The 240,553-nt window shown below is 30.4% G+C and overlaps 14 protein-coding genes and 3 long non-coding RNA genes across 41 annotated transcripts; 9 read left to right on the forward strand and 8 right to left on the reverse strand.

Moving 5' to 3' along the window:
• The first annotated feature begins 28,620 nt into the window (after positions 1-28,620).
• On the forward strand, positions 28,621-29,888 carry LOC109595744 (uncharacterized). The gene is made up of 3 exons (XM_020011164.2): positions 28,621-28,711; positions 28,902-29,054; positions 29,269-29,888. The coding sequence occupies exons 1-3, from the start codon at positions 28,663-28,665 to the stop codon at positions 29,880-29,882; spliced, it is 816 nt and encodes a 271-aa protein (XP_019866723.1). The 5' UTR covers positions 28,621-28,662; the 3' UTR covers positions 29,883-29,888.
• Positions 29,889-31,429: 1,541 nt separating this feature from the next.
• LOC109595751 (signal recognition particle 19 kDa protein) lies at positions 31,430-32,086 on the reverse strand. The gene is made up of 2 exons (XM_020011170.2): positions 31,923-32,086; positions 31,430-31,871 (listed from the first exon to the last, which is right to left on the reverse strand). Exons 1-2 carry the CDS (start codon positions 31,991-31,993, stop codon positions 31,481-31,483), a joined length of 462 nt encoding a protein of 153 aa, XP_019866729.1. The 5' UTR covers positions 31,994-32,086; the 3' UTR covers positions 31,430-31,480.
• Positions 32,087-32,593: 507 nt separating this feature from the next.
• LOC109595750 (carbonic anhydrase 2) lies at positions 32,594-40,639 on the reverse strand. Of its 2 annotated transcripts, XM_020011169.2 has the most exons (4): positions 33,803-33,968; positions 33,572-33,748; positions 33,085-33,350; positions 32,594-33,031 (listed from the first exon to the last, which is right to left on the reverse strand). In XM_020011169.2, the coding sequence occupies exons 1-4, from the start codon at positions 33,954-33,956 to the stop codon at positions 32,705-32,707; spliced, it is 924 nt and encodes a 307-aa protein (XP_019866728.1). In that variant the 5' UTR covers positions 33,957-33,968; the 3' UTR covers positions 32,594-32,704. The 2 variants fall into 2 exon arrangements, with proteins under 2 accessions (XP_019866728.1, XP_049820346.1); XM_049964389.1 differs by lacking the exons at positions 33,572-33,748; positions 33,803-33,968 and adding an exon at positions 40,527-40,639.
• LOC126264845 (uncharacterized) lies at positions 34,433-35,108 on the forward strand. The gene is made up of 2 exons (XR_007547460.1): positions 34,433-34,497; positions 34,555-35,108. It is a non-coding gene; the product is annotated as an uncharacterized LOC126264845 (long non-coding RNA).
• A 4,460-nt stretch (positions 40,640-45,099) lies between the features above and the next one.
• On the forward strand, positions 45,100-48,718 carry LOC109595747 (carbonic anhydrase 7). The gene is made up of 5 exons (XM_020011168.2): positions 45,100-45,341; positions 46,906-47,079; positions 47,457-47,598; positions 47,937-48,273; positions 48,375-48,718. The coding sequence occupies exons 1-5, from the start codon at positions 45,260-45,262 to the stop codon at positions 48,510-48,512; spliced, it is 873 nt and encodes a 290-aa protein (XP_019866727.1). The 5' UTR covers positions 45,100-45,259; the 3' UTR covers positions 48,513-48,718.
• LOC109595748 (MYCBP-associated protein-like) lies at positions 48,528-52,115 on the reverse strand. The gene is made up of 7 exons (XM_049964390.1): positions 51,654-52,115; positions 51,213-51,602; positions 50,930-51,162; positions 50,280-50,882; positions 49,663-50,228; positions 49,454-49,585; positions 48,528-49,402 (listed from the first exon to the last, which is right to left on the reverse strand). Exons 1-7 carry the CDS (start codon positions 51,965-51,967, stop codon positions 48,746-48,748), a joined length of 2,895 nt encoding a protein of 964 aa, XP_049820347.1. The 5' UTR covers positions 51,968-52,115; the 3' UTR covers positions 48,528-48,745.
• Positions 52,116-52,199: 84 nt separating this feature from the next.
• On the forward strand, positions 52,200-53,281 carry LOC109607417 (carbonic anhydrase 3). Its single transcript, XM_020023900.2, has 4 exons — positions 52,200-52,455; positions 52,511-52,758; positions 52,808-53,032; positions 53,083-53,281. The coding sequence occupies exons 1-4, from the start codon at positions 52,236-52,238 to the stop codon at positions 53,239-53,241; spliced, it is 852 nt and encodes a 283-aa protein (XP_019879459.1). The 5' UTR covers positions 52,200-52,235; the 3' UTR covers positions 53,242-53,281.
• A 73-nt stretch (positions 53,282-53,354) lies between these two features.
• Positions 53,355-83,584, reverse strand: LOC109595746 (histone-lysine N-methyltransferase 2C-like). Of its 9 annotated transcripts, none has more exons than XM_049965201.1 (33): positions 82,204-83,584; positions 80,913-81,873; positions 79,604-79,825; positions 79,178-79,288; positions 78,943-79,109; positions 78,694-78,884; positions 76,539-76,678; positions 74,948-75,157; positions 74,543-74,888; positions 74,184-74,481; positions 73,751-74,126; positions 72,903-73,426; positions 72,419-72,829; positions 72,095-72,321; positions 71,699-72,038; positions 70,500-70,670; positions 68,987-69,122; positions 68,363-68,781; positions 67,934-68,305; positions 67,493-67,849; positions 67,143-67,434; positions 66,856-67,070; positions 66,637-66,784; positions 66,333-66,559; positions 65,745-65,861; positions 64,341-64,829; positions 63,765-63,923; positions 63,047-63,392; positions 57,118-62,963; positions 54,985-57,011; positions 54,708-54,837; positions 54,464-54,646; positions 53,355-54,407 (listed from the first exon to the last, which is right to left on the reverse strand). In XM_049965201.1, the coding sequence occupies exons 2-33, from the start codon at positions 81,862-81,864 to the stop codon at positions 54,315-54,317; spliced, it is 16,242 nt and encodes a 5,413-aa protein (XP_049821158.1). In that variant the 5' UTR covers positions 81,865-81,873; positions 82,204-83,584; the 3' UTR covers positions 53,355-54,314. The 9 variants fall into 9 exon arrangements, with proteins under 9 accessions (XP_049821158.1, XP_049821157.1, XP_049821162.1 ...); XM_049965200.1 differs by having other exon boundaries at positions 81,928-83,584; XM_049965205.1 differs by having other exon boundaries at positions 80,913-81,542; positions 81,594-83,584.
• LOC126265023 (uncharacterized) lies at positions 75,456-78,802 on the forward strand. Of its 2 annotated transcripts, none has more exons than XR_007547579.1 (4): positions 75,456-75,587; positions 76,557-77,093; positions 77,240-77,276; positions 78,683-78,802. It is a non-coding gene; the product is annotated as an uncharacterized LOC126265023 (long non-coding RNA). The 2 variants fall into 2 exon arrangements; XR_007547578.1 differs by lacking the exon at positions 75,456-75,587 and adding an exon at positions 76,345-76,485.
• A 930-nt stretch (positions 83,585-84,514) lies between the features above and the next one.
• Positions 84,515-135,958, reverse strand: LOC109595764 (uncharacterized). Of its 3 annotated transcripts, none has more exons than XM_020011189.2 (6): positions 135,495-135,958; positions 101,195-101,403; positions 93,081-93,329; positions 87,136-87,322; positions 86,521-86,655; positions 84,515-86,034 (listed from the first exon to the last, which is right to left on the reverse strand). In XM_020011189.2, coding segments are annotated over exons 1-6 (912 nt in total). In that variant the 5' UTR covers positions 135,497-135,958; the 3' UTR covers positions 84,515-85,904. The 3 variants fall into 3 exon arrangements, with proteins under 3 accessions (XP_019866748.1, XP_019866747.1, XP_019866746.1); XM_020011188.2 differs by lacking the exon at positions 135,495-135,958 and adding an exon at positions 118,797-119,030; XM_020011187.2 differs by lacking the exon at positions 135,495-135,958 and adding an exon at positions 118,785-119,030.
• On the forward strand, positions 131,444-133,806 carry LOC126264901 (uncharacterized). Its single transcript, XR_007547500.1, has 2 exons — positions 131,444-131,694; positions 133,648-133,806. It is a non-coding gene; the product is annotated as an uncharacterized LOC126264901 (long non-coding RNA).
• A 1,647-nt stretch (positions 135,959-137,605) lies between the features above and the next one.
• On the reverse strand, positions 137,606-139,186 carry LOC109595753 (uncharacterized). The gene is made up of 2 exons (XM_020011173.2): positions 138,809-139,186; positions 137,606-137,837 (listed from the first exon to the last, which is right to left on the reverse strand). Exons 1-2 carry the CDS (start codon positions 139,070-139,072, stop codon positions 137,694-137,696), a joined length of 408 nt encoding a protein of 135 aa, XP_019866732.1. The 5' UTR covers positions 139,073-139,186; the 3' UTR covers positions 137,606-137,693.
• Positions 139,187-139,518: 332 nt separating this feature from the next.
• LOC109595762 (sorting nexin-4) lies at positions 139,519-145,711 on the reverse strand. The gene is made up of 7 exons (XM_049964185.1): positions 145,604-145,711; positions 141,458-141,842; positions 141,286-141,392; positions 140,770-141,092; positions 139,952-140,543; positions 139,781-139,895; positions 139,519-139,725 (listed from the first exon to the last, which is right to left on the reverse strand). Exons 2-7 carry the CDS (start codon positions 141,512-141,514, stop codon positions 139,675-139,677), a joined length of 1,245 nt encoding a protein of 414 aa, XP_049820142.1. The 5' UTR covers positions 141,515-141,842; positions 145,604-145,711; the 3' UTR covers positions 139,519-139,674.
• Positions 143,150-151,481, forward strand: LOC109595761 (calcium-binding mitochondrial carrier protein Aralar1). Of its 9 annotated transcripts, none has more exons than XR_007547439.1 (13): positions 145,719-145,889; positions 145,995-146,310; positions 147,585-147,871; positions 147,960-148,195; positions 148,672-148,762; positions 148,916-148,991; positions 149,048-149,256; positions 149,306-149,386; positions 149,439-149,580; positions 149,634-149,771; positions 149,821-149,930; positions 150,003-150,093; positions 150,660-150,708. XR_007547439.1 is itself a non-coding variant. In XM_049964184.1 (13 exons), exons 1-13 carry the CDS (start codon positions 145,857-145,859, stop codon positions 150,820-150,822), a joined length of 2,055 nt encoding a protein of 684 aa, XP_049820141.1. In that variant the 5' UTR covers positions 145,719-145,856; the 3' UTR covers positions 150,823-151,481. The 9 variants fall into 9 exon arrangements, 7 of the variants coding, with proteins under 7 accessions (XP_019866742.1, XP_049820141.1, XP_049820138.1 ...); XR_007547438.1 differs by lacking the exon at positions 150,660-150,708 and adding an exon at positions 150,189-150,438; XM_049964184.1 differs by adding an exon at positions 148,580-148,612 and having other exon boundaries at positions 149,634-149,930; positions 150,660-151,481.
• Positions 151,482-153,673: 2,192 nt separating this feature from the next.
• Positions 153,674-166,060, reverse strand: LOC109595763 (uncharacterized). Of its 2 annotated transcripts, none has more exons than XM_020011185.2 (5): positions 165,976-166,060; positions 157,009-157,314; positions 155,528-155,685; positions 154,875-155,135; positions 153,674-154,216 (listed from the first exon to the last, which is right to left on the reverse strand). In XM_020011185.2, the coding sequence occupies exons 1-5, from the start codon at positions 166,020-166,022 to the stop codon at positions 154,077-154,079; spliced, it is 912 nt and encodes a 303-aa protein (XP_019866744.1). In that variant the 5' UTR covers positions 166,023-166,060; the 3' UTR covers positions 153,674-154,076. The 2 variants fall into 2 exon arrangements, with proteins under 2 accessions (XP_019866744.1, XP_019866745.1); XM_020011186.2 differs by lacking the exon at positions 165,976-166,060 and adding an exon at positions 160,403-160,467.
• LOC109595671 (corticotropin-releasing factor-binding protein) lies at positions 163,634-198,089 on the forward strand. 4 transcript variants are annotated; one of them, XM_049965093.1, is made up of 10 exons: positions 163,634-163,771; positions 168,482-168,853; positions 172,513-172,928; positions 182,588-182,639; positions 184,224-184,390; positions 185,578-185,782; positions 187,897-188,087; positions 190,899-191,007; positions 196,558-196,717; positions 197,853-198,089. In XM_049965093.1, coding segments are annotated over exons 3-10 (1,026 nt in total). In that variant the 5' UTR covers positions 163,634-163,771; positions 168,482-168,853; positions 172,513-172,787; the 3' UTR covers positions 197,854-198,089. The 4 variants fall into 4 exon arrangements, with proteins under 4 accessions (XP_049821050.1, XP_049821054.1, XP_049821053.1 ...); XM_049965097.1 differs by having other exon boundaries at positions 187,897-188,075; XM_049965096.1 differs by lacking the exon at positions 163,634-163,771 and adding an exon at positions 164,189-164,278.
• Positions 171,360-172,356, forward strand: LOC126265013 (uncharacterized). The gene has a single exon (XM_049965098.1). It carries the CDS (start codon positions 171,606-171,608, stop codon positions 172,269-172,271), a length of 666 nt encoding a protein of 221 aa, XP_049821055.1. The 5' UTR covers positions 171,360-171,605; the 3' UTR covers positions 172,272-172,356.
• Positions 198,090-240,553: the final 42,464 nt, after the last annotated feature.

Raw genomic sequence — 240,553 nt, forward strand, 5'->3', positions numbered from 1 at the left:
GGCAATTTTTCATTTTAATAACCTCGGATTATTTTCCATGAAGGAGTATAAATTAGTAATAAGGAGTGGACTGGCTCGCCTCATCATTAATCTTTCGTTGGTCTGTGTATCTGGATCCGGTGTATATTATACGCCCAGACTGGCCACACCGTTATTGCCAGACGTCGGGGCAGTTCCCACACAAAAAAATTGATTTTATATTATTAAAGGAGATTACGATTCTTACGACAGTGAGGAAATAATAAACGTGGAAAATAAAGGAGTGGATTAAACCCGTTCCTAAAGGCGGATGTCTGATTGTAATTGGAAATGGTGTATGTATTGGGACTGTCGAGTGTGTACATAGAATGTGGAGACATGATGGGATTTTTATAAAACGACAACGACTTTGTACGATTCCTTCATACAAATAACGTTGTTTCATTACTTCCAGCATTTATACTTTTATTTGTCGAAAGGTCGAAAAGTTATGATAAAATTTCTTTCTTTATTCTAATGACTTTCTATTGGAAAATATTAGTGGTATATAATTCCAATTGTTTTCAACTCCCCTTCTGCTTATCCTTCTCTGGGTGGTAATCAACTGCAATCATTTTTCCCCATTATAATGAGATCAGTCGTACTTTCTACGTTATGCTCAAACTGCAGTGTATCCACTGCTATGTGGAAGAGCATATTTCCAACCCTTTCAAGCTTAACCAGGTCTGACCCGCATGTAAAACACCACACTGAAGAACCGTATGTATCCTCCTTGGTATGATTTAAATGAGATTTAATCTGACTTATTTCCTGATGACGTTTCTTACTTCCATTTTATAGTAATCACTTTGCTGTTGCAAAAATAAACGTTGAGTCAAGGATGATTCTAACATACTTTACTAACCAGAAAAAAAATTGTCCATCAATTAGATGTATCCTTCAGGGTAATTTTAATAATATTAAACCAGACTTATTTAGATTTACAATATTATCAATTATTAAATCTCTAAATGGTTCTTTTATGAAATATCTATTTTTTATTTATTTTACATATATTTTATATGTATGAGCATTTTCAAATTTATAAAAATATATTTTATACGTTTAATAATATTATTAAAATTAATATGCAAACGTATAATATTTTAATTATTTCATTTAATTTTTAGTTTCATAGTATACACCAAAATAAAAGTTAAAGAAATTAATTTCTAAATTAAAATCTCGGATTGTATGGTTCTTTCAATTCGATGAGAGAAAAATCAATATCGTTCGATTGTAACGCGTGTCTTACAAAAATTTTCAAGATTTGGTGATATGGGAAGAAAAAATGAAACTAGACGACCAAAAAAAAACCAATAGGTTTCAAGATAAACAAATTTTATCCTACTCGAGAAAAAATCTTTTCCTGAGTTCCAGCAAAATAAAAGGTTTACTTGAGACACACCTTGGAATTAATGTTTCTTCAAGAACAGTAAGAGATAGATTACTACAAAGGGGTCTTCATGCGAAAAGGTTAGACTAAAAACCACTACTATCAGAGAAGAACAAATTGAGTTTACCAGGTCACTTTTACATTGAACTTTAAATGGTTGAAAATGAGTGACCTGGAGTGATAAAATCATAATCTGTGGTGGGATTTTATATGTAAGACGACGTAACAATGGGGATTTTACAATATATCGTTAGTGTAGAATTAATCAATAGATAATTATAAATTATTTTTAGTAATAAATCTTTAAATTACATAAGTTGCACTACTTTTTGCCAGCCCAAAATAAATAATCATCAATAAAATTAAACTCTTTATTTTTTTATTGTTTAACTATGTAACTGTTAAATTTATAAAGGGAAATTAATTTTCAATATATATATATTTTTAATATAATAACCAGGACTATTGGATTTTAAAAAAGTTGCTCTACTTTTTACCAATACTGTATGTTTACTAAAACTGAATATCTCCCACATTTAATTATAAATAAATTATTGCAAGAGTCTTGGCAAAATATGGATCCAAATATTATTATGTGTTGCTTTCCATGAAAAAGAGATGTCTGAAGGTTATTCATAATAATGGCAATTTTGCAATATATTAGGATGTAATATTTTTTGAACATAATAACCAATAACAAGAAATATTTTTTAATTAAGTCAAACTTTATACTTACTACTTTAAACATTACACATTAAAACTTCCATTTTAATATTATTTACTTAATATAAAATTTATGAAAAATAAAATATTTATAAAAATATAGGCATTATGTTCATATATGAAGTAAATGAAAGGATTTGCATGGAAGCATAAATATTAAATATATTACTGAGGTGAAGTTATCAAACATATTTTGTATTTTGAATATATTTTTAAAAAAGAAATTTTATAAACTTTTATTCAAATTCTACGAATTAAATCTCATTAATAGTGAACGACAGGATTAGTATATTTAACTAATTCAATATTGGTAAGGGCAGAAAAGGTACAATTAGTTTTATTAATTGAAGTAGTAACGTCTCCAACATGTTCTGTCACTTAAGGAATAAAGTCATCAGCTACTTCATCCTCTTCTTAGAAACATAGTTTATAAAAAAATTCTATTATTTTGTTCTATTAAGCTCTGTTGGTTTTCTTATTTACTGAGTTATTTTCTGTTTGTCGTCTGTAAATATTCGTAAAGTACAACCTTTTTTTATTAAACATTTATCTGTTATTCTTTAAATTACAATAAATACATCTCTAATTATAAAATTACCACCGATAATCCGTTTCATTATTTTATATTACAAAATGAATATTTTTACACAGTTAATATATTCATAAATAAACTATTCAACATATGAATATGAAAATATTCATGCCTGGGATATGCTTGAAAGATCATTAATTGCTCACTAGGTCCGTGCTTATAATGTCAAAGAATTAAGATAACTTCTTCCTGAATTATGGGTCACTTAGGGTACAAGCTGAAATATAAATCAGGGGAGGTACACACGATTTTCATTTTATACGTAGGAACAAAATTTTTTATTTATTTTGTAAAATAAATTTTTAGATGCTTTTGGTTTAATTTCTTACTGATATTTATTTCTTTTATTACAATTTTAATTTTTAATAAATAATATTTAATATTTTTTTTTTAAATTTTTAATTAATAATAATTAATAAATAATATTTATTTATTTATTTATTTAATTTTTAATAAATAATATTTAATAAATTTAGTTTTAAAAAAAGCAATATGCTTAACTTTTTTGGATTAGTTTATACTTTATATATTTATTAAAAAAAAAAAGAAATCAAAAACATTGTGTTTTAATTTCCTAATAATAACATAAAATTAAACCATGCATTTTAAAGCACCTCAACTACTACAATTTTTCTACATCGATTTGAAATTTGAAATGTTTAACCTTAACTACAGCAAACGAACGGTTTCGAATCACATGTTGCAAAAAAAAAACAAAAAAAAATAACTCGCTTTGGATTCTGTAATTTTGTCCAGCAATTTATTACAGCCTATTTGGCTGCTGTCTCGACTCGAGCCCGGAGCTCCACTCTTATGAAGCTTTCGTAATTACAATACCAATAAAACATAATTACCAGCCGGGGTCGGGGTGAGTGTCGGGGTAAACGTCATCTCGAAATAAAAAAAAAAGAAAACAGATAATGAAATTTTCCCCTACACTTAATTCGTACTAATGACCGGAATAAAGCGAGCCAACGCCGCACAATGAATGTATTTCGGTGCGGGGGCCTAAAATATGACGGCGGTCCGGGGGAAAAAGTGCTTTCTTAATAAATCCGGTGTCGCCGAGTGACTCGGTGTTTATTGTGGGCATACGTAAAGAGAAGATTACCACGATGACGGGCCACAATCAAATTGTTCACGATAAACCGGCGGGTGTAAGTTACGACACTTTTCATTTCGACTTGTCCATTTGACTTTTGTCCTACTTTCCTTTTAATTTTACCCGTGCAACAACCGGAATTGGACGTAACGGAATGAAACGAAAGAGATAATTAAGGTTTTAAGACGGAAGACAGGGGGACGATCATAATCAGCTCGTACTCCAAGACGTCAACTCGAAATTTGAGTGACACTAACCGCCGTTCGGTTGAAGGGTCCCCCTCACGACCGCGAATTTCACGTCCGAGAGAACCGGACCCGGTTTACGGACGCACACGAACATAACTCACTCTCGTCTTTGTGCTTTCGGTGAATGGCGGGCCACGCACGGGTCCCGGATTATCGAATAAGTGAAACGGTAATTTGAGTGCGGAGTACGAGTGAGTCACGGGTCGTTCATCATTGCGGGACCGAATGCGGAACTTGGTGTGGAAACTCGGGCCCCACTCGGCGCATCCGGTCCAACAAAGGGCCCAACGCGATACATTAAACAATCTCTGCGGCGGCGGCGGCGTTCGTCGAATATAAATAATATCGGGATGCGATTGCGGCTGGATCGCGGTCTGTCGCTTTGTGCGTCTGTATCACGACGACTGATTTTAGAGTTCTCGTCTTTTTTTGTTAATTTCAGTTTTAGTTGCCGAAATATAACAATTTTTATGTGATGTTGAAGAAGTACACTTGTCCAATATTCACTAATCCTATAGTAATTTGCAACTTTGGAAAACTGTCTATAACAAAATTTTCAATTTATTAATGGTCCTAATTTAATGAAATTTTAAAGATCATTCCTAAGGCTAATTTTTAATATTTATATGAAAACAGGGGGCCCTTAGTTGATAAAAAATTAAAAAAAAATGTGTGTAATTTTGTATAAGAACAAATTAAAATTGGCAGTTAGAGACTGACGATAGAAATAAAAACTTAGAACTTTTAGTATTAAAATTTGAAATTTCATAATGTTTGATTGAATTAAAATTATTAACATCAATCTGGTTATCACATCTATTGACACTCCGAGCAACAATTATATGCATGTTTATATGGTTTTTTATTATTCAAATATATTACGGGCTGTACAAGATCATGACAAAATATAAATACAACTCAATTGAAATAACAATTAATATACAATCATATTATTTATGGATTTTGTTTGTATTTACTTAAAATTCATCAATAATTTCAACAATACTTAGACTTTTTGTACTTTCAATTATTTCATTTTGTTCTAAAAAAGATATAATAGGTTTATGGTAACTAAAGAAATGAAAATGTTTGATTCAAATTTATCTTAGTATCGCGTAAAAACGACCTCTATTGTCGTTTTATATTTTATAGTAATGTTTTCGATCATTGGACATGGCTATTCAAATAATAATCAAACAAAAACACTATTTCAACAATGTACAGTACATAAACATTTAATTTTTCACTAAATGCATTCAATTTCACTTATAGATATATATATATATTGAATAGCTACAGATATACTGGTATAAGCATGTCGGTGACGCGAACGCACGAGATTTCACCCATCCAAAAATGCAGTAAGGTTTTCCCCTACCAAAGAGTGCTTAACGCAGCTAAAGAAGTTTCTTGTGAACAACTAAACTAAATAAATAAAGTAATAAAATGTGAAGAATATGTTATAATATCTGAATTTGACTTAACTCAATAGTTTTCACAATTTAATGTTTATTATTTTAATAATTAATGATAATAGTGTATATCTGAATTGATGGACAAATAAAATTGAATTTTTACGTCGAAGAGTTAAGAATAGGTATTAAAAGTTATGGATTAAGTTACTATCTATTTCTGATACATTTCATATATACAAATTATTCCATGGTTTATTTGATGAGAATGAATAAATTCATAACAAATGTGTGCTTTTTAATTCCCGTGCAAATTTATTCATATGCAATATTTTTTTGTGAAATTTGATATTGTAGTGGTTTGGATTTGAATTTAAATTAGCACTACCCCCTTAATGATATCATATTGGAAAAATCGAAAATAACTATGATATTCAAATTAAAAAGAATGGGAATAGGTAAAAAGGTTGAAGATTATTGTACTATTGAAATATTATACTTGAAGTATGGATGAGAAACAAATTTGTACAATTTTCTTGTTCCACTTCAAGCAAGGTCAAAAAGCGACTAAATTTGAAAAACGAAACTCCTGCAAAAGAAGCGTTATGGTTACTGTAATGGGTCACAGCTTCCAGAATTCTGGTAAAACAATCACTGCGGTGAAGTACTATCATCAAATAGCCAAAATGCCTTGGAAATTGTAGGTTTAATGGTATAGGGTACAATTGCTTATGGTAACATGTCACCGGCAGTTTTCATTACTGGCAATATGACGTCTCAGCTATATGTGGATGACGTTTTGTAACCTTATCTTCTTTCCTACATAAGAAGAGATCTCGAACTAATTTTTAAGCAATATATTGCCCGTCCACATGTTGCCAGGAATACATTAAACTTCCTAGAAGACACTATGTGAACTTACTGCCTTGGCCACCCAGATCTTCAGACTTTTCCTCAATCAAACATGTGTGGCTCCCGGACCATTTATTTAACCAGAATAAACTCGTCGTGACTTTTTAGGTATGTGAATCTTATTGTGTCAAAATTTATAGATATCCTTTATGTTTCAATACATACTATAGTGATGTTCACAATCCTAATTTTAAAAATAATTTTTTTAAGCCACCTTCTGATTCTAAATTAAATTTATTATGGCATTCAGTTTGTAATACTAATTCTTCAAAATCAAAATAATTAACCATTTTTTTCCATCAGATTTCTTTATAAAACGAAAAATTCATAATGTTAAACCAAAACAGTTTCGTTATAATCCCTCTTCTAATAATTCCACTATTGAAGATTATAATAGTAGGTTAAATTTTGTAGTCTTTCCCCTATTTCTAAATCGAGTGCTTCTATTTCTAATCAAAATATAATTCACTCAAATATTTTGTTAAAAAGTTTAAATTCCCTTTTGCTAAGTAATCACTCTCACAATTCCAATGGTTCAGTTAATCACTATTACAGCCATTCAGTTAATTTACATTATGATATTCCTTTCTAAAGTAGTTTAAATTCTTCTAATAATAACTATGAGTTAAATTTTGTTTTATATGTATTTGTATTTAAATTTGTTGTATATAATTCTTAAGAGAAATTATGTATTTAGTTATAATGTACAATAAATAATTTATAATAAAAAAAAATTCATTTTCATAGTTTGTTTTATTTCTGGTAATACTCGGAACACCTAGTGTATACAGTATATAGTGTATATAGTATATACAAATTAATTTGAATTTGAAATTATTCTCACTTTTTATTAAATGTCAAATACAGGCATCTATTGAATAAATTAAATACTACAAATCAGTTTTTCATTCAGTGTTATTTCCCATTTTTAGCAGGAAATTGGTACTTCTTGGGTGTTTTGTGATCTGACCTAGACCCAGTGTGACCAATATTTATCGAAGAATGTGAAATGAATGAACTGTTTTCATTTATTTTATAACCAACACATTTGGCAATTCCTAAAAGATGTAAAGAACCTTTTTGTTCCACTTAGCCGATATATAAATTAAACTAAAAAAAAATTCATTCACTTTATCGAATTGCTGCACGTCTCACCGTGCCACTTTAATTAAACACGGTGAATAAATTGCAGGAATTTTTGCAATAAATGTCGTTTACACGTCCATCAAACGGACATTAGCTCCGTTTAATTTCGTTGGCAAGTCTCAATTCTCCATTATACGGCAATACATCTTGGCAAAAGAAGTCGTACAAAAGTCGGAATTAATTTAATTTCCACCTACAATTTCAATGTCGATGTGGAGTGTTTCGAGGTAATTCGAATCTTTTGTTTAGGATATGTTTTGTTTATTAAAACGGCTCACATTATAATCACATTGAAAACATGTTATTAGATATTTTCACAATTTTACTTGAGCCCTACTCTAACCTATTAATTGTAGGTTTTCAGCTTATTATGATATATTATATGTTCTTGAGATTTTAGCAGTATTATTCCATTGTTATATTATTCTCTTTCTAATTGTAACATTATATCATATTTTTGAATTATGTCTTTAATGTACTGGTTTAATATTTTGTATACTATTACTGTAGATGATATAAACAATGTCTATGTAAATTAATCCATTTAAATATTTTAAATTAAACTAAACACTAAATGTAGTTTTGTAATTTATTTAAAATACCTCGGAATTTTAAACAAATATTACTTTGTATTGTTTTTATCAAGTTTTAAATTTGTTTGGCTAAATTGGAAAAGAAAATATTGTAAACTTAACATCATTGAAAAATAAACATTTTCCTTAGAATTTTAATCATTTACCAACACATGAGATCCAAAAAAGTTGATCTTTGAATCAGGCTCGGCTCATAACATATTTGACACCTGTAAGTTGCCTATATATCACATCGAAAGTCTTGATACTATACTTGTTATTGTGCAGAAATAGTTCCCCCTTCCTTCCAGTCAAATTATGTTCCATTCAGGTCATACCAAGGAGTTAATTCTGTGACGGATTTCGTGTAAAACTCACACATACTTTCAATGGCACTAAAGTAGTAGACTCAGAAAAGTGACGTCTTCATTGACCTAGACTACTAGAAGGCTAGCAAAGCTAAAAAAGAATTGTATGGACCTTTACATATATTTATTTCGCATTATTTTATGCGTTTCTTTCTACTTTCGATGTCCTCCTGAATCTATATGCAAAGATTCCCGAGTAGTGTGATAATACTTGTGCCAGAAAAAAGTAGAAAATTGAAGACAAGCACAATGTTAGAATAAACTTAAACAAAACAAAAAATACTTGATATACGTCCCTATCAATATTATCAATTGTCTAGACTCCCGTCTCGCCCCAAAATTAACATTTTTAACAACTAGGCATCCTTCATCCTCTCGGTCCGTCCTCAACCGACACTCGTATAATAAAAAGTGTCACACGCGCTGAGAACCCTCGTCGTAAGATAATGCCTTGTACCGCCTGAAATATGATAGCGATGAAGCCCGAACCGTGGCGGAGTGCGATGAAAAACCATTTTCCTAATAAATCCAAGGCGCCGTGCAAAAGTCAGTTGGTGTTTATTGCGGCAAAAATATCCGGGATTGTAAGTGCGAAATAAAGACGGAAATGAAAGAGTAAGTCAGTCGAGGGGTCAGACCGGAGCAGATAAAGATGATGTGTGGCTGACAACGGCAAACCGGACCCGTGCAAAGGACGTACGGACGTTCTGCTGGGATCTGACCCCGGTCGCGTATTCTCAATATGCTTCCGCTGCGGTCACCGTTCAATATTGGAGTAAATAGTAAATCAGAACGTCGGCTCTGGATTAACGGACCTATTTTTTTATAGCGGGCCATTTTTGCCTCGTCGACAGTTTTCTGATCAAAACTAAATAGCAATTTATCAGACATCAGGCTACTATGTTATATTATTGATCCAGACTAATTTAAAGTGTTGTATCTTTGTTTATTTCTTTCTACTGAAATAGTAGCACAATTAAGCTAGAAGGTTCCTTCAAAACTATGTATTTGATAATAAATTATCATACAAACCTTTCAACCAAACAATTTATTATTTGACAGTAGTAGGTTACCTTAAACAGAAGTTTAAAATTATATTTTGTTATAATTTCAAGTAATTACTACTTTTTCATAATAAATTCCCCTGTAAAATGTTACTACATATTATATAAAATTTTAACTATAAAATAAAATTTTTCATAGTGACCTAATTTTTTAAGATAAGTTTCAACAATGTTCAAATTTTAGTTTTATGTAATATTTATTTTAACAAATTTTCTTCTTTATTAAAAATTCTAAAAGCTCAAAAAACAAAAATTTATTGTGATATATTCTTTATTATACATACTAAATAAAATTACTAATTTCTACAAAACATTAAAATCAAACCTCTGAACCCATACTCCTTCCATAACAGCACTTGTAAGAAACTTTTAGCATCATGTGAAAAAAAAAACGTATGAGAATTAAACGAATCACAATTTAAGACATAACTCATGAACGTGACATATCTAGAGCCCCAATCTGGAAGTGTGTGGTGGCTTTTCATTCCATACATACGAAACTTACACTTGCCTCAATTACAGCTTCTTTGTATAACTCCCAGATTGAGTTAACAACTTCACCAAGAAACTGCAAATGAACAGATTTTAAATATTGACACACAGCTGTTCGAGCTTCAGCAAAGTAAACTTTCTAATTGCTTTACCTCACAAGCATTAGTTTAATAATGCGAAATATTACAAAGTAAAACATAAGTTTCTATTTATTTGATGATTATTGTTGCTAACAATTTGTTGGCGCGAATGAAAATGTGTCACATTTGTAATTAGATTTCTTGAAGTTAGGAAATTAATCTTTTCAGAATGTGAAGACTTACGAGTTTGTCATTGTAAAACTGGAATTAACAATGTTATGTGGTACAGAATAAACACATGTAAGATTTCATTTATCATTTAACACTATAAAGTTCCATAAATTGTTATATTTATTGTACTTTTTTAAATACATATTAATGTTCTGAAAATCAAAATCACAACATATATTTGTGCATATGCTATTTCAAACAAAACAGGGAATTTAATAAAAAATTACTACAATTAAAATTTTAAAATGATCCATGGTATTTGAAAACTACATCAGTGTTGTACAGTTACTATTCATATATGCTATGCAATAGCTGTAGAGTGCATTTTAATATTTACAAAACAAATACTGAACTAATTAGTTTACTGTTGTAATGTTTAATAAATTGTTTTATTTGGAATAAATTGTTTAAGCTTCGGGATTTATTACTTAAAATAAATATTTAATCCTGACTATAATTTTCTAGTAATAATAATAATAATAATAATAATAATAATAATAATAATAATAATGAGGTATTTAATTTTGTATATATATTAACGTTACACGTCAGGATATGAAAACTTAAATTATAAATAATTATATCAATTATATCATTCATACACATAACATAGACATTAGAGTATATTGATTCAAAGTTAAGATTTCATTGATTTTTTGTCGACAGTTTGAAGTAACAGACAGTCAGTCACATTTCAAAAGTAATAAGAGTTGGACCTATATTTGACTTGACATATATTTGAGGTGATGATCAATTTCGTCAAGAGGTACCTCATTCCAGGTCATATTCACCAAAGTCTGTGAAAGGAAGGCTGAATTTGAAAGTCTTATATCTATAAAACAAAATCTGATAAGTCCAAACATCGTTCTAGTCATGGCAAAAAAATTGAAATGAAAACCTCTCAATTATAAATAATTATATCAATTATATCATACATATGATGTAAAAATTGTAGTATATATATACAAAGTTAATATATCATTGTTTCTTTTTTTATGGACAGTTTGAGGTAATAGATAGTTAATGATTTAAAATTCAGATAAAAAGTGTAACTATCAGTGTCATATTTCAAAACTAATTTATAGTTGTACCTACACCAAGCTCCAGATACTCATTTACACGACTTGACATTTATTTGAAGTGATGATCTATTTCGTCATGATAATATCGATATACAAGTAATTTTTTTGCCATAACCAGAAAAATCTCTGGACACCTATTGTCTTCCTTTCACAGACTTTGATGAACCTTTAGCGACAAATAAAGATGGCATGGAATGAGGTACTTCAAGCTAATTACTACGAAATGTTAAATATATGAAAACTACCCAAATGCAATGGAGTCTCCACCTTGTACCTCCTTCTATTCGATGTGGACCTTTCTTTGCAAAATGTTGTTAAGTTAGAATTTCCCTGCAACCATCCATGCAAAGCCAAACATAGTCAGGATGGCACATTCCGTTCCAAATACTAAAGGTGTCTGTCACTCCAATCTTTGAAAACTGTAAAAAGAAAGTCTAAAACTCCGGATTCTGTGGTAAAATCTCATTTTATAATCTTAAATATGAAATTTATATTAAACAAAGAGTTTTGTTTTAATCGAAAATATCAGTTCTTGTATACCGATATTAAGAAATTCTTCCAAGCTCCTTAAACCTCATGGTAATTTAAAACTAAGAAAATTTGTCAGTAAATTAAATAGTTTGCGTGCCATAAAACAGTTTATTACGTTCATTTAGAGTGCGTTAACCCAACATCTCCTTCTATGCATATTTTATAAGCGCAACTAAAAAAACTTTGCGGCTAACCCTATTAATTTATTTTCACGTCATTAAAATGTGGCTCTCATAAATGCATGCCGGGGAATATGTTAGGTGATATAAAAAAAAATTAAACATCAAATTACTCTTTCGCAAAATCATTTCAAAATGAAACTTCCATTTCATATATTTCACTTCCAAATATACAATTTAAAGTTGAATTTGAAACGCCGTTCAAAAGAACACATAACTCTTGTGTCCTTTTCCTAAAAAGTGCTCGAGTTTTTATTGCTTCTCCCACATTTTATTGCTTTCCCGCCATTTATAAGTCAAATTGAATATGGTTATTGAATAAGCGATAATGTTTTGAAAGCAAATCAATATTTTTAGACAAAAAAAAACATTGATTAATTGCGCAAGTTTAGCAAAATATTCGGACACGTTTGCCAATAAATAGCCCAATGACATATGGAATATAAAACGGACCGAACACGTCACGGAAACATAACGGGAAAAGGTGTATTGAGCCGACTGGATTTTGGTCGCAAACCCCTTTTGAAATATTACATTTCGAATTCGTCCGTGTGTATTTTTCTATCACTCAAAACAACCGGATATGGATGCATTGTCAAAGGACCATTTGTGGAAATGGCCTGGGGGATTCAATGGGCGATTAAATGGACAGTTGAGTGTTAGTCCCTTGAAAACCTACAAATAAAATTTTTAAATCATCCTTTGAGTATGGTGAAAATGGCTCCATTTATGTTTTATTATTACAGTTTTGGTAGTTGTCGGTTTATTAAAATTTTTATATAATATTAAAATTAATAAAATATTTTATGAAATAAAACTATATTACAATTTTAATTTTTAATAAATAACCAAATGACTCTTAGAAGATAATGAGATTTTTTAACACATAAAAAATATAGCAACTCTGACGTTGGACAACAAATAGTTGCTATATTTAGTTCTAAAATAAGGCAATATACTTAACTTTTATCAATCAGTTTAAAATAGAAATGACCCTTAGGAAATAATGAGATTTTTTAACACATAAAAAATATAGCAACTCTGACGTTGGACAACAAATAGAATACTTTAAGCCTTCAGTGTATGAAAATGGGTAAAAACAAATATTTATCAGGAAACTTGAAAAAACGAATCGTAGACTTTCATAATGATTTGCCTATACTTTGGAAGTTTTAACAAATTCAAATTGGTTTTTGAATTAGATGTTGATTATTCTCCCCTGTCCCTTATAGAATCCAGACTTAAATCCAGTTGAACTTTTTTGACATCTTTAAGAATCAAATATCCGACGAAAAAAGCATCACCAACAAAGATCATTTTATTGCAAATTATACAAGAAGATTCAATCTTGTCGATTAGATGAACCGGTGATGTCGAAAACAAAATGGTGTATATGATATTATTTCATATTATGTCCATGACAATTTTTTATTTAAATCTATTTAATGGAAAATTATTTTTTATATCTAAATAAATCAAATACCAAAAGTGAATGAAGGACGTCACAAATTGCTTGAAATTTATCTACATAGAAAACAGCTATCTGTTATGTTCTGGTCGAAACGAATTTGGTACCGCTGGATACATAATTTTCAAACTTCTAACTCTCTTATACTAACTCACTCGACTTATTCAGAATCACACTTCATCATGAGACAGCTAAGGCATTGAAAGTAACTCCAGTTATATGTAAAAAGTTTCAATTATATCTAATGATTACCTAATAATAGTCAATAATTTTTTCGTAATCAAAAATATAAAATTGAATAAATCATATCACAAATAACTTTTTTGTAGTAATGTAAGTTTAGCTTAATTTGGCGTATTTCGACTCAAACTTCATCTGAATTAATCAATTATAGTTTGAAAAGGAAAAATTTGTATTTTGTGAGAAAAATAAGAACCAGCCACTGCAAAATTTACAGTAAAAACATATTTATTAAATAAACATACATGTTGTTGGCAATAAAAGCTTATAATGCACATTTACGTGAATTATCTATTAGAAAATCGGACAACAGTGGTAGTCCAAATCTGAATGCTCGCTTGCCACAAGCCACAGAGAAGTTGTCGCTTCATCGCTCACACAGCAACCATCACTTTGGCAGCGTCCAAACCGGCGTCGCCTTCAATAGCCTTCGTTCATTGTTTCGACGAAAACAAGGCCCATGACGTACGGGGACAAAGGATCGGTCCGCGGGATGCACCCCGTTCCCGGATCGGGAACAGGGAAACTGCGGCTTTGACATGCTTAGTTTGACAAATGCCCGGGGCTTTCTCGGCGGACGGCGGTTGTGATGTAGAGATGCATCGGGCCGCGATCTTGTTAGTGGAATTGTATTGGTTTTGAATTCGAATAGGTCTGGCGTCGTTGTTTGATCACTAATTTGCATTCACTACGCGTTTATTATTCGCGAATGTAGAGTCAAGCAATCCCGTTAATCATTTGGGAATTCCTTTTTTCGACGTTCGTACGTACTAGTTTTAATGTCATTCAAGTTTTAATTTAAAATTAAAACAATAGTAACTTGTTAACAACTTTAAGGTTTTAATTATAATTATTATTCGATTATTGAACACATTTTACACCCAAAAAAATCGAATTAAATTTAATTATAAAGTAATTTAATTTATAAATTATAAAATAATATAAATAAATATAAAAGAACACTAGATAATACATTTTTTAATTCAAAAAATAAGGTTTTTTACTAATTATTGTATTTTTGGGTACCTGTTAAATGTATCTAGTATTATAGACACAATATTCATCAAATTTTTATGAAAATACTTTTATTATTATGGAAAAGCACCATCTAAATGAAACAAAAATTATGGATCATCACAACGTGATGTGACTTGTCAAATGGACACACCTGTGAGTGTTATAATCAGATTGTGAATGTGTTACACTGAGCAGTAGGACAACTACCTCCGTACAAGACCGTTTTTTACGTTTGCAAACAGAGAGACACCAGAAAATAACAGCTCCCGAGCTAAGATAAGAGATTCTTAAGACCCACCATGTGATTGTGTCTGCTAAAACCATCAGAAACAGATTCTGGAAGGAAACGTATCTGGAGAGAACCCGGAAAGCAAGCTCGGCTACAATGCACTCGTGAGGTGGTGAATTTTGAGGGAGGCTTCTTGATGTTTTGGGAAGGAAGCTGAAAAACCGAGCTCTTTTTAATGGAAACTACTTTTAATATAGTTCGATATCACGACTACATACCTATTGTGTTACCCTATTTATCCAATATGAACCCAAATTCCATTTAGTTTTTAATAATAAAAAAAAAATAAATATGTTATTTTTTATAATAATTATTATATTTAGAATAATTATTATAAATAACATAATAAATATTTGGATATTTGGTGGGTGTTATTTTGAAGGTGTAACATTATTTTACCAAATATTTTTTATTTAATTAGTAAAAAGTCCTTTTTTTGTTAATTTATTATATTTTCCCATTAGTTTTTTTTTGTATTATTGCAATAATTTAAAAATATTTAGGTGACACTATGTTTCTCTTACAATTTTAAAATATGACAATCTGATTCAGCAAACTAGTAGCTCAAATGTGTATTACCTCACAAAATGTAACAAGTCGTGCTTGAAATCACTGTAAGTTTTTCTACCACCAAAGGAAGGCTGTTTGAAACTTGTCTTAGAGCCAGATGATGCTTTCTACGTCCTAGAGCATGGTGTAATTGTTTATTCACAGATGAGTCTAGGTATACCTTGTAATATCTATATTTGGACACGGCATGAATGTGATGAGAGACATCTTGAACAAAACATGGCTCTAACTGTTGCTTTTGGAGATTTCTTCAGAGATACTCACTGAATTGATCATATTAACTCACGCACATTTATACTACTTGTATTGAATTGTATGTAATTCTTGTAATAACTTAATTAATTTAGTAAACTTCATACAGAGTTTCTGTACTCGAGACATGAGATTGAGGATGGTTGCTTTACCCTCTTCTAACATTAAATCCTGAGACTAACTCAGATTAACTTTCAGCAAAATAAAAGATTTGATTTGTTTCAGGTCATCTAGAAACTTCTTCTATGGTAGAGGTAGTAGGTGTGGAATATTGGTTCAGTTCTCTTTATTGTATCTTTATTTTTGTGTGGTCGACCCTTAAATGAGTCTTTTTTATACAGACTTTCTAAATTTTACTAATAGACTGATTCCATTGGTTTTATCACTGATGAAAACATCTGTATAATATAATTTTTGTCAGCATATATATATATATATATATATATATATATATATATATATATATATATATATATATATATATATAAACATTGTTGGCTGATGAGTATTTGCATTTGTAATTCCTAAATAAAATGAAGATATTTGATAGTTACGGTTTTATAAATTATATGCTCAATAACTACATTTGGAAAGTTCAATGCTCAAAATTTGTAATGATTCGATACAAGTAAACATTAAATTTGAATTAATTCAGTATGACCGGATTCGTAACAAAAAAGTTTGTTTCTTGTGAAACTATTTGATGAAACGGAAGCTCTCTCATAAAATGTACACCGAATGCCTTAGAATGAACAGAAATACAAGTTTTCCCTTTGAAAGTGGAAACATAAAGTTTTGCTAATGTAACTTCTAAGCAACACAAAATTTAAGCCTCTTTGTTGTAAATATTTTTCTTTGTTTTGCTACATATTAAAATTATGCATATAAATAACAACACACATTAAGCTATAGATGAGAAATGATAAATAAATTTAAGGTTTATTGCTGTTATTACTATGACCGTTATTTTGGTGATTGCTTATAAAACTATTATTCAGTATGTTTACCTACCATTACAAATTCTAATAAAATGTTCAAAATGACTACTTAATTAATGATTTTGAAAATTAAATACAAATATTAATGAAAATTATTCATAGTTAACGTGCAATACAATAAAAACTTTTGTGTATTACAAATATTGCAATTATGAATTTCTCGTTAAAATTTATTGCGAATAATATTAATATTTCATTTAATGCCTTTGTTTTTACTAATTTCCGATCGGATATTATTATAAAATTGTCAATATACATTATAGAATTGCATTAATTATAATTAAATTTGCTTTTATTGTCCCCCCATAAATATTTCATCACTTTTTCTTCGAGCGTGAATTTCCGTCTAGTGGAGGAGAATGGACGGGCGAACATTATAATAGCAAAACTTTTCCAACTGAACGCAACTTACGATGTTAATGAAGGTTTGTTCCACCTCATTGATTTTCAATTATATAAACATACAGCACAACTAAACAGCAAAAGAGCAAGTTTGCGCTGCAGGTTCGAGTGCGGGCATAAAATACACGGACGCAAGTCTCCCTCCCCGACTTCTTAATTTGTTTTACAAATCGCCATGGTACGTAGTTGTGGTATTCTCGCATAATTTCGCAGTATTTCGGATGAGTTCTCGAATTTCGCAGAACTGCCGTTCTGCATTGAATAATTCATTGTTCAGTATAAACAGACACATTTCTCTTCGATTTGTTCCAACGATGTAATGGTGTTTGGTTGTTTTTCGGATTTCGATACGTGATTTACGGTATTTATGCAGGTGTACGAGTGGAGGATTATTTCGAAGTAAATTTTACTTTGCTGGAAATTAAATCGACCGAGTGACAATTAATAATACCCTGTAATTGCCGTTCAAAAATCTAGGAACCTCATTCAATCCGTCATAATTTTGGATTTGTACTTAGTATCGTTTTCATGTTAAAATACATTTATTAAAATCATCATTTCTTCAGTATATGGAAGCAAATTGTTATTTAATATATCTCTGTCCATTAATCATCAATCAGTCTAAGAGGGTCTACACCAGAACAACTGAAACATCTCTATCTCATGCACCACCATTATGTTTCAGTATGGACATAACTCATCCTCACTATTCTGCGGGTCCAGTTTATGTGATCCTAAGCAAATCAAAATTGGACTTATACATTTTAGTAGAAATTAGGTAAAAAGTTACGTATATACACGTATAAGTTTTAATTACTATATTAATACTCAACAAAATTTTGTAGAACTTTTCTAATTATGGCGCATTCGCCAAAGAAGAGATAATAGTAAATTCAAGTTATTTAAAAATATATAATTATAACTATAAACACCATAAGTTATATATAAAAATTATTTTAAATAAATATAAAATTATATGATTACAAATTTCCATTTTGTTTTATTAATTGCAGTCGTATTTAGATATATTTAAATGATTAAAAAAATATTTAGAACAAGTGTATTATAATTATATCGATGTGTCCCAAAATGAAATTAATTTCTATTCTAATCTAAATATTTCCAATAAAACACAATATATATGTATGACTTATACATTTTAGTAGAAATTAGGTAAAAAGTTACGTATATATACGTATAAGTTTTAATTACTTTATAAATACTCAACAAAATTTTTAAAATTTGTAGTACTTTTCTAATTATGACGCATTCACCAAAGAAGAGGTAATAACAAATTTAAGTTATTCAAAAATATATAATTATAACTATAAACACCATAAGCTATATATAGTAAAAATTATTAAAAATAAATATTAAATTATTTGATTACAAATTTCTATTTTGTTTTATTAATTGTAGTCGTATTTAGATATATTTAAATGATTAACAAAATATTTAGAACAAGTGTATTATAATTATATCGATGTGTCCCAAAATGAAATTAATTTCTATTCTAATCTAAAAATTCTCTATAAAACACAATATATACGTATAAGTTTTAATCACTTTATTAATACTCAATAAAATTTTTAAAATTTGTAGTACTTTTCTAATTATGTCGCATTCGCCAAAGAAGAGGTAATAACAAATTCAAGTTATTCAAAAATATATAATTATAACTATAAACACCATAAGTTATATATAGTAAAAATTATTAAAAATAAATATTAAATTATTTGATTACAAATTTCTATTTTGTTTTATTAATTGTAGTCGTATTTAGATATATTTAAATGATTTTAAAAATATTTAGAACAAGTGTATTAAAATTATATCGATAAATAAAATTTTTAAAATTTGTAGTACTTTTCTAATTATGGCGCATTCGCCAAAGAAGAGGTAATAACAAATTCAAATTATTCAAAAATATTTAATTATAACTATAAACACCATAGGTTATATATAGTAAAAATTATTTAAAATAAATATAAAATTATATGATTACAAATTTTCATTTTATTTTATTAATTGTAGTCGTATTTAGATATATTTAAATGATTAAAAAATATATTTAGAATAAATGTATTATAATTATATCGATGTGTCCCAAAATGAAATTAATTTCTATTCTAATCTAAAAATTTCCAATAAAACACAATATATACGTATAAGTTTTAATCACTTTATTAATACTCAATAAAATCTTTAAAATTTGTAGTACTTTTCTAATTATGGCGCATTCGCCAAAGAAAAGGTAATCACAAATTCAAATTATTCAAAAATATTTAATTATAACTATAAACACCATAGGTTATATATAGAAAAAATTATTTAAAATAAATATAAAATCATATGATTACAAATTTTCATTTTATTTTATTAATTGTAGTCGTATTTAGATATATTTAAATGATTAAAAAAATATTTAAAACAAATGTATTATAATTATATCGATGTGTCCCAAAATGAAATCTAAATGTATTTTCATTAAACCAAATTAATTTAAAATTTTTGTTTGAATATTTTATTGTAAAATATCATGTTTGGATCTCTCTGTTGTCTGCAATAAGAATTTGTACTCAAATTTTAATTTTTATAAGTAATTTTTTATTTAGTACATGTGGATAATCTTTTTAAAGAATAATTAAGTATTGTTTTGTAAAATATTAATAATAATGAGGAGAACAAGATCATTGCAGGACAACGGTTACAAACGCTCAGAAATAAGACACACAATAAGACCTCATAATAATAAAGATCTACCTAGTGAGTCCACGACTGGTAAAGCTTTTCTACCATATATATGTAAAGATACCTATAGCATTGGAAAAATCTTATTGAACGTTCATATTGTTTTATACTAACAAGGAAGATTCAACACAGTCTCAGATATGCCACATATAGGAGAAACTATCAAACAGCTTTCTAGAATATCAATTGTCATTTAGTAGTCAATCAGATCAACCAAATCCTCTGAAGATGGTAGCCACGAAACGTTAGGAAATAATTCCAACAAACGTCGACCAATAAACCCGAACAACTATGTTAGATATAGAAACAATGGTCACGAAATCCTCAACCTTTACAGCATCTTATTTCGTTCTTATCAATATACTGATTATCATTTAAATAGTTTATTAAAAATATCCAATAAAACACAAAAAATCAATCAAATCAATAAATAATGAAAGTCCCTTAATGTATGGAACAAACTTGTAACTATATTTTAAAATGTCCACAATTCGAAAGGAAAACTTTTTTAAAGTGTACCGTCGGCACAACGCGAAAGTTTTTCCGAATTAAAATGTTATTTAGAGCGCGCGGAAAATCAAACGGCCGCCGCGGCGATAAGTTGCGAAAGCCCGTAGCGATTCGGGTGCTCAAAGGACGAAATGCAGTTATCGCGAGACCGACATCAAATGGCCCCATAACTTGACGCGAGTCGGTTTTCCAGGGGCAATATTAGAAAAGTTGGCTCCGAGCTTTATCTAAATCGAGGTAAGGACTGATTTCGGTCTATGATTTGTTCATTTGGGAATAGTTCTTTCTTCGGATCAAAGGCTGGTTCAGGATCAACTTTGGGTTCCAAGTTTTCCGACTAAAGCAAACATTTGATTATTTTTAATTGTTTAATCTTTTAATTTTTTTTTAAATTATTATTTTGAATTGTTAAATATTGACATTTTAAGTTTTATAATTTTAAATGAAAAATTTTAATTATTTATTTTTAACCGTTTAACACCAATATTTTAAAATTTAAACTAACAATTTCATTTTTTTTTAATTAAGCATTTATTTTTAATTTAAATTTAATTTTATTTAAATATAAAATTTAAATTATCAACTTTACTTTTTTTAAATTTCATTGATTATTTTTATTTTTTTTGTCTCTATATTTTAAATTAATATTAAATTAAAAGTTTTATTTTTTTTATTTAATTATTTATGTTTAATTTTTTAACCATAATATTTTAAATTTTAAACTAATAATTGTTTTTAACAACAAGCTGAAATAACAGTCTCTGATTTTTTAAAATTTTATGAAATTATGGAACATAATTCGAAATTTTTTGATTTAATTGGGATCATGTTATGTTTTCAACTAGTTATTCAACTTTTTAAGCTCAAAAATTTAATATGCTCGATGCAATTAGTAGTTAAAAATTTAATATGAATTTCAATTCCATTGAAAAAAGAAAATAAACTATTTTTGATTTACAACAAAAAAAAACTAATTCTATTATATTAATTATTACTTTTTAAATACGTATTTAATAAATTATCTCACATGCACAAATTATGATATTAAATTTATTATTTTTTTACTTACTTTACCTATGAATTTAACCAATAATCTAATGTACTCTCCTTGTAATCAATATCTAGTTAAGAGCTGAACTGAAGGAAAATATCTAGTGCAACCTTTAAAACTCAACTAAATTAATTAATTGTTAATTCAGTGGTAGTGCATATGAAAATTAATAACAACAACGAGGAAAAATAAAAAGACAGCTATACAAACTTAATTAACAGATTTAATGTCAGTAGGTATTCCATTATGAGGTCACTATTGATAATTTAGGATTCAATTTAAAATGGTCCGATGATAGATATCTAATAAATTATTCAGCCAGTCTCGACGAAAAGTTTGAAGTAGTTGAAAATTTAGTAGCCGTTCCATTCCCCGAATGCCACTTAAGCGTGATGGAGTAAATTTTTTAGTTCACAACAACGAATCATTTCTCAAATACTGATTTTATTTTTGAAGCTATTTTATTTATATGTTACAAAGCAACCTTCACACATCTGTTAGATTGTCAAGGAAGTTATTGCTTTCTTTGTGTCTTTATGATGTGAGATGATATACATTTATATATATATATATATATATATATATATATATATATATATATATATATATATATATATTTGGCCATTTAAGGCCTTGAATAAAGTATGGATAAAAAGCAAATTTGTCCAATTTTTTTTGTTCCACTTCAAGCAAAGTCAAAAAGAGACAGAATCTGCTTGCGACAACAATGGTCTAGGAACCACCAGCAAGCATACATCTGATATTGACAATGAATAACTGAGGACCTTAATTCAAATCAATTCGTGCTCCACTGTTCGAGAACTTGCTGCTGAATTAGACGTAACGCATATTACAATTTCCAACCACCTAAAACAGAGTGGAAACACCAAAAAGTTCGGCAAATGGTTGCCATACGTATAGAACAAAAATCACAAAAACCACTCCCACGAAGTGTCGTCTAATCTTCTTTTACTTCTTGTGACGAAAAGTGAATACTATATGACAATCGACGACGTTCAACACAATGATTACGACTGCAATTAGGCTCCCAAACTCTACAAAAATCAAATTGCACCAAAAGAAGTTTATGGATACAGTTTGGTAATTAGCTGCCGGAGGTATACATTACAGCTTCCTGACCACTGGTGGAACAATTATGGCAGTGAAATACTGCCAACATATCGACGAAATATACAAGAAATTACAAGGTATGTACTCGGTGTTGGTCAATCGGAAAGGGCAAATTCTTCTTCATGACAATGCTCGTCCACAGGTCGCCCAACTGACACATAAGTTAATGAAGCATAAAAATTTACTTCATCCGTCATACTCAGCAAACTTTTGGTCAACTGATTATCACATTTAGGTAACTTAGTATAGAAGGAATGCGTTAAAAATCAAAATGTTACACATAAGGGCTTTAACGACGCTTTGTCAAAAACTTATTGACTCAAATGATTCCATAACTTTTTTACGACCTATTTTCTAAGTCACTGAATATTATTTAAAATCAATTAATTCTTCATATTATTAGCACAATTTAGAAGAAAAAAAACTACCCTTGATTAACTTCGATTATCCTAACCTGTTTAGAGAAATTACTCAATATAGAGATTGGTCTGTAATTATTAAAATTAGACTCATCGCCTTTTTTAAATACTGATGGAAATATTATTTACAATTACTGTACAATTGTTAAATTTCTAGAATATTAGAGTCACAGATTAAACACAAAACAGTTTATTAAATTGAAAATAGAGGCTTATTAATTCTTTACTTAAAATGTATCACATATTAAGTCATATTTTAAATATTAAAACACGTTAATGCAGTAACAACCCCAGGGTACTTCAAATTCCAAAAGTTCCGTTGAGTTTCATGTGTGTGCCATAAACGTTTAAATACACTTGTCTGAAAAGTCATGAAACTTTGCAACATGAAACATTTATTTCTAAAATATTTCGATTAGAGGAAGTTGTCTCAACTTCCGCGATTACTTCATTCAACTTCATAAAACCGGCAAACTTGGGTATCCACTTAATCCCGAATTTGATCTTTTTGTGTGCATTATAAAATGTGTTAGTTCACGTGTCGCGGATCGAAGACACCGAACTAGAACAGACTATCATCCCCCGGATAAAGATTCCCCAAAAGTAAAATGAAATCTACGTATAACTTCACATCTCGGCGTACCGAAAAAACGTAAAAATACCGTATTTCTAAATAAAACGGTCGCGATTAAGATCAAGCACGGCCCAATAACCTGAATCCGCCCGACGAACTCCGCCGATATTTCAGTCCTAAGCCGTATCCTATTGGGACGGAACAACAAATGGATTCTGGTATGGGCGAAATTTTTTAGAAATTTCCTCCCAACACCCGCGGGGAACGCGTACGAACGGCGGAATACGGGTCCCGTGCGCGCCGTGTATCCGCATTTGTTCGCCGAGACAAATCGGCCCGGATTCAATGACGCGGGATCAACTCGATAGGAATCCATTTTGATGCCGGACGGGAAATGTGTCTTGCGGATAAACGCGGACCGATTTGAAGAATACGGAACGGATTGACAGACAATGAGGTAAAATCATGGACAAATTCAACGCCTGAGTGTATTACACGAGATCGACGATTTATTTTCATCTTGGTAATAAAAGTGAACGATAAATCGTACCGGATACCCGTAGATCGATATTGAATCGCTTTTCTATGCAAAATGTTGTGCCATAAAGAGAAGTACTTGTCAGTTTAGTGGAAGAATTTGTTTTTGTATCGTGCAGATTTTATGTGTGATACACATCGAATACAATATGTTTTATTACATTATTAACAATAAATCACACTCGTTGTTTTTACAATTCATACATATGTATAAAATTTATTTTATTTAACTTAAATGATATTTATGAACAAGTGAAAAGTAATACAAAATATTCGGTACCATTAAGTATAGATGAAAACTCCTCGTGACCTCTTTATTTAGTTACTTCATTAGTTGCAATTATTATATTACATAATGTATTATTACATTAATACAATCGTCAATATTAAACCTCGGATCACCATTGAAGCCTAAAGAAACCCCATGGTCCATTTTTTGCCCTGAAGGATATATATTACTAATATCGTGAGAATGTTGTATGTCTGTGAAAATAATTATTGAATAAATAATATTGGAGCTCTCAAAAATATGAAAAGTGTAATCAAGCTCTTAGAATTATCCAAATTAATTTTCATATTTTTATATAAAATTAACATTTACTTACATTTTTTAATAACGTTACTAAAAATTACGTGGTAGTATAAGGGATAAAAAACTAGCCAGCGAGATTCCAAAGATTCTTGAGCCCTTAACAATGAATGACGCGTTCTATCTAATTGTAATCATTCATTCCTCTCAGAACTACTCTCATTCGACCTAAACATGGACATCCGTAATCTGCAATTTGACCTTTCTCATGTTTTTAGAGAGATTTGACTCTCTTTTAGTCATAACTAAATATTAGAAAAAAACAACTATCTATGTTACTAACTAAATAAAATATCCTATAAATAATTTATCAATTTCAATGTAAATCTGAATATTGAACACAAATGTACTTAATTTATAATTATTTATAATTATTACTTAAATGTAAAAAAGAAAGCAGTAAAAATGTAAAAAAAATATTTTGAATTAAGATAAGATAAGAAGAACGGATCGGTGAAATTATAAAAGATACCTATCAATCAAATAAAAGTAGCCTTACTCCTTATTGCATCAGCTACCTGCCAATAAAAGTCCCGTCAAAATCGGTCCAGCCAGGCGATCTTCGGGCAGTCCCGCTCCACAAGCCAGTGGTGGCGGGAGGCCGACGGATCAACTGCAAGCCCAATCCTCACCCAGGGAGGTTCTAGGACCTTCCTCAGATTGGGCTTGTTCTTCCGGGAACCAGTTGACAGGGGGCTGGCATCTTTGTCAGTCCCGTCTTCTGGTTCAACTTCACCCGTGTATGTATATACACGCCCTTTCCCCCATATGTGCTAGCACATATGGTTTCCAATTGGTTATGATCTCCGGATCGGTGCCCGGAGGGGGGTTTACACTTTCCCCTCTCTGTCCCCAAAAACAAACAGACACTCCAATTTTATTTATATGTATGTATAGATAACATTAATAAAAAATTTTGATTTATGTGCTTTTTAATATATCAATATGGGGTTTTTAGTAGATCATTGGTTCTATGTCTTGGTATGGTGAGAAATACGCTGCTTCTTGAATTAAGTCTTGGCACGTTAAATAAAAGGTTGGCTAGTGTATAAAAACAATCAATTTTGCCATGTAATATACTGACAAGAAATTTTTCTGACTTTTTTTTCTGAGCAGTCCATAGAATGTTCTTGCAACAATAGATTGTGATCGGTGTTATGAGCAGGGTATACATTGTTCTGACGAAAGCACAAGTACATAAGGTATCGTTGTTGAATAGATTTCAGGCTAATTTGATGGCAAGTGTAAATGGGATTCTAGATAATACTGCGATACTTCAATTTGCTTCGTACTCGTGCAGAAAGCAGAACTGTAATGCAATTTGAGGATTTGGCGATCTGCAGTTTCATAAAACAAATCCCAAGATCTTGCAAGCTGATGTGGAAGATAATTCGTGATCAAATAAAACGCCCAGATCTTAACAGCAAACATTGTATGAAAATTTGACTGGCAATTTACGTTTGATGTAACTTACAATAAAGCATTTCTTTACATTTAGTTGGTGGTTCTTACTCTGACACCATGCCACCAAAGTATCAATATGATTTTGTAGAGTAATGGCTTGTATAATACTGTTGACTTGATAATATAGCTTCAGGTCATCAACAAAGGCTAAACTATTGTAAAAAACAAACTCAATAAGTCACTGATGAATAGAAGGAATAACAGAGGTCCCAAGTTAGACCCCTGCGGTACGCCAGAGGATGCAGTGTAAGTGTGAGATTTAAATCCGTTGTAGTTGATCTAACAAATTCTGTTTCGCACATAACACTCAATTACATTAATAACACTATCACTAAGATCAAAAGTATCAAGTTTGTTCAACAGTGTCATGATCAATGGTATCGAATGCCGTGAGAAGTCTGTATTAATGACATCCATCTGACTTCTACAACCTATTGACGAACTTATATCATGAGTCATACATATCAAATTAGTGATGGCGAACCTATATATATATATATATATATATATATATATATATAATTAAATAATAATAAATTATGTTAAAATACAATACTCAATAATTTTTTCACATTTACAAAGTAGATGATGATTCAACCGTAGTCACTGAATATTTTTTAAAACCAATAAGCTCTTCAGGCTTCGATTATCCTAACCGTTTTGGAGATATTTCAATTTTAATGTTAAAAAACGGTAACATTAAGACATAAAAAGTACAGTGCCAGTGTTCCAATTACATATTTATTATTATTATTTATTTAAAATTTTGGTAAATATAGCTGTTATAATGTTCATTTTTATGCTAAATTAGTGCAAAGGAATATTTTTTAATATTTCTTAATAATATTATTTGGTTATCTTTAGTTTTAAATACCTGTACTATATGTGAATAGCGCATGATTATTGTTTACTTCAGTCCGTACCTTATATGAATGCACTATAGTATTAATAAAGAATGAAAATAAACCTTTGTGTTAATTTAATAAACATGAATTTTATTCACATTTCAAGAAGACTCCCATTTGCAATAATATATAAATTTATTTTTTTTTTTCTGAATTAAAAATACTATTCGATTCAGTCCTTGATCTCCTTTAATTTCATTAAATGCATTGTCAATTCTTTAATCTAATTATACTTTATGATTGATTGCCATAGCAAAATATAATAGTCTAAGGTCTGGTGACCTTGGAGGCCAAATTTATTCAGAATTTCTTTAATATTGGATGTGTTCTATCTTCTCCTAAATCTTGACCATCTATTTTAGAAACACATCGTAAATTAAAGTCAATTTTTTATACCAGAAATTTTTAATTTTACAAAATAAAAGAGTCTAGTATATTAAAAACGGTTTTAAAAGGTAAGCAAAAAGTTTTCTGATTTGAAATAAATTACTTCGCATGTAGACTAAAGAAAATAATGCAACGTAGCTATAATTTTATTCACCAGCAAATTAATTAATTAAAAAATGCCTTAATAGGCAATTTTTTTTTAAAATGAACAATGTTAGTTTAAGTATTCATGACCATATTTGATAATTTTCTATTATTAAAAAAGAATACTTTTGTATTCTAATGCTACTACTACTTTATTTTAGCTTTTTAAAGCTAAAGTTGAATCTCAATGGATTTTATAAAAAGAAACAATAATTGTAATTTAATTAGATGTATATAAAGTAATAATAATAATACAGTATTTACAATTTCAAACAGCTTTCAAATATTTGATTTAATTATTGTGAAATTTGAAAACAATTTCACACAAAGCAATTACAGTAATTTAAATTAATTATCTGGAAATGAACGAGATAGTGTAATAATAAAACAGTTAAATTAGACTTTAATTTAATTACAAACTAGAGAATGAAAACTGAAACGATATTCGCCACAAAAGCGGTACGAAACGGTAAAAAGCCAATATCAGCCCGTCCCAATTCGATCGTAAATCAATGGACTCAGTTCCTGCAGGACCAAAAATTTTATTACAACAATCAGTGAAATAATGTGTCGAGCATTTGTTTAAATCAGCAGACAATAATAGGATTTCCAGTAAATTAGTACCCATAACAATATATAACAATAACCATTGAGAAATTAGGCAATATAAATCAATTATACAAATACGGATTGTTTGGATTCGGTATGTTTGAACAGGTCAGCGTTTATAGCGAAACAGCATATTTAAATCAAAGTATTAAATTTTGTCAGTCTGGCCGTGTTGGCAGTGCGGTGCTGTAAATTGATTTCGCCTTCATGTTTGTGCAACGGTGCATTTTTTTAATTGCACTTCTATGTGCTTTAGGTCAGTTTTGCATCTGTAATTATAATTTTGATGTGTAATTACCATAGTTTTCCTCGTCCCTCACTGATTTATATTTGTTCATTAAAAGACCGATTTAATTATGATAAATTATGTTTTTGATGAAAGATTGTTGACCTAATTTCTTATTAGACTGTTTTTAATATTTTTTGTTTTTATTATTTTTGTTTAGAGCATGTGAAGTGTAAGCAGTTGGAAGAAAAATTCAAAAAATTAATCGATGCAGAATGGCAGTGCGACAGTATTTGTGCAGGATCAGGTGGAACGGCTCAATTTATACCTGAGTATAAAATTTGTAAATGCTGGATTGACAGTTACATTGATGGTACGTACTCATTAGATTTATTTCTATTTTTAGAGTTAGTTACGTTAAAAAAATGCAGTATTATAATAGTAATAAAATATATTAATTACAACACAAATTGCTTCAAATTAAGGCTTACGAATAAATTCATATTTGAGTGAATTAAATTTTAAAAAGCTTAAGCCAAAATATTTTTATTTTCAATGGAATTTTAAATGTTTTATTATGTTTCTAGATGCTGATTTGCAATTGATGTTAAAGAATGCCCGGACGATGGACTTAAAGTTGATAACAGTGGAGCCAATAACTAGTCGCCAATCGTCCCGTGTTAAAAAAGAAATTTCTAGCAGTAATTTAGTTGAAGGTCCCAAAAAATTAAACACCAATTTTAAATTTCCAACGATAAAACCAGCAAACAAATTTTCACTGGATAATTACAAAATTGGCGAGAAATTCACCTCAAAACCCATTTCTAAGGGAAAAGTCTTTGAGAAAGCTAACCTAATTAATTCGATAAACAAAAGCCCAATTGCGGAAAGTTTAAATAATTTGAAAAGTAGATTGGCCGAAAATAAATCCAACATCAGCAACTTGAAGGCTCGCTTGGCAGAAAGGAAGGACAAAATGAAAAAGCTTTTGCCAACGACATTAAAGAGCAGACAGTCCGAAAATGCAGGCGAAAATTTACTGGAAAAATTGAAAATGAAGAAAAAGAAATTCATGGAAGAAAACAAGGATATCAAGTCTACTGTAGCAATGCCCAATCATAAATTAGATGCGGGATTATCAGAAATTCCAACAAGTGAAATTACTGAAACTGCAAATGTAGAACTTTCAAATAAAGATTAAATGTTGTTTTTTAGTTTTAATTAAACCTCATCAAAAACATGGTTTATTATATTTGTGATATAAAGTAAGTTAAAAAATATAAAATATTTCAAAACAGCCACACCCTGTTTAATAGTTAATCTGTATTTATTTGAGTGAAGCAGTAATTAATAAACACATTTGTTCTAAAAACAAAAAAGTCCACAATAGTACCAATTACATTGTGAGCATTGAAACATTCTCCCAAATATGACATGAATTACAAGATAATTACACAATAAATCTCTGTTACATATTTAAACCAAATAAATTCTTGAATCGCCCTAGACACTAAGGTCCCCGGGGTGACATAACGTCGACGCCTTTGAAATCGTCTAATTGAAAATAACTTTTATTGCTAAGGTAAATAAAATAAATTCTAGCAACGAGGGCAAATAAATTATTAATAATGGTCTAGCACAAAGGTGAATTAAAACGTTTGAAAGTTAACGCCGATAAATTATTTGTACGAAGCCCGTTAACTTCCGCATAGGTACTGTTAGCGAGTTCGTAGTGTGTGCAAGACTCGTGGCGTTACATACTTATCGGAGCTTTAAAATGAATTTATGTGCCAGAAAAAGAACTTTACGGCGACCCCTTAAATAAATACGATTTAAGATGTTTCGAGTCGTGAATTGTACTGATGAAATTTAAAGACCTGAACTAGTTTTCAACTCAAAGAAATCTTGTAATTAACAAAATAAAACTTTGAAATATTCTCGGGATCTACAAAGAAAACTTTGCGGCCGCATCGACTGTCGCATAAAAAAACCGCAATAATTTTCCGTCGTAAAAATAAAAGAAAACAATTTATATCCTGCAAAAGTTCATCTGAACCCGTTCTTTAAAAGCAGGCACACGATCTGGCAGCTTTATGGGTCGCACTCACGTTTTGACAATTTTATCATCGCTAAGGTAAAAAGAATGTTGAACAGAGTCCGTAATGTAAATTTAATGGTCGTAAAGATTAAAATAGTTTCATAATCCACTTTTATTCTGAACACACTTTGGATATTCAAAAGGGAATAGTGGAACTAGGTGAGCTTTTATGTAAAGCGTTCGGATAAGTTGGTTTCTGTACTATTAATTTTAGGACCGACACCGTATTAAACTTGTTGCTAATCTACATGATTAAATAATACAGTTAATATTCAGCGGGCTCCTATGTATAAATAATTCATGTAAAAGGTGTTCATAAATTTAATTTATAATTTTGTAAAAAGGAATAAAAAACAAAAACTAATCCTGATTCAAATTATAAAAAATATATTCATATGACAAAATAATTCTATTTAATATTCCCCTTAATCTAATGCAAGAACGTTATAATATTGATAATTAAGGATTGTTGTAAATAAATGTCTGAACAAATAAGATGTGTTTAACTATCAGTAACCTATGAGTGTATTTCTTTATTTTTTGTTATTACTTAATATCTGCACACCTCTTTATAATGTTTGAAATGTAGAATTTGTTGATGAATCAAGTCAATATTTCTAAGTATTAGTGGTTAAAATAACACAAAAATGTAATAAACTTATAATAAATCTTTATTACATAAAAAATATAAAATATGTATCTTAACGTCTACCTTTGCCCTTGCCTTTACCCTTGCCACTACCGCCTGCACTTTGTTGTGGTTCAGTGGCACCTTTATTCTGTCTCGTTTTCAGTTTTGGGATCATCTCCCCTAAATGGTACATTAAACTCTCTCTAGTGGGAAAATCGGGACTACACAATGATCCATCGTCATTTTTAAGTTGTACTCTAATTCTGCCCCTGTACAACAATTCCTTACTCTTTTCCCTACTGTACAGTTTGTTTTCAACTCCAACTTTTAGGTTAGCAGCTAACAGAACATCCCTAATTTCCTGGTGAGTGGGATTTTCCACGCATTTATCCTTAGCTATCTTCCTGCCTTGTGCCAGAGTTTTCTTACTATTGATATATGCTGGATAAATGCAAATCCATCTGAAATTCAACTGGTAACATATGTTCTAGGTTATGTGTTGAATAACGTACCGTTCCCTTTCACTGTGCTTTTTGTCTGGACTCCAGCGCAGAGGGGCGGGCATCCCTGAGTGAGACTGCATTTTTAACTTGTGTTTAGATTTTATTCACGAAATTATATTTGTTTCTTTTGACAGATTTGACACGAGTATTGACAAACGGGACGCAGAATAGCGCCATCTATGTCAGTTTTGTTAAATTCGTATGATTAATATCGGCTTGCGGATAGATGGCAACAAATGTCGTTTTGTGGAATTTCCTCAACCATTCAAAAACCACACATATGAAGTGAATAATTCAAATTATCTCAAAAATCACAATACCAATGACATTATAATGAAACAGATTTATTATCAAAATAAGTGTTGATAACATTCTGCATAACTTAAACAAAATTACATAGAATCTTTAAGTCAGTAATGAAACTAATATTTCCAAATTACTCAGGAAATTATTAAAACAAAATTAATTAAAATAAAATAACAACTTGGTCGATTCTCCCTTTCTCTACGAACAGCTTCCACTTTCCTTGGAATACTCAAAATTAGTAAATGAATAAATTTTTGAACATCATCATTCTTCGCTAAAGGTATCAGCAAGCTCCTCCAAGTGGTTTCGACTGTAAATTTGTCTTTACAGACGGTCCCATAATTTGGTCAAATTTTTAAATGAGAAGACGGAAATATAGGGAATTTGTATATTGTCATAATCAAGAATAAATTTTTTTGTATAAAATAATCATAGATAAATTCAATAAGTATATATAAAAGTTCAATTTACAACAGTCAACAGTCTTAATCATAAAAGAGAATGTTCCTTTCATGTAAATTCTGTACAGGCCTAGTATTATTTAATATCAATCCATTGGCCCCTGTGAGTTTTCTGAATTTTTTCATCTGGCGCCTAGATATGGTTAAGGCTTCAGGTTGTAGTATCCAAAGCACGCCTTCAGTGCATGGTGGATAAGTTAAAGAGCCCTCATAAGTCAAATATTTTCTATTGAATCCTGGTGCAAGAAGGCTTAGAGGCATTGGCTCTATGTTAACGGAAGCGTAAACAGACTTTACATTTTCCAAATTGTTGACGATCTGTTCCATATACGGATTATCCACTGGAGTTACCTGAAATTACCACAATTAAATTTATACTTCCCCTTTCTCAATTCGATATTTACCATGAAAAAGTAACTGACGTAAGCCAGATCTCCGTTTTTGGCGGCGTTCAATACGTTCACCCTTAGTGGCATAACTTCGTTTTCTATCTTGATGAACGAAAGTTGCATCTCCATCGCGTATCTCTTTGCATCCAACATGTGCTCGGAACCTTCATCGTCAGTCGGACCCCATCTCAAAGTCACATTTCCAAATACATAATCGTGCAAAAGGGGTCCACCTTTCAAGATAGGTCTTAAGTCCGGACCCCACGTGGCGTCTATGATAACTAAAATATTTCAGTACAGATAAATAATTATGTTTATAAAAAATAATTTATATCTTAATTTAATTAACAATGTCAACACAGGACAAGATGAGAAGGCATCACATTAATGCACTAAAATCTGTTTAAAGACGAGATATATCAAAATATTAAAGAAAATAAATAGTTAACATAGATATATTCTTCAAAACAGTGTTTTGCAAGTATTAAGTCACTTCTCTTACTGTTATGTCCATTATTGAATAAAGTCATTGTACTGGGTGGAAAGTGGTAGCTGGGCCCAAAAAACAACTGGCGACATGTTTCAATAGGCACATTAATAGCGGCATAAGTATTGACGTTAATCGGAGACTGTCTTCTTCCGTTTGCATCCCGATATAATTTATCCCAGATGTGGGGCCCTGTCAAATTCTAAAGTTTATACTAATTCTACAGTTTATTATACATTAACTCACCATTGCATAAAGAATAGTCATAAATTGGTTCGCAAGCTTCCGATTGAGTGTTTGCGTACAAATCAATTAAGTAAAGGATTCCTATAACTGCAAATCCAATCAGGACGGCATAACTACTCATTATCCATTCCAGTAGAGACGTAACGATTTCCATTACAAGAAATTTTGATTTTAATGAACGACTGGCAAATAGATTACGTGCTGAATATTGTTGACTACTATTGTCAAAATAATTTCAATTTTGGTTTATGATGTCAAAGTCAAATTTACAAATTAATTAATAGTTCAAATTCAGAAACAAACCAGATTATGAAATAAAAATTGAAAAGTCATAAAAAGAAAAATCAGGCTCTTGAAAATGTTTGCATATTATTAGAATTTGAAAAAAATTGATCAAAGTCAACGAGGTTATCGTCAAGTGCCTTTTCTATGATCATCAGTTTTTTGGATAAGGAAAATTGTTAATGGTTGATAATAACATAATGGTTCATTTCTATAATAATTTCAGTTAAACAAATGTAAATACAAATTTGTTGTTATTGCATTGAATAATTAAAAACCCATTTGTTTAAATTAAATAATGTAAACCGAAAATACATAGGGTGATTCACTTAACTTTATTTCTGTATTCTGAAAGCTAAAAATGCCATTTATCGATACGAATTAAACAACAAATTGTACAAAGTTCCAGAATGGTGAAAAGCAAAGTAAAATTGCAATCGATTTAAATTTAGACAAATCGATCATTTTAGACAAATCCAATTTTACCAGAAAGAATACAGCAAGAAGCCCTTTATTTCTGCAAAAAGAGAGACTAATTTTTTGAACTAGACAGATGAGCAATGGAAAACACTTCACTACTGTGAAGCATGGCGGAGGAAGAAGAGGTCTTTTTCTTGGTTTGGCATGGATACTCTGGTTAAGATAGACAGGCTAATATATCTTTTCGTTTATCGTGACACAACTTGAGTTTAAGGTGAACCTTCCAAGACGATAACTATCCAAAACACACTTCTAAGTTAGTTAAAGGATGGTTTGCTTCTTAAAGATTACGTGTAATGTCGTGGCCAGTACAAAGCCTACACATCAATTCAATTGAAAACCTTTGGGATGAAATTGATAATAAAATCTATACAACGATATTGCCAAATTTGAATGAAGTCTACGAAGAAGTTCAAAATCAGTGGAAAAAAGTGTCTAACGATTATATTGAAAATCTACTGAAATCAATGAAAAAAAGATGTTTGAAAGCTATTAAAAATAGTGGATATACTATTATATACTAAATAAAGTAACGTTAAATGTACGTAAGGTTGTTTTATTTTATAGTTGCTCTGCTTTTGACACTTGATTTTTCTTCAAATATTAATAAATATCAGCAATTAAATTAAAACTAATACGAAATTTATCATAAATCATTTTTATCTACCTGAAACTAATATTAATTGACTTTTATTTGTATAAATAATCAAAAAACAAGCAAATATTAGTATGGATTTTAATTGCAATATTTAACTTTATTTGTTATTATTACTAAATTGCTTTATCACTAAATTATTTTAAATTAAAATCATAAAATTACAAATATATAAATTATGATTTATAATGCCTTTATCATAAATCATATTTATCTATCTGAAAAATATTTTTATTATTTATTATTTGTGCCAATAATTGCAACAAAATAAATATGTGTTTATTGTTAATTAAAGTTTATAATATTAAGAAAATGATCTCATTTTAAACTGTAAGGATAAAGGAATAGAAAAATTACTAAAATATGTATAAAATAAAAATTTTTATTAATAATTTTATTTTTGTTAGTATATGTATGGAAGATGTATGTGAACCATTAAAAATGTCTGAAGTTATAATTTATCGTAGCAACAAACTAAATATTTGTGAACACGAGTTGACATGAGTTATTTTTAATTTATTAATATTTGTATAGCAAACATACGTTTAAAAGAAATGTATCATACTCATTATTAACTCCTTCGATTTTTCTATAATGGACAATCTAAACTTATGGTATATACAATATTAAAATCTAAACATTAATTATATAAACAAAAATGGTGATATTAACAGTAGTATTAAAAAAATTTAATCTTATTAAATTTATCCCAAAGTCAAAAAATTAATAAATAATGATAATTTATTTAATCCTCTAATGACAGCAACCTAAACATCACAATCAACTAACTAGTCAATCATTTTCCGTTTTAACACATTAACATAGACTTCAATCATCCAAATTTAAAACAACTTAAAATGGACCTGACCCGTCAGATAAATCAGTCAATAATAATCCGACAACGGAAGGTAAATTATTTGCGTTGCATAACGCCACCCAACTTAAAGCCGGTTGCGTCACAAATGCAAAATGCCAGGCATCCCGTTACGTCCCGTAAATTCCCTCGGGAGGGTGTCATCACGCGAACTGCGTCACTCGTTTTCCCCCAACGAACTGGAAAATCTCTTCCAAACGGGCCGTGGTCAGTGCGGGTGGCTACGTTCCCATAATCCGGTGCAATAAATACTTGATAAGTTATCAAGTTTGCGAATCGATAAACAAATACTGCGACGTTAATTAAACAGGGGATTATCGTTGCCCTTGTCCCATTAAAATGAACGTGGATGGATATTTCGAAGACAGTGAGTCCGGTGAGTAGTCCGGCAGCGGCGGTCGAGTGCTGTTGCCAACAGGTGAATAAACACGTTGATATCGATCTTGGGGAGCATTGGGAATATTTATTATTCGTGTGTTTGTCAATAATCAGGCGTTGAGTTGTAAATGTGTGCTGGTGGTAAAATTAAATAAGGTTTCTATATATTTAGAGATGAGTTCTAAAATTTAGTTCCATATAGGATGGTATCCACTGGCCTTGAATGATTAAATTGATTTCACATTCTTAGCAACAGTGATTATATTGGATTTTAATAATATATTTCTTATATAAAATGCAAGATAATATTTTAAAGTTCAAGCACAATTCTTTGTTTGTACAATGTGATCAGTTGATCAGTAACAATTTATTATATTAAAAAATTATCAAACATTTAATAAAAATTTTTTAGATAACATTTAATCCAATTCTAAAAAAAAATTGAAATATTTGAATTTTCAACTTAATTTTAAATTGAAAAGAAGTAAACAAAATAAAGTAAAATAATTAAAATTTAATAAAATTTTTATAACACATTTAATTAAAATTATGTAACACCATTTCAGTTTAATTAATTGTTATTAAAATTATCACGGAATTATTTTAGTTTATTATCCAACTTCCACTTGGAAGTTTGTTTTATTTTCGTTGTTAGCAAATATATCGATTTCAGATGTAGTCTTGAAACACTCTACATGTATTGCATATTGTTTGCCCCATTAATTGAATATGAATCATTGATTAATGATTAAATAAATCTATTTTGAAAATAGTGAATTATAAATAACTTTCCATTTAATAATTTATTATTAAGAAACAAATATCTCATATTTTCAGTTCACACACATTTCATGTTGATTAATTAATTTTTATTTATTTCATGACACATAAATATCACTCACATGTTTCGTGTTCTCGTCTAAAATTTAAGCTCACTACGTGATTAATGAATCGTAAATGATGTATGTACTTCATGCTCTGCAATTAGCATCAATTTTCTTAAGAAAACTAATGTTTACCATTTTTTGTAGTTTAAATTGTTAACCAGGGCTAAAGACCAACGTTGCCAGCCATTAGTCACAGCAAGTATCGATTAATTTAAGGTATATTTAAAGAAATCGAGGCGACAACTATTCATAGTACACATGCCCACATCCTAGTCGCGATGGCGAAGGACGATAAAAGCTCAGTGAAAGTCGGTCAAACTGACGCTTTGAACGATGATAAAAGTGCGACAAAAGTCAAGAAGTTGATTCAAAAGAAAACTGGTAATAAAACGGTAGCAAAGAGTATTACAAACTTATCTAAAGCTAATAAGCGTATTGTACAGAAGTGGAAGGAGAAAGTCAAAGCTCATTCAAGTAAGTATAAGTCGCTGCACAGGACTACTGAGCACTGAATTAAAAAAATGTTTATCAGTAAAAAATAATATTTTTTCGCTCATCAATATAAGTTATAATGTTACATGTAAAAATATCGACTTGAAAATGACGAACCTACTGACCTATTGGATTAACTGTATCAGACACGCAAAAATAAAACGATGGCTTTGTTTTCTTAATTACACCGCAAAATTAGTTGCCCAACATTAATTATCCAAAGTTACCAAATCAATAAATAGTTTTTTCCAGATATTATTCTGAAAAAAATACAATTTTCATTCTACTTAGATGCATTAGATCACATAATTAGTTGTAGTTGTAAACAAATTAGTACTATTATAGTAATTAGAAGAAGCTTTTAATCTTTATTATCCTTATTATAAAATATGTTGAAATATCAGTTTTTCCTCCTGTTTCATGCGAATTTTACGTATTATATTAAATTATATTTACTAAATGTTAACACATGAATGTGTATTAAGTGATTAATACATATGTAAATGATAATACTTATCTTTTATCTTAAAAATGTGACATTTAAAAATGTGAATTTGACGGTATGATCACGATGTGACCTTTATGATTATCCAGGATTTTCCAAAGTCAACGTAAATTATTGAATGATTTTCTTGTGATACTTTTTTTATTTTAAATGTTTGTCAATTTGAACAGTTACAACAAAATTTAAATTAGTTTCAGGGATGATTTTCCTGCAGCAAATACGTAATAGTTTTTGAAATTTGAAAAATTTGTAAGGAAAACTAGATGTTAGATTTATTGTGTCCATTTTTAAGTATTAATTTACAGTTTATATCCAAATTGTTACATCATTTTTGAAATTAGTGAAACAATCCCAATTCATAAATTATTTGCATTTTTTACTGTTAAAAAAAAAAATAAAATTTTACGATAATTGAAGTAAAAGTCCTGGTTGCCTAACTTTAACTAAAGTGAAGAGCTGACATCTTTAAATTTATAGTCAAACAAATCAGCAACAAATTAATTTTTTTTACTACCTCGGTCGAAAGTACGTATTTTGCTCCCCGGTTCCGCGGCAGAAAATAGTATTTTTCTGTCGTGGAACCGGGGAGCAAAATACGCACTTTCGACCGAGGTAGTAAGAAAAATAGTATACACTACACGGGAAGAAAGTTTGAGAGCCCTGCCCTGCGCGCCATCTATCTTGCCCTCGGCTACGCCTCGCGCAGTGCAGGAATCTCAAACTTTCTTCCCTTGTAGTGTAGAATACTATATATCTACTCCCCTAAAAAGTAAGAATCCTTTGCAAATTTTAAATTGTTAATACAATTAAAATTCAAATATAGTAAGTTGAATGTATATTGTGTATTTTTTTATTTATTTTTATTATTATTTAAAAATAATTAAATAATAATTAATAGTTAGTAATAATTAAACATAACTGGATCTATTACATTGATATTTTAAAAAATGTACGGTTTATATTTTTTTATAAAATCAAAATATTAAAAATGAACAGATCTTTCATTTTTTTAAAAACTCAAATAATTCTAAAAAACTTGTCTAATTTCTTTGGTCTAGTGAACATTCCTTACGTTTATGCCTAACGGCTATAAAAAAATAAATAAAACAACAAAAACATTTCAAAATTTATTCATTATTAAAAAGCAAAATAATTTGTTTAAATATTTGTAGCTGGTTTGTCAAATATTTTATAATAATTTTTTATAATGTAAGAAATTTTGACTACAGACTAACTTACCACACTTTCTGTTTTCGATATTTAAGTCAGCTATTAAGGTAAATCAAATCTGACATCTGCGCAACTCGAACTTTCAGAGAGAACAATCTTGAATAGAAATTTCCATATGCTATAAAAGAGATGTATAATATTTAAATTTAAAATGAAGTTAATATAAAATTTATTATATAATACAATACTTAAATAAATTTAAAAAATTGGCACATGACTAAATCATAAACTATTTTCTTTAAAATACCACAAAATTATGGGAAATTTGATATCTTATTTAAGTTTAAAATATTGGTTGCCTATCGTTAACTAAGATGAAGTGCTGACATCTTTACACTGGTAGTTAAAATAATCTAATATAATATATTCGAAGGTAAACATTTAAATTTAAAATGAAATTAATAATTAACTATATTACAAATATACAATATTTAATTAAATACATATTGTTAATTGCTAATCAATGAATTAATTATTTTAATTAAATTTGTGTATTTTAATATTTACGTATGCATGTTTATCCATAAGAATTTTATATATTAATATATATTTGTTATATTTTAATTTAAATTCAGGGGATAAATTAAACTTGCATGTTTAGTTAGTATTTTTCAACATAACTCAAATTTATTTGATTAGGGAACAAAACATTCATACAGTCTAATTGCTGGATAATTAGATTTAATTACGTTAATTAAAATGCCAATTAAGAAGTGCAATGTTCCGTTACGCAATAGTCGACCTAAAGATAAAATTTGTAAATATTGGTTCGTCGGATTTTTGTAAATACACTTTATCAAGGTCGGCCGATTCACGGGCAAACGGGCGAATGTCACGTTTTGTCACGCGAGTCTCACCGATCCGCGATACCCGTCTGATTTTTGGCGATTCACTTGAATTCCGAGAATTGGAAGATTTATCGCGTGGACTTTAAGACTAACCTTTTGACAACATCGAAGGCATTCCGATGATTATTAGTCCCAATATCCGATGTTCCCAAAAATAGTTGCTTATCTACATTTTATGTAACCATGGTTTCTGGTCGTATTGTTGCTCATGCAAACCAAATTATCAACTACGACTTACTTATATCATAAACCGGTTTTATAGGAAACAACAGGTTGATCTTTTTGTACTAATTGTATTCCCATTTTAAGGTCATGTTTATCACTTGTCTTAATTATCATTTCGCAATCTAAGGAATTAATAAATTAATTACTTAAAATTTTGCATGTTTTCATCATTTAAGTTATTAATTTAAGGATGTTAAAAAAGTAAGTCCACGTTATATAAATGAAAAAAAGATATTGTCGCACTCAAAATTATACTTATTGTAATAAATTTTACTAGAAACACTTCTGGCCATAATTATAGCAACAAAACTTATTAAAAATATGAGCACAAAATTATACTTATTGTAATAAATTTATCTACATTCACTTGTGGTCATAATTATAGCAACAAAAAATATTAAAAATATGAGCTGTCCTACTTGAATTAAATGGCAGTACCTATAGATAGTTCTTTTCTGTTACCCAAGTGGTCACCAACTTTTTACTTTAAGGTGTTTCTTAGCTCTCTATGAATTTAAATTGATTATTTACTTGCGGTCTTTTGATTATTATAATTATTTAATCATTGATCTAATTGAAACTGTAAGAAAAATTATAATTCAGTGATACCATGACCGAGAGAAATAAGAATAGATAGCTAAGAGTCTACAGCTAAATAAGTCAATCGTTTCCCGCATTAATAAAAATTTTAGAGAATCAGCCAATTGGTAGATATGAAAAAATTTGAGTTCGAGAAACCTGAAAGAAAGTCGTTAATGCAAAAAAAAACAATCTAATCTCGTCAATTGAAATAAAAGTCAAATTGAAGGAACTGGAACTTTCGAAGTTTAAAGTTTCTACTAAAAATGTGCCCAATGAGACTTGTTTAGAATCACATTCACTGGTCCACAAAACAGTGGCGACGAGTAATTTTTAATATCGAGTCTAAATTTAATTTATAAAAAAAATGATTGTTTTGTTTATGGACAAAACTACACAAAATGTTGTAGGAGACAACAATTTGCTTCTATATATTGAAGAATGTTGAACCAATTTACCTTATGACCGATTTTAATTTGGTCATAAGCTTATAAGGTAAAATCGGTCATAATGTAAAATCAGTCATAAGGTAAAATCGGTCATAAGGTTTATTAGTTTATCTCCTGAATTTAAATTAAAATATAACAAATTTAGATAATTTTTATACTATATATAATATTAGTTTATAGTAATTTTATTTTACCATAAATATAAATGTAATGGGATATAAAATAACAAATTTGTTTGTCTCTAATTTAGTTTTGGATATATTAAAATATTTTAATAAGGTAATTCGGTCATAAGATTCTAAAGTAAGGTAAGGCTTATGACCAAATTATCTTTATGACCTTATGAAATACGTTGAAACATGGAAATAATCCAATACAAATTTAAATGAACTCTTCAAATATATGTTTTATACATTTTATAAAATAAATATATGGTATCTTTTTTTAATGCAGCATAAAATAACAATAGTAAATTATTATTTATCAGTTTACATCAATTTTACATCAATTAAAAGAGTTATGGCTAAAATATTTAGCATTTTTAAACGTTGCTATAATAATTTCCACCATTGTATTTAATTCTTTCTTCCATAAATACCGTTTTTAATGGTTATTAATTGTACATTTTACGTAAGTACTCAATTATATGTTTATAAAACAATTTACGATACTGCTATACACATTTACTTATATTGGGTAAAGACAAATTGACGTAGTTAGTTATACATGCATTAATTAATCCATGTCAATGCATTTAATTCCTGTCAATGCATTAACACCTCTCCTTATCTCCAGACAAATTTCATGTTATTAAACAAATACTAAAAGTACCCTTATTAAAACTGAATTAAATCAGTCATATCTAACCATTTTTTAAATATCAGTAAAGATTTTTATCATATTGAACAATGTTATTAGATTAAATTGATAATCTATAATTTATGTCAAGTTATAAGTGATAAAGTTTTAAAATCCTTCATTTATGCAAACCGGTAAAATAAACTTGAATTGTGGCATTTCACTTTATTCTATTTTAAAATAGTCATTGACAAGATAAGTTTTACATTTAATATAATAACATATATGTGTACATTAACTGTTGAATTTACAATTATCAACAGTGGGCTTATATCAGAAGTTGCAAAATAGAATTCCCCAATTATCAGGATTAAAAGATTTTTATTACACTATTGTTTTGAGATAAGCTAATACCACAACGAATTATTATGCTTGGGGTGTAGTTATTAAACACATTACTGGACATAATAATTGGGGTCAGGGTTGTACAATTTTTTTCAGCTTTAATTTATGTATTAGTATATTTAGCATCATCATTCATACGAAATTAGTAGTGAACGTCACGAATTAAAATAACAGCTAATTTAGCTAATTATTTGCTCGTTTTCAATGAAATATGCAAACTTATCATATTGTTATTTAATGTTCTTAAAGTGTAAATAATAAGATAGGTCACTAATTCTACATTATTTAAACAACTTCCCGAAAATTTTATTACCATATTTTTAAAAGCAATTCATTTGATAAATGCACTAAAAATTCCTAGGTGTAAATCAGCAAATAATATTCCTAAGTGTACATAATGAGATTGGTCACTAATTCCACATAATTTAAACAAGTTTCCTAACTCTGTATTGGAGTACAGTGTACCATATATTTAATAATTCAACTGATAAATACACTAAAAATTCCTAAATGATAATCAGCAAATAAAATTCCTTAGTGTAAATAATAAGATAGGTCACTAATTCCACATAATTTAAACAAACTTTCTAAGACTGTATTAGAGTAGAATGTATCATATTTTTTAAAAAAAATTCATCTGATAAACGCATCAAATATTCCTAAGGGAAAATTGACAAATAAAATTTCTTTCTGTAAATAATAAGATAGGTCACTAATTCCACATTATTTAAACAAGTTTCTTAAGATTGCTTGGGGCACCACATTTTTAAAAACAATTTATCTGATAAATGCACCAAAAAAATTCCTAGATCTAAATCAACAAATTTGATAAAATTTTAATTGATTTGTCTTGTAAAATGGCGTCAGTTTTTGATAATATCAGTAAAATCACATTTAAGATTTCCGGATCACGTGAGTTTATATCTTTATTTTATTTATTAGTGAGTAATGTTTGTGAAAAGTCTGCGTTCGTACACATTGTTATCTTATACTCTACAATAAATCTTGACATCATACCTTGGACGTAAGTTTTGAATCAGTTCAAAGAAATCAAGTTGCGTAGAATATCACGTGCTGATATCTAATAATGATTTTATTTATCAGATGGAGTTTACAAAAATGTGATGTATTGATGTCAACTCGCTGCATTTTTATGTGTTACTATGATGATATCAAAATATAAATTTTATCAACAATAAATGGGTGGGAATAAAACCACATTTGTTTAATGTTTTCACTTTCGTGGAAAAATATAATAAACATTAAATTACGTAATTTTAATTTACACAACAATTTATTGTATTTTTCTATCAAATTTATTTTTTATTATATTAGTTAAAGAAATAAGTTAATACCAAAATTGGAAATAATTTCGTAAAAATGAATAATAATAATATATATTTGAATTTTAATTATAAATAGAATAATGTAACTGTAATTTGTGTTAAGAAATTACATTATAAATTTTAAATATTTATTTTTTCAACAAAATTTTCATAGACTTTCCAACAGTCATCGTAATTCACGATCAATGAAAATAATATATTCCTATCACACAAAAATTTATTGTATTTTTCTATCAATTTTATTTTTTATTATATTAGTTTAAGAAATAAATTAATACCAAAATTAATTATAATTGAAAATAATTGCGTAATAATGAATAATATATTTGAATTTTAATTATAATTAGAATAATGTAACTGAAATTTGTGTTAAGAAATTATGTTATAAATTTTAAATACTTATTTTTCCAACAAAATTTTTATGGACTTTCCAACAGTCACCGTAATTCACGATTAGTGTAAATAATATACTTTTATCTCACAAAAATTTATTATATTTTCCTATCAAATTTATTTTTTATTATATTAGTTAAAGAAATAAATTAATACCAAAATTAATTATAATTGGAAATAATTGCGCAATAATGAATAATAATATATATTTGAATTTTAATTATAACTAGAAAAATGTAACTGTAATTTGTATTAAGAAATTACATTATAAATTTTAAATATTTATTTTTTCAACAAAATTTTCATAGACTTTCCAACAGAAACCGTAACTCACGATCAGTGAAAATAATACACTCCTATCATTTGTTATCAATCGCAGTAAATAAATAAAACGGGCAATAAAATCCATGTCTATATAAAGTACAAAACGCCTCGTACGTTGGCAATATTTTTCAGGGATTCCAAAGCGTCTGCGCAAACTACTCAACCACTTTCGGAAGCGGTCTTTTACTACACTTGAGTCAGAATACTTCGAACGGTTAACCTACTAGTCGGCGTGTCGCTCGTATTTGCAGTGTTTACGTTATTCCGTTTGGCGTTTTATCTATCTTCCTAATCGTTAACGTTGAAAATGACGGGAACCGTTGTTGCAGGTGCCACAAAAAACGAATGTCTTTGCCCAGATGTACCGCAGGAACCAGTGAAGAATACTGGTAAGTTTGATAATTTCAGTTTTTGGCGTGTGTTGATGACATGCTTTGAATGCGAAATGTGGGACGTGAATGACAGTCAGTTTTGTCGATAATTATTTTATGAAACAATATATATTTGATTTGTCACATATAAAATTAAATGGTAAAATTGGCATTAAGAAAATTCATAAAATTTTGAATGTTAATTTGATCAAGTTCTCTATGTAAACAAATATATGTAAATATATGTTGAAAATATTTATGCGGCCGACACGTGTGAACCTACTAAAATTAAATAATTGTTATTAACAATAAAATTCTTTGATGTCACTATAATAAACTAAGTTGATTTAAGTAATCTTTTTACGTCTATAATTATGGATTGTTAAATATTTTATGATTTATTTGTGTTTAAAAAAATACATTTATTTAAATTGTAAATATTCCGCTGTGTACTTCACGTGACGATTTAAAACCACCAAATATTGTAATTTTGTATAAGATATGCAAAATACCTGAGGCAAACATGTTTTTTAAACATTTAAAATTTATAAGAAAATAACTAGTCACGTGTAATATAAATACTTGTCATTTTAATAAAAATATAAATAAATAAAAAATGCCTGTGTCATTCATTAATTAAAACCATCATACAATGTGCTCCATATATTATTAAAATTTAAAAAGATAAAATGAGTGACTACATCATAATTGTAAGATAAATTTATGTAATTTATATATTATAAATTTGACACAAATTATACTTATAAAAACATGTTTATTTTTAAATTCATAGTTTACACAGTTAATCATTTAAAATTGTGTATAATTTAGATATTGTTTCCAAAAATAGTGAGGCATGTTATTATATTTAGCTTTATTTTAGCAAACATTGTCATTCATATTATATATGTCGCATGTGAAACCCCTGTCCATGGTGCAATTTGTAGTAGTTCGTTTGACGCAGTTTGATTAGTTCTTACGCAACAAGCTCTTTAACAAAAAAAGGTGAAATCAAGGTGTGTGGAATGATGTCATAGATCAATGAAACAAACATTTCAAATCATCCAATTTAATTTTATGCCTCGGGTTCCAAGATTTAATGCAAATTGTCTCCGTGGTTATTCCCAGGTAATGGATTCGTCGAAATTACTTTTACAAAAACCAATATTGTATAAGCATATTTTCATTATTCTGACCACTTATTGATTATGTAGAAAAGCTTCTAAGGAAATGTTTAAATAAATACTAAAAATATTTTACTGCATTTGACAATATTGTCCCCCAGGTATCTCTTAGTAACAACAACACAACAATTATTCATAAGGCGTATCTCATGTATTGAAGTTACATGGTTCATTTACCATCAATATAAATGACAGACCAATTCTCCACCAATCCCTGCTTCATTATATAGCACATTAATGTAAATAAACCGGTTCCACATGAACAAAAAATGTAGGTCATAAGTGTGTACAATTTCGTCCCCTTCATGATGTTTTAATGAAAATTTAAGAAAGTAAATTAACTACATTTGAAATCAACGATTAGGTACAGTTTGATTGGATATTTTGTATTGTTTTAGTCGAGGAAGAAGATGCACACATCATCATTGACAATTGGCGATTGGAGAAATTTCAATCACCAATAGAACTTACACATGGTGACTCAATTCACCACGATCACTTCGAACCGTTGGAGTTCCACGGACATTGGGACGAAGGCGGTGAGGCCACTTTCACCAACAATGGGTTTACAGGTAAACTCTTTAATAAATTAAAAACAGAGCAATTTAAAGAGTCACCGAAATAAAATTTATGCAAATTTATTTTGTGAATAACACAATAAAATGCTAAATCATACATAATTCATGTAAACTGTCTGCTGTTCCATAAGCACGTGCTAAAAAACGTAAATGTTTACTTTTCTATATTTACCATATTCACTTCTGATAATGACTTAATTTGAATACAACTGTATATTCCTGATATTTCCGGATGGCAATAAACTTAAACATTGTGCAAGGCCACGTTATTAAATTTGTTCCTGAGTCACTTCTGTTAAAGCAAATGAATCATCTCGCGTCTGAAGGCGACAATTTATTTATTTACGGTTTTTGTGATGTTTATTTTTCAGCAACGCTGCGGTTCTTTAATAGGGAATTGCCGGTTTTGGTGGGTGGACCGTTGCACGAGGACCAGTACGTCTTCGAGCAACTGCATTTTCATTGGAGCGATGACGATCACAGCGGTTGCGAACACATCTTCGAAGGGAAAGCGTAAGTTTATTAGATTAATAAACTTCTCATCTATCATGTAATTTCTGTTACAAAATTATTTAAAAACAGACAAATTTGAACGAGGCCCTTCCATGGTAAAGAAAGGCACACTTGTTTGTTGATTTTTTTATAGAACTTTATTTGATGAAACATTTTAGAAAATTGATATTTACATCGTCTTAAGTACTTAACATGCTACTATCTTTTTATTATTGTTTTACTTGCTTAAGTAGCTTGTGTATATCAAATTTCATGAAATGTTAAACAAACAAATTATTATTTTTGTCAGTAATAGTCGAAATTTTTCCATTTATAAACATTTATATTAAAATTTACAGTTATTCAATGGAAGCACACATCGTACACTACAACAAAAAGTACGGTAGCTTTGACAAGGCCAAGGACCAGCACGACGGATTGGCCGTAGTTGCATTCTTTCTGCAGGCGACCGACGACGACGAACATCCTTGCTTCAATAAACTGACCGCGGCCGTGAAAAACATTGTCAAGATCAACACCACCACCAACGTGCCTTCGTGCTCTCTCACTTGGATTAAAGAGGCAGCCCAATGCAAAGGCTATTACACTTATCAAGGATCTCTCACTACAGAGCCTTATTTCGAAAGCGTCACTTGGATTTTATATCCTACACCGATTCATGTTAACAGGAACCAGGTAGATGAAATCAAGTTTTGTAGTTAAATTTGCGTCAATACTTAGAATAACAGTATAAAACTTCAAGAAACATCAATTTTAATAATGTTATTTGTTTTTAGGTCCAGGCATTCAGAAGTCTTAATTCTACACCATGTCAGAAACACACAATTGTTAACAACACAAGACCAATTCAAACACCACCTGCACATAAAAAACTAGATGTTATTTATGCTAGGTCACACAGGAAGAGTGAATAAATTTGTTTGTAGATATAATTTTGTATTATATATTTAATTTTATAATTATATATGTATATTTTTGATACATAGCAAATGTAGAAAGTAAGAGAGTATATTTATGAAATTGTCTTGTTTATCAAATATTCGATATGTGTAACAGACCTATTATTAACACTGTATTGTATTTTCTAATTATATAATCCATATATAACCGAATATAAATATTTTTTTAATTTAAAGATTAAAACATTTTAGTCATCCGTATATCCAATTTCTTTCACCACAACTTTAATATCACTGAACTCATGAGAGACGCTAATTTCATCTTCATCCAAGTAATAGAACAAGTCGCCACTTTTTGTAAGAGTCGACGAAGAAGAACTAGATGCATATTTAGTTTTTAGGGGCTGCAGAAGTTCATATTCTTTGGGATAAAACTCTACGTCAAAATCTTTGACGTCAGTAGATTTGTCCTGCATCCCTTTTAATGTCTCCGATTCAGATATTTCCACCTCCTTCTTTTGTATAAAAGTGAATACACTTTTTGCTGTTTCCATCTTACCAGTGCTCAATAACCCCCGAATTAAATATTGTTTGGTTTGTGTATTCCGTTTCCAATGTTTTTCTAATATTTCATTAATGAATGCGTCCATTTCCTCCTGTGTATTGATTGTGGTTTCGTCTGTAGGCGTCTCGACTTCATCTTGAGGAACTTGTGGTTTTGGGTGAAAAATACATTTATCATCAGCTGGCTGTGAAGCCACTATGTCTCTTATAAACCGACTTTCAGCGGAGTCGATTCTATAAGATTCAAGTGTGTCAACAACGGCATCCACTGCTTGACATAAATTTAAATAAATGGTGTAATACAATCCTCTTCTGTAGGATTCATACCATTCTTTGGACATCTGAAAGTAAATTAATGAGAGGTCTACACATTAATTTTAAAATAAATTTACCCATTCTTCTTGATATTGCTGTTTTACTACTTTAATAATTTCGTCTTGTACGGAATCAGCAACATTATCTTCAACACATTTGGTCAAAACGAAATTTTCGCCAAATGGATCAAAACTTTTTCCTTCAGGTTTCTAAAATAAAAAAATTAAAGTGTAGTGTAATTTTCAGTAATTAATCCTCCTACAGCATAATTTTTTATTATACTTACCTTGATAAGTCTGCTGGTACTGGAAGATTGTAATTTTTTTGACGATTCTTTAGTATCTTTCTTGCCTTTTTTAGCTTTCTTTTTTCCTTTCTCTTTCTTCCCTTTGCCCTCCTTTTGGCCAGACTCTATGTCACCTCCAAAATAAACTTTATATACCAATTCTGAATTTTCTAGATTTATGCCCGTCAATAATTCAGTCTTTGGCAAAACAGCCGAACTTGCGGGAAATACTCTTTTTGATCTTTCTATATAAACATCATCAAATCTTTCATAGATCCTACGTTCCGGAATATTTCTGCACCAATCCGTGCTAAAATTTACATATTTTATTGATTTATACAAATATGTGCAATATTCGTCATCTAAGGCTGATAATTCCATGGACATATTGGTAAAGCAGGCCCGTAATGTAGCAAAAACATACAAATATTTCTCCCTATTCTCGTTTTTTATAGTAACAGGTCTCCGGAGTTTTTGCAAGATAGCTTCTAATTGCCTGTAACGGGTTGGATACAGTTCCAAAAGTTCTTCTATAGGTTCCTGGATTTCATTTCCACCTTTTTTTCCTTCAAAAACATAATATTTAAAATGTACTGTTAAAGTGGGTTTTTATTCACCTTTCCTCTTTTTAGAATCCTTTTTAGAACTTTTGCTGCTTTTGCTACTCTTTTTGCTAGTTTTATCCTTTTTCTTTTTATCTGCCTTACCTTTTCCTTTCTCCTTACCTTTACCCTTTTTAGCCCCACCCTGTGGCATCCAATTCAACTCTTCCTCCTTCCTTTTATCTTCTTCTAGTTGTAAGGCTTGTTGCTGTAATTTACGGGATTCATTTGATATCAACATTTTCTGATACAGTCCTTCTGCATAATCTATCAAATCTCTTTCTCGAGTAATTCTTTTAATTTGTTTTATGGAAAAATTCCATTCCAAGGGATGTTTATCTTGTCTGACTTCCTTGTAAAATTTTTTTAAAGTTCCAATTGTATCTCTATCATATGTAAATGTAGAATTTATTTTAAATATGTCGTTGTCCTGATTTATAGCCTCGAACAATTCAGGCTCACAGAACACAATATTTGTTGTCACCGGTGTTGATTTATACTTTAGGGAGTCGAAGATTTCATTGAGAGTATCTTGAATCATTTTACGTTTAGCCTTTGAAGAAATTTTTGTTTTAATTTCCATTATCTTATCAGTAATTTTTGCGGAAGTAACAATACCTGTACAAATATTGTAATTTAACACAAATTAGATTTAATATTCTTACCCAACATTCGGATACACATTATAACATCGACATTAAATTTTGGTAATGAATTAATATTCCACGTTTCCGCAAATCTTCCAAGGTGGGGGGATGTAAACCAAATCGGTAAAATTACAGTTTCTCCGGGTGTCACTAATAATTCCTCTTTATCAAAATAAAATGGACTAGGTATAGTTGACTTTTTATACCACTTCTGATATTTCTTTGGTTTTTCAGATTTGGCGAAGTTAAATCTGAAAAATATTTATTTTTATAACTTATCTTTTTAAATTATTTCTTCTACCTTAATGTAATAGTTCCTGTGTTCACAAAGGTGATATTAGATCTAAATGGTTCTTTGTCAGGATGCACATATTCAAATATAATAAAAGTTTTCTTGGTTTCCCTTAAGTATTTATTAATTCGAATATTGTTAATTATGCAGGACTGAACACTTATTGTAGGACTATCTAAGGTTTTAGAATGAGACGGATTTTTCGTAAAAGTTTCGGCAACCTCAGATAGTTCTTTTACCCTAATTTGTACTTCATCATTTACAACAACCACTTTATGTCCAGACAAAGCCAACTCACAACAGTTTGGCATATGTGGTTGTATAACACTTAATTGTTTGCGTAATTTTTTCATTTGTGCAATACGATATTTACCCTGTTTCCATTTAGTAAACATGTTTCTAAAAATCTAAAAATTTAGTCATGCTTATAAAAAATATAAATTGTCGTACCTTGTAGACTGCATTAATCCTTGTTCTTCCCTTACAACTGTTGGAACACCACTATATTCCATATCAGGCCTTATATTTCGTTCAACTTTGGTCATATATGCCAAATATCTGGGATCTTTTTTATAACAAGGGTCATGCAACGCAACTGGAGTTTTCCAAAATGCCGGATTTCCTCTGTACTTGTCAAATTTAACAGGAATTTTCATGTTTTCCAACATACGTTTCTCCTCATTAATGTAGTACATGTAGTCACCCAAATTCATAACTAAACTACCAGCAGATCTACTAATGGCCATTGAAAGATGGTTGTACATTTTTTTTCGTTTTTCTTGCCAATTATTCCAGTTTTTTATTGGTGCAGCGATATCATCACATTTTTGACTGGAAAATATTGATGTGCATGAGCAAACTGAACTTTGGCATCCATCTCCTCTATCACTATATTCTTTTAAGTAGACTATATCTTCCTCATCAGATTCCATTTTATTGGTGAGATTTGTTAAATTCACTTATGACAGTTTTTTGACATATATCAGTTTTGTTGTATTTTCTATACTCTTAGATTAAATTCGAGTTAACATTATGACAAATCCTAAATCAGTTATAGAAATAGAAGAAGAAATTGATGAAGATCCGACAATCCAAGGCTATGTTAGGAGTATTATTAGAAAAGAAGGAGTGTTCGCATCCCCTATAGACATAAATATAGCTACCACACACATAATTGAAACACCATTATTGGAATGGCATAATTTTGAAAATAGACCGAAGAAAATGAAAATAACAAATTCTGGTCACACTGGTAACAAATTTTGCTACTAAATTTCCCATCATCTGATAATAGTATTAGTTTCTAGTGATCATAAGTGCAAAGTGGTTTGAGGAACGCCCATATATAGATGGGGGACCATTAAAGGATAAGTACGTTTTTTCCCAAATACATTTCCACTGGGGCGTGAACGACATGGAAGGCAGTGAACACACAACAGACGGTATAAAACATTCCGCTGAACTTCATGTCGTTATGTTTAAAAGCAGTTACTTGACCCAAGAAGCCGCCTTAAAAGAAGAAGATGGAATAGTTATTCTGGTCTATTTCATTCGAGTGAGTATTCATTAATATTAAATTTATTCATTACATTTTCTTTTAACAGCTTCAAGGGGGAGAAAATCCAGTTTTCCAGTACCTTATGGATGCCCTTCCCAACATACAACAAGCCAACACTTCGTTTAAAATTACACCCATTCCTTTGTCGAAGATTGTTAAGCCGTTCGAGTCAGATTTTTTTTGTTATTGGGGTTCAGTTGTAACCGCCGAGTGTACGCATTTCGTCCTCTGGTTGATTGGACGAACACCAATTGGAGTTTCATATGAACAAGTAGTGTAAATGCAAATAATACTTTTTTAAGTGATACGTATGTTTTCCAGGTCAACTATTTACGAATGTTATATGATTCAAATAAACAACCTTTGAAGAAAAACTGTAGAAAGTTACAACCAGTTCAGAATAGAACTATTTTTCATGTAAATCCTTCAGGTTCAAAGTATGCCACCTTAAAACCGTTTGATAAAGAAGAGGATCTTTAATAAAATAAATTGAATAAAATTATTATTTAACACTCCCCAACACATCTGTATTATTTTGATAAATTAAATAAGCATTTTGTTTTGTAATCCAATGCATTGATTAAAACATGGTATAAAAATTTCTAATTAATATATTTACAGTAATGCATATACAAGTCTATATTTGTACATAAACAATTAAACATTAATCAGGTAGTGCTTTAATACAAATTATACTACAATAAGTGATTGTCACTCTTCTAACTTAATCTAAACTGCGTAATAACCAGTGAACAACGAAAATCCAAACATTGCATGAAAGTTCAATATTAAAATTTTATTGTCCAATAGAAAGTCGCCAAATAAACTTATGTATATTCACAATATGTCGCAAATAAAAAGAAATGTACAAATAGAAATAAAACAATTTTTGGACCAAGTCCGGTAAAAAAGTAATTACAAGTTTAAAAAAATGTACACCTAAAAAGTACATTAAGTTTGTATTTGTATACAATTGCCTAAAAAATCGAGATATTGCACAGCAATCTTAAAAAAGTATCCTTCAATGGTGTGGTAGTGAATATTGCGTAAGGCTGTAAAAAAGGCTCTGTCGGTGACACGAATGGAAAGTTCATTGTCACTCGTTTGTTTAACTAGCAATATAAATAACTATCACTCGCGATTTGTGAAAAAATAAATAACTGATAGGGATTATGTACAAAGTCGGTCGGGGAAACAACGATATTTTTGGTCCCTAACCTAAGCCACAAGTCCTTTCAAAGACATTATTATCAATTATATTTTCTCATATTCATTTATAACAAAATATATAAATGCACACACATATCTATCTTTCTATGGAATGTGTTTTTTATTTTCTACCTAATTTCTCATTGTGAGACGAATAAAAAATGGCACTGCAACAGTCTGTTTCAGTTCTAGTCGCTAGTAAAAAACAATCGTGAAACAATTATGTACACAAATTCTATGTATAGGAGCACGTATATAACAATTCTCGAGGGAGATTTCTAAAACCTCTAAACAATTATACATTAACTTAACAGCGTTTGTCCGAATAATAACTTAAATCCGCCCTAATTCATCCATTTGCGACAGTTCGGAGCGCCACACATGCATGATATCTTGTGTTGATCATCCTCAAATTCAAATTTATAATCGTAAGCCAGCTGGAACAGTAAAATGAACGTATATTTTTGTTAAGAACTGTTTATATAAATCATACCTCTTCTCCTCTATGTATTCTTCGTTTCGCAAATATAATAATCCTGATATCCCTGTCCACCTCCACAGTCTCAGCCACACAATTTGGGTTGCAAGAGTGATTGATGTACCGCGCCAAGCCTCCAGATAAAGTCGCGTCCACCACTCGTTCTTCGTCTAGTCTGAACATGTAAATACCCCTATTCTGTAAGGCAGAATAAATATTGATGATGAGTGTTAAAAAATGATTATTTTATTTAATTTACCTTTGCCTCGTATTGTTTTTCTCTGCATTCTGCTAATTCGCTTCTGATAATTTCTCCGATATATTCAATTACCATTGTGTGTTTCTCTAAATCTCTTGCCGCATACAGCCCTAGACCCTGGATTTTCGATCTACAACAAATTATTTTTAATTAAAATAAGTTTATTTTTATTTTCTAAAATTGTATGAACATGTGTTTTAGTAAGTGTTACTTACCAAATAGGTGAAAGGATATAAAATGTTTTGGTTTTTAATTGATATTTGTAAAATAAACTTACCTCGCCAAATACACATTGTTTCTCCATTCCTGTTTCATCTTCTTGTACTGACTACTTTTGGAGTGCACGAATTGCTTACTGTACGGACAGGCTGCCTCCCCCAGGGAGTTCATGGACGGCCCTGGGGGTGGCGTCGGTCCAAACATAGGTCTCGACGTTGCTCCACATGTTCTTTGCGTGTGGGGCCTCTTCCAGTGCTGTTGGTTCTTCAATCTGGGCTCGGTACGGGCTGCTCCCGATGGATTGATTGCCAGCGGCAATTCCAACAACGGATTCCGTCCGTACTTGAACTTATAGTCGGTTAAGGTGTCGATTCCTGGCAAACTTTCCAAAACTCTGACCACAGCTGGCTCCGTCAATCCGAACAGATCCTCGCCGGTTGCGAATTTGGGGAACATCTGCAAACATTGGTTGGCACGGCGCATCTGCGCTATTTGCTCTAGGATTTTACTCCACACGGCTTTGGGTGTTGAGTCCTTGAATTCCACGTCTTCCTCGTTGATCTCCTGTACGAGGACGCGGAACTCCGGTTTGCCGTTCGCGTCGTGTATGGAGCAGATGTAACGACAACGTTTGTTCAGACGTCGCATGCTCCAGAAGAAACGGACTATTTTGTAGCCTATCGGATAGATGTAATTGGGCGAGTGGAAGTTTTGCAACTGATGTGGTAGAATTTGACCGACGTTCAGAAATATTAAGCTGCCGACACGTAGAAGATTATTGGTCTCGGAATGGTGCATTACGGCAGCAACTTGTTTGTTTTCGTCCCTATTAACATACACACGTCTGGACACGGAGAGGGTTGTCAGTTCATTGTCCTTTTCGTTCTTGGGTACGTGTGCTGTGCAGTACACCGTCTTATTCTTGAAAAACACGCAGTTATCCTTTACTGCACAGTTCAGGTGGTAAACACTGGAACATCTTGTTTTAAAACATCGAATTGTTGCTCCCAGTTTATTGCAATGAATACAAGTGGTGGTCATGCTTTGGTGTAGTGCATTTTCTAAGTTCATAAGAGCACCATTTACGGTTTCATACACTCCATCGGACCATAGGCCACAGTTTAAATGCACCCATTTGTCCACGTCAAAGTTAAGCAGTCTACCAGCACCGTCAGCCACACTGTCACTTACACCCTGACAGAACATGCATTTACGAGTGTCATCGGGCATTTTCGGAGGTGTAACTGTTATGCCCAACCTATACAGTAATTCCATAATCTCCTTGTCGGTGGGTTTTTTGTACTTTTGTGGTGGTTGAACGCAACCAGGCGTCCACACCTTATACCTGATGTTCTTGTGCTTTTTTATGCCAGCGTTTGGAAGCGAATCACTTCTATTAAGTTTCATATAGTCAGATGGTTTCACAAACAAATTGTTGAAGTCTGAGCAGTCCATGGGTTCGTCTTTTTGAACTTCTTTCTCTATTTCCATTCTTCCAGCAACAATGTTCTTATTTTCGATGGAATCAGCGATTGTCTTCTTTTTAATCATGTTCAATTTATCTTGCGACAGGTGATCAATGATGGCGGCAGCCGCCTTATCTTCGGAAATTGATGGCGACCTATGCATTAATGCGAATTGCGTGTAACAGGTGACGCTACAGAAATATAATTCTTCACCGTCACTCAACAGCTCAGAGTCCTTGGCTAGGAACGGTAAATCCGACACTTTTCTTATAATCATGTTGTTTAAAATTACTACATCACAGTGCTTGCAGAACTTGGCGGCGCCGTTCAAAATACTTTGAATATCAATTGGTGTTCCCTCTTTTCCATCTTTGCCTTTTGTCCTGTAGAGACCCAACTTGTGGCTCGGAGGCGTACCTGCTCGTTCTACAATTTGATAGGTTTTTGGAGCCGGAATATGAAGTATGTTGGCTAAATCTCTCAGCACTCCCATAATATCCTCAGCAGCGGAAGATGTCAACGTCAAAGTGACAGTCACATTACCGTTGTCCTTAAGTGGTGCCTGTGGAGTTGACACAAACTTCTTATTGTAGATGTCCTTACATATATTTTCTTTGTCCTAAAAGGATAAACGAGATATTAATATATAGTTTAATAGTAGTAGTATTAATTTAATATATTTAAATTTAAATATATCTGCGAATACCAAATGAATATACACTTACCTCGGTATAATCTTTAAGATAAACGCCAGCAGGTTTCAGTCTGATTGGTATGGGGGCTATTAAAGGTATCTCCGGTGACATCCTGTCCTTTGGTGTTGCTTCATCTTCATCGCTGTCATCGTCGCTGATAAGTTTCAATCCCCGGAATTTGTTTACCGGATCCCAGCTGGTGCACTCCGGCGACGAGCTGCTCAACACTGACTCTGGCGTGTCATCTCTAGCGAACAAATCGAACCGTCTATCCTCTTCCGAATCAAATCTAATTGGCGGAAACTCTTGATCGTAAAACCCACGCTGTGTCGAAACCGGTGGAATTTCTGGTAAAGGATCTTCATCACCATGAGGTTTCGTACTGTAGAAATCGGTGAAACCAGGTACAACAGCGTTTCCATAAGTCCCCGTCAAATCGCCAAACCGGGAATCGTAGTCTCTGGTGCCCAATTTCGACATGTCTCCAGAACCGAAAACGGGTACAACACCGTAGTTTCTGTTTAAAATCGGTTCGGATACTGTCATTGGCAGTGGTCTAAGTTGAGCTAAAACACCGTCAATGTAAGAGTCGTAATCTTCTTCGATTTTCGAATTCTTTCTCGGTCGTTTCTTAGGTTGGCTTCCAGCAGCCTCTTTGTTCATGTTCTGATTCTGTCGTCGTTTTTGTTGATACTGTCTACGTTTTTGCCTTCTCAGTTCTTCCTTTTCAGCTAGTAGCCGCTCGTGGTCCATTGTATCCATTTCTTCTTTGACATGAAGATCTGGCCTACTATGATCTGAGACTTCTGAATGTTGAGAAGACTCATCCAAAAACTCCTTTTTGACATCCTGGGGTGTTGGTACAGGACTTTGATGTGGCAAAGACGACGGTTCTTTTTTAACAGTAAGCGGTGGAGTTTGTAAACTTGTGGAATCTTGACTGCAAGATGAACGAGGAGTTTGGGGCGATAACAGATCATCTCTGCTGGGTGTTCTACTAGGAGGTAAACACTTTTTAACGTCGATATGGAGTTGCTGAGTAGCAACTGTGGTAGCAGCTGACGTTGTTTGCACCTGTATAGGACTAGAAACAAATGAAGTTTCCCGTATGGGCATCCTTTGAGGCGGCGGTGGCTTTGGAGGTTGAGGTGGTGTAGTGACTGGTTGTGGTTCCGTCTTCACCACAGGAAGTAATGAAGACAATGTAGGTGTTACAGTCTTAGTAATCAAACTATCTGTATTAGAAATGTTTTGACTAGTTGGAGCAACAACAGCAGTAGACGTTGTTAAAGATGGTACTGGCGTTTGAGTGCTTGCACACGCAGTGTTCTGAAGTAATTTTTTGAGTAAAACGTTTTGTGAATCCTCCGTAACCCTATTTGAAAAAGGTGCTTGAATATTGGAAAATTTGCAACCTCCTAATTGTTCAACTTTAACATTCGACACGGACCCATTTTTGTCCTCTGTGTTATTCATTTCTTCAGACTTGTCCTCTATTTTAATTTCCTTAACTTCTTCAACAGCTTTCGTTTTCACTTTGGTTAATTGGGTATGTAACAAGTTTGTGGAAGAGATTGATCTGAACGTTCCTGTTGTTATGACTGACGATGTTTGCGGGTTCGCATTAGTAGTGGTGACAGGTGAAGTTACCACAGCATTCGGCTGTGCTTGCACCAGAGCGGTGTTAAAGCCCCTCGATATACTGACCGGGGTGGCCAGAAGACTGGCTGCAGTAATCGAATCTGGGGTTGTTTTAGTGGTGGGAGTAGCTGCTGGCTGATTCTGCAACATTGCTGTTAAAGTCAGTGACGGTTTTCTACTATCTCCATTGCTTGTCGTGGATGTAGATATGGATGAAGTTTTCATATTTGAAGTTGTTTGGGCTGCCATTACTATGTTTTGTTGTGAATTTGCAACTGTGGTAACTGGAGGCAGCTTAGGATGGTCGGGCATTAGGTGAATGCCTCCTACAGTACGATTTGTTAAAAAGTTTTGAAGGTTGTGGTTAACGGAAGACGTTGTTACGTTGGAAGTTTGCGTAACAAATGTTTGTGGTCTCGTTGGCACTATTTTTTGGACATTCGTCACTGGAATTTGTTTCATGTTTGGTACTATAACCGTATTAATTGTCGTAACATTTGGTACTTGCTGGATTATTCTCGCACCCGTAGAAGTAGTTGATATCTGACTGACGTTTATAATTTTTTGAGTGGTGACAGCTTTGACTGCATTGGAGTTTGTAGAAGAGCTCGTAGTAGAGGTCTGTAATGACAGCAAATTCCTCAGTTGTTGAGAGGCATTAGCCATGTTGGTGGTCATATCCGTGGGTGACAACGGCGATAATTGCGGAACTGTCGACGACTTGGTAGTTGCTGTAACGGCCACTTGTATTTGTGTAGTCTCAGGTTTAACTGGAGCCGGTTTCGGCTTATTATCCTCAGCTGTAGTCATAACGGTTGTGCATGTAGGAGAGTTGAATGATTGAGCAGTAGTGGTTTTCAGCACTTTCTGCTCAAGAATTGATGGTGATTCTGCCGTGATGTTTTCAATCATATCCAACACATCTTCGATCGAATCAAAGCCCGGAATGCCTGTATCGTGCCTTCGACTTTCGTATTCTCTTAGAGCAATATCGTCCAACATTTGTTCCTGCGAAGGTGTAGGGGACGGAATTGAAATCACCACAGACTTTGTGTCATCGGCTGCGTTTTCATCGGCGTCTGTTGTAGCCGTGATCTGACGACGATTCTGGGACGTTTCCTGTACCACTTGTGCGGTCATTTTGAGTTCTGGAGTGTTGTGTATTATGACTGGTGAAGAGGTTCTGGCTATTATGGGGCTAGGAACTCGCTGCGGTTTCGCTATTAGATTCGAAATTTTAACGTTTTCTAATTTGTGAACAATAGGGATATCTCGTTTATCCTGCTTTTTTAAGTCGTCTTCTGACTTTTCTTTTGAATTTTGTGTAGTTTTATTGAACATGACTATATTATCTGATTTAACTGCTTTAATTATTCTGAAGGTCTCAGTTTTGGGGAAAACTGGAGGTTTAGATTCTTCCACAGGTGGTGAATCTATTTTTGATTTTTCATCGGACGAGTCTTTAGATTTAGAGTCATCCTCATAGTTGAAAGAGCTGTCTGGTGATACAGAATCATCTTCGAAAATTTTCTTTGGCAAACCGCTATCGTGTGTGGTCAGAGATATAGACTTGTCGATGACCTTAACATTTTGAAGATGCCGAACGGCACTGGCACTTATAACAGGTACAGTAAACTTGGAAGTGGGCAACATTGAGGCAATTTGAGAAGAATTTGCACTCACTATAGTTATGGCGGGAGATCCGGCAGCTGTTACTATTTTTGGACTGAGCACGTTACTTCGCACGGGGCTATGTGTTAATATAATACTGGTTACTTTTGTAGTCTGAGTTGTATTTACGATTTTGGCATTTTGAGCTAGAATTACCTCTTTTGCACTGTTATCTGTTTTCATAATATTCTGGACAATTGGAGAAGTTATCAAGGATATTTTTGATGGCAACTTGTGAATGTTCGTTATACGTGGAGAATTTGTGGGCGTAACTTGTGCAGATGAAGTTGCAGTAGTTTTAGGAGGAAAGCTAAATACATTTGGTGCCGCATATTTATGTATCTCGTTTATATGCTTGGTAGTCTTTGCCTCATTTTTAAGTTTCTCTTTTCTCGAGCCCTCATCAATTAACTCCTCGAAATCTTCTTTGGTAGAAATAGACTCTTCTGGAGTGATGAGAATTTCGCCTTCCTCGAAATTCGCATCTTCCTCACTCGGTTCGGTGAAATGATCCACATTCATTTCCTCAGGGGAATCAGGATCTGGATCATTCAACGACAACAGTTGATCAGTTGATACTATATTATATTTTTTGGTTTTGCCTTGCATAATATACTCATCATCGCTAGTTGTAGGACTTCGTATAACAATGTGCATATTTTCGCCTTGGAACTCTTCTACCTCTTCTTCGACCACCATATTCCCCGGAAATAGTAGATATTCGTCAGTTATTTGATCAGATTCTAGAGGACTGGAAAGATCCTCTGTTAAGTCATTCTGCGACAAAGTTTCAATTTCGATTTCATCTGCATCATTTTGTTGTGCAACCGAATTCAGAGAAACTTCGCCAGATAATACTGTATTGTTGTCATCATCATAGTCCATTATCTCATGCAATTGTTTATGCTCTGGGCTATGTAATATCATTATTCTTTCCCTCATCTTATCCTTAGAATCATCTAAAATTTTCTTTGGCAAAGTTTTCTGTATAGAGTTCCTACTTGTTGTAGCCATAGGCGGCGGTGTACCTGGTGGCGGAGAGGAACTATCTTCAAATTCGTTATAATCAGAACTCACCAGCGAACTAACTTTGTTAGCTGTGAATGACTGTAAATTTGTCTTGGCAGGGGATTTCTTCTTCAAAATCGAGACTTTGCTTAAATGTGATTCTTTTTTGTTTTTTAAAGGAGCACCTCCAACCGTCCCTTCCGGTGTTATTGGTGTGGGTGTAGCTGGCTTAGGAGTGGCTCCACTAGTAGCTGTTGCTGATGCAGGGGGTGTCGGCACTCTTTTAGCGCCTCTGCCGAATCCTCCCCACATGGGCGATCCACCTCTTAATCCTAGTTTAAAATAAGTAAATTTCTCCGGTGGAAATGGTATTGGATTCGAGGGATCTTTGGTATTTCCACCACCTCCATCTGATGGAATGGGATTGTTGGAATTACGCGGATTTCCACCACCTCCATCCATATAGGATTGGCCCATCGGACTAGCATGCATGTTTTCCTGCATCAATTGGCCGTCATTCTGTGGAGTATATGGTGTCCTTGGTGTCCCCGGATTCTCTACACTTGTAGGTCTGTCAGGCATGGCTGGACTACCGGAAGCGCTCGGTGGTCTGCGCATGCTCATCGGAGAATGTGTTTGACTTATCATGGGACTTATCGGCATTGGTGAATTAGATGATTGATACTGCTGATTCGTCATGGGACTGTTAGGTGGTTGACCCAGACTTTGATGGAATGCTGGACTTCTTGCAGCCGGAGAACTAGGTGGCTGTTGATTGTTAAACGAGACCATGGGACTTTTAGGAGGCATAGGTGATGCTGGCATTGAGTGCGGCGACATTATCTGTTGAGTAACTAGCGGACTTTTTGGAGGCATGGGAGACTGAGGAGGATTTTGTTGTGGCTGTTGCTGTTGCTGTTGTTGTTGAGCTTGTTGCTGTTGCAATCGTCCTTGGAGCACCATTTGTTGCTGTTGTTGTAGCTGTTTCTGCTGCATTAACATGGCTTGGTGCTGCTGAGGTGTCAGTGGTTGAGAATGACCTAAATTCTGCTGTTGCTGTTGTTGCTGCTGCTGCTGTTGCTGGTGTTGTTGCAACCTTGCTAACGTTTGTCTATGTTGGAGTAACTGTGCGGCCCTCTGAGATTGTAATAAATTCTGATGATCTTGGTTGTTACCATCTTGGTTTTGTGGCTGCTGCTGTTGTTGTTGTTGATGCAAAACTTGTTGTTGTAGTTTGTTTTGCAACAACTGCTGTTGGGTAATGTTCAACTGTGGCCCCGGTGGACTATTAAGTGGCGACGGGGTACCCGATTTTTGCTGTTGAAAATTTAACAGTGCGTTCTGAGAAAAATTCTGCATTCGCACCCTCTGCTGCAATGCTGCCATCTCAGAAGGATTGCGTGCGAAGCGCATCTGATTCGGGTTGCCCTGACGTATATCTGTGTACGCCACTGGACTCGTCACCACTCTTCTGTGTTGCGGTGACGTCATACGTGGTGCTGGAGGTGGTAAACAAACTTGAGAAGGTGACGGTGATGGCGCTGGACTTCCATCTCCTAGATAAAATTAATTTATAAATTACATAATTTCAATTTAATGTTAATTTAATATTTACATATAAATTTATTACAATTATTACCTTGAGAATGAGGTGTACCAATCCTAGGTGATGGTTGCATGGGCGACATGCCGCCGCCTACCATCCCACCTGGGCTCTGCAGAATGCCAACCACAGATCCCGGGCCTGGCGAGTGCGCCACCAGAGGACTTGGGCTGTGCATGGGACTGCCGAGCTGTTGCTGTTGTTGCTGCTGTCCCATGGGTGAAGCCGACGGACTCATCATCATGGGCGATTGCGCAGATTGGCTACCATGGTGAACGGGCGAGGAAGTGGGTGGGGCTCCCAAAGGCGACTGGATCTGTTGCTGCAAGGGGCTATGCCCGCCTGCAGGATTCTGCTTCGCTTGCTGCTTGTTCCGGTATTCCTTCATATAGACCAGTAAGGGTAATGACAGATTACATAAAAGATATTTCGATCATTATAGACAGTGCTACTGATTAGGTACAACATGTCTAATATCCGCACACAACTAAGTTTAGATCATCCACATGGTTAACGATATGAGTGGGTACAAATATTTTACAATATTCAATGTTAGAGGGTTGGAAGATATTAAAATATTTCTTTTTTTAATTAATTAGTATCGTTGAATATGTCGAGGTTTTGTTTTTGATAGAATCGATTAATCTATGGTAAATGCACTCGCTACGGTGTTTTCTACTTGGTATGTGGTGCTCTATAGTTAACGTGCTGGACCTCTATAGTCATATAGCAGTGCCTATAAATGGATAGATACCTGTATAAGCATGCCGTGCTGCCGGTTCTGCTTCCTAGTCGATTCGAGCTGCTTTTGTAGCAACGCTTGTTCAGTAGAAACTCGCTGAAGTTCATTTGCGTCGGCTTCTGGTAACTGGTTGCCCGATTTCTTGAGCTGACGCTGTTTACTATTCAACGACTGGAACATATCGACCGTGAACAATGTTGTTATATTTAAAACAAATGATGGGTTTAATATGGCTTTATTTGTTCTTGGTATTCGAAAGAATCAGATTAATGGCGATCATTGTAATGGTACATAGAAAAATGGAAGTAATTATTTATTATCTTCTCTAAATTCAAAAGTACATTGAGATGTTATCATTTAATAAAAAACTAATAAGTTATAATCTACCCTTAAACAACAATCGCCTAATGTTTGGTTTGCTATGATTGTAAAGAGTAAGAAGAACAAAGCACTTACTGTATAGTGTCGGGTACATTGTAATACGCTAAAGACTGTGCGAGTAAAGTACTAAACAGGAGGAACATGGTCATTGTTGATTTGCATGCGTGGGGTATCAGCTACAAAAACCTTGCATTCGCACAAACTAACCTTTCTAATTTTCCTGAGTTTCTGGACTTCGGTCTCATAATATTTGAGCTGTTGCGTGAGCACGTTGTTTTGGTGATTGAGCCATTGCTCGTACACCATCTGTGTTTGTTTGTCTTGTTCGGTGACGATGTTCTCGGGCGGCAAGGGCGGCGCCGGCAACAAGTTGGCCGAAAACGCTCTTGGTTCGGTTGTGACAGTGTTGGCCTGGGCGGGCGTGGGAGCGGCAGCGGGACGGGCGGGCGCTTGCCATTGTGGGGGCGCGGGGGCCGGAGCCGGCGCCGCTCCCATTCCGCTGAAAACGTCCGCCTTGAGACGCTCAAAGTCTTGGTCGCTAAGAAGGGACTCTGAGCCTGCGGCGGACGAATCTGCCGACGCGCCCGATGTCGAGGACGTCACCTCCTGGTGGTGCTGTGCTGCGGATGTCTGGGTCTGTTGTTGTTTTTCCTGTTCACGCTTCTCTTGCTCTAGCAGTTCCTCCAGCAGCAACGGCTGCTCCTAAACACCCGTCATCAGTGCGGATTTGTACTAACTGAATTTTCGCCACACCCTCGTTTCAATGCACACGAAGCCATACACCGAATTGGCATTTGACGAGTTGGTAAAATTTAGTAAAATCAAACAAAAAAATTCGTCCTTTATCAACTTATGTAAACGTGATTAACATTAATTTTATACTGATAAATTATAATCAATAATTTTGAATAATTAGTTCTAATATGGAATATATAAAACTTGATCATAGGACAGTTCACACAACAATTGCCATTTAGTCAGAAGCAATTAGAATGCTAGATGTTGGAAAATTGTTTCCCACGATTGACGGTGACTAGTTGGAAAGTGTTTTGCGAATTGAGATCTCATATTAACCAACTCACAAAGCCACTTAAATTGTGAAGTGGGGAAGTATTATCTCCTTTAACCTTACGCGAACGACCAACCGAAACTACTCTACGATAAGATTTGAGAATGAGGGAAAGTTCTCAAGTTAATTAAATTACTATTAATTTTCTAAATAGGGGATAAGTGAACTAGAAACTTGCAGTAGAGGGAAATGTGTGATTAAGTATGTTCTTTGTGGCGAAATCGATGTGTGACCCAAGATTAATTCGTTTGCATGCACAGTGCACTGACTACAGATTATACACTCCATTCTGGTCCAAATATATTATTTAATATATATTTTTTAAATTATGTATCCAACCTTTTGTTGGTTTATCAAAAAAATAGCTCTAGAACTAAATTTGGACCAATATGAAGCGACGGGTGTTAATGTGCTAGTCGAGTGAGACGCATAACTTCGAACTGGAGGGTGCGCCGATGACGCGCGTCTCAATAATTTTCGATCATAATTTTGAGAGGGAAGAGTGGAAAGTGTCAGTTTTGGGGGTCTCGAATCTGGCTCACCTCGAGGAGCAGGGGCCTCCGTTGCAAGTGGGGGGGATGTTGCACGGGCAGGCCCTGCAGTGCCATAGGATGCACGTGTCTCACCGGCAGATGACCAGGCCCCATTCTCAATCCCGTCTACCACACACATGCAATGAACAAATACCGTACACCTCAACCAAAAGTTAGTACTACAGGGATTACCGCGCACCAGTCGCTAGTTTTGCGTGTTGTTGTCGCAAACGAAACCTCACAGGTCAATAAATAAAAAATTGTCGTTCCTGTGAGGGCTCTTTGCACTCAATACCAAAATTTGAAGCAAGATATATAATAAAAGAAATATATCAAATTTTGGTACAAACTGTATGATTCAACAACACTTATTAGTTTTAATTTTTAGTTAGATCATATATTGATGTTATCATTACACAGTACTTCGTTCAATTATTCTCTGACAAATGTAATCATAATTAGAACGATGTCTGCGCAAATGCTCAGCAAAATCACATATTAATAAAAACACTGTAAACATCTCAAAAACAACGGTAAAAAAATGGAAGCATGCTTTCGACCTCCCTAGAGATCCATGCTTATGGTCTGGGCACCTACCTGTTGCGGAGGCTGTTGCTGTTGGGGCGGCGGACCGGCCGCGTTTCCAGGATATGGAGGCGGCGGCACCGGATATGGCGGTGGCGGAGTTGGAGGCACTGCCATCCGCTGCGGTGGCGGTTGCAACGCGCCAACGCCCGGATGGTGGACATGCTGTCCCTGTTGGTTAACTGCGATCATACGAGGCACTTGCTGGCCCAATCGCATCTGTTTCTGGTTTTGTTGCACTGTAATTTAGGTTTAGTAATAATTACGACTTTGTTACATCATTTTAAAATAAAAGTGAATTGGAAATAAAACTTACAATGTTGCATAAGTAGTCTATGTTGGTAATTATGTGGCACTTGAAACTGCACTTGATTGTTGGGTTTCACGATGCCTACGAGACCGTCAGAAGTTGTCAGTTTAGACCCGGGTGGCATGGGTCTACCCTGACTAGCAGCCAATTGAACCTGTTGGAGAATCAACACGGGAAAACAAATCAATAAAAGAGAAACGCTCATATACGAATTGCTCAACCAACCTGGTGCATCATTTGTTGCTGAATCTGTTGCGGTGTCAATTGAAGTTGAGGTTGCTGTTGTTGGGGTTGAGGTTGAGGTTGAGCTTGAGGCTGAGATTGCGGCTGGGACAATGACTGTTGCTGTACCACCTGCTGTTGTGATTGGGGCGTTGACAATGGCGGAGGATGTGGCGTCATGTTTCCGACCATTTGGGGTATTCTTGGCGCCATTTCAACTATGAAAATATATTATAATAGTTAAAAGAGAAATTTATGGCAAAATAATGAAACAAGAATTAAAATTTTACCTTTATCCTTTGATTCAGACGTCGTAGACTGTGGTTGCGACGTAGGTTGTGGTCGCAATCGTGGCTCACCTTCAGTCTTAGGCGCATCGGGTTTTCCATCCTTTTTGACTGGCTCTTCCTCCAGATCTAGATCCAAAAATATATTGGACTTTTCACCTGCAAGTGCTTCCAATTCAGGATCTGCGTATTCCAGAATGTTAAAGTCTGCACCCATTTCGTCTAAGAGCATGTCATCATCGTCAAGCCCCAGGATGTCGTTCACGCTTGTAAGTTCTGCCATACCACCAGATTCCTGATAAAAATTTCATGTTAATGCATCAGTCATATATAAAATGCAAAATATAACTCACCTGTTCTAGCTTCTCCAATTCTGCTGTGACATTGTCAGGAATTTCTTGTTCAGTGGAGGCTGCAGGGTCATTACTGACAACGGCAGGTGTAGTCGGTCCAGTAGGACGTTGCTGAGGCACAATGGCACCTTGAGGAGCCGGTAATCTAGGTTGTTCTACAGGAGCACGGTTAACAAAGTGTTGTTGTGGTTGTTGTTGAGTGGTCTGTGCCTGTTCAAATTGTTCTACTGAAACTGGACGCGGAGGGAAACGCACAGCGTTGCCCATAAATTGATGTTGCATCTGAGGCGCGCCACCTGTTTGTTGCTGCTGTGGAATACCCTGAGGATTGGCGGCTGCCGTGTGCAGAAGACGCTGCTGCAAAATTGCCATATTGAAGTCAAAAAACAGTGCAAAATTTACATATAAGTTACATTTAAAATTTAAGTTACTATTATTTACCTGTTGATGCTGTTGCAATACCAATCTCATCCTTCCTCCGTCCATTCCTTGAAGCCGTTGATCTATCGGTTGCATTCTCATACCTATAACTCCCCTAACTACACCCTGTACTGGGCCTCTAGGTCGGGCAATCGCAGGCGGTAGAGGTTGTCTAAAGGTGGTATCGGCAGTCGTGCCCGTAGTTGTCTCTACCTGGGCCTCCTGTCCCTCAGTGGGCGGCCAGATGCGTTGCAATTTTCCCTGTGTCATCTGCTGATCGTCTATTTTTTTGAATTGCTGCTGTTGTTGTTGCTGCTGCTGCTGCCGTTGTAAGAGTTCTCGCAGCTGTCGACTTAATTCAGGACTGCTTGCATTTGTAGAGGCAAAACCAGGCTAAAAAATTGAAAAAAGTTAACATTTTGTAAATAAAGGAAATCAATTCATAGTTACCTGTAACTGGGGTCTAGGCACACCGAATGAGGGTCTAGGCGTGCCTGGCTGATGAGCATACGGATCGGGTAGACGAGGTGCAAAACCAGGTTTTGGCGTACTCGGTTGTTGTGCGTAGGGATCGACAGTTGCTGGATCGGGCGTAGCCGGCTGTTGAAAGTCGTGTGACGTTTGCGCAGGCGTCGGTGCCCTTAACTGACCGCCGTTGGGTCCTGCAGCACCGCCAGGCATTGCAAACGTCGGTGATTTTATACCCTGCAGATTGATGTACTGACGCGAACTAGGTGACGGTGAGGTCACAGGACTGAGTTCTTGAGGCGTGGTACTCTGCATGGGACCACCGGGCTGTTGATCTTGGAACATAGACTGGGTGGGATCCACGATTTGACGTTGAACTCGAGCAATGGCTAAATTAGGAACTATATTTAGTTTAGAATATATTTAATATCACATCACACTTCTGGGTTTCTTACTAATAATTATTTTAGGGTTGTCACTTTCTTATGATTACATTACAACCCTATTTTTAAAGGAGAACCCAAAAATTAATATTATCAACCAGGAAATAAAATATGTTTACTTCTGGCAATGGAGTATATTATTTAAACTTTCTGTAAATGTTACCTTGTACTCTTTGTTCATGTATAACGTTTTGCTGTTGCTGTGCCTGTTGTTGCCTTAAAGCTTGTAATTGTTTCCATTGTCTTTCCTGTTCTGCTTCCCTTGCAGACTTCTGCTGTGAAGCCAACTTTTCTTGATCCTACAATATTATTTATTGAAAATATACCACACATTTCCAAGCTTTAAATACCAAGTTATTTTAGTATCTAGTGCATATTTAATCAACAAAATACAGTGACGCTTATTAAGCAGTTCAACAAATATTTTACTGACCAAATTGTATAAAAATACTGAGTAGAGTACGCTGTACTCTGCTGTTTACAAATTAATAAAACTACTACCACCATACATTAAAAAACACAAATGTATTCACCAATAAAAAATAAATTACCATAATCTGAAATTAATATAATTAAGCCCATGCTGAAAACACATTATATTTCTGCCTTTTAATACCTTCACCAAAGTTCATATAAACAGTGACAGGAGTGCTATATAATGTTAAATACATGCAAAATCACAATAAGGTATTGGAGGGGATTCGTTCATAGAAAAAGGATTTTGGAGTAGGTTTACAATAATATGATATTTTGATAGTTAATATGTGAACTACAAACCAAAATGGGTTAGTCATATTAACCGTAGCTCTGATATCTGATAATCAGTTGAGGGAGGTATTGGAAAATAAATTGGGAAAAATGAATCGGTTTTTAAATACGTATATCGTCGGGATCAAATTACAAAAACAAAACGACATGCTCAAAAAAATTACTTTTCAAACGAGACAATGTTACAAATGCAATCACGGAGATAAAACAATGACATTTTTTATTTATTAAGTTTACTTGATGTTGGTTGTTTGATGTATTTACTATTATAAATGTGATTGCATTCATTTAACCATCGTACGGAAAAAAATCGATATTAAAACATTCTCAAAACAAAATAAAAAAGAAGCCTGCGAACTCAAAAACGTAGTGGAAAACTCATCAACTTCGAATCTATGAATCAAAACTCAAATTTAACAAAACAAGAGTATCGGGTGCACACTGAACGACAGAGTGAACGGAGTTCTCACCGGTTGCGACGGCGGCTGAGGTTCATAGCTTTCCTGACAGAGGGAAGGTAGCGTGCGCATGATTTCCGAAGGGGTCAGCACCCGAATCTGCTGATCAGTGGCCGCGACCGTCGCTAGGGCCGGCGCCCTCGACGACGGCACCACCGCCATTACCGCACCCTGTTCCGGGTCGCAGCGAGGCGGTGGCAGGGGCGGCTGAGGTTGGTAATTCGGATTGACTGTGACGTTCGGAGCCGGACCGACATGGTCGCCCGGTCCAGCAAAGTGACCGTGTACGGTGAACTGTTGATGGGTGGGCGGCGATGCCGGAGGCATTTTGGGTGGGGTTGTATTGGGTGTGGTCGGTGTGGAGGTAGTGGTGAGAGGGGGAGCGGTTACAGACACAGAGCTAGTGGAAGCGGTGGTTAGTGTGGGCGTAGGCCTCTGTATGGTGCACACCTCTGAGACTGATGACGGGACGACCGCGACTGACGTCGTCTGGGTGGTGGCGACGGGTGCGACTGCGGCTACTGCGGCCGCAACAGCCGCTACGGCGTTCTGTTGCTGCTTGCTGGCACCGACCGCCGTCTGCGGCGTGCTGGCGGAGCCGCCCTCCTTTGCTGACTGGGACTATAAACGGACATTGGGGAACGGTCACACAAATGTGTACAATGTATATAATAAGTCATATATAATATCACATTCATTTGTGCTTACAAAATGAGAAAATGCTTTTTATATATATTTCAATCAATAGTATATGACTTAAAATACGTCGCACACAGAAATGCTACTTGGTTTCAGTTCAAACAGAAAGCGGGCATGCCTGAGGTAGGGCTCACGTGGTACAACACACACTCAATGCTCAAGTGTTGTTAGTGACAACCCGCTAGCCGAGCCGGTTCAAGCTCTCAATGAACATGCTGGGCGAACGATGAGAGACGTACAGGAAAAACTGATTTCGAACTAAAATTAATCAAGTTAATATCGCACTATTATGTTTCATTAACATTGCCAATACATATCTCATCGTCACCAGATGTATTGTTTATTTAGTCACTTTTTTGTTGCTACCTATTTTTAGGGCTTTCATTTCAAAACATTAATAAAATTATACGCAATACGATTTTTAAATAAAGGCTTTTAAAACAAACAATTTATAATAACATTTAAAAATATTATTTAAATTAACAGAGGAATGCGAAGTTTTTCAATTATTAAAGTTAAATTTCTTTATTTCAAAATTATTTTTGAAATAATAAAAAAAAAACCAAATGATTAAATTCTGAAACAGTAAGCAACACTGCAAATAGACAAAATAACATATTGTATAAAAATACATTTTTAATTTTAGAAAATATGAAATAATTAATAATTATATTAAAATATAAAATGTCTGTGAACTATAGAGCAATATCTGTAAGGTACAAAAGAGTGAATCTTTTGTTTTATATTATTTAAAAATGTTATAAAAAGATAATTCTCTGTTGTCTTTACAATAAACTGCTCCATCATATTATAGAAATATTCAAGTTTTCGAATATTTGGTTTTCAATTATGTTATTTATCACAATTAAAAACACAGAAAGAGAAAATATCGAAAACGTAACTCTAGTTTTCATGTTAAATCGAAAGAAAAATATTAATAAAAGACTGACCTGTTGCGTTTTCTTCATTCTGAGTTGACTTCTGTTGTCTCTAGCTTGTTGTAGGAAAGGGGCTTTCTGTTCTTGACTCAGCGTCCTCCATTTTTTTAGTATCTGTTTATACCTATCATTCCAGCTAGGATATTCGGATTTCCATTCCGGATGTTTGACATTGGCGTATAGGACAGCAGAAATAGTAGCTCTTTCGCCCAGACTCTCGTCCGCCTTCATTTTATCGGAAGAACGTTGGTTATAAGTGGACTGAACACTAGGACCCGGTTCCATGTCCGAATTATCGGCCACGACCCACGGACTTTGTGGTTCAGAAAATGCCGGACTAAATTGGGGACTACTGTAAAAATTTAAAAGTTTAATAAAAATATTAAAGTAAAATCTTTTTAAACTTACTTGCTATACTCAGAATGATAAGGTGATTGTGGAGGAAAACTGTGCGGAGAGTTAAGGGTTGTTTGACTAACGTTGGGCAAAGTGGTAGGTCGAACCACATTATTCATCATTGACATTGGACTGGGCATCGGATTTTGTTGGGCAGGACTAGGCTGAAACACATTTCCAGTCTGCATAGGAAAGATGCTGCTCTCTTGGGACTCTTGCGATTCATCAGTTAATACACCCTGAAAGTAAAAGAAAAATAACGATAATGAGGAACGTTATAAAGACACAAAAAATTTAATGTATGATATAAACGTGAGGAATTGCACCAGAACGTACCTTGAAAATATCCTCAACGTCTTTGCTGTTTATATTCGGAATGCCTTCGAAGTTAAAATGTGAGGTCAAAATATCGCTAAGTTCGTCCTTTGTATCTTTCGAGTTACTCGAACTGCCTAACGTATCACCTAACTCTTCTTCAGGTAGATTTGAATCAGTCAACACATCTAACGATTCTGTAGTTTTCGCAAGATCTTCGTCGTCTTCATTTATAATGCTATTGACAATATCGTTGTCATCGAGGAAATCTCCTGGCAAAGCCAATACGTCCTTGAGATCCTCCGTGTTGTCGTCCTCTTCTGTTTTAGGAACAACCGAAAGAGATTTGTCATCTAATTTTGAGTGGGAAGACTTTGGATCAGACAAATCCGATTTTTTGGGAGCTGCAGCAGCAACGGCCCTCAGTTCGTCCTAGAAACAGATACAGAGTAATTGTGACGTGTGGTAATGATAAAATAGTCATATAATGAAATATAGAACTTACTTGTGACAAATGTATGCTTTTGAAATGTTCCATTTTCTCATCATCACTCTCAGCACCACTATCAACCTCCTTTTTAAAGTCTATACCGTCCATCAGGTCCTTGCCAAAGAACGCCTCCTGCAAATAGGGCGGGAACGTTTCTGCCAATTTACTCTTGATTTTCCTTCTGATCGGTTTCCTCTTCGGCTTGTCGCCGGACTCCGTCGTAGGCACTGATGTGGAAGGCGTTTCCGTGGTAGGTGTGGTTTGACCGGACACGTCTGCGTCGTCATTCTCTTGTCCTCCTCGGGTACCGCGGGCGCGTACCAAAAATCCACCGATACCGAGTTTCTGCAGATTGCGTTGTCGCTTCCTTCGCAAAACCGTCACTCCACTCTCCATACTGATGAGGGTGAACCCTTCGGGCGGAGGGCCATCCTCCTTAGTCCAGATCATGCCCTCCTTATACAGTTCCTGCGGCTCGTCCTTTACGTCGACCAGCTCCAGTTTGGTGTCCTCCAGGGAGTTATCTGCGAAATAAGTATCTACTAGAAACGTTAATGAGATGATCTTGCGTTTGTTAGAGGACTACACCTGACCTACGCATGCAAGATATACCAGACTACCTGTTTCTACAGATGAAGAGGTATGATATTCCTAAAAGTGTGAAATAAAAGTACCACAATCCCCGTGCTGATTAAAAGAATGTCTACAATTAAATTAAACAACGATAATCAGTAGGTGATACATATTTTTATTCATTTAATGTTAGAAATTAATGAAGTTTACATTGTAACTATAGATCTGTAAAATGTAATTTATCGTGCATTAATTCAAGTGCGCATGCTAAGAATAAAATAAATATTCACCTGTATTTCCGCCAGCAACCACGGACTCAATGGTTGCCATGATTCCCGCTTCCTTATCCTGCAACGTGGTTACTTTTTTCTTTGCACCTTTACGTCTGGTACCATGGTACTCCATACTTAAAGCTTTTATCAAATGATGACCCGATTCACTAAGGCACACGCCATCCACATAATAGTTGTTGTTGGTTTTCACCTCGGGACTCTTTGTGGGAGTGGGAGGTTTAGGAGTTAAAGCAGATGGCACTAGATGTGGTGGGGGTACATCTCTAGGACGACACAAAACACAATTGTATCCTTCTTCTGCGCACTTTTCGGCGTCTTCTTCATTCTTAATAAGATCGCAGGCGCTGTGCAGCCATCTCTCACATTGAACACACTGAAATAATTATTTATTATATTCTGTACAATAACATAACACAAATAGTTTACTGACCTGTATGATGAGATCGCCTTCCGAGTAAGGCTCAGTGCAGCTAGGACAGTTATTGTGAGAGGCACAGGGACCGCATTCCGTCCAACTGTTCATCCAAGTACAATTAAAACCGGGATCGGTGGTGCCGCAAGATTGACACACGGCGCACCACCGACACTTCCAGTTACCGTGGGGCACGTAGTCGAGCGGTGGGTCCATGCAATAAATATGATAGGATACGTCACAGTCGTCGCAGAGAATAAGGCGGGCTTCATCGTTTCTCTGACCGCAACCCTCACATACTGTACAGTCCAAACATCTGAAAAGCAAGTTTTAGATTAAATTTCAAACGAATCTACACAGAGAAAACGGAAACTAACCTCCAGCCTTTCTGCAGAATCACTTTAGTCACCTTAACATTGACACAGTACGGATGGTAACACTGACCGCATTGGACGCACGCGATTAAACACCCTTCCTGGTCGGTGCCGATAGCACCGCACATCACACACACGTCCTGCGTCAGCACGAACTTGTCCTTTGCCGAACACAGCACTAGTCGATTCTCGACGCCCGGCTCCTCGTCGGCGGTGCGCCCGTCGGTGGCGGTGGGCCGTTGCAAGCCTACGCCCGGCACCCCGAAGATGCCACGCATTTTCGCCTTCGGCCCGCGCTTCCGCCCGAACTCGCCCAGGCGTGCCTTCTTCATGAAGCCGCCCGCTTTTCCTGAAACACGCCGAACATTTAATCACCAGCTCAATTAACCGTGCCAACTGTTTTTTTACCTGGAGGCCCTTTTCCGACCCCTTTAGGTCGGCCGGGCATACCGGTTGGGTAGCCAAGGCGCTTCTTTGCTATTTTGCTGGCGCTGTAGGGCTTGCCCTTGCCCAGACCCATGCTGCGCATCGAGATGTCGTCGAACGGCGCATCGAACTCCGACGTGTCATCGTAAAGGGATTCCTGCGATGCCGACAAGTCACCGGGATCATCAGTGCCTGGAAAACGTGTAATTAAGTTAGTTCTGACAACATTAAATAAGATTCTCAAAAAAGACTTCACATAAACAAGTTACAATAATTATTACGTTAATCACTGCCAGTATTTAGCCAGCAGCATTTATTTATTAATTATTAAATTATAAATATTCATAATGTGACATAGTATAACATTATTATTGCACAGGAATTGTTGCGACAAAATCTACGTGCCTGATGATTAGTAAACAATGTGGTGTAAATGCCGCATTAAGCATAAATTTATATCAACTGTGATTCTATAATTACACTAGTTGACGTGATTCATCCCATTGATTAGAATTTCGTTCGAAAAAAACGCCGCAACAGTTCTGATCTTGTGGCAGTATTGTTAAGAACTCGATGTGTAGTGGTGACTGTTCTCTTATTGGAAAGTGGGTGCATGTACAATGTAAGTTATTCAATAGTTTTTGTTGATAAATCAGTATACTATTTAGAATTACGACGAATGTTTACTAGTCATTTATGCATTATGTTTAATCACATTATAATTTCGTTCTCACTAATATAATATATTGTTTGTCATTAGTCATATCCATGTATTTAATTTCTTATAAATTTCGTCTTCAATCTCTACAGTCGACGTTTTAATTGATTGGCACAAAAACCTTGAAACTAATATTTCGCAAACCGCAACATATGATTACTAATAATAGTGAATTATATTTGAAAAATTTTATTTTATCTTAATGTAAATACATAATTTGATTAATTTATATAATGAACGGATGTACGTACAGAATTAAATATATAATACTAATTTATTGAATGAAATACTTTTGACAATATTTATTTCTTAATTGTCGTGGACAAGTATTAACTTTTTGTATCTTATCTATCGTATATATTAATTATTTAAAATATTTGTAATATATTAATTATAACTTTATTATTACTTGAATAACGCTTGAATTGATATTACCGGAAAATATTGTGAAACATAAAAACGATTTATCACTTACTTGTGTTCAATAATCCCAGATAAATGAAATTGTTGGCTGTATATTATTCCAATTAACAAATAATTATAACCAGCAAGATTAGATAGATTTTCAAGAACAATGTCCATACAAATTATTACAAAATACACAAAATTATAAATAGACACTACAATTAATGTCGGAATCACTCGTTGATATATAAAATGTTACGATAAATGTTTATCTATCCAAAATCGTGACATTTATAAATTCATTTCAATTGATTATATCCAATAATAATTCTATTAAATAAGAAGTGAAATTTATAACCAAGAAAAATCCTTCAAAACAAAACACCGGCGTTCAGAGGTTAGAATCGCCTCCACCACAGCCGTATACAAACAAAAACAAAATGTACTCACTTTGTCTCTTGGTTACAGTCCGGCCGGGTTGTGTGATGTTTTTGCATATGGTGCACACATATTCGTACTCGGGGTGCGTCTCCTTCCTCTGGTGGTACGAGATCAGGTCCGCCTCGGCGTCACAGGTTCCGTGTACAAATCTGCAAAACGCACCACGGTGTAAACACACGGTTCGTAAACATAAAAAACAACAACAGCAGCAACAGCAGCACCGCTACCACCAATGTTCGTAGCGTCGTGTCACCACACTATATTATTGCGGATAATGACCAAGCGATGGAATACATAATTTGAGCGCAAAGAAATTGAATTGGAATGTACGTATTTATCACGTTTGAGCAACGCTGTGTTGTAAAATAGATAAAAATAAATAAGCTTATAAATAAACGAATATTTATGCCGTAAACCGTCAAGATAATCGCTGATATCGTTATTATTTCACACTGGATACGTACGCTCCATAAAAACTGTCGTGTTCTTATGCGCCAGCCAGTTTTTGTGCGGTTTTATTTTCGAAATTTTGGTGCGTTCGAATAATATGAACACAATCCACAGGTACGTTCTATTTAAGTTGGTGTCGTGGAGAGATAAATTCATTTATTGGTGTTACATTTTGAAATGGGCCAAGAACGCGGTTTTATCTATTTATCGCGCATTTTAATAAATGCTTTTAGTATATTTAAATATTTGCCTCGTTTCAGGTTGTGTTGAATTATCTCAACGGGAGCCACAAACACGGTATGTATTAACTTTTAAACATTATTATTATTATTATTAAAAATTCTTAAAACTCTTGTTTGATTAATATTTTACATAATTACAAAGCAATTCATAAATACGGCCTAGGTTGATAAGCAGCAACTTTTTATATTATTTAAATCTGTTATTTTATGAGAAAAGCAAAACTAACAAATTTTATATCCATAAGACATGCTTAAAATGGGTATTATACGAGTTAATTTTTATTAAATTACCTTCATGACAGTTTTAATTATATTTACTTAAACTAAATTTAACGTTATACTGTTATCTCTATTAGCTTTTAAGATGTGGCCTATTGAACTTAAGATTTTAAAAACAAAATAATTAGCACTAAAAGTCACATACGTCTTATAATAAACATGTTTATTTTTCGTCTTTTTCATGTCTTTAATGTTTAATAAAAAAATGCACTGTTTGTTGAAATTTTTTCATAACAAATGATTAATAATATTAATTCATTTTAGTATAGATCACAGATAACAGATTTAAAATATGTAACAGAGATTGATAAAGATAACTGATATTTTTATCAACGAAAATATTCAGTTTAACTAATATGGTTAAATGTCATATGCAATTGTTAGATAAATAGTGGCCAATAAGAGTAGAATAATTTTATTATATTTTATTAATTTGTTTAGTTAATTTAACCAATATGTGTAAGTATTTTTTTATACATTAACTTAAGTAAATCTTAGAATAGAAGAAACTGACAAGCACCTTCTTAAGAATTTACCAACATCACAATCATTAGTGGTTTAAATTTGGTAATTGAATAATATAGCAATGCTTTTTTATTCTACTTAATTTAAAATTTAATTTGTTGTTTCCAACTTTTAATAATGTTAATTAGAATATATGTAGAATATTTTAATTTTTTATTAATAATGTTATATTTAAAGAATTGATAATATATATTATACATATTACCAATATTAATAATATATAATAATATAATAAAAATTATACAATTTGTGATTTAAATTGGTATAGAAATTGAACCAAGGAAATTTTAATAAAGTTATGTATTATATAAAATTAAATTCTGTTATCATAATGTATATATCAGATAAAACACTTTCTATTCTAAGTTTTTCTTATCAACATTGAATTTAAAATATTGACACTAATTGAAATTTACCTTATAAAATATATATTTGTTTAAGAATTAATTAATGAAAATTAAAGCAAATTTTAATAAAGGAAATATGTATTATACAAAGCTGAATTATTATTGTATATATTTTTTGTTTTTTACTTATATATTCATACTTTTTATTTACAATTTATATTGTAATTAAAATGAGTAAAAAGTATTATTTTGATTGATACCAGGTACATATACCAGGTAATATAATTTCTCCCCCTCGGCATTTTTTCAGAAACAACTTACTTGCGACAAACAGTGCACTGCACCATCTCCCTGTGGGCATGCGCCCTGTACGCCCTGTGACAGAGCGGACAGGAGAATCCCTTGTTCCGCTGCTGATAGCAGGAATCACAGACGGTGTAATGGGCGTGCCAGCGTGACGACAAACCGGCACCGGGCGTGCGGGAACCACAATCTCCACACACACGACAGCACTAAAAAAATGAATAAGATCAAACATTCGTTTTGGTCCAGGTTACACCTGTTACTTACACGACACTTCCAACCATATTTGGGTATGGATGTGACAATGGGCCTTTGACAGCTCGCGTGGTAGACTTTGTCGCACTGCTCGCAGGTCATCAATTTCGATTCGTCGCCGGTCATCCGACAGACCTGGCAAATGCGGCACTTTCGGCACTGCCAGCCGGCTCTAACGCCTTAAAAGGAAAATTAGCACAAAATGTTATTTAGGTTTTTTTTAGGTGAGGGTGTTAAGAAAACTTACCAGGCGATTGAGCTAATCCAACGCACATTCCATGATAATGTTCGCCGCAGCTTGAGCAGTACATCAAATTGGCTATGTTACCCAATACTTTGCAAGTATAGCAGACTGAAGCTGGAATATAATTTTAAAAATTTAGGTACATAAAACATTTTAATTAAACACACTTAAATATTAATGAAACAAGCTTTTTAATTGATTCTTCTTTAGAAATAATAAATACTCAATAATAACTCAAGTTATTAAATACAGTAAAATGTTTAATTAGTATTAAAATTTACTTGTTTACATTAAATATTGTTGTTATAATCATTTTAATTTAAACAATATATTAATAAAGGAGCAATAACTATTCTTCAATTTATTTCAGGTTTAAAATATGTATAATTTAACATTTATTGCTACAACATGAATTTGAAGGATACTCACATTCACATTGTAAGGTAGCCTGGCCAGTATGATTGTTGCAGAACATGGTAAGAGAGGAAAGTTCCTGAAAGGCGCCCGACGCTGTTGCGCACGGATAATGGTAAACTTTGGCGCATCCGTCCATCTTACAAGTAACGCTTGCGCCGAAATGGTTACAGAAGGAGCACTTCCTTGATGAACTCTCCAGAACCACGGGACCCACGTTCTCTAACGTGCAATTATCTATGGACAGGTACATTAGTAAATAATGTTGAAAGGTAGTTAGTATGGTAAAAAAATGATAAAATTCCTATGGAATGGCGTATCATGTTTTGGTTTTCATATATTATTCGTGTACATTCAAAATTATCAGTGCTATCAATTCATATTGAAAGGAAATACTTTATTATACACATGTGTTTAGAATCGTTTCTTAATTTGCAAGTGTAAACATCATTAAACTATCATATAACAGAAGATAGCAATTTTGCATATCACAAATATTATCATTTGGATAATATTATTTAAGGAATAGTAATGCATACTGTGGTAAGTAATTTTATATATGAAAAAATAAAATTAAAATACAATTAGAAATATATACAAGTTAATTAAAACTTTTAATCAAATAACTTCCAATTTCTATTTTTTATTTCATAGTGTCTAAACAGTGACATGTTTTGTGTTTTTAATGAGTATTGATTTTCAGTCTAAATAATTAGAAAACAACATTAGATTATATAAAAATGTATCATTAATTAATTAATAGCATATCAGTGATATACAAAATCAAAAGACAGTATATATTAATTTGGACGTGTTTACAGTTTATTTTAACAACAAATTGACAAGACCAAGTAATAATTAAAAATTTTGTTTATTTATTAATAAAAATTAAGTAACTCAAGGAAAACCAAATATTTACAAAATGGTCAATATAAAATAAATGAAATGCTATATTATAATTCAAAATTTATAAAAATCAATCAATTAAATTAATATGCATAATCATTTTTTTTTAAATATGATGTTATAATTAAAATAAAGTACAAAATTTCATAATCAAAAATGGATCTACATATATAAACAAATTTAATATCTTCATTTATTGCCCAATATTAAATTCACTGTTTAAAAAAAAAAATGCTTTATTTATTTGAAAAAAAATTACTTAATTATAACTTGGCTGTCAATAGAACTGTAATTTAAAAAAATATTTTACATTTAATTGTTTTGTTTTTGTACATTTTTAGTTAGTTGTTTTCAAAATTATCTGCAAATATTATAGACCACTATCTTGAGACAATTCCAATAATTCTAAAGTACAAACCATTTTTCTTAACCCCCTTCGACCACAAAGCACAACTCCTATGAACATAAAACTGTCCATTTGCTTCAAAAATAGTTGTGACATCAGGTTCTTCATTGTAGCCAATAATTGTTAACTCGTCAATATATTCACTAGTCAATGATGGATGCCGGCACTTGTTAAAACTTTTTTGACGCCTACAAGTAACAGGTCCCCTGGGACTTTTATCACCAGAATCCTTTTCAGGCAACTGATTCGAACTGTTTTGGTTACCATTTTGATCAGAGGCCAGCCTCTGTGGTATGAATCCCTCTGGACAATTCAAACGAAGCATTTCTCCTTGCCCCAATTGGCTCCTTTCCCCTAAGTTACAAAAGGCACATACTTTTCCTGGCCACTGTTCAGGTGCATATGGCAGTTCCTCAGGTGTCGGTAGAGGTCTTTCACGTTCACTGAATATTAGAGCACCAGTTTCAGGGTCCAGCATGGGAGTCTCGTCGCCGAAGGATTGCGATAGTGACGCGATGTCGAAATCGAACTTATCGAATTGACGGACCTGTCTGGCACCACGTCCTCCACCCCGAGGCATTCCTGGTGGACGCACCTTGCGCACTCTCGGAGCGCCAGTAGTTCGTCTCTGCGTTGGTTTACCTACAATCGCAAATTTGTTAGATGGATAATGGTTTGGTTGGCCGTATTTACCTCCTTCACGTCGAGGCCTGCCTCTTCCCCTTTTGATCCCGACCAGAGGTTTTCCAGAGAAATTGAAGGGAGGTGGAATATCCTCATTGTTAGGGGGTGAAGATGTGACTGAAGTGGCGGTAGATCCGGGACCTGAGGAAGGCAGTTGGAAGGGTGATGGAATGGGATCATCGATAATGTCCTCATCATCATCCTCCAGATCCGACCCTTCCGGATCGTCTAGATCCATTATCAGTTCGTCAGGATCTAGACACGCTGGTATTTCATCCATTTCGATAAACTAAAACACCAAATACACCAATAAAGCTACACACCAAGGTTATATCAACAATACATTTGAAAAGCGCTAGCACACTCAGTTTTCCGCACTAATGGAACCGGAAGCGGTCCCGCGACCCGAAACTTGCATTCTGCACCACTGAAAACGCATTTGGCCGCTGGACCAACGAATTATCCAGGTCCATCATCGTTAATTGTAATTCTGAAGACTCCAGCGCCATGACAATTTGTGCTCAGTGATGCCGAAGAAACTCTCGCGGCCGTTCGTCGAGGAACGCGGGCGGAAATTTGAGGGCGTCGCTCCGAAATTCACGGCGGTTTTCACACTTACATTAAATTATTACTTTACATGGTAAATTTGTATACATTTCGTAACAACACAAAAAAGTCACTAGCTAAAGAAAGTGGGAGAGACTATCTCGGCGACCGACAACGAAACGACACGAACAATGCGACAACATCGCGCGGCGTTGTCACGTACCGCATGAAATCCCTCATCCTTTCTCTAATATCCTTCAAACTTTAATTTATTTATGCACGAATACTAATACTCTAAAAATATAATTTATATTAATGTATACATTTAGGACAGTTTATTAATTTTGCTAATTATAAATATTAAAAACTACTCCGAAATCAACAACATTTCTAGGTTAAAATTTCATCCGACAACGCTTTCGAAAACACGTATACTAATGAGTTGCCAATATAACAAAACATTGACGAAATTTAATTACAAATGCAAAAAGACGGAATAAATATTATTATATTTTCGTAAAAAACGAATTTATGAGTTTATAATAATGCATTTTATAAGTTGAAATAGTGAAATTTCCCTTAGGTACACACACTACTTTTCTAATAAAGCCGCCATTTTGTCTACCAAGTTGCATGCACTGCAATGAAATACTTGTCAAAATGGGGAAACGCATTGAAAAGATAATAATAAATGAATTATAACCTAAATGAATACATAAAAAACTTTAAAATTCATTTAATTTTCACATTTTATTTCAAAATAAACAATTTTATATATGTATTTTACCACTTTTTCCCTTTAATCACGTTTCCTTTGTACTTGTTTGTCCAAAATTATTATTTATGGATGTAAAAATAATTGATTATAATTTCAAAAAATTACTAATAAAGGAAGTATACTTTATACCGGCATTAAAAGGTCGACGACCGAACACTTTTATTATACACATGAATATTCATAAGTCATATAAAAAGGCCCTCGTGGAAAAAGTCGCGTGGAGTCCTTGTCGTAGATATTTATCCAATGGCTGTATTCGTTATTATGTTCCTACTAAACATAATGCCCTGATAATACCTTTATCTATATTTTATTAAAATTATTTTATGAAAATTTTAACCTTTATTTCATTTTTTATTGACAATTGATTGTAATATCCATTGTAAGCCTTATAGTAACAATATCTTAATATCACCACACGTGTGGCATACTTCTAGATAAGTATATGGACACCAATTATCTTGATGAGTGGGGGTTGATTTATGTGAAATAATCATTGAGGTAAAGAAACCTTTATCTCATGAGATAAGGGTTATATGGTAAAGATGGGATTGGAAAATGAAATTTAAAACAATTCTCTTTAAAAACTTTTGTTCTTTACAAGTAAATAAATTTGTATTAAATAGATCAGAGACAGTCCCTGGTTTGACTTATTTAAGAAATTCAAGCATTTCATTTAATATTAAATAAGCATTTAAATTTATAATTCTTAGTTATTACAGATGTACTATAGAATAAATAAGAAATATTATGCTCTCGTGTTATTCATTCCACGTGCCCCGCTTTAAAGGCAATCAGACTTATCATCGATAACATATCGACCCACGCATTAATCGATTGCTTGGCGAACTTGGCTTGCTCCCCTAAATAACTTCAGTGGTGCGGTTCAGTTTATTGTGATTATTTGTAATTAGTGCCCTATGGGATATATCAACCACAGAACATACACGTAAGTTTTTTATATGAAAAATGCCAATGATATCACACGAATATATTATGTTTAAATTTTACTTTGGAAAACAATGTTATTTAAAACAGTTATCACATTAACATTGAAGTAGATTAATCTGTTCAAATTAATTAAATTTCCCTTTTAAATCAGTTTCTTAATAAACACTAAAAACCGGAAACTTATGCTGCCTAATGCTCTGCCAAACTGATTATAGGAGGTTTTAACAAATTATTTCAATGTAAAAAAGTTAATAATTAATCCTATGTATTTATATAAAACTGTTAAGTGACATTTTAATGTCTTAAAAATATAAATAAATTTTAATTTAATAAATTAATATAATTAATTAATCTCAAATACCTTAATATAATCAAAGATTAAATATATACGTTTAGAAAATATATATTTAATATTTTATATCACCACATAGTTAGAAAAATTGTTAAATTCATACAAATGATTTTTCTTAACGTTTTCAGGAATTAATTATTTTATTAATCTCTTCATATTCCTTCAGTAAATCTAATGAGATTCTCTTTTAGAATAAATATAATGAATGAGATTTTCAAAAACAAATTAATATTTATTTTTTATTTAAATGTTTTAATCACATTTCATAAACATAAACACATTTTCATAAATAAGACACAAATCTACATTTAAAACTCCTATTTATTTCATTTTATTTTAAACAATGACGGTGGTAAATGAAACAATTTACATTTCATTTTTAAATCCATTAGATAGTTATGAGCAAACGTTTACTACAACATACAAATTACGAAAATGAATTTTGAACATAAACCTAATAATATGAACATTAATCAAAAGCAATATGTAAAATTCATTTTCTTAACATGTCAATCGTCTTATTTGATACATATGTTGAGTAAATACATTTAACTTACTCTATCTACCTTATTATAGTCAGCCTCAACATATATTCTACTTTAACGATACATATCACGTCATATTCATTCTATACTATAATATACAATATAAAATGCAATGGGAAAATACATACACATGAGTGGAAAAGTGCTAACGTCATGTATAGTACTAACTGGATAAATAAAATAGTGTTGTATACAAAAAATTACTGTAATATATATAAAACGGTAAAAATATTATAATTAATGAGAACATCTATATTAATTAGGCAATCTAACCAATTTTGTTTAAAAATAAAAAATTAATAATTTTGAAGCCACATTAAACAAACATTTGTTTATCAAAATAAAATTTTATTTTGAAGGTGATTTCATTTGATTTTCCATTTCTAGGATTGAATAGCCTATTATAAAAGGGATTTAGGATCGTCCAAATTTTATAGTTAACAAAATAATTATACATAATCCTTTTACATAGTTCAAATATTATATACAATAAAGTGAATTGTAATTTTGAGTGAATGCCAAATTTTTATTAACCTTACTTTGGCACAGAAGGGACGGACAATAAAAAACTGAACGTGCGATGATAACAAAAAAAACTGCAATAGATTAATAATAATCTAAACGTTTTGGTTTAATTTTTCTCAAATTCAACATGATATGTGTATAAAAAGACCTTTACAAAAAGTACCATTCTTAATCCATTTCTTGTCAGTCTTATATCTTTCTTCTAGTTAATAATAACCGTGCCAATTAGAAAAAAATTAAACCGTCTAAGCAAACAGGCCCTAATAACTAATGTAATGTGTGAAAATTTGTACAGATTGGAAAATAAATTAAAAATATCACTGACACCACCATTCAACCTCATATGCACCAGTTGAATGCATATTAATTAAACAGCAGTACGCCTTACAAATAGAAAAACGATTATCAGTCTACGACGCATAGTTATTGATTCATTCAATAACAATATACCTATGTATAATCCATTGTAGATACCACCTAAGAAACTTAACATGCTAGTCTTTTATGCATTAAAAAAATGTTTCAAGTTTGAGAGAATCGAGTGACCATTGAAGTTTTAACTAATACTACAAAATGTGATCATGTGTGGTTCCAACAGGAAGTACAAACTACAAATCCACAGGTCATCCCTTTTCCTCCGATGGCAGGACGATGGATACGGACTTTCTGGGACCAGGTCTGTAAACTGGCACCGTTTCGAACTGGGAATCGACGAGCTTCTCTTCATCTGGTACTTGGACTAGATTTGGACTCCTGAAATAAACAGTAAAATTTACCAAATTTTAATTACAAGTCATAAAAAGTTGCATTATTATTATTATTACATAAATAATTTTACAATTAATTTGATCATAATTAGAAGTTAGATAAAATGAAAGATGCCAGGTTTAAGTTCTGGAATTCATAATGTGGGTATTATTTACGTAATTAGTTTTATTTTAATTTTTGTTGTTAAATTAGTTTACATCCATATTGGCTTCGAGAAATATATAATGTTACACCTACGCTATTTTTATTTAGGTAAGGAGTCACTAATACTTTTATAATGAGTAACATCAATTATGTAATTAATTTGATTTCAACTTCGAATCTTTTATCTAATGAACCAGTTTACTTTGCAATTTTAAAGTATGATGGGAACCTACTGTCAAACAAGAATTTTTCGTGAAAGCCAAGATTGCATTGCAAGATATTTATTTATTTGCCAATATGAAATTTTAAACCCATTCCAATGTTTACCTTTCAAACGAATTTGGTGGTGGTGTTGGTGTTCTTGATAGTGGAAAACTGGCCACTTCCCGGCTGTTGGCCAGAGAACGAATTGATCCGAACGTCTGATCTGGGGACTGCTGACCTATGGGTGCTACAATTCCACTGCAACAACAAAACATCATATTAATTAATTAGCAGAGCATTATCTTGATAAATACTCATTAAATATACATTGTTAACCTAATTATGAGGCTTGATGACTTTATTAACAATTTTGAATGCAATTAGGTGAACGATTAGCTATTACATAATTGGGTTAGCTAATTGTTATTGTTATGTATAATTCGTAGAAGGATTCGTCTCGATTCTCAAACTATTTGCAGTACTGTAGTATAATTAGTACTGTCAATTACAATATTTATAAAATGTTTTACTCTTTTCAAAAATGATTGACTTCTAAAAATACTGAATATTTTTTAATAATTTTTATACTTAATTTGATATAAGCCATTAAAAATTCAATCGTAATGAATTTTATGAAATTCTGTGACGCATTATTTCCGACTAAACTAAAAAATATTAGACGACCACTCACTTGTTTATATGAATCTATACGTATAAACAAGGGTAATAGGTACTTACCCAACAGAACCGGAATTAACTAGAAATGGCAGGGGCGTGGGGCACTGGCTGTGCGGCGAACTCGCCAAAGAACTCCGCGTGCTTGACACCTGGCTGTGGGGACACTGGGGTGGACCTACTGCAATTGCACCCGGACCTCTTTTTCGTGGCCAGCAGAATGAGCACTTGCCTCCACGTTCCAAACCCACTGGAATATGAAAATGTTATGTATTAATAACATACATGAAAATGTGAGATTTTAAAATAAGTAGGAGAGAACCGTGTCAATTGAGTATCGATTAGCTACGTGGAAACAGTGCACTTGATTATCAATAGGTTTTCTTTTAATTAAATTTAAAAGTCGCATGATTAACAAACAAAAACAATCTCTGAAACAAATACTAAATGTAATTCAGTATTAGCTTATCACATGGGGTTTCATTTAGAAAAGAAGTCAAATATTTGTGTAGAAGATTAACTGGAACAATATGTTTGTCTTTGATAGCAAGGAAATTGGTTATTTCGTCAATGTTCACACTCACAAATTATTATTTTTTTAATAATTATAGATAACAAATTCAACACTATTTGATGAAATGATGTGGAAGCAGTCGCAATGAAAACAAAAATAATTTATTAATATAATAAATGAAAAACGATAAATTTATATAATAATAAAACGTTGAATAATAGACGAGGAAATATACGTCAAGAAGTTTGTGGAAATCTTAGGTCGATGTGGAATTACTAATAATTAATCGATACTTTATTAGATATTCCAGACTGGAACCTGTGATGAATATTTCACATGAGAATACGTCAACTGTTTCAGAAAATGGAATACACTCATTAATTTTTAATATAATTCGTGAGACGTGTCACACTCGCAAAAATATATTTCCATATTATTTAGTAATTATTAAATACTAAAATATTTATAATTACGATGGTAATATTAACATTTCGAAAAATATTAGGGTGCAAATTGACACATTTGCGACGTGTAAAAAAGAAAACAACTATCAGATTTTATTGATGCAGTTTGAGATACTGGACATTTGCAAATATATTGATCATATTAATATTTTTTTTAACAAATAATAGATTGAACTTGACACTTATTGAATTGCCTTGACATTGATCTAATGAGATGGTCAATTTCGCCCGACAAAATCTGTGAAGGGAGAGCTGATGTCGAAATATCCTACCTATGGCCCCATAAGTGTTCAATCGGTCCGGAGATCTCACAGACAAATTTTACAAAAATAAATGTTGCAAAAAGGGTCAAAATCTAATCTAATATTTTGTCCTCATATGGAAGAGTGTACACACCAAATTTTGTTAAAAATAGGTATTTTTTATGCCTATGAACCCAATAATTTAGTATAAAAATAAACATTACATTTGATATCATTTACCGTAATTTTAAATGAATAATAATAATAATAATAATAATAAATAGTCTTTATCTCTGATTGTTACCTTGGCAAGTATGAAGTTTGAATGGAGTATACTAATGATCATATATTATATACAATATAAAAAATGTTTGCACTCTAAAAATAGTAATGTCAAGATTTGTTTGACTAATAACTGGAGTGATAACGTCCTTGTGAAGTACACGCTAGAAAAGGCATCAAATTTCGCTTAACCATAGTTTCCATAATCATCCTGTCAGCGGAAATACTGCACATATCATAGATATATAAATTAAAATCTTCACCATTTTCCAATTTAAAATTCAATAATTTCATTCAGCAGAAAGTTTATATAGTGTACACATATGCAGTCCTTTTATTTTTTTGTTTACACATAACTGGTATCGATTACACTTTTCTCCGTACCGTTTTATAAAAAAAAACGATATCGTTGTATAGGAAACAAATTCGCCCACAAACATGCCACTGTTTCATGTAAACAAATTGTTTCTGTGTCATTCAATATCCCTAGAATACAAAATGATATAAACCATTTGACATGAGCATAATCCAGTGAAATAATTCATTAGAAAGTCACACGGTTTTCGTATAGGAAATTAGATCACTTTATGGGTTAATTAGTATTTCCTTAAACTCTAATTAAATGATTAGAGGACTTTTTGCGATTATAGCACAATTAAAAAAGTACGAAATGACGTGACTATCATTAATAGAGTCCTTGTAATAAAAGATCTGTTGTCAGTGCATGTTTAGTTGTTGTCACAGTTTACAGTGGACTTTGAAATAAAATAATTATACGATTGTATTGTATCAAAGTGTGAAATCAGTCATTGTTTTAACGATTAAGTAATTTTACTGGTTTTTAGTTCACTTTGATAATATTTAACTTTAATTAAATCCGCTTCATTCGAACTTACTCTTTAAAACCGACAAGATAATTCAACTAAAAACAACGAGAACAATTTAAAAGGGAAGCATTGAAATGAAGAAACTGACCACGAGTTTGTATTCGACAAGAAATAAAACGACGTCCTATTTATGACATGTCCTTGGTTAGATTTCCTGCTTTTGTCAACTGCACTGATTGTAATTTTGCATGATTATGCAAATAGAATATTGGAAGTAAAGAATGTATACGTATAGATAGCAAACATCCCACATTACAATGAACTATACAACTTTTAACTAAAAACAATACATCGAATACATTTTCCGCATTGCTTGGTCACGAATCGAGCTTCTCGACTTTCTTTTAACGGTGTGTCGCAATAGAGCAAATTTAGATCGAAACGGGCATGACTGTGCAAAGTTGCACAACCCAGCACCGTCGGCTAACAATTATTAATGTTTAATATTTGCCATTAATATTACAAAGACGGGTCGTGAAAACTCCGGGGGCGTGGACGATTTATTGCTAAGTGAATTTCCCTTGTGAAAAGCACCCGTGTGTAATTAATATAAATTGGGAAATAAAAAACTTATTTACATAATATTTTAATTAAGTTGTTATTCGTTTAGTTAGGTTTTCAGAAAGCCCATTCAGAATTCATTAAATATGCGGAAGTGAGTCTTTGATTAAACTCCATTAAAACCTTTTAAGTGTATTTGCTATTAAAATATTTTTTACTTTAAAGTGAATTAAATTTACCATCAAGTAAACCTTTTCAGTGTTCACCGCAAGATTTATAAAGTGAATAAACGGGAAATTATTCAGTATTAACTTTATGCAATCCGATACCAGTAACAAACCAGAAACCCGTCAGCCACGAGGCAAGCGAAGTGATTGTCCTTTAATGGATTAAACAGAGACGGGGTTTCTTGTTGCATTTTCGGTGTCAAATGTATGACACGTGTTGGCTGAATTAATTAAGGGTGTAGTTGCTGGTTCCCTGAACGGTTCAATGAATTTATGAAACGTTGACGTCAATGAGACCTTCTTCCGAAGGAGCAACGCCGAAGAATGCTTACGACAATGTGCGTCACTAAAGAAGCTCGGATAACTTGGAATTATTTATAACTTAAAAAGTTTTGAGCAGACGTAATTTCAATTAATTTGTGGAGAAACGATAATTGGGTATATATTTTCAGAGTTTGCCATTACGCTCGAGCACGATTATGAAATTAATGGTGAATGAAGATTAAGGAAGTTTTGAGTTTAATAAAGTTTTGTTTCTATTGTCTTATAAATAATTTCGTGATCAATATCAATTATCGACTATTAAACTTGTTATAAGGTTTTATGTATAGAATTAAATCTTTGCCCATTGATACTACATGATTAATTTTAGTCGTACAATCTATGATTTATTGCATGTATGACAGATAAAGTTAACTTTCATGCGGAATTTTCATGTTTCAGATCAATTAAATAGGTTACATGCAAGTTCTCGTTATTACAATTATCTTATAAACATTATAATGAAAGGAGTTACAGTTATCTATTAATTATATTCCTTATTAAGATAAGTATAATTCTTGGGTGGCACGCCTGATTTTTCTACAAATAGAAATAATTTTTATTATATTTAGAAAATGTCAGAAAATATTTAAATATACAGCTTTGATAGAAAGTAGAAGAACTTTTTTAAAATTTAAATAATTTTTGCCCTGGAAATTATGTTCAAAAAATGTATATTGAAAATTAACTTATTTCTTGTAAATTTAACAATTACATACTGAGAGAATAAAAAAAATAAAGAATTTAATTTTATTGATGAGTATTTGTTTTGGGCTGGAAAAAAGTAGAGGAATTTATGTTTTTTAAAATTTTATTACTATAAATAATTTGTAATTAGATTTTAATTATTTCTACACTAATATATTGTAAAATTCCCATTATTATGAACACATTTTTTTCATGGAAAGCAACAGAGTCAAAAATATTTGGATCCATATTTTGCCAGGACTCTTGCAGAACCGTGAATAAATTTTGATGATTACTATACTCTTTGTGTCTTATTTTGTTATTCACTCTCTCCCATAAGTTTTCAATGGAGTTTAGATCGGGAAATTGATATGGCCAGCTCATAATCTTGTTGATAATAAAGCTTTAGTGGTATATTTCTATCTGAATATATGTACCATGTTATTCCAGAATATTTCTTTATTCATAAAACAATCCATAATACCCTCTACTCACAGAAGAGGACCTATTCTAAAACCTGAAAAGCTGCCCCCTACTATTACCGACCGTGTTTAAGAGTGAGTATGGTAAGCTTTTGGTTAAACTTACTCCGAGCCTTACATATAAAATTCCATCTCAGCTAACCAGATTAAACTTGATTTCAGGGACCTGGTAAACTAAACTCTGACTCATCTGTTCTTCTCTGATAATAGTAGTTTTTTAGTCTGATCTTCTTGCATGAAGACCCCTTTGTAGTAATATATCTCTTACAGTTCTTGAAGAAACATTAATTTCAAGTTGTGTCTCAAGTAAACCTTTTAATTTGCTTGGACTCAGGAAAGGATCTTTTTTGGAGTAGGATAAAATGTGTTCATCCTGAAATCTATTGGTTTTTCTTGGTCGTCCTGTTTTATTTTTTCCTTCCACATTACCAAATCTTGTTGTAAAAGAATATAGTGATATTGATTTTTCTCTCATCAGATTGAAAGAACGATACAATACGTAATTTTAATTCGGAAAATAATTTCTTTCCACAAGGTACTATAATAACTTAGTTTACTTTGCGAATTTTGTAGAGATTAGTGACATTTAGTAAATAGTTAGCAGAATATTTAGTTTTTTAATTTGTAGCTAATAGAATTATTTTTAATACAAGAAATATTTACCGATATGTGATGTGATATATCATATTTCAGTAAAATTTGATGATTTTATTTAATATAATAGATAGGCTTTTAAAAATCCCATATTTATATTAATCAAAAATTGTTAATTATCTGGATAATTACTGAAGAAACTTTTATGTATTCTGATAACTTTAATCACAAAGGACAATTCAAAAGTAAACAAGATACTAAAACTAAGATTTTTTTATTAATAAGCACTGCATAGATTTTTTTGAAAGTTTATACAACAAAAATTAAATTAACTGTTCATTATTCTTTATTTTGTAACTACGCACTCGATTTTAGCCATTGAAATAGTATTAAACAATGTATCCATATAATTGAAGATTATTAACGCATAGTGGTGGCTACAATTATAGAAACTTATTAAAATATATTATAAATATGGGCTGTACTATCAGTACTTATAGTTTTTTTTTCTGTTATCGTTGATTTACTATGTAACAGGTTAATCTAATTTTTTGTGGATAAAAGTTTGCGACTAAATAAGTCAATGATTGCTTTTATTAACAAATTTAAATAAATCTGCCAAGTGGCTACGATAATAATAGTTACTTATGTATGTATTTTTCAAATATATTTTAAGAAAACTGTTTTATAATATTTGAAAATTTGTTTCTTTATTAATCTTGATTTATCAATTAGATATAAGTATATTTAAAAATGTGAAACTAGTAGTTTGTTGTGTGTTGCGTTTTTTTATAATAAATTACGTACCTAGAGTTCTTGAGCTGCTAACAGGACTGAGAGGATAGAAGTCGCCATGAAGGGGACAGTGGAACCCGATGGTTTGCTCCCTGCGTCTCGCCCTTCTTATCAGGATACACAGGACGGAACCGGCGACCAACATCAGCACCCCCACAACAATGCAGGCCGGTCCCAAGATCCTGGAGTTGCCTGTGAAAGCGATCCTGGCCGCATAGTGATCGGGACCCTCGTCCTCGCCTGGGCCTCTGTACGAAGCCGCTGAAACAAAAAGTAATAATAAAATAAATATGTATTGAAATTCTTCGTTTTCTCAATACAATTCCTTTAACGTCTCTAAATCGGACCAGTGATTAATGGAACCACCTGCGTTTGTAGACGCATAATGAAATTATGCACGAGCGCCGTTTAGCAGGAAACTCGTTAATTAAACGTATAAAATCGGTTCCGCATCACCACAAATTTATTAGCAAAACGCGGACGAGGATAATCATGAGCCGTGTGAGGTTACCGTTAGTAATAATAATCGTTTTTTTGTTGGTGATCTGATTTGCCAAGAATGGAGCATAACTGTAGTCTTAACAGATTATTTCTAGCGCAACAAACATTTCTAAATTCGAACGTGGCAAATATCGATAAATGAACTGTTACTTTGTTTATGTGAAACAATGAACAAGCAATTAAGTTCTAATTTAACTTGCTATCGATGCAGTCGAGTTCAATATACGGTGCACTGGTCCAATTCAAGTCGAATTTAAACATGTCACAGCTAATAATAGATGTAACTGACCAAGTCAATGTGAAAGATTCGTTACGATTCCGAAGGCTGTTGCGGCGACAATAAAAGTTTTACCTTGAAAACATAAAACTTTTATTGTTACACCTATAAGACTCCTGCTACGATCACTTTTATAGATCTGTAACAGTTTGAATAATTACTTGGTTAAGTTGTGTTAATTTTTTATGCAAATATATGCATGTATGTGATTTATTAAGGGAAACGTAATTAACATTTGTGACAAGTTCACCTGTAAAAATTTACGATAGAGTGTAATTATTCAAATGCACCAGTCCGGTAAGTAATTTTGACCTTAGCAGTTAGGAAAAGTCAAATAAATAGGGATGTCGCATCGCATCGACGTAGATTACGGTTTAGGTAAATTAATCACTTCCCGTATATAATTCAGCAAATTGATTGTAACTGTCGCTAAACAAGTCGGTAATTCGTTTGACCCGACCAGCAGTTAGTTGTTCGTTTATTTTTGCAACGCAATTTTTTCGGTTTGTGTAAGATTCAGCCTGAAATTATATGGCTTGCACGAGGCAGAATAATTTCGTAACGTATAATTATTTTTATTTTGAAATGAAACGAAGATCGATCGCATTCCTATTTTACAATTTTCATAATTGTTCTGTGAGTAATAACATAGCCTCCTGAATAGGTTGATATAATATTCAAAAGTAACTGTTAAAACTGCATACTTTAGATATTAGAATCGGATGTAAACATATTAAAACGTTAATTGTTAATGACACTGTATCGTTAAAATAAAAGGATTCTTTAAGTTTTTTTGTTTCATTTTTTATTTGTTCCTAAATTACTGATATTTTTAACAAGTATTAATTAATATTTTTTTCCTAATTAATTAATACTTTTTAATTGTTTATATATTACCAAAACAATTGATTATAAAAAAGTTACATGAATTGTATGTGGGGTTAATAAATAAAAAAAATAGAAAAAAAGAAATATTTTGCATTTTTTTAAAATATGAACATCATTATATTAAATAATTTTAACCCTTTGTAAATATAAATTTTGATATATTATGAATTATAATTTAAATTTAAATGGAGCGTCGAATGTTTATAAAACATTAATTATTAAAAGTAGGTCCAAAATAGTGATATCTATAAAAAAAGATGAATGAATTGATAAAATAATTGTTCTGGGAATAATAACGTAGCCTCCGAGTCGGTTGATATAATTTTCAGAAATAACTGTGCACTAGACTGCATACTTTAGATGCTAGAATCGGATGTAAACAACATATTAAAACATTAATGGTTAATGACACCATAACATTAACATAAAAAGATTATTTGTTTCTTTGTTTATTTTATTTGTTCTTAATTCTGTGACATTATTAATAAATTTATTTTTATTTTTCATATTTAGTTAATACTAAATGTTTTATATTACCAAAACATTAGTGTTTCAGTGTTTTTGTAAACATATATTGTTTAGATTTTTAAACTACAACAATATGAAATATAAATTTTGATGAATTATAATTTAATATTAAATATAAGAGATTCATTATTAATAGCAGGTCCAATATATGGATAGTAATTAATTATAAAAAATATAAGTGAATATAACGGCACACACAACGTTAATAATTAAAAGAAAAAATAGAAATATTTCGTATTTTTAGACATTTCAAATATTAAATATTATATATTAATAATCTATTGTGGACCTAAAAAATAAACTTTTCTAATCAATTATTATCTTATTTTTTTTATAAAAATGTAAACAGTATTATTTTATCAATTTTCACATTTTGTTAAATATAAATTTTGATAAATTATGAATTATAATTTAAAAATATATTAATAAACACTGATCAGGGAAGATTATTTTAATGGTAAATATTTATGGGCGCTAAATGTTTTTAAAATATTTATTATTAATAATCAAAATATGAATATTGACTTCTTATAAAAAAGAAAAATATGTGTATGTATGTTTAATAATAAAAATTGAATTTCGTATTTTTCAAAATTCTAATTTTGATTTAATTTCTTCTTTTTTATGAAAATTTGAACAGTGTCATATTAAAAATTTTGATTTTTTTTAATATAAATATATAAGTACATATATTTTTGGAATTTCATATCTTTTAAAATTTCACAAAAATTTTGTTTTAATAAATATATTAGAACTAAAAATAGATTTTGAACAATATATTAAACTGACTTTTTGCTAAATTTATACAAATTTTAATAAATCATGAATTATAATTTAATCATTTTTTTTCATCAAAGTGTCATCAGTATCATATTTTGGCCATTTATTAAATAGAGAGAGAAGAGAAAATTAGTTTATTAATAAAAAATTGTGAGGTGTTAAATTTAAAACGTTTACAACAATTATTACAACATTTTTTAAATAATTTTTTTAACGAATTAATTTCTTTTTTTTTCAAAATGTAAATAATATTATATTACTTTTAACTTTTTATTAAATATAAATATTATTAAATTACGAATTATATTTTAAAATTAAATGTATAAATTTATTAATATAAAATAAGGGAATTGTATTTGATTATTAAATAACAGATCCGAATTATAGATTAATTATATATAAAAAATATTCATGAAATCACATAAATAGATTTTTATAAGTGAATTATATTATTATCCTTAATAATCATTAATAATATATAGGGCGTTTCATATATTCTCCGAAATTTTTTAACCAGATATGCACTTCTAAATAATAAGTCAATTTCTTAAAAATTTCTAATAAAAATCAAACAAAAAACGAAATAAAAAATGTTTTTTTTTTGTACTTTTTTATGCACTGTTTACTTCTTAATATTTTCAATTATTGTAATGCAAACAATTTTTCTGGTTTTTTGTTGTTTCAACCGAAGTATACTACACGGAAGTACAAAATATCGGCGAATTGAGTAAATGGATAACAACGGCTGTATATAATTTGCGTCTTCTGAAACGGCAGCAAGGAGGAACGTTGGAACTAGTGCGACGAAATTGGATAAAACGGACCCAACTTTGTCAATGGAGAAAATTTTTAACAGCTTTTGTACAGTAAGGTTTGGTACAAACTTTAACATTTTTTATCTGATTTATTTTCTGATAGACTTTTATTAGATTTTTTTAAGAAACACCCTGAATTATATTAAATGTGAATAAATGATAAACTATGAGAGTACAACATATTTAGTAAACTAATATATTATAATATTGTTAGTAATTATTAAAAATATAATATGAATAGTTTAATATTAAATTGGACCATAAATTAACCATCAAATTGCTACTACTACTACCACTATGATAATAGATTAAATGTAAAATTAATGCTGACTGAAATAAATTAATTTATTAAAATAAAAGCATTAAATAAAAGAGAAATTAAACGTGTTATAAATTGCACCACAAACTGGACTTAAATAAAAATTAAGCGTTATTAATATGTGGTGTATTTGAATTACAAACATTTATTATAAGAACTTTCTCGCAATAGTTGCCAAGAGAGAATGTGTGTACAATTCTTTTATCGGGCAATAAAATTCTGCGTTTTTATAAAAAATAACTTTCTGTTCAACAACACAAACGGGGAAAGTAGGATGATCAAACCCGCATTAAGTGAAAATAGATCTTAATTCAGATGAAACATTTAACCACTTTCATTCACATGTTTGATTTAAATGTGAGCTTGAATAATTTCCTTTTATGCTGAATGTAATGTGAACCTTCTATGTTCCTGCTTCTCGATGTCCCAGATTCCAGTCTAGGGTCTATTCAGTAGATTGAACGAGTTTAATTAAATATATACACGGATCTTCAGGTTCAACCCGTCAATAATTCCAGAACGCCGTGCATAAGCTGATAATGTTCGTTGCAATTATGTTGTAATCGATACTGGGCAGACCAGTAAATCGTCCATAATCTAATTTAATATGACCACTTATCCGGCTTCCATATTATGCGGTCGTTGCCAATGATTCAGTACTTTCGTTTGAATGCATCTATTTAAAAGACATGTGAACCTTATACTCGGATATATTTGTTTATTAAATTATTGTTTATTACTTCGTGTCCAGGGTCAGTGAAACACAAAACGTAAAACTTTATCTAGCGGGGAAATGTATTGTAGGCAATCGAGTGATAACGTGGAAATAATTCACACTAGAGACACGTACACAATCGGGAAAATCATGTGAACGTAACACGCGATTATTTCAGTTTTCGCACCGTCAAAGAACAATGTACAACGTTACGCAGGATTTAATGAAGGTCTTGTGTACAAAACGGAGGAAAATTGTGGCGAAAAACACGTTCTGGAGGTTAACTTTTCCGATTGTAATTAACTGTACCACGTAACAATGGAGCTAAAGTTTTATATTTAGATTCCGGTTGAAATTATTTACGGTCACGGCCAAGTTTTATCAGTTTGCCTTTGAATTGTTTAATATTTCATTCATTATCAGTCGTGTTATTATTATTGTAGCTAATGTTGCAATAACAAGGTTTTATTAGAATCTCGATATGAATACTCAATATAACAAGAATCTTTTATAAAATGCACTTAATTACTAATTAGTTCTGTACTGAAGACGTTAATTATTTGTGTAATATTTTTCACATAGGTATAATAAATTTAATAAAATAATAAAATTAATCTTGAAAAAGAAAAACCAAATTGTTGGGTAATCTAATTTTGTCTCTGTATGAAATCATAATTATATTTTAGAATCTATTAAAATTTTATGGTTTCAAGTAATAAAACTATATCTATCTAATATTTCGCTTAATAAATAATAATTCGGAATTTTATTGTCGTCCTTTAAAATTTTAATACCTAATTTTATCCACACATGAAACAGAAGTTTTCCATTATAGTTTATTGACACAATAAAATTTATTTATTGATCATAATTAAATAATATATTTTATAAAGTTAACTAAATTAAATTTTAATTGAAATTTTAGAATTTAAAACAATAAAAAATATGTATTTTACAATAACTTTATTCAAATATTTTTAATAAATGGTCAATAGACATTAAAATTTGTGATAATTGAATTAACCTTCAGAAAATAAATATATTTTTTGATGTTTTTAATCAATTTTAAGTAAAAACAAATATTATAATGTATTTTATTCAATAAATAATAATTAAATTTTTATCATTCTTCAAAATAGTAGTATTTCATGTATCATATTTTCATATTTCATGTTTCATGTTTCATGTTTCATGTTTCATGTTTCATGTTTCATGTTTCATAGTTCATATTTCATATTTCATATTTCACATTTCACATTTCACATTTCACATTTCACATTTCATATTTCATATTTCATATTCATAATTCATAATTCATAATTCATAATTCATATTTCATATTTCATATTTCATATTTCATATTTCATATTTCATATTTTATATATTTCATATTGTTCATATATTTCATATATTTCATATTAATTTATATTTTATATTATTAATTATTAATCTCATAATTGTCACATTATAAACACAATTATTCGACGAATATATAATATCAGAAAATAAATATATTTTTTGATGTCTTCGATCAATTTTAAGTAAAAGCAAATATAATTATTTTATTCAATAAATAATAATTAAATTTTTTATCATTCTTCAAAATAGTAGTATTTCATGTATCATATTTTATATTTCATATATTTCATATATTTCATATATTTCATATATTTCATATATTTCATATATTTCATATATTTCATATATTTCATATATTTCATATATTTCATATATTTCATATATTTCATATATTTCATATATTCCATATATTTCATATATTTCATATATTTCATATATTTCATATATTTCATATATTTCATATATTTCATATATTTCATATATTTCATATATTTTATATATTTCATATTAATTTATATTTTATATTATTAATTATTAATCTCATAATTGTCACATTATAAACACAATTATTCGAAGAATATGACTAATAAGAGATATGATAATTACAAAAATACTTCCTTTTTCGAAAAATAACATACATCAATATTAAATTGGTGACACATCATATTAATTTGTTTATTTATAGAAGAGAGTGAATAAATTTTACATATGAATATACCTGAATCAGTCGTGAAAAAAAAAATTGTTTTCAACATTTCAAATAACATATAATCATTTATGTTCTAATTATAGTAAAAGTTACTTCCTCACTAAATACAAATGGATATTTAAATTTGACTATTCGATTGCTATTTTTTTCAGAATAATATCTATAATATTAATAATTAATAAGATAAAAAAATAGTATTAGGATTATAGAATACATGAAATAAATAAGTACAGGATCTCGTCACTTCCTTTGTGTGTTCGGCCGGAAGTTAAATATTGAATAGTGTTTACATATACAAAAGGAAGGTAAAGCGATTATTTTCTACGGTTTAAAATTTATTCACACCAGAGTGTAAATACAGTTTATTTTTTTCAATCAACACCTGTTAAATAACATCATTTGTACTCGGACTTGGATTCGTTAACATTGAAGTTGTTGCCAAGATAATACACTTCGATCATAAAACTTTTGAACGTGGCAATGAAGCCTTTGATGACAAAATAATCCTAGCCACGATTAAATAATACGTGTCAGATCTGCTCCAATACCGGGCGTTGCGTAAATATGACCGTGACAATCCTTCCTGTCGGATACGATATATTAAAATGCATTAAGAAATTGCGTGTTGTCGACAACTTCATCCATATTTGAGCTGGGCGCTAACAATGGCTATTTATAGATATACGAGCGTCGTTCAAGTAATAATTTATCATGATCCCTACAAACTATACGCAATGCTACGACCATAATGTTCTGGAAATAAAAATCGGCTCTATTTATATCACTGTTTGCCGCATAATTACTCTATAAGGAATACAACCACGAATTTTTTGTGACGTCGATTCGTAATTGTTTGAATGGCACCTGTCACACAGATATTGCCACGCGTACATTTTTTTAAGGGGCGGCCAGTTATTTTAAGGATGTAGAAAATGAGTCACTTTTATGTATAGTATCGGCATAAAATAAGGTCCACGATTTTAGCATAATTAAATAATAAAATAAATCATACAAATGTTTGTTTTTGATATATTTATACAAATTAAATTAAAATTAAAAAAAACTCATGAACTTCATCGTCTAAAAGTCAGAAACTCATATTCATTAAGATATACTTCTGACAAAGCTTTGTTATTCCTGTTATTTACTGATGTCTTTCCTTTGTGTTTGATCTTGATGACTCGTTGTTTTTACCCTACATATCTGAATAGGGGTAATTTCCAATTTGAACTTACCGGTGAGGACGCAGCCGACGAGGAGGAAGAGGAACCCGAATATGGGCAGTATGATCTGACAGTTGGCGGCGACTACGACGCCGGCCACCATTAGGCCGCCCTCGATCTTCTCGACCCGCAGGCGAGATATGGGCGCCGGGCAACGCAACTTGCCGCCCTCGGCGCCCGCCGCCACCACGTTTGTGCCTGCCCCGGACACCTCGTTAGGCCTGAAACAGAACAGAACGAAGTGAGCTTCAGTTGTCCTGATTTTGGATGACATACTGGAGGGATTGTGGTAATTTCGAACTGAGAACCTTAGGCTCATCTTCGAAACTAGATTACTAGTTTAAAATTTTTCAATTTACCATAAATATTAAATTAAATGTATATGTTTGAAACAGTAACACATTTAAGAAAATACTCCTGTAACCTTTTTAATTAATGAATACCATCTTAAAAGAAAAATTGGCATCTTTCAAAATTAATACCAAGTTTCATAAACAAATATTGCATATTCACTTATTAACTGGAGTAACATACAAAAAATATTTTGAAATATCGGATATTGACTTAAAGTATTAATTTTATTAGTTAGTTATTATTAGTTACTTTTTAAAATATAGTATATAATTGAAGGTATCAATAGTGATCATAATGTAATAGGAAAAATTGAACTCGTATAGTTGGTTAGCACTCATTGTAAAAGTTAAACTAATTGCGATAATTAATGCATAAAGTTTCTAATACTCTGAACTATTTTTGACGTTGTGGTCTATATTTGATAAGAAGAAATTCATCAGATAACTATGATCATATCAAAGACTTGTTGATTAAAAAAAATATTATATAGTTTATATTAAAGGAAACAATTTCAACAATGTTCCACAAATAATTTATTGCAGATATTAGTGATTACTATTTATTGTGTTTAAACATTTGAAAAAAATTGAAAAAGATAATAGTGTGTGATTTCTTAAAAAGATTTTAATAATATAATAGAATATTAAATATAAACAGCAGGTTAATTATTAAAAAACATTCAGTAAAAAAAAATTGAAAAAGGTAATAGTGTATACGATTTCTAAAAAAGATTTTAATAACATAACAATAGAATATTAAACATAAACAGCAGGGTAATTATTAAAAACCATTCAGTATGTTTACTGTTGTCCGAATTCTCCTATTTAGACGTAAAATTGTTTAATTCTATGTTGCTTTACTTATAAAAAGATAATCATCAAACATTAAAACATCTTTTTACTACAAAGGCTTCTTTTAAATTTTAAATTAAAACTGACCGTGTTCCAAATGCTAATTAATGTATATTTAAGCAATCTAAAATTGTCTTTAAAAAGTTACGGTCAAGTATGATGAATTTCTGTAAGTTTGCACGAAAATAAATACGTCGTAAATTATGTGTCATTTAACTAGCAAACAACTTAATTATTTTAGCAACACACGCCGCAAAATTAATTATAATCATTGTTATTATGCATCGCACGATTTAAATAAAACGTGTATTGTGTATTGGTTAGAAAAATTCACTGGAATTATTTATAGAAAACTTGGCTTGGGACAATTATTCTGGAAATTACTAACGCCGAGAACACGTACAATATTAATAGACATAATGATTAACATATTGGAATTTACTCTCATGAGTTGTTTTACGTCAAAATAAAATTTTTCGTTCCATCAAAATCTTTGAACATCTATATGTAAATAAAGAGAAACCCGAACGTAACATTTTCTCCATCAAAAGAGAAAGTCGTTGAGATTTAAAAGATTTTTAAAAAATTACCGCATGTTCGTGAATGGGGTGATTAATTTAATAATACCGACTTAACTGCTGCTCTTAAATCGATTTTATAATGGTTCTACGGGTTTATGTTTATGTAACGTAAAACACGAGGTTTGATGTATATTTTTATCAGCTTGAAAAACAAGCAGCAAAATAAACTTTTAAACAATCGATTTTTTATTGCCTTCTTGTTCCCATTCTTCATATTTTAATAGTATTTTATTGTAAATACACAGAGTGTTCTATTATTGTATATCAATAATGAAAGGGGGGTCAATACACTGTTTAATTTTAATATTCTATATAAAAAATCTGTATTATTACAAGATAAAGAAATATTATTTAATTTAAAATAATTGATTAAGAAAATGTGTAATAAAATTTTATAGTTATTAAAAAAATAATAAAACGTTTATTTTTAATATTCTCAAAAACTTATTTATTGCAAAATAAAAAAAAATTTAAAACAAAATTTTATTTAAAAAGAAAGTAAATATTTAATTAAAAAAACTAATAAAGAAAATAAGTAAAAAAATTCCTTTGATTAAAAAATGTCAATAAATATCAAAAATATCTTTTTTGCTGTAAATCTCTTAATATAATATTTGATAAAAATTAGTACCAAATGTATAATAATAAAAAAAATTGAGCAACAAAGTAAGGTTAAAAATATATTTCAAAATTAACCCAATTTTCTCTTTATTTTTAATATTCAGGTATATATTGCAAATCGTAGAACTATTAATAATTTTTATTTTGTAAAAAATCAGTAGTAAATGTTTAATGTAAAATAATTAAGTAATAAATAAAATAATTACTAAAGTTAATATAAAACAATTTAAAAAATATATGAAACGTAATAATTTTTTTCTTTTCTTTTAATATAGAAGTTGTTTCTAAACAAATGTATAATAATAAAAAAAATTGAGCAACAAAGTAAGGTTAAAAATATATTTCAACATTAACCCAATTTTCTCTTTATTTTTAATATTCAGGTATATATTGCAAATCGTAGAACTATTAATAATTTTTATTTTGTAAAAAATCAGTAGTAAATGTTTAATGTAAAATAATTAAGTAATAAATAAAATAATTACTAAAGTTAATATAAAACAATTTAAAAAATATATAAAACGTAATAATTTTTTTCTTTTCTTTTAATATAGAAGTTGTTTCTAAACAAAATTAAAAAAAGATATTACTTTGTATATTTAAATTGTAACTGAAAATTACTGTGCGTAATTACCTCCTCAAATTGGCATCACAAATTATGAATAAAATTGGGTACGCTACACTCTAACAGACTGGGGAAATCCGAAATGCAACATGAAAATTGTTAATGCAGCCAATAAATAGAATGCGAGGTCTACGACCCAAATGTCGAACGAGCATAGAATTCAGTAGCAACGCGTTCAAATTCATAAATTCCAATAACACGTCAACGAGATCTGAAATCAGCAACAGCACAGTCGAAAACAATCGTCAATTATGATTCACAAGCACCGCATACAAACTGTTATTAATATAAACAACGCTTTCGTTTTTTTTAATCACCACATTTTAAACGCCGTCCATTATATCGCAATCAGTCTCTGGTTTGCGTGACCCCAATATTATTAGACACTTTCCATTTTACAATTGGATTTGGTCGACCGAAAACCCGTATATTCACGACCGGCGGATCTTTTGTCTGCGATTCGCGATCGGCGATTTAGAACCGTGTGCGAACCATTGTTGAGGTCGTACCATGAACCGCGGCACAACAAACAATGCGTGAACGGCAGTTGAATTATTTAAATAATTAAATCGGTTCGAAAGTTGCATACGAATTTCTTTGGTCTGGACGTTGTTTTGCTTCGGTCTGACACAAACATCAATGTTACGGACAGGATGTAAGGGCATATCCCCAATGACTTGACAATGAAAAATTGGATGTATCATATGTTGAGATCAATTAGTGTTTTAGTATAAATAAACTGTATAACGAAGTATACTTGACCTGTTTCGTGGTTGATTTTATTGACAGAATCCGTGCCAAATTTCAAAAAATGATAGCACCTGCAAATGTTTTGTAATAACGCATAGTTAAATGGGGTTATTTTAAGAACAGGTTAGTTTTTGGATGGGTAATCGTGTGATGTTTTTAAATTCGTTGAATGACTCTGACAAGGACATGAACAAAAATAATGGTTAGTTTGAAAATATTTTGGTAGTGACATTTACTATATATATATGACTAAGTTTATTTCAGATTTCATTATTTAAATTTATAAATAAAACTGTTGTTTGTGTTTACAAAATCTAAAAATTCAGTAAAAAAATCCAATTTAGAACTGCAAAAGAACAATAAATTAAGATGCTCCTTTATCTGGCTAGTCATCAGTTTTTATACAATGCACAACTATTATAAGAAATCTGAATCATCACCATCTCGTCATTAATTCTTTTTATAAATAAATTAATTAAGCATCTTTTTAAATAGAAAACGGTACATTGATATTAAAGTGCAATAACTGCACTACATGACTCACGTTAGAAATTTTTTAGATACCCACAATCATATGAATAAATTAATTATAAAACAATAATAAATTGTTTTACAATTTTAAATGTCTCGCGTATTGCACACACCAATTAAATAAATGGCAAAACGACAAGTAATGTTCAACAGTTCGTTGAACCAATAGACAGTTTATGTGTGCAAGACCAACCCCAGAGCGATAGAAGGAAATGTTCGAAATGTCCTCGTTCGAATACCTGTTCTTGCTAATATGTAGTTTCGTGTCGAATAATCTAATTATTGTGGAATTTGTCAGCGTATTGAAAGTTAAATACGCGGAAATAATCGACCTTTCAAGAAAATGCAGTCTGTTAACAATTTCACTCACATACACAGGGTGTATCTTAAATTGGGGATGAATACACCCCAGTGAGACAACTTGGAATATTTTAAATCGAAAATCCTAATACCACACCATAAATCTTTTAAAGGCCAACTTGTAAAATAACTTTTTGGCAACATCATATTTAATTTGTTACTTCATACATCTGGTAAAAAATTCGAATTTATTGCATATCTTGTTTAAAATACGTCAAAATTATAGACGAAGTTAATATTTACATTCCTAAAGAGATCAAAGTTTTAATGAACATAGTTTCAAATAATTCTGCCCTAAACTTATTAAAATTGTGGAAAAAAATATCACGAACAAATATGTTCAAAAATTACACTTCTTTAACAAAATTCAATACATATAAAATATACATAAAATGTTTATTACGTTTCTTAACTAAATTATATTTTATATTTCAAATTTCTTCATATTAGTTAATATTTCACATAATTTCATAATTTATATTATTCTATATTTATTATTATTTTATATTCCATATTTTATATATTTTAGTAATGTTAGTAAATATATAATTTATTAATATTGGATATATTTATTATTCAGATAACAATGTATAAAACTAATTATCTTAAAAATAGGTTTTAATCCAATCATTAAAATTATTCCTCTCTTGTGTAAAAACATGTTATTCAACAAATAATCCTTAACATTAGCAAATTTCTCGACAGTCACACTTAACTGAAGAAGGTAATTTATTATAAAATTTTTATTACAAAAAAATTGTGACTTGATCGTGACCGAAACAATCTTAGTCTCGGTAAATAAAGATTCTCTGTTGACTTAAGGTTATGGTCATGGATCGGACTATCATATTTCATATTTCACATTCAACATTTCAAAATTTTGTATATCATATTTCAATATTTCATATTTCATATTTCATATTTCATATTTCATATTTCATATTTCATATTTCATATTTCATATTTCATATTTCATATTTCATATTTCATATTTCATATTTCATATTTCATATTTCATATTTCATATTTCATATTTCATATTTCATATTTCATATTTCATATTTCATATTTCATATTTCATATTTCGATATTTCAATATGTCATATTTCAATATTTCAATATATTTCAATATATTTCAATATTTCAATATTTCATAGTTCATTTTCATATTTCATATTTCATGTTTCATATTTCATATTTCATATTTATTTCATATTTCAATATTTCAATATTTCATAGTTCATAGTTCATTTTCATATTTCATATTTCATATTATTTCATATTTCATGTTTCATATTTCATATTTATTTCATATTTCAATATTTCAATATTTCATAGTTCATAGTTCATAGTTCATAGTTCATAGTTCATAGTTCATATTTCATATTTCATATTTCATATTTCATATTTCATATTTCATATTTCATATTTCATATTTCATATTTCAATATTTCATATTTCATATTTCGATATTTCGATATTTCAATATTTCAATATTTCAATATTTCAATATATTTCAATATATTTCAATATATTTCAATATTTCAATATTTCAATATTTCATAGTTCATAGTTCATAGTTCATAGTTCATAGTTCATATTTCATATTTCATATTTCATATTTTATATTTCATAATTCATATTTCATATTTCATAATTCATATTTCATATTTCATATTTCATATTTCATATTTCATATTTCATATTTCATATTTCATATTTCATATTTCATATTTCATATTTCATATTTCATATTTCATATTTCATATTTCATACTTCATACTTCATATTTCATATTTCATATTTCATATTTCATATTTCATATTTCATATTTCATATTTCATATTTCATGTTTCATATTTCATATTTCATATTTCATATTTCATATATTTGATAAATTCTTTCGTATTTTCATTCAACAAAAACAACCAAATTTGTAAACATAATTTTAATGCAAGAATAAAAAAGTTTTAATTTAACTGTAAATAAAAAAATAGGATTTCAATTTAAGTTAACTGAAACACAATTATTTCATCATATTTAGTGGTTTTATAGCTTAAAAAACATTAAAAGTTTAATTTACGTATTTAGAAATATGGAAATAAAATTTTAATAGTTATGCTTACTTTTATGCTCTTATGTATGTTAAAAAAATATAATAGGTAGATTAATATTAATGGTATACATCTATTACGAGATTAAATGAAATATTTTATTAAACCATAAAGTTAATTTTATTGTTTTAATTAACTAAAACTTATTAATGTTAAAAATAGCCTATTTGTATCGATTAAACCTACCAATACATCAAATAAATAATTGAGCACTGTGTTTTTATGTTGTCCTTAATTTTTTATCGATAAACCATTAATTCTATAAAGGACTATTGATGTAACTAAAATAATTATATATATATTATGGCCGTCTGAAACGTCTAAATTGCAACATTTGGCAAGCAACACTTCCACCACACCCCGTACTACAGAAATAAAAAATTCAAACAACACACGTCGGTCGTAAAGTCGTCTCCTCGCAACCTGTTACGCCTACCGTGTCTGGCAGTTAAGACAAAGAAATGCCTTTAACGGACCTAAACCGCATGTTAATTCGATTTCTTCGTTTTTAATTAAGTTACAGGCCACGTCTCGAGGTTAATTAATCTAATTGCCGCGAATCAACCGAGTATGTGGAGCATCTTATCTCTTCTGCGATGGTCAAGACTGAGCGGCCACAAAGTTGAAACTTATGGCCGTTCCGCTGTGTACGGTGCTGTTGAGTTTGTGGTTTGCAGACCGTTGAACTTAAGTTTTTAATGAACGTGGAATTTGTAATGTTGGCAGAAGCATTCCTTCGAACTGAATTTGAATTGCAGATGATTATTACTGAATTTCCTTTTTGATGTTGCGCGTGTTTGAAGCGTTTTTCTTTATTGTTGGATCGCCAGGATGAATATAAAGATGTTTGTTAACGTTCACGTAACTGTGGTGAAACGATTTCGCTTAACTCGTCAGTTGCTGCAAGTTGGTAGAAGCAACTTAATTTAGTCCATTGTTAGATCGATGGCAGCACCCAAACGGGCAATTAATTCGGTGCCAGGTGAGGAGGGGCCGGTCAACAAAAAAAATTTTCCGCACATGATTCGAGGTTTTTTTTTTCACGACGAACCGCGAGTTCATGTGGCTTCGTTTCACGGGTAAACGGTCGCGGAGGTCGATGAACGTGGCCGCAAAAAGTGGCACACAACGGACCAAAGGAGATAAAATTGGAAAGGACTCGAAAATGTACGTATGTACGTACGTAGATGTAGGCATTCGGTTTTGAAAGGGTAATGTTGCAACAAGACAACGTGCCTAGGCTGGTAAAGACTTGTTCCTTTTGGAAAACGATTGGTTTCGTTCCATCTGTGTCTGGCCATTGTGCCTTATGCAAATGTCAATGAACGGCGTGTTATACAGACTCGCTGGCGATTGTGGTTAATTTAAATAGGTACATCGATGTTTACAATTAATATTCGATAGGTATAAAGTGATGAACTTTGAACTTTTGTGTGACACGACAATAACAATGTTTCCAGTAAATTAGACATTTTAAATTTTAAAATTCAATTTGTCTATGAACTATGAACTATGAAAATTTTATTATTTTTTAGTACGTAACAATAAACTATAAAATAGAGTAATGAGATATTAATGAACAGCGTGATTGATGTTGTTTAAGTCATTAGACTAACTCTCTAAAAGTATTTATTAAAGGTAATAAATATAGTTTTTTATATATCTACAAATTAATTAAAATATGGTATTTTATCATTATAATAAATACATTTATATATATATTAGTGGTCATTATTATAGCAACTTTTGAAAATGTTAAATGTTTCAGCTCTTTATTTAATGTGAACTTTAAAAATAATATTAATTTACTATTATTGTTTTATATTACATTAAAAACTATTAATTTCTTATTCAATTCAAAATTTTATATATACAGTATTGGCAAAAAGTAGAGCAACTTTAAAAATATATAAATTGCTACCGCCCTGTTTACGCAAATCTAATATAATTTATACCAATTATGAGCACACTGTATACAAACATATCTGTGAATATATCTATCTATGTATTAAAAATAATTCTGTTAGCTACAAATCAAAAAACTAAATATTCGGCTGGAAAAAAGGAGAGCAACTTTTTATTAAATGTCACTAATCTCTACAAAATCCACAATAATTTTGGAAGGAAAAAATAAAACTGAGCGACCAAGAAAAACCAATAGGTTACAGGATAAACAAATTTTATCCAAAAATGATCCTTTTTTGTGTTCCAGCAAAATAAAAGGTTTACTTGAGACACAACTTGGAATTAATGTTTCTTCAAGAACTGTAAGAGATAGATTACCACAAGGGGGTCTTCATGCGAGAAGGCCAGACTAAAAAACCATTATTATCAGAGAAGAACAGACGAGGCAGAATTGAGTTTGCCAGGTCCCTTTTACACTGGAAGTTTAATCTGGTTAGCAGTGACTAACTATTAAACAAGCCAACAGGTCGGTAATGGTATGGGCTGCTTTTCGGGATTTGGAATGGGTCCTCTCCTTTGAATAGAAGGTATCATGGATCATTTTATGAATAAAGATATATTGAGGAACAATATGGTACCGTATTCAGAAAAAAATATGTCACTAAAAATGTTATGAACTGGCACTGTCTATTTCCCGATCTAAATTCCATTAAAAACTTATGGTTAAGATAGTGAACAACAAAATAAGACACAAAGATTAGTAATCAGCAACATTTATTCACGGTTCAGCTAAAATATGGATACAAATATTATTGACCATCTGTTGCTGTCCATGAAAGAGTTTGGAAGTTATTCATAATAATGGGAATTTTACAATATATTAATGTAGTACTAATACCAATTACAAATTATTAGTAGTAATAAAACTTTAAATAGCATAAGTTGATCTACTTTTCACCAGCCCAAAACAAATAATCATTATTAAAATTAAACTCTCTATTTTTTATTGTTTAACTGTGTAATTATTAAATTTATAAAGGGATCTTATTTAATTTAAAGTTTGTACTTTGATATAACATCGTTTTTGTTTCATGAATTGCTGTGATGAGTTCATTTAATGTTAATGTTCAAAATGATATCTGGAGATTAGGATAGATAAGTCAAAACATCGATGCTTTGGTTTGGATCGTTTTCATCTTGAAATACATTTTTAAGGGCATCATTTCATCAATATATGGAGGCAAATTGTTGTTTAATATACTCATGTATATAAATTAGATTAAGGAAACTTTAGACCACAGAAGAATTAAACCATCCCCATGGCATAATCGAATCACCACCATGTTTCACTGTGGGTGTAATAAACTTTTTGTGAGGAAAGTTTAACATCATTTCTTACAAATTAAATTTAAACTCGTCAATAAAAACTACTAATCCCCATTGAACTGTGATCCTAAAAAAGATAAAATTTGGCTTTTATATTTTTAGTACAAACTCCTATTTACTAAAAAAGAAAAAACAATAAACATTATAAGTACTGACTTCTAATTTAAGTATATCTATATTTAAGTACATATACTCAAGGTAAATTCAATTATTATTCAATAATTATTATATTGAAATTGTAAGAAAATATATTTTTTGAAGTGAATGTGTGTGTTTGAACTCTTTTTTAAAATAAAAAAATAAGTTATTACACAGTTTTTCAAAATTAGACTCTATCTAGTCTAAAAATACTTGTAACAGCCAATTTGGAACTCTCCGTTAAAATATAAGAATACGTAATACGTGTTATTATGTTATTAGTTTAAAAGATGACATGAGAAAACGAGAATATCTGAAAATGACTGATAATTGTAAGAGCATCAATTTACTTTTTAACTGATAAATTATGCTTTCGTCGGTACTTCTATGGGTTCTAAATTACCCAAATTGCCTGTCAATGTATTGATAATTATCCCGTGTTGGATAATTTAATTAGCACAGCATTCATAAGTAAATTGCAAATATATTAATAAAATTTTTTCCTTAAATGTGATAAAGTTACTAATTTTAAGTGGTAACAGTTGATTCTGTTATATTTTACTTTCACTTTCGAGCTCCTAGACAAGCTATTTTAGTCACTTACGGTAGCGACAGTCTACTTACCTTAAAACAAGAAAAATATACTAGTTTCGTCCGTCAGACTCTAATTTTACACTAATGTAAATATTATCAAACATTTTTAGAACAGGTCGTAAAGTACAATTAATAACATGTTTATAGTAAATATGTAATTAGCGATTCTTTCGGGGAATTTTGATCGCGCCAGACAATAAATATGGAACGCTTTAAAGTTTTCAAATTATTATCATAAGGGGCAATAAAGATGTACAGTTTGCATGAATTGTTTTTAAACTATCTAAAAAATGTCGTAATTTACGTCAGGTCTTATATTTAGCGGACGAACGTTCCCTGCCAAATTATAAATAGTGTTAATATTTAAATAATTCATTAATAACAGTATTGCTTCGAAGTCGGCCTTTAAGGTCGAATGTTTATGATATTTCGTAGCAACAGATCTGGAAACTGACGTTTATTTGCTTTGTGGTTTTATGCATTTTAAAATATACATCTTGTACTAATGGCTTATTATTGTTCTGAATGTATTTGTGAAACAGTGTCGATTGCTTTAATCTCAGTCGGTTGGATTGTTTATTCAATTATAAAAAAAAAATATTTTTATTCTATTGTATCCTTCGTTCATTACATGATTTCATGGTGGATAATTATCATCTTTAAATATAGTAATTTGTTTTACGGTGATTTCATGTTTTGCAGAAGACGCAGGATATGTTTGGTCGTCAATTATGCTATTGTTGAAATAACACTACTTTCTGCTAGAATAAATAAAATTAATAATTTTTTGTGTGGCAATTTTGGCGAAGGTCATGAAAAAATTTGATACTGAGTGAAGACAACAAATTCAGGAATTCAGGAAGTCATTTTAATTTATATTTAAGTGTTACAAAATTTTTATAAAAAGTTGTCCCTTTTTCTTATTTTACCCACTTAATAAATATATTATATTATTTTTTTTAACGTGAACGAATATAATAAAATAAATAATTAAATAAATTATTTAGATTTACCAAAAATCTTTCTGTACATATTGCAAATAGTAATATTTAGCAACACAATTATAAAACGAGTAAATTAAAATATATATTTAACAATGAAAAACGTGTAGTTATTGATTATGGAGTCGAAATACAAAAACTACACATATAATATCTGTATATATATATACTTATATTACAATAATTTAATTTAATTAATTTAGAAAATAAGTAGTTACACAAAAAGTTTGTTAATTGAAAGCAGAATTATTAAAAATATTACAACAATGTATAATTTTAAACTGCTATTTTGAGATATTAAATACAAAATATCTCGAGAAAGGACATTATAAGATATTTAAAAGCTAAACTTTTCTTCTACTGAAAATACACCGAATGTTAAATACGTTTTATAAAAAATTTATAAATTAAGATTAAAATATAGATTTAACAATGAAAAATGAGTATTTAATGATTATAGAATCGAAATACAAAAAATACACAAATAATATCTGTATATGTATATATATTATCATAATTTAATTTCATTAATTTAGAAAACTAGTAGTTACACAAAAAGTTTGTTAATTGAAAGCAGAATTATTAAAAATATTACAACAATGTATGATTTTAAACTCCCATTTTGAGATTTTAAATACAAATATCTTGAGAAAGGCCATTTTAAGATATTTAGAAGCTAAACTTTTCTCCTACTGAAAACAAACCGAATGTTAAGTACATTTTATAAAAATTTTAAAAATTAAGATTAATATAGATTTAACAATGAAAAATGAGCAGTTAATGATTATATTGTAGAATCGAAAAACAAAAAATACACATATAATATCTGTATATATACATATCTTATAATAATTTAATTTAATTAATTTATAAAATTGATAGTTACCTAAAATGTTTGTTGATAGAAAACCGAATTATTTAAAATATTACAATGTATAATTTCAAACTCCCATATTGAATATTTTATATATAAATTTCTCGAGAAAGACCATTATGAGATATTTAGAAGCTAAACCTTTCTTCTACTGAAAACACGTCATATATTAAGTACGTTTTATAAAAATTTTAAGAATTAAGAATAAAGTATTCATTTAATATTTATAAAACTGTTTTTAAAATTTTATTAAAACAACAAAATATTCACAATCACATACACAACACATACAAAAATGTGTATGTTAATACAGTCGAAATACAAAAAATATACATACATATCGAAAAGAGAGAATTTTAAGAGAGACAGTAAAAGTCTCCCACTACGTGGCAAAATTCTCTATCATTTGATGTATCTCTTAAAATTCAGTCGAATCAAACGCTTTTCGATCAGTATAATACTTGTGTATATATATATATATATATATATATACATATATTGTAATAATTTAATCTAATTAATTGAGAAAATTAATAGATAGTTAAAATATTTGATAATAAAAGGCGAAATTAATGAAAATATTGCAATAATGTATAATTTTAAACTGTCATATTGAATATTTTAAATACAAATTTCTCTAAAAAAGCCACCAAGAGATATTGATAAGGTGAACTTTTCTTTTACTGAAAACAACGTTTATAAACAAATTAAAAATTAGGATTCAATTAGAGAGTTAATATTTATAAATAAGTATTATTAAAATAATAAAAATTTATTAGTTAATATAAATTAATTAAGTTAAAATAAACAAAATATATTCGGTAATAATTTAACGATGTGTCGATGGTAGAATTTGTGGACAATCGACGTCGGTGCCGATACCGGTGAGTCTGTCGGTCGAGCCCCCCATAATATATTTATTGTTATCGGGTTTAACAGCTAACAGAAGAATGTCATTAAAGACGGCAAAATCCAATTTTATATATACTAGGTATGTTAACCACGAAGAAATCTCCCGACACACAATTTTTTTCGTCTCGCAACGATCCGATCGTGAATCACTCCTCTTTATTAAAACCAGTTCGGAACGGTCGGTTTCCATATCGAGAAAACCATCGACTGTTTTGTTTTAATCATGCAGTTTATGATTCACCCGCTTTGTGTGTTACGTTTATTCATGTAGCAGGGCTGAAATTATTCTGAACGAATGAAATTCGAATTATTTAGTCATTCGTTCAAGTTTCCATGTTAATTTAATGACGATACTTCTCGACGTCGACGTTGACGTCGTTTCTGGAATGACATGTAAATGTACGATAAACATACATCAGTTTTTTATACACAAGTCTTCTGGTCCATCTGGTTGTGCACTTTTACTTTACACTCGAAATTGTTCCGTTTTCTTTCTAATTGAAACGTTCGAAGCAAATGAGCTGGCGGAACTTATCGATCCGTGCCATGGTTTTGCTGATACAAAACGTTAAATTTTTCATGCAGTTCTGGCCTGCGGTAAAACCACTTTGGACTTAATTTTGACAACAACCGAAAACTATAAATTGGTGCCGTAAAACTGAAACCCTGAAAATAAGTTTATCTACGCATAATTCCTGAAACTAATCCAATTTTCCTAATTGGGTACAGTTTCTGATTCAATAAATTATTTAAACGTTCTTCGTACGTCAAACATCCAAAATAAGAAGCAAATCAATTAAGTTTTTATATTGTTAAATAGGTTTCCGGTCGACCAATTTGACGTACTTTACGTTTGTCAGTTATTCATGTGTGCAACCTTCGAACGAATGTTTAAGATTTACGATTTGATAGTCAAATGTGGAACGAAAACTTCATTTTCGAAATGGTTGAAATTGTTTCGTCAAAGCGCATCATAAAAATAAGGATTTCCCATTCCAGTAATTAAACTTAATATGCATATTAATCATCGAAGTTAATTTGATGTTACATTGTTATATCATAGTGATCATTATCCTATTTTTTTAGGTCAGACAATAGGCATAATTAATTAACGTTGCGTTAATTATTTGCGCGTTATCTATATTTATTTTGATTCTGTGTTCAAATTTACGCTTGCCATTCACGTAAAACAAATTTTAATACTAATATTAATGGCACACACATTTATGAAATGATAATGGAAACGTAAAAACTAAATTGTAGGCAACTTTCTATTCTATTGTTTGAATAATAATAAATATAAGTACAGCTAGTTCCCTTCTATATTCTTGAAATATCACCATAAATTTGAAAATTTGATTATATATTAGACTAGAAATAAAAACATTATTTTTATAACATATTTATTGGATTTGAAAATTTAAACTAAATAAAAAACTAAAAAATAGACACTGTAGCTCTTTTAGATGGAAACACTCCCTTAACTAATGTAAAGGTTAAAGCTATCGTGGCCATTTTTTCAGTATAATCCCGAACAATAAATTTGAAAATTCAATTAAATATTTTTATTATTTATGGTTCTTTGTTTACATTATTGTTTGTAAATTTTAATTAATTAACACACTATAGGCGGGCAGCAAAATAGTCCAAACTAAGTTGTTGAATTATAACAAAAATTAAGAGATAATTCTTTCAGTTCCGTATGTAAACCAATAGAGTAAAATTATCTCACCCCCCTTTTAAAGTAAGTACATTCAAAAAGGTAAAAATTACCCGGTTCACTAACAATCAACAGTACTCGAGACGGGTATTTTTAGTGTGTTAATAATAATTAATAGGTAAAATATACAACACGTAAAAAGTAAGAGAAACTCTAAACAAATTATTCTAAATTGGTGCACAAATATATTGTATACTAACAACTACCATGAAAAATACTATTATCATAGATAAGATATATACGTTTACAGAGGAGAAATTATATCTTAGTTAATCTAATGTAAATTGTAAACATGCTACTACAAGCTAATATCTTAAGTAAAAAACCTAGTATATTTCAGTTGATTGGAAGAAGTAAATTAATCGAAGACAACATTTAATTCTGTCACAAACTTGTTATGTTGTAATATTTCGACAAGTTAACATATTAAGTAAAACACTAATATGTTTATGAAAATTTTAGTACCTTAAATTACTACAAACTTGATATTCTCAGATATTTTTAACAGTTTAATCTATCGTTTAATTGATCAGAAGAAATAAATTAACAGAATGTGGCTTTTAATTTTGTCACAAAATATATTAAGAGACAATATTTCGACAAGTTAACCTCTTAAGTAAAATACTAATGTTATGTTTATGATAATTTTAGCACCTTAAGTTACTATATATTTGATATTCATAGATATTTTTAATAATTGAATTTGTGGTTTAATTGAACAGATGAAATAAATTAGAAGAATATGACAAAATTATGCCACAAACAAGTTGAGAGGCAATATTTCGACAACTTTAACATCTTAAGTAAAATACTAATATGAGAATTATTAGTACCTTAAGTTACTACATACTTGATATAGATATTTTTAACAGATTAATCGGTGATCAGAAGAAATAAATTAGAAGGTGGCTTTTAATTCTGTCACAAATATGTTATGTTGCAATATTTCGACACTTTAAGTAAAATACTAATATGTTTATAATAATTTTACTACCTTAAATTACTACATACTTGATATTCTCAGCTATATTTAACAGTATAATCTGTGGTTTAATTGATCAGAAGAAATAACGGAAAAGAATATGGTGTTCAATTCTGTCACAAACATGTTAAAAGACAACATTTCAACAAGTTAACATCTTAAGTAAAACACAAATATGTTTATGAGAATTTTAGTACCTTAAGTTACCACATACTTGATATTCTCAGATATTTTTAACAATTTAATCTATAGTTTAATTGATCAGAAGAAATAAATTAGAAGAATGTGGCTTTTAATCTGTGTCACAAATATATTAATTGATCAGAAGATATAAATTATAAGAATATGATACAATTCTGTCACAGTTTAATTGAACAGAAGAAATAAATTAGAAGAATATGGCCTTTAATATTGTCAAATTGTCATGTTAAAAGACAATATTTCGATAAATTAACGTCATAAGCAAAACACTAGTTATGTTTATGAGAATCTAAGTACCTTAAGTTACTTGATATTCTCAACTATATTTAACAGTTTAATCTATGGTTTAAATGAGAAGAATATGGCTTTTTAATTCTGTCACGAACATGTTAGAAGATAATATTTCGACAAGTTAAAACGTTAAGCAAAACATTAAAAAAAAAAAAATTATGTTGTCCATAAACTTTTTTATTATTTTTTATTTTGTATCTCTTGAATTATTATCAATTAAAATTAATAAGTAAAATAGTTACAGAACTGTTTTGAGATTAAAATAGCCACACTGTATATCTTCTAATAAAGTAAACATTTTACAATTAGTTAACATATTATTGTGTGCATTAAATTTTTTGTTGTCTATATTTTGACATATATTAAAATCGATTTAAGAAAATATAGAAATGTTTTCATCTTCATCAACACTGTGGTTCTTCTGATAAACGAAACATGTTTCAACAAGCTAACATTTCAATCGTTAATGATTGTTAATGTAGGATATTAAAATAATTCTTATAATAATCATAATAATAATAAATTAATATTTTAACCAATAACTAATATGTGCTAAATTTTTGAAAGGTGAAATAACTCAATTTGAAGATCCATTATAAATATATATTTTTTCATTGGAGTCGAGAATAAAAAAAATATGAATTCAGCTATTAATTCATTTGTAATACTAGATGGCTATTGAATAAACAAACAGTATGCACTCTAATGCATTTATAATTTGCCGGAGCCGCTCAGGAACCAACAAAAACGAAATCCTGCAAGAAAGCGTACGGGAGACAAACCATCTGTGCTTCGGGTGCTTGACACGTACATTTTAACATACCATGCCTGCTTGACAGGACCGCTCTGGTGCTCCAAAGCGGTCAGCACGTTCTTGTTCTTCTGGCTCTGACACTTGGACATGAACGTCATATCCGTACGCACGGCACCCGATTGAACTCAAGTCGTCACTCAGCGGCCGAACATCTCTTTCACTCGCCTCGGACAATGGATCAAATGATTTGTGAACGCACGTACAAAGAACGGCTTGCAAGCAATCCGTACTCCAACGGGTCGCGCGAACGACTGACGGTCGGTCGGGCCGGTCGCGCGCAGCATTCCCCAGATCTTTCTCCTGCTGATTTTGACGGAAGTGCGCGCCGCGGCGCACATCTCTCGACCGGCGACGCTTCTCGCACCAGTACTGCGATTGGTCACCTATTTTGTCAATTGTCGGCGTAAACAAAGTCGATGATGTTTTCGCAAAAATTTTTTGTTTGTTTGATTTTCAAGTAAGTTCGTAGGTGAAAGGTGAGCACTAATTTTTGATGTAGGTATTTTGGAATCCTGAAAGCGACATTTTATGCTTTAATTAGAGTTCGAAGAAATGCTGAACTCATAAGAGTTTAAAAATAAATTGTACGAATTCATCAGAAGAATATAAATAAAAATTACCGAATTTCTTTTAATTACAAGGGTTCAAAGCGATATTTAAAGAACTCAAGAAACAATAAAATTAATATTAATGAAACATAAAATATAAATATATATATTTTTTATAAGAAATTAAAATGTCATATAAACAATATAAATATTATCCAATATATGTTCGATGATGATGTTACAACAAAACTGATTATTGCAGGAAAAATATTAATTAATATTAATGAAAACATCAAATGTGGAATAAAAATTTTACATTTTAAATAATGAATTAAAATTTACAACAAATATTATTTATGTAAATATATTTTAAATGGTATTATGGAATAAAAAGTTAAATCTGCATTAAAAGCTACGACAATAAATAATTCACACTTTTAAGGATTATTACATACAATAATATAAATTATTTAATTATCTTTAATATATTTTAAGTGCTATTACAAATTGAAAAAAAGAAATATTCATCAATTATTTATTTCTAACGTTTAAGGGTTTCTGTGTTAAATTACACATTACACACAATATTTACAATAAATATAAATAATGTAAATATTTTTTCTAATATATTTTAAATGGCATTATGAATTAAACAATGATATCTTCATAAAAAGTTGATGATTATAATTATTTATTTCACACTTTATAGGTTATTATATTATATACAAAAATATAAATTGCAACATTATCTCTAATATATTTTAAATGACATTATGAATTAAAAATGAAATTTTGATTTCACATTTTTAAGAATTATTGTGTTAACTTGCACATTTTTATAAATTAAGTCATAATTTACAATATAGCAAAATTACGTAAATATTATTTATTATTATTATTTTAAAAGGCATTATTAACAGTTATGATAATTATTTATTGTATACTTTTAAGGGTTATTGTGTTATATTATAAGATAAAAATTACCAAATATAAATTACGTAAATATTAATATTTAGAGATATTAGAGACAATTATCTCTAATATATTTATTTTAAACACCATTATTAATTAAAAAATGAATACTTCATTAAAAGTTATAATTAATTATTTATTTTACACTTTTAAGGTATATTGTATTTTAAATTACTTATTTTATACAACAAATTTAAGTTTACAATAAATATAAATTACGTAAATATTATTTCCAAAACATTTTAAACATTATTTTGAAATAAATAAATAAACCCATATTAACAGTTACGATAATTATCATGTTAAAGCATTAACGTACAATAAATATAAATTACTTAAATTTTAATGTAATTTGCATTACGATAAATATATATGTACCCTTATATTATTTTCAAGAATTTTTTAGTGTTCTATTGTTTTTTTTAAGCAAAAAAGTTAAATCTAATATTTATGAAGTTATGGAACAAAAATTATTCACAATTTTTTAATAAATTTTATACTTTTAAAAAGTTTTTAGGTAATTTTTCACAAATCTTGATAATTTTCAAGTTTATATTTTTTCAGTTTCCTACATATAATTTCATAAATATGGAACTAAATTGGATATTCTCTTTCCACTACTCTGTCCTTTAAAAAAATTAGTTTTTTCAACAATGAAGCACAGACTGACCTTGGGAAATTCATAAATACTATTATTACTTACTTTTAACAATTTGAAGAATTATTTCTTATATAATTTATAATGAAACAACCATGTTTAGTTAAAAAACAACATTTTCTACAACAAAGTTAAATTTACAATAAATATTATCTCTAATATATTTTAAATGACATTATAAACTAAAAAATAAAATTAATCTTCAATTAATCTCCAAAGAAATATCCAAAAAAATAATAAAATTAATATTAATATTAGGTTATGAAACATGAAACAAATATATTTTACACAATAAATTAAAATTTATAATAAAGATAAATTATATAAATATTTTATTACCTTGGATTATTTTAAATATAATAAATAATTTAATATTTTTATGTCTATTACTTGCAAATGTTCTTACATCTCAAAATACTTAATTCTAAAATAGTGGGTGTCCATTTATACCATTTATTTTATTAATATTTTTTCTATAAATCCTATAAAATTTATCCAAATTTATTTTTGTCCTCTCGATTTTTGTTAAAATATTAAATTACATTTGTTTGTTATTTATTTCCATTGCTATAAAAAATTGCTAACTTAAATAATAATTGTTTCGTTAGAAAAATAAAGTCAAAATTAAGTTACAACCAAGTACAGCCTGGCAGAATGCAAATGGTTTAATTACATTTATTATCCCATTGCCGACAGGCACTCGAGGAACCAATTAATTTTCTTTATGACTTAAAAAATCAATAAACACAAGATAATGAGTTCAATTGGTCATTTAACGAGGCTGCTAATAGGCAGTTCGTGGACCACTAACAACTTGTTAACAAACTCGTTAAATTAGAAAAATTCAACTACTTATTCGTATCACACACTGAAACGTAGTTGTCACACGGGAAATTTGTTAAATCACATCTGGATAAAGTCTAATTCGACGGATTAAACTCTGATCCTGACAAACGAATGTCACTGCTGAAAATAGTTCCAAGTTTCTTCAACATCAATACAGCCCGTATTTAATTACCTGGAGCCTTGAATACTTGGCAGGTGTTTAGGAATTGCATTCGTTCAGTGTCGTTCGGTCGACTTTTTTGTTTGTAGGCTAAGGAAAATTGTGTAAGTATGTTAAAATTGCGGATAAATGTTGCCTAATAACGACTCTATCATTTTCTGCTTCTATACGTTCTATCCCACGCTTTTGAAAGCACAATGGTAATGAGTGTAGTTATAAATTATTTATATCTAACGTCACTTGAAATTTATTACTAGTAATGAATGTATTGAAAATAATCAATGAATACTTATTAAATATTATATGTGGCTGGCGCATCCACCACATATTAAACTGTACGAAAATTAATTGTTTTAATGTGAGGAATATTTTAAATTGTCACTATGTATCAAACATTTGTTTTTAATCATTTTTACGCAGTCACCACAAGCGAAAATTATGGGTTTATCCAATTTGAACAATTGGAACGGCAACCGTGAATTTGTTTTGTAAATATAGCGACTCGCAATGACAGTATAAAAAATGTATCGGACACTAAGGAAAACAATTCGACACGTATTTTATATTTATCTTGTCCCGTCACCGTCTGGAACATTGGGAATGTCAAATCGGCGCCCGGCCGCGAACATAACGAAACACTGTCCCCGAAAATTATTTCAGGAAACACACTAATATAAGTGTATCTTGCTCCGTTGATTCAATTCTGATTCATCCCGAAAAGAAAAACGGATCTTCGGTCTGGTATTTAAGCCTTGGACGTAATTTTTATTTTTAAAATTCCTCTTAATAAAAACTAACTACTCATTGTGTGAAACAAATTAATTTTCATGAAGAGTAACTATTTGTATTTATTTATTTGATCAATTTTCTGATAATTTGTACATTTTAAGAAGGTTTTCAGAAATTTTATTAAACTTCATCATCTTTCAGGGATACTTCATAAAAACATGGCATAAATTTGATCTAAATAATTAATACTAAAAATCTAAATTAATAAATAAATCTAGCAAAATTATGATTCAAAATATTTTACAAATATTAAACAGAAGGACTTCTTTAAAAATCACAAATTATATAATTTCTATAAAAGAAACAAAGAAAATTGTTCTTATAGATTTTCACAATTTGTTTTTTTTTCAGTAAATTGCATATAATTTCATGAATAGTGAATGAAAAAGGTTAATTTTCGTTTCATATTTTTTCTTGCCCTTTGAAATACTTTTCAGAAAAAATGTATTATATAATTTTCGCTTTCATTTTAAACTAATTTTTATTTTTTATTAATTTGGAGAGTTAATATTATCATATAACTCTAAAAATATCAAAAGGCTTAAAGTTTATTTTTAATGTCTCACCGAAAATTGGGTAAGAAATCCAAAAATGTAAAAATATACACGGTATTCCATTTATAAATTCGAAACTGGAACCATTTTCTATGAAACCGGAAGTGACTGAAAAATTGAAAATATTCGAAAACTCCTCTCTCCATACATACCAGATCTCATTTTGAAATAGTGTTTTATTTTTTTTAATTAAAACATTAATAATAGAAAATTTAAAAAATGGTTGATATATACAATTTTATATATTATTTAGTTAACCAAAAATTAATGTGAATGTTATTTCCAAAGTCAGATGAATAAATAATAAAAAAATAAATAACTATTTGAAATTTTAGATGAACCACAAATAAAAAGTTCCTGAAAAATTAATCGAAAATTTTTAGTTAATAAAATTAGAAAAATAATATATGCAAAAAACTTTTTTACAATTTCACTATACAGAGTGCCCCAAATTGATTCATTTTAAATAAAATAGATGAACGTATTATCCCGAAATACATTTTTAAGATATTTAAATATAATGTCACAATATATATTTTAAGGCATCTTATATTACCTAAAATTAGAGTGTAACAAGTTCTTACTGTTTGCTAAAAATATATAAACAATATAAAATTATTTCCATATTTACGTAAACTATTAAAAATTAATATAATAAATCTAAAAAAACCCAACATAATAGAGTTTTTCACGACAGATTGTTATCAAATAATCTCCTTTATTTTAAGAAAGCAGTTATAGTTAATAGATCATAAAATAATTAAATATTATGTATATGTTTTATGGATAAAAACAAGTCTCGTCTATTTTGGCACTTGTAACACAAATACAACATAAAGTAAACACTAGTCTATATTTTACTTACGTTCGTTTCAAAATGGGCACTAGAGATTCACGTTGTTTGCGTCCGTTCATCTCGAAAAGAACCTCACATACTACACTACATGTTATTTCACAACACGCATGTTTTGCCTTCTGCAGACTAAATTCATCACATATTTAAATAAATAATAATCCTTCAGAGATAAAACTAAATTTACTTATGGAATTATTCCAATTCAAACGTAATAACGTGTCTATTGTATATATTCGTATTTTTCTTTCACATACATTAATATCAATTTTTCATATTTTCTAGACTATTCAGTAGTTTTATTTAAAAATCAGAAATACCTGTAATATTTCTTTTATGTGAAAATGTCAAGTCAGAAAAAGCTTAATTACACTATTGTTCAAGAACACTATTGATCAAATGAAATTGCGTATCACTTAATTCAAATTAGATCCATTCATGAAATATTCAAATGAAAAGCACACAAAATACCACAACGCCATAAATTTTGAATTACAGCGGGGCAATATAAATTGGGAATTCTTTGGGAGTTGCCATTTATTGACGTTGGTTTAGCTATTAGAATTATAATTAATAATGGTCCTACGTGGGTGGATCTAAATTCGTACAAGCTATTTGGTACGTTAATCATAATGAGTCTTGGCTTAATATGAAGTAATGATGGATAATTAAATTCAAAAGATAATCACGTTTGTTGTTATCTGTTTTATTAAAATTTATTACAATTTTTTTTATAAATAAATAGTGTGTTTATTTATGAAATTCACTGCGTAAATATTTTTTTGTCGGTGCTAATATTAAATTATAAAGCTGGTCGCCGGTTACGTTGGGCTTACAACAATTGCGAGAATCATCTTTTATAAAGTTACCTCGAAATTGCGGATTGACGTGACAGGAAAACGGGAAAACGTTCCCTGCACGATGTGCAATAATGCATAATAATTGGCCGGTTCTTTCCTTGCACCGCCAAAGATGGAACGTATAATTGCCCGCAGTGAATGGTGAAACGATCAAAGATGTAATCGGAAATCGTTAAATATAGCGCAGAACGGATGTTTTAGTGCGGGTTTGACATATATTTTTTTAAGTCGGTACAAATAATTGTGTTACTATAAATAAATGCTTGTAATTAAATACTCAAAGTTGACCGATAATTAAGTAACAGGTGGACAAAGGACGTCTAACTAAAGCAGATTTAAAATGAAATGAAAGATATCCAATTTAATCAATTAGTTATAATGGCAATCTTAAATTTTAATTATCATAAAATTAGTTGAAAATGACACGTTTTACCATAAAGTAAAACAAAATTAAACATTTTTAGGGGCTTTGCCAGTAAATCATATTAATACTGTAACAGGATAATAAAGTCTACGATTTAATATATAGTGGTGGTCAGTATTATAGTCACTTTTTAAAATGTTAAATATTTTATCCATAAATCTTTTAATTAATGGTAAAATAATATTAATTTATTATTGTTGTTTTATACAGTATTATAAATAATCTTGTTCTATAACATGTTATATATAGTTTTCTGGATTGAGCTGGACATAAATATAGCAACCTTAATTTAGAAATAGTCTTTTAATCATTAAATATGTAATACATATTAAACTTATTATTAACACTTTGTATAATATCTTTTTTGTTTTATACTTTTGGCCCTTTTGAAAGTCGATTTAAATTCATAGAGAGCATTGAAAGACCATAATGTAAAAAGTTCTTATGATTTTACCCATTGAAAAATATGATTTATGTATTTATGAATTTTGTTACTGTCTCTTCAAAATCTGATAAAGTATTGGCTGCAAAAAGAAGAATAATACTTGTCTGAAAACAGACAGTAACATGTTTGTGTAACATTTATACATTTATAAATGTAAACCACTTGGAGTTTATTTTATATTCTATGTAGTTATCTTCGTTGATTTTCTTGTTAAATAAAAATATAATTACAAATTAGACATCTGTAAAACTATAAAACATTAAAAAAAAACACTTTCAAAGGATGTTACTGTCATTAAAATGTTTTTCATAAAAGTATATAATAAGTTTGGTTTTTTGTTATATTTCCGCATTTTAGCCATTAATTTCCAGTCTTCAATAAATATATGTCCTTCGGAAAAGCACGTTAATTATATTTGTGAATACCCCTCGTTTTATCGAGCGGAAATTTCATTAATACTTCACATTATTTTTGCATAGCAAAATTGCGCAGTTAATATTTTATGTTTGTGCAAGTTAAAAAATAAATGCGGATATAATACAACTCAATAAAACCTACAATTAATTTGTGTTGTTCTATTTTAATTAAAAACTTCATTACTGTAACAAAAATGAACTAATAAATAGTTTAAATTAAAGAATTAAGGCCAGAAATTGGAGACGTTTTATCCTTTTTTCACTTAAATTTTTGTTGCATTAAAATTGCGATGAAATTGAATGGTACAATTTTAAAATATAAAATACACTGCGTTGCAAAATTATGGAATACTGTGCGTTATTTTCTTATATTATGTAGTTGTTCAATTTTTTTCTGTTTAACGGACAAAAACAAATATTTTTGGCAAAAATTTTAGGATACCGGTTGGCTAAAGTATCAAAGCTAATAATTTAATATACAGGCCGTCTAAAAGATTTTCAAACTTTAACAAATATTCCATAATTTTGCGGCGCAGTTTAATACTTTATAATATAATTTCATTAAAAATTTTATTATTATTCAAACAACATTGAACAAAATAATATCTTTTTGTGTATCAATCTCTTTGAACTGCTTACACGAAACAAAATGGAATGGAGCCAAGTCGACAGTTTTTTTTATAAACGATAAGTAGTTCAAAAACTCAGTTTACTGAAGCGCTGGGAGAAACAAACAAAAAACTATATCCACCATAACAATGGACAAGTTTGTAAAGGAAACTCGGATGCCGAAGATGTGGAGCACGTACTGCATTTATGAGGAAAAATAAGAGAAATGACGCAGAAGAGAGGACGTGGCGACAAACCGTGTTACATAATCGTCGGTTGCTCGTCTTAAATGGGTCATTCTCCCGGGAAAAGTGGAAGTTTCCTGGAATTATTTCCATACCATTCAACTCCCTCAACTCCACTTTAATTCGTTTCAATGTTAAGTCCACTTTCGACAAAATGTAAATTAAATTACACGGCTTTTTCACTATGTACAACACTGCAGGGAAGCAAATCACCAAGTTAGCCGTTACTGCAAAGGCTAAAATGTTATTTTTAATCCTTTGATGAACGTGTTAAAAGAAAAATTACATCTGTACGTTTCCCGGCGTGGCATTTGAAAGCGGCCCCCCAACTTTAGAACACGCGATCGTTCTGCAAATGTGGTTCGTAATTTATTGTGGATTTGTTTATAATTTATTGGCGGCGATAAAATTTAACGCGGCTGGCTAAATATTTACCTTAGGTTCTCATCGGGTAATCCGATTCTAACACGTGCCTAATTAAAACAAATTAAGATTAGAACGTAAGTATAATATTTTAAAAATAATTGTTATTAAAAAGTTTCAATGAACGAACGTTATATATTTCATAAAATGTATTCCACATGTTTTCAACAATATTTACAAATATTTGTAAATATTAAACGCCTTTGTTAGACAGTAAATGTTCATAATATGTATAAAACAAACATTCAGTATATTAAAAAAAAAATTTTGCGAACATACTTTTCAATTCACTAGACAATTTTTTTATGTAGATATACTTTTAACAGTTAAAAAATCCACATCAGATTAATTAGTTAGCTTTGATGTTGAAAGATATACCATAATAGAGTTATTACAGTCAGGCACAACCCTGAAACAACCCACTTGCAGGAAAATAGTCAAACTGAAGGCTTTGAAATGGGCTCACCACTATTTCCAGTAATTGCCAACATCTACAATCGTCGGTCATAAAACTTAAATTATGCCTTAAATACGTAAATGATGCGTTCATCATTTTGAGTTATAACGATATACTACAAAAATGCCTCAAATACATCAGCCACAAGAAAAAATTCACTCCCTACAGTACTACTGTTTTCTGTAAGGTTAATATTTGGAGATTGGGCGTGAACAAAAAACATACAATATTTGCGGGAAGTAGTAAAAATATATAAATTGCTAACTCCCTGTATATGCAAATAGAATATAATTTATACCAATTATGAACGCACTGTATACAAACATAGCGGTGAATATTTCTTGAACTAAAACTAATGCTGTCAACTACAAACCATAAAACTAAATATTTGGCTGGAAAAAAGTAGAGCGACTTTTTACTAAATGTCACCAATCTCTACAAAATCCAAAATAATTTTTAGTTTTACAGTAAACTGAGTTAATCCTCATAGAAAGAAATTATTTTCTGAATTAAAATTACAGATTGCATCGTTCTTTCAATCCAATGAGAGAAAAATGGATATCGCGTGTTTTACAACAATTTTTAAGATTTGGTAATGTGGTAAGAAAAAATAAAATTGGACGACTATGAAAAACCAATAGGTATCAGGATAAACAAATTTTATCCCACTTCAAAAAAGATTCTTTCCTGAGTTCCAGCAAAATAATAGAATAGAAATTAGTGTTTCTTCAAGAACCGTAAAAGATAGATTACTACAAGGGTGCGAGAGGGCCAGACCAAAAGGCCACTGCTATCAGAGAAGAACGGACGAGCTAGAGTTGAGTTTACCAGGTCTCTTTTACACTGGACTTTAAATGATTGGAAACGAGCGACCTGGAGTGATGAAATCAAGTTTAATTTTGTTAGCAGTGATGGAATTTTTTATGTAAGGCGACCTATTCATGAAAAGTTATACGGCGACAGGTCGGTAATTGAATGGTGTTGCTTTTTGGGATTTGGAATGGATTCTCTTCTTTGAATAGAGGGTATCATGAATCGTTTTATGTATAAAGAAATATTGCGAAAGAACATGGTACCGTATTCAGATAAAAATATACCACTAAAACTTTATTTTCAACAAGATAATAACCTGAAGCATACATCGAAATATTTGAAGCAATGACTATTAAAGGAAAAAGTTAATATTATGAACTGGCCTTGTCCGATCTAAACTCTATTGAAAACTTAAGAGAGATAATGAACTACAAAATAAGACACAAAGAGTATAGTAATCAGCAAGATTCATTCACGGTTCTGCAAAATATGGATCCAAATATTATTGACCATGAAAAAAGGTGTTTGGAAGTTATTCATAATAATGGAAATTTTACAATATACTCGTGTAGAATTAATTAAAATACTAATTACATATTATTTGTAGTAATAAAACTTTAAATTGCATAAGTTGCTCTACTTTTTGCCAGTCCAAAACAAATATCAGTAAAATTAAACTTGTTTATTGTTTAAGTATGTAATTGTTAAATTTATAAAGTGAAATTAATTTTTAATATACATTTTTTTAACATAATAACCAGGACAAAAATTATTTGAATTTTAAAAAAGTTGCTCTACTTTCTGCCAATAATGTAGATGGTTTTTTAATAAATCTGTCACAACTTTGGTTTTATATTTAGGATTATTTTTATGTTGAAACCCATTTATTAACAGTATATATCCCTGCATATAAATCAGATTAATGGCATTATTATAACAAACTTTTTGTGTAATTTTCTCACTGTAAGATATTTACCCTAAGCTTTTCCGTCATCCAGAAAATAGGTTCTTAAGCATCTCAAAATTAAATTTTTAGTAAAAAGTTTTTGTTGTAAGCCTAGAGTCAAACGAACTCCCACTTACTATCTTCCCACAGTTCTTGAATTAATTTCAGTAAATCCTTATTTCCTCCAGGCTTTAATTTCAGTTGACGAGAAGATTGGGTTGTTTTTCGACATTCGAATTATCCAGTTATCAATTTCCTTTCTAATTATGGAACTGAGACAAATATTCTAGTAGCTGCTTCTTTGTCAGTCGATCAATGATTAAATAATTATAATAATCAAAAGACCGCTAGTAAATAATCGATTTAAATTCACAAAGAGCAATGAAAAATCATAAAGTAAAAAGTTGGTATAATTGTATTAATTGAAAAATTAAAAAGTACGCAGTTTTTTAAAGATTAAAATTATATTAACCAGGTGGATGATAGATACGATAACAAAAAAAGTATAAAATAAATTATAGGTTCATATATTTTAAAACTTTCAAAAATTATGGCCACAACAGTACATAATCAACCAGAACACAATAAATCACTTCCGGCAAGTTTCGTTCTCAACAATTCAATAATAAAGATAAATTAAAGTGGCCATTTCATAGCAGATACTCTGAGAAAATACATTGCGTTTTAGTTTTTGAAACCATCAATAATAATTAAGTGGAAACATCGGGATAAGCATCAGTATCGACTGGAAAAATATTTACTGTCGGTCAAGCACTGGCAAAATGCACCAAAACTTGCATATAGTCTGTGTATTTCACAATATTTTACTTTTAACTATTAAACCAACTAATTAAAAAATAATTTAAAACATTACTTCATTAAGAATTATCTAATAAAATATTGAACAATTTTTGTATTTTATATTTTTAATCTTCTTTGAAACCTTTTTAGACAATACCTGATAAAAGCAATTAGTTTTATGTTATCTATTAATCTATGTTATTTTTCATTCTATAATTAAAGTTTAATTTAAAAAAGTAATATTTTAGTATCTCAGAAAATAAATTTCTTCCTTGATATTATTTAGTCATGTCATTTAAAATTTGCATATTGTTGACTTCAAATATAATCTGAATTCAACGTATTTTTTATTTAATTTAATCAAATAATTTAAACAAAAAATGAATTAATAAAATATTTATAGTATTGTACATATTTGCGAAAAGAGTTTTATGGTTTGATTGGGTTAATTATAACCTTTCATTTTATAATTGTAATAATGTTAATTATGATTACAAAATAATACTAATTATGTTGCAATAAATGTAGAACAAAAAATTACATTTATTTGTTATTAAACATGTGAATAATTAGAAAATTCCAATTTCCAATTAAAATACTCTTTGTTTGTAAGTATTTTTTTTTGTAAGATAATTATAAGTAAATGGTAAAATAGTTAAAAACAAATTACATTAATGAAACGTAATTAAAAACACACGGGTGCGATCATTATCAAAAATAGAAACGCATCGTAACCATTCTTCGTCGTCTGCCAGCCAAATAATAAATTCGCATGCATTCAAACTTGTCAGAAACCGAACTTATATAATTATAAACAGCCGACTAGACCACCAAATTTATTTTTACCGTGCACTTTTCAAAAACCATTGACGCCTCAGTAACCGTCGAATGCGCCCGTCAAACGACATGGCCACGTTCAGATGCATCTGTACCTACAGACCGAAGTTCGTGCGGACGATGGCGCCCATCTTCAGCGACCTGATCGACATGAACCGGTTGCTCTGCGTCCTCGTGATCGCGCAGACCGTTAAAAAAGCGATGAGGGATTTCTGAATGGATGGAAATTAGGTGGAAAGTAGAGGAAAAAGGTAGTTCTTTGTACGCTTTGTTTGGTTGTCATCTGAATGTCAGTCATTTCATCACGGCACCATGTGCAGTCCATTCATAGAACAAGTGTCCGTAAATACGTAAATAAATAATATTGCGGGCTAACGCAAACAACGACCGGCGGATTTGGCGCTCGTTATAATCCATTTTTGCGGCGATTATCGTCGTCCCGATCACGCAGTTTTTATTTATTTCGGTCCAACAACAGCGCAGATTTATGCAGGCTTAAACGTGGATTATCACGTAATATTGCAAAACCATGACATTAAATCAGTCTCAAAACAATAATACATTTTAATAAAGCTTGTGGAAATAATCTCAGCATGTTATATTAAAATTTCGATGAAATTAACAAATACTACTATTTATTAATAAAATTGATAATTACTACACATTATAATTTGAACATATATTTTTTTTTTGTTAATAAAAATTTTAATTCTAATTTATATTGAATTAAGCTGTATATAAGTATAGCAACGTTAACTTTGAAAGAAAGAGATTGTTTATAATGAAATGGTATTTAATTGAATATTAACACTGTATAATATCCTATTTGTTTTATAATTCTGCCTTATCTTTGGAGAACATATTCGATTATTTTACGAATATATGACAAATCTATGTCCCTTCAAGATTCTTGAATTGCTGTGATGAGTTGATTTAAATTAGTAAAATTTTATCGAACGTGGGAAATGTGATTATAAATATAAACCCTCATGTTTTCTATAGGGTTGATGTATGGAGATTGCGACGCGCATGACAAAACATGCTTTGATGCTTTGATCTTTTAACCAATCCGTCACATTTTAGAATTGTTTTGATATTGAAACACCAGAAGAATTCTCCATAATAAATAATAAAAATGCCTCCATGTTCCTCTCTAGGTATAGGTTTTGTGTAGTTTTTTCCTTATAGAATGTTTAACATAAGCAGAACCATCATTTTTTATAAATTTACACTCCCCACCAACTCCTCCTCCAGGTTCTGTGGTCCAGTGAATGTGACCTAAGTAAGTCAAAACTGGGTTTTTATATTTTTAATGGGAATCTAGATTTTTCTTATAAGTCTGGGGTCAAACAAACCCTCTTCCACTAACCATCTTCTCACAGTCCTTGAACTAATTTCAGCAAGTCTCATTTCCTTCAGGTTTTAATTTCAGTTAAATAAGATAAGATTTTATTGTTTCTTGACATTCGAATTATCCAGATACCGATTTTCTTTCAAGATTTTCGAATTTTTTGTAGCCATCTCTTGGCCAGTTTCTCTCAATTTTTTACTAATACAGGAAATTATTGACTTATTCAGCCCTCTCTTCTTGTTTCTCTCCGCCTTGGTAACATTGAATTATATTACAGTTTAACTTCAACCAATGATTAAATAATTATAATAAACAAATGACCTCCAGTAAATAATTAATTTAAATTCACAGTGAGAAATGAAAGACCATGATGTAAAAAGTTGATATAATTTTTTCCATTGAAAAATAAAAAAGTGCAATTTTTTAATGAATAAAATTAAAATTAAAAGTAAAAAACAAAAAGTAAAATAAAGTGCATAGTAGACACAACAATAACAGAAAAAAACATTATTCTGGCATCCAATTTAAATGGTACAGATCATATTATTAATATATTTTAATAAGTAGCTATAATTTTGACCACTACTGTATGTATGTATGATACAATCCATAAATATTTCATTTGCATAATTCACTCTAATTTTAAGAATCTAATAAAAATTGAAATAGCAATTAATTATAATCTGCTATTTTAATAGAAATAACAAATTGTTTGTAATTATTATTAATATGGTGTTTTTTCATTTTAGTCACTGATGAATAATTTTCTCATGTTCATTGTAAAATTCATATTATAAATTAGGCTTTTAAAAAATACACTCATGCTTTTATAACATTCGTATTCATTTTACAGGTGGTGGTAGTTCCGGTAACTCAAAATATTTCGACAGTGCAACTGAAAACATCCCCTAAAATCGAATAGAATTATAATAGATCGAAACACGTTTTAGTGATATCATTAATTGGATTTGTAAATCGACACAATATGAAATAAACATCTGATAAAGCTTTATTCAGTTTCCCTTCCACATGATTTATTTTCATAATTCAAATGGAATGTAATATTCTAGGAATATGTTGTATATATGTATATTCTGGCATCAAATTGAATTAACAAATAATTCAATTAAGTGCCTTCTGAGACGTATTTAAGCTAAACTATGATTCACAAGTAAAATTGAATAATACAATAAAACTAGCAATGTTTAATAAAACAAAACGTAAGCATCTTGTCACAACACAATGAAGTGAATTCACCCAAAAACTAATAATTAAACAATTGCAATTGTAAAATATGATGTCAAAACCAAAGTAGTTTAAATAATTTCATAATATTTGTAGTACTTGTGGTAGTAGTAGTATATAATAAATAACTTTGTTGTGTAAAGTGAACCTCATGAACATATAAAATGCCACAACTCCGTTTTAATTGTCCTTTGCCCACAAAAAATCTCAGGTTAATAAATTTGGTCACGTCTAAGGAAGCGGTAAAACACTCAAATCACATCAAATTTTATCAACCGGGGATAATCTTTCGTGTCACTTATTCATCACGTTAGTCCTGAATCGTTTTAGACACTTACTTAAGTCGTGCGGAATTTCGTTATTGCTCAATTCGAATCGACGTGGCATAAATAGATATTTTCCACCTCAATTAGACCTGTCTCTGTATTTGTACTGTTATTCGCGTGGACGGATTAGTAAATGGTTCGACGAAAGTAAAATTCCGGACTAACAATGTGGGCGAAAGAAAGAGAACCAAGGCACGTACCTTCGTAATTAAGTTGAAAAGTCAGTTGAAAGGAGAATTGCGATAAATCAAAAGTATTCTTTAGACTCACCCCTAAAGAGTTACTAATTGTAAACGCTCTTTCACAAAACCAACTTGACAAGCAGCTGTGACACTTGACAATAAATAATACAGTACATGTTTGACAGGACAATTTTATTAAACAATCAATGATGGTGATTCATTATATCGGTCAACAAAATGTTTCTTGTTAAGTGGAACATTTAAAATTTTCCATGTAAATCATTAAAGAAAATCATTTGGAACCTTGACACACACAGATATTGAATTTATTTCCGAATTGATTCGATACCAGTAATTTTGTTGTTTTATTGAGGTAATTTCAATAAAGACTACAGTAGGTCACTATTATTTATCAGACTGTCCTACTTTACCAAAATAAAAAATGTTTACCTGTATCTTAAAAAGTAAAATATAAAACCAGACAAAAGGTTGCATACTAAAACAGTACTAAGATTATAATCACGTAGTTTATAACATTTTATATGATGCATCTTGTTGATTAAATGTTTTCATTAAAAGCTCAACAGAGAATATATATAAGTTTAATTTGTTTGTACACGTTTAAAAATCACTGACATGCAACAATATCAGAAACAATGAGTACTCTGAGTACTTAATTAGTAATTTCTGAAATACATTTTACTTTGCTATATACCTAGTATTTTAAAAAATTAGAGGATGTCAACAGTAGTTTATTATATTAATATGACATTATCCTACATATAACACATTACACATACATTACATGCAATACATATATTGCATAATCGATTCCCCATCACCCCTTCAAATATGTCACGTAGCCCTATTAAATTACTAAATCCACAGGTAGAAGTCCTATTTGACAGTATACTGAAAACCACTTGAAAATCGAAGCAACTACTTACATTGACAATGCTGAAAAATGGAAACAGTATTCAACAAACTGTTACAGTCACAATCGTTGTTTATGTTACGGGGTCAATGACACTGATAAAGATGCCCAACCATCAACAAAGCAACAATCATCCGTCTCATTAACTGTGCACGACATGCAGCAAAATCAAAAACACCTGCCACCGTTCAACAGCCGTTTTGCCGGCATTTGCGTCCGAGTCCTTGCCAGTGTTCCGCCCTTGACTGACGGGGGTACATACAGTCATCTGACACACAGACACAATTACACCGTTTCTTGAATGGGAACGGCCACGTCGGGCACAAACGTCCACGGTCCGGTTTCCATAGTACAATTGCGGGAAATGTTTGGGCGTTTAACGACGTGTTCGGGACCGAAAATTGATGTTAAATTTGTGTTTTTGTTTGATGAAAACGGATGGCATGCGATGAAGCCCGGCCGCGGCTTCGGAGACTACTTGACTGCACCGTTCGTGACGTCACGGCTGGCAGTTGCTCTGCTACAACTGTTGTACGGGGGTGCGCACAGGCAGGGACCGGCCCCTCGTGCGCTCAGGGCCGGACAAGAGTCGGACGTGTCTTAGTTTTATAATGTTTCTTACTTTCTAAGACTTGGATTCTACTTACAGTAGTGGCTATAATTATAGCAATTTATTAAAATATAAGTTGTACTATTTCATTTGATATTAGTACTTATAATGTTTATTGTTTTTTCATTTATTGCTGCGACTTTAACTGATTAATCTAATTTTATTCTTTAAAATACTTTTTATGTTTTAATGGAGCAAATTATAGCAACTTTTTACTTTATGGTCTTTTCTTGCTCTTTATTATTTAATCGTTAGATGAACTGAAAATGTAAGAAAAAGTATAAATCAACTTTACTAAAACTAAAGAAACTTAACAAGAAGAGCTAACTAGGAGTTTATGGCTAGATAAATTTACCGTATTATTAAAAAATTTAGAGAAATCGGCTTTGAGAAAGTGGTAACTTAAAAGAAAATCCTGGATAATTAAAATGTCAAAAAACAACCCAATATTATCGTCAACAGAAATTAAAGCCTGGAGGAAACGGCAACTACAAGAAATACCCTGATTTCTATTAAAAATGTAGAAATTTTGACTTGTTTGGAATTTACTGAATCACAAAAAATAGTGGGTATGGGTGATGACGATTTAATTTATAAAATAAAATTATGGTTCTGCTTATATTAAACATCCTACTGGGACAAAATTGCACAAAAAGTTTGTTATAACTTTAGTGAAACACGGTGGTGATTCAATTATGTTATGGGTTTGCTTCACATCTTCTGACGTAGGCCCACGTGGACTATCTTATGTATATGGGATATATTAAACAACAATTTGGCTTCATATATTGAAAAAATGCTCTTAATAATATATATTTAATTATTGGACCTGTTCTACTTGGTCCCTTGACCACCCATTTTAGAAACATCCTGTGTGTATTAAAGCAATTTTATTTGAAAAAAAAGATAGATTCGGAGTCGATGAATACTCACCAAATAATTTTCCACATTTTTCAATAGCACAAATCTCAGAAACTAGCCAGCATAGCATTACATTCAAATATTAAATACAAAATATAAAAAACAATCAAAATAAAGATTGCTGACATTTATTCCTAATAAATGAATCAAATATTATAAATTGATTTTTGTTAGGTGGTGTTCGTCTGGATTCTATTTATAGCTCTCTCATTATTTATTCCCAACAGAGAATAGTTTTCAGTCACTCCAGTTCGATCAAACTGACGCGTGGGCACTGATGGGATGTTCATTCACGGATTCGATACCAGAAACTTTGCCGAAGATATACGGGAGTTACCCCAGATGGAAAACAAAACGATAAATTAGAAACAATGGTAAAAGTTGTGACTGTCTAAAATCTTCTCGAAAGCCTGGACGGGAATCACTTTATTCTTGGTGATTGATGGACTTTTTTCTTATTTCGTATTTATTCTCCATTGGAAGTAATGTGAAAAGTTTCAAAGAGCTTTTGTGCCATATTGGTTGTATTATTAAATACAACATAAATATTGAATTGAAATTCATATGTACTAAACATTAAATAAGGATACGAATGTATAAAACATTTTTATTAGATTGACTTACAAAAAAACTAGTATCTAAAAAAATCATTCAGGCAGTCACAATGATTGAAGTTGAGTTTTAGTCATTTTTCTTCTCGTCCTTCGCTTTGTCAGCGCTCCTGGCCTCCGCACACGTGTCTTCATCAGGTTCTAATTTCTCATCCGCTTTCTCATCTTTGTTGTCCTCGTTGCGACGACTTTTTTCAGCCGCCTTCTCGTCCTCCTGTTTTTTCAAATAGTCCGGCAGCCAGAAACAAGCATAAAACAATTTAACAAATACCCAAGCGAAAAATGCTAGAACTAAATATGAACACGAGGAATAAACCATTTTCCAAATGTCCACTACGACTTTTTGAGTTCTCATGCTAACAACAAATATTAAACTGTCAGATATAGATTGAGTGAGCTTATTATGTGACTGCGGTTTAGGTTATATGGATGTCCCTCGATTAATAGAGTCGGTCATGGCAACGGCTCTTTTAAAACAGACCGGAATCGATAGATTTGTTGGCACATATTATTGTACGCAATTTATTGGTTCAAATACGAGGGTGGAATCGAAAAATCACTTGGGGCATGTGTTCTACTGATCTTACTTGATTTTAATCATTGATTTAAGTAACATCAATCGTCTCAATAATATGTCAGTATTGTCCTACACATCAATATTTGGAAAGCTAAATGTGGACCACACGTACACTGATATTAAGTTTCAGTTTAGAATTAAACAATATTAAAAATCTGATGTTTGATATTAAATATATTAAATTACTACTAATATATGAGTAATATAATTTAGTGATAATAATATGTGAATCACATATTTTATCGCAATGTGTTTGTATTAAGTATAATATTATATTATTTTACATAAATATACTATTATATTATTAATTTTAAGCAAATATTTATTTAAATATCTATTTTATATTTAACATTTTTTCTTGTTTTTATTATAATTTTTCAAGCAACTGATAATTTAAATCGATAACCTGAGGAATATTCATTTAATTAATTAACTATTATACAAATGATAATAATTAATGATCATCTAATATCTATAGTTAAAGAAGAAAAAAATTATTAAATAAATTTAAATTTTTTAGTATCTTTACATTATTTACGTGTACATAACATGATATAAAATGTACCTATAAATAATTAAGTGCATTATCGATAATAAAAATTTCCTACCTTCATGAATTCACTCAAATTTTCAGGAGTGATTTGATTAAGTATTTCATCAATGTTATCCACATAACCGATGCTCTTCTGCCTCCTTTTGAACTCAATTTCATTCTGCATCCTTCTCAAACCATCTTCGATAACGTGTAACTGGTACTGCATATTTCGTCTTCCCCTGATGTACCCACTTAAGAACCAAATGATGATAACTATCGCAATCGACATCCAAATGGTAAAACCCATTTTGATGATATCGTCATCTTTATTAGCCATATCTGAACGTCAGTCTATTTGTAAATGAAGCCGATCGGCCGATTCAATCGTAAGACGGTGACTAATGTCAATACTCGTTTAAAATTTATATAGTATAACATGGCATGGCATTTGTGTGAAACGGTTGCAAGGAGAAAATGTGTGGATAATTTTTATGCGGATGATGTGGCGTCAAGTAAGAGGGTAACGCCAGATGTTTCCGAAATCGATTGTTTTAATAATTTATGAGATTTAAAAATCGAAGTAGGTTTAAATTATGGAAGAAATTAATTTTTAAGAGAAATATAAAATGTATATTAATATTAAACACTTATAAAATTTAAAATGTTAACAATATTCTGTTCACCTTCAAGTAATTGAGTACAACAATTAATCAATAATTTATTATTAAAATTATCTAGAGCACTGATTTTTCCCATATTATTTGGGCTGGTAATAAAACAATATTTAGTGAGAAATATATACATTTTTAATAGATTCCATATACATATGAGTTTAAATAAATAAATATGAAAATAACACAGTTTAGACATTAATATCTTTAGAACAGAACTGAAAAAATTCTGTTTTTAGTATTCGAATATAAGTACTTTGGGATGAAATTAAGGTATGTTTTGTAAACAATCTCTTATTTGGGTCCATGTTTGCAAACCCTAAAAAAGACAAAAGTATATTAATAAATAATAATTTACAACACCATTTATTTACTTTTTTGGCAGTTTTCAATTGAAGAAAAGCATAACTGGCGAGTGTGTCTTTTAAATCTAACACCTTTTGCTTCTCAAACCGCTCTATATCTGTTAAGGCCTTCGTTGAAAAGTCACTAAAAATGTTATTTGATTTTAGACATTAACATTTATTAGAAATTTGTCGTCAAACCTTAGTGTCTCCTTGTTAGCATTGACAGCAATAGCTCCGTCTTGAATTTGTTGATCCAAAACGTTAACTTTGAGTTCACGGACTTCCTCCGTGTCCACCGCTCCGAAGAGCCTCGACATTAAACCCATTTTTCCCTGTTGCACCCTGGTCCTCTCAATATTCTTATTGGCAACATTCTCCTCGGAGTCCTCAAGCTGCAGCTGCATGGTCTCCTGGTTCTTGCAAACATTCTGGAGGGAATACATGAAGAATAAATATTCCTTCAGCTGGTCTGCCAGCAGTTCCTCGTCCTCCAGACCGGAATCGATGCTGGAGGCGAGCGAATCGAGGTAATGACCGGTTTTTTGGAGGGCATCGCCCATATCTTTTTCAATTACGCTCCACTCGCTGAACACTCGTCCGTAATTTGCGTGGAGCTTGTGGACGGTGTACTGTTTTTCGGCAACACGTGATCTAGCTCTTAGTAAATTGTTGAGGTTGTTTTGGAGGCTGTAACTGTAATCTTTGATCGATTCGAAACGGGGGTCCGGCCGTTTTAGCCGCACGGATACGCTCAAAGTTTTCAGCTTATTTTCCACCAGTTGCAAGTATCCTAAAACAAATAGTTTTTACAAGATGTAAATATTCATATTCATTTAAGAAAATAATATTCTTTTCTTTGAATATGTTTACAATACTTTTTATCAGTTAAGCAATTAACAACACATACAAATAAATTTGTCAAGAGATGAATATAGACATATAAAGTAAATAATGCATGTATATTTAGACGTAAAATGACCTTACAATGTTTAACGTAAAAACAACTGAAACTATACCATTAATTTTGTAAGTATCCCTCCATCCATCCTCATTCTGTAAGAATTCCAGAAAATGTTGGTCCCAACCAAGAATTTCATGACTAGCAATCCTCAAGAGAAAATTTTCCAAACCAGCTCTCCTACGGTCCACAAAATTAGGATCAAAAGTATCACTGGATATTTTCTGCCATCCGAACATAACCCTTTTCTCAGGAAGGGGTGGCAAAACAATGTATGGATAGGTGTACTCCAAATAGTCCCTCAATTGCTCGAACTCTGTGTACCTCCTCCATATTGTGCTGAGTTTTGATAACTTCCCATTAAAATCTGGGTCTGTTACTCTGAAAAAAACAATAAGTGATTTAGATCCACTTGAATTGAATATTATAACAAAATTTTACTTGAGACCGACAGGATAAGTGCAGTGCATGTTACACAAGCCGTAAAACGTTTAATAAATAATTACTTGTGACCTTTATTCACTGAATTAGCAGCATAGTGCAAATCAATACATAAAACTGGGAATTTACTTACTTGGTCTCTATCAAATACACGGTGTAAAAATCGCGTAAATTTAACGATCCATTTGCACGTTTTTCGGACTCCGAAACCGAAATTTCCAGTCGGTTTAACAAGTTGTCCTAGAAAATTTTTAAAACGGATTGAGGTTATGTGTTTGTCAAGTCTATAAATAAATTAACATTACCGTTTTCTTTTTGCAATCGTCGTCTTTGGTTGGAGCTTTGGAAACGGTGTTTTCCATGGTTGATTATTGTTTAATGTGATAATACGATTTGATTAGATCATTTTAGTCGCACTGACATTTCAGACTAATAGACTATACACTGGTGGGAAGATCATTTTGTTGTTCAGTTGTTGACTAAGTTTTAGATTGCGTTTAATAATCAGTTGTTTTGTCGCTGGTTTGTTAATAACAAAATAGTTTCTGGACGACGACGCCTTAATATCTAGAGAACGTCGGATTCGTTGGAAAACGTTGATTGATGTTGGATGTTTGAGTTTGTACTATTGGTTAAAAAGGCTCTAGTTGAATGATTGGTTGTAGTTTAATTTCAAATAGTCTAATTTTTCTAAAAATAAAAGTAAATCAATAAATTTCTGAGGATGCGAGACATCTAGTAACTATAATATGAACTTTCAGTAAGCGATGTTGCCGTGTTCCTTAATTCTTTGACCTACAGGTCTACAGACTATTAAAGTAATGAAATTATAGATATTTAGGATGTTTTATCGTAAAAAACATTTTAGACATATTTTTTTATTTTTATGGGGACTGTGAAGAATTTAAAAACTAGAGATAAAAAGTAAAAAATTTGAATTTAAAATACGTTAAAAATGAAACGTTTTAATTATTTAATTTATTGGAAGTAAAAGGTTACTAGTATTAGGTTAAAATTTAATTATTTAATTCATTATAACAGTAACAGAATCATTATCTCTCGGGCAGTCCCGCTCCACAAGCCAGTGGTGGCGGGAGGCCGACGGATCAACTGCAAGCCCAATCCTCACCCAGGGAGGTTCTAGGACCTTCCTCAGATTGGGCTTGTTCTTCCGGGAACCAGTTGACAGGGGGCTGGCATCTTTGTCAGTCCCGTCTTCTGGTTCAACTTCACCCGTGTGCATATGTGCTAGCACATATGGTTTCCAATTGGTTATGATCTCCGGATCGGTGCCCGGAGGGGGGTTTACACTTTCCCCTCTCTGTCCCCAAAAAAAAAAAAAAAACAGAATCTTTAAGAGACGATTTAATATAATATTAAATTCTTCATAAAGTTTCCTTTCTTAAAGTAAATATTTTTATAATGGTATTTGGAATTTAACACGTAATATCATTGGTATAGAAAGGTAATATCAAATAACAATGACTATTTCATGTTTCATATCATCAACAATGACTTCACCTTTTTCAATATGTCCATAAACAAATTACAAAAAATTGTTTTTAAGCGTTCAACAACACAGTGAAAGTGCATAAAAATAACTGAGTGTAATGTTAAACATATTTGTGTCGTTATTTTTCATTTATTTACTAACTAACTAACTAAAAAAATCCATTTGCCACTGTTAAACTAATATTATAGTTAAAATGAAGACACGTCTTTCACCAGACATCAGATGACACCACCTCTCGACAAAATTGCTGAGTCGTCGTGGGTCATCACTCATTGTTGATAGGGACTTCCTTCTTGATAGCATACTCTGTTATTATTATTAATCATAAATAATATATTATTAATACACAGATATTCTTACTGCTAAAATACTACACTTTTATTCAAGTATACATTTTATAATATATTGTCAATAGTCAAAATATGTTTTTGTATGTATTGTACAATTTTTCTGATTTTTTATAGAAGAGACTGAATTAAAATTAGACTTAAATTTTTAAAAGTATGTGATTAATTCGTTCGCAACTTTTTGAAATTTGACTCTGTTGAATGTCGATAAGGGAACTTCTTCCTGGTAGGTCAATTGTGATGAGAAGTTTCTCATCTATGATGCTTTAAGCTTTCAAATGATTGAAGACACTGGAAGGATGCAGATAACGAGAAATATTGACCTTTGGCTTGGCAATAGCGCTGTTCGTATTGTACAGCTCGCTGTGGAGTATGACTAGGGCTTACATTGGATATGGTTAGATGTCGGCAACGGATAGAGGAGGTTCCTCGAGTGAAACATCTGTCAAAAAATCTACAGCGTGACTGCGGTTTACTGACCTTGTCCAGTGTCACAATCAGAAGACCGAGAGTAGGTCCAACTCATCCATCAGTTTTTATTTACTTACTGGGATGTCCAGTACATAACATTCGACACCGGTTCACTTATTGATAATTGTTATATTTATTTTTGTTAAGTTCTTCTTGTACAGACAATAAATTTAAGGTTCTTGTAGAGTGTTCTTTCATTTCACCATCTAATGGACACATTAAATCTATTCAGGAAGGCCTTTTGTCAAGAGGTGGGTAAGTTTTATTGTTTTTACGTAACGTCTCATCTCACATTATCGATCGTTCACTGCAATAAGTACATTTCTCAATCACCATTAAATCGTAACTTTGTCTTGTTGTTTTCATAATTGATGGGGATAAAACTGGACGTTTGTTTGACGTAGTTAATCGTAGTTAAGAAACTATGACACGACCCTAGTTTTGAAATCTTGTTTTCAACCGCTCAGCTCACGAAAAAAAGTCTTCAATATTCATAATAATTCTTGATAATTTTTAGGTTATTTATACAGTTGTAAGTAACATTTTTGGATGGTTATTTGAAATAATGATTACGTGTTTATGTATTAGAAAATATTATTGTATTCGAAATTAATGTATATGACGCTTTTAGAGATAAAGATCAGTAAATATTTTTAAAAACTAAAAAAGTACTCATGAATTGTCCACGTGCCACATGTAAAATTAGATGAGATACTACTGAATATTCTATTTTTATAATTATTTCAGATATGGTGTTAATTTTGAAATAGTATTTCACTATATTTTGCATTATTTTCATTATTTTACAAACATATTTATTAATATGGATCTATTAACTTTGTGTTAATGGAAGATTCATCATCATCATCATCTTCAGTATTTAAAACTTTAAACGTGTATTTTATTATAAAAAATTGCTGAAAAATTATTATTTAGGTGTATTACTACTATGAGCATAATTTTATAAAAACACGTAATAAAATTATTATTATTTTAATTTATATTAAATTCAGACGAAGAATACGTATTAAATTCAAATTTAAATGATTCAAATTGTATATTATTAATTGACATAGGTATTTAATAAATAATTATATTTAAAATGCATAAAAAAATACGTTTTTTAGTTGGCTTATACTTGTTGTAAGGCTAATGAAAAATTTGGTAAATTTGTGATTATGATTAGTAAAAATCTAATTTTCAATTACATTGTTTCCTATTTAGCTGAATTTTTTCAACTGTCAGTTAACAAACTAGTCTTTTGGTGTGAACAATAATGAAAACAACTTAAATAATTATTTGCAACAATTAAACCCGTAATTAAAACATTATAAAACTCATGAGAACAAATTACCATCATTAGTTTGTCTCAAGGAAAATCTCTCAAATTGTTGAATAAAATAATAGCCATTTTGAAAATGATTAAATTGCTAATGATACTTTTCCAATAAAGTGTATAATAATATATGAATTTGCTTTGGTATTCTTTTTTCGACCATTGTTCCTAAAAGTATACTTACTTATGTGTTTATCTTCTCATTATCAAGTTTCTAACCAGTTTTGACTGCTGATGAGTAATTTCTACACCCAGCAAACTGGAAAAATTGATACTATGTAATTTAAAATAAAAATAGTTATTTGGAAAATGTTTAAATTTGAATTAAGTTTTTTATATTAATATCAATTGGGTTTTAATAAGAGAAGAATCCTTTTTAAATTTTTATAAATATAAAATCCATGTTTATAAATAACGCTTTGACCAACTGGCGGTGGCGGACACTTTAAAGAAGTGTTGATTCAGCCCCACTGAATTTGTTAAATTAGCAAGTCACGTACGACTGCAGGAATCAATGATCTTCGCACCGACCCCACTTGTCGCTTATCGATTGATTATAGTTTTAAAATTCGATTGATTTGATTTGATGAATTGAATATTAATAAATATATAATGAAAAGTTCGGCTGTAACCAGAAAATGAGTTCACAAATCTAATATTGTTCATTTCAAAACAAACAATAAATAGTACATTTATAAATAGCATATGCGAAGGAGATCGTTCACTGTTTTGTTGTATTATGAGATGACCTGTCCATTTTGACACATTTCACTTTTCTACATACGTTTTACAACAATGTCCTTTTACAACTTCATATTGCTGATGTACTTATGCACCACCCTAACGTTGTCCATTGTCCGCGGCACATCCAACAAGTTATCGGAGATGTTCAGGCGCTTTCTGACGCCGTATTAATATTTTCCGCACTATTTTTAACCCGCGTCGTGACGTCCCGATGGCCAGCCGCGGTATTTTTCATTTTCAAGCACTTTTCGCGTGGTGCAGGGAGCATTAAATTTTTTCCACTGATCAGTACAATGCCCGGGAGCAATCAGGTGCTGTTCTACGAGGTCAGTGGTACTTTAATGGGGCGTTATGCGTTTATTTTTAACCGAATTTAGATGCACCGTACTCGGTTCAAGGACGTGGTTAATTAAATCGATTCGGTTTTGCAGGGCGGCGGTTATTTGAAGCGCGCCAATGAGACCCAACTGCAGGAGATCTTCGCCAAGTACGCTTCGATCGAGAAGAATGGCGAGAAGTTTATGACGGCTGAGGATTTTGTGATCAAGTTCTTGGGATTGTTCGACGAGAAAGATTACAATGCCGACTCGGTCAGGCTTTTGGCAGCCATCGTCGACACCAGCAAGGATGGTCTCATCTCGTATCCGGAGTTCCAGGCGTTCGAGGGCCTCCTGTGCTTCCCCGACGCCCTGTACAAGACCGCCTTCCAGCTGTTCGACACCAACGGAAATGGAATGGTCAGTTTTCGTAAGTATCTTCGGGTGCATTCTGTTGTTTTGGTTTTTGGGTGGCCTCTTATTCACCTTGAGTAAGGTTAAATTGAAATGACATTTTATGTAATCGGGTGCGTTTGACTTGAAATCGCATTTTTAGATTGCTAACTTCGCCAGACGGCGTATTGATGTAACTCGATTTCAGGGACTTGTATACATTTAATTCGTCTGCCTAAGCAGTCACAAGCGTGCTTGTTTTTATTTGGTTAAATTTATGGGATAAACTCTAACTTAAATCAATATTTTTAAGAGGAATATAAAACGCACTTTTCTCTATTCTATTTAATAAACGTTTAAAATATATTATAATTAGTGAAGAAAAAATTATATTCCATGTGAAGTACTCTAACACTGAAAATATTTTAATAAATGTTGAAAAATTTGTTGCGTAGATAAACTTATTATTTTGGCACATACTATAGATTATTATATTTTATATTTCTTAAAATACGTTATATTAGTATAGAAACTAGATTGTATAATATTTGAAATTAAAATAATTTAAATATTTCTCAATAAAAATAATAATAAAATGAACAACTTCATCAACAATATTAAAACTTTTAATTGAAGACAGGAATATAATTGTAACTATTACCTAATTAATTCTTAATTAAATTAATCATTTCATATCGTCATTATTTCCATATGTACTTGATAAATTTAATATTTTGTTAATTTACAATTGAATTATCGATACAATTTACTTAATCTTATTTATTACTGGTGAACATAAACAAATATATTTTTATCAAAATCATTTCGTCACGTAAATTTGGTTTATCAACATTAACTTTCATAAATTTTAATTAACTCTTATCAATATTGAGAGAATGAGTATGCGAATGTAAATTTTTATTTTTTATTATCTTTTATATTATACTTAAATATATTTTTTTACTATTTCATTAACAATTCTATTTTTTTATGTGACTCAAGAATTATTTATCTAGATAAACTAATCAATAATGAATATTATTTGTAATATGTTTACTAACTTCATTCTATATTATTAATGTTTTTAATAAGGTTATTATTAATAATTATTGTTATTATTTATTATAAGGCTGCATTTTTTATATTTTTTATCATGTTTCAATTACATTTTAATTTAATTTAATTTTAAATCCGAAATTAAGCTGTTGTAAAGTACAATATATACAAAACAAAATCCTATAAACGGCCACCCTAATCCCATTAAACATGAGACACTGATCCAATTACATTACGTCTGGTTGTCAATTCTAGCGGAGTTCGCTGAGGTGATAACCAAAACCGAACTCCACAAGAGGATACCTTTTAACATGGACTCACCGTTCATCCAACTGTACTTTGGCAGGCAAAAGAACCGACTGGTGACGTACAGTGAATTCAGTCAGTTCCTGCACGATTTCCACGAAGAGTACGCCATCGAGGGTTTCCGAAAGGCCGACAAGGACGGCACTGGTTTCATTTCAGTGCTCGATTTTCAAGATATTATGTTGAATATTAAGAGCCATCTTCTCACCAAAGAGGTGCAATCGCATTTGATTGAGGTAACTGTTTTTGGTGAAACGTACGTGAAGCTCTTTAACGTTTGCCGTATTTTCGTTCTGGGTTATCTTACAATTAATTGTGTTTCAGACGGCAACAGGATCTCAAAGTGGTCGCCGTGTAAGTTTCCCGTACTTCATCGCCTTCAACTCGCTGCTTAACAATATGGAATTGGTGAAACGTATTTATCTAAACGTGACCAACGGCCACAGGACCCAGGAAGTTACCAAAGAACAATTTATGCATTCCGCCCAAGCCATGTCCCAAATGACACCCCTCGAAGTTGACATTCTGTTTCAGCTCTGTGATGTGTTGCATCAAACTGGGTAAAACATTGAACTTTTTTTAATGTTTGGTGAATGTTTTAATAACCAATATGATGTGCCACTCATCAATAATATTTGACTAATTACAAGATTATATAAAGAAATCATGTAACATGTACTATTTTAAACTGGTTATTGATAAATGGTCACGGATTAGTATGAGATTGTGTATGAAATTAAAACTACTAATACATTGACTAGATTGTCATTTGTTCAAATGCTCAAAATTCGAAATGAAATTTTGCCAGAACAATGACACGAGAATGACGGGTGTCATTTCTTCTAGAGTCTCTCCAAATTCACCAGTGAATCTCTGTTCCCCACCAAAATGTGCTTTTAACATGTTTGAATTTTGCTTGTTCTTGCTGCTTGTTGGGATTTAAGCTATTTATATAAGGAGGAAAACGGATGGGATGGGTTTGTGTTCGAGGATAATTAACATTGTCCTATTTCTGATTGAATTCTTGTGATTGTAGGAAAATCGTGTACAACGATCTGTACGCCATTGCGCCCGAACAGTATTTCAAGCAAATTACCAACAGACTGGCTGAAATCCATGCAGTTTCAGTAAGTGTACTTTAGTCAATCAACAGAAGTTCAATTACGGGATAGTCAAATAAACCTTTGCTATAAGATTTAAGTAGTTTTAAATTAACTTGTGTGCTTAATATTTTATTTATTTTATCCTTTAAATTCTATTTTTGTATTTCTTGGTTGTAGAGCCCTGAAGATCGAGGCGTCTTGATCCAAATTTTGGAAAGCTCTTACCGTTTCACTTTAGGTTCAGTTGCGGGAGGTATGCATGTCTCCAATTTATTTTTTGTGCAGTTTTGTAATTTTTAAAAATTTCAGCCGTGGGTGCTACAGCAGTTTATCCCATTGATTTGGTGAAAACCCGTATGCAAAATCAGAGAACTGGCTCATTCATCGGTGAAGTGATGTACAGAAACAGCATAGATTGCTTCAGAAAAGTGATAAGACACGAAGGCATTTTTGGATTGTACAGAGGTTTGGTGCCTCAGTTGATGGGTGTAGCGCCAGAAAAAGCTATTAAATTAACGGTACGTTTTACTCATGGATAGATTTTGTCATCAACTATGTTTTTATCAGGTTAACGATTTTGTGAGGGATAAATTCTACGACAAAAACGGTAACATACCTATTTATGGAGAAATTATATCCGGTGCTTGCGTAAGTATAAATCAGAATTTAGCTCTCAGAACCTATAAAACATAATATTTAGGCGGGAGGTTCTCAAGTAGTGTTCACAAATCCATTGGAAATTGTTAAAATTCGCTTGCAAGTAGCCGGTGAAATCGCCGGAGGCGAAAAAGTCAGAGCGTGGCCAGTGGTCAAGGAATTAGGGTTGTTGGGTCTTTACAAAGGTAAATCATTAATCCATGTTCCGTCACATTGGATAACAAAATTTGATGTTTAGGTGCTCGTGCATGTTTGCTGCGTGACGTGCCCTTCAGTGCGATATACTTCCCCGCATACGCGCACACGAAAGCTTCGCTGGCGGATGAAAGCGGTTACAATCATCCGTTGACGCTGCTGCTCGCCGGAGCGATAGCCGGTATTCCTGCGGCGTCGCTCGTCACGCCCGCAGACGTAATCAAAACTAGGTTGCAGGTCGTCGCCAGGGCCGGTCAAACCACATACTCAGGCGTATTGGATGCCACCCGTAAAATTTATGCCGAAGAGGGCTTCCGCGCCTTCTGGAAGGGCGCTGTAGGTCAGTAAATGTTATATTCACATAAATCTTAAACTGAAAGGTTAAAAATAATGTTTGCCTTGTTGATTACAGCTCGTGTGTTCCGTTCATCACCTCAATTTGGTGTCACTCTCCTGACTTATGAAATTCTTCAGCGAATGCTTTACATCGATTTCGGTGGAACGTAAGTCTCTTGCTAAGAATACTTAATTATTTTTAACCCAGAGATACAAAATTCCTTCGAATTTTCTCTTAAAGGAATTTTTACACTGTTTTCAGACGATGTACTCCAAAGCAGTTATAACTGAAAATAATATAATTATGAAAGGTACTGAAGAAAATATGATTTTAAAATGTAATATCAGAAAACTGTTGTCTTGTCTTACATGTATCTTATATGTATAGTAGATCGTTGATAGAAAGCATGGCGCACATACGGATTCAGAAAACCTATATCGACCTGTAAGCACAACTGTAAAATATATTTGTGTATTTGTTAATATTTATTAAACAGAAATATTAGAAATTACTAATTTTTGGATTTTACGCAAAATTACATCAATGAAGTCATGTCAGAAGATAACCTACTCGAATATACTGTTGTAATATTAATAACAGTGTTTATATATTATGATTTCAGCTTAATGATTCATATATCTTATTTGGTATTGTATAGTAACGTAATATATAATATATTTTAATAAAATTGCTGAGGAAGAGGTTACTGATAAACATATGCATATTTTTCAGTCGTCCAACTGGTTCCGAGCTGAAAGTGCCGTCCCTTGGAGGCGACGTTAAGTCGCACAACGTCGACCACGTGGGCGGTTTCTCGGTTTCCCTACCAATTTTCACCGGTATCGAGACGAAATTCGGCCTCTGTCTTCCCAAATTCAGCGTGCCGAAGGCGTAAACCACTCGTATTTAGTCAAATTTTTATTAATAGGATTTTCAATTGTCGCTTGGGCCAACAAACCGCCTCCACTATTTTAAAACCGTTGTACATACTAAGGAATGGTAGGATAGGATTTTCTAATTTGTGCCGATTGTAACGTGTCATTCTGGTAAAGTTATTTAATCGTGTCGACGTTATGCACATTGCCATCTCAGGACTGTACACATGAATTTGTTGATCGGATTAACTTTAAGATATGAACGCACAGATACGTTAATTATTAATTAACATAAAGGCTTGTTCGTAATTATGTGATATACACTAAGTAAAGTCGGCATATCAACTAATAACACCAAACTCGAACAATTTTATTCGTGTACAGTTTTGTGTAGAAGTTAACTGCACCAAAAATTACTAAACTTAAGCTGTATGTAATTTTACTTGAATGAAAGGCCAACGTAAGAGTTGTCTGATTGTTAGATTGTACAGAGAAACCTTTGTTAATTTGCGACGGGAACTGTGATATCCTGTCCATGCGCATTTTTGTTTCTATCAGAAACGGAATACCTATTAATTGTCCTCTATTGACAAAGAGATTATGTGAAGTTATTTTTATTATGATCTATTCAAAGAATCACTGTTGACCTATTCTACTAAATAAAGTATACACAATTTAATCTGTTTATTTATTTCACTTTCCTTTTTGATTGAAAACATTAATTGGATAACCGAAGTTGCAACATATTTCAACTTCAAATCAGTGTAGCTTGCAGATTGTATGTCGCAAATTATGTCAAAGAGACAAGGAATATGTAGGACACTATTTATTCATTTTATAAAAATACTACTATGTAGTATTCATTATTATAACTTTTTAAAATGCTAAATATTTTGAAAATAAGTCTTTTATTTTACTTGTTTTATATACTATATACTTTTGTTGTTTTTAGCTGGACACAAATATAACAATAGTAACTTTAATTTTAAAAACGATTTTTAACATTTTTTATAACATCCTTTTTGTATTACAATTTTGACCCATCTCTGTGACATAAACTCGACAATTTTCTGTATATACGACAAGCCTATATTCTTTTAGGTCTCTCGAATTGATTGAGGTATTTAAATTTGTAAAATTTGTATGACGAATTTAGTTTTAAAAGAAGGAAAAGATAAAACAAGCAATGGAAATTGATACCAGGATGCTAAATGTATAAAGAGAATCTTCCCCTTCGTCTTTTGGCAGATTGATGTATTTCGAACATCGAAGAAAAGATTAAAAGTGTTTTGCGAGTCCACTCATCACTATAGATGAGACTTGAAACTACCACCATGATCTTGAATCAAAAGAAGAGCTTTGGAAGTGGTGTGTTCCAAAGCTTGGAAGGAAGGAATTTTATTTGAGAGTTACCTCTAAGCTTGTAGAGCTATTGTATACAAAAATTCATAAAAATGTCCAGGTTCATCCAAATAATGCTCCCGTTTACACAATTTAAGTCGAACTGAAGTTCCAATTGTTCTGACATCTACCATAGGGTAGCTCTCTATGATATCTGGCTCTTCTCACTTTTCAAATAATCTTTTCATCAAATAGATAATAGCAGCTGTAGAGGGGTATTTTGAGAATCTTCTGGGAAATCACTTCAAAGATGGAATCCAAAAATTGGACAGTCAGAAGGAGTGTATTAAAATTGAATGATTGAAATGTTATAAACTTTTTTTGCGTTGGAAATAATACAGTAAACCATTTTCTAAATGTAGCTATACAAATTTTAACAGAAAAAGTATTAAGTAAATAACTCGAAGGGAATAATTAATCTGATTTTCTTTACATTTTTTAAAACTTTCTGTTTTCACTCCCCGAGCTATTTTTCCTAAAGCACTCTGGATATCCAGATTTTTTATTGCTTTTTTTTATTAATCACAACGCTTTCTAAAAGAAAGACAATATGCCCTGGACTTTATTTACTCCAGTGGAACACTGGCTTTGAGTAGCAGGACGTGTTTAACTTTTGCACTAATCGATTAAGTACTCTCTATCCATAATGAACCTATATAAAACTCAGTATTCCTTAAAAGTGGACATACTTAATTTGTGCATCGCAGTCCAATGCATTCACTAATTCCGATTCGAAATGAAATGCAATATGTGTAAGTGAAACTCGAATACGTTTATCGACGACGATGAATAAAACATTTTAAAAAGAAATCTTAAAGTTTAATGTAAAAAAAAGGAATCACTAAACAAAACTCTCTTTATAAACATGCTGTTTTGTTTGGTTCAAACTTAAATTTCAGAATGGGCTGCATAAAGGCGACACACAAACGCCCGGGGAACTTTTTATAAAACGCTGAAAGAATTTTATAAACTCGAGAAACAGACGAATGCCATTAAAATGTAAAAGTCGAAAAACGAGACAATGCAAATCGGAAGCGTTAACTAAAAGAACCTTCGACAATCCCGTGAATAATATTAATTTTTATAAGTCAAAAAAAAAAAAAACACTTTGTCCAAATATTTCAATAAAAAAGTTGAATGAAATAAATAAAAAGTTTTTACTTTTATTCTGAGGATTTGTATTATTTAGTAGATTTTCAGTTATGTTTTTTATAAATTGTTATTTTACATTATTTAACAAAAGCAAGTAGGTCCTAAGTAGGTAAAAAATTATATGGAGTGTTTTTTCTATCTGATATTGCCCCGTTTTTGCATCTTTAATATGAGCCTTAAAAACGCCCAAGCTTGAAATAGTAATCTCAACAGGAACATCGAAAGGTACATTAATTATGCAAAAACACAACAAAAATCAAAATTGAGTGAGACAGTGAGTGGTAAACTAAATAATAAAAGAATTAGTGAAAAATAATAAAAGTGACGAAATTTATTTATTTTATAATTATTAATTCAATAAATATGAATAACTTAACTATACTTAGTTTATATGGAAAATGCTTTTAATGTAATGATTTGTAAAATAATTATTATAAAATATTAACTAAAACATTCATATGATGAGAATTTTGTATTGACTTATCTTCGCTGATAATCATGCCAGAAACCTGTTTCCTATAAAATTATAAAATAAATTTAGACAAGTAACATTTTGATTTTAATTTTGATACGACGTATAAATTGTATTATAATTTTCAAACAAATTAAACAAATATTTAAATATTTTTCAATAATTTAAAAACAAAATAGTTTGTTCTTAAAAGAATAATTCCACCATTTAACACAATAATAGTAATCCCCAAATGCGGAGGGTTATCCTTTAATCATATCGTGGGTTTGGATAACCGTTTGAGTAGTCCTTCGGGTTGTTATTGGGCGGATATTGTTGTTGGTAATAAGCGACCTGTTGGTGCGGTTCTTGGGTATTTCCCTCGTAAGGCCAATGTCGGTCGTAATGCCCTGTAAAATCGACGGTGTGTCATTAAATTACAATTAGACGCGGAATAATACGTGTCAGACAGCGGACGGACGTACGGGACGGTTCAATGAATTCTGTTACTCATTATTTACATTACATGCGTTTGTTGATGGACTTAATGGTTTTTATTAAGTGATTCAATGCTATTGAATTCTAAAGAAATTCAATTTATATGAATTATTTAGTAGTAACTGAACATATATTGATTTTTTACACATTTGCAAGTGATGTATAAACAATAAATGGTCATGCAAATAATGTTCAGTTTTTCTTTCTATAATTTTTTCAAATATATTGTTTTATTTGATAATGTGACTATTTTAAAATACATATTTAAGATCCAAAAGAAAAGTATGTGCTTCAATGTTTATATTTGTTTTCCAGATATCGTTCTAGACAGACACTTTTTTGTCTCAAATATTGAATATAAACAAAAAAAAAAATTAAATTCACTAAACCAACACTCATGTTCATGCTATTTACAGCATCGCAAGCAAACCAAATCATGCAAATGTATCAAACGCAAACCTGACAAATCCTCGAACTTAAACTCAAACGTAATAAAATCCTCGGACTCCGAATCGGGTCCGCTGTCTGTCTCGAAACATTCATTCGTTAGCAAACCCGCTCTTCTCTTACAATGTCCGTGTCCATGTCCGTGATCGTGTTCTTGTTCGTAAGTGGTTTGATAAAATCCGTAGTTCAGGTTGCTGGTAGCCAGTTTCTTTAAGCCCTGAATGGAGGCGAGTAACAGGGCCATCTTGGCTAGCAGTAGGGCTTTACCACCGAGCACTGCGAGGAATTGGAAACCCAGTGGGACCATGATCATGCCCATGGCGATGAAACTGAACATTAGGAGGCCGGACATGTCCTTGTCTTTTCTTCGACGACCTTCGACGTCTGTAATTAAATCAAACTTGTACAAAAACTACTCAAAAATATGTTTTAGGAACATAAAAGACTCTTAAAATATTCAAATGTTTTATTTTCATGATTTTTATCAATCACTTAAACTAATAAAAATGTTAAAGTAAACAGAGGTCCTTTAGTTTCCTACATTTTTATTTTTTTTTTGTTTTCAACTGCTTTTTTATTGTCTCAGATTTATTTCACTACCTTTCAAATTGGATTAAATTTAAATAAATAAATAATAAAATAAAAAAAATAAATATAATATATTCCAATCTTTGAACTCTTGTAACTAACACCGTTCCATTCCAAACAACGAAATAGAGTGGCTCCCCGGAGGTCAATAATAGTTTAAAAGAATGTCCTTTGTCTATTACAATTACCTTCGGATCGCAGCTTATCTGCCCCTTTGAGATTGATCTTAAGCACGTGAGTTTCCAATACGTGGGCGATCCTTTTCGTCACTTGACTTTTCCAATCCGTATCGACGTCAGACGATTCCTGGTAACTTACTCCTATATTTCTTTTACTTTTAGGCGACCTGCAAAATATCATAAATCGATTATTGTTTATTTATATTTATGACTAAAAATTAGATTATCATTGAATAATTCGCACTGATTGTAACACTGATGAGGTGTTAGGATTTGATAAAAGTATATTTTTTGCGCCTCCTTAGATATCAGTTTCTTGAGTTGAACTGAAAAGGTGTTAAACCGAAATCCATATTTAAAAGCATGTTTCGTGCGAATAAAAGCAGAGGCAAGTAACTTTCAATTCAATATCTAATACATCATATTGATAGTGATAAATTCAATTTGTATTTGAGCGTCGGTCCTAAAAGGACATACATAAAACGGGAATGTAATAAAAGGATTCCCTGAAATCGTTATCTCATTTCTACACAGAATACTCGCCGTCTGAAGTCCATAAAATGTAAAGAATTATTTCAATAGTTTTACCAGTAATTTAAGAAATGTCACTTTACTCAGTACATAAAAACACGAAAGTCCAATTAACAAAATATAAAATCGGAATGGGCGGTTATGTCGAAATAAAACGTTACACAATTAAGGATTTTATGGAAATAATAATTTTATCGAAGGCGGTTAAATTCACCACAGTGGCATAATAAAAAGGTCGATTTTATTTAATGGCTATTGTCGTCAACAAATTATTCTATTCAAACCGTAAATCGCATACTTTTGCTGCACTTGAAACACTTGATTCTTTTATACATAAAATGAAACCGAAATAAATTGCTCAGTTTTATGGCAGTTATTAAATTACAGTTTTAATTAAAATGCATTAAAATAAAAGAAAGAAGTTTTGAACATTATGTTTTTGGTAGTGCACTCGAGTTTTTTCTACCCCAGGTAATTCCAACATAAACAGAATGTTAATTAATTGACGTCAGCAAAAATTAAGATAAAAATATATCAACGTTAATTATACGTTTGTGGGAATCTGCACCGCATCGAATTCAAGTTAAAAGTTGTATAATCTCGTCTCAGCTTCGATGATTATTATTTCATTTACTTCCTTTGGATGAAAGAATTCGAGCCGGCAGATGAAATTTATCTGGGAGAAAGCAATCAAAAAAATTCAAGATCGACACGATTTGTTGATTAGTTCCTGATTATTCCCGCACATTGGGGAGTTGCGATAATTCCTGCGACTTCGAACTTTCTTAACGCCAGCCTATTTTTGTACTGGTTTATTTGATTATATTTTAATATTTTGTCGTGTTGGAGGAAATGACGTCTCTGAAATTCGAATCTCAGCAAAATATCAAATACATTCAAGGACGACGGAGCTTCTCCTGCAAATCGCATTATGAAATAAAATATTCAAAAACTCAGACCTGTTCAAAGTGGCGTTCGCCAATCGTTTCCGGACCAATTCGACCCCGTCCGCTATCCTAATGTAATCCCGACTGATCGTCCTGTCCAACGCCTTCAGACTCCTGCGCTTGATGCACTCCTGCACAAGTGGAAGGAATCGGTCGACGTTCCGGGAACCGTACGACATGCAGCGGCTTAATAGGGATTCCGTCGTCATGCAAACGTCTAGCCACACGTCGTTGCCGTCCCGCAAATATCCGTCACCCGTTTTTGAATTGTGCACATCCGACAGCAGGAATGTGAGCACGATCACCAAGCGGCTGAGCCTGTAATACAATTCATCCCCTTTTTGGTTGTGATATGTTTTTAAAGTAAAACAGCTTTCTACAGTATTAAACAGATTAATTTCGCCTAGTCAGTATAAAAAATATACTTTTAGGATTTTTTTTGATCACAAAACGACGGACATATTACTTTAGATTCACATGGTTATTTGATTTGGTTGGCCAAAGAAATAATACATTAAAATATATTTACTTTTCATGGCACTATTTAACAATACTCTTAATAGTAAAAATTTATTCTTAGTGGTATTTATATTATTTTATTGAAGTTATTAACAAATATAAAACAACACTCAATTGAAAATGTATAGAATCAGTAAACGAAACCCTTTCTTGACTTATAGCCAAATAAAACGAGAATTAGCTGTGTCATACAATATCAGTGTATCAAGTGAAATAATCAAATGTCGGCTGATTGAACACAAGAGTGAAGTTATTAACAAATATGATCCAACATATTCAATTGAAAATGTACAGAATCAGTACAGAAAACCCTTTCTCGTCTTATAGCTAAATATAAAATGCATTAACTGTGTCATACAATATTAGTGTGTCTAGTAAAATAATCAAATGTCGACTGAATGAACAGAACTAGCAAGGAACGAATAAGAGTAAAGTTATTAACAAATATGATCCAACATATTCAATTGAAAATGTACAGAATCAGTACAGAAAACCCTTTCTCGTCTTATAGCCAAATATAAAATGCATTAACTGTGTCATACAATATTAGTGTGTCTAGTAAAATAATCAAATGTCGACTGAATGAACAGAACTAGCAAGGAACGAATAAGAGTAAAGTTATTAACAAATATGATCCAACATATTCAATTGAAAATGTACAGAATCAGTACACGAAACCCTTTCTTGTCTTATAATCAAATAAAAAATGAATTAACTATGTCCATACATTTCCAGTATGTCTAGTAAAATGATCAAATGTCGACTGAATGAACAGAACTAGCAAGGAACGAACAAGAGTAAAGTTATTAACAAGTATGATCCAACATATTCAATTGAAAGTGTACAGAATCAGTACGCGAAACCCTTTCTTGACTTATAGCCAAATAAAGAATGAATTGACTGTGTCATACAATATCAGTGTGTCTAGTAAAATAATCAAAAGTCGACTGAATGAATAGAACTAGCAAGGAACGAATAAGAGTAAAGTTATTAAGAAATATGACCCAACATATTCAATTGAAAGTGTACAGTATCAGTACACGAAACCCTTTCTTGTCTTATAACCAAATAAAGAATGAATTGACTGTGTCATACAATATCAGTGTGTCTAGTAAAATAATCAAATGTCGACTGAATGAACAGAACTAGCAAGGAACGAACAAGAGTATAGTTATTAACAAATATGACCCAACATATTCAATTGAAAATGTATAGAATCAATACCCGAAACCGTTTCTTGTCTTATAGGTAAATAAAAAATGAATTTACTGTGTCATATAATATCAGTGTGCCTAGTAAAATAATCAAATGTTGATTAAATGAACAGAACTATCTAGGAACGGATATGAGTAAAATTATTAACAAATATGACCCAACATATTCACTTGAAAATGTACAGACTCACAACACGAAACCCTTACTTGCTTTATAGCCAAATAAAAAAAAATATCTGTGTCATACAATAATCAAATGTCGACTGAATGAACAGAATTAGCAAGGAACAAACAAGAGTAAAGTTATTAACAAATATGACCCAAAATATTCAATTGAAAATGTATAGAATCAGTACATGAATTCGTTTCTTGTTTTATAGGCAAATAAAAAATGAATTAACCATGTCATACAATATCAGTATTCTAGTAAAATAATCAAATGTCGACTGAATGAACAGAACTAGCAAAGAACGAACAAGAGTAAAGTTATTAACAGATATGATTCAACATATTCAATTGAAAGGTTATAGAAAGTGGCAGAGTGGCAAACAATACGTTGTCCTTCAAATACAGATATCTTGAGGATCTAACATAATATATTAACCAACGATAATTTACAAATTACGTAGATTTTTATGTATGAATGATCCGAAGCATGGGTTAAAGTAGTTTAAATTGGTTAAAAGATAATCATGGTGAGGTTCTCGTCTGGCCACCGTAAAGTCCGAATCTAAACCCAATTGAAAGATTATGAAAAATACTAAAACCGTCTAATTTAGATGAATTGTGGTAATTAATTGTACAGTCAATTTCAAACGATCTTAAGTTAAATTATTTAACAAATATTTTTTAAATGTGAGCTATTTTTTATGCATATATATATATATATATATATATATATATATATATATATATATATATATATATATATATATATGTTAATTTAAGAACATGTGTTAATTAATTCTAAAATAAGAAAGCATCACTCTTGGAAATACGATCTAATGGTAATTCAAAACTCACATTCCGTTTTGATATACCTGGGAAATGAGAAACTGGCATTAATTATAAACGAACGAAGGACTCAACTGTTATTTAGTTATGTGAAATGTCAAAATTATATGCACATTTTAAGTTGTCTTTAAACAGGAATTCGTGCTTTGAGAATTTAAGGATGTAGGTGGAATACCCAATTAGTCCTGTGTTTCAAAAGGATATTGTGATAGTAATTTACCTGCCTTCCTTAGTTATGTTTCTAAATATAGTCATATGCCACATAGAGAAAAATTGTTTCTGTCTTAATTAATATGTAATAGAATTTTTATGTTTTATTGACTTCTAGGATTAGAGGTATCAAAGGCAATCTCAAAATGTTAAATGGGATGTTGTACCATATCGTCTAGATATTTCTTGCTAAGGTGCTTATTTATTTTTGTCATTGTTCAATTTTCTACTGTACTGTAAAAATAGTTTACTCCTAAACTGAAGTTGATCTGTTTAATTATGAAGAATTAGTCAAAATGGTGGTTTATCTTCCCTTCAGTTTCCAGAAACAACATTTTTTTGCCATGGCATCAAATTATTGAGTATATTATTTTTAAAAATGGTGAAAATATTAAAAATACAAATTAATAAAATTAAATGTTTAAAAATTAATATTAATAAGGACTTACATGTTCTAATTTTCTCTTTCTTTTATGTAACCCTAAAATTTCCCAGTACTGCACACCGCACAAATCATCGTAGGTACTGTCCCGCATGCAAATTAAACAAAGACTGACATAGACAGTTTCTTAAGGGAGGTGTGACAGTTTGCCAAGTGGTGCATGTAGTCGATTCTTCGAGTAGCCCGATTTACCACGGCCATAAACCATGGAAGAAATTATACGGCGACTTAATGGGCCCGCACAAACGATCTTTAAATAGTATTAATGCCATGTGTCAATTAAATTTATATCAATGTATAGACTGTTACAGCTATTTTAACTTACGGATATATTTAGACCATATATTTTTCTTTGCTTCGCAATTAAGTGGCTTGATGATATGAAGTAAAGGTCTTTATATTTGACAAATATTGTGTAGGAGTAATCTGATTATGATGCTTTGAAGTTTGTGATTTGGCGGAAGTAAGAATCTTACAACCCTCCAACTATTTAATTGAGTTAAAATTTATTGAAAATATGAAACTCAAGTTAGAAAATCAATAAAAAGCAAACAAAAGCGCTGATATTGCCATAAGGAAGTAATTAAAATATTTTAAGGATGAGGTAATAATTAGGTACAAGTTACAAAACTTTGCAAGTTGGGAATTAATGGAGATCGTTATATTGTTGAGGTTCAGCCTTAAATACTCAAGTGGATTTCATTTATAAAGTTTCCACGAACTAGAAAGGAAATAAGTTTACATGTTAACTTACTCTACACAAATGAGTTTGTCGGAAAATCTTTAGACGTTAATGACTTAAAACAGACATTCATTGTTAACTGACTGGAGGCTAAATAGAGCCGTATACTGAATCAACAAATTCGTATCATTCCGATAATCGTTTTATTAAATTACAGCCCTGGAATTTTTATAAAAATTTTTTATGAAATTCTCGTGTATTGTCGTCACTTAAAGCAAATTAACGTAGATTGTTTATGCTATCGGTAAATATATTTTTTTCATAAATAACATTTATAGGTATTTTGTGGAAGTTGAAAATACCAAAAACTGACTCAATCTCAATTTTTTAAAACGTTTGATTGCTGCAAATCGCATTTGAATATTTTTGGCAGTTCTTGAAATATTTACACAAACAGACTGATTTCAAATAATTTTAATTACCTTTTTTATTTAAATTTTTGGAGGATTACACTCAAATTCTACAAAAACACTAAATTAACAATATATGTTTTTTTTTGAGAAAAGTTGAAAATTATACAGTTTATTTATAATATAATTACATATATATTGAGGGATATTTATATATTATTATATATTTAAATTTTACAAATGGCTTCTTTAAAATTCAAAATATTTAAAGAATTAAATCTCTGCAAACACTAAATTAATGTACAATATGTTTTTTTGTAAAAGTTATTGAAAATGATGTAGTTTAATTATAATATAATTACGTATATATTATGTATATGTACAAGGTGTCCTAAATTAGTTGTCTTTGCCTGTTATGAGTATTTCCAGATCAGGTAGTGAAAAACTGACTTAAGTGACAGACCTTAATTTTTTAATATGTCAATTGCTGTAAATCTCATTTTAATATCTTTCACAGTGTAATGAAATATCTACTGCAATTATCAACTTCAAGTAATCAAAATAACAGGGTGTCCTAAATTTGCTGTTTTTGTCTGTTACGAATATTTCCAGATTAGGAGAAAACTGCTTTAAGTGTCCAAACCTCAATTTTTTAAAACAGTGATTGCTGCAAATTATATTTTAATAAATATTTCTTGAAATTGATTGATTTCAAATAATTACAATATCTTTTTTATTTAATTTTTTGAAGGAATACTAAATTAATCTTGACAACGTGCCAGAAGTTCTCGATAGGATTTAAGTCAGGTCAATGGACAGGCCAGTTTAAAAGCTGAACTTTGTTGTCACAGTGTTGAATTTTCTGCAACATTCAACATTTTATATAAGTGTATTGGTAGAAAGTAGAGCAATTTATGCTTTTTAAAGTTTTATTACTACAAATAATTTGTAATTTGTATTTTAATTAATTTTACACTAATATATTGTAAAAATACTTTATTATAAATAACTTCTAAATACCTTTTTATGGAAAGCAACAGATGGTCAATGATATTTGAATCCATATTTTGCCAAGCCTCTTGTAGAACTGTGAATAAATATTGCTGATTACTATAATCTTTGTGTCTCATTTTGTTGTTCACTATCTCTCATAAGTTTTCAATGGAGTTTAGATTGGGAAATTGACATGGCCACTTCATAATATTAATTTTTTTCCCTTAAAGGCCATTGCTTCAAATCTTTCGAAGTGTACTTCGGCTCATTATCTTGTTGAAAATAATGTTTTAGTGACATATTTTTATTCTTTCTGATAGTAGTGGTTTTTTTGGCTGGCCTTCTCGCATGTAGTAATCTATCTCTTACGATACTTGAAGAAACATTAATCCCAGATTGTGTCTCAAGTAGATTTTTTATTTTGCTGGAACTGAAGAAAGGATCTTTTTTGGAGTAGGATAAAATTTGTTTATCCTGAAACCCACTGGTTTTTCTTGTTCTTCCAGTTTTATTTTTCCTTCCACATTAGCAAATCTTGAAATTGTAAAACACGCGTTTGATCACACAATTGATCTATATTGATTTTTCTCTCATCGAATTGAAAGAACTTTGGCTAAATATATTATTAACATAATTATTAATTTTCAAATAAATCATCAAAGGTTAAGATATGTCAATAGGGTTTAACATATAAACCTATGAGGAATATCAATTTAATAATATATAATGTAAAGACAATTTAGTATTTTTGGAAAGCCCTGTATATAGTACATACTTATTATGTATAATTGATGCAAAAGATTTGATTTATCATGGAAAAAAACATATTTTTAATAATAATAAAAGGTAGAGAAATAATTAAGATACAAAATAATGTATTAATACTTGAAACATTTCGAAATCACATCAAACGCATAATGTATAAGACGCTGAACTTTACTTTAGATAATACATCGTAGTTACTTGTCATTTGCACAATGTCTAATAGTTAAATAGACAATATTTTCTTCGCTGGACAATGACAGTTTTTTTAACAAACACCAGCGACAGATTTATTGTTTAGCGTTTATCAATGTAAAACATCTGTGACGGATTACAGTATAAATTTACTGAATGATAACGTGATTAAAGAAACGCAGAAAGAACGGGAACCGCTAATTGCTCTCGTCGGCTCGGTTACATGTAATTTCTACGAGACTGTACAAAATATACATATATATCTAATTATTTGCTGTGATTTAAAGTGGCGCGTGTGTGTGTTTGGTGCACTGTACACTAATTAAATATTCGGGTAAGTCTTTGGGTGCTTTTATTAAATATACTTATTGAAAAATAATTAATTCTCTTAAATGTAAGATGATTTACTGAATTTCATCTCCGTTACCGTATGACTAAATGACTAAATAAATGGATGTGATTAATTAATTTACGCTAATATGAAACAAACGGATTTTTAAATTAACAGTAAATAAGCATTTTTAAACACAAAAAGTTTAAACCTGTGACCTGCTTTAGAAAACTCATCATGTGGACAACAAAATATTTTTGATGTTATACGTATTTTGTAGTCTATGTTTAAAACATGTAAAGCTGCAGCTTAACTATTTTAATTTTTAATTGAGTCGTTGCTATTTAAATGTCATAATAGAGAAGTGACAAATTAAATTAATTAAATATTTATTCTACTTAGCCCAATGTCAAATTTTATATTATTGTACGTAAATTGGACATGATCCTTAGAAAATAACTTATTTTGACTATTAATTTCTAATGGTTTTGTGGGAAAAATTCCGAACTGGTGAATGCGGCGATGTAAATAAATTTTCATATTTCTTTAAAGTAGTAGCAAGCATGTAAGTAGGTATATTTATATTCAGGAATTATTTTACATTTTTAAGAGGCCATGTGATTTAAATCGCGGCGACGTAATTTATGAAATTTGAAAACTTAAAATGATTCGGGATTTAAAGTTTTCACATATAAAAGTTTCTAAGGTCGCAAACTATTAACATTGACGCATCGCCCTTTTTTATTCTTATGTTGGATAATCAAGGGGGCACTTCAGAACCATATAAACTTTCGCAGTGATAATTTTGTAAATAATTTAAAAAGACAAACTGTAATATGATATTAAAATTTAAATATTATATAGTGTGAGTTACTTAATTGATTCATTAGAAATATATGGAGACCTTGAGGGACACTAATGTGAAATTTTGGTTACTATATTTGTTTAATTATCTAAAATATTTTCAGTGTAATTGAATGAGAAATGACTTTAATTTTATTATTTTACGTAGATTTTTGGATTTTGGGCTGTATTTGGAATCGTTTTCCTAATTTCTATGAATTATTTCAAGGAAGTGTCTAAGTGAAAAACTGAATGATATTACTAACAAATATATTGTTAAAAAGTTCATTTATGTACATGCATATAAACACAAAATTCTATCCCCTCAGTAGCCATTTATTTCCAAATATTACAGGACTGATAGCTCCCTCGTTTATTTTTTGTTCTGTTTTAAATAACAATGATTTTTTCAGCCCCCATACAGTTTCTATACTATTTAAATTTTTATTCTTTGTAGATATGTTAAGGTCACGTGGATTGTCACGAGATTGTCCATAGTATCAAATTTCATATTTGGCATATAATATGAATAAATAAATATTTTGTTTTATTTGGTATGCGAACAGTGAAAATAATATTAATTTACTACTAATATTCTTCTTTTATAAAGTCTTATAAAAATTTTAATTTTGAAAAGATTTTTTAATGAGTAAATCTGTGTTTTTTAATTTAACATTAATACTTTGTATAATATCATTTTTTTATAACCTCATACATATATATATTCCTTCAAGCTTCTTCAACTGTTGAGATAAGTTCATTTAAATTTATAAAATGTTTTTGTCAAATTTGATTATAAATGTGACCTCCATGTTTTCTATAGGATTGATTGATGTTTAGAATTTGGGTTTGGCAAGACAAAACATCGAAATATATCATTTTTAGTATAAACCAGGTCTGGAATCAAAAAAGTCCCATTCTTGAACTAACTCCTGCCGTAAACTCTTAGGCATCTATTTTTGTTTCTCTCGGCTTTGGTAGCGCTGAATTACATTTTTTTATAAATTTACAGAATAAATAATTATAATATGAAAAAGATGGGTAGTAATTAATAGATTTAAATTCACAGACCCCAATGAAAGACTATAAACTAAAAAGTTGCTGTAATTTTGCCTATTAAAAAATAGAAACATAATTTTTTAAAGAAGAAGAATAGATATTTATAGGGTTCTCTTTGAAAAAAAAAAAACAAAGTAAGCGTCACTTCCTGCTGAATAGGATGATATCTCTTTTGGTTCTTTATAAAGGTGAATTACCCGCTGCAATTTCAAATTTATTTACACAAAATGACGTAGTTTAATACCATTTTCGTAATAAAATGGACATAGAACTATGTAAACAAACACGCAAATTGATAAACCTACCTGTAATTACATCTCAAATCGTAGGTGTTAATTATTTCATTCCCCATGTGCCTATTACGGTGACGCAAACTGCCGCAAAGGATTCGTAGTTCCAAGAAACACCTTGTAAACAGCTACACAGAATGTTTGTTAGTTGATCATGGAAACTAATACCCTTCCTTCCATTTTAAAATAAAAAAATATGTTCAGTAAAAAATACTGTGCAAAGTATTGTAATATTCACTAACTTATTATAGTATTGTAACATTATCCTTAATCCTGCAATTTTAATATTGACCCTGAACTTCAAACATTAATCACGAACAAACAACCCTTTAACTTTGACGTCTAAATTAAAATTCAGTTTAAAGGTAATTAAAAACAAGCCGGAAATCGAAGGTAAACTCCGGGTAATTGTCGAATAATAATAAAGTTGTGAACTAGGTCAACGGGTCAAGTACGTTATTGTTTATAGAGGCGGTTCTAATTCACCACTACAGTACGCACAGAGACATTTATGAAAGCTGAAAGTTCGATTCGAAAGAAGACAGAAAATGAAATTATCGGCTGCCGGACATTTGCCATTAGACACGGTCTTTTCAATGATTGAAGGTCTGTTATCGGGTATATCGCGGTCGACTATTTTTTTACTCGGTTTAAGAAAGCGACGTCAATAAATCACGAATACTCGTCCAACGATAATCTCGTTTTCTGCTTTGTTTTTTACACGGGAAAAAAAACTAATATGTAGGCACATAAAAAGCTTAGTTTGGTAAACGTTTTATTGACGATCCGGTGGAAATGTTTAAATTGAGTGGGACTGAAATTAATTTTCGTAATTGAGTGATTACTTTGCTTGAATTAATAACAATTTCTTCATTATAACTCGAGATGTGTTTCGCTTTGGGCCAGGACGAGTTTAATTGGAAATTGTTTTAGTGCGGTCCAGTTGTTCAGAGGATTTAATTGACGTTTTCCAATGTCTACGTGTTAGATGCGGAAAAAGGAATTTAGATTCATGATTTATTTAAGTAAATTTTAATATTATGCCTTAACTCAAGATAGATTTTGATGACCTTATAATATAATTTTATATATTCTCAGGCTATGATCAATAGAATTATTATTGCGGGCAAACTGACCAAGTTCATAAAAAATATACAAAAATGAACTTCTGTAATCAATTGAAGAGACTTCTTCATGTCGCTTTGGAGACTCAAAGGAACCTTCCACTATGGGAAGTTCTATCACATTCAATATGCAAATGCACTGTGCGTCTTTTGAAGTGGATAATTTGAATTTCCTGGATTAAATAGATTTAAGAATATTTTCAATATGTTGTATTTTGATCAGTAATATTATTTATATATTTGCAGCTCTAGTCGGTCAGTAGTTTAAATTTTTAAAATTTTTTATATATTTAATAGACATAAAAATAACCATCTCACTTCTTGCAACATTATTATTTCCAAAAAACGCATTTTGTGGATTTAAACACATTTTATCGATTTGTCTGTTGTTTATCACAGTAAATGCACAAAAGAATTTCTTCTTAGGATTTTTCTATAATTGCAATTCTATAACTGTACTGGACTATTTTATAAATATTTGTGCTGGACGAAATTGCATATTTTCCACATTCAGGCTTTGTGCAGAGAGCTGCTTTTTAGAGCCAAAGGAAGTTTTGGACACCATTTGTTAAACATGAAGCATCGGGTTGCCCGCAGATGATGGTCCAACCAATTAACAAAATATGGTTCCAACTGGAGATCGTTCTGTAACAGTGTTCTGGAGAGAAATACGTACGGAGTTGTTCATATTAAACTGAGAAAACTATAAAACTTGACTACATCACGATTTGGATATTTAACCAATTATTAGTCCATTTACAAGGAGGGTGGAAAGCAGTTAGTAGTGCAAGGGGGAACGACCAAAATATGTTTGGAAAAATGTTTTAATTTTAATTAATTTAGATTTATTAATTTCTCAAGGAATTTGGTGGTATTAATTTTATTACAGATGTAAACTTTTATAGTTGAAGTAATTTTGTTTAAATTATGTAGAAGATTAACATTTTTTATTAAAACTTACTTTTATTTATTCATTCTGATGTTTCAAATAATTCAAATTACCCACTTCAAGACACGGGTAGTAAAGTTCAGATATTTCTCAATATATTATTTATTTTTGTCATTGCCTGTTTTGTTATTTTTCAGATTCATTCCTGGAACCGAAATTTTTTTTGGTGACATGATTTACTTGTAGAAAATTTGTTGATTATAATAATGATTATTTGTTTGAATAAGTGTTATTTTAATGAACGTTATTCTAAAGTAAAACATGAATTAAATTCTCGATAACTGATTAAATTTGATGTGTAAATATATAAATTGTAAACTACTCAGTACAATTACATCATTGATTAATCGAATCATTGATTCCGTCCAAAGATTTTTGATAAGACAAATTTTTATCTGTTTACGATGATTAATAAATATGAAGTTTTAAATCGAGCATTCTGTTTCAGAAACCGACCCCCTTGCCACCCAGAAGAACCGACTGAAATCGTAGAACATCAGCAGTACAAAACGTACAAAAATAATATCGTCTGTCGCGAGTTCATCTAAATGTGATAGTGTTAACGTACAGAAATGTTCCGTGTGGATAATAGAACTTCGTGCACAATGTATTTCAGTTTGTTCGACCTGATAAACCACGAGGAAGGTTAAAAGTACCCCACCTGTGAGTGCTTTCAGCAATTCTGCGGACTAAATAATCGTTTATCCTCGACGTGGTTCATTACAAAAATTGTTACTAGGGACCGCATGAAATTGTAATAATAAACTGATACAGCTGAAATAATTTTGTGGTCTTTTCAATTCCGTCGAAAATGTAAAAGGTACGTAACACAAGTTGCATTAGTTTTAAACAGTCGTATCTACGAATGAAAAGGAAATACACAAGCAAATTGCAAACGGCTAAAAGGGAAAATGTATTTGTGACGTATGACTAAATTGCGTTAACACTAAATTTCATCGACAACAGAAACAATAAGACTAACACAATAAAGTACACAGTAGAGTTAATTGATATTATTTGAACCCCCGCCGTTCACATGTAGTCTAAGATTGAGACAATAGATTCAACTATTAGACCGGTTTACTTCTATTGTCGGCCGTTTGATCGTGTTTAGAGAGTTCGAGGGTATTTCAGCCTTGATCTTGGACCCTACACGTAATAAACTTCTCGTTATATTGGAATATCAATACAGAAATAGGAGGGAAAATAAAACGGTTTATAATTGAGTTGATAAACAAAGGTTTTAAAACTTTGAAACGTCTTTTAATTATCGAATTACTCTTATTTCCCTCCAGTAAGAGTGAAACAATTTTAAATAGCAATTAAAATAACCAATTCCTCTTTTATTTTTTTGTAACAATTAAGAACACTAATTGAGTTAAATACTATTACATTTTAATTAAATGTCTATTGAGTAATTATGAATTTACTTTCACAAAAACTAAACATTTTTCTCGAAAGATTGATTGAAGATTGAATTTGTCTTTAATTTATGGGAAAATTAAGATAAGTATTAAAAATAAAACGGCTGTAATAATCGAAATTAATCAACAGAAATATTTTTTTTAAGAATATGAAAAGCTTTATTTGTTTTAAGAAAATAGGGTAAAAAGGATAATTCACACAATCTACGTTGCTGAATCATTAGGTTTTAGGATAATACTTATTAAATTTAAACTTCATTGGATCAAAAGTTACCAAAAATATATAAAAAAAATAAAAAAATTTTCAAATTTAAATTTGAGGGATTAATTATTATGTAACAGAATTGTTATTTTCATTAACTTGTATTAATTTTTAACCGATGTTCCCTAAATACAGCAAGACTAATTTTAGACTATGAGTGAAAATATGTTTATTTATTAATAAAAATAAGTTTCTTTCAACTAAATATTTTTTTTCTGAAGATCCTTGTGAGAACAACATAAATTTAAATTTCAAGAATTGTTTTTTACTCATTTTTCCGTAACCTTGAATTCAATCTTGTTTAAATTTAATATGAGAAACTTAATAGTTTTTAAAAAATATTAGAAAACAGGACACGAAAAGAGGAGCATCCCCAGAATTTATACCACTGTATTATGGTGGAAAGTTTCTTACATTTAATTGTAGGCATTTTTTCATATTATAGGGTTAAACTTTTTTTTTATTTTAGATTAACGATTGTATTTTATAGTATTGTAATATTAATTACAATAATATTATATTACAATAATATTAATATTATTATGAGTAAAATATACTGAAATTTAATTTTTCAAATTAATAATTTGAGTATATTGAAATTAAATACATAGCCCTAAAAATCTTTAAGCAACATGTTTTATTAAATATTTTTATTACAATTTAATTAAATATTTACGTTGAAGAGAAGAATGTGTTCGCATCCACCATATTTTTAAAGGAGGATTAATTTGTTTGTCCCCTTAAATATTATTCCAGAATAAATACGTTAATGTAAAAGTATAACAACAATTCTGGAATGACGTTTTCTTATATAAAATTTAATAAATATACGAGGCCAACAATTTTTAATTATTTAAAATTTGTATATAAGTAAACAAAACTAAGCATTTATTTTCATTTTAAGTGGCACATTCAACTGATAAACTTGTTTGTTTCATTTTGTTATTCTCGAGAGGTTTTTGGGCTCTTATATGAAGTTTACCGTCGGCACACGCGTAAGCACGCAATTATTTCATCCTTCCGGTATTCCCAGTATTGTGTGAGCGTTGTGTAAGGGACTGATAAATAACACTTCAACACCTATTAATGTATCGAAGGCCCTAATCACAATAAATATTGTCAAATACTGATAATTTATAGCAACAGGTGTCGTTCGAATGTTTATGAATGATGCACGAAATGAATGAGCATTTTTGTATGTCAGCAAACACGTGAGCAGACGGTGTTTATTGCCTCCGCGATTAAAGTATAACTTTGTTAAAGTGCTGGCAGACATTTTGCGGGGTGGTCGTTTAAAAACTACTTTAGCTAAACGCAAGCCGGATAATTGAATGGCCGCCGTTTGAAGATGGGTATCGCGGATTAGCGGGATTCTCGACGAAATAAGTGCGGAGTTAGTTGATGATATTAGGGCAGTGACCCGTTGACACATCGTCAGTCTGCAAGTCAGGAAACAAAATGAAAATCTCACTGCGCAAACATTTAAAAATAATTTTGTGTCGAGATGACGAACTAATGAAATAGTGTACTGGCTGGAATCTTGTAATTTCGAGTTTAATTTTTATGATTTATGGCGCGAGGCGGGAATAAAATCTGTCAGAGTTCACGTGTCAGGGACATAATTAATGAAGTTCGCAATTTGGCGAGACAAAATGTACTTTCACTATTAATCAAAACGCTTCTATGAATAGTAAATCTGGACCAAATTCGGATGTTACAAATACTTTTTGATGATAAAATCTATTAATCTGAAGGTTTGTTGTAAAAAAAATAATAGTTCTTGAGTTAACTCCATAAAAGCAACAATGATTTAAGATAAATGTCAATCAAAAAATCAAAGAAGTTTGGATTTTTTATGGTACATCAATCAGTGTCACTTTATTGACATGCATATGAAAGTAGCATTTTATTTATCATTGTGTGCCTGCTGGTGTACTATAAATTCACAAAAATTCGATACAAAAAACTGCCGATTAGACAGAGGGTGTCGATCCAATGAAAGCGAAGATGAAGATGGAGCAACTTTCTATCGTAAGACAATTTTTGAGAATCCCACCTATCTCACGTTGATTGTAATATTGGGTGTATTCTTTACGTTGCTTCTCCTGGGATTCTTAAAAGGATTATTAGGCCTATTGATTTCAAAGAAAATAGGTATGGCTGGCCTACATATGTTGATCGACTTACCGAGGACAATGTACGAATATCAGGAGTCAAAATTGAAGCACCGATGTATTATTTATGACGTGGCAGGCTGGCCCGTCCATCCAGACACTCAGGAAAGAAGTGTACGTGTTATGACAAAGAAAATGGAGTTTTGTTTGAATTTGGTGTTCTTCCTGGTGTTTCCAATGTCACAGATGTTGAATTTATGCTCGATGTGCTGCTGCATTGAAACTGTTAATGAGCACGACGAGGAAGGGAAGCTCTTGGAACAAGGAAACATTTCGATGGATATGTATCACGATGGAGATCTGAAAGAAGACCTAGACACAAACTATGTGATTAACATATTAAAGACCAGTAAATTAAGTTTATGTCAAAATCATTAACTATTAGAGCTTCTTCATTATAGTGAAGAAGTGCAATTTTATAATCTATATGTAAATATACAACAATAAAGTATGTTATAAAATATGTTACGACTAATTTTTAAATGACGCGAGATAATTAGCTTTATACTAATGATTAAGCTCACTGTGGAATTAAATTGAATGGTGCGCATTGCTTTTGTATTTGTCTTAGACTTATATTTGTTGTATTACGTCTCTTGATATATGGTAACACTTGCAGCGGGCCGGCGACCTGTTAACCGCCAAACTCACTATCCCGACTTCCTCTCCGGCCACCAGCAGCAACAAGCCGTCGGCGAAGAGGCGGCGCAAGGTGGGCTGCGTCCCGACACCCTATATAACGGCCAACCGCCACCGCCGAGTCGCACTACGCGTCGCGACGGCGTGTTGACCCAGACCTAAAACCCACCAACCAGTCTGACATCTCTAACTGCTTTCGAAGGAGAGGATTGTGAAGAAGTGTCAGAGGCTAGATCCATCGACGCACCTGAAGTTATGACCCCATCGCTGAAGGCCGTCTTGAGCGTCGCGACGCTGCTCGCCGTCTCGATTGCGTTCACCGCCGGACTGCCGAAGATGGCCGGTCAGCACCAGGAGGTCGCTCTTCGGCCACGCTTCGCCCAGCTCTTCCAGGGGGTAAGATCTTTTTTATATTATTTATGATAATAATGTTAATAAATTATTTAATATATTAAATAATACAATATATAAATTTGTTTCAACTATTTTAGCCAATTTACACTTTTTAATTTTAATTATTTTTAACAGTAATATTTAAATAAAGTTTAAAAAGAAACTAAAAATTGGATTTTTAAGTATTTTAAGTAGTTAACAAATTAAAAATATTGATTCTTAATTTATAATACAAGAAAAATATTAAATTAATATATTTAAACATGTATATTATTTAATTTATTAATATCTTTTTAAACGTAGCCAATAAAATTGCGAAAATCAATTACCACTGACAATCAGTCGACTATAATATTTATTAAATATTCATTGTTCAAATATATTATAAATTGGAAATCTATAATCTTGTATCTCATATATATTTCCTACTTTTGAAATTAATTAAATTTGTCTCCCACGTAACTTGACTCGTTCACACTGGTCAATGCATTGATCTATCAACGTAAAGTCTAAATAAATTATTGGACCAGCTTGAATTCTGTCCCTGAATCTAATATTCAATTGAAATTCGGAAATTGAAAAGTGTGGAAATGGAGCCACATAAATGACGCAAACTGAACAATGTTATCGACAGGTAAAATTTACTTAATTAATATTGTATTGGAATCAGATGAATCTGCGTAATTAAAATTGAAACTAACAAAAATTGATTGGATAATTTAATTTATACGGAAATTGTCACATAGAATGCTTTAAAGTTAGCATAAGCAGCCTTTGTAATGAACTGTCAACAGCTTGAACTTACCAGGTGTTTTTATTAACTTCCTGGACTTTACCAAAGTCATTAACGGATTAATTTAATGATAATTAACTATTAAATTTTGAATAAAAGATAAATCAATTCAGCTTTTTAACGATTATAATTCATGATTATGGACAATCTGAATTTTAAAGTAGTCTTAATTAATGTATTTTAGTACATTGTTTTATGATCACCAAAGCTTTAACGGCAAGCCTATTATCTCCGTTATTGTCAAAATTTCTTTCCAAATCTTCCGTGTAAGAGTGGGTGTTTTTTACAAATAACAGGAGCTTAACTCAGATTGAATCGGATTGTTAAGTTTGTTTATTCTCCAGTAACTTAGTCAGTTTATTATCCAGGAATTACTTTTTTATTTTAATTACATATTTATTTTTGGAACGAATAATAACAATCAATACTTTTTATTGAATATAGTTAACTAAACTGGAGAATGAACATTACAACATCGTTAGAGCGAATATTTTTGAAAACCGAGGGCGACGTAAATAAATTTAATAAACTCATGTCCTCGAGGGAGAACATTTTAGAAGAGTTTATTTACGTGTCCGCTATTTAGTCGGAAAAAAAGTTTTTCCAAATGGGTTATGCAAAAATATTACATTAACTTTAAAATTAGATTGTGACACGACTCGAACTCAATGAATTGGAAATTTAGGAAAAACTGGTACAAAGGTTAATTTGTGTATAGGACCAAATATAAGGACAAGTTTTTAAAAGGTTAGATGAAATACAAATATTTGTTAACCTTTAACCTTTCAATTATTAGTGTATTGAGAAAATTGTTATTATGAAAAATAACTACAATTGAATTTCGATGACTCGAATGAAATTGGTTGCCAATCGTTCGTTAGCTGTCTGAACTTTGAAAGACAACAAAAAAATTAACATTAAAATTTCTATCAATTTTATAGTCGTATTGGTCTCTCCAGTGATTAATAAAAAATATTAAAGATATGGAATTTCTTATTTTTGATACAAATATTATTGACTACTGTTTAGCCAAGTTGAAGTTACAGAGTTTTATCTTTTTCAATGTTTAACGTGTTACCCACCGTTTGTTTTTAGAGTATGGTAAGAAGAATGTAACAAATGCCAAATATTTTCAACATAAATAACTAAAAATTTTAAATCAGTAGTGTTAGATTCGTCAGTAGCCATTTTAAAAGTATAAAAATATAATCCACGTTTCATCACTTCTATTAAGTAATATTTTTTTAATACTTATTCAGTTCTTAGTTTTTGAGAGGTGGCCAAAGACCCCCATTATTAAGCCACCAGGTACATTTACAATTATTTTATAGTTCTTGAGTCGATTTTCCCCTGGTAAACCATGGTTCGAGTTAATTCTAATTTAAATTGGATTGTTTTACGTTAATTTGTCATTTATGTGGAAGCATTTAGAGTCTCATACACGATACATTTTAACAATTAGTCGAGCTCGTTTCCACTGTTCAGCTCACAACACGAATAAAAATTTCATTAGTGCACTGCATATATTTACATTAGCTAATTTGTTCTAAAGTTAGCCTCACTACACAAGAAACCAATTAAAACTTTCCATTAAAATTTCTATTAGATGGAAAACCGACATGTCTGCTGATGAAAGAGTTGATGGAAAATATTATAAATCGAGACAAAGATACTGATTACTCATGGATTAACAAACACAATTAATTTAGTATGCATTGTGCAGATTTAATCGGTTAACAATCATAACATTTGAATCCATGCACTTAATTCGCATCAATGAAGCGTAACAATTTAATCAGCATGATTCAACTGGGACCGCATAATTGCAGGATTTTCGAGGATTAATTTTAAAAATAAGGTAGCATTTTATTACTAAGAAATTACGTCGAATCCGCAAAAATAAAAATAATAAAAGAGATATCCAAGAATTTCTTATATTTTCTTCATAATTGAAACTCAAATAATTGAATTGAAGTGGTGATTTACTTTTGTTTTTAACTCTTATGAGCTTGTACAATAATGAACAAAATAATATTTATTTTATAAAATATGTTTCATGCTATTGCTGCAAGCTTCAAACACAATTAATAATATTTATTTACGAATTTTGATTTCTAGTTCAAACAAATATTAATTGTTCTTGTTTGTTTCTAAGGAAATAGGTCTGTTTTATTTATAAATTACAGCATAATATTTACATTCGTATTACAATGACAAGGATGTAAAAATGTGCATTATTTGAATTTATATTATGAAACAAATGTGTGGTTGATTAAGACACATGTATATAATTTCTAAAGCTCAAATAATTTTCGAAATTTAAAAATTTTATAATCCATTTAAAAATGGATTTTAAAATTAATTAAATAAAAGTAGATTTTAAAGAGTTAAGAAGCTGCATAAATTAGATTGCCTGAGTTTTACTAATTTTGTACATAAATTTATGTAATTATTAATTAATGAAATTGATTGATATTATTATCGTTTGTGCAAATAAAAAGTTACCATTTTAGCCATTCAAAACTGAGGAAGTCTGGAACAACTCACTGGCACATAAGTCAGAGAAATTTTTATACATGGCCAAGTTGTCTGATTGATTTCTTCTGTGGCTTGGAATTACAGCTTGTTCGGCTAAGAAATCCTCCATGATTACTTTATAATCTTTTATGTCAACTTATATTACACAATACATCCATTAAAACTTTCAGCAGATTTTTAAAAATAAAACGTGACCGATTTGATAGGCAGAAATATTGAAATGGAAGTTTTAATAACTTCCCAAAACTGTCCACTCAGTATGCATGAATTTATTCTTTCCATCTTTTCCGGTCATAATCTTACGGATAATAATTTATTAGAATAAAAAAATGATTTTAATTATCTCAGACGCGATTACACAGTGTAATAAATTTTAGTCAGCGGACGATAAATGCAACGCAAATAAACGTAATTTGTATCGTCACATGCGTAAATGATTATTTACAGTTTGCACGATTAATTTACCGTTGAATATTCAACCGGTAAGAATGTTTTAGTGGTATCAATGGAATTTAGTACCTTTATCAAATTTTAGGAGGTGTGGATAAATTTAACGTAATTTATAGGCACCATAATGTGAGTATAAACAAAAAATAAATTACATTTCAAGGGAGTGTATATATATCATTTAAATAAAGGAAAAATATACACCAATTTCATGGATTACTATTTGTTTTTTAATTCCGGCATTTACGTAAGCTTTGAAAGGACAATATTAGCAATAACTGAATATGTTTGTATGTCCATTTGGCAAACTACATTTCCAAATTTGTTGCTAGATTAATAACCTAAAAATTATGATAATCCAAAAAATATATTTCCAACAACGTTATAATTCAATTTTCATCACCTGTTTTGATAAGATATAATCACTGACCGAATCATATTGACCGATCGTAAATATCGGATTTTAATATGACAGTGTCTGATGTGTAGCAAACACACATTTTCAAATAGAAATATCAGACTATTAACTAGTTGGATTAACTCCATTTTGGTTCGTTAATTACTCTACACTATGTACTAAAATGGAATTCGGTCCTAATGGAAAACACAATATATATAAAAATTTGCTGTATGGAATAAATGTTTTTAATGTCAAGAGAATTTAATAATATTTTGTATTCACAGAATTCAACAAGTGGTTGTAGCAATCTCGTTTATTAAATTCTTATTCTTTATAAGGTCAAGTTTAGACATAAGTTTCATTTTAAATATTTAATATTACTACGTATATTAAATACTTTAATAAAAGGAAACAATACTTCGTTGTGTTTGTGTTTATTACATTTCAATTAAAAAAAAAAATTTAATTGTTTTATGCAATGATTTTATATTAATTTAAATTAATCGTCAGTGTGAATAATTTGAATTATCTTAAAAGCTATGAACATTATCAATTACTTAAATGTACATAATTTTATATTTTCAAAACTATTTTTATTGATACACATACAACTTTACTCATAAAAATTCATTTTTATTATATAAATTAATTAAAAAATTATATAATTAACCACAATTTTGAATTAAAATTGAGTTTATATTTGTTTCATTTTTCATAATCTTATGACCATTGAAATATATTTTCAATTACTTAAAAGTACATATTTTTATATTTAATTTATTTAAAGAGACGTTTGAAATAAATAAATATTACATTTATTGTTGAATACAAAAATAATATAATATAAATTATCAAGGATTTATTAACACAATACTATGGAAAGCAAAAATTTACATATAATTGAATTTATGTTTGCACAATATTTGATTGTGTTGAAATATCAGTAAACATTTGCAATTACTTACTCTAGAACCTAGGGGGCTAATAACAAGCACACCACGAGACTTAATTAATTTCAAGCTCCTGGTTTATTTGAATTAAAATATGTAAATAGGAAGATCTATCTATCTATCCAACTAATAAAACATTCCATAAATTTAATTATGGTCGGAGCAAAAAAATATTAATAAATACCTCCCTTTCGTTTGAAAAGAATCTCGAAAGGGACTCAGATGGACTTAAAAGAGGATTAAAGCCTGTAAAATTAAGAAAAAGGTATTTTAGCTTCTCTTTAACTAAAAACAGAAATGCTATGATTAACTGCACGACCCAGAATTAAGGTAGAATAACATTATTAATATCCATAAAAAAACGAAAATTGCGGTTTAATTTAAATTTATAACGGTGTAATTATTAAATTTGAAAAATATATAATGGTTTAATTTGCGTAGATGTTGTGTTTTAATGGTCACCCATAAATTAAGTTGTGTGGGTGTTTTGGAACGAAATAAAAATTTCAAACCTCCATCGCCTCTAGCCCAATATATTTGCACAAAACAATGTATTGAAAGCAAATCTAAAATTGACACTACTCAAATAACATTAAACCTTACGTTTGTACCAAAGTAACAGGCATATCAATATTTGTTTTCCATTAGTTTCATTCGTTACATTTTAACGATTCGTTGAATGTTCAAGTTCGTGCCCCTTGTTTTCTTGGACTTCATGAATACCTCTTCAAGTCAAAATAATGGGTCAATTAAAATTTAGTTACGTTACCAGGAAACAATTTGTTCGTGTTCATTAAGACACATTTAAATATACATGTTTTGTATTTAATTGAATAATTTTCCTGACTGTAATTAACATTATATCTGAATTCATGTATTTTAAAACATTATTTAGAGAAACTTTAATACTTTTATATTACGTATTGGAAAACTAATTTACGTTTTAAACGTTTTACTTTAAATTAACTTTTAATCAACAAAATAATGATAGCCATTACAATTAAAACTTTTTGCTAGGCTTTTGATACTGATGGAAATACCTAATAATGGACCTCATCTTCAGAATGAAACCATTCATTACGGAAAATTTGAGTAATAATAAAAATATATAATACCAACATGAAATAATATACGGACTATACTCTGGATGAGGTATAACTTATCATTTACCATTTTGAAGTGTCCTTTGAGTCCATTTGATTTACCAGCTTGAACCCGTTGCCCAGACCGACAACATTTGTTGTAATCAATCTATTCTTCATCAAATGGAACAACACGATTAATAAAAGGCTCATTTGAGGTCAAGGATACAATTGGCAATTATTAAACCCTTTGTTGTCCTCATTTAATTTATGTGGAATCCATTACTATTTTAAGAAATTCGTTCATGAAGCCTTTTTTTAATCGTTGATTCCAACTGTCAAACATGTTACACAAGGATTTTGTATCGGTTTTGGGATGCTCTTGAGCTTGCTCATCTTTATCAATTACAGCATCATAATACATTGACACGATTTATGGCCATTTTTAACGCAAAAAATGTTATTAATGATCAGAAAAAGCACAAAAAGGTTTTGAAATAATATAAAAAATACAAATATGTTATTGTGAACCAAATATTTAAATTACGTCCTTAAAATATTAATATAATACTTATACTATAGTTCATTTTATGTTTATTAATTAAATTAATTAAATTATTAGGAAGAATGAATAAACCTGTAGAATGAAAGCAGAAATGTTAATTAATTAAGAATGTGCCAACTTGTTGGATATTCGAAACATTTTAATTAGCTGAATTTACAATGACATTAACATATAACGACACTCAAAATAGAGAAAATTTTAATCAATTAGTTCAATTAGAATTTAGCAATTACCACTATTGCCTTCAATTATCACGAATTAATTAACATCTGTTAATTGTTTAGATGTGTGTATAGACACGTTTTATTTGAGAGAATTGTGAATGAAAGGCGGTCGTGCATAAATGGAATTAATGAAACTTACTTCGTTACAATTATGTGAATTAATTCTATTGTAGTTAAAAGTCCTTTGTTAAATCACAAAATTGTAGTTTTAACCCACATAAGTTCTAAATTAAAAAAATATGTTTTTTATTACTGTTATTTTTGAAACCTTTAGTGAAAAGTACTGCTCTATACTGCACACAACAAATAGGGTCGAATCCAATAAAACAGTTTAAAATACAGAACCTTTAAATCTTGTTCGTCACTAGTTGTGAAACTATTCCGATAATGATTTCTCTGTAACGTAAGTACCTGACGGGAAATAGGAAAAGCCGTGATTGCTTTGTAACTGAAATCGGAGATGGGATTGTGGAATAGGAATAAAACGCGTTCGAATTGGAAATTATGTATTGCAGATATATTGATTGCGTCAATAACAATAAAATATTGGATATGCCCTCGTCTCAGCTCACATGGCACTTTGGTTCGATTATTAAAATTTCTAAAATTCTTCGTAACAGTAAAACAAAGTTGGAATTCCAGCAAAAAACCGGCAATATTAAGTATAAATTGTACTGATGGGTCCAATCATTTTCGGGTCAACAATTTCCATTCAATATTTTTGACTTATTGCGTGGGTGTTACAGAATTACAAACAAATTTAATTGAAATAACTGTTTATACGCAATAATTAATTACTGTGACGAAAATGAATTGTCAACCATTATTTAGGCTGGATTCAATTAATCTCTTGCAAAAATGGCGAATGCAACTATTAATTAGTATATTAAATGAAATTTGATTGGGGAATTGTTTTATAATACTTATTAATTAGACATTCCAATTAGTGTAATTAAATACTTCAGAAAGTTCGACTATAATTAACTGCTACAATTTCTGCCAACTTGGTATACTACCACATTCCTAGATTGATTTTCTGTGTACACATACACTCTCTGGAAACGTGTTTTACATACTTCAGAATATATTACGAAATTATGTCGAAATATTAAATATATTTTCTATCAAATTTTTATGAATTTTCAGATAGTTTAAATACTATACATTTAAACTTTCCATAGTTTAATAAACACTAAGGTGATTCAATTATAGACGATAATATAAAATATCTGAAAAAAATATATTAAAAATGTGTATTATAATTCTATCTAGTTTATCAAATGTCAATAGTATTTATTTAAACTTTTACATAATTTATTAAATAATCACATAAATCTGTCATAGATAATAACGTAAAATATTTAAAAAGAATTTCTAAAAAAATTTATTATAGAATTTTGAATTATATATTTCTTAATTCAACTTTTTTTATTATATATTTTTTAGAAATATATTAACATATTACAAAATAGTAATTAATTAAAAAATTAAACTAAAATCTTAAAGCTTAAAGTAGCAGAAAATTCATATGGAAATTTAATTTATTTCTGGCAGTATGCAGCATTATCTTGCTGAAAAATTAGTCCGAGATATCTTCTTATGTAGAGAAGAAGATAAGGTACCAAAACGTCATCCACATATCGCAGAGACGACATATTGCCTCTAATAAAAACTTCTGCTTCCATAAGCAAGGCACCCCATACTATTAAACCCATTGTGTTGTGAACATGCTTCTCCACAGCAAAGCGAGGCTCACATATTTCTTCTCGTCGCCATCTTACTAACATAAGATCATGGCGCATGATGGCCCACCTTCATCGGCAAAAAATTCATCAGCAATCATCCGTGTTGAACTCTTTCTGTCTCTTAGGGCCAATAATCTAAGACGACGGTCTTGTAGCCCTGTAGTAGCTCTGGGTCTTCGGGACCGGAACCTCTTGCTCTGTTGTTTTGCCCTCTTCACTCCATAACTTCCAACATCTCTTCGTCTAGTTCTTCCTCTAACTGATTTGGACGCCGATTTTTTCCTTGAAAGTTCATCAGAAGTAAAGATGATTTTGAAAAATTGGGCCCGATTCGATCAAATCCGCCCACTAGAAAATTTTTTGAAACTTGGAAAAGTCAATTTTTTAGTCATTTTTAAAAATCTCAGCTTCTATATAACTTAGGGACACCGTTCAAACGACATTCTCCTCTGTAAACCCTCTACTACTCAAAACAAAAATAGATATTATCGTTAGACTCATTTCCGACTTAGCTGGAAGCTTCCAACAACTACTTAAAATTCAGTAGGATGAAACTCTTTTTTATTTGTATATATACCGATTGGAAAGCCTTTGATCCTATTGAATTTTGAAATATCATCCACGACAAAGACAGTAAAAGATTCTCACTACAAAGTAAATTTGCAGAGTTTTACTGTCTCTGTTATGCTTGATGTCTCTCTCAAAATTCAGTCGGATCAAACGGTTTTCGATTGGTACATTAAATATCTTAACACGATCTAGATATTGCGTTTTTTTACAAGTAGTATACTATATATTTTAAACTTAAATCTACTCTATAAATATATAGTCTTAAAATGTATAGTTTAATTAATTGTGTACTATTTGTGATTAGTAAAATTTATAAATAAAAATATACATATATTCTTTTTGTTCCAGAATAACTTACCCACCAGATCTAAAAGGACAGTTGGGGAGTTCCATATTCCAGGTAAATGTAATTTGTTAATAAAATTAATAATAGTTTTAATTCAATTACACTCTCGCATCGTACATCGCTGCATTTTCATTTTCATTTCATAAAATTAAATTATTCACATTCATATCAGGGTACAAAAAAAGTACTGTCTCAGCGCATATACATGTAACATCAGACGCCTTAACCAGAAACTAATTAGGTATGTATGCTCAGCAACAACAATATCGTACAGTGTATTTAATGCGGGATTAATCTAAAAGTTCCGCCGTCAGGAATAAAATTACATTGTGGAGATTATGTGCTTAATAAAGTCCCGTTCGTCAAACACGCACTGATGCACTCTGGGTTATATTTTACATGACTCGGTCGTCACGTAAATAAGATTATTGCCGCTTACTACGTATCCTTGGGTAACATAATTTCGATTACTGTTTTTCTGTGCTTTTTGTTTTAATAACACGTCCATGAGCTGTTTGAGTGTAAAAATGCGGATTAAGAAGCTTTTTCGGTTGTGCCTTAATTTTTTATTTTACAGTTTTTGGTCGAATAGATAAATTAAAATACATTTTTATTAGCTCATTATTATTAGTTACTTTTTTGTTTCACGATTAAACAACAATTGAACGAGTTTGTTAATTTTTATTACTATTATACATATTAAACTGTACGCCTTTTGAACAGGATAATTGGAATTACACAGATTAAATAGATTAAAAAATATTTTCAATATTTTGACCCATAAAATTATTTGCAGCATTGGACGGTCAGTATTTAAAATTTATTTACGTTTTATATAGAGTAGTGGCCATAATTATGGCAACTTTTTTATTTTTTAACAGGCAAAATTAGGGTAACTTTTTACTTTATAGTCTTTCAATGATCTTTGTGATTTTAAACCGTTTATTTATTAACGTTCCTTTGTTATTATTGAGTCATTCGTTGAAGTGAAACTGTTAAAAAAAATAATTCAGTGTTACCAAGACCGAAAAAAATATGAAGAGTTGTCTAAAAGATTATGGCTAAATAAGTCAATTGTTTCCCATATTGTTAAAAAATAAACTGGCCAAGTAGTAGCTATGGCGGAATACGAAAAATTTCAATGAACATCGATAACTTGATGATTCAAGTGTCAAAAAAGAATCCTATCTTATCGTCTTTTTACAAGGACTTATTGAAATTAATTCAAGGAGTGTTAAAAGATAGTTAGTAGAAAGTGGGTAGTTTGACCCCAGATAAACAAGAAAAATGCTGGTTTCTACTAAAAATGTGAAAGTCCACGAGGACGCGATGTTGAAATAAAACTTAATTATTGTTAAATGTTTAACTTCACACTAATTACTGTAATACATAATTTTTAACTACTTATTCAAAGTCTGAAACTCCCGTAACTTCACTTACATAGTTACGGTCATCAGAAAATCAATGCCTAACCAACCGTTTCTAACTTCGAACTTAAACAATAAATTACTGTTAACTGGTCATGCCAATATGCCCGTAAGGGATGAAGGTTTCTTACTTCACATGCATCATTCACCGCACACCAGACCCAATTTACTGATTTAACACAACCAATTAATAAATTAATATTGTTTATAGAATCCGAATGCATTTATATGACGAGTCAGGAGGGCGAATTCACCCACAAAGCGATGAATCCTGAGGGTAACGCCTGCGGAGTATTCATCGGCAGCGAGCCAGATCAGATAATCGAGATTAGATTTAATTATCTTGATGTTCCCTGCGAGAACGGCGGCTTAATTGCAGTAAGTATGCATATTGTGTTTCCATTTTTATAATTGCCTGAATCCATCAGCATCTTTATTAAATGTTCTTTGTTCAAAGGGATGTTTATACAATATTAAAAATAACGGTACATAATTTATTCAAAGAAACAAAGTGTTTTTGAAGCAAGGCAAGTCAAATATAATCAAAGTTTCCTTAATAAAATTAGTTTGCTCTGCTGGAAATTCATGTTCTCTCATTAACCTTTTGATACAAATTATTATGTACAATACGAATCTTTTTTAAAGTTTATTCGAATATTCTGTAGGGAAATCGAATCTTGCTTGAAATATGTATACTCCTGAATTTTTTAATAACGTTTGCCTTCAAAAAAACTTATTGCTCAGAGTGGAAGATTTATGACATGGTTTTGCTCCTTCACATAACTCAAGCCATTTATTTCAAGTACGTAGAAGAAACAAGTAGGGAATGGTTAATAAATGGTTGGCATTTATTTAATTCAATATATTATTTGAATGGAATTTTCTTTAATAAAATTTGGCTTCCGTATTCCACACCATTGGCCTTAATCTCAACTAAAACACATATTGGGATCGTGTTTGATCGAGTGTTTAACAGGTTTACCAGATATCGTCCTCTTACGTTATCCTTAATTCCTCCCTTGAAAAATTGGGTCAACGCTAAAAATAAATGTAACGATGACACTAATTTCGCTGAAATAATCCAAGATCCATTACCACTGGCATTATCTCAAGTGGAGTTGAAACAATTGTTTGTTCTCTTAATCGTAAATTAGATAATCTGTCGGGGCAATAATAAGATGTTTATTGAGTTTGTAAAGAACCAGTAAAAAGCCTTTAAATAAAACTGGCGAATTTAAATTTGATTAAAACTTCTTTGTCGGGTATTAATTACAATTTAACAATTTGCTCAAGACTCCCCCAAAAACAATCAGTTGGAAAGCTTTAATTAAGATTTTAAATGAATGAATCTGTTAATTGCCAGAGAATCTGGCTTACTGGAAAAAGTGACGGCCAATTTAATGTTTGGCTTGCTCGCTGACGTCGGGCCCATTCAGAGAAACGACTTTTCTTAAATTAGTTCCATCATTTTTCATCAAACACGTTTCAAACCGACTTTAATGAGAAAAAAAAAACCGATCGCTGCCTCAGTAAAGTAACGTTTTGCACCTTATATTTTCTTTCAGGTGGTCGACGGTTGGGAATTAAACGGTGAGTTCTTCCCTCAGTTCGACGACACGCACACCAAGCCGAGATTTACGGAAATTTGTGGGGAACGGAAAGTCAAGACGAGATTCTACAGTTCGCAAAATGCAGCCCTTATACAATATCGGATGCCTAAAAGAGGCACCAGCTTCAGTTTTACCGTCAAATTCCACAAGAATCCCACCCGTAAGTTTTATTACCAATGCTATTTTAGGTGCATGTGTTTAAGGTGTATTCGATAGTTTCCCTAATAATGAGTATTTTTTGTTTTGCATGTCAGTAATAATTAATTATATTAATGTTGTTATTTAGTGATCAATTCAATTTTTTATAAGATTTTCAATTATTTTCATCATAAACACAAACATATACAAAATAATTTTTTATTAGGAAAGAGTTAACTTGTCTATTAAATAAAATACAAGTTACTTATTATAAAGAGTTATTAATTTCATTATTTTTTACTAAGTATAAAATGAAAGGAAAATAAACCTAAATATTATCCAATAGAACTCGATTTATTTGAATATTTTGGCAATTTGGCAAATATATTACAAAAAATTTCTTAATACATCAGGTTGCTATTTTCACTAGAACTTAATTTAATTTATTTTTTTATTTATTATTAAATTTAATTTAAATTAAACATTATATCAAATAATTACAAAAATTAAGTATAATTTCTCATTACACTAGGGTCTTAATTTCCAAATACCAATAGAAGAATTAATACGCAACCAATTTTAAAATTTCCTAGTAGAACTTAGTTTGTTTTATTTATTTTAATATTATTTATTTGTCTATTTAAATTATAAAATTACGTCAAATAATTACAAATATTGTTAATTTTTATATTTATTGTCCAGATTAGAATTAATACATAACAAATTTTAAAATTTTCTAGTAGAACTTAATTTGTTTTATTACTTATATTTTGTGTTTAAATTAAAAATTATAAAATTATAATAAATATTAAGTTACACAAAAATAATTTCTCATTACTCTGTGTTGTTAATTTCTATATTTTCTGCTAAAAAGTAAAATTAATCACTAACCAATTGGAACATTTTATAGTACAATTTATTTTATTATTTATTTGTCTATTTAAATCATAAAATTATATCAAATAACTACAAATATTAATTTACAGGAAAATAATTTCTCATTACATTAGGTTGTTATTTTTCATATTTATTGCCAAGAGTAGAATTAATACATAACCAATTTTAAAATTTCCTAGTAGAACTTAATTTGTTTTGTTTTTATATTTAAATTAAAAATTATAAAATTTTAATAAATAATTACAAATATTAAGTTACACGAAAATAATTTCTCATACTCTGGGTTGTTATTTGTCTATTTAAATTATAGAATTATATCAAATAATTACAAATATTAATTTACAGGGAAATAATTTGTCGTTACACTAGATTGTTAATTTTAATATTTATTGGCAAGGTTAGAATTAATACATAACAAATTTTAAAACTTCCTGGTAGAACCTAATTTGTTTTATTATTTATTTTAAATTTCAATTAAAAATTATAAAATTTTAATAAATAATTACATGTTGTTAATTTCTAAATTTCTTGTCAAAAAGTAAAATTAATCAATAACCAATCTGAACATTTTATAATAGAATTTAATAATTTGGTTGTCTGTTTAAATTATAAAATCATACCAAATAATTACAAATATTAATTTACAGGAAAATAATTTATCATTATACTTATTTTTCATATTTATTGCCAAGAGTATAATTAATACATAACCAATTTTAAAATTTTCTAGTAGAACCTAATTTATTTTTAAATAGTTGCATATAATAAGTTACACGAAAATAATTTCTTATTACACCATATTTTTTATTCCGATATTTTTTACTAAGTGTAATCATTTTAAATTATTTAAAGACATCCAGCAATAATAAACTTTCACAGAGTCTTTCGATATAATTTTCAATTATTCTGAAGTAACTACAAACTATGTTACCTGAAAAATGCGTCTACGTGAAGGTTACAATAAAAAAACCATCCCAGACGAACGAAATTGCATATTTTTGTTTTGCCACGTTAAGTAACTTTTAATAAAAAATAAATAGAAATTTACATTTTGATATGGAACAATATATCATAATTTATTATAATATATGTTGTACAAATATATTTAAAAAAATTTAACAAAATTGAAAATTTTACCGTTTATTTAATCTTGTTTTCCAGTAATGATGAAACAGATTAGTTAGAAAATTAACGAAATAAAGTTTAAAACCTGAATGAGGGTATTGTTTTTTGTGTCAGCTTGTAACGTGATGTTCCAAGAGGTGGACGACATTTACACGATCAGAAACTACGGCAGAAGGTCCAATTGTAGTTTGAGCACGGTTTTCCCGGCTATCGTGAAAATCGTCGCGATCGACGTGGGAGTGACTCCAAGCGCCGGTCGAGGCCTCGAACTCGAGACTGGCACCATCCATAAGGTTCGGTTTCAGGTATTGCATGCAAAATCTCAATGTGCCCTTGCACTGCTTACAAAACGTAAGGGACTAAAAGACAGTTCTAATCAATCAATTTCTATTGGTTGAAATGGGTTAAAATTAAAAATATTTCTAAAGCACTTTTAGTTCAGTATGTTATTAAAAGGTAAAAAATAAAGGAGAATAGTATAATTAATATAAATAAATAAATAAAATTACTCTGACTAATATCCTTTATTTTTTACCTTCTATTATGTTGCTTGCTTGTGCTTTTGTTATTATTGTGCCCGTTTCTAATAGTGTATAACGAATAACCGTATTGCTGATTAAAAACTTGAATTAATAAAGTCGTTTTACAAAGGATTATGTCTGGTCACAGTAGACATCTGCTTATTCAAGTTCGTATTTGTCCCTTAATTATCCTAATTCGTATATCAAATGTTATAGGCCATTTAGGATTACACTCCTTTGTAAACTATAGAATCCATATATTACTAGATACAATTACCACATAATATCACCAACCCACGTAGTTTATGTAATTAATGATCTCGACTACATGTGTATAAAATAAATCAATTCCAAGAACATCATATTTAATTGAGAGCGTTTGGTGTGCTATATTTTTTATGGAATAAACCGAATCCGCTCACACTTTCCATAACAATATTTTTCATCAAGGATGATTGTTGAAAAAAACAACAGTTGCCGATCCATTGACTTGATTATTTCGATGGAAAAAACCAGCATTTGTTGACACAATACGTTTGTTTAAACAGAATTCCGATTTACAGTATAAATTTAGCTGAGAATTTCGAGAGCATGATACAAAAGGAAGTGATTATTTAATTGTTTATTTATGGAGTATTTGTTTGAATTACATTGCACGTTTTTATTAGTAGGAAACAACACGTAGGTAGTATATTATTCCTTTTGCATTCCGTGCCACTAGGGAGTTGCATTACTGTTTAAGGATGCAGAGTGGATGTTGTTTCTTCTATAATATAGTTTGCAAGAGCACCCCATTGTTTGACATTATTTATGTTACCTTCAAATAATTTCAACGTGAAATATAACAGTTTTAGTTATTTAAATTTCAATTTAATTTTAATTTCATGTTGTAGATTTTTGTTTGTGAGGTAATTTTAAACTGGTTTTAATTAATTTATATAAAGTAGTGGTTATAATTACTGAAACTTAAAATAACTTAAAAATATGAGAAATTTATGGAATACTAGTATGTATAGTAAGTTATTTAAATTTCAATTTAATTTTCACTCTATTAATTTTATGTTCTTGATTTTTGTTTGCGTTTTCTATAAGGGGTAATTTTAAACTGATCCTTTTTATTTTTCAATAGATTTAATTTTAATAAGTTTTTACTTCTTTCGTTGTTCTTTGTGAATATATATCGATTATTTACTAGCGCTATTTTGCTTATTATAATTCATCATTGGTCGAAGTGAACCTGTTCAAAAAAATTATAATTCAACGTTTTCCATATTTTTTAAAATTTTAAGAATTTTTAGAATTATGAAAAAAAAGGTCTGAAAGAAAAATGATAACTTGATAATTCGAATGCCAAAAATTAATCCATTCTTACCTTCAACTGAAATTAATACCAACCTTGGAAATGGGACTTGTTGAAATTGGTTTAACGACTGTGGAAAGATGGTTAGTGGAAGGGGGTTCGTTCTGACTCCAGATCTACAAAACTTTGGTTTGTGAAAGTCCAATTTTGAAAAAAAATTAAGACGGATTGGTTAAACGACCAAAGCATTGATGTTTTATCTTACCCGTCTTGCTGGCATAAATAAAATTTATTATTATTATTATTATAATCAAATGCGGCATACAAATTTAAATAAACTCATCACAGAAATTCAAGAAGCTGGAAGGAATGTAAACTTATCGTATTCGGAAAATGGTCGTTGGTCTATCTCATAGAGATTGGTCAAAATTATAAAACAAAGAGGAATATTATACAAAGTGTTAATGTTAAATTAAATAACACAGGTTAAATCATTAAAAATCTCTTCCAAAATTAAAGTTACTATGTTTATGTTTTTATGTGTTCAATTCAGAAAAATATATGTAACATTTATAGAATAAGAATGTAATAGTTTTTATAAAACTGTATAAAACAATGATAATAAATTAATATTATCTTAACAGTTCATATTAAAAAAGAAGTTATGGCTAAAATATTTAACACTTGAAAAAATTCCTTTAATGGTGGCCACTACTGTATTTACTAATAGGAATAAAATTAGTTTACGCCTTTTTAGTTTTCTAACATATTTGACATACTCAATCAATACTAATTTGAAAATTATTTATTTGTAGACTTCCCTACAAATATTTATTAAATACATAGAACCATATTGGCCTTTTAATATAAATAGCAATAATGTGTTTTCTTATGATGACCTGAGGATTACAGAAAAAATAATTTCATAAATCTAATTTTTATTTATTTTGACAGTTTATTTTTTCATTGAAACGTTGGAACAGTATGAGTAAATAAATAACATTAGTTGCCCTTAGGGGTATTCGATATATCCGCTTCTGCTTCTGTGTATATCCTAAATTGAACCAAAATATTGTGTTCTATCTAAGAAACAAATAAAACACTTATACGCAATTGTTCCGAACCTTCACACCCAAAATTAATATATCTGAGTTACAACTTAACCGAGGTCAAAATCTCTAGCCAATTAATCCTACCCTTGACGTGCGGTCCATTTAATGAAGTGGCTCGGATGCAACTTGACGCTTTCAGCATAGCATCGCAGTCGATTAATTAGTTTTCGGTCCGTTTTGCAGTGTCAGAAACGCGGTTTGGAGGACTACGTCCAGATTGGCGGGTCCACAGGACTCGACACCAGTAAAATGGAAATCACGGAATCCGTCTGCGGCCTCAACTCCAAACCAGGTAAGAATACATTACGTTTTTAATTAAGGTGAATTTAAATGTTGTGGGAAAATTGCGGTTTGTGTCCGTCGCAATGTAAACACTTATTAAGTCCGATTTGGTTAATAATATTTCATTAGGAAGACGATTAAATTGCGGGTCTAACGGTGTGTAATTCGTTTCTGTCGGACGGAAAGTAACTGAGTTACAGCTGATGAAACCTTTTCAGGATTTTCAGTCATCTTCGTCATCTGAGTAAACTTTTTCAACCTCAAATAATTCTCATTTTGTAAGTTTTACATTTTTAATCGGGAATTTATTCAATCTAGAACATTTCAAATTCTAACACACCAAGATCGAATAAAAAATAATATTTATAAAAAGAAAAAGCTGTTAAAATTTATAAACCACCTAAGCCGATGACAAATGCGTAATTTGCATTCCCTGTAGTTTCAGTTGTGTGTGTAGTTGAAATCAAAGGGAGTTGTTTTTGAGTTGATGTACACTATAGCTCATATATAGAGCAACTTTAGAAATTTTCATTTATCTTGATAAAAGTGTACATTTAAATATTCATATTATTGTCAGTTGTGCAGTGTGTTTTATAACAAGAATACGGTAAAATTATTGTTTGTTTAGAGAATTATGTAGGTTTTTATTAATATTTGAAAAAACTTTGGTGCTTTTGAGCACCTAATGAGCCCACGATTGGTCAAGCTTACCGATAGAATTGGAAAAATCTTATTAAAACGTAACATCCATACTTTTTTTATACCAACAATGAAGATTCAACACAGTCTCAGATCTGCCAAAGATAGGAGAGATCATCAAACAGCTTCTGGGATATACCGCATACCATGTTCTTGCGGGAAAGTCTACATAGGTACAACAAAACGTTCAATATGGACTAGGATTAAGAAACTGCATCCTAGGACAATCAGACAAGTCTGATGCAACTGAACATGCACTGTTAGATGGAAATCATAAGATAAAATTCCAAGATACACAATTGCTTCCCACGACAACTGATTATCACAAGAGAATGATTTGGGAAGCAATTAAAATCCATAAACACGGAATCAACTTCAACAGAAAAGAAGAAGCATGGAAGCTGGATAAAATATGGACACACTGTGCTCAAAAACACTAAAATCGCTATGCAAAAGAATAGAACGAAATTTCTAGAACATCAATTATCTAAGTTAGTCATTTAGTAGTCAATCAAATGTCAGACTGACACCAACCAAATCAGATTTCTGAAGAAGCTAGCCACTCGTGCTAACGAAACGTTAGGAAATAATTCCAATAAACGTCGACCAATAAACCTAAACATCTAGATGATAAGTTACCAACACTTAATTAAAATTTTGGCAGTGAATTAAATGAATCTAGTGTATCCAATATTGGTCTACCAAGAGTTGAAATGTTTGTAATTGAACAAATCATTGTATAAACACTTAAAACTTGAGATACTAGAGTTATTTAATAAATTTGAACTTTCTGCAGTTGCAACTCAGCTATTTATCTTTCGTTTGAAATGAAGTAGGTGCCGCATAATTAGATAATTTACTACCTTTTCTAACCAAATATTACTTATCTCAACTGGCTTCGCTATTTACTCTGGACGCCACATTTAGCAAAATGATAAACTGGAAAACGGAAATTTGCTCTTATCTACATCAATGATTTTCATGTTCAGCACATTATAAATTACAGTAAATATATATAAAGGGATGTTATTATATATTTTATGAAAACTATTGTTATATATTAACGATTTGGTAAAACTCTAAATAAAATTATATGTTAAACATAATTTAAAAATAATATAAAATATTTTTTGTTTGTTTAAAAATGTACTTAAAATTATTTGATTGCTTAATCAAGTTTTCAACGTTTTCCACACCTCCACAGCTATCCAGTTTCATAAAATTATGGCGGTGCTTAAAGGAGATAACATAATTTGAGTAAATTTTCCGAATTACCCATCTTAATCTGGCCTCCATCTCCGGCCAAATTTAATAACCGAAAGACGCAACATGTATTATTCATGGCGGCGATAAAAAATCGCCGACAGGCCCGCTCTCACATGTCCCGGTAAGTGATGGGCTGTCGGTGACAAATTCAAATTCCTACTGGAACAATGTGTTTATGTGCCACATGTTCCGAGGCGGTTGGAAAATGCAAATAAATTTGTTTACCGCCATTTTTGCAATGACGCTTGGCAAATTCCGAACCGGTCTGAATGGAGATCAGCTCTCGCATCCGACTGAACAATTAATATAACTTCTGTGTGGGGGTGTCTTTGCGGAAATTGATATACTGCATGGTATAACCGCTTTGGTGGTGGTGCCATTCGGAATATAAACGGGATTGATTTCATTAGTGACAATCGCATAGAGGCAGCCTTCAATTCAATTCACATTTATATGAGTGATCACTAATTACGTTTTAATTATTTAAGTGCCAAATTGTCCGGCGTTTGTCGTTATTAATTGATTTTTTTATAAATTACATGAAATAAAATCTTTACAATTGTACGAATATAAATAAATTTCAATAGAAGAATTAAATATTTTAACTACAAATTAATGGTGGAATAGATAACGATAATTATCTAAATTTCAACATTTTTCAGCTTTGTTTCTGATTATTTTAATATTTTTAATTCGCATTTAATTTAAAATAAATTTAAACTGTTAATGGGAATTACATTTTAATTAAATTTAAAATAACGTTATATGGTTATTGTAATATTAATTTTAAAATTAAATTAAAGTTAGATAGATGTTAATTATTTTACAATTTATTAGATTTTATCTCATCATAATTTTTTATTGCTTTTTATAAAAGTATATAGTGCCTGTTATATTAGTTTTTACTTGTTAAAACAAATTTCATACAGATAATATGCCTTTAATAAAAAACTGAAAATATATCAAATTTTTCATAATTTATTCATGAAATTTAATGACAAAACTAAGATTTTAAAGATTTTATACATTCGGTTAAAGAAAAGTGTCATTAACATTAACAATAATATTGAAAAGTATTTTTAAGTTTTTTTAAAAAATTGTTAAAATTTTATTATTTTATGACGACAATTTGTTATTAGATATTTAGCACAAAAAATTCTCTTATATATATATATATAGGGACTTTCAGAAATTGTATATCATCTATAATTACTATTTTTCTAAATATTTCTTGTGTTATTTTTCTTGATATTATATTGTTTATATAAATATGTATGTCATGATTTATTTTTAGTATTTTTTTGTGACGATAGTTACTCTTAGTTTTTTAACTTTCCTTTTTAAAAATTAATTTGTTGTTCTGTAACCTTAAACTTAATAGTTTTCAGTGGCTTAGGAAGTAGAGAGAGAAAAAGAGAATTTATACTACTGTATTAAAGTGTTTATTACATTGTATTATATGCATGAATTTAAATAATTTAAATACGATTGGACCATTTGCATATTCCTCACTATAGGACATGTTCTTTTTCTCCCAAATTTTGACCATCTATTCCAAAAGTGCTCGAAAAGTTTATTTTCATTTTACTATCCATTTTAGTGATATTGCCTTGTATATTTAAATGCTTGTAGGCGAAATATTAAGGAAATGGTAAAAAGTCTTAGTGTTAAAAAAGTGATACATTTTTATCTCCCTGTACCTGCTCTATTATTAATGTTTATACATAAATGACGTCAGAATATGACATCCTAGATGTAAGAACATTTATGAGACATACGCATAACCATAAACTTTAATTACTACTACTAAATTATTTACGCAAAACTATATATTTATGAAGTAGTTTGCACTTACTTCCTCCAGGATGTTAACACTAAAACCAACGTGAGTTCCTCATGTTTCAATCTGTCCAAAATTCGACGTTTACGAGCATGTCACCTCGTAAACTTTCTAGAGCATTATATCGCACCGTCAACTTAATACCGCAGCGACGCTAAATCCAAAATGATTTGGATAAAAGCCGGGGATAAAACTTCACTTTATTGCATTTTGGATCGCGTAAGGGCGCCTGTTATTTGTTCGGACAAGCTTTTTATGGAAAACTTCCCGCGGTCATTTTGTGGTAAAAACCGATGTAGAATTTATTCATGAGTTTACACCAACGTTGCGTTGCTGTGAGCCAAATTCTATTCACAAAAAATCGCCATGTATTTAGAAAAGTTGCCTGGAAGTTATGGTTTGGAAGAAATTTTTAGCTACATTAATCATCGATTGTCGATAAATGTGTTACGTTGATAAAAATGGGAATTGGATTTGGGAAATTTCTAATTTGATGTCATTCATTTTGAAGCGTTACATGTAATACATATCTATTTTTAACACTTTAATTTGCGTATGATTGAGTAGTGAATATACGAATACGTCAGTGACATTTATTTTTGACTTTATACTAATTTTTGAACCTTTAACTATTGATTAAAACTATTAATTGGTTCTATTGATGCTCCCACACAGCTGAAAGTTGCTAAAGCAGATTTGTAATATCACAAACCATCATTAAAGTTTCTCCTTGGTCAACGATTTAATGAACAGACTTTAAAGTATATTCGGACCTCCAAACAGCTTCTAATGAAAACACATATCCGGTCACGTAACCATAATTATTTTCGAACGAGACCCTGAACTTTAAGTAGGGAAGACTTTTTCAGGATTTAGCTTATCTGTTCTCATAAAAAGTTGTATTTACAATCCCTCTAAATTGAATTTACATTCTAAAGTACTTAGTAAATACTAAATTTATCGTGCACCCACTCAAAGATAGTTTAGTAAATTTTAAAGAGCAATTCTGATAGGGAGGTTTCTCAACTATTAATTACATTGCTATCCAGAAAATATCAGTATTATATGGAACATTATTGGAAAAATATGATTAAATGTGAGGTATAAAATCAAATTTTATTTAAATTAATGTAACAAAAAACTTAATCATTTTATCATAACATTATCATGTTAATTATAATTAAAACTAATTAAAATTTAAATCAATTTTAAATATTCTATTTAACTAACTTTTTTAAAAAAGGAGAAATTAGCATGAAATTTATACAGAATAAAACAATTAAATTTATATTAACTAAATTATTCATTAATTTTATTACTTAAACAAAACTTATTAATACGTTTTAAAAAATTTTTTAAACGTTTGATTACTATTAGATAAAAATGTTAAATATAAAAAATATCTTTCATAAAATAATGAAAATATTAGCTATATTTATAATAATATAAAAAATATATTTTTATACCAAAATAAGGATGGTTACTTGAAATTAAAAAAACTCTATTTCAAAATTTAAAAAAGAAGCTTTATAATAAATACGAAAGCTATTACTATCAAATTAAGTATAAAGTTGAATTATTCAAGAAATATTTTAAGTAACTTTTGCATATTTTTTTATTAAAAATGGTTTTTTATAATAAATATAGTTTAAAAATGTAATACTTATTTTTATATTGGAATTATATTTAAAAGAAATACTATTATCTATTTCAAAAGATAATGATCAATTTTTTTCATTAAAATGTTGGTTGCAGAGCATAGAGAAGAAGCGATAGCTTGCGAGACGACAACTGTCCGCCTCGTATCAAGTGGTGCGTTCGACAACTCGGTAACAGTCAACCTGAGGAAACTGGAAGAAGACCATCTTAAGGACGGATTTTTAAATCTCGTCTGCGGACTCGAGGACTTAAAATAGTATGTAAATGTCACATTCTAATTATTGAACCCATTAAGTTGTCGAATAAAAATAAAAAAGATGTCCTTAATATAACTATTTTATATTAAGTATTTCAGTTCGAGTTCTTTTCTTTATTCGTTGCAAGTTTTTTTTTTTTTTTTGAAGTTCAGTGAAATGATTCAATTTATTATTCCTTTGTACATTTTCGTGAATTGACTCGAACATGTCTCATTGTATTCTTGGACAACATTATTATTTCTTTTAACTTAACTAAACGTCCCGAAAAAGCTGTATTGTTAAAATATTTAATTATTCTTCAACCTGCAAACCAAGTTTAGTAAGCAAACACTACGTGTACCCACGTTAATAAATTATGCAGTATAGGCCATGTCAATAAGGGGAAGAAAACGTTTCTGAACTGCATTCTGTAGTGTACACAATTCTTTTTGACTATATAAAGGACGATTAAAATTTCCACAGATCCATTCATTTATCCAACGTTTGATATTTTCCTTTTGACGAATGTAATTTATTTTTTTAGTTTTCTTGCGTATTGCATATTCCTCGTTTTATAAATGTAAAATACAACAGTATAATCAGGGAACTTTTAATAGAAAACCACAAATATTTGCAAATGTGATTTCAATCGGGGCATTCATTGTATACTGTTTCTGGTAATATTCAATTGCCACCAACTGTGCTATAGTAGAAATAAAAGCAATTTCGAGAAATAGCAATTTCTAATTTATAGGCTTTTATATGGGTTCAACTCCATTTGGGTTCAGAGCCATATTAGAAATTACTCAGACTAAAACAATTTAGTAAATGTTGTCTGCCTGTTCTTAGTTTACTTGTAAAGTTTCATTTTTTAGAAGGACTTATCTATAAAATTACCTTTAGAGCAATATTTGACGAACAAATCTGTCATACAAATGAGCAAAGTTTATGAAGTTTTAAAGTCTGACAACTCTAATAGATATAATAAGTCATGAGATCTATTGTTTTGTCTGCGTTGATTATTAGATTAGTACTTTATTTATTTGGAACGATGTTTACTTCTTATCTAATTGGTAAATGACATATAAAAGACTAATAAAAAGGAAAAAACCAATTGTTATTGTATATCAACTAATTCTTTGTTTTATTTTCCAGAAATAAAAATGCAATCATCAATGAAGAGATCTACATTCCGTTTCATCAGTATTTTATTGAAACCGCACAAGATCCTCAAGACTAATAAACACAAAACATTATCAATAACAATATCAAATATTATATTTGTCAAATTGTAGAGAAAACTGTAATTGTAAAATATTATAGTATAAATATATAAATATATGTACAAAAAATTATAAAAATCTTATTTGAGGAGTAAAATTTCATCAAATGGTTACGTGTTTTTTTCTATTGAAAATGTTTGTTTTAAAACAATTGTTTATATTATTAGAAGTAGACAAACGGGAAAGTATGTTTACAATATATGTTTCCTATTTCGTATTTATTTATAGTTTGTATTTTATTTTTATAAAATTAAAATATTCAAATAAATGTTGTTAAAAGAGGTAGTTTTATTAATTTAATTTAATAAGGAAAAATATTGAACCAAAGAAATACGTTTTATATAATCTATCCTACAAAAACTAATTAATTTACATGTATATGATTTTATTCTTTTAAACGTTTATAACGGAATTAATAATTGTAAAAATTGAGAATTTATTATTACATTAATGTTGTAATAGTAAAATATTACCGAACTTATGTCACAGTACATATTTAAATAATGAGACCTATATTATAATTTAATACTAATACTTTCATACTATAATTTAAATAAATATTGTGAAGCGGCAGGAATGGTGCAGAATTTTTATATAATTTTTAATGTGCTATGCGCCCTCTATTGTGGAGTAGCAACAATACACACTGCCAATAAGGAATCCTTTATGAAAATATATTTGCTAGGTATACTTTAAACATTTCACAAAGGATGGTGTATTAAAACTTAATTATGTAATATATTATTATAAATATACATTATTACAAAATATTTAATAAAAAATAAACTAAAAATACTTGTACACTGATAAAATTAATTAAACACAAAATTTTCTATATTTTATACAATTTATTGCAATAAATTATTATATTATTCATTTTTGTTAAATAGGAATGTAATAATATATATATTATTGCATTATATATATTATTATTCAATGCACATTTCTGAAAAGTATCATTCTACACAAATGTCAATTAAAAAAAAAAAACTTAATAATTAATAATAATTAATTTATTGGGTCAATTTGATATATTTACAGTAACCATGATATTATTAAAAGAAAGATTATGTGATGTGACAACGTTTGGTCTGCTAATAAAAATAGGCATAAATAAAAATTTATTTTCATTAGGTTGTCTAACTAAAAATGCAATAACACAATTTACAAGGGACCATCACACTTTAAATAATGTACCACGAGCTTAAAACCAACCGTAAAACTATTGCCCGTTCAAAATCCAAAACGATGCCCCGTAAACACTAAACCCCGACGAAAACATGCTTGTTTAAAGGTGCTTTCAAGCCGTAAAGTGCCACGCTAATCTAGTGTCGTTTATAACACTACGTTAGTCCCTGCAAAAAAGCGGTAAGTAAATTTAAAAACAATTTTCACGGCGAAAAGTAGTGGCGTAAAACTTTAAAACCGCTTACCTCGAGTTTCGCCGGCGGAATCATTTTCTAGACTGAGATTATCTGGGCAAAAAGGGAAGATGATAGACTGAATGGAAAATACAGTGGATTGATAAATGATCCTTGGGGTTAGATCGCAACAGGGAACATCGTTTCTGGTTTAATAAGGATAAAGTGGGTTCGTTCGTTAATTGTGTTTGGTTATTGTCAATTTGGATATTTGTAACGATATTATGGTGCGGTCGATCCCGTTTTCCATTCGATATTCCCATTTTTAGGAAAAAAATACTTTATTTTAGGTGATGCTGTGTAGGTAATTAAAAAAATGATTTGTAAAATTAAATTTCAATTTTAATTTATTATTTCATCTACGTTTGTTCCAAAATTTCTAATTATGTTTCTATTAACCAATTTTGTTCACAAATAATTGGAACCTATATTGGTATATTATTTTGGACAATTTTTTCGCAGATTTGTTAATAAAATTTTAGTAAATTATAGAATATATTTTGTATACCTTACAGAAATTGTTCATAAATTTTAGAACAGTGATAATTAATTGCTCTTGCCTTTTTATATAAGAATATACTAATCGAATAGTACAAATTTTACTACTTCTTATGATAATATCTGAAATTTACCAAAAATAATATTATATTGATGACATAAGGCAAATTAATCTGTTTTCACCTGGAGAATTTTAAATTTTACACATTTTTATTTATTTTTATAAATTTTACGTAAATTGAAACCTTCTATATTAAAATTTATTATTTAATTTATATTGTAACTTTCATATCTGTATACGGCGTCCTTTAACTAAAGGGTCATATATTAATTAATATTATATTTACGACGTAAAAATAAAAAATTAGACTTTGGATTTAGTGAATTAAGAAGGTGTAACAAATTTGTTAGACAAGTACAAATTTCGTGATAAGCAATAATTGGCATATCAAATATTTTGTCTTAAATATCTGGAAAAAGCTCTTTATACTTGTATGTATTATCATTTTCTACTAAAATTCTAAAAATAAGTACTTTTCAAAAAACTAATAAAGCTAAATAAATCTTTTAAAGTATGTTAAGTATCGTACCCTATATTTCTTAAATATGAAACAAAATTAGGAATTAAAATTATTAACTTTTAAATGAGACAAGTTTGATTAATAATCTTTTCAAAAATGTAGTAATTAAGTTAATTAGTTAAGATGTTTTATTTAAACAAATACATATATGGAAATAAAAGTTCCCAGTTACTATAAAAGAGGAAACAAAAAAATAAATACACATAGTGAATGTTAGTCGTGACTCCAATTTCTTGGTTATATCCTTTCAAGCAATCATTTACCCAATTAATAATCGATTCCGACTTTCCAAATCCATTTTATCGTAATAAAGTGCCTACAATTCTTCGACGAAATCGTTTCCTTTTGTAGGCTCTAATACATATTACAAACCGATAAAAGGTGCTTTGAACCGGCGCATTATTAATAGCAACATTACGCAACCAACAACAGACCGGGTGTTATTAAGCCATCGAAAAGAAAGGGTTACTTCGCTGGTCGATATCGATGGATAGACGGAGACAGAGGGAATGTGTTAGGCAGTCCTTTAGTTGTAGACCCATTAAATGAATGGCAAATGTGAAATCAATATCCCTCTTATAATTGCACGGACGGAAATCTAGGTTAAACTCGATTTAGTGCTCGGCGATGAGCCCACGTCACGGTCAATGTTAAATTCATAAACGTTGCCATGAAATTCGCCTATTTTAAGGAACATTTATTGGAAGATATCATTTGTTAAGTATGTAAATAAATTATGACAACTTAAACCAAGGACAGTGAAACTATTAAAACTAAAATACAAATTGGAAAATAATATTTTGTGCTGTAAATGGACATCGACGAGGTATAAGTAAAACGATATTATTTATTTATTTATGGAATACATTATATACTACAATAAAACTCCTTTCTATTCAAGAGGTGTTTAATTCATTTCAAGATCCCTCTTCAACAACGGTCGGGCGAGCTCGATAAGATTGAGATTTGATGATAATGCTGGTAATGGGATGTGATGAAATTGGGAATCCTCTATAGCTTAACGTAGCACTCTTTTCCTGTGAGGACGTGCTTTATCATTTACAGAAACATCAAGGAACAATCTCCCAGTCATTTTTTAAATAAAATTAATTTAAAAAATTGGGGGGGGGGGGGTATATAACATAATCCAATCCGACTGACGCCAACCTAACCAGACTTACGTTAAACACTTTTGGCTCTACGGATAAACTGATTTAGGCAATTTTAAGAGATAGTATTTTAATAAATCCCAATTATTTATTTTTAAGTTAAATAATCGTGTGGAGTAGCTGTACAGATTACAATTCTCTGTGCAGGACCGTAAATGGGCGGAAAATGGAGCTATTCGCCGGCGCCCCGGGCATGAAAACTTCTTTGTTAGGTACTAAATTGCGAATATCGCTATAAACAACAGGTGCTCTCGTTGTCGGGGATGGTTTCTCAAGTAAGCGGAGTTCAAGGTGACACGACGGACCCCGTTCCGCGTCTTTATTTTTCTTCCTGGATTTCATCAGCAGCGCCTCTTATTCGGAATAACTTATCCTTAATGGAAGCTGCTTTGCGTTCTTGTTTGGAAAGTTGTTTTGTTTATTGGAGTGTATTGACTTTCATTCTTTGATTGTCTTTTCTGGAATATTGAACATTTTAATGTTTGTTCAATGTCTTCACTAAATTTTTTGTGGAACTTCTATTATTTGGAGATTATTATTTATTAATCAAATATCGATTAATAATTTTGTGAAGACATGAATCTGATTAAGTGAACTGGGTTGGGGCAAGTGTGTTGGAAAAAAATTGTTGGGTCCGAGAGGCAGCAACCGCTGTGAGAGCGGATGGTGGCGAAACGGAACGAGGCGATGAGTGTATCGGCGGCGGTGGTGGCGGCGGTCCTGGGCCTTCTCTCTGCTATTCACCTGGCGTTTATCGACCGACGTCCCCCTCGACGCACACAGCAACGGACCACGATTTTTGCCATTTTTTTTTAAATAAGTTTTATAATCTGTTATGATAAAATATCTGTTTAAAATTAAATAATTATATACATAAACAGAGATGAAATTTAATTTTAAAGATTATTTCAATATTGTTTATAATCACATTAATATTTTATTCGAATTATTTTTGTAAATTGATAAAATATTTCAAATAAGAATTTTGGAATTACTTATAAAAGAAAAACTAAAAATACCTTAAATTTTTCATAAATTTTATTTGATGTATTATGTAAGATAAACAGTTTATACATAAATTTAATGGCAAAACTAAATTCTAATGTTAACAGTTTATTTACTGATCGAAGCATATTAACATATTTTGGCCAGAATATAAATTTAACCGAATATTTTTATACGCTCTTTGTACGTTGATTATTTGTAAATAAACACGTAAAAATGAAAACAATAAAATTTTGGACAAAAACCAACGTGGTCAAAAAAACGCATCATTTTCAAAAATTATCAATCAACTTGTAATGCTTTGTCTTAAAAGCATACAGAGACGTCATCAGAAGCTGACCGATATCGTGCTGTAAGAATGCTACAGGCTGGCTCAAGACAAGTTGAAGGGGTCGCTTCATTTAATGTTGACCAATCCGTAGAAAAGGACGACTAAGAGTTACATCTGACAGGAAAAAAAAAAGATTATTAATCAAAGGAGCACGAATGGACCCAATAATAAACTGCACACTTCTCAGACAGGACTTAATTTTGGCTATTGGACGTCATATAAGCTCCAGGACAGTTCTAAAATAGTTAAATGATGCAGCATTTCGTTGCAGGAGACCCATAAGGCGATTACCCCTCCAGCCTGCCCGTCGTGCAGCAAGATTAGCTTTGTGTCAGGAAAGAGAATTGTGGTATGAAAAGTGGAATACTGTGATGTTTACAGATGAAAGTAGATTTGGAGTATTTAGTGATAGAAGGTCAGTCTGGAGACCTCCAAATTAAAGAATAAATTCACGTTATGTACAGAATGTTCATGGATATTAATGGGTACATAACGGTATGAGGTGGTATTTTTCTAGAAGGTGGAACAGAGCTCTATATATGTGACAGTACCATGACCGCTGAAATTTATTCAACAGACATTATCGATATCATTGTTGAACATTATCGATGGAATTTAGAACCAATTTTTCGATTTTTAAACGACAACGCTAGACCGCAACATAGCTAGATTTGACCTCAACCACTTAGAAAATGCCCAAATTGAGCGTCCCTTACCAGCCTTGTCGCCTGATCCGAATTGCATAATACATGCCTGGGATGTGTTTGAATGATCATTAATTGTTCACCAGCCCCGTGCTTATATTGCCAGAGAATTAAGACATCTTCTTCCAGAGTTATGGGATGCTTTCGATCAAAATCATCTGGATAATCTAATAAGAAGTATGTAGGACACCAGCTGGAATAGGAAGCACAGTCGGAATTACTTGATATTTAAAAAAATGATGTTTTTTTCATTTTATATATGGGAACAAAATTTCTTATTTACTTTATAAAATAGTTGCTTTTGGTTTAATGTCTTATTGAAATTTAAATCTTTTATTACAATTCTACTATTATAATTTTAATTTTTAATAAATAACCATTCAATTCTAAAATAAGTCAATATGCTTAACTTTTTCTAATCAGTTTATATTTCGTTTCAGCCTCTTGAGGCTGATATTAAATCCATACGAGAATTAAATAAAACTTAAAATATTATTAAAAACTTGGGGCTTTTTAAAATTTTTAATTAGTTTGATCCAAATTTGTTGGTATATATTATTATTGTATAACAACCACAATATTGTTATTGGTTCTAATAATTAATTATTTTTATTTCTAAATGAGTAGTATTTATTAGTACTAACAATCTTTTGTTTTATTTAACATTCATCTCTATATTTTATGGTTTATTGTTTTTTTCAATTAACAATAAATTAATAATAAATCAAAAACAATTAATTGTCAGGATTATATTATGTCAATAATTCTAAACTATTTATAATAATATATTTTAAAACTAACAGCAGTACAAAAATTTTAGAGAAAACTAACTAAGCTCAAGCTTTCGATAATAGTCAATTTTACTAGATGTTTGCCCATTGTGCGCCTTTTGGACTTGCATCAAAGCGGCGTCGGTTTGGGGCCCAGGCCCACAATGTACCTGCCCGAGTCTGCTTGATAAATGGCCAGCCTTCCTTCCTCCACTTCTTTTTCCTTCCAAACTGTTAATTATTTTTTCTCCCTGGATACCTATAACTAAGTAATTCCTCCCGCCATATTTTAGAGTAACACCCGCCACGATTAGCCGTCCGACAACCTTTTCATTTTCTCCTTCGATTTATGGCGATGATTACTTTTTTATTGTCCTGTCATGCCAGGCGATACGTTCATTATTTTACGGGGCGCCCAACTTTGTACTATGTGTGGCGTTTTCGAATTAAGTTATTGGAAATAACAATAGACGGCAAAAATATGGGCCATTTAATTCGATTTATGCTGTTCCAGTTATGAACTAAATGCTAATGTTGTTATTCGTTTAAACTCAATAAAATGTTGAAAGCCAATAATTACGGTTCATTTATAACATAATGAATTTTCCCCCAATTTATCCGGGCTGTCAAACAATCACAAATCACGATTTGTGCTCTTGCTCTATTCGAAATCCCAACCTCTCAGACCGGCGACCATTAAATTAAATTCGAACATCGTCAAATAATACCCTGTCGATTGTTAAATCTTCCAACCTGTTGGTCAAGTGGTGCACGGGCTTCGATTTCCAAACGAACTGGATCATCCCGCCCGCATTTCCAAACAATTTTACACGGGATCCATTCGGTTTCACAATCCGGCCGTGCAAAATTGAAATCTTTACTTTATACTGACTCTCGTAAAGAGCCGTTCCTCGCTGAATCCCATAAAAGACCACACACAAATTGCTTCGGATCGTAATGGGCCCCGTTTCGGCTTTTATGAATTGTGTTCCGCGGTTTTATTTTCATCGTTTTGTTTATATTTTAAACGCATTTTAATTCTGATTTGTGCAGTTGGAAATAATTAACTTTGTGCTGAGCAACCGATAAAGTAATTTCCACTGTTAGACTTCTTTGTTTTCACTTAAAAATAAAATTGGACATAATAAATTTCAGTGTGTAATTTACGTAGCGAATGGCTGTTATATGTCGGTTTTCATTGAAAAAGACTGAATTTACAGCTTCAATACCACACCAACTTTTTATTAACATCCTACCTGGTTGCAGTTAATTTTGCCCGGAGCAAAAATAAATTACTCTTTCGAGATACTCGTATAATTACTAAAGGACGTAAACTTAAAATGCAATTTAAAATAAATACGTTTGGGTTGTTTAAAATATTGTTGCGGAAATGTTTCCCTCGAGGTAAACAATCTGCAAAATTAATTAGCCAATTTTTTAAAACTAAACAAAAGATTTATCTTTAATTGTGATGAAATTTAAATCGTGTATATGTCGTTAAAATAATTAAAGGACTAAAGTTGCATCAGTTCACTTACACGTCCATCAGATATTTTGAAAATTGATATTGTTTAATGACAGAACTACACAGTTACGTCAACGTTCACATGATAGTGTAGGTGTTAATATTATATTTTTGCTAAAACGTAGTACTAATTAAAGAGAATGTTTGAATTACAAGGTAGGATTTATACAACCCACGCATCAACGCTTTTCATCGAAATAATGTGATAGAAAATTATAAGTCATTTAATAATTATTGTCCTAATTGTGCAATAATAATTTATAGTATAGCTTTTTTATAGATATTGAATTTAATAATGTTCAGGTTCTTTTGTTTTTTTATAATTTTAGATCATGATTATGCAAGTTAACCAGACCTCAATAGTTTTGACATATCCACGATATGTACATTTCACGAACAAATCTTATAGATCTTATAATTAATATTAATTGACAAACAATTATCTCCTTAAAATTTCGAGATAATGTGTTACTTATTTTAGAGGGAGGCTGGAAATTGGATTAACTCTTAAAATATCGAATGAAAATCAAGCTTTCAATAAACATATATGTGATGTATTAAATTATCCCTGGTTAAAATATGTTGATATTTCTGGTAAAATTCATATATTATTATCAGTCTCTATGTAATTGTGGTTTTTGTGGCTTTAGTGGATAAGCAAATATAAATACACTGTCTGTTTCATAGGTTAAAATAAAAATTATTATTTTGAAATTAATCTCACGTCTTAGCTAAATATACATTCCTGGACAAAAGTTTGGAAACCCAGGATATAATTGTTTAAAATACCAAATAATTATAAAAAATAATATTAAAATAAACGGTATGTATATTAAAATACAAAATAATAAGTAATACAGAATAATAAGTGTATACTGTAGTTTATTTCGGTTTTATAAAAAATATAAGAAGTAAATAAAAGCTCAATTTTTTACCAAGGCATAAGTTTGGAAAGTGGGACTGTTTGGAAAAAACCTACATATCATTTTATATTAAAGAAGAATAGAAAGAACAGTTTTGCAAGAGAGTACATTTCGTGTTCCAATAAAAAGTAGGATTGATTTTACTTAGCGATGAAAGTAAGTTTAATTTATTTGGAAATAATGGTAAGGGGTTTATAAGGCGACCAGTAGTCAAACTTTTCCATACAAAATACCAATTACGAACAGTTAAACACGGAGGTGACAATGTCATGATATGGGGCTGTTTCAATCGATATGGCGTTGGCCTATTGATCCATATTACCGAAAAATGGATCAATTTGTTTATGAAAACACATTCTACCTTTTGCGGATGATAATGTGGTACTTAGATGGTTGTTTCAACAGCACAACGATCTCAAGCATGCTTCCAAGTATATAAAAGATTGGTTTGAACAAGAAAAAGTATGAGTTTTACCTTGGCCTTCACAATCACCAGATATAAACCCCATAGAAGAACTTATTATTATTTAGAAAAGAATATACGGTAGCAAACAATAAAAGATAAGACAGAGCTACTAAAAATGCTTCAAATTGGTTGAATCCATGAACAAAAGGTGTGCAACAATCTTACAAACTGATCGTTATTCAGGAAAATATTAATGCTTCTATTTGCTTTTGGTCTATTATTAGAAAATTAAATTATTTAATAAAGCTTCCAAACTTATGTCCAAATAAAAAAGTAAAGTACCTTAATAAAAGTAAAAACTACATCTGGAAGCATTTTTGTTAATCCCTTATACAGGAGATAGAACAGCAATTTAATTAAATCATTCATTGTTTTATTAACTATTCGAATAATAAACAATTCAATTTTAGGGGTTCAAAACTTTTGTCCAGGAATGTAATTTCGTATATAATATTATTATTATATAATAATGCTATATTAGGTAAAAATGTGTCTGTAAAAAGTTTTAAATATATAAATAAATAAAAAAATATTTTTTTATTTGTCAAATGATCTTTCAAAAACGGTCAAAATTGAAAAAATTTTTCAGTTCAATCTTGAAATACCCACGGAGCACGTTTTTCAAATTTTATAATTTGGTCACATATTTGATACATTTGTTCAAATCTATTATAATATTTAAATTATTCTCTTAATTAATTAATTGGTTATATATGAATGTAATATAAATTGTTTTTTTATTTTTTATATTAAACTGTTTAACAGCGTTGAATGTTGTTGATTTGATCTCGCCATTGGCAAATAATTTTATTTTTTCATTCAAAGTCAAATAAAATAAGATGAAAAAGATGTTTAAATTGTATTACGTGGGCGAGAAAAGTGTAGGTTTGAAAATTTTACTATACATCCTCTTCAAATACGAACATAAATAATTTACTGAAGACATCCCAAGTAAATTTAATCAATGTTGCTATTGTGATTTTCTTTTATGGGGGAAGGTGAAAGGTGATATTTAAACCAGAATATATTCTTTAATGATAAAGCTTTACACTTACTTGTTTTGTTTATAAATTAATATACATTCGAAATAAATTCAATAAATTGTTTTTTTTGTTTTTATTTTTTAATTGGAGGTAAGTTCGCGTAAAAAAGTGTAAAAAAAAAATCAAATTTATTTAGTAAAAATATATACTTAATAAATTTGACATAAATTAGCAATTTTAATTTCATACATACAAAAAAAACTTTTATAAAAATTAACAGTAGAGTCAAGTACAATTGAAGTGGACCCATTTTAATAAATAAAAGTTTAATATCCCTTAACTTTTGAACTTTTGAACATGAGTTCATATTAAAAATTAATTAATTTGTACAAACTTCCAATGATAACTACAAAACGGGGCATAGCCATTGAATCATTGAGAAATAAAATTATAACACCTTTAATTCTTGAACGACAATAAAAACAAATTTTCAAGGGAAAACAAAAATTTATTACAAAAAAAAACAAACTGTTTTATAAATGCTTGTTCGTTTTACATAGAATTTGTTTTGAGAACCATAAAACAACTGTTCAACAAAAGTATTGTGAAGAATCCAATTGTCCCACCACATGATACATGAAATTAAATGAATTTCCGTATTGTAACGAATATGTTCTAATAAATTATTTATAGACTGCCTTCTTTCAGATTAAATTTTCATCACTGTGTCCGTAGTAAAATTTTATCTCCATAAAGTGATAGCACACACGTGCCTCCAATGTTCGCATGTATGTGCAAAGCTTCGTCACTACGAATTTATCTCACATCTACTTTACCCGCCTCATATCTGTTTGTTTCTGAGTTTGCTCTTGAGTGTGTACGGTTCTAGCCTGCATTAAAATTAATTTAATTTCGAATTTACGTCAGTCGCATACTGAATAATTAGTGAAACGGTGAAAGCATTGTTTTTGTGACTTGGATGTCTGAGTTTAATTAAATATGTCGTTGGCTCATTGCACTACTGCTGTGTCGATGTTAATATTAAAAATCGCGAACGTCAGCTATTTGATTTGCAGACTAAAATAAATTTAATCGAAAATTACTCGTATCAATTTCCAACTTTTACCTTGTGAAGTTTCAAGAACAAACACCATTTTCAGATCAATATAGCTTATATTAATAGACCAGAAATCGATTTGATGTAATAAACTACTTTGGTCACTGAATTGACTTCATGCATTAAAAATTCGATATGTATTTTTAAAATTGATTCCTTGACATGATCTAGACGTGATAAATCAAATTACTGTTTCAACTACTGCAGTTTTAGTAATTAATGCTTTAACGAAAATCTGCGACGAGAACAGCAAGGGATAAATGGGTTCATTCAAAGGCGGCTAATTAATTTGGAAAGGCTTTTATTATCTATCGCACATATGTGTTGGAAACATTGCTGCAATAAAAGTTTCCATGAACAGCTCTAATTTCCGATGATTGCCGCCGATGCAGTTATAAACTTTAAACCATTATTGCCAGAAGTTTATATTATTAGATCTAGGTTTTTAGAAGTTTTTATTTTTCTTTTCTGTCAGTTGCAACCATAAAATTTATCCAAAAAACTGGGACAGTTTTGTATTAACATGTGGGACGTTTTCTGAATACACATTCAGTTCAGCAAATACAATACTTGGGAATTATTCAAACATAAAACAAATTTAAATAATAACCGATGGATTTTCATTGTTTAGCTCCGGGGTAAGTGTGCAAACATGCATAAATCCGTAACACAATTGTTTGATAATTCTCTGTTTTCGGTTTTTATATTATTGCTTGTAATATATGGTATAATTTTAACAGAGAGTTATTACAAAATATTTTATTACTTCACCATTGAATACAAACGAATAACATCAGGACCAATAACAAAGACAGTGTTAAAGGCTTAATTCAGTGTCATTAGTGTGCAACTGTACAGTCCAGATTTTCTTTGAGCATTGATGGTCGTGTGTCTGTCAGAAGACACCATGGAGAAAGGTGAAATTCACATTTTTAAAAGGAGAGGTCTTTACATCGACTAGGATGGTTATGAATAGATTACGGCTTGGAATGCCATTCATTAAATCTAATTTGACGGTCCAGGGAGATACATCCAGGAAATTATGTCACTTGCTGACTTACTTTAGGACTCAGTTTTGCAATAGAATAATGATGAGTCTTGTCCTATTGTAAGGTTTATTTTATCCAATGTAAATTTGTTACTATGGCCAGCAAATTCTTTAGACATCATCCGTTGAACATACAATAGTGGTTATGATTATAGCAACTTTTTAAAATGTCAACTCTATTATAACTGTCAACAGTATTATAAAAATTACCATATTCTTATTCCATAAAATATTATATATATTTTTCTGAATAAATATAGCAACTTTAATTTTGAAAAGGATTTTTAAGGATTAAATCCTCCATATATCTTAATTTCTGGAGATTGAGACGAAATTTTGGATTAGTGTTTGGCATCTTTTTTAAGTTGAAACACATTCATTAAGAATATCATTTCTTTAACGCATAAATATTCCTGTACATACACTAAGGGGACCTATGACAGAAGAATTGATGTTTAAATAAGAATAACCGTTATATTTTTATAAATTAAATTTATACTTGCCACTAAAAACTGCTCGTCCTCACTGTTCTGTGATCCAGTGAATGAAATCCTAAGCAAGTCAAAATTGGACAAATTTTTAGTAGAAACCAACCCTGATTGGTAGGTCTGGAGTTAAACGAATACCTAATCTTTTAACCATCTTTTCACAGGCCACGAATTAATTTCAGCAAGTCTAATTACCTTCAGAATGGCTCTATATTCAATTATCGATAAAATTTGATTGTTTTTTTGACTTTCGAATTATCCAGTTCTCGATTTTGTTTCAAATTTTTAAACCTCAAAAAAATTTTTTCCTTGATACACTTTGGTTAATTGTCTTAGTCATCACTCAGTGAATCAGTCACTCAACAGTGAATTATAATAAATAAGTGCAATTTTCTTAAAAAATTAAAGTTGATCAGTTACATGGTGAACATAATAATAATAGAGTTGAGAAAAAAAAAACATTATAGATACAGGCATCCAATTCAAGTACTATAACTTATATTTTTAATATATATAGGTTTGTCATAAATGACGAAATTGACCAATATACTACATCAATGTGGAGGTGATCTAATGATTGTCTGGATCATCATTTTTAGTCCAACTCATAATTTGTTTAAAATAATGATACTGATCCATATATTCAATTTTTTTGTTCATTTCAATTACCTGAAATTCTTCACCAATAACTAATAAAATATGATTCAAATTTTTTTAATTGATGCAAATTTTGAAAAAATTAAATGTACATTTTAAAATCATCTTTAATTAATTACTTAGATTTTCAAAACAATACAGATATGAAGAAATAAAAGTTGAAACACACAGAATAATATAATTTAGTTAATTGACTAAAGCACAATTTCAATTATATTACAAGAGAACCAACTTACAGCGAAATTGAATAGTGGAAATCCGCAAAACCGGGAAGAACTGAAAGATAAATAAAATCGGCATAAAAGTTGTCGTTTGCGTTGGCCAAAACTTTTGTCTCTTCATTTTACAGTTTTCAAGCAAAATATTTACACGAGTCTTAAAACTCGCTCACAGTGTTACTTTTTTAAAGTTTCTTCCCGTCCGCTTGGGAAATTTTAATAATGCAAATTGAAACGACCGGAAACTGAAAGCATGTAAAAGCGGAAACGGCTTATTGCGTTATTAAGTTCATTCTGTTTTCGCCTTATTTTTGTGTTTTATGGTCCTCAAATCGTTTAAGTATAGCAACAAGTAAATTCCCAGCTGTTTTTTTATTATTATTCGTAGGAATACGCCGAATCGCAAACGCCCAAGTCGTAAGAAAGCAATTTAAACAGCGTCATGAAATACTGTTTTGTAAGAAAAATCCCGTTTATTTTTAGACTTGGCCTCGTGTTTGTGTTTTGAAATACTTTGCTAATACTTCTTTTTTAAATTAAATTCAGGTATCAAGTACACTGTAGTGTAGTAAATAATATAATTTTTATACTGAAAATAATTCAAATTATATATAATAATAATAATATAATAACTATAAAACATAATTTGAGTTTTAAATGTATACAGTGTGGCCCATTTGAAAACATGATACTCTCATAAAATTTGTGTTTTTGGTCAAAAAACATTTTTTTTCAATTGAATCTATTTTATTAATCAAGTAAATAAAATATTTTATTTTCCAACAACATTGGAATATTAGATTGGTTCTAGAAAACGTGACATTTTGTCTATAAATATATATATTTGTGCTTTAAACTTTCAAAAAAAAGTTTGTTAATATCAATCAATACAAATTTTATGGTGGTATCACACATTCTAATAGGCCTTAAATTACCCTGTGACCGTTTAACTGTAATGAGGACAACAAAATCAGACAATTATTGCAAAAAAAGTTCTAAAAATATCTATTCTTTAACAAGTATAAGCTTCAGAAGTTGAGAATTGTTTATACTATTTATAATCTATTGATGAAATATGTCGTAGTGTAGAAACTAAATTAGTCATTTAAAAATTACTATAAGATGTTATGCATTATATCAAAAATAAAACTTTTACATATTTGTCTATAATAATAAAGCTGTCACAATTAAATTTTACATGGACAAATTAGCTAATTAAATTGAAACTAGGTGGAAAATTCGCTGTTATTTGGTCGTGAAAATTAATTTTGTCATTCAATTATTTGCTTAATTATTGGATGTTTTGCTAATTTGTACTTGAACTTAGCAAAGCATCTCTTGTAAAAATAATTTTAATCAACACAGAATTTTTTTTCACCATGTTCATATTTTGTCTATTTTTAATAAGTAATTATTTGTGGAAAAAATACTTTTGTTATTCAAATATACCTTTTGTTTCTTAATTTCAAATAAACTCCCTTGTATTAACATTTTATCAGATAGAAATTAATAAAAATATCTAATTATCTTTAACCATTGAAACAACTCTAACAAGATTTTTGTCCTTTATGATCAATCATATATGAAATAAATTATTTAGTTTAGCCTTTTATGATGTTTTATATATTGGCTGATTTGTGTTACCTTAAAGAAGGACTTTCAATGAAAATTGTAAACTTTTTTAGGTTATGTAAGGAATTTAGGAAACAACCATATTATTATTGTCATTATTGTATTAAATGATACTTATTTGTTTATCCTAAATGTAGTTGCAGTTAACTAAAGAAAAATTGGAAGGTAGACAAATGCGTTATTGTAGCAACATTTTTCGACAATTTTCACAAATTTGCCGTTGGGAGTGTTTATTAGAATATATTTTACTTACATTTACTTTGTTGTCCTTTAAGCCGATTGTCTAAACACAGTTTCACTAAATAACTACATATCACTAACATTTAACTGCATGCAACCGCGACTGTTACCAGATTTTTCAACAATTTAGTTAGTTCATTTTTAAACAGATTATCTAATAAGAAATATGTCTTCAATAAATAAAAATTTGAATTTCAAATCACGTATTTTTATAGTTGGCTCTGAACTAACCTAACCTAACATATAATGTGTTATAGCAATTGTTACAGGGGTATGGTATAATGAATATGTTTGTAGTTGGCCATTCATTTGTGGCGGCGTCGACGGCAAATAAACGAACTGCAGTTTTAACATATTTTAATTAAAAAGACACGTCTTCGGTTTTTACTCAAGTTTTCAATAATTGTCAAGAATTTCTCGTGAATTTAAACAAATGTTGGGTATGTTTTATTGACACTGTTTATTACTAAACTCAGAACATCAAACAAGTGTTTAATTTAATGATAACCATTCAAAAATAAATTTTTAATTAATTTGAAATAATCGGTATAGTTAAATGTAATTTTCTATTTTATATCGATATAGTTCAAATGCTAGTAAATTAAGTAGGTCACATGTGAATGTATTATTTCCAGGAATCACAAAAACGAATATTCAACATTTATAATGGTCGACACTTATCAAGTGCATTTTTAACGAACCAAACAACGAACTGTACCAAAATTATTTAAAATTCCAGGTATGTTTTATAAGGATTGTTATTTTATTTACTACAATTGTATTTTTTATTTATGTTTTAAACATATTATCTAGTAATAAATATCTTTCCAATAAAATAAATAAAAATTCACTTATTTTTATAGTTGGCTATGAATTTGTTATGGTGGCAATTGAGTTATATAGGGGTATGTTACATTGGGATATATTTTTATAGTTGGCTATGAATTTATAGTTACCAAGTGCATTTTTAATAGATTTTTTTGGGGAAAGTCACTTCACGTTTATTTACTCGTGTTCAAACAAATAGTTTTCATTATTAATTCATTCAATTAAATGTGCTGAAAATAACTGGTTTAATTATTTTTAACACACAACCGGGATTTTTACTCGATTTCTCGTTGATTTTAATTTTTTTTCGTTATGTTGTCTTTGTAAATATGTCATGTTCCTTTGTCAGATTTGTGTGATTTTATGAAAATTTCATGAAACTTGGGTAAGCTTAAGACCCTTTCTTAGGTTAGTTTAGTAATTAATTTAATTTTGAAACACAGTAATAGTAATAACTTATAATTAATAATAATTATTTTAGTAATAAGATTATTTTAATGTAAATGTACCACAGAGTAAACTTTTTTTTATAAAGTGTGGTATGATTCCTTTGAGATTTGTGTGGTTTTAAGCTATGCATTTATAAAAATACAATTATGTTTTAGAATTTAGAAATATTTTTATCTATTAACATGACTATCTGATTATAATTCCAATAAATAAAATAGAAATTGCAAAGGGTATAGCCGGGTTTGTATAAGGGATGTACAGTGTTTTCGATTTGAACTTGAAGAACAACGTTTACATAAAATAAAAATAATGCAAACAAAATTTTTTATATTTATCTTAAACGGTTTTCGCAGAAAAAACTTGTTTCTTTAATATTAAAAAAATTAAAAATACACAACTTCGGAAGATTTCAGAACCTTTAATGATACATACTTATTGTTAACAAATAAATACATATTTCAATTGCTTTTAGGTATTTTTTAATTTTACAAATATTTTTATGAGTAAGTTGTGTTAGTTTAGTTAAAAAATTATCTGTATATTTTTCTACCAGTAAAAGAATTTTGGTGCATTTAAAAGCAAGTTTTTATTTTTCTCCATACATACATGTACCACTTAAAAACTGAAAGTTTCTGAGTGTAAAATGGACTAAAACACATTTTCCGGCTAAACTTGGCGGTCCACGCTTTTTAAAAACATAGACAAAAAACTAATTTTAATTTTGTTTTCGTTGTTAAAATTAGATTATCCATCCAAGATTGATAATAAAAATCTTTTTTATGTCTATAACTTCTAGAAATGGAAAAAAATTGACATTTATTAATGTTGACGTTTACTATTAAATGAATAAAATATAAAAAAATGCTTTTTGAAAAACTCGAAAACCATTTAAGATATTTTAGCTGAATTATTTTTATTTGATGTTCAAACGATTCGTCCAAGTTCAGTCTAAAAAGCAGCGGGTTCAGATTTCTCTTACAAGCACGGCCTTTGAAACCACCAGCTTTACTACTTACACGAAACTATTTTCTTCATAATTAATTAACGAAAAATTGTCCATATAATTTCGTTTTGACTTATGAAAGATGTTTTGCTAAGTTGATGTTAATAGATTCTCGTTCAAGTGGTATTTTAATGACAAAATCATTACCATTTTATGCGTATTAAATTTGACGATGAAACCGGAGATACATTTCGTAAAATAAATCCGTCTAATTGGACACGGTGCAGCAAAATCCTCCTGGTAACCGTCAAAGGCAAATTGCCAAACGTTTCTTGGAGGACATAGGCATATTAAAGTTAATTAGGGGATCAGTACCGACAATAGAACAATTACAGTCCAGCATTGTGGCAGGAACGGCGACGGGGGCGGATGGGACCCGGCTCCGGTTTGCAGAGGACGAGGATATTGTGCTTGTCGGGTTCATATTTCACGTAATCCTATTTTGTAAAGTAAACTGACCGGCACAGTTTACACACGCGGCGCCCGTTTCGCATACCAAAATTTATCTGCCTAATGCCCGGACTTATAATTCCATTCCCGTAATTTATACTCCATTATTTGCCTTCGTCGCTGTCCACTGTCTGACGCTTCCTCTCCAATCGCACGACTTCAATTAGTTGAGTCTCGTCACGACTTTTCTATGGCTGCCCCATTAGCCGCAATTAAGCCATTCTGCCCACCACCACGTCTGTCGGCGTCTATCGGTTTTTAATTTAACTCATCTGGCAACACACTAGTTTAATGATCGTTCTTTATCGCCGAATATGTATTTACGGATGTGGGATTTTAGTTGTTGTTCATCCCGGGTACATCTAAATGTCTCCTCCGTGTTTTCCAACATCGACCGTAATTTTGCTGAGAACCCTAAAAGTGTAAAAAGCACTCGCATCATTTCCATAAGCCGGGAACACCCGCTTGAATTCCACTACATCCCATAACATTATACTAAGATCATTTATATAAAATGTCATAATTCGCAGCTCGGCAGAGGTAGAGGATGGAGTGGTGCGCGGCGACGACACACCACACAAGCGGTAATAAAAAGCGGCAGTCAAGCGCTTCCCAGAATGTATTATTGATAAATAAAAAGCTGTAAAGTGGCGAACGTCATCTTTGTGCCCCAGGGGTATGATAATCCAGACATCAGTATTCATAGCTCTCAAATGCTTTAAAATTATCTTTATTCTTAGGCCGATATTTCGAAGTAGACGTTAAAGATTCGAATTGGTGCCTACAGCTTAATACCCTTTGATTATTTAATGTATTTAATCCTGCCAAACTTGGCAGCCACTATTATTTAGATTGAAATTGTAGTGGTCCGGATTTTGAATTTAAATTCCCGCTATCAGAATACAATAAGTGTTTCACGAAAAATGAAGAGCAATTACAATACTTATTGCTAGTTATAAGTGAATACAGAAAAAAATTGCCAAATTATAGTAAAAGTTTGGGTAACGATATATATTACTTTGATTATAATAAACAATCAATTTTTTTAGTAAAAATCTATTTATTTAAATAAAATGTTTAATTTTAAGCAGTAAAATAACATTTATTTAATAAAATTTTTAGTTTTCTGCAGATAACTTATAATCTGTAAAAAATATCAAAAAGTTTTTCGGAGATAAATTATAGGAAATTAAATTCTGTACAAAAAATGTTATATAAAATTTTCCCATAAAGTTGATGGTTGTGTCATAAAATGAGAAAAATATCAAAATTTTAAATCAATCCAACTTTAATGTTAAATAACTTTTGAAAAAATGAATATATCAAAAAACTGTAAGAGACATTGCTGTAGAGTGTTAAATTTTATATAAAAATCTGTTTTGATCATTTTGAAATATTATCTCTAACGAGAGTTAAAAAATTTCAAAATTTCAAGAGAACACCGTTCCCGTGTTATTTAAACGGGAAATTAAAATTTACGATGCGGCACTTCTTAATATTAATATTAATATTAAGAGCTGTAACTTTCACAGTATTTTTTTTACCAAGATTTTCGATATAAATAAAATTTTTTTGAAACAGTGTGTGTGTGTGTGTGTGTGTGTGTGTTATAAAATGTAATCGTTTTCTTATTGTATATTTAGGAATTCGAGTTTATTTATGTAATGTTACTCTTCTTTGTTCTCATTGTTTCACCCTTTTGTTCAAGTTGGTAATTTAATATTTCTTTAATTGTTGAGGTTTCTCTTTAATTTTGAATCTTTCACATCTTGTTAATATAATGTGTCAAATTTGCAGGTGTTCGGGTGAATTTGTTAAATTTGTCCGCCATGTTGAATTTTCATCATGTCATAATCTTTGCAATCATTTTATTATTATTCTTTAGAAACAATATAATATCGTAAAACAGTTTTTCTTATCTACAGATTTCTGGAGACCTGAGAGCTGTGCTTTCAGACATCTAATATTTTTATTTTATTTATTTATGATATTTTTTTTACTTATTGAAGTATTTATTTATTTACTTATTTATATTGTTCATGAGACGTTGTCGAGATAACTCCTAGGGGATTGTTATTATGTATATGTATATGTATATGTATATGTATATGTATATGTATATGTATATGTATATGTATATGTATATGTATATGTATATGTATATGTATATGTATATGTATATGTATATGTATATGTATATGTATATGTATATGTATATGTATATGTATATGTATATGTATATGTATATGTATATGTATATGTATATGTATATGTATATGTATATGTATATGTATATGTATATGTATATGTATATGTATATGTATATGTATATGTATATGTATATGTATATGTATATGTATATGTATATGTATATGTATATGTATATGTATATGTATATGTATATGTATATGTATATGTATATGTATATGTATATGTATATGTATATGTATATGTATATGTATATGTATATGTATATGTATATGTATATGTATATGTATATGTATATGTATATGTATATGTATATGTATATGTATATGTATATGTATATGTATATGTATATGTATATGTATATGTATATGTATATGTATATGTATATGTATATGTATATGTATATGTATATGTATATGTATATTTTTTTTTTTTTTTTTTTTTTTTCTGGGGACAGAGAGGGGAAAGTGTAAACCCCCCTCCGGGCACCGATCCGGAGATCATAACCAATTGGAAACCATATGTGCTAGCACATATGGGGGAAAGGGCGTGTATATACATACACGGGTGAAGTTGAACCAGAAGACGAGACTGACAAAGATGCCAGCCCCCTGTCAACTGGTTCCCGGAAGAACAAGCCCAATCTGAGGAAGGTCCTAGAACCTCCCTGGGTGAGGATTGGGCTTGCAGTTGATCCGTCGGCCTCCCGCCACCACTGGCTTGTGGAGCGGGAGGCCGACATGTATATGTATATGTATATGTATATGTATATGTATATGTATATGTATATGTATATGTATATGTATATGTATATGTATATGTATATGTATATGTATATGTATATGTATATGTTTTATTTGTATTGTTGTCGATAACTAATTAAAATAATTTCTTTTTAATATTCTTTTAAAATTGAGGCCATGATGATGAACAATAACTAAATTCATTTAATTTGGTTAATTATAAACAATAATTATTGAAAAACAAATTATACTGATACTCATAATCATATTAAAGTAAAGTTACATATATTTTGAACAAATACGGATATGATAATAACAAAGATATAAATAAATCACATCATCACACATTCCTTGATTATTCAGTACTCGCATTCAGAATAAGGTTACATTTTCGTAATTATTTTTTTATCATACACAACAGGGGTTACTAATTGATCACGACAAAAGTTTATTGCCGAAATCGATACTATGGAAATATAATATTAAAGAGGCCAATATTCATTAGACATTCAGGTCTTTTATTTTTTATCCATATTAAATCACCGACTCCATTTTTATATTTTATTGTTGGAAAGAATTTTAAATAAAAAATAATACTATTTAATGAATTCTTTTATTTGAAGGTTTATTAAAAATATAACATTTAATAAATCTTAATATACATATTTCGAATGTGAAAATAAATAATATAATGAAACCGGGATTGTTCTTGCCATATTTTATTTAATAGTTGTATAAATTATATACATTATAAAATATTTAAAAATGTATATTATGTACTACTATCAACATTCACAATAATTTTATGATTATTATTATATTTTTAAATATGAAAATTAAAATCTCACTAAAATTTTGAAAAAAAAAAAAAATAAACTTTTAATTTGTTAAGTTAAATTTTAAGAAGAAAAACAAAACTAAAACCAACTATTTGACTGTAGGAATTGGTTTTTGACCCCTTTACGCTTATGAATTTTTTCATTTTTAAGTAATGGAACATTATGAAAAAAATATGTTTTTTATCTAAAAATTTTCTATTTTAGCGCATCGAATTTTTTTTTGTTGGTAGAGAAATATTTTAAAAATAATTTTTCAACAAAAATACACAACATACAGTGTGGCCCGTTTGAATTTCTATAATTTGTGTCACTTTTTTTTGGTCTAAAAATGAAAACCTACAGGTTATTTCTTAAGTATGGATTAAGCATTTCTGAAATGAGTATACACCAAATTCCATATAAAATATACATGTCTGTCGAGTAAGGGTCAAAATTATGGAATATTATAGTATTAATATTAATATTATGCTTAATAGTATAATACCACAATATTTTGAAAAATAAGACAATTTGTACTATTTTTGTCAGTTTACAATTGAAAAAAAAATTATCAAAATCGGACAAAAAATATAAAATTTGTGGGGCCCTACTTTCAAATGGGCCACACTGTACTTATATATGTATAAAAATATTTAGAAAATTGATTTCCAGTTTTTAGAAATTCATTCATTTTACGCCACCTTGCCATGTAATGAATCTTTTAGATACCTATGGTATTTTGAGTAAGTTGTGTATTGTTAATTGAATTTTATATATTCTCTTCCTGCATTAAGTTTTAAATGAGTATTTTGAAAAAAAATATATTCTTTATCATAATTTATCTCGAAAAATTCGAAAAACTCATAAACTGTTCAAAGTAAAGAGCTAAAAATATGGCTAAATTATTTCTATTTGGCATAAAAATTTAATTCGGAAAAACCTCGGTTCAAATTCCTCATATAACGGCTATACTCTTTGTTCTTTTGACTTTTTCCACCGAATTATTGTTATAGGATAAAAAATAAGACATATTTCTCTGAAACAAGTTACAACGAGTAAATTGGTAGAAAAATGCTGTTTTGCTGTTTTGCAGACACTCTTCTAAAAACTCTTTTAAAAATAAGCTAAAAAATTTGAAGGAACGAGTTCTTGTTAGTTTCCAGAGGTGTATTCGAAAATGTTGATTTTCATTGGTAATTTCCTTAAGTGATTAAAGAAGGAAGAAAAACTTATTTTAAAAACCAGTTATTTCATAAAGTGTTTTTTGGTTTATTAAGAGAATCAAGTTTGATTAATACTGGTTGAATATAATAACATTAATTAAAATTGACCAAGCATTTTATAAGATACATTTTTCGGAGTTTAGTAATCTTCTAAAAGATATACCCTTTTAGATCAAATTTCACAAATTCTATTAATATTAATTTAATATTAAAGAACATATATATTTTAAAATATTTTTGTAATTCTCTATTTGTTGAATGGTAAATATTTAAAAAATAATAAAACATTTGTTTAAAAGGAAACGAAGACGTAATTTTTCAGCGATTTTATTGATTGAATGACATAATTATAAAGTCAGTTTCTTTCTTCGCTTTTATTACGGATGAAATGAATATTCTAATTTCAAGGTGGATAGAAATTTATTATCTGTAAAATTTGAATTACAGTGGATTGCAAAGAGCGAATTTACTCAATTTCAATGCAAATTTAGTTCATTGGAATTATGAAAATTGCATTCACAATTCAAATAAATTCGCATTTTACAAAACCGCCACCCGGTTCTCCATTAACATTTAGTTGATTTCGTGTTTTACATTTTTGATTTTATCAGTTTTATATGATTTGACGTGACTCATCTTTGTAAGGGTACGTGTTTAGTGCATTGCAATAAAGCACAACATTCCTTAAACGTATCTCGAAGCAAAATATTTATAGAGAGGGAGATCAAATCCATTTATTTTTATTACGGTTTTTCTGTTATCTGCAGTTTTATATCGCCGTAATAAAAATACAAACGGTAACGGTACTTTTTATTACGCTGATAAAACCGAAAAATGAAAGTCATTCTATTACAATGCTCGGTCGATTTACCAGTTGCACATCGTACATTCTAATTTACATTTGGCCAGTCATTCTTTTTATCACCTTAATGGCTCAATTTTAATTCACTTTATGAACGTTCAGTTTTATGTTTACCGCATGTTTTGTGATTTTACTGCAGAAAATCTTTTTGATAATGTTAAATCGTTGTGCAAAGTTATATACCATAATTTATGGCGCATTCACCATTTTTGAAAAAAGCTGTCGAAATTCTGCAGCAATTCAGAATGTCGCTTCAAGGCTCGTCATACGTTGGCACATAATTTTGCATAATTTACAATGCAATTAGGGCTAAATTAGTGCTTTAATAAACGTCAAGCTACGAATACGGTTTCACCCCTCATTTTACAAAAATGTAAATAATGAAGGGCTAAAATGCATGAATAATTTAGTTGTGTGCGTAGGAATTTCCAGCTCATGTTTTAAAGCTATATAGATTTTATTAAAAACTACCATCTTTAATATTCCGAACTAAATTTAATCCAATATGCAATCACAAGCCTCTTCAGTTTTGCCCGAATTGAATCGAATATTGATTTAGTTTAATATAGTTTAAAGCGTTTTTGTTCCGTTTTGAATTTAAAGAATTCGTTACTATATATATCGATAACACAAATGAAAAAAGAAGTAACAGATTTTCAATGAGGTAGTGACATGATAATTGTGACAACTTAGAGACTTTATTGTGATAAAATCAAAAGAAAATGTGTATTAAAGGAAAGGTCTTAATGTGATTTAATTTAAACCTTAATAATAGAATACAAAAAGTAAAATATAATGATGTCTTATCTGAGTATATTTTTGTCAATTATGGCGTATCTCATCGTACTACATTTGGACTACTGTCATTTATTTTGCATATAAACGATATAGATGGTGTGGTTCTTGTTGAATAAGGATGACCGCTGACTATACAATGTTGTATATTAATGGGAAAGAGTGCCTTAAAAGTCTTTGAAAGGAATTCACCTAAAACAAATAAACATTGTCAGGGTACTAATTGAATCTTTCACAAAAATAAAATATTTGACTGTAATTTTGATCATATGTAGAATATTTAACTTTTAAAAAACTATAATATGAATTCTTTATTATTTTATGTTTTTCTATTATAGATTTATGGAGCAGTGTTTTTAGATATCATGTAAGTTAATTAATCATTGATATTGCATGATAATCTTTAATATATTAGTTTTAATTATGCATTAATTGTTGTTCAGAGTAGTATTATTTTTTATATATCTAATTTATGATAAACAATAAATAAATTCATTTTAATTTATCAAATACACATATGAATGTTCTAAAGATGTAAATCAATATTTAATTGTATATGTGATTACTCTTCTCAATTATACACTACGCATTAAAAATTGACTGATTTCATTTTTTCGCTTCAATTTATAATTACTATAGTAATTATAACTTTTCACAACTTATTTTTAGAATTGTATTTACCACTAATAATAAATATTTTACACATTCAAATTTAAAATATAATATTTTTAGGAATACAATAGAGTAAAATGAATTTTTCCGACACGACAATCATATTCGTCAACGACAAATATAAATCGCCAATAATAGAACAAAAACCCGAAACCATCATTTCCAGAAGATCGATGCGTAATCACCGACGAAACAATTTGTCGTGCTTTCGGTAATGATAAATGAACAATGGTTCGTGTCTCATCCTCCGATGACATCTCCGGCGGTTCTTGAAGTTCGCATGTCAATTGCCGATGTATTTCGGCCTCGTTGTCAATGAGGCCCAGCCATCACGGTTATTTTATTTCCTCGATCTGCTAGACAATGGAAAACGATCTTGTTAAGGGTTTTTTGAATGAATCTCTTTGGAGTTCGTGAAATTTTAAAGCTGACGTTTGTTGATGTCCTATTTTATATTTATACGTTTTAAATTGTTCTGTTTCATGATATTCGTGCAATCAATCAATCAATTTAAGTGGATTCGTAGCTCAATATATTTTTTTTTTAATATTTGAGTAAATATAATCACAAGAATATAACTCTTTAGTGTAGGTGTCTCACAACTATAAAGGTGCGTCTCCAATGTTTTACTAATTTATAATTTTGTAGACGTTGAACAAACCAAACCATCGCAGCGATACCAAGTACAAAACGTATCCACAAAGCCACACATTTCAACATCAGCTCCGACTTAGACAGCAAATTAAAATGTTCAGACTTATATTCATATTTACTTTGCTCATCTTCCTTCATTCAACACACAAAGCGGGGTCGGGCCTCGTTTACTACGTGCGGGACTGGTGCCGGTTGCTGGTGTGCATTTAGACTGGCAAAAGCTTGTCATAACTGGCGCGTGTATACTTAGTAAATGGATTCCAGGCGTCGGTTTTGCACACATATCGCTTCACCTGGGTCTGTTCGCTGCTTCCCGCCAAGTCGTCTTTAATCCCCGCAAAACCTCAAATGTTACACGTGCCGGCTCGAATTTGCAACGAAACCCGCCCGGCAACCAAGCCTAAATGTGCACTTCGCTTCTGTTTACTGCAACATCACTTATGTTAATGTTTATAGGCTGTGCTCCGTTTTGGTGTGGTGTTTTTTTCCTATTTTGTAGGTGTTTTGTTCTTTATTAAATGAGCACATGTCACAGGACGTCGATCGGATGTTCAAAATGATTATTTTAAGTCGGTATTTGGATTGAATGGTATAAAATACCTCATTTCTTGACTTTAATTTTCTTATTTGTTGTTGACAAAATTATACACTAAATGTCTAAGAAACACCTGAATATTTTTAAATTACTGCAATATAACCAAAAAAACTAATGTGAAAATATAGAGAATTAATAAAAACAAGTGTTTTTTACTAATTAAATATGGTTATCACATCTATTGATACTCCGAACAACAATTATATGCATGTTTATGTGGTTTTTTATTATTCAAATATATTACGGGCTGTACAATATCATGACAAAATATAAATAAAATTTTAATTAATATACAATCATATTATTTATGGATAGTATTTGTATTTACTTAAATTTCAATGCACTTGATTTTTAACATTATTTTAATTATTTGCATCATTGTCATCATTAATTTCAACAATACTTAGACTTTTTGTACTTTCAGTTATTTCATTTTGTTCTAAATTGATACAATAGGTTTATAGTAACTAAAGTAAGAAATGAAAATGTTTGATTCAATATCGCGTAAAAACGGAATCGATGTCATTTTATACTTTGTAATACTGAGTTTTCGATTATTGGACATGACCATTCAAATAACAATCAAACAAATACACTATATCAACAATGCACAGTATATACACATTGAAATTTTTACTAAATCCATTCAATTTTACTTATAAGATATACAAGCATATACGTCAGCTGTATAGCTACAGATATACTGCTAAAAGTATGTCGGTGACGCGAATACATGAGATTTCACCCATCCAAAAAGTGTCTAAGGCGCCCAGCAAATGCGCGTATGTCATTACCAACACGATTCCTTGGTGGCTAAACAAACTTTGAACAATTATTAACGAGGAAGTCGGTGATGCGAACCCATAAGATATTCCCTTACCAAAAGGTGCCAAACGCGGCTAAAGAAGCTTTCACTTCAAAAATATTGTGAAATAATGTTACAATCCCTTCAAAAATTAATCCAAAAATTTTTCTAATGGATTAAAGTCTGGGGAGTTTGCTGACCAATATAAAACCCACCAATGTAGATTAAATGAGATAACATAATGAGTAAAATTATTTACTACATAATGTCGAACTGCATTCAAAGTGGTTTTCATTAAAAAAAGTTCGGTTCTTCCTTCCCAAAACATCAATAAACCTCCTTCAAAATTCACCACCTCACGAGCATGTTGTAGCTATGTTTGTATCGGGGTAATTATCCTACTACGACGTGGATATATTTCTTTTACATCATTATACTCATTGTACCGTCTCCACAATCTGCTTATAACACTCATAGATGTGTCCATTTGACGAGCCACTTCACGTTGTGATGATCCACTCTCTATCATCCCATTTGCTCTTAATTTTTGTTTGTCACTTTGCCTTTCCATGTCAATAACACAAGCTATATTAAATTGTAGAATCGATACCCAGAAATACGATAAATAGTAAAAAAAAAACATTATTTTTTGGAATAAATATACGGTGTTCTTTTATTATTTAGTTTATTTTATAATTTATAAATTAAATTATTTTTTAATTTTATTTAATTCGATTTTTCTTTCACTTTGACAGTAAATAAATTACATAAACTACTAATCTACAATTTCTTACGGCCATTTTTGGATTTGAAACTAGAGGGTACAAGAATAACAAGAACAATTTTAAAACTAATTTTTTTAATTGTCATTTGTAAACAAATATTTTGTACAAATTATTCTTCATCTAACTATCAAACATGAGAATCACATATTTGAAAGAAGATGTTCTTAATATGAGAGTTAAGGATTTTATACATCACTGCCATTCTCAACATCTTGAGATTAGAAGATTCGATACTATTAGGTTAAAAATAAAAATAATTTATTAAACAATATTTTAAAGAAAAATTTAAAATATTTGTTCAAAAAATTAGTAACTGTTTAAAATTCTAAAATTAATGATAAAACAATTTTAGAATAAAAATTGCTCAAATTGCTATTTTTATAATTAATAACGGAATTATTAAATTTTAAAATAATTTTCAATTTATCCGTCCAACCAATTATGCTTATAAAATTTAATTAAAATTAAAGTTTTGTAAATTTACATTAACAATTGCAAGTCAATTGAATTCAATAGGAAAACTCTTGCGAGTGTTTTTAAAGATAATTAAATCTTACAACAATTTTTACTTAAATTTTATCTGTCTCATATATCATTGAATATTCAGAAACATCTTGTATTTTCAAACGAATGGAAGTTAAAAATTAATTGTGTTGCATTAAAGGTAGAAATTATCTGAAATTAGCAACGTTAATATTAATATTAATTAATTATGTGCAATGCAATGTGGTATTATTTATAATTATAATTCAATTTTACACTCAAAATATAGACAGGTATATTACATTATTTCTTATCAAAGAATTAAAAATATATATTATATTATATATCACATTGTTCTTACAGGGACCTAAAAGTAATCAATTTTTACATAAATAGTCTAGTCACTACTAAAGTGCAGAAAATCATATTTATCCTTTAGAGGTGAAATAAAAAATTAAAAAAATATTGAATTTATTTAAATAATTTCACCTAGTATTATATTTTCAAATTTGATGTTGAAATTTGGAAAGTCAATATATTTTATCTGTTGAAATAAGTCATCAATATATGAAAATAACTGATTGACTTACACATAATTCTGATGTGTTTAATTCTTAGAGGCAACAATTTTCAACCCTAAACTAGCACTCAGTTATCAGTTATAAACTTTTAAGGATACTTTAACAAGTACGTAAACATGAGAAGCTTGCCCTTATATTGTCTATTTTGAGCAATTTATTCATTAAAATCTAGGTATAAATAAAAAAAGTTTCACCTTAAACGTACCACGTATTATTATAAAAACCCAAAGTCCAATTACTTTTATATTGCTCACCATAAAGACACCCCTAATGTATCCAAAACTTATTAATATACTAGTTAAAGTCGTAAACATTCAGATCAAAGGTTGCTTTATGTATACAAGCCTATCTACACTCTTCCTGTAGTTGGGCAAAGATGGAATTGCAACGGATCCTGATTACACACTATTGCAAATATTTGTGTTTACCTCACAGATCGTATATCCTAAACATAAATCTAACCTAAATGTACCAAAACAAATTTGCGAAAGCCGAACACCAACGTTCAAAACGATTTTCTACCTGTTATAACTGCAAAAGTTTTGTCAAGAGAATTAGTTTTCGAATCGTGTTTTATGACCTTTTAATGTCTTATCATGCACCGAGTAAATACAAAAACCGTTTAATATCTATGCATAAATAGAAAACACAACGTTATAACTGCTCCGAATTACAACGTATCCAAAAGACACAAACATAAATATAACTTGGGGACATTATGGACTTAATCTGGGACCTGCACCGTCGCACGACCCTGTCAAAGGGCTGCAAGCCCCCGTCTCCAACTGTTTTTCATGCAGCCCATGGTGCCCACGTTCTATGCACGGAACACGGAATTAGCCGTGGCTGTCGTATCTGCTTTGAATTCATCATCACCTCGCGTCGCACGGACCGGGATACGAAATATTGTCACGGACGCCCTTGCTCGTTGCCGACGACGTCGCCGACGCCCCGCGACAACGGCGGACACCGTTTCGGTCCTTGTTCGGACGCCGAATTGAAATTCCGGGGTGGTGCACGGTTTTCTCTATTATTTGTAATTTGTGTGGGCCCGTTATGTTTCGCAAACACTTTTCTCAAACATTAAAGTACCCTACTTCTGGGTAATAGAAATATTTTAAAATAGCTTAAATTGTGTGACGACGTCGACGACATAAGTAAGCTACCTATCTGATCAAAATTGAACTTAAAATTGGAGCACTATCTTAAAATGATATTAAGGGACTTTTTTAAAATTCAAATAATTTTTGTCCTGGTTATTATATTAAAAAATGTGTATTGAAACTTACTTAACTACTTAACTTCCTTTTATAAATTTAACCATTACATAGTAAGATAATAAAAAAAATAAAGAGTTTAATTTTACTGATGTTTATTTGTTTTGGGCTTGTAAAAACTTGGAGTAACTTATGCTATTTAAGGTTTTATTACTAAAATATTTTGTAATTAGTATTTTAATTAATTCAACCCTAATATATATTCAAAATTTCCATTATTATGATTAACTTCAAATCACTTTTTTTCATGGAAAGCATCAGATGGTCAATAATATTTGAATCCATATCTTGCCACGACTCTGGCAGAACCGTGAATAAGTCTTGCTGATTATTATACTCTTTGTGTCTTGTTTTATTGTTCACTATCTTCTATAAGTTTTCAATGAAGTTTAGATCGGGAAATTGAGATGGCCAGTTCAAAATATTATTTTTTTATTTTAAAAACCACTGCTTCAAATATTTTGTGTACTTCGTATCATTATCTTATTGAAAATAAAGTTTTAGTGGCATAATTTTATCTAAATACGGTACCATAGTGTTCCTCAATATTTCTTTATATATAAAACGATCCATGTTGCCCTCTATTCAAGGGAGGGAACCCATTCCAAATCCCGAAAAGCAGCCCCATACTGATTTTTCTACTTTCTGCCAATACTGTACGTGATAGGCATTAATATTAAAAATCGATTTAAATCAATCGTTAGTATTTTTGGCATTATTACCTGGATCTATGTAAATCTCTTTATCTAAGAGTCAACACCTTTATATTCTACAATATTGTTTTCGAAATATTTAAGTATATAACCTTATATACATCTAGTATTCAAGTCAAAGTTTATTTGTTTTATAGTGTATTACGTCACTATAGCTAATAGAACCTTACTTAGCTGAAAATATCTGTGTGTGATTAATTTATGTCCACCTCCGGTTAAAACATAAAAAAAAACATTAAAAATTATAATAAAAATAAATAATTTCAAAAGAACTTAAGTCATAAAAGAAAAACATCATCATAATAAGAAAATATCAATCACAAGGAAAGATAATGTTATTTTTGATTATGGGGGAAGATATAATTTTCATATCTTATTTTATAATAATTGAAATTTTATTAATACCATTGATTAAACTGAACATTTTTCTGGTGCCTTATTTCCTGAATAAATGCTTAAGTACATAAATATTTATTTATATACCCGTGAGCTTATTTAAATTTACATATTATACTTAAAATTATCATAAAAATATACAATAACGATAAAATGTAAATGAACATATAGTTTATCGGATTTTATTTACAGGGCTCAAGTAAAATGAAAAATTAAAATACAATATATTAAATAAACACCATCAAATCCTCTAATCCGTGCTGAACCGTGCTCCCTTTCTACACATTCGAGTAATTTTATTATTCGAGTTCATATCTTTGATCTAAAGTAAATGTAAATTCCGTTACAACGCCTCGTAAACTCAACACGGCTATATTAATTTATCAAATCCCATGTGTAAAAAAAATGATAAATTACTTCCCGAACTTTCAACATTGAAAAGCGACTGTCGAATTAAAACCCATTCGGCATGCGATTAGTATTAAACGGGTGGGAATTATGCTTCTATGTTATTCAAATACTTAACACAAAGAATATTCAAATGTATGCATTATTTATTTTTGTTTCATAGAATTTCAAAGTAAGCGTCCATACAGGATAAAACATTAATTAAATTCAAGTAATTATTAAACCCTGATTTACACATACAATAATCTACTAAAGTATTAAAACTTTTTCTTTAGAAAGTTGCCGGAGTGCGACTAGAGTAACTATTTTACCGAATTCTTGAACAAAAACACTTATTTTTCATAAACATACGTGAACCATTTTGTGCTCTAAGATTTTCTGGTATCCAGCTATGAACGGAGTTAGGTGACAGCAACTAGTGGCAATTGAATGTAGAGATTAAAAAGTTGCTGCTTTGAGACTACGTGAGCCAAATTCCAATCTTGTAACGGTCACACGTAATGTCATTGTGCCCTTTTTACTCTTTCAGAATATGTTTTATCGAGTTACACAGATAACTTTTTCAATTGTAGCACTTTCCGAAACAGGGCTAAGACTTTCAAACAAGTAGCTGACATTTATTTTGACAATTCAGTTATGATTTGTGATTTATTTTGCTAAAACGTGGATAAAAAGTTTTAAAATTTTATAGAAAAACAAATATTTAATTTATTTCTAGGAAATGAAGTCTAATTTATGACATTTCCGGCACCAAAAATAATCATATTTATGGCGGAAAAACGATTTTACGAGAAAATTGTTAAGTAGAAGGTGTTTTAAATTAAATAATAAATATATAACTTATATATATATATATATATATATATATATATATATATATATATATATATATCTTATATATATATAAATCTAGTAAAAGCCCAACAGAAAACGGGATAAAAAAAATGTTAAAGTTTGTGACAAACCTTACTCTACAAAAGCTGTTGAAAGTTTTCTAGATTGACCTTCAAGCAAACTTGGGCTCGTCTTATCCAATTTGGTCGCACTAGTTCCAACGTTCCTCCTTGATGCTGTTCCCGGAGACGCAGATTATAAGCAGCTGTTGTGATCCATTCACGCAATTCACCGATATTTTGTTCTTCCGTACAGTATACTTCGGTTGAAACAGCAAAAAACGGATAAAAATTGATTGGGTTACAATAATTGAAAATATTAAGAAGTAAACACTGAATAAAATGTACAATAGTAAGGTTTGTTACATACTTGAAATATGTGTGGGTTGTGATAGGACGACACTTAACGAATTTACACCGCCCTCCACATACTCTTAATGAATTAAGACGGCAGATTCAGTTCGTTTATGTCATGACGAATGTTTTAATCAAAGAGGTGGTCCGACCCATTTTTAGATTCTAACAATTTATACTTTAAGATTATTGTTAAACTTTTTAATCCATTATAATTATGTAATAGGTAAATATTTTTCTAAAAAAAATTGGAATAAATATAAGAGTAAACAACGATTTTCGAAATCTTTATTTAATTTGTTTATTTTTCTACATTTATGGTAGAATTTCATGTTCGTAAAAATATAATTTACTGAATAATGATTAATATGATGAATAATAAATAATGATATTATTATCGGATCCTGCATTCATGTTAATGATCGATTACCACTATTTTGAAAAGCACACACTTATTCATCACTTTGTGTTCAACACAGTTGGTTATTGTGAGTAATTATGTTTAAAAACGTTGCAGAGTCGATAATAGTTTTGAACTCGATGTTACATCCAAAGCGAAATAAAAAAGAAGCCCTATCGCACCGCTTTTGTTGCTTGTTAACATTACCACGCTTTATGTAAATCAGGATTAGTTAATAGAACGTGGCATTGCATGCAAACCCGTATTGGATTTAAAGTAAAATCTAATTCAGGACTGCCCTTCGAAATTCATACGCCGACATTTAAATCCAGTTAACACGAATTTCATTGTTTGATGACTTTTATTTTAGACAATAACCGAAAATAGATTCATTGGCAAACTTTTTTTCGTGGGCAGAGATTGCACTGAAGGTGTTGAGGGATGAAAGGAAATATTGAGAACTCACCAAGAGAGGTGGGACATTGGACAATCGAGTCTCAACGTCCCCTGTCTAGTTAAGACCACTGGCCGCGATACTTCCTTATTCTACAGGACGGTATCAGTATATTCTATTTGACAAAGGAAATCAATTTTTATGTTACATGACATTGGTGACATGCGATTCGTTGCCTTACTCCGTTTACCATAATAAAATTAATAAATAAGAAATTTGAAAAACTAAAACAAAAAACTATTATAGAATATAAAAACGTCTAGTTAGAATAATTTATTGATTTGTAATCACATCTATATCCAACAAATTCAAATAAATATTAATATTTATACAATCATGAAATTACTAATGATTATTATTATTATTATTAGCACAGTAATCTGTAAAACCTTAATTTGACCCAGTTATTATTCTAATTTTGCCTTTCACATATGATAAATATGCCGAACTGAAAGGAAAATTATGCTAATCAATTAATAATTGTTTATGTGTATAATAATCTCGGTTTGCTCGGTTTCCACTGTTTTCGTTTGTTCCGATCAAGGTAATTAACTTCTATGGGTAAAGTTAATTAACAATATGTCAGCGAATAATTTCCTGCAAAGCTCTATCTCGATCCGTTTTAATATGATTTCGTACCTAAGGATATTCTTACCAAATAAATTTTGTAATACATATGCCGCAATAATGTTGTTTATCATACTCACAGAATGCATACAATTGTTAGCCGGCCATTTTGTAATTAATGATAAATTCATCATACGTAATTGAAGGCTTACTTCAATGTTCAATGCTTTTCGGGAAATAGTACGTAATGGTTAAATAATTTGTGGCTGCAAATGCAGAGTTATATTTAGATAATTATAGTTTCGTGCAACAAATTTATTTCAATATTCGTGTAAACAAATTCAATTCTATAAACTGTTGCTCCAATGGTAATTAAATAATTATAAAACGTATTTAATTGTAAAAGTTGTCAACGGCTTTAATTATTATATAAGTTCAAGTTTTGTCGTTATTACCAACAGCAACGTCAGTCTATAGATTGATTTTCATTGATCATTTTTTTTTGAACTAGGAATCGTTTGTAGTCAGGTCCTGTTGTGTCGTCGCCATTTCCATCATCCGGCCCATTCGTACGTTGTTAATGATATCACCCGTAGCCAAGTTAGTTATGCATTTGGTAGTTGGCCGACGGTAATCTAAGATGTGGCCCTCGAGAGAACTCATGTTTATGAATAAGTATTAAGTGATTACCGCAGTCGGACGGATTGTCGCCGGGTCGAATGGATACAGACGGGACGTGATCGCACAAACATCCCAATGGATTTTCTCACGGCGACCAATCAAAGGAAATTGAAAACAACCACTTTCAAACCCTACAACAATGATACTAATTTATATTTAGTATCAGCGGAACATAAAATATTTCTTTGACAATCAACGTTAATCCGTGAACATATCCAATTCCTTCTTCCTCATGTCCAAAATAGTATTAAGTAATTACGACAGTTGAGCGACGAATCCGGGTGGTGGGACGTGTCGACACATTCAGATTGATGGATTTCACGGCCCCAATTGGACACTGTTTTTACTTAACAGATCAGAGAAATCAGATCTCCGGTATTGAGATTGAATAGCGTCACGACACGTAAAGACGTTGAAAAAAAATCAGTTTAATCAAGGAGAACTTCCGCCCCAATAATGTTGAGCGGTGTGGCTCACGGCTAATATTTTACTGGGGAAAGTTAATGGAATTATTCCATTCATTATTTAAAGTAGTTTTTTATAATAAATTTCCTATTATTAATTTATATAAAAATGTAGAGATAATTATTAATCAAGGGTGTTCCACCAACCGTTGTCTCGTTATTGATAATACTGATCCTTTCGACGAAATTTTAGATGACATTTTGGGTTTGTTCTGGTTCATTTTCATTAATGGTTCATTAAATTTTATCTTTCAATATTCAGGAATGATTATTTCAAGAAACTCCAATAATAAATCCAACATATTTATTTATACATATGAACATTGTCGTAGTTCAAATTTCTGTAAAAGATTTTAATAATTTCTATGTGTTGTGTTACTTTGAAATTCTCCGTATTCAGTTTGGCTTAATTCAAAATACGGGACACCTTTTAATTAAATGTGGATTATAAATATAGCCTAAGAAAAAAGTTAATGATATGTATGTACACTATCGCTCATATATAGAGCAACAAATTAAAAAACATAATAATTATATTAAAAGAACGATTCTTTTTAATTTAAATTAATTTTATAATTATTAAGTATCTAAACATTTCGTACTTTCCATTATATACACATATCTTTATTTAGCTAGGGCAGGGTTCATAAGTAAAGAAACCACACCGTATATTCAGTACACTTGATTTTATAATTTATTTTTGCGTCCGACATCGTGAGTACCATAAAAAGAAAACTAAAAGAATCTGGTCTCTATGGTAAAAAATAAGCAAAGAAACCCTTCATTTCTTCATTAATGGACAGATGATAATGAAAGGTATAATCCCGAGTACACTAAACTTACTGTAAAGTATGGTGGAAGAGGCGTTATGGTTTGGGAATATTTTTCTTGGTTAGTCATGGGCACTGGTTAAGATATATCCCGTCTATCTTGGATCGTTTCGAATGTTGCGACATTCTGGTGAATCATAGATAACATGAGTTACACAATGGTTCTCTTCTCAAGGAGCACGTGTAATGTCTTGGCTAGTACAAAGCTGAGAACCTTTGGGGTTAAATTGATCGGAAAATTCATGCAAATTTGAATGAACTCTACGAAGAAGGTCAAAATCAGTGGAAATAAATATTGTACAATTATATTGCATACACTGAAAGAAATAAATGAAAAGAAATTATTAAAATTTATAGATATGCTACTGGATATTAAATAAAGGAAGATTAAATGTATATAATGTTGTTTTTCTATTTTATAACTGCTCTACTTCTGACTCATTTTCGAGTATTAATAAATACCTAACTTAACCCACTAATAATAACAATTAACTATATTGCCGTATTGTTTTTATTAAACATACTGCATAACTGACAATAATATGGATATTTAGATGTTTACTTTTATCAAGACAAATTAAAATTTCTAAAATTGCTCTATATATGAGCGATAGTGTGAATAAATTTTCCACAAAATTCAAAAACAAGTTTTTGTCAAGGATACAACTTTTGACAGCACAACAGATGAATGAATAAAAATGAATTTTTCATAAAACATGTTGTTGGTATTTCAAATCCCTAGAATTTTCTAAACGAGGGTATAGAAATGGAATTAAGCAGTAATGCACAAAGATTTCTCTTTTTAATTAAACATCATTTGACTCTCATTTCTATATGAAAAAATTTTGGGGAGACCACCCTTACAAAAGGGGGATAAAGATTTTCCGTCAAAATTTGTACCCGTGACAAACAAAATTTATTTTCGGATTTTTCTATCCTGTATAATAAAAAAATAAATGATAATTAAACTTTATGTACATAAAATACAATTTGCGACAATATTAAATAATAATTATTGAGTTAATTAACGCTACTTAAAATCTAGTTAAATTCCCTTGTTAACAACCGACTACTTTAGGGAAGTAATTAAAATTGACCCGTTTTAATTTCGTAAAGCGCACCGACTACAGATAATTCACCAGATACCAGTAAAACATTGTAATTTACATACTTTAAAATAGACCCGTAATTATATAGTTTTGACCAAGACGCATTACTCATAATGCTCCAGATGTACTATCTCTAAATTGTATAAATTAACCAGAACACTTTTTGTTTTTTTCAGGTCAATTAAACACGTTGCGGTAAATTTTTTACTTAATCTATATAGAAAATGGAATGTATACCTGGTCGTATTTTATTGATTATTGGTATACAATACATTAGCCCATGCTACCTAGACACCTTGGAGGATCGCCATAGTCTGTGGAAGGGACGCTGAATTTCCCCTATCCCACAAATTTATATCGGAATGTAAGAAATCCTCAAAATATGAAATCCGGCTGATCAAGTTTCACAATTTCTCGGATATATCGCTAGTTGGTCAAATTACCTCTTAGGAAAGTCAATGGAGAACGACTACAATACACAATGGCACCTTAAACCATCACTCTATCTTTTCCACATAAAATTGTGGATTTCACTATTCTCCGTGGTACCATCATGTATAGATAAATAACATTGGAACTCATCACTGAAGATGGTCCCGTTCCATTTGAAATTCCAAAGTTGTTACCATATTGTCAGGAAGCACAAACTGTTGACGGTTAGGAAAATGTCCAAAAGTCTTTCGAATTCTACGTTATTTTCCCAGGTAAGATACTTTTATTCTTCTGTAAACCACTGTTTCATAATTGCACGATTTCTTCAAGACCACGCTCTCCAATATATTGCTTAACTACGGTTTATATGACTTGCAATTTCCACAGAATCCTGTCTTAATCCAATAATTTGCTCCCTATCAGATTCACTGAGATAACTAAATTTCGTAACATCACAGTAACAGTAACAACAAATTTTATAAAAAAATTGTAGCATAAAATTCTTGTTGTGTCACTGAGGAGTCTAACTATTATTGATAAAGTCATTTGCCAGTTTAAATTGTATGATATTTGTGTATGAATAAAATTAAACTAATCTGTTATCGTTTTAAAAAATGTGTCAGTGAATTGTTAAATAACAACGGACACATCAATAATTTTTCCTTGACATTAACATAGTTTTTATGTGCCATTAGTGCAAATTGAATTCGGTAATGGATTCGTTGTTTGGTAAACAAATGGCATTAAGTTAATTTAATTAGTTTTGCAGCCGGTTTATCATTATGATACTCGGTCCCGCATTTTCGCCTAGCGTTAATATTCAGATTTAATCTCGGATCAGAGATATTCTACTCGAACGCGCTCCTTATTGTCAATACAAAATTGTTTCGGAGCCAACGTTAAAATAATTTAGTTCAATTATTTACAGAATATAACGGCGTAGTTTGTATTGGCGATAACTATTAATTTAAAGGAAGATTAACATTGCTGTGAATAAAATTAAATTAATTGATAGCTCAAATAGGAAGACGATTAAATTAAAGTAAATTTACTTAATATTAAGCTATTCTGATTTTGTTAATTTGTATCAATATATTTACGGTTAAAGTAAAACAAACTTCTCCAAAGTGGAGAATGACTTAGAACGAAGTCTAATTATTTTTAAAATAAATGAGTTTAAAATATTTTTAACTGAAATATTACTGGGATAGCAAATAAGCGCCTTAAAATGTTATTTATATATACTTAAAAGTTATTGGTTTAACTCTCGAATGGTTAAAAACTTTAAAGTAATCACCATAGATTTTTTGAAAGAAATTGTGCGACTTAAGTTAGGGATATTGTCAGTAAATAATAGTAATTTACAAAAAACCATTATAACACCCATAAATATTTAAAAAATCAAATATTTTCTTACAAAAAAAAACATTATTTTGATTTAACAGACATGGAGCCTTAAAAAGTCGTATGTCCACCATTGGTACCACCTACGGGGCATACTTTCTACTCAACTATTAACATAATCTTGAACTATTTCTCCTCATAATTGTGGTAACAATACCCGAAGTTGCTGAAGAGTCTCTAGAGGTGGTACGTGATTCGTCAGCCTTCTTTGTGGCATGTCCTAATCATGCTCGATGGGATTAAGATCTGGAGAGTATGGTGGTAGCGACAAATGAGGGGTTCCATGCAAATTTTGACTTTCTTCGACATTGCAGCCTCTGGGGTTGAGTATTATCGTCAAGAAAATAACTGGTCCCCAATGGAAGAATGAAAATTAACAATTATTTGTTCAATAATGTCCCCCCTGCAGACATCACCTCTCATACTGCGCTACCAAATGTAGAAATCTGTTCTTGCCCCAAAACAAATTTGATCCCAAACCATAACACTAACATGCCTTTCGATTTCTTGGTACTTCTGGTCTTGTCAATTGGAAAAATCTGGACTCGTTTGTGAACAGAATTGAATGTCAATTATCCCTCTAGACACTGATACTCTTTTCAAAGGATAGTAGGGTATCATTTTGAAGTTTCTCCACAACTATATTGGCTTCATATTGTTTTAATTTACTACAAGGCAAATTTTACTAATCACTTTATCAACTAGGTTTATTGCGAAAATGTAGAATGGATGGTTTGTGAATATTTTTATTTATTTATTTAGTTCTTTTGATAATAAAAATTAAAAAAAAAAAATAATTAAGTGACATGGTTTAGGAAATAATAATATAACTAATAATAATTAGTACATCAATTTTTAACTGCCTATACTCTATTCAAACTAGGTAAGAAGTAAAAAAAAGTTGTGCGGGAAGCATGTTCCTGTACCATTCAGGCATAAAGAGTATCATGGTAATATATTTATTTCATTTATTAATATTTATTTATATAAAATTACGGTAAATAATACCAAATATAATGATTATTTTATGCTTAATTATTGACCCCCTAAGAATACGGGACTGTCAACAACACATCATTTATTAGTCAGTAAATTTACTAATAAGTTAATATTAGTATTATATTCAAAAAATATTTTTATTATACAAAAATTACTGATTATCATAATCTAAATGTCATTAATCGTCCTAAGAATTTTTAAGGTAAATTAAATGAAAAGATTTGGAGGCAGCACGAGACCATTTTATTTCTAACAAATAAAAAATTGTACAGGCACACTTGAAGAACATATTTGAAATAAGATTTAATCCCTTTGTACCATAGAGATGTGGCTTACTCAACCCTATATTGTTTTACCGTTTTTAAGTACAAAAACGCACATGGCCTTTGAACATGTATTGATATTTGTGGAGCCTCCGAACCTATCGCAGAATCCAACATTCGCAAATCCGAGTCATGATCGTATTTGAGTTTGGACTTGGAGCGTATTTATTTATCCCGGCGGGGTCGCAGATTACGCCGACGGCGATAACCGCCTTGGCTTAATCGGTACAGTCTAATTAATTAGGATTATATTACATCGACCTACACACACATAGACGGTTGAAAAGCTATTTGTTTTCCTTTTAACTTGTCATAATGATTACTTTTAGCCAAAAAAATAACGCCTTGTTAATATAATTGGTTTCTTATTTAAATTTTGATCGAATAAACGGTAATTGGTAGATTGAAACCAAAGAGTGGCAATTTTAATTAAAATACTTCGTGCATCGACACCTCATCCATCATGGTTCAGTATCCCCACGTTCCTGATGAAGTAAGAGGTGGGGACGCGGGAAGGGAAACGCAAAGGGGATCCACCGGGTCTGATGGCGGTGCTGATTGTTCTGGCGTAGCCTGGCAGGAAAAGCCAATTGGTTAGATCAGCATCATTAGCAGCTATTATGTCGGTTAAATCCATAGGCATCGCTTACCGTCGTCCCCGTCAAATCTGATCCACGTTCACGCACGCGGTGACATCATCGACCAATGCTCAATTTCTAAGCTCCAACACACACACACACACTACTTCAATTAATGTTTCTTATCGAGCCATTTAAAAGTACCAACTAATAACTATTATATGAGGGCTCTGACACTACTTGAATTAATATGGAATACCAACATAATTAGAGGACAATTTTACTACATACTAATTTTATGTAATAATTGTTTAATGATTTTTATAAATTGTTGATATAATAAGGATTTTTTCAACTACGAATTTGTCGCAAATGAATTAGTAACGCAGCATAACAAAGGGGCGGAAACACAAATCTAATAAGTTTGATTTAATGCCCGGTCCGACAATGATTTGTGACCAAATGTCCTCTTGTTCCTTCAAGGGCCCGACTACAGATATAACTGGATTTAACCTTTGCTCCCCCGTGTTCTCCCAGGTCTGTTGTTCGCACAGCGACCC

Source organism: Aethina tumida, chromosome 3 (assembly GCF_024364675.1).
Source record: "Aethina tumida isolate Nest 87 chromosome 3, icAetTumi1.1, whole genome shotgun sequence".
NCBI lineage: Eukaryota > Metazoa > Arthropoda > Insecta > Coleoptera > Nitidulidae > Aethina > Aethina tumida.

Excerpts from the sequence above, each read along its gene's own strand:
- LOC109595762 (XM_049964185.1), bottom strand. The coding sequence starts at position 141,514 with ATGGAAAACACCGTTTCCAAAGCTCCAACCAAAGACGACGATTGCAAA. Across the intron at positions 141,393-141,457 it reads ACGATTGCAAAAAGAAAACG|GACAACTTGTTAAACCGACT; the intron begins GTAATGTTAATT and ends AAAATTTTCTAG. Across the intron at positions 139,896-139,951 it reads GCTAACAAGGAGACACTAAG|TGACTTTTCAACGAAGGCCT; the intron begins GTTTGACGACAA and ends TAACATTTTTAG.
- LOC109595753 (XM_020011173.2), bottom strand. The coding sequence starts at position 139,072 with ATGGCTAATAAAGATGACGATATCATCAAAATGGGTTTTACCATTTGG. Across the intron at positions 137,838-138,808 it reads ATTTGAGTGAATTCATGAAG|GAGGACGAGAAGGCGGCTGA; the intron begins GTAGGAAATTTT and ends TTGAAAAAACAG.
- LOC109595750 (XM_020011169.2), bottom strand. The coding sequence starts at position 33,956 with ATGGAAATCGTTACGTCTCTACTGGAATGGATAATGAGTAGTTATGCC. Across the intron at positions 33,749-33,802 it reads TGACTATTCTTTATGCAATG|GGCCCCACATCTGGGATAAA; the intron begins GTGAGTTAATGT and ends AGAATTTGACAG. Across the intron at positions 33,351-33,571 it reads ATTCAATAATGGACATAACA|TTATCATAGACGCCACGTGG; the intron begins GTAAGAGAAGTG and ends GAAATATTTTAG.
- LOC109595746 (XM_049965201.1), bottom strand. The coding sequence starts at position 81,864 with ATGGATGAAATACCAGCGTGTCTAGATCCTGACGAACTGATAATGGAT. Across the intron at positions 70,671-71,698 it reads GAATGAAGAAAACGCAACAG|TCCCAGTCAGCAAAGGAGGG; the intron begins GTCAGTCTTTTA and ends GTCCGTTTATAG. Across the intron at positions 67,435-67,492 it reads AATTGGAGAAGCTAGAACAG|GAATCTGGTGGTATGGCAGA; the intron begins GTGAGTTATATT and ends AATTTTTATCAG.
- LOC109595764 (XM_020011187.2), bottom strand. The coding sequence starts at position 118,885 with ATGACGTTCATGTCCAAGTGTCAGAGCCAGAAGAACAAGAACGTGCTG. Across the intron at positions 101,404-118,784 it reads CAGGCATGGTATGTTAAAAT|GCCTAACGAGGTGTCCGGGG; the intron begins GTACGTGTCAAG and ends GTTCTGTTTCAG. Across the intron at positions 86,656-87,135 it reads GTTAATTCCGGTTCTGTTGG|TGGAATTGTAGCACCCATAG; the intron begins GTAAGTACCTAT and ends TTGTTGTTGCAG.
- LOC109595744 (XM_020011164.2), top strand. The coding sequence starts at position 28,663 with ATGTTTGTGCAACGGTGCATTTTTTTAATTGCACTTCTATGTGCTTTA. Across the intron at positions 28,712-28,901 it reads TGCACTTCTATGTGCTTTAG|AGCATGTGAAGTGTAAGCAG; the intron begins GTCAGTTTTGCA and ends ATTTTTGTTTAG. Across the intron at positions 29,055-29,268 it reads GATTGACAGTTACATTGATG|ATGCTGATTTGCAATTGATG; the intron begins GTACGTACTCAT and ends TTATGTTTCTAG.
- LOC109595761 (XM_049964184.1), top strand. The coding sequence starts at position 145,857 with ATGCCCGGGAGCAATCAGGTGCTGTTCTACGAG. Across the intron at positions 148,613-148,671 it reads GAGGAAAACGGATGGGATGG|GAAAATCGTGTACAACGATC; the intron begins GTTTGTGTTCGA and ends TTGTGATTGTAG. Across the intron at positions 149,581-149,633 it reads GTTGTTGGGTCTTTACAAAG|GTGCTCGTGCATGTTTGCTG; the intron begins GTAAATCATTAA and ends TTTGATGTTTAG.
- LOC126265013 (XM_049965098.1), top strand. The coding sequence starts at position 171,606 with ATGCATATGAAAGTAGCATTTTATTTATCATTGTGTGCCTGCTGGTGT.
- LOC109595751 (XM_020011170.2), bottom strand. The coding sequence starts at position 31,993 with ATGCAGTCTCACTCAGGGATGCCCGCCCCTCTGCGCTGGAGTCCAGAC. Across the intron at positions 31,872-31,922 it reads AAGCACAGTGAAAGGGAACG|ATGGATTTGCATTTATCCAG; the intron begins GTACGTTATTCA and ends GTTGAATTTCAG.
- LOC109595671 (XM_049965093.1), top strand. The coding sequence starts at position 172,788 with ATGACCCCATCGCTGAAGGCCGTCTTGAGCGTCGCGACGCTGCTCGCC. Across the intron at positions 184,391-185,577 it reads AGAACGGCGGCTTAATTGCA|GTGGTCGACGGTTGGGAATT; the intron begins GTAAGTATGCAT and ends ATTTTCTTTCAG. Across the intron at positions 191,008-196,557 it reads CGGCCTCAACTCCAAACCAG|AGCATAGAGAAGAAGCGATA; the intron begins GTAAGAATACAT and ends TGTTGGTTGCAG.
- LOC109595747 (XM_020011168.2), top strand. The coding sequence starts at position 45,260 with ATGACGGGAACCGTTGTTGCAGGTGCCACAAAAAACGAATGTCTTTGC. Across the intron at positions 45,342-46,905 it reads GGAACCAGTGAAGAATACTG|TCGAGGAAGAAGATGCACAC; the intron begins GTAAGTTTGATA and ends GTATTGTTTTAG. Across the intron at positions 47,599-47,936 it reads CACATCTTCGAAGGGAAAGC|TTATTCAATGGAAGCACACA; the intron begins GTAAGTTTATTA and ends TAAAATTTACAG.
- LOC109595748 (XM_049964390.1), bottom strand. The coding sequence starts at position 51,967 with ATGTACAACCATCTTTCAATGGCCATTAGTAGATCTGCTGGTAGTTTA. Across the intron at positions 51,163-51,212 it reads ACAGGAACTATTACATTAAG|ATTTAACTTCGCCAAATCTG; the intron begins GTAGAAGAAATA and ends AATATTTTTCAG. Across the intron at positions 49,586-49,662 it reads GTACCAGCAGACTTATCAAG|AAACCTGAAGGAAAAAGTTT; the intron begins GTAAGTATAATA and ends TTTTTATTTTAG.
- LOC109607417 (XM_020023900.2), top strand. The coding sequence starts at position 52,236 with ATGACAAATCCTAAATCAGTTATAGAAATAGAAGAAGAAATTGATGAA. Across the intron at positions 52,456-52,510 it reads AACAAATTCTGGTCACACTG|TGATCATAAGTGCAAAGTGG; the intron begins GTAACAAATTTT and ends ATTAGTTTCTAG. Across the intron at positions 52,759-52,807 it reads TTCTGGTCTATTTCATTCGA|CTTCAAGGGGGAGAAAATCC; the intron begins GTGAGTATTCAT and ends TTCTTTTAACAG.
- LOC109595763 (XM_020011185.2), bottom strand. The coding sequence starts at position 166,022 with ATGGGGAATGAAATAATTAACACCTACGATTTGAGATGTAATTACAG. Across the intron at positions 157,315-165,975 it reads GATTTGAGATGTAATTACAG|GCTCAGCCGCTTGGTGATCG; the intron begins GTAGGTTTATCA and ends ATTGTATTACAG. Across the intron at positions 154,217-154,874 it reads CGGACATGGACACGGACATT|GGCATTACGACCGACATTGG; the intron begins GTAAGAGAAGAG and ends TCGATTTTACAG.